Raw genomic sequence first — 288,358 nt, forward strand, 5'->3', positions numbered from 1 at the left:
TGTGAAGCCTTCTGCTGCCATCCCTTTCCCTTCCTTCATGACTTTCTCCTCTGCATGCTGTCTGAATTCTGAGTGGCAGCAGCTGCCCAGGAGGGTAAGTTCAGGTCAAGTTCCTGTGCTGCTGACCGTTGCAGTACGTGCAATCCCAGGATTCACACCACAGCTCTACCACCAGCACTGCAGTCCACTGAAGGTGAGGGAGCAGGGCAGCAAGCCAATGCAAGAATGCAGTTGACACACTCTACATTTGATCTCCCTGCTTGTATTGACTGCAGAAGCCCATCTCCGCCCATCTTCAACAGCCCCTGTTTTGACTGATGATTTTCAGGGGAGGTTCAAGTTGGATGTTAAGAAAAACTTCTTCTGAAGAGGAATGGTGATGTGGTGGCACAGCTTTGCAGGGAGGTGGTGTTGTTACCATCTCTGGAAGTGTTCAATAACCATGGAGATGTGGCATTGAGGGACGTGGGCAGTGTGCATGGTGGGATGGGTTGAGGCTGGATGTGGGGATCTTTGTGGTCTTTTCCAACCACAATGATTTGATGAAGATCAGAAGGGTTGCTTATTAGCAAGACAACAAACATGGCCTAGACCAACCAGGTGATGCAAAACTTCTCACAAATGCAATGGAGCTTTGGCCCACTTCAAATAAGGATTTCAGCGTGCACCACAAATACTGAGATAATTAGATGGCAGAATCAGCCCTTTTTACTCTAGTTTTCTATAGGTTTCCAAGGTGTGCAGCACTTGTTTCTTTTAAGCAAGAAGGTCTAATCTGTGTCCCATAATGCTCAACACTCAGCACCTAACATTCAACATGTCCTTAAAATGGGATTGTTCTGTGCTACCAGTGGAACCCTGGGGTAGAGGAACCCTGAAAATCTTTCTGAGTGCAATGGTAAGAGGACAAATTAAGACTCAGAAAGCCATTGCACTTTGGGAGAAGCTAGTAAGATGAGGATTTCTGTAGTGAAAGAGCCAACCACTCCAAGAGTACTCATAATCCCTCCTGACTTTCACACCAGATCATTTTGCAGTGAGGGCTGGACTTGCACATCATGTTACAGTGAGAAATACATAAGAAATACAGCAACAGTAGCTAGGCAAGCACTCTCCACGTATGGCAGAGGAGGAGGTATTACATTACCCTGTGCAGCCATGAGCTCATCCGGTCTGAAAGAGAACAGAAAACCTTTGGTTTCTGAGGCAAACAGCTAATAATAGCCCTCAGCTAGCAAAATTCAAGTGTAAAAGCACTACATTGCTGTGTTTTCTCCCTACACCTCTGCAATAAGACGTGGGCTGGCTTTGGCTGCTGAGGATTAACTTGGTTGATTCCAGCTGTTGCCATAGTCTTTCTGTCATCGTTCATATTTCATTTTCTCTGACAGATACCTCCCAAATCTACCCTTTCTGTAATCCACTCTTTGCTGAAACTGCCAGTTTCCTGAGCCAAAAGCATGAGCGACACAACTCACGGAACAGATCCAAAGGCCCCAGAATCACATCCACGTGGTGTGGGAATAGTAAGAGCTGATGGTTTAGAGTCTACACCACAGGCAGCAGCAAAACTGTCTACTACAGGAGCAAAGATATATTGCACACCAGGGACTGAAGGAGCAGAATGCCCCAAGATGGAGAGAGCAAAGACTGCAACCTTGACAAGGGAACAGAACGCAAGCTATGCCCTGCAAGGACACCAGGTCTGTGTGAGCAGAAAGGCAGTAGACTCCCAGTACAGTTGCTCCTCCACATAGCTGATCAAATGCCAAACCTTGACCAGGATTAAGCTCCAATGTGTTCACTGCCATAAGAAAGAAGATGAGAAAACAGATTCCCTGTCCTGATCAGCTCAGAATACAAGACAAGAACTGTAAAATTAACAGAGAACAAGCTGACTTACGAGCAAAAACCAGCAGAGTGCAGCTACAAATAAAACAGAAGACAAACCCTCGTCATCAGCCAGCTCACTAATGGTCACTCAGAATGCAGCTGATGTGCCCATGGCTATCTGGAGTCTAAGTTAAAATTTACCGGATCATGTGCAAAATATACTGACACCAGAGCAATCTCTACTGCAGCTGGAGTGAGAGATCTGCCTCCATGCTAAACTCTGAGACTAATGAGAAACGTACAATTAGAAAGGTATCAATGGATTCATGACTGGTCATTACATTTACAGAACATGGAACGAATGGTCGTCAACATGGGATTCAACAAACCAAAGGCAAGTGCAATGCCTCTGACTAAAAGTTCTTACGACACCAACAACCAAACCTCAGTGCAGCCACAGTAGAGAACTGTAACTACTACTGTTGAAATATCAACTGGTAGAGCAGTGTTGCACATTGTACAAATCACAGTTGGACATCTATGGACAGCTCATTATAAAAGTAGTCGTACAGGAAGAGCTGGATGAAACACTGTTAAAAACAAATAATCATTTTAGCTGCACGTTTGTAAGCATTTCTTTTCATCCTCCCCAAAACAGTTTCATGGCAGAATCAAGAGGACACATTCACACAGACGTTTCCACAGCCAGACTATGGAATAATCAAAGAATATCAACCAAAATGTGTTTCCTACCAGTTACATGAATCTTGAAGGTGAGTTTCTGGCCAGCAGCCTCGCAGCTGTACTCCCCTGCATCTTTCTTCTCCACCTGGCTCACCACCAGCCGACGCTGTTTGCCCTCTGACTCAGCCTTGAACTTCTTGCTCCAGGTGATCAGTTTCCCCTCCTTGTACCACTTCACCTCCGTCTTCTCCTGGGCCACCTCGCAGCTCAGCGTGGCATTTTGAGTCAGTACAGCCTTCACCTCTTTTTGTACCTTGTCCTTGTTTGTAAACACATCTTCTTTCTCTGCAGGGACATCACAACAGTCACACCATTTTGCTGTAGTCTGCTGCAGAGCTAACTCCAGTTCCCCGTTTTCACTATACTTGCCCTTCACAGAGAGCATCGTGATGCCTCATTAAGACAGGAAAATACTTTCCCCTCTATTTTGCCTTGGGAAATGATAAGCATATCATTTCATATCACATCATATCACATCATATCACAAAGCTAAACATTTCTCAGTCTGATAGCAGATTTGGACATGAGATTTAGAACACCTGCATGCACTGCTGAACCTCCTCCCTTATCTTTTTTTCTTATGATGTCTCTCTACATTTCCAGAAAATCAGAAGGGAATGGCCCTCTAGAACAGGTTGCCCAAGGAGACTGTGGATGCTCCATCCCTGCAGGCATTCAAGGCCAGGCTGGATGTGGTTCTGGGCAGCCTGGGCTGCTGCTTGGCAACCCTGCACATAGGAAGAAGGGGGTTGGAACTGGATGAGCACTGTGGGGCTTTGCAACCCAGGCCATTTATGAGTCTGATTAGTGGCATTTTCCACCTAATTGTGTCATTCAAATTTTGTAACCAGATCTCTTCAAACACCTCCCCTTTTTACACTCCTTGCATGCCTGGTGTGCTCTTGCACTGTAACCCTGCAGACACCAGCTGACTACAAGAGCTGCACAAGTTCCCCTCCTTGCCTATTGTTTGTTGCAGTAATTCATTCCTGGATGGAAAAGCATATGTAGAAAAGTGTAGCTATAACACTAGATGACAAAGAAAGTCCTATAGCCAAAATGTTTTGCACTAGAGAGGCTGTCAGTTGATCCTCCAAATGTAAGACACACAAAATGAAGCATTCCTTTATCTCTGGGATTTCAAGCATTTTCTCACCTCTGACTTTCACTTGGAATGTTGCTTCGTCATCTTTTGTTTCACAGCTGTAGCTCCCTTTATCTTTCAGGGTCACATTTTTGACCATGAGCTTGAGGTGCGTCCCCTGGGAGATGATGGTTGTCCTCTGGTCCTGCTTCACCTCTGTTTGATCTTTCTTCCATACGACAGCTCCGCTTGCAGCTGACACCTCACACACCAGCTCCAGGTCTTCAGAAGGACTGACTGATATTTCTGGAGTCGTTTTGGACTTGCTGACAAAATTAATGGCTTCATCTGAAGAAAAAAAGAGAAAGTGGTTTACATCCTGACTCAGGCTTATTCGGCACAGCATGAAGATACAGTTAGAACTGATTGTAATGTCTCTGCTCATTACATTTGGGTGATCGAGTTTCACCTCTGGAGGTACTCACATACAAACGTGTGCTTGATTTTCCTGTGTAAGGAAAGAGTAAGTTCTATGCAGACAGTTCTTATTTCTTTTAATCAGTTCTGTATTCTGCACATGTTCTTCTGAAGCTAAAATGAAGGCAGCTAAGTAACGTGTTTGCAATACATGAACAAACCTATTCAACACCTTGTCTCTAAGCTAACAAGCAGCGTTTGATGAGCACATCAGTATTTCATGCCCTTCATTCCATCCACACAGAACCTGCCTGAGGAGCAAGCTGGTGGCTGTCAGCTACAGGCAGACCTAGCTTAGTATTGCATTTCTTAGAGCAACAACTGTTGCTTTCAGTCACTGAATATAACAAGGCCAATTGCTATGCCAGGCACATTTATGGCATCAGTGAACAAATAGTTCGTTAAAAATTGTAATAGACAGGAGCCATGTATTCTTTTAAAACTAGGTGACCAAAGAAGAACAGTCCCTCTAGAGTCAAGCTGTTAAGAACTAATAGCACCAACCAATATCACATAGATAGATTACTTCCCTGCCCTAAACCATCTTGTGACCATTTGGTGCTCCTAATTAAGCCCTCTTGATGGCTTTTTTGTCTGAGCCATGTGACATTTTGTGATAGGAGTTACTGCTAGTGTTCCCTTAACCCTACACCAAAGTAGGAGGTATCCATTCTCAGGGAATCATGCAGGCTTCCTCTGTATTTGATGTTCAGAGACAGCCCCAGAACTTTTTAAATCTTAGCTTAGCTCTCATCCAATAATGTTCATCAAACAGTGCAACTTGTCCTTTGGGGATGCCTTTGTTCTGCATCAACCAGTTCCAACGGAGTCTTTTTGGCTTGTTTTAGATCAGTTTTTCGACAGATAAAGCCAGAGTCTTTGAATTACAAAGTGAAATTGCAGAATGCATGATTCTCAACCAAACAGAACAGGAGGTGGGATGCAGGGTGAATACCTGAGCCAACACCACCTGCAAGCAATCCTTCAATATCTTAGGAATCTCTAGCCATCCCAAATCCAGTGTTGTGCTTGATCTATCATCTCTGCTGAGTTTTTAGCTAGCTGATGGTGAGCATCATGGTGGTGATGGGTGAGCAGTCAGACTAGAGGGTCTTAATCAACCTTAAGGATCCTGTGATCAGAGGAACGCGAATGTGCTGTTAAAGGTCACAAACGCTGCACTGCAGCATGAGCATACACAGCGAAAGGCTTTCAGTACAGCTTCAGTTCATAAATGAGGACTGGGTTATGGAAAATAGGCTCAAGATAGAAACCAGAAAACAGATCTTAACGCCAGGTTCTGTGAATGCAGCCAGCTGAATTTCACAGATATTGAATTTCAATGACAATTTCTTGTGTTATTTTACCCTCCAGCTCCACCCTGAACAGGAACATGTCAGTGACAAGCATTACTCCTCCAGGCTTGACCTGACAGTGCTTGACTTGTACTATGAGCTAATGCCAGGAAGAGCAGGAAAAGAGTTTCATCCACATGCCTTCTCCTTCCTTAGTAAAACCAGTGTGAAACTGCAGCCACGTCAGGCTGAAGGAGATGTCTCAGATGTCCTGCCTGGATGCAGGAGGTCACGTGTCAGAGGATGTCTGGCACGTCAAGTCTCATGGCAGTGCAGTGCATGACAAACTGCAACAACACTTTCCTGTGGGCTCCTTTGGGCACGAGGCCCAGCGGGTGACACACCTCTGGCTGCAGCTCTTCAGAGCCTCCCAGCAGCCACGTGATGCCCATGGGAGAGACACAGCTGACCCGCACAGCAGATGATTTACCAGCTCGCTCTGGTTTACAGGAAGAGAAGATACAAGTGGCAATGCTGAATGGTGAAATACTGCGAGTGTGTGGCATGGGTATAAGATTGGTGAGCCTGAGGATGTTCAAAGTCAGGCTGGACAGGGCTCAGAGCACCTGATGGAGCTGCGGTGCCCCTGTTCATTGCAGGGGAGTCCAACTAGCTGACCCTTAAGGGTCTCTTCCCTATCTATGAGATACACGAAAGCTGATTCTGCAGTAACCAAGCTACCAACAGCAGTTGTTTGTCTTACAGCTTGCCAACACAGGTTTTAAAATAACAGCATTGATTACTCATTTGATAGTCACATTACAGTGCAAAGCACATGGAAATGTCCATCAGCTAATTCAATTAATTCTGGGGGCAGACCTGCCAGTATGAAATATTATGCTAACATGACTGAGAGAAGAAAAGCAAAATTAAGACTAGCTGACAAGCCTTGCCAGGAAGTTCTGCTCTCCATCAATTTAGTCCCATCAATTTATTCAATTCTGTTGGGAGCTGTCTCCATGTCTCTCTGGAGTTTGTTCTTTGAGAAGAAGCAATTAAGTAAGCTCTCCAATGCCAAAGTGCATACACTACTCTAGGGCTTTGTTGTTTCTCCATGGATCAACAAGGGTGACAAGCCAGCAGAATATGATGAAGAGCCTCATGCATACTCAGGGGGGGAAATAAAAAAGGCAGTTGTTGCTGGGAAGAAGGTTCATTTGCATTTGTGTCATCTGCAGAGGGTACTGCAGAAATGGAAAGTCTTCCACTGGAGCAAACAAAGGGCTCTCATTTATTGCAATCAAGGCCCAGCGTGTGGATCTCAGAGATCAGACCTACACCCTGCAGCAAAACAGAGACCTGTGTGGGAAAGTTCAGTTTCTCTCTACATCTGGGTAAGAAAAAGCCCACCATGGAATGACAGCTAAGTAAACATCCCTGTGACTCTTCACAGGTCTCTTCTACATTTGGGATCACTGCTACAAAAAGAGCTGTTTACATCATCTCTCGTGGCCACCCTGACAGAAGAGCAGGAAGGCTGGGATGCTCTTTTTCCTATCTTTCCCTTGATTTCCTCTATATCTTAGGGACGAATCACAGGACACAACACAGAAATCCAACAAAGCAGATTGGCCAGTTCAAGTCAAAACAGCCACTGAAAACACCCCAGATGCTGTCTGACAACAGCTGGACTGTCGGGGAGTCAGGTGAATGCAGTCTGCTGGCCCTGGGCTGGAAGAGCACAGCCCAGACTGTCACATACCTTTCACTGAAAGCTGATAGAGCATTTTATCCCCCTCACAGATGCACTGACAACTTGCAGCATCATCCATAGAGACGCTGTGAATTTTCAGGGTGTGTTTCTTCCCCACAATGTGCAGTTCCTATTTTTCACTGGCCTTGAGCTCCTTCCCATCCTTCATCCACTCCACAGTAGCACCTGTGTCTGAAAGCTCAGCCTGCAGTTTGGCTTCCTCACGCAGCCAAGCGCAGATCTTTTCTACATCTTTGCTCTTATTGGTAAATCTCACTGCAGCACCTGTCAGGAGCAAAGGCTGCGTTATTTCAATTTATATCAGGCTAACGTGGTCAATGTTTGCTGCAAGATCTCTGAAAAAGTATCACCTTCTGTTCCTGCACTCATCATTGTGTCAGTGCTGAGCAATTCAAGATATTTCATTTGGTCTTCTTGCCAGATTTACTAAGTAAAAATCAACCAAACATTTCCTTCTACTGATTAATAATGCTCTAAACATGCTTCTGCAGAGGTTTCCACCCAATGACAAAAAGCTCTTCCCATAATGAATGTTTATTTGTTCTATTTTGTCATGCAAAGCTGATTGATAGAGATATTATTGGAATGATTGCTCCCCTACTTCTAAACTATTCCAGTGCAATCAGAAAGGCTGTCTGAACCTGGAGCTGAAAGTACTGCTCTATGGTCATGCAGTGGTAAACCTGCTGACTGAATGCACTGGCCAATAGCTGTGAACTGCAGACATTCATCAGCTGGCATGAAGCAATCTGGTTCAGATACCAAGCAGCTGGGTAGATTGGCTTACCCTACACTCAGTGCTATCATGTTTAGGTCATTACCAGGACTCACGTCAGTCCATGGGATGCAAATTCAGGTATTTGGTACAGTCAGTGAATGCCTGCAGCCCCAGTTCTAATCATCAGATCACAGCAACTATGCCTTGACTGTAAGAGGAAAGGAGAAGGATCAAAGCAAATACCTCTCACTCTCATCTTGCTGCTGACATCAACATTTTTGGCAACAAATTTCACTTCTGCTCCATCATCGTTCTTGGTGACGTTCTTTATGATTAGGCTGGGAGTAGTTTGGGTTCTCTTGATGATCCAGGTCTCGCTTTCCTGTAAGACTTTACCATTGAGATACCAAGTGCCGCAACACATTGTTGTAAGGTCAATAGTAAACATGGCATCCCCTCCAGGTACAGCTTCACCAGTTGTTAGGGGGGATTTCACAGCCAGGACTGGTTCTGAGGAAGAACAACATGTATGTCTTAATGCTCTTGAGATGCAAGTCTGGTATCTCATTTAGAGATGGAAGATTAAATCATAGGGACATTTCTACTTCTCCCTCTGCATGAGTGCTGGAAGAAGCACTTCTATGCTTAAGATCTGTTACAGAAAGTTCTGCCTCTTGCACATGTGAGATATCAAAAGATAAGGATATTCATGTCTCTGTCACAGAAACAGAACTTGTATCACTTCAGTGGTAGCTGGAGGTTGATAGGAGATAGGAGAACTAGGAATAAAGGAAAGCCTTTGGTGTGTTAATGCACTACTATCCTTAAAGTCAAAGGAAACATCTTTAGGGAACTAACACAGCTGCTCATGGGGTTTTTGTGCTTACCAAGGTGCACGCTCCCTGGGAATTCCAGAGACGGGCTCTGTCCATGCGCATTGACTGCAGACACTTGGAACTGATCATCAGCCTCTGCAGACAGATTTACAGCCCCTGCACAGCTCTATATAACAGTCTTATAGAACTACCTCTAGTAGAAGCAATCTCCACACAGAGATCCTTTCCCAGCACACTCCGACACGGGAGGGGGCAAAACAGGGAGGGGGCCACATACACACACAGCGCCAGGGGGGGCCCGTAACCGACCCCCACCCATCCTTTAAAGGGGTGGGGGGTCCATTTTAATGGGGGGGGGGCGAGACCACCTTCACCCCCCCCCCATCCCTTAAAAGGGGGGTGTCCATTTTTAGTGGGGGGAGGGCAGTGACAATCCCCCCCCCACCCCATCGTTTAAAGGAGGGGGGGTCCGAGACCACCCCCCCACACCCCATCTTTTAAGGGGGGGGTCAGGGGCTCATGGGGGGCAGCACAACGTGCACAACATTGGGGGGGGGGGCTTTAAAAGGGGGGGGTTACAAAAAGCATAGCTCTCAACGATAGATGGGATTGGGGGGGGCTCAATCGATGGGGGGGCCCCTTCATGCAGGGGGGGCACAGCGTAAGGCAGCGGCTTTGAGGGGGGGGGTTGGGGCTGTTTGGCCTTTGGGGGGGTTATTGTGTGCCCCACCCCCACCACCCCCACACACAATGGGGTGTTAATGGGGGGGGGGGGGGGGGCTTAGATTAGTTGCGTTCCCTATAGCGCTGCCCCCCCCCCCGTCATTAACCCCCCCACTTTATCCTTACGGCTGAGCCCCCCCCCCGACAGCTTGATGGGGGGGGGGGGGTTGTCACACGATCCCGGCGCAGCTTACGGCAAATCGTCGACCCCACCCGCATCCCCCATAACCCCACCCGGGGGGGTAGGGGGCGATATGGTGAGTGGGGGGGGGGTTCCGGAGTTGGGGGGTGGGGGTGAGCAAAGCGCAATATAGGGGGGGGGGGGTGTCCTATAACTGGAGGGCAGCGGCTGCACAAAGAGCCCGCGGGGGTCGGAGAGCAGCACTTTTGCTGGGGGGGGGGGGTCCACGGGGTCCGGGGGTAATGCTGCCCCACCCCCTCCCCCACCCCCCACTGCCGACCCCCCCCCGCGTTGCCCCCCCGCCCCAACGTCAGCTCCTGCGGCAGCTCCTCGTCGCTCTCCTCCTCCTCTACCTCGTCTGGGGGGTCAATATGTGGGGGGGGCTCCCATCGGGCAGCGGCAGCTCCGCCGGCTCCGATTGCCTGAGCCGCAGTGCGCGGGAGCGGCTGTTGTGTGCCGGTCGGTGGAGGGGCGGCTCTTCATGGAGCTGCCCCGCAGCCAACAACAGCCTGAATGAGATCCTGGAGTCCCAGACGCTGGAGGATGAGCTGGGAAAGAGCAGAGGCTCCCCACAGAAGGGCAAATCACGTCTGATAACGTGAGTGTGGAGCACAGCCAGCCCCTTCCTCACATGTGTGGGGCTTCCATATTCCTCTGTGCCCATTGCAGTGTGCCACCCCAATCCTGCTGCCCAGCCAGGAGTGGATGGGATGAGCAGGTTGGGATGCACAGAGCAGTGCTCAGACATTGCTGGGACATTTGTGCACTGCTGTTGAGCTTCCCTTTGTGCAGCAGGGGAGAGGATGGAGGTTTACAGGTGGATGGTTGTTATTTCGATGGCATTGCACAGGTGGTAGAACCTTGTCCATTCCCAAACTTATTCCAGGGCATGCGGGAATTTGTGCAGTTGTAGTTCCTGAATTGTGTTATTTAAAACCCTCCTGTAAATGGGGATGTTTTGTAATGCCTACTGGGCTGCAGGCAGCATTGCCTTCCTCCTTAGGGGGCAGGTTTAATCACAAACCTCCCTATTTCCTATCACAAACGTCCTACAAACCATGTCTGGGCATTGCTGTCTCGGCCTGGATCTCAGCTCCTGAGACTGTCAGATGTGAAGCAGCAGCAGCTGGGACAGGGCTGGCTCTGTGTGCCCTCTGTGGGTCTGTGGGCACAGAGTGGGGCAGAGGGATGACTGTGAGAGGGAGGAATTGCCCAGCCACTAGAAAGAGGAAATCAGCTGAAAAGGGGAGATTTGAGAAGCACTGAGGCTGTGGCTGCTTTGACAGTAAGAAGAAACCAAGCTGTCACTGTGCAGATGGGAACTCCAGTAGGAGAGCTGTGGTGGCTTTACAGATGGCAGACAGCAGCTGGAGTGTAGAGCCAAGGGTAGGGGGGGGATCTTCCTCTTAGCAATGCCATGCAAAGAATGATGCAGACTCCTGCAGGGTCGGCTTTGCTGTGTGACCCTGGGTGGAAGCAGCTGGAAGGTCTCAGCCCTTCTGCGTTATCCCAGGAGCTGGGGCAGTGCTCGGTCTCATCCCACCTCTGCTAATAGCAAATGCAGAATCCCTTATCTGAGTGCCCTTTTCTCTCATGTAGAGTCACCGACCCTGGGAAGTTCACAAAAAGTTTGGGTGTTGTGTTGAGGGATGTGATTTAACTGGGAAGTATTGGTGATGGTTGGACTGGATGATCATAAGATCATCCAGATCATAAGATCTGAGATCATAAGATCATAAGATCATCCAGGTCTTTTCCAACCTTGAAAATTCTATGGAGTTGTAGCAGATTGTGGGGGTGTAGGTGTGGTATATATACGTACACAGATGGGAATAACCGTATGGAAAAGATAGATCCATGTGTGTTCTGGGCTGCACTGAAAAAGGGGTGGCCAGCAGGAGAGGGAGGTGATTGTCCCCTCCTGCTCAGCTCTTGTGAGGCCATATTTGCAGCACTGTGTCCAGGCCTGGGAAGGATGTGGAGCTGTTGGGGGGGGGTCCAGAGGAGGGCCACTGTGATGATCAGAGGGCTGGAGCAGCTCTCCTATGAGGAAAGGTGGAGGGATCTGGCCTTGTTTAGCCTGGAGAATGGAAGGCTGTGGGGAGACCTCATTGTGGCCTTTCAGTACTTGAAGGGAGCGTATAAACAGGAGGGGGAATGGCTGTTTATGAGGGTGGATAATGATAGGACAAGGGGGAATGGTTTAAAACTGAGACTGGGGAGGTATAGGTTGGATCTTAGGTAGATGTTTTTTGCTCAGAGGGTGGTGACGCACTGGAACAGGTTGCCCAAGGAGGCTGTGGATGCCCCATTCAAGGCCTGCAGGCATTCAAGGCCAGGTTGGATGGGCTCTGTCCATGAGCATTGACTGCAGACACTCGGAACTGATCATCACCCTCTGCAGACAGATTTACAGCCCCTGCACAGCTCTATATAACAGTCTTATAGAACTACCTCTAGTAGAAGCAATCTCCACACAGAGATCTTTTCCCAGCACCCCTTTGTGACGTCATAATGCCCCTTTGTGACATCATAACACCCCCTTGTGACATCATAATGCACCTTTCTGATGTCATAATGCCCCTTTCTGACGTCATAATGACCCATTGTGACGTCTTAATGCCTCTTTGTGACGTCATAATGCCCTTTGTGATGTCATAATGCCATTTGAGACGTCATAAGGCTCCTTTGTGATGTCATAATGCCTCTTTGTGACGTGATAATGCCTCTTTGTGACGTCATAATGCCCTTTGTGACATCTTAATGCCCCTTTGTGATGTCTTAATGCTCTTTTGTGATGTCACAATACCCCTTTGTGATGTTATAACACCCCTTTGTGACGTCATAATGCCCCTTTCAGACGTCATAATGACCATTTTTGACGTCATAATGACCCTTTTTGACGTCATAATTCCCCTTTGTGATGTCATAATGCTTCTTTGTGATGTCATAATGCTTCTTTGTGATGTCATAATGCTACTTTGTGACGTCATAACGTCCTTTGCGACGTCATAATGCTCTTTGAGACGTCATAATGCTCCTTTGTGATGTCATAATGCTCCTTTGTGATTCATAATGCCCTTTGTGATGTCATAATGCCCTTTCTGACGTCATAATGCCCCTTTGTGGTGTCATAATGCTTCTTTGTGAGGTATCTGTGGTGCCATTGATAATGAAGTGTGATGAACTGGAAGGCTTTCAGTAGAATTGCAGCCCTAACATAAACAATGACTTGAACCCTGGAATTCTGTGGAAGGCTGTGAGGTGCTGCTCTTGTTGACACAGGCTGTGAAAGATGACTTGAGCTCTAAGAGTAATTTCCCTTCTGCTCTTGATATGAACGTCAAATCCACAATTAGAATATTAAGAAGATAATATAAAATTTTGTGCTGCTGGACTGAGGACTTCCATTAGCTGTTAGCCATAGTTTGGAACTTGCAAAGCAATCATATTGGAGCCTTGCTGGGCAACCTGCTCCAGTGTCTCACCACACCCACAGTAAAGCATTTCTTCCTAATATCCAATCCTAATCTACCTTCTTCCCATGTAAAGCCATTTCCCCTCATTCTGTTGCTACCTGCCCTTATGAAAAGTCCCTCCCCAGCCTTCCCTGTAGGCCCTCTTCAGATACTGGAAGGCCACTCTAAGGTCTCCTTGGAGTCTTCTCCAGGCTGAAGAGCCCCATCTCTCTCAGCCTGTGCACATAGTAGAGGTGCTTTCAGCCCTCTCTGATCACCTTCATGGCCCTCCTCTGGACCTGCCTGAACATCTCCAAGTCCTTCTTGTGTTGAGGGCTCCAGAACTGCGTGCAGTGCTCCAGATGGGGTTTCAATGAGAGGAGTGTGGAGGGGCAGCACAACCTCCCTCGACCTGCTGGTCATGCTTCTGTGCTTTAAGCTTATGCTTTAAGGTCCTATATGCTTTAAGGTTTAGATAGTGCAGTCGCCTCACCTCTTCAGGTTTATCTGTGAAGGTCCCTTCCAAGTGAACCGTGCTGATCCAGACAATTCGGACTGCTCATTAAAATGTTATAGTAAGTTGGGCTGGTCCTACGAAGCAGTATGACTGCAGTAAGCAGTGTACATGGTGCGCTGTGAGTACTGCACACATTCCTCTTGGCAGCTTGTGGAACAGAAATTGTGCATTGTTTGGATTGTGTAAGTATTCCTGTTGGTCTCTTGTGATGCTTACCTTCCTAGAGCACCTTTCCTTGTTTGGCTCTACATATTTTGGTACCTTACTTGTTCTGTTTGGCTTAGCAGGGAAGGTCTTCTTCTGAAGCATCCTCAGTCTTGGTCTGGGCAGCATACTTAGAAATGACATGGACGTTACATGAGTGGGTGGTCAAAGGGGGGAAGAACTCACCTTTCTGATCTGTTTCCTTTTAGAACACAGTCCTGGAGAGGATTTGCTTTCCTTGTTTCCTGGAGACTTGGATTCTTAGATGGTTTTGACTGCAGCTATTTCTGATGTTAATTCCTTTTTCTGTACTTTAGTAGCCAAGTGCAAGTGGAGTGCTTTGGAAATTGTCTGAAGTTGCCAGGTTGCGTGTGATCACATATGTAACGTGGAGTTATGTGTGGTGCCAGTGATAATTAAGTGTGATGAACTTGAAGGCTTTCAGTACAATTTCAGCCCTAATGTAAACAGTGACTTGAACTCTGGAATTCTGTGTAAAATCATTAGCTAGCTTGTGGTCCGGGTCTTGAAACCAAAGGCTATGAGGTGCTGCTCTTGTTGACGCAGGCTGTGAAAGATGACTTGAGCTCTAAGAGTAATTTCCCTTCTGCTCTTGATAGGAACGTCATATCAACAATTAGAATATTAAGAACATAATATAAAAGTTTGTGCTGCTGGCCTGTGGACTTCCATTAGCTGTTAGCCATAGTTTGGAACTTGCAAACCAATCTTATTTAGACTTTAGTGATGAAATCTTCTGATGAAATCCTCCTTCTAATTCTGCAAAAGAATCTCGATGGAACATTTCTGTCTGAAAAGGCTCTGGCATATGAAGATGTGCCAGACTGTAGCCATGTGCCAGATGCGTTTGGATCCATGGAATTTTCTGATGTAGCTTCAGTGTTTGAAGAATCTCCACTCGATCTAAATACTCAGAAAACAAAGCAGGTGTGTGAAGATGTACAGCTAGTTTCTTACAGAAAAAATACAGCTCTTAATCTAGAAATCTGCTTCTCATTGTATCTAGTGCTTACTCCATATTTAAGTATCTAGTGGACCTTGACCAAAGGAAGATAAAGATAGAGCAAAGAAGTATGTTAAGCATAAATTTTGTTGCCTTCTACCTGTAGGCCATGGTTGGTTTGACGTGATCCCTAACTCCAGTGTTTGGTTTGCACAGAAACAGCAAGCAAGGGAACAAGTAAAGGAGTCAGTGAGGATTTTAAAACACAATGGGAAGAGATAAGGCACAGTTAATAAGATTCTGGAGTTAGGCTGGAGGTAGGCAGAGGTTGAAAGGTATCGAAAGAAATTCAATCTTACTGTGTTGGACAAAAAAATCCACTGTGATATTATTCAAATTTTTAACTAAACCAAGTGATAATTCATATTTATGTTTAGATAAGCTGGTGAGGGTTAATCCTCAATGGAGAATTGAGATGAACAAATCAAAAAATGGCGTTTGACAGTCTATAAGAAACGAACTTATTCTAGGAGAGAATCAGAGTTTTCAACTGTTTTGTTCAATAGCCAAATAATGTATGATATTTTTATAAGCATTGTGTCTGACCTTCTCAGCTGTTAGAATTTCTTTGACAGTAACTTCTCCGGCTGTGATCAGAAAACCTTTTGTTCCGTCTCTGGCACCATTCGAGGCATGATACTCAACTGGGTGATATGGAATTCACACTGTCAACTCCAGTGACAAGAAAAGTGGCATCTAAGAAGCGTGCAAACACAGAGAATGTTGATGCAGAGTCAGCGTTAAGAAATGAGCTGCCCTTTGCATTTCCTGCTCCAAAGGCCTTCTTTTCGAAGAGCCAGACAGAGAAGCAAGTAGAAGGCATATCCTTTCAGGCGCCTACTTCCAAAGGTATGTTGTATCTAACAAATGGAAACCTAGAACATGTGTAGCTTAGGAATTTTTTACTTTAAATATGAATGCAATACTTGTAGATCCTAAAATTCTGAAAGGTTTCAGTGTGGGGTTTATTTGGTCACAGCACATACAGCTGCCAGCCTGTACATCTGACAGTGCACTGCAAGCGGTTTAACCATATATCAGGGCACGGTACACGTCTGTTAATGATAGAAGTTCTCACAGTTTCACAAGGAGCATGCCTTGAGATGCATTCAGATAATGAGATAAGCGCTGTGTTCCTAAAACTAGCATGTGTCTCCACTCTCCATTGAGATCTAGTAGATAATTTCTTTAACAATTATGATGAGGGTTTTGTTTTGTTTTTATTTTTTTCTGGGCTATTATTTTGAGTGAAAGAAAAGGGTATGCTTTTATTTAAGCGAGCTTTTGATTGCATCATGCTTCTAAATTAAATGTAACCTACTGGATTCCTCATGATAGCATACGAGTACTTGCGTGTATCTGTTCTCCCTAATAGAGGGAGAAGAGACTCAGTGAACCTGGACAGTGTTACCCAGGGTTGTGAGAACAGCTGAATGATTGTTGAGAACTGGTCAACTCGTGAGCCTGAGACCTGGCATCCTCCATCCTAGGATGGAACTTTACTGGAGAACGTGGGTGCCACAGCAACAAAAGGACTGTGTACAATAGACTGAGAGTTTGCTGAGTTTCTTGGTTGACAGAAAGCACAACTAACTCAGCAGCAAGTGATGTATTTGGGATAGGAGATGACAGCTGGACTTCGAACCTTAAGGACTGCCAAGAAAGAAGCCATCTGCTCAACCCCTGAGCTGCAAACTGCCAAGGAACTGCATACGTTGCCAGGAATGACAGGAGGGTGCCGACCATGGATACACAGCTACGGACTGATGGTAAACTTGAAACAGCTTGAAGTGAGTAAGGGATATCCAGGATGCACTGGTGCTCAATATTCAAGAAGCCCATCAATCTACACTGGGCCAAAGGATACCAGTTTTAATATCTCATGCAGTGTTTACTGTATTGGAGGCAAAAGGGGGACATTGGCTTTCACCCCAAAGATTCCCGAAATACCAGGTGATCCTGGTAGAGCAGGGTGATATAGAAATAATTGTAACTACTATTGCCAACCCAGTATCTTTCCTTAGCGGAACTCCCCTGGTGGAGAACCAGGATGACATCACTGCTTTGAAACAACTGATGCTGCACATTACATCCAGTCGGTCGGAGCTGAAGGACGAACCCTTAGAAGATGCAGAAGACGCCTGGTTTGCCAGCAGCTGCAGTTTTGTGAGACAAGGAGGCTGTAAGGCAGGACATGCAGTAACTGCTACTGAGCAGGGAATGGAAGCACAACCATCAGCCGTGGGGACTACCCCTCAGAAGGCTGAAATAACTGCCTTGACGAGAGCCTTAATGATATGGACAGATGCTAACTATGTGTTTGGGGTGTCACACGCTCATAGTACCATCTGAAAAGAGCAAGGATTGCTCACACACAAGGAAAAGAGCATGATGTAAATGTACCTATGTTGTAGGGCACAGTTCTCTATCCAGGCCCAAGTCTGTGTGGGTGTCTCCTCTATCCACAAAGCTGCTCACACTGCAGGAGGCACAGGCTGAGAGGAGAGGCCAGAGCAGCTCTCCCACTGTGACACGGAGCAGCAGGATACAAGTAAAGGAAGGCCCCGCAGCGGTACTGGGAAGGTTCCACACAGTCATCAATTTTTCATCTGAAAGGTAAAGAGGAATTCCCTTTTCTGCCCCTATCATCATTGGTCGGGTGAGTAGCAATGATGCCCGGTGTGCTTCCATCAATGGAGCAGAATAGGCGGAAGGCTGGGGTGCAGGCTTTCCTCTGCTGAGGTGAGTGGGGGCTCAGGGTGTTGCTCAGTGGTAGATTTGTTCACACTGAGTTCTAACAGGAAACTTGCTCAACATCGAAGGCCTTGCAAAAGTCTGGCTGAGTGATGTCAGTTGCTTTTCCTTTCCCTACTGATGCTGTCACTCCACTGTAGAAGGCCACCAAAGCGACCAGGCTGCATGTCTCCGTTTCCGCTGTTTCTCCATTTCCTTCTTGTTGCTCCCTGTAACCAGCAGCTTCAGCCATGCTGCTTTCCTGCCTCCTCTGCTGTGTTTCGTGTGGTCGGGATGGAGCTCAGAGCTCCAGCTCTGAGAAAGGTTTTCTGAGAAAGTTACCATCTCTTTTCCATTCCTTTACCCCTAAAAACAGTTTTCCAGTGTCTCTCATGCAAGAATTCTTTGAACAGCCTGCAGCTGACTCTCCTGAAGCTCAGGGTCCTGACTTTGCTTTTTGCCAGGCACACATTCCTTGAGATGAGGAACTCTAGGAGGGCATGGTCACTACAGCCCTGACCACCTCCAGTCTTAACCCCTGCTGTTCAGCATGTCCAGTAATGCTTCCCTTCTGCTTGGTGTGCTTAATGCTTGGCCCACAAAGTTATTGTCAGTGCACTCCAGCAGGCTCTCAGACAGTTTGCAGCAACTGGGATTGGTGCTGGGTGGTTGCTGGGAGGTGTCTCAGCAGAAAAGCTGGGCTGGGGTGGGCGTGCTGTGTCAGTCCTCATCGCAACTGGCAGAGAGAGTTAGAGGAGGGTGATGGGTGCTGCCTGCTCTCAATGCTGCTGCACTGAATTTGGGGCACAGCAGCACACTGGTGAGTGAGCTGGGAGGGAGACGGACTGCTGCTGTGCATGGCTAGGCCAGAGCTGGAGGATTGTCAAACACGTGAGTCATGCTGGTGCAGCCATTGCAGCTGCAGCAGGAGTAGAAGACAAAGAGGTTTTGTAGAGGACAGAGGGTGGTGACTCATGGTTTGATGTCCAGGTGGAGGCCGATAACAAGTGGTGTCATCCAGGAGTCTGTCTTTGGACCAGTGCTTTTTTACATGGTTATCAGAGACACCAATGATGCAATGGAGTGCACCCTCTGCTGTTTGCTGAGTGGTGCGGCTGACGCAGTGGAAGGAAGGGATGCCATTCAGAGGGAGCTCAACCGAGAGGTTGGCCTAGGTGAATTTAATGAGGTTCAACACAGCAAAGTGCAAGGTGCTCTTGCAGCTCAGAGAGCAAATGGTCCCCTGGGCTCCATCAGAAGAGGGGATGGCCAGCAGGGACAGGGAGGTGATTGATCTTCATGATCCTTGAGGTCCCTTCCAACCCGGGCCATTCTATGATTCTGTGATTACACTCGCTGTCAGAAATAACGGCAGCTGTACAGATGTTGGATATATTTTGGGACAGTTCTTGTAACCAGCTGATTTTAAGACCTTGCCCGAGTCAAGAGTCTAAATTGAGTGTCAGAAGAAAGCTGGTAAAGTGGCTATTGCTCATTCTTTTTCATTTGCTGATTCTTTCATTCGGGTTCCTTTTCCAAAGGAGATTCTGGTGATGGAAGCAATTGAAGAAAGAACCAAAGCAGCTCTTGCCAAGAGTGCTTGAAGTCCCTGTGGAGAGAAGCAAAGAACTTGGGCTTCCTCTGGGATGCGCCCCACCATGTCTCAGGAAGGAGACAACTGCTGTTCCACTTTCTGCTTTGTGTGTGGAAAGGTACGTCTGGGTTTTCTTCTACTTGTTTTTCTTTCTTTTTCTGGCTTTGAAGGAGAAGGGGTGGAGCAAGGGGAGACCCACTGGTCATTTGTTAACTCAAGAGCAGGATGGATTCTGCATTGACTGTGAAAAACCTGGGCTAGTAGCATGGGCATATTTCAGGCTGGACTCTTCTTTTGCTGCTTGGTTTCCTTTTGGCTACAGGGAGACAGCTGTCTAAAGGTGTGTTTTCAAACCCACTCTCCAAAACCATGTTTCATTGTTGCAGGTGGTTCAGTGTGCTCTTGCAGGGTAGATGTGTTTGCTGTAGAATCTGAATGGTTTCTGTTCCTAGGGGAGGACTGGGAGGAGGTAGTGAGAAGAGAATTCAATGCCTGAGGTGTATCTTAGTGAGAAATGTTGGCATGAGGTGCTGAAAGTCTTGAGTTGTCAAAGGCCAGTGAGGCTCAGACTCCTTAACCTGCTGGAGCAGGGTGGAAGCAAGGAGTGGGCACTGCCGTCACACAAGCTGCACTTGGTTCTGGTCTGCCAGGTCTGTGCTGGCCTGGATTTCTTCTGAGAAGTTTGTTGGAGCTGCTTGGAGTAGTGAAGGGTGGGGAAGAAGTGCTGCTCCAGAGCTATGAGACGTGCAGCTCCTTCTGAAGTGCTCCTGTGAAGGACGGAGCGCATTTGCTGCAGCTTTCTCTGCAGATGTGCTCCTCACCTTGAAATCCTCGTGGTTTGTCCTCAGCTCCTGACCACGGCCTGTTCTCTGTTTTGCAGGCTGATAACATGCAGAAGCCGCAGCTGGTGCGTGCTATGTCATCTTTAAACGTACCAGCATTTGCGGCAGCCCATGTTATTAAGAGCCACGTCGCCCAGGGGCCAGATGAGCTCTCTCTGGAGGTAAGCAGTTCCAGGCGTTCCGTGTTGTCGTGCATAGAAGAGGGCAGTCCTTTCTGCTTTGTTTTCCTACCAGATTTGCTGAATCTGGGATTGATGTTTCAATCTCTTTCAGGTCGGAGATCTGGTGAGCATTGTTGATATGAGGACATATCAACAGGCTGAGCCCCTGGTGGAGAGGCAAGCGTGGCTTTGAGGTAGGCACACGTTTTTGACTAGAGAGCACAACTTCAGTAGAGTTGGGAATCTCAGCTTGGAGCTGCTCTGCCTGCACAGGATGGCTGCTGGATGCAAACAGTTGCCCTGTGTCACTGTCAGTGGACCTTCCCTTTGGCTCTGGGCTCGGGCTAATGCTCACCTGTCTTTTTGTTCTAATTACAGGTTGGGCTTTTCCCTGGTGAGTGCATGGAACTCATCAGCGGAAAAGTTCCCGATTCCCTCCTCAATTCATTGCCAAAGCCAGGTGCGTAATTTACATTTGACAATGCGAGTTAGTCAAATAGGGTCAGAACGTTACTTTCAGGGGGTTTGTTTATGCCCAAGTTCAGCAAGCTTAGAAAGAGAACTACAGTAATCTCCTTGGGCACCTCCAGGGATGGGGAAAATCCATTCTTGCGTGTCCTTGTTGGGAATGTTCTTCCCGTTGTTACATGCTCTGTCGAATGCATTGCGCTCAGCTTCGTCCAACCGAGCCAGGCCTGAAATGAACTGGTTTCTTTGTTTTGTTGCACAGAGCCAAAGAAATGGGGCAAGCTCATCAACGGCCTTTGTTCCCTGGTGAAGGTCAGCCCTGGGAGAGCAAAGCAGCCTGAGCCTCCGACATTCTCCGGATCCATGTCCTTGCTTGACATCGTTGAGAGGTATTTAGCCTTCAGGACTTGAGGGCTGAGCTGTAGGAATGGAAGCATCCTCTGCTGTTTGAAACAGAGGGCGTTTCTAAGCTGTGTTTCAGCAGAAAGCAGGCAGTGCCCAGAACAGGCAACTTTTGGCCAGGGCTCGGTGCAGCTCTTCCATCACCCTGCACCACGTCTGACAGCATGCTCTGTTTTCTCTGCAGAATGAGTTCTCCCAGGAAGAGGGCAGAGTCAGCAGCTGGCAGTTGGTGTTCCTGCTTCTGCCTGGGAAAACCATCCCCTGTGGCCAAACACCAACTGCAGAGCAGTGCCAGGGAGCCCTCTGAAGCAGAAGTCTTGGTCCTGGCAGGTAAGGGTGCAAGTCCAGCTTACAAAACACTGCTTGTCAGCAACACAGGTAGAATTCATGCTTTCAGTGGGCTTGTACCTCCTTCTGGCGTTCAAGCCCGTGCCTGACATCTTCAGTTGATCCCTGTCTTTCCCAAATGAGTCTCTTGTCAACACAAGAGCTGGACCTGCACGTGGATCACTTTCAAGACAGTGACACTGTTGCTAGAAGCCTATTTGCTTCTGCCCACCACCACTACATAGCCAAATGTCAAGAATCTCCATGGTTCATCTTGCGAACGTTCGACACTAACTGCTGTACATCTGCTCCTTCCTAGATGACCCGAGCCCTTGTATATCCCCAAGACGCAGGGCATGTTACGATGACGCATCTTCCATCAATGAAGAGTTGTTACTAAGCACAGAATGCTGCAGTTCAGATGAAAGCCTTCCGTATAACATCAGCTATCAAGAGAAGAAGGTCATCATCGTTGAAGCCTTCATTCATCCCATCCCTACTGAAGCTGCTGACCTGAGCCCACCAGACACCTCAGGCACCAGCCTGGACTCAATGTCTCTGCAGTGCAGCCCAGCCCAAGCACAGCCTGAGTGCCCCGACAGCAGCACCACCATGCAGGCTCAGGTCAGCATCACCGAGGAGAAGCTGAGCATCTCGCAGGGGGGCACAGAATCAGGACACGAGTCCCAGGCTCCGGGCAACAGCACGGTCTCTGAGCAGCTCTCATGATTACAAGAGAGGATGAGTCCCATCTTTCCTCCAGACCTCACACCCCCTCCTTTCTCCTATTGAATAAAGGCACGCTCGTGCTCAATCAATGCCTTGACTGAATTCCGAGTTTTCATTCGCAGAGATTGGGATGAGTGCAAGAAACTGCAAGGCAGCTCAGCTTACAACACTCTGGCTGTGGGGTTTGTGCGGCCGAGCTCTGGGTGTGTTCCCATTTTGCCTGACTTTGGGATGCCTGCAGCGAGAGCTCTGCTGCCGTTGTGTATGGCAGCAAATAGTCTCTAGCATCCTGGATGCTGCTCATGAAAACCCCAAGCTTCCTGGCTGTGGCTGTGATGCTTTTCAGGGCCTTTTTATGCTCTTTGATGCCGTGGCTGCTCCCTAACACCTCTGTCCTCCCGCCGTGTCCATTCCTGGCTCCCACCTGTGAGCTGTCCCTGCAGATCATCTCTAGCCCTGCCATCATCGCGCTGCAGCAGGAGGAGCTCGCCCTGACCAACATCAGGCAGTGCTGCCTGCCTCTCTCACTCTCTAGACCAAGTGTAACTACGCTGTCATGGAGACAAATGCTTTCTGTCACATCCTCCATCCCTGCAGACATTTACCAGTAGGTGGCTCTTGCAGAAGAAGATTCAAGCAGCAGAACCTTTTGCTCAGCTACAGCACACAAATGCTACAAAAGCAGGAATAACCCGCAAGCTCTGGGTCTGTTTGTCTTGCACAGGCATGCACTAACTGCGTTTGATGGTACCCCCCATCCTTGATTTCCTTCTCTGCTTCTTGTCTGATGACGCTGCTGAGCCAGGAACAAGCTGCCCAGTGTGGCAGAGCATGGTGCAGGGCTGTGCTGGGACCTCCTCCCCTTCATCTGCTGCAGATCAGTGCCACACACGTGCCATCGAGATGCTCTGGCACGGGATGTGCCTCCAACCCAAAGCTCCTTCCCACCTCCCAAGGAAAAGCAAAGCAACCCAAGCATCTCCAGCAAAGCTGCCCAGCAGACAGCAGGGAATGCAAACAGCTTCTGGCTGCTCCCCTGCACTCCTGTCCTAAGTAATAGACCCCATGAGGACTGGCTGGGAAATCAGTGCATGACACATGTGAGTGTGCACAGGATTGTGCAAAGCAGTGGGGTTCCATGAGTTTGTGTGTGTGTGTATCTCGGCTGTTATGAAAGCATGGGAAGACTGCCTTACTGAGTCCCAGATAATTACTTATCCTCAAATGATTTTTCCTGGCCAAATTTAAAGCCTCTTACAGGTAATCGAGACCAACAGGCTGTTGTTGCACAATCAACAGGCACAAACTAGATGAATAGCTGAGGAAAATAAAGCATCATGCCAAGGGTACTAGATAAGTGAGCAGCTTGAGATCTGCACATTTATGTAATACTCATGGTCTTAGACAATATTTGCTTAGTGAGGTCACATAGAATGAAAGTAAAATAGAAGAAGTGCAATTGGTCTCAGTTCACACAGCTGGCTGGTTTGTCTCAGGCTAATCCTGAACTGCCTCAAGCGACTGCTTTGGTGCTCTACAGAACAGCAACTTCAGAGATCTCTTTCTATTACTAAGTTTTTGAAAGAGCAATTTGCTCTGTTAATTATCCATCATTTTTGTGCAGTCTGTTTTGTCAGACTTGTCTTTAGCTTCCAAGTTGTATGTGAAGAATTGTTTCCGTTGTAATGCACAATGTACTAAAAATTGAGAGATGAAAATGTGAAGAGTTTTTCCAGCTTTGATTTCATGTCTGGAATTTTGGAACCCACTACTTGCAGTTGTTAATCTGTCCAAACTGGTCTGGTTTGGAATGCCCTCATCCTTCTTGAATCGCTGTTAAAGGCGGAGCAATTCCTACAAGTGCCATGGCCCCACTGTTGTTCTAATTCTTGTTTCTTTGTTTTCCACACGCTGCTTTTCAAGCCTCCTTTTTCTTTACAGTCAAAGTGAGAACTGCACTGTGAGGTGTCTGAACCTTGTTGTGCCTGTACATAAATAGAACAGCAGCAAAGCCAGACAGGTGACTGTGCTGACAGCTCTCGTAGCCAGTAACACGTAACTGTGCTAAATCCCTTGTGACGGCTTTGATTTCATTTTTGCCAGTGAAATCCTTGTAAAAGGAAGTGCAGCAGTGTGATGAGCTAAGGTGAAGATGCTGGTTTTAGTAGTGCTCTAAGCTGAGTGAAAGGGCAATTGAATGAGGGTTATATGCTTTCTCTGGGACGATAAGGCTCTTTTTCCTGAGGGAAAGAGCCAGCTTTTCATGGGCTATATGTGGGCTTTGGCAAGGGCAGACAATCCAGTCTGTCAGGAAGCCATTTGAGGTGCTTCAGGTTTGTAAGCTTGTCTTTTTGTTTTTCAGGCGGATATTTGGAGCATGGGTGTAGTGCTGTATGCTCTGCTGTGTGGGTTTTCCCTTTGGATGATGACAATATGATGGCACTCTACAGGAGGATACCAGTGGGTATCAGTGGTGCTAGAATACACTGAGAAGGGAAATAGCTGAGCTTGACAAGAGGCCTTGCTTTTCGGATGGCAGAACATGCTGAGCTGTGAGTAGAAAGGCCTGTCTGCTGAATATTGTCCCTGTTTTTGCTGCTTTGTCTACCAGTATTTAGTGGAATTGGTTCTACGCTTGGTTGGCCTATGTGGCACTGTAGCCTAATTCTGTACCATGATAGCATACAGAATTTAAGGAGAAGTATTTTCTTGCCAATGGTCTGGATTTTTTGTATCTGGTTCTTCAACTGGCTGCTCCCTATACTATCTGTAGTAAAAATACAGACACATCATTTGATTTCCCTGAAATGAATGTTCCTAAATGCCAGCTCTTCTCATGTCTACAAAGATCAAAGTTCTGCATTTGCTATTAGAATTTCCTCTTCCAGAATCAGGAGGTAATGTAGGACCCCACAGATTGCCTTCAGAATCCAGCAGTTAGTTCTGTTTCCTTTCGGAGTGCATAACAACCTGAGCAAATGAATTGAATGACGTGGCTTATTAGTCTGGTACAAACTCTGCTGTACACTGAAACTTGGTCCATTTGTAAGCAGGACTTTTTCCATCTCTGCAGGACAGCAGAAAACCCTTTGTGCTAATCATGATGCCAAGAAGCAGAATGCGGCAGATGATCCAACTGCTTCAGGTGTTCATTTCCTTAAAACTGAATAGTTTTGGACTGAGAGTTTGTAAGCAGAACGGAGCTCTTAAAGCTGTCAGAGACTATTTCTGCACTGTTCAATTCTATCTGCACAACATACACAGGATCTCAGAACTGCGTTGCTTGAATTGGTGGAACTTGTTGAAGTGAACTGGGATGAGCAAGTTTTAGAACTTAGTCAGAATGCAGTAAAAAATGGATAATCTCATGAGTATTAAGGTACAGGCTTGCTATTTCTGCACTGAATTTGTTTTTATTTTACATGGCTGTGATCTGAAAGTTGCTTGAAACGCAGGCACCTAGGCACTGTTGTGTAACTGAATTTCACACGATAGGTCCTGAAATATCCTGGAATCAAAAACTCTGACTTGTTTTAAGTCTGCTGCTTGAGTCTAATCAGGGTCATAGTGTCTGTGTGCAGTGTTTCTTTCCCTGTAATGCTCCACATCATTTCATTTTGGGAATATTGAAGGAAATGGACTATGTGCCATAACTGTTGTTAGAACAAAGTATGTCTGGTGTGATCTTATGCATAGGTTCTGTAACTGCTCTTCACAGCTCAGGTGTTTGACCTTCCTTTTGGTGAAGTGATGAAATACTGCTGGTTTCTATTTGTGCTTCTAGGCACCTTGAAGCTCTTAGGAATAGAACAATTGTCTCCAGTTCTTTTCAATGATATCAGTAACAGCTCGAGTGTTGCTGCCCACTAGGTAGACCCAAAGAAGCAGATTACAGTGAAACAACACACGAGCTGGACCTGAATGAGGATCACTTTCAAGACAGTGGCTATGCTGCTTCAAGCCTACTTGCTTCTTCCTGCCGCCACTCTATTACCAAGTATCAACAACCTTTCATGATTCAACTTGCAAATGTTTGAAACTAACCCTTGTGTTTCTATGCCTTCCTAGGTGATTCGAGCCCTTGTCAACCCCAAAGATCCAAACCAAGCAGTGTCTTTCCATCAATGGAGAGTTCTTATTAAGCATGAATCGCTGCAATTCGGATGACAGCCTTCCACATGGTAACAGTGATGGACACAAGGGGCTCATCCACGTTCATGCTCTCATATCTCCTGGCTCTGCTGAAGCTCCTGACCTGAGCCTGCCAGACACAGCAGTCACCTGCCTGGATTGTGACCCAGCGCCTTTGCAGTGCTGCCCATCCCAAGCACAGCCCGAGTGTCCCAGCAGCAGCACCACCATGCAGGAGCAGGGCAGCATCAGTGAGGTGAAGCTGAGCATCTTAGATGGGGACTTAGAGTCAGGCTGCCAGTCCCAGGCACCAGGCAGCAGCACCAGCTCTGAGCCACTCTCATCTTGACAAGAGGAGTCCCATCTTCACCCTTGACCTCTCAAGACCTCCTGTCTTTTATTGAATAAAGTCACTCTCATGCTCAGTCATCGCCTCGACTGCATTCTGAGTCTTCAATCACAGGGATTGGGATGAATGCAACAAACAGCAAGGCAGCTCAGCTTGCAATGCTATGGCTGTGGGGTTCGTGCAGGCAGAGCTCTGGGTTCCCATTTTGCCTGGCTTTGGGATGTCTGCAGCAAGATCTCTACCATTTTGTATGGGAGCAAATAATCTCTAGCATCCAGGTTGCTGCTCATGATATATCCCAGTCTTCCTGGCTGTCACTTTGTGATACTTTTCAAAGCCTTCTGATACTCTTTGATGCCTTGGCTGCTCCCTAACACCTCTGCCCTCCTGCCATGTTGACTCACGTCTCCCACTTTTAAGCTGGCTTTGCAGATCATCTCCAGCCCTGTCATCATCACGCTGCAGCAGGAGGTGCTCACCTGGCCCAATGTCTGGCAGTACTGCTTGTTCTGCAGATGAGCAGCTGCCTCCTCATCTCTTCAGCTACAGTAGTTTTTCTCAGGGCAGTTAGATGCAGTCATGCTCCTCTGGATTTGGTGTGTTAAATCCATGCTGCATGGCAGCAGTCAGTGCAATACAAAGGTGTTCTGTGTGCCATAGCATTTCTCCAGGGGCTGCCAAAGGTAGAAGCACAACACAGCACCATCCTTCTGACAGTAATGTCTGTGAGTGTTAGACATGTGAGCACTGCATCATCCCCAGCGTGTCAGTGCTTTTCCACACCAACCTGACTCTCACACTCTGCACTGAATGTAACTCTGCTCTTGTGGAGACAAATGCTTTCTGTCACATCCTCCATCCCTGCAACCATTTGCCGGTAGGCAGCTCTTGCAGAAGAATCAAGCAGCAGAACCTTGTGCTCACCCTACAGCATGCAAATGCTATGAAAGCAGAAATAACCTGGCGTGCTCTGGGTCTGCAAGGCTGCACAGATGGGAGAGGTAGATTGTGTTTTTGCAGTGGAAGTTTCCAGTATTTTCAGTACATAGTGTAGGCCCTAACTGAATGTATAACCCTCTTGTAAAACAGCTGTATAAGTAGTTTTTCCACCAAGAAAGTTGCTGAACAGAATTAAGTTCAGACTGGGGGCATTCTGACATGGGGAGAATTGAGACAAGCACAAGATAAATACAGGGTGGGTAGAGCCCAGCACAGGACAGAATGAATGTACTGACTTTTGGAAACATTGCCCTTCTCTGTCCGCAGAAAAGTACAAGGCAGACCTAAAAACAAGAGGTTGGTAATTGACCTTCTATGGAAATGAATCCTAGCCACAGTCTCGAGGAGTCTGTGAGCCTGAGATGCTCAACCAATGAGAGCCATGAGAGCATCACCTGCAGTGGGTTTAGGGCACAGAACAGAATTGATTTCACTGACTGGTGTGCAGTTTCTCCCTTGCCAATAGGGGATGTGCGCGCAGTATTGCAATAATGAATAAGCACTGCTGCTATCGCTGCCATCTTTGCCTAACTAGAAATCTTTGACTTTGAGAGTTTCTCACACAAGGGGAGAGGGTAAGAAAGTAAAGAGGCACAGAAAACTAAGGGAAACTGCTCTTCTTTATCTTATCTATAAAAATTGATACGATGCTGTTGTGCATTTTTTTTAATTTTATTTTTAATTTTTTGCTAATGTCAGTTAGATTGTTTTAAAATATCCACACACCAAAATCTGACTACCAAGCAAATGTAATGAAAATGAAATGAAGGTGAGTTAGTGGAAAGCACAAGGCCATATTATATTAGGCTCCAGCAAATTTACAGGCAGTCACTGCACGAAGAGGTAGATCTGAGTTGCACATTATATGATTCCCACAAAGATTAAGGAAATCTGAAGCTTTCAATATATTTTTTTAATTCTTTTTTCATTTCATTTTTAAACACCTGACCCAGACCCCAACCCTCACAGGAGCTGTAAAGATAACAGCATTAACCAGCAATGTAACTCTAATCCTAACCCTTACCCTGATTCTAAAATCGTCCCTAACTCCAAATGCAACAACAAAAATGATGCTAGAAGTTTGTAGCAAAAGGAACCTTAACCCTGATCATAATCCAAAAAAAAAATCATTATGGTAACAATAATCTTTACCTTAAGAGTAATATTAATCAGAGCCCAGATGATGCCTGCATCCAATCAGAAGCATGCTTTGCATTATTTAAGAGTTGTATTTTTTCCAATGAACTCTCTCTATTATCACGTTTATAAAGTAACAGAGTCTGTTCTTTTTCTCCTGACACTGTGCCTTACTCCTGACATCCCCTGGAAATGACCCAGATAGGGCACCATCAAAGTAATGCTAATAGTAATGTCAATCCTAAGGGTATCTCTAGCCTCAGTGTTAATGGGACGCTAACAACAATCCCAACAGCCTTAAACATTCTGGTGGTGTGAAAGAGGTGCTGCCTTGCACATGCTGGGCAGTCCCATTGCCTGTTAAATGCAGGCGGCAGCGTAGAAACATGATGCCCGTGGTCAGAATGCCCTGTGGCAGATCCTGGCACCGGAGAACTGACCGGAGAACCATGAGAGAACTGACAACAAATCACGCGACATCAGAACCGACCCAGTGGTTATTTACAAGCCTTGGGAGACCCAGACAGGATCTCAGAGTGGTGAATGTAGGTACAGAAGTTGTTACTACTCTGTTTTCTTCTAAAAGAAGTGGTTTTTTTTCATCTCAGAAGTTGGGGGGGGGGGGGGGGGGGGGCGGGAAAGGGATATCAATTTAATTACTCATTAATTTATTGACAGACATTCACGTTTGCTACGTTTGGAGAAGTTTTTATTTGTTTGCTGTGGTTAGATTTTTTTTTTTTCTTTTTTTTTTCCCCCTTCCCTCCTCTTCCATCTTTGTGTTCTTCCCCTATAATCAAAAGAACGGATCCCCAGGGTCTGTCCCGCAGACGTTCTTTCCGTGGTCTCTGCTGCCACCTGCTGGCCAATAAGCGGAACTGCCACTGTTGGGCTTTTGGTGCCGCAGGAAGCACAACGCAGATCTGAGTTCTGACCGGTCTACGCAGCAAATCCGCCAATCTTTATTGCGATAAGCCCTCAAGACAAGAGCATAAAGTCTTTGCCTGAGGGCAGGGTTAGTAGTGATGGATGTCAGTTTTGAAATTTCCAGTCCATTCACCATAGCACTTTCTGCCTCCATGTCCCATAACCAGAGCAGCTATGCTGGCATGCTCTCTTGGTTTCTGTCTAAACCACTGTACTATATCCATCAGTTCAGCTGCTGTATTATGGGCAGCAGGGTTTGGGGGGTGGACACTGGTCAGGGCACTCCCACCAGCCTATCCTGCATTTTTTTTTTTTTTTTTTTTCATTTTTGGGTTACAATCAGTCAGATCTCAAATAGATCTAGTCCAAATGGAACCTCAAAATCTGACCTTTTAGTGCCTTCATTTACAGAGTCCATTTTATACAGATTCCCTTGTACAGGGCCCCCATGGTCCTCCAGACAGTTGTTACTGATCTTCCATAGGAGAATGATTGAATTAGGTTTTTTCCCATCAAAACTGCCACCTGTCTTTCCAATTTTTCAACACTATCATTCAATAGCTGATTTGCATCAGCCTGAGCCTCTTCAGTTATGTTCAGACAGTTCAAGGCCATTAAAAGTGGCCATGCCACCATGAACACAGCTAACTGTCATTCTCAAGTTGTAAGTATGTCTTTGCTAAGACCATGGAAATACTCAGTCAGGTGGGCCAGGGACTCATGGACCCTCCCTCCGTCCCACACAGGGCCCCATTTTTCAGTGACAGAAGCAGTGCTGCATTTTGAGGATCCTAGGAATCCCAGGACATGCCCTGACAAAAGGTCATTCAAAGGGGTAGTCTTTCCCCATCCAAACAACTCCATGATATTCACAGAATCACAGAATTGTAGGGGTTGGAAGGGACCTCCAGAGACCACTGAGTCCAGTCCCCCTGCCAAAGCAGGTTCCCTACACCACAAAAGAGGTACGAAGAGGTAGATCTGAGTTGCACATTATATGATTCCCACAAAGATTAAGGAAATCTGAAGCTTTCAATATATTTTTTTAATTCTTTTTTCATTTCATTTTTTAAACACCTGACCCAGACCCCAACCCTCACAGGAGCTGTAAGGATAACAGCATTAACCTGCAATGTAACTCTAATCCTAACCCTTACCCTGATTCTACAGGGGACTGTCTGAAACGGACATCAATTCAATTACTCATTTATTTATTGACAGACATTCAAGTTTGCTACGTTTGGAGAAGTTTTTATTTGTTTGCTGTGGTTTGGTTTTTTCTTTTTTTCTTTTTTTTTCCCCCTTCCCTCCTCTTCCATCTTTGTGTTCTTCCCCTATAATCAAAAGAGAACGGATCCCCAGGGTCTGTCCCGCAGACGTTCTTTCCGTGGTCTCTGCTGCCACCTGCTGGCCAATACACGGAACTGCCACTGTTGGGCGTTTGGTGCCACAGGAAGCACAACGCAGATCTGAGTTCTGACCGGTCTACGCAGCAAATCCGCCAATCTTTATTGTGATAAGCCCTCCACATGGCATTGCGCATGCACTCGAACACGCAACAGGCATAGATTTCTCTTAACTCCTTGAGGAGCAGGCAAGCAGAACAACTGAGCGCACCACTGCTTGTGATTGGGCCACCCCCATCATAGAGATGTGTGTTAGATCTTTTACCCACCCCTGGACTGGCCTTGTTGTTTAACGATAACCTCTGAAATCTGAGCTACTGGTTCTACCACCTGTAGTGTAGAATAGGTAGCCAATAAATGCTTTTCAACTGTGATGTATCTTTATTCTGCTCCATGCCAAACCTGTGGCCAAAACCTCATAGGGGTTCACAAAGAACTCTGGCTCTGCCAGAGCCCCCATCCAGACCCTTCTTGAGTTACATTCACATCTAGTTTGGCTGAAAAGGTTGGACTATAAATACTCAGTGCTTGGGCCTGTTTAACAGATATTTTTTCCTGATTATGCTGTCCATCGATCTTTTTAAACTGAACTCCTGCTCTAATCTGGTCTTTAAACATTTGTTGTCTCAAGACCCTAATGGGTCCAGACTGGATTACCTTAGGGGCTGGACGCCTAAGTCATGGCAGCAGATGGTTCTCTGCCTTTCTCAGACCTTTCCACCACCATTCAGAGCCTGCATCTGGCCGTAGGCACTCTTGTCTCCCCATCAATTGGGCAGCCTGTTGTATTACAGCACCTGAGGGCCACTGGGGGGTTCAGTATGGATAACATAGACCCATACTGATGTAAAGGTGATGGCTGTAGGATGAGATCCCTCGTTCCTGATGAAAAATTTATTGACTGGGCTCTCAAAATCATCTTCATAGATTGCCTCTTTCATGCCTAATTCTCTAATATAATTTTGTTAGTCCTCCATAGAGGACCACAGGCTGATATTTAATGGTATGTCATTCTTATTTGGCCATGTTATATGACACACAGCCATAAATCATTCACTGCTCAAATGGCTATCCTCATTATGTTGGACAGAGCATACAGTCTTTGCCTGAGGGCAGGGTGAGTAGTAATGGATGTCAGTTTTGAAATTTCCAGTCCATTCACCACAGCGCTTTCTGCCTCCATGTCCCATAACCAGAGCAGCTATGCTGGCATGCTCTCTTGGTTTCTGTCTAAACCACTGTACTATATCCATCAGTTCAGCTGCTGTATTATGGGCAGCAGGGTTTGGGGGGTTGGATACTGGTCAGGGCACTCCCACCAGCCTATCCTGCTTTTTTTTTTATTTTTTTTTTCATTTTTGGGTTACAATCAGTCAGATCTCAAATAGATCTAGTCCAAATGGAACCTCAAAATCTGACCTTTTAGTGCCTTCATTTACAGAGTCCATTTTATACAGATTCCCTTGTACAGGGTCCCCATGGTCTTCCAGAGAGATGTTCCTGATCTTCCATAGGAGAATGATTGAATTAGGTTTTTTCCCCATCAAAACTGCCACCTGTCTTTCCGGTTTTTCAACACTATCATTCAATAGCTGATTTGCATCAGCCTGAGCCTCTTCAGTTATGTTCAGACAGTTCAAGGCCATTAAAAGTGGCCATGCCACCATGAACACAGCTAACTGTCATTCTCAAGTTGTAAGTATGCCTTTGCTAAGACCATGGAAATACTCAGTCAGGTGGGCCAGGGACTCATGGACCCTCCCTCCGTCCCACACAGGGCCCCATTTTTCAGTGACAGAAGCAGTGCTGCATTTTGAGGATCCTAGGAATCCCAGGACATGCCCTGACAAAAGGTCATTCAAAGGGGTAGTCTTTCCCCATCCAAACAACTCCATGATATTCACAGAATCACAGAATTGTAGGGGTTGGAAGGGACCTCCAGAGACCACTGAGTCCAGCCCCCTGCCAAAGCAGGTTCCCTACACCACGTTGCACAGCTCAGCATCCAGGCAGGTCTTGAATATCTCCAGAGAAGGAGATTCCACAACCACCCTAGGCAGCCTGTTCCAGTGCTCTGTCACTCTCACCGTAAAGAAGTTATTGCACACATTAGTGCAGAACTTCCTATGGTGCAGTTTCTGTATGTTTCCCCTTGTCCCGTCTCCACACACTGCTGAAAAGAGTCTGGCCTCAACACTTTGCCCCCCACACCTCAAATATTTATAGAACCTGGATCAGGTCCCCTCTCAGCCTTCTTTTCTCAAGGCTAAACAGACCCAGTTCCCTCAGTCTCTCCTCATTGGGGAGATGCTCCAGGCCCTTCACCATCTTAGTGGCCCTCTGCTGGACTCTTTCTAAGAGATCCCTGTCTTTTTTTTACTGGGGAGCCCAGAACTGGACACAATATTCCAGATGAGGCCTCACCAGGGCAGAGAAGAGGGGGAGGATCACCTCCTTCGACCTGCTGGACACGCTCTTTTTAATGCACCCCAGGATGCCATTGGCTTTTTTGGCTACAAGGGCACACTGCTGGCTCATGGTTAATCTGTCGTCCACCAGGACGCCCAGGTCCCTCTCAGCAGAGCTCCTCCCCAGCAGCTCTTCCCCCAGCCTGTACCGGTGCATGCAATTATTTCTCCCTAGGTGCAAGACTCTACACTTGCTTTTGTTAAACCTCATCCGGTTTCTTACTGCCCGGCTCTCCAGCCTGTCCAGGTCTCGCTGAATGGCAGCACAGCCTTCAGGTGTGTCAGCCAATCCTCCCAACTTCGTGTCATCAGCAAACTTGCTGAGGGTGGTCATTGATGAAGATGTTGAACAAGACCGGACTGAGCACAGACCCCTGGGGGATGCCGCTCGTTACAGGCCCTCAGCCAGACACTGCACCGCCAACGACAACACTGCACTCTGCCAGTCAGCCAATTCTCGACCCACTTCACTGTCCAATCACCTATCCCATACTTCCTCAGCTTTGTTATAAGGATGTCATGGGAGACTGTATCAGTTATAGAGGTTATAGAGTTCAATTCCTGTAGTCAATTTGGCGGCCCAGGTGGGACCAGCTCTGTTCGCTGCAGGACCAGCTGAGAGGGAGACACTTTTGGCGCACCCTGAGATTTCTCTGAAGGACTCCCTTCCTCACCTGATCACTGCAGGGACAGACAAGGACCACCCATAGGTGGACCAGGTATGTGTATGGTAAGTGGAGCCCATATGTCTTGAGGAGACATCCTACACAGTTTACAGCCATACGTGCTGCTTCCAGGGAGGTGAGCTCATGGCTTTGGTTGCCAGCTGGGGTAGGAAGACTCCTTGGGTGAGTTCCTATGAAAGGGAACTGTATGTCATATGAATGGAAACAAGAACAAGTACCCTCTCCCAGGTGGGTGACAATAGGAGGGACCTAGGTTGGTCTCTCCTACGGGTATGGGATATAGTGGATAGCCTGTCAAATGGTAGCCTGGGTTCTCCAAGTTGTAATCACGGGGGTTATAGGTTGTATGTTCAATATTATCATCTGCTTTAAGTGTTTGGTACCGTGTGTCAAGCCGACTCTGGGAAAAACATTAACGTTTGCAACTGGTCGACCAGAGTATGAGTGTTATTAAGATTCCAGCTAGAAAACGTTGTCAGCATTGTGTAGTATGAATAAACCATGGTTTTTGATCTAAATGTCAGAGTGAGTGTGGTGTGAGTGAGACACAGAACAGCTGCAGGGTGAGTGCCGAGTCCCGATCCATGTTTCCTTCCTCCTGTGAGGGAAATGGCCAGACACGGACAAAGTGAAAGACTGTGTTGTGTGTCCACTCATAAGTACTTTCTGCTTGTATGTAAGAAGACGGGAGTTTGTACTCTGTAGATTAGTAAGATTGTCCTGAGGAGAGGTGTACATTCCACCCGACCAATGAGTGTCAACCCATTTATGTAATACTATGTACTGCTTGCGAGGAAGTGTGTGAGGGAGGTGGTTCAATCAGTGCTGGTTCTGTGGCACAGTGTTTATAACTGAAGAATACAGACTGTATTAAGGGAGTTTATGTGAACTGAAGAACTGTACGTTTTGACAAACTGTTTTGATGGTATAAGAAAGTGTAATTGTTAATGATATATGAAAGTGTAGTTGAGGGAATGTGGAAGTGTATCTGAGCATAGAAATAGAGGAAGCATTTACAGAGGAAAAAGGATTAAAGTGAGTTTACCTGCATTGACATGAGAGCAACACCCTGCCAGACCGCTGCCCTGTGAGCTGAGCAGAGCAGAGCAGAGCAGAGACACAGTCCCCATGTATCAGGTAGTGTTATTCTGCTTACCAAAAGAATGAGTTCACTACAGAAGAGGCAAATCTTCCCCTCTGCTCCATCTGTGGCATACTCTGGAGTTCAAGGCATTGCAAAGCTATGGCACATCTACTTTCTTTCAATGATGAAAACTTAGTGTGCTCTGGGCTCTCATTTCAATTGCATCTAAAGAAGTCTAGGGTCATGCCAGCTGACAGGAAGCTGGCAAATGTTGTCTCATTGTAAGGAAGAGCAAGAAAGATGACATGGGCAATTATGGACCTGTCAGTCCAGAGCCTGGTAAAATTATGGAGAAAATGATGGTGGGAGTTATGGAAAAACAGCTGAAGGACAATTCTGTCATTGGTCACAGCCAACACAAGTTTGTGAGGCAAAGGTCCTGTTTAATTTAAGCTCATTTTGTGACACAGTTATCCGTTTAGTTGACCAAGGGAAGCCAGTTGATGTAATCCTTGAGGATTTCAGTGGAGATTTTGATACTGTTTCTCACAACAACCTTCTGGACAGAATGTTCTGCATATGGCTAGACAGAAACACAATGTGGTGGGTGAGCAGTTGGCCAGTAGGTCAGTCCCAAAGGATTATAGTCAGTTTTTTCCATCAGGCTGGTAGATGGTCACTGTCGGGGTCCCCAGGGTTCCATTTTGGGGCCACTTTCCTTTCATGTTTATGCAGATGACTTGAATGCAGGACTAGAAGATGTTCTGAGCAAGTTTGCTGATGAGACCAGATGAGGAGGTGCTGTTGCCTCCACTGAGGGTGGAGAGGACTTGCAGAGAGATGTGGACAAGTCAGAGAAGTGGGTACCAGTTGGTATTAAGCACCAAGTGCATAAAGTATAACAAGAACAAGTGCCTGATTGTGCACCTGGGTAGGGGCAATGCTGGACATACACACTGACTGGATATGGGACACTGGAGAGGATTCTGACTGGAAAGGGTTGGGGTGCTGGTCAGCATCACACTGAATGTGAGTCAGCAGTGTGCCAAGGCAGCCAGGAAAGACAACAGTCCCCTGGAGTGCATGAAGCAACTTATTGCCAGCTGGGTGAGGGAAAGGGTTGTCCCTCTGCTCTGCATTGCTACTGCCTCACTATGTTCTGGGCACCACAGAACATAAAGGACTTCAAACTCTGGGAGAATGTGCAAAGGAGGGCACTGAAACCGAGAGATCTGAAGTTCAGAGTTTCACAGGGATTGGCTGCTTGTTCAGACTGGGCCCTTCTCACATCCCTGCTCACATCCTGCAATGAAACATAGGTCTCATATGGGACATGAACCTCACAGCGTCCTTGCACCACATGTAGAGCCTGGGATCTTCTGTCCCCATGTCTTTCATTTAACATCATACAAAATTCCAACACATTGCCCCAGGAAATGCCCAGAGCCAACATGACATACAGGACCTCTCTACCACTGGTCTTGCAATCAGGGCTTGACCTGTCTGCTTTGTAAGGCAAAGGAGAGGTTTCTTAGCATGCCAGTGCCTTTGCCTGCCTGTAGTCATGGCTTCCAGTTATCTTCTCTAACAAGTCCCTTGGGAAGCTTACTTGGTAATGTTCCTCAGCGGGCCCATTAATACTCCAAGAAACTTCACTGTTACTTCTGACTTTGTCTTGTTGAGCACTTTGTGCAAACTTCTCTCTGCACTAGAGGCTGATGAACTCAGCATCAAATGCACCCTGGGACCATTATAACCTAAAGAATCTCCTGTGCCTTATGCCATCTTGTTATCTTCTTCAGGTTATCAGAACTTGTTCAGCAAAAAGGAGGGATATCTGGAGAGAGCTTAAAGAATCCAGTATAAATTTATTGTCTATTTATTTATAGTTGGGTTTAAAGAAGACATTAAAGCAGCACTGTGCAACTGATACCAATCCAGGATGTCCCAATGAGTTCTGTACTGTTACTGTGTTGACAAAGGTCCTTCTCAACCTCCCCACCCACTTTCTGCTCACAATGGACCTATGGGACTTGCATCACTTTTCTTCACATCACTCTTCTCCTCTGCATTCATCCGCTCAGTGTTAAAACTGCTTTGCACCAACTCCCACTGGCTTTCCTCAGAGAACCAGCTACACATGGAAAAGGAAAGATTTCTCTTTTTTATCTGGCCAGCAAATGGAAAGAAAGGTGATGCAATTGAATGAACAGTAAAACACAGTGATCAACTGCATGCCATGTTCAAGCTGCATCTATTGAAGTTTGTCTTTCATATGGAATACTTTTAAAAGAAATGATTTATTCTGAGTTAGGATAGGATAGATTGAATCACAGTGAAGTAGTTGACAACAGAGGCCATCAGACTCTGGTAGATAGAGCAAATTCCAGTAATCTCCCTGGGATAGATCAGCCAGGTAGTTGAGAGGTATCAACTTAAAATTGATCAGGACTTGTGAGTATTTCACACATTGAGACGGCTTAACACATTCTCACTGATTCTCAGACTTTGGGGAGATGGAACAAATTCCAGTAATCCCCCTGAAAGTCAGAAATCAGACTCATTGATTTATATCTTTGTCTCCAACTCTGTTTTTCACTTTTACTGACATTAATGAACATCTTTCAGACTTCGTGCCTTAATAAAAAAGAGACAGTGATTGAGAAAAAGAAAAAATATAAGAAGAAAAAGAATAGATAGGAAGGGATACATCAAATCACAGTGAAGGAGTTGACAACACATTCCATCAGACTTTGGGGAGATGGAACAAATTCCAGTAATCCCCCTGAAAGTCAGAAATCAGACAGATAATTGGGAGGTATCTGACTGAACAAAGAGCAAGGGATGGAGAAATCTGGAGGGCAGTGGGAGTAGTGTGTGCCCAAATGGCCTGCTGAAAACATGCCCTTAACCATGGCCATTTCTTTAGGAGAGCTGAAAATACTTGGAGGATGAGGCACATCAAATAGGCAGCAGGGAAGAGTAGTGCTGGGCACCAGGCTACAGTCACAGGGCATTGGCACTGGCACCGCTGTCTGTGTCTCTGAACCTGAAGGCATTTGTGTCCAGCGAACACAGTTCTGGAAAACATTGTAGTTTCAGTAAAAGAAAAAAAAAGACATCAAATCACCTCAAAGATTCATATTTACAACTTAAAATGGAACAAGACTCATGAGAATTTTTCATGTTGAGAAGGGTTAACACAATTTCAATGATTTCCATCTTTGTCTTCAATTATTTGTTTCAGTTTTATTGACATTTATGATCAACTATTAAGCTTACAGCCTCAAAATAAATAAAAAGAGATACATTTGCATCTTGCACGTGGCCTGATGCTCCTTTCACCTTCGCAGTTCCCACAAGTCCTTCCATGCCGGAGAGTATGAGATCCAGCAGAGCACCTCTCCTCTTTGGTTCCTCCACTGCTTGGTCAAGAAGCTGCCATCTGTGCTCTCCAGGGATCTGCTGGATGCCACATGCCCTGCTGTGCTGTCCCTGCTGCAGATAATGGAGTGACAAAGGCCACCAAATGGGACAAGGGACAGACAACATCAGATTCCCATCTGTCTGCAGAGGGCACCTTCCATTTACTCTCCCTGATCAGGAAGACAGGAAAAGACACTGATGGTCTCCTCTGTTTGCCATTTCCATTAGCTCTGACCTGTCTGCTCTTCCATCCCCAGGCAGAGCTCAGTGCACTCTCACAGAGGGCATTCACCCTTCTTTATCTCCTCGCCCATCCATCCTAAAGACTCGGTATCCCCCTTGTGCTACAGTGCAGTTGTGGAAGCCATTAAACTGTGTCCCCATGGTCCAAACAGGAGCTCAGGCCTGCAGCTCTATCAAGATTTCTAGCTTCTTGTGTGTTGGTGTTTGCATTAGTGCAAAACCACAGAAGTAAACATCCTAATTGGAAAGCATCACTGGACATAGCCTGACTGGATAGCTAATCTATGGTATCAGTGTGCAGAAGGTGGCACACAAACATTAGACTGATCGTGGGCCTTGGAGTTGACACAGCAACATGGTCACACCATGGGCATGGCTTTCCTGAAGGCCGTGTGCTGCTCTTGCAGCTGTGAGTGAATTCACCGGACAGCCGGTGCTATCCCCTCTCTGGCCCTCGGCTGATGCCCAGGAAGGAGCTGTCTATCTCAGGGATTTCCCACATGGTTTACAAGCACTGGCACACATCAGGAGCAGCCCAGGCACCTTGGGCATCACCCAGTGTCTGTGTGTGAGCAGCTGCCTCCCAGCTGAAGGTCCGAGGACTCAGAGCAGGAGCTCACATGCAGGCAACTCCTTGTGCTCTTCTGAACTGAACCAGAGGAATCCCAGCTCCTGTGGGTGTGTAGGGAGCTGAATCCCATTTCAGCTCCAGGATTTCTGTCAAGGGATGAGACTCCTGCACTGCCTCAGCTGGATCACTGCCCTGCACAGGGAAAGTCCAAACCTCGCCTTCCTTGTCTGGTTGCCCTTATTGTTTCATCAAACGATCTCTGGGAGCACTCCCCATATGTCTCCAATCAGTCACTGACCACTGGACATGTGGTGGTTAATTGAGCGAATTTCAAAGCACAGTCATGATGCTGTTGTCTTTCAGGAGCTGTTGGCCATGAGGACCCAGGGACATGTCAGGGGAGACAAGTCGGAAAGATAAAAATGACATAATCTGCTGCTTGCCTGTCCAGGCTCCTGGGACACAGGGAGCTCATAAAAGTGTGCAGGGCTGCAGAGAGACAACTGTGCCCAGGAGCAGCTCTTGTGCACAGCACAGCCTGCAGGTGACAGAAGGAGAGGAGAGAAACTGAAGAGAGCTTGCAGGATGTGTGTGGTGTGAGCGGGCTGTGAGCTCACTGCAGGAGCATTGCTCACAGACCATGACAGGGTAAGTCTCACTGCAGACCATGAGCTGCTTTTCATAGAGGGTCAACTTAATTTGGGACATCCCATAGGAGATCTGGATGCAGGCACTGCATGTTTCTTTACTGTGGAAAAAGCCTTCTGCTCCAGCTGAGGGCTTCCATACTGCAGTATGAAATCACAGCCCTGAGGGCTGCATGTCCCAGCACGGCTGCAGGCTGTGCAGCCGGGGCTGCAGGCGGGTGCCCAGGGCTGTCCTGCAGAGCAGGGTCCCTGCTGTGCCCCAGGGGCTGTGTGCCGGGTATGGGACTCTGCCGCCTGCCAGGCTCAGCACTCAGCCTGCCCGGGGAGCTGCCCAGGGTGCTGCAGGGAGACGGGTAGGGGGAAGGAGCCCCCCGGCAGGGCTTGCGCTGCCACAGCTGCTGCCTGGGGCAGGGGATCACAACTCCACTGCACAACGGAATGTTTCTGAGGGCACTTTGCAAGAGGAGAGCCAAGGCAGGGGGTTTCCATTTCCTGTTCTGAGGCAAAGAGGTTTGGAGTCAGAAATCTAAAAGGGGCAATAAGAGTTCTGAGAATTTTTCATCAATCAATTGCTTGTTTTGTGAACACTCACACATGATGTGCTTTCAGTCTCCCCTTTCTCGAAGGATGGAATTATCATCATTTTCTGTAGGCATGAATAATTCACTTATCCTACAAACAGGCAGCATTTTCTAACTGAAACTGAATGCCACAGAAGCTCGGGTAGGGGGCTCTAAGAGCACTTGGGGTAAAGATATGAGACATGAAACAGATGAAAATATCCAGGGAGAAGGCATAAGAAAATAAAAGGAAGGTTAGAGCTCCATATGCTGCTTCTGCTTAAGGAATGCTGAAATACATGAAATTAAATGCAAGTAATGGTGCTAAATGTACACTGTTGTAAGAGAATAAAAACATTTCATATTATAGCAGGAGGAGTGTGTCTGAGAATGGTCTGGACTTGTCATTATCTTCTGCACTCTGAGCAGGACTCCAAGCCCAACAACAGCAGATGTCCAACAGCAGCTCCATCAGCGAGTTCCTCCTGCTGCCGTTGGCAGACACGCGGCAGCTGCAGCTCCTGCACTTCTGGCTCTTCCTGGGCATCTACCTGGCTGCCCTCCTGGGCAACGGCCTCATCAGCACAGCCGTAGCCTGCGACCGCCGCCTGCACACCCCCATGTACTTCTTCCTCCTCAACCTGGCCCTCCTCGACCTGGGCTGCATCTCCACCACTCTCCCCAAAGCCATGCCCAACGCCCTCTGGGACACCAGGGCCATCTCCTACACAGGATGTGCTGCACAGCTCTTTTTCTTTTCCTTCTTCCTCTCAGCAGAGTATTTCCTTCTCACCATCATGTCCTATGACCGCTACGTTGCCATCTGCAAGCCCCTGCACTACGGGACCTTGATGGACAGCAGAGCTTGTGCCACCATGGCAGCAGCTGCCTGGGGCACTGGGGTTCTCAATTCCCTGCTGCACACTGCCAGTACGTTTTCACTGCCTCTCTGCCAAGGCAATGTTGTCAACCAGTTTTTCTGTGAAATCCCACAGATCCTCAAGCTCTCCTGCTCTGGCTCCTACCTCATGGAATTTGTATTTCTCTTTTTTGGTGTCAGTTTAGGCTTTGGTTGCTTTGTTTTCATAGTTGTGTCCTATGTGCACATCTTCATGGCTGTGCTGAGAATGCCCTCTGAGCAGGGACGGCACAAAGCCTTCTCCATGTGCCTCCCTCACCTGGCTGTGGTCTCCCTGTTTCTCAGCACTGGTGCTTTTGCCTACCTGAAGCCCCCGTCCATTTCCTCCCCACTCCTGGATCTGACAGTGGCACTTCTGTATGCAGTGGTTCCTCCAACACTAAACCCTATTATCTACAGCATGAGGAACAGGGAGATCAAGCACGCTTTCAGGAAGGTGTTGCAATAAGCACTATTCCAGCTACAATAAAATGCACAACTTCCTCAATAGGATTCCCAGTGGTGGTTCTTTATGTTTTATGCATCTTTGTCTGTTTGATTATGTGAGATATAGGAATGTGCAAAAAAAAAAATGTTATTGAACTTATAAATAAAAATGTATTTAAATTCTTTCCTACCTAATTTCCATTTTCTCACTCCAAGAACTCATGTAAACATGGAACCAGATTCCCTGAATATGTTATAAGATACCTAAAAAGCTTTCAAAATAGACTTACTTAGATTTTCTTTCTTCCTACTTTGCCTGGATTTGGGGAGGTACAGCCACAGACAGCAGCTCAACGTGCTCTTTTCATTCATGTGCTCTTACCAGTGCTGCAGTGCTCTTGAGTCCTCTCATTTGTGCAGTCCTGAAGGTCTTGTGTGTCTCACAACAGTCCTGTTGCCTCTACAGCAGCAATCCAGGGCTGCAGTCAGTAGCCGGCAATATGAACAGGTCTGTCAGAGCTGGTCTCCTTGCTGGCGCTGCCATAACAAGAGGGCCCCTTTAGAGCAGGACCAGAGAACTGGAGGGAGGCCTCTTCCAAAGCTGGTGTAAGGAATATACCTCAGGAGCTGCTCCCTGAGAAAACCTTGAGATCTTCAGGTGCTCTTCACTGTGTGACCAGATCAGATTGAATAGTCCCAAGGAGATCCGTAAGCATCTCAAGGCAGTGCTGTGGTTTAAGGTTTATGGGTTGAGACAAAGAGAAAAAGAAAAGGATAATAATTATGACAAATGTATTTATACATATATAATATATTTAGTGTATTTTCACACATATACAACATATGCAGTTGCAAACATATATGAACTAATCCCTATGCGCATCTGTCTGCAAGTCCAGGATTAGTTGCAGGGGTTTTAACAGCCACAGGGTTCACTGTAGGAGCTGAAGTGGCTGTTGGGCTGTTGCAGGAGTTGAAGTGACCTCAGAGTTCATTGCCAGAGCTGGAACCACCACAGGACCTGTGACTATGTTGGAGCAGCCACTGGGCTCATTGGAGGGGTTGGAGCCACCGCAGGGCTGTACTTCCTCCCTTGGGAGGAATTTCTACCATTTTCTTATTACCATACTTGGAACAGCTACAGGACCCGTAGCAGGAGTAACTGCAGAGCTCATTATGAGGGGTGGAGTGACAGAGGGATCTGCCCAGAGCTTGGAGCAACTGCAGGACGTGTAGCAAAACCTTGGAGCTGCTGCATGGTCTGTGCCAGGAGTGACAGAGGCTGCAGCACTGTCAGCAGATCCAGCTCTCTGGATCTGGCACACTGCAGTCATTTGTGCCTCTTGGGGGTTACCAGTGCCACAGCAGACCTGTCTCCAATATTCTACCAGTTTCTCAGGATCCTGCAGTTGCTCGGAGATGAAGTTCCAAAGCCCTGGGGGTGCCCACCACTCCAGGCAGCTGCCCAGACCGTCCCACACCCTCTGCCATGCAGAGCCTTCTCACCTTGGGGCAGATCTCTCACTGATATTCCTGAATAATTGTTTAACCTCAATCATAGATTCATAGAATCACCAAGGTTGGAAAAGGCCTAAAAGATCATCCAGTCCAACCGTTCACCTATTACCTATAGCTCCCACTAAACCATGTCCCTCAACACAATATCCAGTACACCCCCGGACTCACAGAGGCGACAATGTAAATTATGTAATTCCTAATCATATGGACAATATTACTTCCAAAACCCAAAGATGACCGCAGAGCTGAATGTGCACAAAACTTCACTTTGTCAGCTGCCAATTTTATCGTGGTACAAACTGAGGTCAAACAGCATAGCAAAATAAATACCCTAATGCAGCATCCAAGCACCAAGTAAGGAGCTGTGCAGTGAAGCTTCATGAGAAGACTCAACAAGCTCCACACATAGGGAGCACATCCACACATATCAGCACCATGGCCTGCACTTCTCCAGCTCCCACAAAGCCCTGTCCACTCTGGACAGATGTGCTGCTATCTCAACCCTTGGAGCCTCACATCAGGCACCAAAATGACAGTGGTTGTTGAACCCAACATGTGGCTCAGCAGCACACAGTGCTTTGTGCACTGCCCAATTCCCAGTGGGATGGGGATGAGAACTGGGAAAAAGAGTACAACTTCTGGGATGTAACAAAGCAGTTTACTAAGAGAGATAAAAGAAGTGGAGTAATAGTTATCACTATATATCCGTTGATATGGAATTGTATGTAACAACTGATGCACAAGCACTTGCTCAGCACCACCAGACTGATGCTCAGCTGGGCCCTGGGCAGTGAAGAGACTGAGATGAACTCCCAACACTTTCAATACAATTTCTGCTTGCTGTCAGCTGATAGAGAACGTCCCTTTGGCCACTATCAGTCAGCTGTCCTCACTCTGTTCCCTCCCAGCTCCATGTGCCCTCCACTGACCATGGCCTTGGCTCTGTACAACACTGCTTAGCAGCAGCTGTAAACATCAGAGTGTTATCAATGGTTTTCTCCTAGAACCAAAACACTGCACCACAGCAGACAGTCTGAAGAAAACAATTCCATTCCAGCTGTAACTCAGATTCCTGCCTGTCCCCTCTTCTTGTTCTTCCTGATCAGGAAGCAAGGAACAGAATCTTCCGCTCTCCTCTCTGAGCCCTTTCCATCAGTTCTCAGCTGGCTCCTCTGCCATCCCCAGGCAGAGCTCAGTGCCCTCTCATGGATGGCAGCAGCCTTTTCTCTTCTTCCTTGCCCATCCGTCATGCAGAATCTGTACCCCATTTGCTACAGTACAGAGCTGAGAATCAACCCACCGTGTCTCTGTGAACCAAACAAGACCCTAGGCCTGCAAAGGCACAGAGATTTGGAGTTCGCTGAGTGAATGTTTGTGGTCCTCTCATTAGTGTAACGACTCTTCAGAAAGGATCCCCTTCCAGAAGCATGTTTTGATTTTGCCTGGCTGGGCCTTGCATCTACACCGTGCTACTGGTGTTCAGAAGATGGCACACAGGTACGAGACCCATTGTGGGGCTCACAGTTGTCCAGTGAACATTGTCACTACCCAGGGCATGTCTTTCCTAAAGGTCCTCAGTGGCATTTGCCAGCTGGCTGGGGGTGTGCTGGAGACCCCAGGGAACTGCCATTCTGTTGTAATACAAGAATTTTACAGAGCAGCAGCCATGGATCAAGATATGCACTTTACAGAGCAGCAGCTGCAGAGCAGGATAAACAGCATGAGAACCAAGGACACCTCTAGCAAAAGAGTGAAAGGCTCGTGGCTTTGAAGCGGGGTTTTAGGGTTCTTATTGCAGAAGCTTTCTTCCAATTAGTACGTGTGATTTTTGAACACCCTTGTTTGTTTGCTATAAAAGTACGGCTCTTCAGGCAATAGATGGACACAGCTATATTTAACTATATTGGTGTGTGGTTGTTTGTCCTAGAACGCTGACTTTTGCCTTCAGGTTCGCCAACACGTGGGGGCCCGCAATGTCATGGGATTTAACTCTTGAACACCTGTGGGATCCCGAGAAACTAAGCCAGTATTTGAGTCAGGGATGGCGCAGCCTAGATAGATCTAAGGGGGTATGACTTATTTGGGGCTTGGCTTGTGCTTACCGTGCTCTATATAACACTGTTCCGAAAAGAGAGAATTTCCGAGCTGAGGTTCTAGCCAAAAAGGGAAATCCCCAAGTCAATTTTGATCAGTCACAGGAGGCACCAGTAACAATATCAGTTGCCCTTGTGGAAGGCAAGAAATGGAAATGGGTGTCCTCACATCTAGAACGGAAAAAAGAAGTGGAGGAGGAGGCAACAGAAGATCCAGGTGACAGGTCTGGATAAGTACCGAGAAAGGAAAAAGGAAAAGTGTCATGAAGAAGAGAGTGATGAGGAGGAAATCTCTGTTACTGTTTGTCGATCCCTGAAGATGACTGAAATCGAAGGCGTAAGAAAGGAGTTCACACGGCACCAGAATGAATCTCTTGTTACCTGGTTGCTTCGCTGTTGGGACAGCTGGGACGGTAGCTTGTTGTGATGTGACAGGCCCTTCCCCATATTCTGGAAGAATCTTAGTGTAATACAGTGGGTGTAGACAAAAAGGCGTAGGTTATATAAGGATGTGTCTGTTTCAATAAATCGCCATTTTGCCACTTCATCTCCTTGGTGTCACTTGGTAATTGGCCTAGCTGCTGCTTCAGTTGAAGGCGAGAGATCGTAAAGAAATTAACGACCATAAAGCCTTCATGTGTATCATTAAAATTCTCAGCTATTAGACACAAGCGCTTTCCAGATTGAGCAAGGAACAACAGTAAATTGCACTGTGTGTTTCCTTGTGGTGTTACCTACGTGACCACAGAGAAGACACGAGGAAGTGGCATGACCAGCCTACTCCTGTACTATGAGCACGGGTGAGGGAACTACAAAACAGTCCAACCACCAGTACGGCTGCTCCAGTTATCACAGGTAACCAATAGAGGGGCCCTGCCCTCATTCAAGGGAGTGGAAGGGATAATAGAGTTTATTGGACTGTGTGGATTTGATGGCCTAGCACATCAGAACCACAGAAATATAAGGCACTGGTGGATACTGGTGCACAGTGCACCCTAATGCCCTCCAGTCATGAAGGGACAGAATCAATCCATATTTCTGGATATCTCTCAAGAATTGACTGTGTTGGAGGCTGAAATAAGCCTCACTGGTAAAGACTGGAAAAAACATCCTATGTGAGTGGTCCAGGGTTTCCGTTCATACTTGGTATTGAGGATACCTCAGAAGAGGGCATTTCAAGGATACTAAGGGGTATCACTGGGCCTTTGGAATCGCTGCTGTAGATATGGACAACATTAAGCAGCTGTCTGTTTTGCCTGGCCTGTCAGAGGACCCGTCTGTTGTGAGGCTGCTACGAGTAAAAATAAAAGAGCAGCAGGTACCGATTGCTACAAAGACAGTGCACAGACGGCAGTATCGCACCAACAGGGATTCCTTGCTCCCCATTCATGATTTGATTCGCCAGTTGGAGAATCAGGGAGTGATCAGTAAAACTCACTCACCTTTTAACAGCTCCATATGGCCAGTGCGTAAAGCCAGTGGAGAATGGAGGCTGACAGTAGACTACCGTGGCCTGAATGAGGTCACACCCCCACTGAGTGCTGCTGTGCTGGAGAGCAAATAATTCAAATTCTTCTATGAGCCAGTTTTGCTATTAAGTGAAGCAAAGTAAAAGGGCCTGCCCAGGAAATTCAGTTCTTAGGTATAAAGTGGCAGGATGGATGTCATCACATCCCAACAGTGATTGACAAAATCACTGCCATGTCTCCACCAACTAGCAAGAAAGAGACACAATCTTTCCTGGGTGCAGTGGGCTTTTGGAGGATGCACATTCCAAACTACAGCCTCATTGTAAGCCCCCTTTATCAGGTGATGCAGAAGAAGAATGATTTTGCATAGGGCCCAGAGCAGCAGCAGGCTTTTGAACAGATTAAACAGGAGATAGCCTGTGCCATGGACCTGGGGCCAGTACGGACTGGACAGGATGTAAAGAACATCCTCTATACTGCTGCTGGAGAGAAAGGTCCCACTTGGAGTTTGTGGCAAAGAGCCTCAGGAGGGACCCAAGGCCGACCCCTGGGATTCTGGAGCTGAGCGTACAAGGGGTCTGAAGAGTGCTACACTCCAACTGAGAAGGAGATCTTAGCCGCGTATGAGGGGGCTCGGGCTGCTTCCGAAGTAGCTGGTACTGAAATGCAGCTCTTTCTGGCACCTCGACTGTCAATGATGAACCGGATGTTGAAAGGGGAGGTTCTCTCCACCCATCATGCTACCGATGCCACCTGGAGCAAGTGGATTGCACTGATTAGACAACAAGCGCGGATGGGGAACCTCAATCGTCCAGGAATTTTAGAAGTGATCATGAACTGGACTGAAGATAAAAAGTTTGGAACATCACCAGGTGCTAAAGCGGCCCCACCATACATCGAACTACCAGAAAATGAAAAGAAATATGCTCTTTTCACTGATGGATCATTTCATATTGTAGGGAAGCATCGGAGATGGAAAGCTGCTGTTTGGAGCCCCACATGACAGGTCGCAGAGGCCACTGAAGGTAAAGGAGAATCAAGTCAGTTTGCAGAGGTAAAAGCTGTCCAGCTGACCTTAGATGTGGCTGAACGGGAGAGGTGGCCAATGCTTTATCTTTATACTGACTCATGGATGGTGGCAAATGCCTTATGGGGGTTGTTACAGCAGTGGGAACAAAATAACTGGCAACGGAGGTGTAAACCTATTTGGGCTGCTGAACTGTAGAAAAACATAACTGCTCAAAAAAAAGATATGATTGTAAAGGTGTGTCACGTGGATGCACACTTGCCCAAGAGTCGGGCTATTGCAGAACAACAAAACAACCATCAGGTAGGTCGAGCTGCCAGAATTGAGGTGGCTCAAATAGACTTGGACTGGCAGAACAAGAGTGAATTATTTCAAGCTTGATGGTTCCATGAGACCTCAGGCCATCAAGGAATGGACATAACATATAATTGGGCTAGAGACTGAGGGGTGGACTTAACTATGGATGCTATTGCACTGGTTATTCATGACTGTGAATCATGTGCCATAATTAAACAAGCCAAGAATATGAAGCCTCTCTGGGGGGAAGGCCAAGGCAAAAGTATAAATATGGGGAGGAGTGACAGGTGAATGATGTCACCTTGCCAGGATCTCATAATGATAAGCGTTTTGTGCTTACCATGGTGGAAGCAACCACTGGGTGGCTTGAAACATACGCAGTACCCCATGCTACTGCCAGAAACACAATTTTGGGTTGTTAGAAACAAGTCCTATAGAGACATGACACCTCAGAAAGAACTGAGTCTCATAATGGGACACATTTCAAAAATTCCCTTAATAAATACTTGGGCCAAAGTTCATGGCATTGAGTGGATTTATCATATCCCCTACCATGCACCAGCTTCTGGTAAAATTAAAAGATACAATGGGGTGTTGAAAACTATGTTGAAAGCAATGGGTGGTGGAACACTGAAGCACTGGGAAAAGCATTTGCATGTGGTGCAAGGATGCTGTTAAAGTTCATATCCCACATGTGCCCTGTGTCTCATCACAGGATGTGGGGTGTGAGAAGGGCCCAGTCTGAACAAGCAGTCAATCCCAGTGAAACTCTGAACTTCAGATCTCTCAGTTCCAGTGCCCTCCTGTGCACACTCTCCCATAGTTTGATGTTCTTTATGTTCTGCATTGCCCAGAAGTGCACCCAGTGCTCCAGGTGAGGCAGTAGCAATGCAGAGCAAAGAGGGACAAACCTTTCTCCCACCCAGCTGGCAATAAATTGCTTGATGCACTTTAGGGGACTGTTGGCCTTCTTGGGTGGCTGGGCACACTGCTGACTCACTTAAAATTTTATGTTGAGCAGGACCCCCAATCCTTTTCAGTCAGACGTCTCTCATGTGTCCAATATACAGACAGTGTTTATGTCCAGGGTTGCCCATACCCAGGTGCACAATCAGGCACTTGTTCTTGTTATACTTTATGCACTTGGTGCTTAGTACCAACTGGTACCCACTTCTCTGACTTGTCCACATCTCTCTGCAAGTCCTCTCCACCCTCAGTGGAGGCAACAACACCTCCTCATCTGGTCTCATCAGCAAACTTGCTCAGAACATCTTCTAGTCCTGCATGCAAGTCATCTGCATAAACATGAAAGGAAAGTGGCCCTAAAATGGAACCCTGGGGAGCTCTGACAGTGACCATCTACCAGCCCAATGGAACCCACTGACTATAATCCTTTGGGACAGAACTACTGGCCAACTGCTCACCCACCACTGCTGGTGAACCTGAAAGGCAAAATGTCAGCGTGCTGGGTCAAACAGAGAAACACCAATATAGTTACATATAGCTGCATCAATTTATTGCCCGAAAGCCAGACTTTTATAGGAGACAGACAAGGGTGTCCAAAAATCACACACGCTAATTGGAGGAAAGCTAATGCAATAACAACCCTATAACCCCCCTTCAAAGCCACGAGCCATTCATTCTTTTCCTAGAGATGTCCTTTGTTCTCATGCTGTTTATCCTGCTCCGCAGCTGCTGCTCTGTGAACTCCTTATCTCAATCCATGGCTGCTGCTCTGTAAAATTCTTCTTGTATTACAACACACCACGTTTTGTTTCTGTCTAGCTGTATGCAGGAATTTCTGTCCAGAAGGGTGCTGGAGAAATAGTATCAAAAGCTCTACTGAAATCATCAAGGATTACATCAACTGCCTTCCCTTGTTCAGCTCAATGGATAAAGGTGTCATAAAAAGACCTGAAATTAAATAGGACCTTCCCCTCTGTATCTTGTGTTGTCTGTGACCTGTCCTTCAGTTGTTTTTCCATAACTCCCACCATCATTTTCTCCATAATTTTACCAAGCACTGTAGTGAGACTGACAGGTCCATAGTTGCCCGTGTCATCTTTCTTGCTCTTCCTTACAATGAGACAACATTTGCCAGCTTCCTGTCAACAGGTATGACCCTAGATTTATTAGATGCCATTGAAATGCGAGCCCAGAGCATGCTAAAGTGTCATCAGTGCAAGAACGTAGATGTGCCATAGCTTTGCAATGCCTTGAACTCCAGACTATGCCACAGATGGAGCAGAGAGGAAGATCTGCCTCTTCTGTTCTGAGCTCATCCTTTTGATAAGCTGAATATCACTACATACTCCATGGGGTCAGGTGCAAAAGACACAATGGGTGCCCTAAGCACGTGGCTGAGGTGGTATTTAGGATGGCCAAGAATACCTCCCTTCTGGCCCTCAGCTGATGCTCCAGAAGGAGGTGTCTATCTCATAGATTTTCCGTCACAGTTTACAAGCACTAGCACAAAACTAGGATCACCCAAGGCACCTTGGGCATCACTGAGAGACTGTGTATGAGTAGTGCAGTCCCTGTGGAATAAAAACCAAGGATTCAGATGAGGGACTCACACACAGACACCTCACTGTGCACATCTGAACTCAGCTAGGTGAACTTGTAGCTCCTGTGGTTCTTTGAAAAACTGATCCCAATTCAGCCCCAGGGTTTCCATCTGAGGATGAGATGCCTAACGCTAGAATAAGGATGGGATGGTCTGTTGATAACAGGACAAATGGAAACGGATTTAAATTAAAAAGGGGAGACATAGGTTAGATGTGAGGAACCTATATTTTTACACAGCAACACTGGAAAAAGTTGCCCTCAGAGGCTGTGCATGCCCAATGGATGGGATCCTGGGTTTACTCTGGGTTTACCCTCACGTCAGTCCATGTTTCTACTCATACTTTTGTCTAGGTGAACTCTCACTTTACTCAAGGTTTTACTCACAGTTTACCATCAGGGAGTGTGATCGGGAGATGGGCTGGTGGAGTGACTTGCTGGCATCCCCGAGGGAAGGCTGCCAGGCAGATACCCCCAGAAAAGTGGTTGACTCCCTGCCCTGTCACAGTCAGACAGACCTGACTGATGAGAAGGGTTGGAAGAGAGTCCCAACTCAACATCACAGGAGCCCCCCCATGCCTGCCTAGCCCTCGACCCCTGATCCATCTAAGCAACAGGTTTGACACTCTGAAATCTGAAGGAGATAAGAATGGGGAGGCAATGGAGGATCTGCCTAGGAGGAAACCTAATGCAAGGCAGTCACTACCAAGCCTTGTGACTTCCTCTGCCATGAAAGAAAGAAGGGTGGCCGTGGTGGGTGACTCCCTTCTCAGAGGAATAGAGGGCCCCATTTGCAGACTGGACCCCAGTTGTCAGTAAGTCTGCTGCCTTCTTGGTTTCAGGTCAGGGACATAATGAGGAAACTCCCAATGCTGGTTAGGTCCACTGATTATTTTCCACTACTCATAGTTTAGGTGGGCAGTGATGAAATTTCTTAGATAAGACTACAAACTATAAAAAGAGATTTCAGGAATTTAGGCCATTTAGTTCACAAAGTGGGAGATCAAGTGATTTTTTGTTCTATACCTTCAGTGGCAGTGAGGGACACAGAGCAGGCTTGGAAAGCAAAGCAATGAACAATTGTCTCAGAGGTTGGTACTGAGCCAGAAACTTTGAGTTCTTTGATCACAGGACAGTTTACTTGGCCCATGGTCTGTTATCCATGAATGGAACCCAACTGTCTCAAAGGGGGAAGTGAATCCTAGCATAGACGGTAGCGGGGCTTATCGAAAGAGCTTTAAACTAGCTACGATGGGGGAGTGGACAAAACAGGGCTTACCAGAGATAAGCCTAGGGAAATGCTGTTTGAGCTGGGAGAGAGGCAGATGCCTCAGCTGAAGTGCGTCTACACCAACGCACGCAGCTTGGTCAACAAGCAAGAGGAGCTGGAAGCAACTGTGCATCTGACAAACCATGACCTAGTTGCTATTACCGACCCATGGTGGGACCACTGCCATGACTGGAGTGCTGTGATGGATGGTTACAAGCTCTTCAGAAGGGATAGAGGAGGAAGGAAGGGTGGTGGTGTGGCCCTTTATATTAAAGAGAGTTTTGATGTTGAAGAGCTTGGGCTTCAGAATGAAGTGCATGTTTGTAAGGATCGGGGGAAAGGCCTGTAAGTGTGACATCTTGCTAAAGGTTTCTTATAGACCGCCTAATTGATGGGTGAGGCATTCTATGAGCAGCTTACTGAAGTCGCAAGATTGCCAGCACTCATTTTCTTGGGAGACTACAACTTCTCTGATATATGCTGGGAATATAATAAATAGCAGAGGAATCAGTCCAAGAGGTTTATAGATTGCATGCAAGACAGCTTCCTTACACAGCTGGTATGAAGTCCTACCAGGGGTGGTTCCTTGCTAGACCTGCTCTTCACTAACAGTGAAGGACTGGTAGGAGTTGAGAAGGTTGGGGACTGTCTTGGGCAGAGTGGCCATGAAATGGTAGAATTCTCTATTCTTGGAGATGTCAGAAGGGTGACTAGCAAAACTACTATCCTGAACTTCTAGAGGGCGGACTTTGACCTGTTCAGGACACTTGTAGCACAGGTCCCTTAAGAGTCGCTCCTTATGGGTAAAGGGGTCCAGGAAGCCTGGACACTCCTCAAGATGGAAATCTTAAAGGCACGAGATCAGGCTGTCCCTGAATGCCATAAGGTGAGCCATAGGGGAAGAAGACCAGTGCAGATGAACTGGGAAAAACTATTGAGACTCAGGAAGAAAAAGAGAATCTCCGTCCTCTGGAAGAAGGGGCTGGGTACTTGGGGAGATTACAAGGAAGTTGCTAAGGCATGCAGGGAGGAAGTTAGGAAGGCACATTAATTCCCTGTCCCTTAATCCATGCCCAGAGCTTCTCAGCCATGTCACTGCCAACTGTAAGCTCCATGCAGAGTTCAAGTGGGACACAGAGGGCACAGCCTTCTGCTGGGTGGATGCAAGTGTTGGTGGAACCAGATGGGACAAAGCCCTCCCACCATGCCCTCCTGGGAAAATGGCCACCCCAAGAATGGCAGTCTGCCTCCTCCATGACCCCATCTGAAATGCTCCTGCACTGATTGATTATAGGGCTTTAAACCAGGTCCAAATGGGGAAGGGTGGGGAATTGGATGTGACAGAGAAGGGCTGAGGGATATTGTTGCTGTTGGAGATTGAATGGAAAGCCTCTGAGTTGTTCTATAGGATTGTGTGAGGATTCCTCAGAGAAAGTCTTGTTGCCAATACCCCGTCCTAAATCTTACTGTGTACCCTCTGGGGGTAACCCCAACCTACTGCTGCCCTAAAGTGCCTGTAGACCAGTGCGGGTAGCATGGGAAATAAACGGGACAAATCAAGAGAAAACCACAGAGCTTTTCCTTTCATGCAGGCTGCTGATTCTGAGCAAGGCCCTGAACATCAGTACCACAGTGTAGATGCAAGACCCAGACAGGCTAAATCAAAGCATGCTTCTGGAAGGGGATGCTTTCTGAAGAATCCTTACACTAATGAGAGGACCACAAACATTCACTCAGCGAACTCCAAATCTCTGTGCCTTTGCAGGCCTAGGGTCTTGTTTGGTTCACAGAGACACGGTGGGTTGATTCTCAGCTCTGTACTGTAGCAAATGGGGTACAGATTCTGCATGACGGATGGGCAAGGAAGAAGAGAAAAGGCTGCTGCCATCCATGAGAGGGCACTGAGCTCTGCCTGGGGATGGCAGAGGAGCCAGCTGAGAACTGATGGAAAGGGCTCAGAGAGGAGAGCGGCAGATTCTGTTCCTTGCTTCCTGATCAGGAAGAACAAGAAGAGGGGACAGGCAGGAATCTGAGTTACAGCTGGGATGGAATTGTTTTCTTCAGACTGTCTGCTGTGGTGCAGTGTTTTGGTTCTAGGAGAAAACCATTGATAACACTCTGATGTTTACAGCTGCTGCTAAGCAGTGTTGTACAGAGCCAAGGCCATGGTCAGTGGAGGGCACATGGAGCTGGGAGGGAACAGAGTGAGGACAGCTGACTGATAGTGGCCAAAGGGACGTTCTCTATCAGCTGACAGCAAGCAGAAATTGTATTGAAAGGGGTGGGAGTTCATCTCAGTCTCTTCACTGCTCAGGGCCCAGCTGAGCATCAGTCTGGTGGTGCTGAGCAAGTGCTTGTGCATCAGTTGTTACATACGATTCTATATCAACGGATATATAGTGATTACTATTACTCCTCTCCTTTTATCTCTCTTAGTAAACTGCTTTGTTACAACCCAGAAGTTGTACTCTTTTTCCCAGTTCTCATCCCCATCCCACTGGGAATGGGGCAGTGCACAAAGCACTGTGAGCTGCTGAGCCACATGTTGGGTTCAACAACCACAGTCATTTTGGTGCCTGATGTGAGGCTCCAAGGGTTGTGGTAACAGCACATCTGTCCAGAGTGGACAGGGCTTTGTGGGAGTTGGAGATGTGCAGGCCATGGTGCTGATAGTTTCCCTATTTGTGAAGCTTGCTGAGTCTTCTCATGAAGCTGCATTTCACAGCTCCTTGCTTGCTGCTTGTTTTCCCTGCTGCATCATTTGTCAACTCTGGATGCTGGATTAGGGTATTTATTTTGCTATGCTGTTTGACCTTGGTTTGTACCACGATAAAATTGGCAAAGTGAAGTTTTGTGCACATTCAGCTCTTTGGACATCTTTGGGTTTTGGAAGTAATATTGTTGGTATGATTAGGAATTACACATTTTACACTGTCGTCTCTGGGAGACCAGGGGTATTCAAGGAGAGACTGGATATTGTGTTGAGGGACATGGTTAAGTGGGAGCTATTGGTAATAGGTGAACGGTTGGATTGGATGATCTTTCAGGCCTTTTCCAGCCTTGGTGATTCTATGATTCTAGGATTGAGGTTAAACAATTATTCAGGAATATCAGTGAGAGATCTGCCCCAAGGTGAGAAGGCTCTGCATGGCAGGGGGTGTGGAACAGTCTGGGCAGCTGCCTGGAGTGGTGGGCACCCCCAGGGCTTTGGAACTTCATCTCCGAGCAACTGCAGGATCCTGAGAAACTGGTAGAATATTGGAGACAGGTCTGCTGTGGCACTGGTAATCCTAAAAAGGCCCAAATGACTGCAGTGTGCCAGGGCCTGGCCCACACCTACTGAGCTGTGTTCAACACTATTCAGCATCTTCAAGGGGAAGAGAGCTGGATCTGCTGACATTGCTGCAGCCTCTGCAACTCCTGGCACAGTCCCTGCAATAGCTCCAAGTTTTTGCTACACATCCTGCAGTTGCTCCAAGCTCTGGACAGATCCCACTGTCACTCCACCCCTCATAAGGAGCTCTGCGGTCACTTATGCTACAGGTCCTGTAGCTGTTCCAAGTATTGAGATAAGAAAATTAAGCAAACCACTGAGTGCTGCTGTAGAGACGACGGGACTGCTGTGAGACACACAAGACCTTCAGGCCTGTAGAAATGAGAGGACTCGAATCCTCTGTGCACTGTATCAGTGTAAAGAGAGGAGGAATGAAAAGAACTAGTTGTGCTTCTATCTGTGGCTGTACCTTCCCCAAATCCAGACAAAGTTGGATAAGAGAAGAGCTAAGGAAAAGCGTATTTTGAATGCTATTTATTTATCTCTTAACCTATTGGGGGAATCTGGTTCCATGTTTACATGAGCTCTTGGAGTGAGAAAATGGATAGTAGGTGTGAAAGAAGTGAAACAAATTTTTATTTATAAGTTCAATAACATTTTTTTGCACGTTGCTATATCTCACATAATCAATCAATCAAAGATGCATAAAAGATGAAGAACCATCATTGGGAATCATGCGATGAAGATGTGCACTTTATTGAAGCGGGAATAGTGAGTATTGCAACACCTTCCTGAGAGCGTGCTTGATCTCCCTGTTCCTCATGCTGTAGATAATAGGGTTCAGTGTTGGAGGAACCACTGAGTACAGAAGTGCCACTGTCAGATCCAGGAGTGGGGAGGGAATGGAGGGGGGCTTCAGGTACGCAAAAGCACCAGTGCTGAGAAACAGGGAGACCACGGCCAGGTGAGGGAGGCACGTGGAGAAGGCTTTGCGCCGTCCCTGCTCAGAGGGCATCCTCAGCACAGCCACGAAGATCTGCACATAGGACACAACTATGAAAACATAGCAGCCTACGTCTAAACTGATAGTAAAAATGAGAAACACAACTTCCCTGAGATTTGATTCTGAGCAGGAGAGCTTGAGGATCTGGGGAATTTCACAGAAAAACTGGTTGACAACATTGCCTTGGCAGAGAGGCAGTGAAAACGTACTGGCAGTGTGCAGCAGGGAATTGAGAACCCCAGTGCCCCAGGCAGCTGCTGCCATGGTGGCACAAGCTCTGCTGTCCATCAAGGTCCCGTAGTGCAGGGGCTTGCAGATGGCAACATAGCGGTCATAGGACATGATGGTGAGAAGGGAATACTCTGCTGACATGAAGAAGGTAAAGAAAAAGAGCTGTGCAGCACATCCTGTGTAGGAGATGGCCCTGTTGTCCCAGAGGGCGTTGGGCATGGCTTTGGGGAGAGTGGTGGAGATGCTGCCCAGGTCGAGGAGGGCCAGGTTGAGGAGGAAGAAGTACATGGGGGTGTGCAGGCGGCGGTCGCAGGCTACGGCTGTGCTGATGAGGCCGTTGCCCAGGAGGGCAGCCAGGTAGATGCCCAGCAAGAGCCAGAAGTGCAGGAGCTGCAGCTGCCGTGTGTCTGCCAACGGCAGCAGGAGGAACTCACTGATGGAGCTGCTGTTGGGCATCTGCTGTTGTTGGGCTTGGAGTCCTGCTCAGAGTGCAGAAGATAATGACAAGTCCAGACCATTCTCAGAGGCACTACTCCTGCTATACTATGAAATGTTTTAATTCTCCTACAACAGTGTACATTTAGCACCATTACTTGCATTTAATTTCATGTAGATCAGCATTCCTTAAGCAGAAGCAGCATATGGAGCTCTAACCTTCCTCTTATTTTCTTATCCCTTCTCCCTGGATATTTTCATCTGTTTCATGTCTCATATCTTTACCCCAAGTGCTCTTCTGTGGCATTCAGTTTCAGTTAGAAAATGCTGCCTGTTTGTAGGATAAGTGAATTATTCATGCCTACAGAAAATGAAGATAATTCCATCCTTTGAGAAAGGGGAGACTGAAAGCACATCATGTGTGAGTGTTCACAAAACAAGCAATTGATTGATGAAAAATTCTCAGAACTCTTATTGCCCCTTTTAGATTTCTGACTCCAAACCTCTTTGCCTCAGAACAGGAAATGGAAACCCCCTGCCTTGGCTCTCCTCTTGCAAAGTGCCCTCAGAAACATTCAGTTGTGCAGTGGAGCTGTGATCCCCTGCCCCAGGCAGCAGCTGTGGCAGCACAAACCCTGCCGGGGGCTCCTTACCCCACACGTCTCCCCGCAGCGCCCTGGGCAGCTCCCCGGGCAGGCTGAGTGCTGAGCCTGGCAGGCGGCAGAGTCCCATACCCGGCACACAGCCCCTGGGGCACAGCAGGGACCCTGCTCTGCAGGACAGCCCTGGGCACCCGTCTCAGCTGGAGCAGAAAGCTTTTTCCACAGTAAAGAAACATGCAGTGCCTGCAGTCAGATCTCCTATGGGATGTCCCAGTTATAGTTACCCCTTAATTAAAAGCAGCTCATGGTCAGCTGTGAGACTTACCTTGTCACGGTCTGTGAGCAATGCTCCTGCAGTGAGTTCACAGCCCGCTCACACCACACACATCCTGCAAGCTCTCTCCAATTTCTCTCCTCTCCTTCTGTCACCTGCAGGCTGTGCTGTGCACGAGATCTGCTCCTGGGCACAGCTGTCTCTCTGCAGCTCTGCCCACTTTTATGAGCTCCCTGTGTCCCAGGAACCTGGACAAGCAAGCAGCAGATTATGTCATTTTTATCCTTCCCACTCATTTCCCCTGACATGTCCCTGGGTCCTCATGGCCAACAGCTCCTGAAAGACAACAGCATCATGACTGTGCTTTGAAATCCGCTCAATTAACCACCACATGTCCAGTGGTCAGTGACTGATTGGAGACATATGGGGAGTGCTCTCAGAGATCGTTTGATGAAACAATAAGGGCAACCAGACAAGGAAGGCGAGGTTTGGACTTTCCCTGTGCAGGGCAGTGATCCAGCTGAGGCAGCGCAGGAGTCTCATCCCTTGACAGAAATCCTGGAGCTGAAATGGGATTCGGCTCCCCACAGAACCACAGGAGCTGGGATTTCTCTGGTTCAGTTCAGAAGAGCACAAGGAGTTGCCTGCATGTGAGCTCCTGCTCTGAGTCCTCGGACCTTCAGCTGGGAGGCAGCTGCTCACACACAGACACTGGGTGATGCCCAAGGTGCCTGGGCTGCTCCTGATGTGTGCCAGTGCTTGTAAACCATGTGGGAAATCCCTGAGATAGACAGCTCCTTCCTGGGCATCAGCCGAGGGCCAGAGAGGGGATAGCACTGGCTGTCTGGTGAATTCACTCACAGCTGCAAGAGCAGCACAGGGCCTTCAGGAAAGCCATGCCCATGGTGTGACCATGTTGCTGTGTCAACTCCAAGGCCCACGATCAGTCTAATGTTTGTGTGCCACCTTCTGCACACTGATACCATAGATTAGCTATCCAGTCAGGCTATGTCCAGTGATGCTTTCCAATTAGGATGTTTACTTCTATGGTTTTGCACTAATGCAAACACCAACACACAAGAAGCTAGAAATCTTGATAGAGCTGCAGGCCTGAGCTCCTGTTTGGACCATGGGGACACAGTTTAATGGTTTCCACAACTGCACTGTAGCACAAGGGGGATACCGAGTCTTTAGAATGGATGGGCGAGGAGACAAAGAAGGGCGACTGCCCTCTGTGAGAGTGCACTGAGCTCTGCCTGGGGATGGAAGAGCAGACAGGTCAGAGCTAATGGAAATGGCAAACAGAGGAGACCATCAGTGTCTTTTCCTGTCTTCCTGATCAGGGAGAGTAAATGGAAGGTGCCCTCTGCAGACAGATGGGAATCTGATGTTGTCTGTCCCTTGTCCCATTTGGTGGCCTTTGTCACTCCATTATCTGTGGCAGGGACAGCACAGCAGGGCATGTGGCATCCAGCAGATCCATGGAGAGCACAGATGGCAGCTTCTTGACCAAGCAGTGGAGGAACCAAAGAGGAGAGGTGCTCTGCTGGATCTCATACTCTCCGGCATGGAAGGACTTGTGGGAACTGTGAAGGTGAAAGGGGCATCAGGCCATGTGCAAGATGCAAATGTATCTCTTTTAATTTATTTATTTATTTTGAGGCTGTAAGCTTAATAGTTGATCATAAATGTCAATAAAACTGAAACAAATAATTGAAGACAAAGATGGAAATCAATGAAAATGTGTTAACCCTTCTCAACATGAAAAATTCTCATGAGTCTTGTTCCATTTTAAGTTGTAAATATGAATCTTTGAGGTGATTTGATGTCTTTTTTTTTCTTTTACTGAAACTACAATGTTTTCCAGAACTGTGTTCGCTGGACACAAATGCCTTCAGGTTCAGAGACACAGACAGCGGTGCCAGTGCCAATGCCCTGTGACTGTAGCCTGGTGCCCAGCACTACTCTTCCCTGCTGCCTATTTGATGTGCCTCATCCTCCAAGTTTTTTCAGCTCTCCTAAAGAAATGGCCATGGTTAAGGGCATGTTTTCAGCAGGCCATTTGGGCACACACTACTCCCACTGCCCTCCAGATTTCTCCATCCCTTGCTCTTTGTTCAGTCAGATACCTCCCAATTATCTGTCTGATTTCTGACTTTCAGGGGGATTACTGGAATTTGTTCCATCTCCCCAAAGTCTGATGGAATGTGTTGTCAACTCCTTCACTGTGATTTGATGTATCCCTTCCTATCTATTCTTTTTCTTTTTCTTCTTATACTTTTTCTTTTTCTCAATCACTGTCTCTTTTTTATTAAGGCACGAAGTCTGAAAGATGTTCATTAATGTCAGTAAAAGTGAAAAACAGAGTTGGAGACAAAGATATAAATCAATGAGAATGTGTTAACCCATCTCAATGTGTGAAATACTCACAAGTCCTGATCACTTTTAAGTTGATACCTCTCAACTACCTGGCTGATCTATCCCAGGAAGATTACTGGAATTTGCTCCATCTCTCAGAGTCTGATGGCCTCTGTTGTCAACTACTTCACTGTGATTCAATCTATCCTATCCTACCTCAGAATAAATCATTTCTTTTAAAAATATTCCATATGAAAGACAAACTTCAATAGGTGCCGCTTGAACATGGCATGCAGTTGATCACTGTGTTTTACTGTTCATTCAATTGCATCACCTTTCTTTCCATTTGCTGGCCAGATAAAAAAGAGAAATCTTTCCTTTTCCATGTGTAGCTGGTTCTCTGAGGAAAGCCAGTGGGAGTTGGTGCAAAGCAGTTTTAACACTGAGCGGATGAATGCAGAGGAGAAGAGTGATGTGAAGAAAAGTGATGCAAGTCCCATAGGTCCATTGTGAGCAGAAATTGGGTGGGGAGGTTGAGAAGGACCTTTGTCAACACAGTAACAGTACAGAACTCATTGGGACATCCTGGATTGGTATCAGTTGCACAGTGCTGCTTTAATGTCTTCTTTAAACCCAACTATAAATAAATAGACAATAAATTTATACTGGATTCTTTAAGCTCTCTCCAGATATCCCTCCTTTTTGCTGAACAAGTTCTGATAACCTGAAGAAGATAACAAGATGGCATAAGGCACAGGAGATTCTTTAGGTTATAATGGGCCCCAGGGTGCATTTGATGCTGAGTTCATCAGCCTCTAGTGCAGAGAGAAGTTTGCACAAAGTGCTCAACAAGACAAAGTCGGAAGTAACAGTGAAGTTTCTTGGAGTATTAATGGGCCCACTGAGGGCCATTACCAAGTAAGCTTCCCAAGGGACTTGTTAGAGAAGATAACTGGAAGCCATGACTACAGGCAGGCAAAGGCACTGGCATGCTAAGAAACCTCTCCTTTGCCTTACGAAGCAGACAGGTCAAGCCCTGATTGCAAGACCAGTGGTAGAGAGATCCTGTCTCTCATGTTGGCTCCTGGCATTTCCTGGGGCAATGGGTTGGAGGTCCGTATGATGTTAAATGAAAGACATGGGGACAGAAGATCCCAGGCTCTACATGTGGTGCAAGGACGCTGTGAGGTTCATGTCCCATATGAGACCTATGTTTCATTGCAGGATGTGAGAAGGGATGTGAGAAGGGCCCAGTCTGAACAAGCAGTCAATCCCTGCGAAACTCTGAACTTCAGATCTCTCAGTTCCAGTGCCCTCGTTTGCACATTCTCCCAGAGTTTGAAGTCCTTTATGTTCTGCGGTGCACAATCAGGCACTTGTTCTTGTTATACGTTATGCACTTGGTGCTTAGTACCAACTGGTACCCACTTCTCTGACTTGTCCACATCTCTCTGCAAGTCCTCTCCACCCTCAGTGGAGGCAACAGCACCTCCTCATCTGGTCTCATCAGCAAACTTGCTCAGAACGTCTTCTAGTCCTGCATTCAAGTCATCTGCATAAACATGAAAGGAAAGTGGCCCCAAAATGGAACCCTGGGGACCCCGACAGTGACCATCTACCAGCCTGATGGAAAAAACTGACTATAATCCTTTGGGACTGACCTACTGGCCAACTGCTCACCCACCACATTGTGTTTCTGTCTAGCCATATGCAGAACATTCTGTCCAGAAGGTTGTTGTGAGAAACAGTATCAAAATCTCCACTGAAATCCTCAAGGATTACATCAACTGGCTTCCCTTGGTCAACTAAACGGATAACTGTGTCACAAAATGAGCTTAAATTAAACAGGACCTTTGCCTCACAAACTTGTGTTGGCTGCGACCAATGACAGAATTGTCCTTCAGCTGTTTTTCCATAACTCCCACCATCATTTTCTCCATAATTTTACCAGGCTCTGGACTGACAGGTCCATAATTGCCCATGTCATCTTTCTTGCTCTTCCTTACAATGAGACAACATTTGCCAGCTTCCTGTCAGCTGGCATGACCCTAGACTTCTTTAGATGCAATTGAAATGAGAGCCCAGAGCACACTAAGTTTTCATCATTGAAAGAAAGTAGATGTGCCATAGCTTTGCAATGCCTTGAACTCCAGAGTATGCCACAGATGGAGCAGAGGGGAAGATTTGCCTCTTCTGTAGTGAACTCATTCTTTTGGTAAGCAGAATAACACTACCTGATACATGGGGACTGTGTCTCTGCTCTGCTCTGCTCAGCTCACAGGGCAGCGGTCTGGCAGGGTGTTGCTCTCATGTCAATGCAGGTAAACTCACTTTAATCCTTTTTCCTCTGTAAATGCTCCCTCTATTTCTATGCTCAGATACACTTCCACATTCCCTCAACTACACTTTCATATATCATTAACAATTACACTTTCTTATACCATCAAAACAGTTTGTCAAAACGTACAGTTCTTCAGTTCACATAAACTCCCTTAATACAGTCTGTATTCTTCAGTTATAAACACTGTGCCACAGAACCAGCACTGATTGAACCACCTCCCTCACACACTTCCTCGCAAGCAGTACATAGTATTACATAAATGGGTTGACATTCATTGGTCGGGTGGAATGTACACCTCTCCTCAGGACAATCTTACTAATCTACAGAGTACAAACTCCTGTCTTCTTACATACAAGCAGAAAGTACTTATGAGTGGACACACAACACAGTCTTTCACTTTGTCCGTGTCTGGCCATTTCCCTCACAGGAGGAAGGAAACATGGATCGGGACTCGGCACTCACCCTGCAGCTGTTCTGTGTCTCACTCACACCACACTCACTCTGACATTTAGATCAAAAACCATGGTTTATTCATACTACACAATGCTGACAACGTTTTCTAGCTGGAATCTTAATAACACTCATACTCTGGTCGACCAGTTGCAAACGTTAATGTTTTTCCCAGAGTCGGCTTGACACACGGTACCAAACACTTAAAGCAGATGATAATATTGAACATACAACCTATAACCCCCGTGATTACAACTTGGAGAACCCAGGCTACCATTTGACAGGCTATCCACTATATCCCATACCCGTAGGAGAGACCAACCTAGGTCCCTCCTATTGTCACCCACCTGGGAGAGAGTATTTGTTCTTGTTTCCATTCATATGACATACAGTTCCCTTTCATAGGAACTCACCCAAGGAGTCTTCCTACCCCAGCTGGCAACCAAAGCCATGAGCTCACCTCCCTGGGAGCAGCACGTATGGCTGTAAACTGTGTAGGATGTCTCCTCAAGACATATGGGCTCCACTTACCATACACATACCTGGTCCACCTATGGGTGGTCCTTGTCTGTCCCTGCAGTGATCAGGTGAGGAAGGGAGTCCTTCAGAGAAATCTCAGGGTGCGCCAAAAGTGTCTCCCTCTCAGCTGGTCCTGCAGCGAACAGAGCTGGTCCCACCTGGGCCGCCAAATTGACTACAGGAATTGAACTCTATAACCTCTATAACTGATACAGTCTCCCATGACATCCTTATAACAAAGCTGAGGAAGTATGGGATAGGTGATTGGACAGTGAAGTGGGTCGAGAATTGGCTGACTGGCAGAGTGCAGTTTTGTCGTTGGCGGTGCAGTGTCTGGCTGAGGGCCTGTAACGAGCGGCATCCCCCAGGGGTCTGTGCTCAGTCCGGTCTTGTTCAACATCTTCATCAATGACCACCCTCAGCAAGTTTGCTGATGACACGAAGTTGGGAGGATTGGCTGACACACCTGAAGGCTGTGCTGCCATTCAGCGAGACCTGGACAGGCTGGAGAGCCGGGCAGTAAGAAACCGGATGAGGTTTAACAAAAGCAAGTGTAGAGTCTTGCACCTAGGGAGAAATAATTGCATGCACCGGTACAGGCTGGGGGAAGAGCTGCTGGGGAGGAGCTCTGCTGAGAGGCACCTGGGCGTCCTGGTGGACGACAGATTAACCATGAGCCAGCAGTGTGCCCTTGTAGCCAAAAAAGCCAATGGCATCCTGGGGTGCATTAAAAAGAGCGTGTCCAGCAGGTCGAAGGAGGTGATCCTCCCCCTCTACTCTGCCCTGGTGAGGCCTCATCTGGAATATTGTGTCCAGTTCTGGGCTCCCCAGTACAAAAAAGACAGGGATCTCTTAGAAAGAGTCCAGCAGAGGGCCACTAAGATGGTGAAGGGCCTGGAGCATCTCCCCAATGAGGAGAGACTGAGGGAACTGGGTCTGTTTAGCCTTGAGAAAAGAAGGCTGAGAGGGGACAGGATCCAGGTTCTATAAATATTTGAGGTGTGGGGGGCAAAGTGTTGAGGCCAGACTCTTTTCAGCAGTGTGTGGAGACGGGACAAGGGGAAACAGACAGAAACTGCACCATAGGAAGTTCTGCACTAATGTGTGCAATAACTTCTTTACGGTGAGAGTGACAGAGCACTGGAACAGGCTGCCTAGGGTGGTTGTGGAATCTCCTTCTCTGGAGATATTCAAGACCTGCCTGGATGCTGAGCTGTGCAACGTGGTGTAGGGAACCTGCTTTGGCAGGGGGCTGGACTCAGTGGTCTCTGGAGGTCCCTTCCAACCCCTACAATTCTGTGATTCTGTGAATATCATGGAGTTGTTTGGATGGGGAAAGACTACCCCTTTGAATGACCTTTTGTCAGGGCATGTCCTGGGATTCCTAGGATCCTCAAAATGCAGCACTGCTTCTGTCACTGAAAAATGGGGCCCTGTGTGGGACGGAGGGAGGGTCCATGAGTCCCTGGCCCACCTGACTGAGTATTTCCATGGTCTTAGCAAAGACATACTTACAACTTGAGAATGACAGTTAGCTGTGTTCATGGTGGCATGGCCACTTTTAATGGCCTTGAACTGTCTGAACATAACTGAAGAGGCTCAGGCTGATGCAAATCAGCTATTGAATGATAGTGTTGAAAAACTGGAAAGACAGGTGGCAGTTTTGATGGGGAAAAAACCTAATTCAATCATTCTCCTATGGAAGATCAGTAACAACTGTCTGGAGGACCATGGGGACCCTGTACAAGGGAATCTGTATAAAATGGACTCTGTAAATGAAGGCACTAAAAGGTCAGATTTTGAGGTTCCATTTGGACTAGATCTATTTGAGATCTGACTGATTGTAACCCAAAAATGAAAAAAAAAAAAAAAAAAAAATGCAGGATAGGCTGGTGGGAGTGCCCTGACCAGTATCCAACCCCCCAAACCCTGCTGCCCATAATACAGCAGCTGAACTGATGGATATAGTACAGTGGTTTAGACAGAAACCAAGAGAGCATGCCAGCATAGCTGCTCTGGTTATGGGACATGGAGGCAGAAAGCGCTGTGGTGAATGGACTGGAAATTTCAAAACTGACATCCATTACTACTCACCCTGCCCTCAGGCAAAGACTGTATGCTCTGTCCAACATAATGAGGATAGCCATTTGATCAGTGAATGATTTATGGCTGTGTGTCATATAACGTGGCCAAATAAGAATGACATACCATTAAATATCAGCCTGTGGTCCTCTATGGAGGACTAACAAAATTATATTAGAGAATTAGGCATGAAAGAGGCAATCTATGAAGATGATTTTGAGAGCCCAGTCAATAAATTTTTCATCAGGAACGAGGGATCTCATCCTACAGCCATCACCTTTACATCAGTATGGGTCTATGTTATCCATACTGAACCCCCCAGTGGCCCTCAGGTGCTGTAATACAACAGGCTGCCCAATTGATGGGGAGACAAGAGTGCCTACGGCCAGATGCAGGCTCTGAATGGTGGTGGAAAGGTCTGAGAAAGGCAGAGAACCATCTGCTGCCATGACTTAGGCATCCAGCCCCTAAGGTAATCCAGTCTGGACCCATTAGGGTCTTGAGACAACAAATGTTTAAAGACCAGATTAGAGCAGGAGTTCAGTTTAAAAAGATCGATGGACAGCATAATCAGGAAAAAATATCTGTTAAACAGGCCCAAGCACTGAGTATTTATAGTCCAACCTTTTCAGCCAAACTAGATGTGAATGTAACTCAAGAAGGGTCTGGATGGGGGCTCTGGCAGAGCCAGAGTTCTTTGTGAACCCCTATGAGGTTTTGGCCACAGGTTTGGCATGGAGCAGAATAAAGATACATCACAGTTGAAAAGCATTTATTGGCTACCTATTCTACACTACAGGTGGTAGAACCAGTAGCTCAGATTTCAGAGGTTATCGTTAAACAACAAGGCCAGTCCAGGGGTGGGTAAAAGATCTAACACACATCTCTATGATGGGGGTGGCCCAATCACAAGCAGTGGTGCGCTCAGTTGTTCTGCTTGCCTGCTCCTCAAGGAGTTAAGAGAAATCTATGCCTGTTGCGTGTTCGAGTGCATGCGCAATGCCATGTGGAGGGCTTATCACAATAAAGATTGGCGGATTTGCTGCGTAGACCGGTCAGAACTCAGATCTGCGTTGTGCTTCCTGTGGCACCAAATGCCCAACAGTGGCAGTTCCGTGTATTGGCCAGCAGGTGGCAGCAGAGACCACAGAAAGAACGTCTGCGGGACAGACCCTGGGGATCCGTTCTCTTTTGATTATAGGGGAAGAACACAAAGATGGAAGAGGAGGGAAGGGGGGAAAAAAAAAGAAAAAAAGAAAAAAACAAACCACAGCAAACAAATAAAAATTTCTCCAAACGTAGCAAACTTGAATGTCTGTCAATAAATAAATGAGTAATTGAATTGATGTCCGTTTCAGACAGTCCCCTGTAGAATCAGGGTAAGGGTTAGGATTAGAGTTACATTGCAGGTTAATGCTGTTATCTTTACAGCTCCTGTGAGGGTTGGGGTCTGGGTCAGGTGTTTAAAAAATGAAATGAAAAAAGAATTAAAAAAATATATTGAAAGCTTCAGATTTCCTTAATCTTTGTGGGAATCATATAATGTGCAACTCAGATCTACCTCTTCGTACCTCTTTTGTGGTGTAGGGAACCTGCTTTGGCAGGGGGACTGGACTCAGTGGTCTCTGGAGGTCCCTTCCAACCCCTACAATTCTGTGATTCTGTGAATATCATGGAGTTGTTTGGATGGGGAAAGACTACCCCTTTGAATGACCTTTTGTCAGGGCATGTCCTGGGATTCCTAGGATCCTCAAAATGCAGCACTGCTTCTGTCACTGAAAAATGGGGCCCTGTGTGGGACGGAGGGAGGGTCCATGAGTCCCTGGCCCACCTGACTGAGTATTTCCATGGTCTTAGCAAAGACATACTTACAACTTGAGAATGACAGTTAGCTGTGTTCATGGTGGCATGGCCACTTTTAATGGCCTTGAACTGTCTGAACATAACTGAAGAGGCTCAGGCTGATGCAAATCAGCTATTGAATGATAGTGTTGAAAAATTGGAAAGACAGGTGGCAGTTTTGATGGGAAAAAACCTAATTCAATCATTCTCCTATGGAAGATCAGTAACAACTGTCTGGAGGACCATGGGGGCCCTGTACAAGGGAATCTGTATAAAATGGACTCTGTAAATGAAGGCACTAAAAGGTCAGATTTTGAGGTTCCATTTGGACTAGATCTATTTGAGATCTGACTGATTGTAACCCAAAAATGAAAAAAAAAAAATAAAAAAAAATGCAGGATAGGCTGGTGGGAGTGCCCTGACCAGTGTCCACCCCCCAAACCCTGCTGCCCATAATACAGCAGCTGAACTGATGGATATAGTACAGTGGTTTAGACAGAAACCAAGAGAGCATGCCAGCATAGCTGCTCTGGTTATGGGACATGGAGGCAGAAAGCGCTGTGGTGAATGGACTGGAAATTTCAAAACTGACATCCATTACTACTAACCCTGCCCTCAGGCAAAGACTTTATGCTCTTGTCTGGAGGGCTTATCGCAATAAAGATTGGCGGATTTGCTGCGTAGACCGGTCAGAACTCAGATCTGCGTTGTGCTTCCTGCGGCACCAAACGCCCAACAGTGGCAGTTCCGCTTATTGGCCAGCAGGTGGCAGCAGAGACCACGGAAAGAACGTCTGCGGGACAGACCCTGGGGATCCGTTCTTTTGATTATAGGGGAAGAACACAAAGATGGAAGAGGAGGGAAGGGGGAAAAAAAAAAGAAAAAAAAAAAATCAAACCACAGCAAACAAATAAAAACTTCTCCAAACGTAGCAAACGTGAATGTCTGTCAATAAATTAATGAGTAATTAAATTGATATCCCTTTCCCGCCCCCCCCTCCCCCCCCCCCCCCCCAACTTCTGAGATGAAAAAAAAACACTTCTTTTAGAAGAAAACAGAGTAGTAACAACTTCTGTACCTACATTCACCACTCTGAGATCCTGTCTGGGTCTCCCAAGGCTTGTAAATAACCACTGGGTCGGTTCTGATGTCGCGTGATTTGTTGTCAGTTCTCTCATGGTTCTCCGGTCAGTTCTCCGGTGCCAGGATCTGCCACAGGGCATTCTGACCACGGGCATCATGTTTCTACGCTGCCGCCTGCATTTAACAGGCAATGGGATTGCCCAGCATGCGCAAGGCAGCACCTCTTTCACACCACCAGAATGTTTAAGGCTGTTGGGATTGTTGTTAGCGTCCCATTAACACTGAGGCTAGAGATACCCTTAGGATTGACATTACTATTAGCATTACTTTGATGGTGCCCTATCTGGGTCATTTCCAGGGGATGTCAGGAGTAAGGCACAGTGTCAGGAGAAAAAGAACAGACTCTGTTACTTTATAAACGTGATAATAGAGAGAGTTCATTGGAAAAAATACAACTCTTAAATAATGCAAAGCATGCTTCTGATTGGATGCAGGCATCATCTGGGCTCTGATTAATATTCCTCTTAAGGTAAAGATTATTGTTACCATAATGATTTTTTTTTTGGATTATGATCAGGGTTAAGGTTCCTTTTGCTACAAACTTCTAGCATCATTTTTGTTGTTGCATTTGGAGTTAGGGACGATTTTAGAATCAGGGTAAGGGTTAGGATTAGAGTTACATTGCTGGTTAATGCTATTATCTTTACAGCTCCTGTGAGGGTTGGGGTCTGGGTCAGGTGTTTAAAAATGAAATGAAAAAAGAATTAAAAAAATATATTGAAAGCTTCAGATTTCCTTAATCTTCGTGGGAATCATATAATGTGCAACTCAGATCTACCTCTTCGTGCAGTGACTGCCTGTAAATTTGCTGGAGCCTAATATAATATGGCCTTGTGCTTTCCACTAACTCACCTTCATTTCATTTTCATTACATTTGCTTGGTAGTCAGATTTTGGTGTGTGGATATTTTAAAACAATCTAACTGACATTAGCAAAAAATTAAAAATAAAATTTAAAAAAATGCACAACAGCATCGTATCAATTTTTATAGATAAGATAAAGAAGAGCAGTTTCCCTTAGTTTTCTGTGCCTCTTTACTTTCTTACCCTCTCCCCTTGTGTGAGAAACTCTCAAAGTCAAAGATTTCTAGTTAGGCAAAGATGGCAGCGATAGCAGCAGTGCTTATTCATTATTGCAATACTGCGCGCACATCCCCTATTGGCAAGGGAGAAACTGCACACCAGTCAGTGAAATCAATTCTGTTCTGTGCCCTAAACCCACTGCAGGTGATGCTCTCATGGCTCTCATTGGTTGAGCATCTCAGGCTCACAGACTCCTCGAGACTGTGGCTAGGATTCATTTCCATAGAAGGTCAATTACCAACCTCTTGTTTTTAGGTCTGCCTTGTACTTTTCTGCGGACAGAGAAGGGCAATGTTTCCAAAAGTCAGTACATTCATTCTGTCCTGTGCTGGGCTCTACCCACCCTGTATTTATCTTGTGCTTGTCTCAATTCTCCCCATGTCAGAATGCCCCCAGTCTGAACTTAATTCTGTTCAGCAACTTTCTTGGTGGAAAAACTACTTATACAGCTGTTTTACAAGAGGGTTATGCATTCAGTTAGGGCCTACACTATGTACTGAAAATACTGGAAACTTCCACTGCAAAAACACAATCTACCTCTCCCATCTGTGCAGCCTTGCAGACCCAGAGCACGCCAGGTTATTTCTGCTTTCATAGCATTTGCATGCTGTAGGGTGAGCACAAGGTTCTGCTGCTTGATTCTTCTGCAAGAGCTGCCTACCGGCAAATGGTTGCAGGGATGGAGGATGTGACAGAAAGCATTTGTCTCCACAAGAGCAGAGTTACATTCAGTGCAGAGTGTGAGAGTCAGGTTGGTGTGGAAAAGCACTGACACGCTGGGGATGATGCAGTGCTCACATGTCTAACACTCACAGACATTACTGTCAGAAGGATGGTGCTGTGTTGTGCTTCTACCTTTGGCAGCCCCTGGAGAAATGCTATGGCACACAGAACACCTTTGTATTGCACTGACTGCTGCCATGCAGCATGGATTTAACACACCAAATCCAGAGGAGCATGACTGCATCTAACTGCCCTGAGAAAAACTACTGTAGCTGAAGAGATGAGGAGGCAGCTGCTCATCTGCAGAACAAGCAGTACTGCCAGACATTGGGCCAGGTGAGCACCTCCTGCTGCAGCGTGATGATGACAGGGCTGGAGATGATCTGCAAAGCCAGCTTAAAAGTGGGAGACGTGAGTCAACATGGCAGGAGGGCAGAGGTGTTAGGGAGCAGCCAAGGCATCAAAGAGTATCAGAAGGCTTTGAAAAGTATCACAAAGTGACAGCCAGGAAGACTGGGATATATCATGAGCAGCAACCTGGATGCTAGAGATTATTTGCTCCCATACAAAATGGTAGAGATCTTGCTGCAGACATCCCAAAGCCAGGCAAAATGGGAACCCAGAGCTCTGCCTGCACGAACCCCACAGCCATAGCATTGCAAGCTGAGCTGCCTTGCTGTTTGTTGCATTCATCCCAATCCCTGTGATTGAAGACTCAGAATGCAGTCGAGGCGATGACTGAGCATGAGAGTGACTTTATTCAATAAAAGACAGGAGGGCTTGAGAGGTCAAGGGTGAAGATGGGACTCCTCTTGTCAAGATGAGAGTGGCTCAGAGCTGGTGCTGCTGCCTGGTGCCTGGGACTGGCAGCCTGACTCTAAGTCCCCATCTAAGATGCTCAGCTTCACCTCACTGATGCTGCCCTGCTCCTGCATGGTGGTGCTGCTGCTGGGACACTCGGGCTGTGCTTGGGATGGGCAGCACTGCAAAGGCGCTGGGTCACAATCCAGGCAGGTGACTGCTGTGTCTGGCAGGCTCAGGTCAGGAGCTTCAGCAGAGCCAGGAGATATGAGAGCATGAACGTGGATGAGCCCCTTGTGTCCATCACTGTTACCATGTGGAAGGCTGTCATCCGAATTGCAGCGATTCATGCTTAATAAGAACTCTCCATTGATGGAAAGACACTGCTTGGTTTGGATCTTTGGGGTTGACAAGGGCTCGAATCACCTAGGAAGGCATAGAAACACAAGGGTTAGTTTCAAACATTTGCAAGTTGAATCATGAAAGGTTGTTGATACTTGGTAATAGAGTGGCGGCAGGAAGAAGCAAGTAGGCTTGAAGCAGCATAGCCACTGTCTTGAAAGTGATCCTCATTCAGGTCCAGCTCGTGTGTTGTTTCACTGTAATCTGCTTCTTTGGGTCTACCTAGTGGGCAGCAACACTCGAGCTGTTACTGATATCATTGAAAAGAACTGGAGACAATTGTTCTATTCCTAAGAGCTTCAAGGTGCCTAGAAGCACAAATAGAAACCAGCAGTATTTCATCACTTCACCAAAAGGAAGGTCAAACACCTGAGCTGTGAAGAGCAGTTACAGAACCTATGCATAAGATCACACCAGACATACTTTGTTCTAACAACAGTTATGGCACATAGTCCATTTCCTTCAATATTCCCAAAATGAAATGATGTGGAGCATTACAGGGAAAGAAACACTGCACACAGACACTATGACCCTGATTAGACTCAAGCAGCAGACTTAAAACAAGTCAGAGTTTTTGATTCCAGGATATTTCAGGACCTATCGTGTGAAATTCAGTTACACAACAGTGCCTAGGTGCCTGCGTTTCAAGCAACTTTCAGATCACAGCCATGTAAAATAAAAACAAATTCAGTGCAGAAATAGCAAGCCTGTACCTTAATACTCATGAGATTATCCATTTTTTACTGCATTCTGACTAAGTTCTAAAACTTGCTCATCCCAGTTCACTTCAACAAGTTCCACCAGTTCAAGCAATGCAGTTCTGAGATCCGGTGTATGTTAGGCAGATAGAATTGAACAGTGCAGAAATAATCTCTGACAGCTTTAAGAGCTCTGTTCTGCTTACAAACTCTCAGTCCAAAACTATTCACAGTTTTAAGGAAATGAACACCTGAAGCAGTTGGATCATCTGCCATCTGCCGCATTCTGCTTCTTGGCATCATGATTAGCACAAAGGGTTTTCTGCTGTCCTGCAGAGATGGACAAAGTCCTGCTTACAAATGGACCAGGTTTCAGTGTACAGCAGAGTTTGTACCAGACTAACAAGCCACGTCATTCAATTCATGTGCTCAGGTTGTTATGCACTCCGAAAGGAAACAGAACTAACTGTTGGATTCTGAAGGCAATCTGTGGGGTCCTACATTACCTCCTGATTCTGGAAGAGGAAATTCTAATAGCAAATGCAGAACTTTGATCTTTGTAGACATGAGAAGAGCTGGCATTTAGGAACATTCATTTCAGGGAAATCAAATGATGTGTCTATATTTTTACTACAGATAGTATAGGGAGCAGCCAGTTGAAGAACCAGATACAAAAAAATCCAGCCCATTGGCAGGAAAATACTTCTCCTTAAATTCTGTATGCTATCATGGTACAGAATTAGGCTACAGTGCCACATAGGCCAACCAAGCGTAGAACCAAATCCACAAAATACTGGTAGACAAAGCAGCAAAAACAGGGACAATATTCAGCAGACTGTGCTGTGGCCTTTCTACCCACAGCTCAGCATGTTCTGCCATCCGAAAAGCAAGGCCTCTTGTCAAGCTCAGCTATTTCCCTTCTCAGTGTATTCTAGCACCACTGATACCCACTGGTATCCTCCTGTAGAGTGCCATCATATTGTCATCATCCAAAGGAAAAAGCCACACAGCAGAGCATACAGCACTACACCCATGCTCCAAATATCCGCCTGAAAAACAAAAAGACAAGCTTACAAACCTGAAGCACCTCAAATGGCTTCCTGACAGACTGGATTGTCTGCCCTTGCCAAAGCCCACATATAGCCCATGAAAAGCTGGCTCTTTCCCTCAGGAAATAAAACCTTATCGTCCCAGAGAAAGCATATAACCCTCATTCAATTGCCCTTCCACTCAGCTTAGAGCACTACTAAAACCAGCATCTTCACCTTAGCTCATCACACTGCTGCAGTTCCTTTTACAAGGATTTCACTGGCAAAAATGAAATCAAAGCCGTCACAAGGGATTTAGCACAGTTACGTGTTACTGGCTACGAGAGCTGTCAGCACAGTCACCTGTCTGGCTTTGCTGCTGTTCTATTTATGTACAGGCACAACAAGGTTCAGACACCTCACAATGCAATTCTCACTTTGACTGTAAAGAAAAAGGAGGCTTGAAAAGCAGCGTGTGGAAAACAAAGAAACAAGAATTAGAACAACAGTGGGGCCATGGCACTTGTAGGAATTGCTCCGCCTTTAACAGCGATTCAAGAAGTACGAGGGCATCCCAAACCAGACCAGTTTGGACAGATTAACAACTGCAAGTAGTGGGTTCCAAAATTCCAGACATGAAATCAAAGCTGGAAAAACTCTTCACATTTTCATCTCTCAATTTTTAGTTCATTGTGCATTACAACGGAAACAATTCTTCACATACAACTTGGAAGCTAAAGACAAGTCTGACAAAACAGACTGCACAGAAATGATGGATAATTAACAGAGCAAATTGCTCTTTCAAACACTTAGTAATAGAAAGAGATCTCTGAAGTTGCTGTTCTGTAGAGCCCCAAAGCAGTCGCTTGAGGCAGTTCAGGATTAGCCTGAGACAAACCAGCCAGCTGTGTGAACTGAGACCAATTGCACTTTTCTAGTCTGTGGCCACTGACAGCTTCTGAGAGCTACCAAGCGATGCAACCTAGCAGAATTCAGAAGGGAAACCAAGAGAGCCTACCTGAGCTCCACTGCCTTTAAATGCTCTGTGGAGAGGGAAGGGAAAGAGGGGAAAACAAACACCGCTCTACATCCCTCTGAGCCAATAGACACTTTGCCCTGGATTAGCTCTGGTGCTGCATAAGCTGGGCTTCCACAGCATGTGTTCAGGCGGTAATCAAGGCCTGCCTGGAATAACACAAAAAATAGAGAGAAACGTTTGCTTTAACAGAGTTTATGTCTTCTGGTCATAACACTTGAGAAGCCTCAGAGGCTTCTTCTCCTGTGCATATTTTCATTCATCTTAGAGTTTGCTTTCATTCAGTGTGACCTCTCTAGGCAAATATTGTCTAAGACCATGAGCATCACATAAATGTGCAGATCTCAAGCTGCTCACTTATCTAGTACCCTTCGCATGATGCTTTATTTTCCTCAGCTGATCATCTAGATTGTGTCTGTTGATTGTGCAACAACAGCCTGTTGATCTCGATTACCTGTGAGAGGCTCTAACTTTGGCCAGGAAAAATCATTTGAGGATAAGTAATTATCTGGGACTCAGTAAGTCTTCCCATGCTTTCATAACAGCAGAGATACACACACACACAAACTCGTGGAACCCCACTGCTTTGCACAATCCTGTGCACACTCACGTGTGTCATGCTGATGACATGACACTGACTGATTTCCCAGCCAGTCCTCATAGGGCCTCTTACTTAGGACGGGAGTGTAGGGGAGCAGCCAGAAGCTGTTTGCATTCCCTGCTGTCTGCTGGGCAGCTTTGCTGGAGATGCTTGGGTTGCTTTGTTTTTCCTTGGGAGGTGGGAAGGAGCTTTGGGTTGGAGGCACATCCCGTGCCAGAGCATCCCAATGGCACGTGTGTGGCACTGATCTGCAGCAGATGAAGGGGAGGAGGTCCCAGCACAGCTCTGTACCATGCTCTGCCACACTGGGCAGCTTGTTCCTGGCTCAGCAGCGTCATCAGACAAGAAGCAGGGAAGGAAATCAAGGATGGGGGGTACCATCAAACGCAGTTAGTGCATGCCTGTGCAAGACAAACAGGCCCAGAGCTTGCGGGTTATTCCTGCTTTTGTAGCATTTGTGTGCTGTAGCTGAGCAAAAGGTTCTGCTGCTTGAATCTTCTTCTGCAAGAGCCACCTATCGGTAAACGTCTGCCGGGATGTAGTCGGTGTGCACGTCTGAAGCCATTTGAGAACCTAGTCGTTCTTGCTGCAGGACCCCTGTCTTCTGTTAAAAGCTGAACGGTCCCCAGAGCACCTGTTTCCATCAGCTACCACCATCCAAAGCAGCCAGCCTTCTTACAGTCACCTGGCCCAAACATCCCTTTTGCTCTACACTTGATTCCTGCAAGAGATGGGAGCTCGGCACGCACACCATCCTTCCAACACCCCATCCCTGCAGCAAGGGATCACAGCGCTGGCACAGCTGAAACAAAAAGGGTGTGCGAGTTTCCTGTTAGCACTCAGTGTGAACCAATCTACCACTGAGCAACACCGTGAGTCCCCACTCACCTCAGCACAGGTCAACCTGTAACCCCAACCTTCCCCATCCATGTGCACACGCACACCCATTCACCACCCTGCCTGCTTTGCACACCCCCATGCACACTCTGCATCGTGTGCCCTCCTTTGCATTCACAGACGTGTGCAAACCATCCCTGGGAACACCTACATGCCTACACCTTCCACAAACACCCCTTTGTGTGCACCTGTGTGCAACCCAACTCCTCAGCACACGCACGCGTTTGTGCCACCCTGTCCATGCACTCACCACGTGCCCTCCAGCAACCAAGGATTGCAGAGATGCTCCAGACTGTGCCAGAGATGGAATCTCAGAGTGCTGGGACATTATTGATCACTAAGGAAAACACTTGGAAGCATATTCAATCTGCAGAAGCTGTAATTACTGGGCACAGTTAGCTTTCCTATGGCTCAGCTGGAGGAGGCGGGTGCTCTCATACATCTGAGACACTCGCACAATGTTGGGATCATTCTGATGGAAACTATGTCTTCAGATATCATGGTTAAAACCATCCAAGATGATCATGCAGAGCCTTAGCTCTTGAGCAGCACTTCCTCCCCACCCTTCACTACTCCAAGCAGCTCCAACAAACTTCTCAGAAGAAATCCAGGCCAGCACAGACCTGGCAGACCAGAACCAAGTGCAGCTTGTGTGACGGCAGTGCCCACTCCTTGCTTCCACCCTGCTCCAGCAGGTTAAGGAGTCTGAGCCTCACTGGCCTTTGACAACTCAAGACTTTCAGCACCTCATGCCAACATTTCTCACTAAGATACACCTAAGGCATTGAATTCTCTTCTCACTACCTCCTCCCAGTCCTCCCCTAGGAACAGAAACAATTCAGATTCTACAGCAAACTACAGCATCTGCACTGCAAGAGCACACTGAACCACCTGCAACAATGAAACATGGTTTTGGAGAGTGGGTATGAAAACACACCTTTAGACAGCTGTCTCCCTGTAGCCAAAAGGAAACCAAGAAGGAAAAGTCCAGCCTGAAACATGCCCATGCTACTAGCCCAGGTTTTTCACAGTCAATGCAGAATCCATCCTGTTCTTGAGGTAACAAACGACCAGTGAGTCTCCCGTTGCTCCACCCCTTCTCCTTCAAAGCCTGAAAAAGAAAGAATAAACAAGCAGAAGAAACCCAGACGTACCTTTCCACACACAGAGCAGAAAGTGGAACAGCAGTTGTCTCCTTCCTGAGACATGGTGGGGAGCATCCCAGAGGAAGCCCAAGTTCTTTGCTTCTCTCCACAGGGACTTCAAGCACTCTTGGCAAGAGCTGCTTTGGTTCTTTCTTCAATTGCTTCCATCACCAGAATCTCCTTTGGAAAAGGAACCCGAATGAAAGAATCAGCAAATGAAAAAGAATGAGCAATAGCCACTTTACCAGCTTTCTTCTGACACTCAATTTAGACTCTTGACTCGGGCAAGGTCTTAAAATCAGCTGGTTACAAGAACTGTCCCAAAATATATCCAACATCTGTACAGCTGCCGTTATTTCTGACAGCGAGTGTAATCACAGAATCATAGAATGGCCCGGGTTGGAAGGGACCTCAAGGATCATGAAGATCAATCACCTCCCTGTCCCTGCTGGCCATCCCCTCTTCTGATGGAGCCCAGGGGACCATTTGCTCTCTGAGCTGCAAGAGCACGCTGATGGCTCACGTTCTGTTTTTCATCCACCAGGACCCCCAGGTCCTTCTCTGCGGGGCTTCTCTTAAGGACTGCTCCTCCCAGTCTGTAGAAATGCCTGGGATTCCTCCAGCCCAAGTGCAAAACCTTGCACTTTGCTGTGTTCAACCTCATTAGATTCACGTAGGCCAACCTCTCGGTTGAGCTCCCTCTGAATGGCATCCCTTCCTTCCACTGCGTCAGCCGCACCACTCAGCAAACAGCAGAAGGTGCACTCCATTGCATCATTGGTGTCTCTGATAACCATGTAAAAAAGCACTGGTCCCAAGACAGACTCCTGGATGACACCACTTGTTATCGGCCTCCACCTGGACATAGAACCATGAATCACCACCCTCTGTCTGTGGCCTTTCAACCAATCCCTTATCCACCAGGTGGTCCACCTGTCAAATCCACATCCCTCCAGTTTAGAGATAAGGATGTGGTGGAGGGCAATGTCAAAGATCTTGCTCAAGTCCAGGTCAATGACATCTGTTACCTTCCTTTTGTCCACAAATGCCGTCACTCCATCATAGAAGGCCACCAGACTGGTTAGGCATGGCCTTCCCCTGCTAAAGCCACGCTGCCTGTCTTGGATCACATGCTCATTTCTTATGTGATCAAGCATGTCTTTGAGGCAGATCTGTTCTTCACCATCTACATCAGTTACACATTTGAATCAAATAATTGGTGTTCCTGTCACCAAGAAAACCTCTTTGTCTTCTACTCCTGCTGCACTTCTGTGCTTTCATCAGAAGCAAAGGAAGAGACCACCTCCTAGATCCAAATTTTAAGAAACCAACACCCAATAGGTGTCATCTGAAGTAAAATAGCAGAGAAATTAAGATGACTCTTCTGCATCCAGCTTGGATCACTCCCTCACTCAGGCACACCACCATCAGATCAAGGAGATGCTGCCTTCAGCTTAGAGACTGTATGGGAAATCACAGCTTGAACCTCTGATTAATCAGCTGAGGCAAGTATTGGGTCAGCTGCGGGAGCACAGGTGAGAGTAATCTAGCTGTGCTCCCAGAAGGGGTGGACCTCAACTCAACCTCCTCTGAGACCTCATTTAAAGGCTGACCACCTCTGAGACAGCATGTCTTAGAGATTGCTCCCTAGTTGAGGCTGCCTCAGCTTTCTAGTCAAGGTATCGATATTGGTGAGTTTCCCTTTGCTAATAACCTTAGGCTATTTACCACCATCTTGGTTAATATCTTTTTATTAACCACCCTTACAGAGACCATAAGGGTTTGGGCTTCCAAACTCTCAGCAAGCATTTGGATCAGCCAGCTTCCTGCCGAGGAGCCCCCTGCATCACTGGTGCCTATTCTGGTACCGGACCCGCAGATGCTTCAGAGCTCATTAGCATGGACTTCCTTCCTCCCCTCAGCAGCTGCTCCTGCACTCACCTTCATTCCTACTCAGATACCGGCCGCTTCCAGCACCAGCTGACCTGCAAGACACAGAAAGGAAAGGTGGGAGTCATGCAAACGCACAAGCCCAAGGCTGTGTCACCACCACACATGGCAGCCTCGGGAAGACAGCTGAAACTACAGCCTTTGTCAGAATGGAAACAGGCACCGTCAATTAAGTGTGACCTCTGAACTCATTGCCACCATCAGAAATAGGCACTGAAATCGCTCACTTCACTGCAGCTGGTTAACTCCAAATTCTTTTGCTTTTGGGAAAATGCGGACACGGAATTGAAGGACACCAGAAAAACGACATCTACTTCATTGTAGGTGGTTAAGCTTGGAAGCAGGACTTGAGCAAGAAATGCTTCTCAGCTCCTTGAAAGGCACTAATCCTGACCTCTGCCACAGGTGGCTGAGTGACACAAAAGTTGAGCTGCCCATTCAGAAGCACATGGAGCAGGCCATGGAGCGGTTACATACCAACACATGAACAGGCACTTTCCCATTGGAAGGGAAATCCCTTCTCCCTGCCATGCCATGCCCACACCGCTCCTCAGGGCTGCACTGACAGCACAGACAGAATTGAAACATCTTTTGTCATCATTGTGGTTTTTCACAGACCCAGACAATGAGATACTGGGTTGCTGTGTGGGTTCCCAGGCGGCACTGCCATTTCCAAGCCATTGCTTCCTAGGGGCACAGAAAGGAAAACGCCTGAACAAAATTTCACCCAGAGATTGCTATTTTACCATTCTTCCATGCAAAACAGGAGGACAGTACAGCGGATTTGTGCAGCTGCATCAACACCCTGGGTGCTAAAGGAATGCAAAGACAGAAATATCAAAACTACAAGGAGGGAAGCTATGTTTAGTAATATCTTTTCTCATTTACAACAGGCAGTTGGCACTACTAAAGGAAAATCCCAGGCCTCAGGTTCTGACAGTGCGACAATCTGGCACGGACTCAGATGTGAGTGATCCAAATGGTTTATTCCAGGTTCTAATACCACTTCTGTGAATTCACACGTTTTCTCTCTTAACTTTCCCACAGCCTTCACATGTCCACAGAACATCCCACAAACTCTCCTTTACGGCGCACGTAGGCACTCATCCCACCAGAGCCATCAGTCATTCCTAGCCATGTGCTTCTCCTCCAGTCACGGACAGTATCACACGGCCATAATGCATCTTAAATGACTTAGTTTTTCTGTTCTTTCTGGAGGTGTCCTTGGTTCCTAGCCTTACCTTCTCATGCCGTTCATCTTCCTCTGCAGCTCCTGCTCTGAAGAGTCTTCTTATGTTCCCACATGACAGGAAGAAAATGAAGACACAACCCCTGCCACCAAGGTCAGCTCTGCAGCACACGTTACCTGAGGAGCACTTGGCTACTCATGCAAACTGCACAGTGCCAGGAAGATTGTTACATGTTGCACTTCTTCTCCTGGCTCAGAAATTAAATTTTCTACCTAGAAAATGGAAAACAAACAAACAAGCAAACAAAAAACAACAACAACAAAAAACACCTCACCTGACATAAAGGAGACATGATTGTTACTATGGAACTCCGGAGGGCAAGGTATTTGCCCTCTCTATGAAGAAGCTGACTGCAAAGGACTAAGAACAGCCACGATCACGTTGAGAACTTGCGGGTAAAATTCGGGACTGAACCAATAATGGGCTTCTGGAGGTGAGGGTCTACTCCAGGCCGCCTGGTCAAGGGAGCCTGTTGATGGGCCCTGCTTACTGCAGCTACCAGAAGCACCGTGCTCACTGACTCTCAACTTGATGGGGGATTCCAGTCAGGCTGGGAAATCAGCATGGCTGGCTGCAAGCTGTCTGAGAGACTGCTGGACTGCACTGGGAATAACTTTGTGGGCCAAGCATTAAGCACACCAAGCAGAAGGGAAGCATTACTGGACATGCTGCACAGCAGGGGTTAAGACTGGAGGTGGTCAGGGCTGTAGTGACCATGCCCTCCTAGAGTTCCTCATCTCAAGGAATGCGGGCCTGGCAAAAAGCAAAGTCAGGACCCTGAGCTTCAGGAGAGTCAGCTGCAGGCTGTTCAAAGAATTCTTGGACGAGAGACACTGGAAAACTGTTCTTAGGGGCAAAGGGTTCAAACATCCCTTTGTGTGCACCTGTGTGCAGCCCAACTCCTCAGCACAGCCCTGTGCAAGCACACATTTGTGCCACCGCATCCACGCACTATCTATGTGCTCACACACACTCACACAACCACATCCCTTAGTGCAGCCCTGTGCGCGCACACACTCACACATGTGTAACCCCTTCCTTTCACTCCCAAAGTGCACGCACACACCGGTACCACAATGTCCTTGTGCAGCTCCAACACTCTGCACACCCCTGTGCACGTACATATATGTGCATGCTCGTCCTTGCACACATACCCACAGACCTACACACACCTGAGCAACACCACTGGTTTGTACACTCATGGACACAAATGTGTGTACAACACCATCCATGCACAAATACACCCACACACATGGATCCCCACTGCTTTGCACAATGCTGTGCACACTCACGTGTGTCATGCACTGATTTCCCATCCAGTCCTCGAGGGGTCACTTACTTAGGACAGGAGTGCAGGGGAGCAGCCAGAAGCTGTTTGCATTCCCTGCTGTCTGCTGGGCAGCTTTGCTGGAGATGCTTGAGTTGCTTTGCTTTTCCTTGGGAGGTGGGAAGGAGCTTTGAATTTGAGGCACATCCCGTGCCAGAGCATCCCGATGGCACAAGGGGGATCAGGGCCCCTCTATTGGTTACCTCGGTGGCTTGCAGCAACTGGAACTTTTTGCCTATTGAGAAAGCTAAAAAGTGTGAGTTCCTCCTGACCCATATCAACCAAAATCTCAACCATAAAAAAGAGACGTCTTCGTATTCAAGCAAATGACAACATTAAGACCATGCATGTTGTTTTGTTGTATTTCCTCTGTAATCATGGGGAGGATATGAAGAAGTGGTATAATTCATCCACTTCTGCACTTCAGGCACAAGTTCCTTAGAATTGGAAGAGACCCTTAAAGGCCATCTAGCCCAGCTCCCCTGCAATAAAAAGGGACATTCACAGCTAGATCAGGTTGCTCACAGCCTGGTCATTAGTCATCCCAGAGGCAAAACACACACTGAATGATCTCTCCTTCAGTCATAAATCCTTGGAGACAACAGCATTGACACTGCATGTTACTGAAGCAGTAAAAGAAATTGCTCCTGTAACTCTCCTTGTGTTAAGTAAAATGATGATAAAAAGCAATGGAATGCTTTGGCAGGACACCAAAACCATCCTCCTTCCTTGATATCTGCTGCAATGGAACCTTCCACTGGAAGAAAGCCTCTGATGACTTGTCACCCCAGAGAGGTCAGCTTTAGAAGCAGGACTGCTGCACAATAGAATGAACTGGAGCTCCTTAGCATCTCTTACATCCAGGAGGGGTGTGATCAGACCCACCTATCACCTTCAGGTGCGCTTTCTGACACCTTGTCTGACTTCACTGTCACTGTGCCAGCATCCTCAGGCTTAACCTGCTTCATTGTCAGTGTGCAGCAATTGCCAACGTTCTTGATGTCATTGTAATTGTTGGTGTAAAGGAGGTTGCCATTCAGGAACCATTCCACGTCCTCGTCATTATGGGACAGCTCACAGGAGAAGACAGCAGAGCTCTCTTCTTCAATTTCTACATCCTGCAGGTGCTTCGTTACTTCTACATTGCGGGCTGTGGGGAAACAAGGTGAACTGTTACCACTGTTACTATAAATCATACTGGGATGTGGTAGAATGGTTGGACTAGATGATCTTTGTGTAATCATCTATGTGAAGATAATACATGTATAAAGTTAGCAGGAGAGAACGGCAGAAGTCAACCTCAAGAAGAGAAATCTGAGGTGAAATAGGACATGGAAGAGGCCACCCTCCCTGCTCATACCTTCAGCTGTCAGCGTGGCCTCAGTCTCTGCAATTCCTGCCTTGCACTTGTACCCACCAGCATCATCGGGCTTCAGCTTCAGAATTCTGAGCTCTACTGAATGCTTATCCCTCTTGATCTTGTACTTCTCAGAGGGCTCGATGGGTGTGCGGCCCTTGAACCATTTCACAACCTTTGGAGAAGGCCTGAAGTCACAGGACAGGATGACAGAATGACGTTCCAAAGCTGTCTTGTCCTCCAACTTCCTGGTGATTTCTATATGGTAATCTGCAAAGCAGGGGTGGAAGAGAAGAAAGGATGAGGACAATTGGAAGAAGAGGAAAGTCTCTTGCGTGTATTCCATTCCAATTAATGTCAAGTTCACAATGGTTCTTTGAACGACTCTAAAGATAAAACAAACGATTGTCTATAGGGAATGCCATTGACTACATTTCTATGAAGTAATACTGTACAGTATCTACCAAATGCAAGGTCCAGCTCTTGTTCTGTGCTTATTAAATTGCTCCCAATTGTTGAGGCTTTTATTCAAATAAGAGTGAGTTGAAAATATAACAAGTACTTTAGGATGTGAATGGATAATCTTACGCTGGGGACAACAGCAGATAAAAAGCCTGCAAGTTTCTTTCAGATGAAATCAATGACAAACCGCACCAAATTTAGGTGCTACCAAACTTAAACTTGTCTAGTTCAGAAATACAATTAATTTCACCTGATTTGACTTCTTTGCTATAGCCAAGGACAAAACCTCAGCTCTGTAAATCTGAACAGTAAGCACATCACAGCTATTCAAACACATCTTTTACTGAGATGCAGCTGTCTCATTTAGTGTCCAACGACTTTGAACTGGAAATGGAGCAGACCAAAGCAGAATCTAAACATGGCTTCTACAAGGACTGATCAAATGCGGCCACCGTCAAATTCAAAGTATCTGATACAGAAGGATCACACTCACTGTCAGACAAAACCTCTTTGGAGAGGTGAACTGACTGCCCTGTTCACCCCCACTTTGGAAATAACTGCACTCATTTCCTACCTGCTCCCAGCAGTGTGGGATGGTGGGATAGCATCACACTTCCCACACTAAGCATCCCACCATGTCACTTGTTCCACCTAAACCTCAGTCCCAAAACAAAAGGGGAACTCGCTTCTGAACCCTCTTCACTTCATTTCAGATGTCTTATATGCTTGATCTCCAACCCACCCCCCACTCAGGAGAAAGACCCCCCGCTTACACCCTACCATCTTGTTGCATTCTGATGTTGTCATCAGCCTTCAGCTTGTTGTCCTCTTTGTACCACTGGGTCTGAACCTCATCGTGTGAAATCTCACAGACAAAAGATGCACTCCCATATTCATTCACTTCCACATCTTCCAGTGCTTTAACAATCTTGATATCTCCAGCTGTGAAACAGTAGAGATATATTTGTCAGGGTATTTCCAGAACTGAGTGCAGCATCTTTTCCTTACACATATTTGCATAGAAAATAAGTAGGATTATGTTTTATTCTAAACCATCATCCATTCCTGAGTCATTTCTCTCTTCAACACAGTCAATGCATTATTGCCCTTGAACTTAAAGACAGACCTACTAGCTACAATGGAGCTCCCTGCAAACAGTTTTCATGGAAACCAGAATCTCATTTATTCTAAAACCTTTCAAGCAAAATTAAGGGTAGAAAAACAATAGAACTGACTGAATCTTTAAGGTCATTTAGTTCCAGTCCCCCTGCTATAGGCAGGGACACCTCCCTCCACACCAACTCTTCTCCTCAGGGTCAAGGCTTCTCTCAAATCATTCTCCTCTAAGCCTGTGCCTGTGCTTGGGATTGCCCTGACCCAGGTGCAGGGCCTTGTACTTGGCCACACTCAAGTTCATGAGGCTGCCAAGGGCCCACCTCTCCAGCCTGTCCAGGTCCCTCTGAGTAGCATCCCTTCCCTCTAGCACATCAACAGCACCGCTCAGCTTGGTGTCATCTGCAAACTTGCTGAGGCTGCATTTGATTCCACTCTCCATGTTGCCTACAAAAATGTTAAATAACACTGGTCCCAACACCACCCTCCACCTGGACACTGAGCTATTGACTGCAGCTCTCTGAGTGTGACCATCCAGACAGTTCCCTATCCTGCAACTGGTCCATCCATCAAAACCATTTTTCTCCAGTTTGGTGACCAGGATGTCATGCAGGACGGGATCAAATGCTCTGCACAAGTCCAAGTAGATGATGTCAGTTGCTCTCCCATTATCCACTGATGCTGTTACTCCATCATGAAAGGCCACCAAGTTTGTCAGACATGGCTTGACCTTGATGAAGCCATATTGGTTACCACCAATTACCTCATCTTTATTTTCCAAACTATGCCAAGGAGAACTAGACAGAACTCTACAGTGTTGTGTCACTACAAACCTGTCTGAACCATTGGCTTCTCTGCATGCTCATCACTAGTCTCTCCTTAGCTTGTGTGCCTACAAACAATGAATGGGGAATGTCAGCCACAAATCTTACCTAGGGGACATCTTTGCTTCAAAATCCTTTGAACATCACACAATCCCTTTTAACTCTCCAGGTCTGCATTTAGTTATGTCAGAATCAGGCCATATTTCTGTGCTGCTATATCCCTTTCCTTCTGAAGGGCCTGGATACAACTTGGATTAACCTCAGGAGAAGAGTTCCTGCATAGAATCATAGATTTACCCAGGTTGGAAAAGACATTGAAGATCATCAAGTCCAACCGCAGCCTAACCAGTACCCTAACTCTAAAAACCCTACACTAAATCATATCCCTGAGTACCACATCCAAAAGGCTCTTAAACACAACCAGGGATGGTGATTCAACCACCTTTCTGGGGAGCCTATTCCAGTACCTAAAATCTCTAGTATCTAAATCTCTCTAAAAGAGCACAGGTATTAATCTGACCAGAAAGGTTCCTGTTTGTTCATAAAATGAGCCTTTTCCGCTCCATCTTGCATAGGCCACTGGGCACAGGGTAGCTGGGAGACCACAGAAAAAGTGGTTCTGTGAGCAATAGGGAAACTACTGCCTAATCCAACTCCTCCAATCTCTGCGCTCTGCCAGCATGTCTAAATAGGGTGGCAGATACACACAGGAGATAAATATTTCCACTTCCCTCAGCCAACACTGCTCTGAATTTCTATGGGACACACAGTTAGATGAAAAGGCATTTGACAAAGAAGGAAATGAAAGAGTTTAATCTGCTGTGTCATTCTCTCGGTAGCCAGAATAACTAACCCTCGCCAGTGTTAGTTCAAAGAATAGGCAGATTTTATCTCCTGACATGAGCAGTAATTCAAAGAAGCTGGTATATGATCCAGTATCCTGCATATTCACTGCAGGCAGGAAAAGACATTATGAGATAAGGGAGATCTACACATCACTTGTTATGAACACCTCATAAAGATAAAACCACACACAAGAGGAGAGTTTAGGAAGAGGACCACTCTTGGACTACTTTCCAAGAGGCATCAATTAGTAACTCTCTTCGCTCATTTTTCACACTACTCCACAGTGTCCTCCTGAGCCCCCTTACTCCTGTTGCCAACTGCTGATGCAGGGAATCCTGAGGAACCAAGGATTCATAGTTGTTCCATCAGTAGTCCTTGGTCAGCTCTCCCTCCCTGCCCCTTCTGTTTTGATCCCACTAACCAAATTTTAGTTAGTCTGAAAAGAGGATGGAAACCTCCGCAGCAATTAGTTTCTAAATATCTTGCAATGGGCAGCTTGTAGGAGCCCCATCTCAATGCCCACAGCACAGGAGGCAGGACTGCTTAGCCCATGCACTAGTGCATTTACCAGCACAGATGTAAGCCCAGATCTATGCACACCAAATACAGGCTCTCAGTTTGCACAAGGAGGCATCCATGGAGCTGAAGTATTAGGCAGATATTGTGGTGGGGCAGCAGTTATTGAGACGCCAGACAGAAAGGACACAGATAACGTGGCAACTCAGCTTTACCATTATGACTGATGATGGAACATCTAATTTCACTGCTCAAAAGAGAACTTCCATATAACTGGAAAGAATGAAATTCACAGGGGAAACCACACACAGACACACACAAAAGCAATACAAAGGAGATGAAGGATGGTTCACATACTAGTGATTCACTCTGAGACGCAAGCAAATGAAAGAGTATCCCCAACCATTTGCCTCCTGAAATGCTAAGTATATAAACTCATTGCTGTGATAACTCTGCCAGACGTGAGTCATACACTGTAAAACCTTATGGGGTCAATCAGTTTAACTTCATAAATTCATTACACCAACAAAAACAGACCATCGTGTCCAGGCTGGTTCATTTCAGCTCTTCAAAGCTGTTGGTAAAACTGCCTGAGAGCTGAAATGCTTACCAGCAAAAGCTAAAAACTGTAAATCAAATGTAATAGGCTGGCTTTGTCTACTGTATAGAAATGATGCCTGAAAAAAAGAAAATAAAAAAGAACGTAAACCAGAACAAATGGAATGGCTACATAAAACAGCCAGTACTGAAACAGCAACCCAACCTGGTTGCAGAATGAGAGAGAAAATGAGAGTTCACCAAAGTCATGGGACAGGACACATGTTCATGTTCATGCTAACACTGAACCCAAGTGGCCACATGAGGACAGCATCTAGTAGGAAATCAGAAAAAAGCATCCTTTCATACGTCCCTTGGGAAGGTGGCATCTACCAGGGCACAGCAGACCCGTGTGTTCAGTAACAAGTCTGATGCTTCAGAGCCCAATGATGAGCTACAAACTGGGGTTTAACCAATGCAACACATGGAGGGAAAATCTGTCTTGAGCATAAAGAAGAAAGAGAAAGGTACCCAAAAGGACTAACCAAGAAATGCCCAAACTGCCCATGAAGCATTTCTTCCCGTGGTGCAAAATACCACAAGAGGATTTATTTGCTCTTTCAGTTAAACATAAAATGAACCTTTAGGGTAGCTGATGTCTTGTCTTAGGCTGCTCAGCATGTGGATGTTCCCTGATCTTCATATTCACACTTGTGAATAATGAGACTTCTCTTATTTCCCTGGGAAGTAATGCCCACTTTTTTACTTTGACAGAGCTCCTTCCCATCCTAGAAGGGAAAATATCAAGTCAGATCTCCATTAGTCCTTCCATCTCTGCACTGAGCAAAGGGAGCCTTCAGATCTATGCTTAATTCACCCACTCCCCTAGAATTAGTGGAACTGTGCTTACTGGAACATATGCTGAAGCTTAAGCACAGTGCAGTGTTTTCAACATGAAGGAATGGCTATAGAACATGCATAAATTCTGGCTGACCTATGACAGCTTAAAGCACTGCGGAGGACTGTTAACAAGCCTGTTTGGACATCACCTTGAATAAATGACGTTATCCCCAAGTAAGGGAAGGAACAGCTGAGCACCGGGGAGGTACACAAAGTGCCAGAGCAAATTCTCACACTGTCAGGTGCAAAGAAAACTGAGATTTCACCCCAAAAACCAGTTCACAACAAGGCTACAAAATCCCGGCTGAGAATTTCTGTGTTAGACTTGAAGCTCAAGACTGTACTGTAGTTCAACCAACAATATTTTGTGCAGCATGACCTAAAAAGTTCACAATAAAACCAAAACAAACTTCAATTTCAACTTGATAAATGAACTCAGGACATAATAACAAAGAGTGCTGATCTGGGCAAATAAAAGAGCATAAAGAAAAGAGAGCAGTGAAAAAGCTATCAAGGAAAAGCTCAGACTCGCATCCCTTGGAAGTGAAATTAAAGGCTCTCATTCATTTCCAGAGAAGTCAGAAAGGAAAATACCATTACATGCCATACCTTGAACCACTTGACGTCCATGTTGGGCCTGGACAGCTCACACTCAAATGTGACCTTGTCCTTCTCAATGACGCTACTGTCTGCCAATGGTTTGCTGATTTTCACAGGCAATTCTGAGAAGGAGAAAGAAGAATGTGGATTTAGTTGGGAACTTAGTTTTGTTCATAACCAGGTCCATGGGTGCTGTTAAATGGATCCTTCCAGATGGAAAAAACATTTCAGGTGGCCTCCTAGATTTTACCCCTTTTTGTGTTGCACGCAAGACTGAAAAAAAAAATTACTTCTGCAAAGTTCTTCTTGTCATAAGGAAACAAATATTTGGGGAATGGCAGAACCAGGTAAAATTTTCCTTCACGTCAAGAAAGTATAAATTTCACTCTCATGCTCTTGGTGTGGTTTCTGCTATGATTATTTGGACTAATTAAGCTTCTCCCTGATGAAAGCCTAGAAGTATATCACAAGAAGGACCAACTTACCCGTGACCTTTTATTTGTCTTACTGAAGCATCTCCTCCTGACCAAAACTGACAATAAAAGATTCAGCCAGACTACAGGTTTGAGCAGCTGAGTTGTTTCTAGGATCTCCTGCAATCTCAAGCTTGGAACACACACTTGTCTTTTGACTAAGTGTCTCTTATAGTGCAGTAAAACAACAGGTTTTCACACGGCGATTCCTCATTTACCTTGATCTGAAATCATTCTCAAACCATGTGGGATCAGTCCAGGGAGAAGGGGAGGAGAGGGGAAGGGAAAGGGGAAGTCCACAGTCCTCTAAAATCAGGCTTCTTAGCCTAAAGCTCAACAGCAAATAGCAGTCCACTTCCCCACATTGCTAGACTCCGAGCATTTAAAGAACATCAGCTGACCTCATTATGAGCTCTAACATAGCCAAAGGAATTCATATATTCAAATATTCTCTTGAGTGATGAGAAATATGGAGCATAACTTCAGACTTCTGCTGTTAAACTCTCACTTCTATCATAAACCAGAGTAAGAGTTCAATGCTGTTTTAGATGGAGGACTCATATTTTAAATAACTCATCTCATTAAGGCTTGGATTCCCTACTACAATTAGTTAAATTCCAGTTTGGATCATGCTTCACCTTGGATCACTTAGGGCTTCAGCCACTTATTGGAACTAACTCAATTTGTCTACAGAGAAGCTGTTTTCTATAGCAACAATAAGCTGTGATTGCAACTGGATGTCGGGAGAGCACAAATCCCGCAGTTATCCTGTACCAACATCCTCTCCTTCCATCAGAACAGCAAGTTTTTAAACCAGACTCATGCAAGCTTGCATGACACACCTTGTGTAAAACTGTTGGCAGCCATCAGGACAGCCAGTTGCTTCCTGTATAGACACTGTTCCATCAGTTTTGGTTTTTTGTCTCGCTAGAACAACAGCCAGTGTCTGAAAACTCCCACAACTGAAGCAACCACGCTGATATACCGCAGTCACTGGAGGTGCTCAAGAGCCACGGGTATGTGGCACTGGGGACGTGGTTAGTAAGTCCAGTGAGGGTGGGCTGGGTTGGACTCAGCTATCTCAGTGGTCTTTTCCAGCCTTGGGTGCAACTTGTAAGAGGGAATGAAGCAGCAAACTGCCCAGCACTGAGCTGCATTCTTCTGACACATGGTATCAGTGAACTGCTGTATTTCCCTATCTTCTCTGGAGCTATTGATCTAACCTAACTGAAAAAGTAAGCCTGAACCTAGATATAAATCAGGATCATAGTCACCCATGGTTGCTTATATATTCAGAAAGACACTCCAGAGGGTAATTCAGCGCATCTAGAAATTAAAGTAGAAGTTCCTTAGTCAAAAATATTCCACAGCCAGATTTTCACCTCGCTACCACTACATTAAAAAGGAGAATCCAACTTGTGGTGTGGGTCATTGATGTTGTTCCGGGGGGAATTGTGGCTGTTCCATGCCCACAGGGTAGAAGACAGCCAGTCTTCCTCTAAGCCACATAAAAAGCTGCTTAGTGCTCCCAAAGCGAATGCTCACCAGTTGTTTCCAACTTGAAGGTCATCTTCTGGCCAGCAGCCTCGCAGATGTATTCTCCAGCATCTTTCTTCTCCAGCTGCTCCACAACCAGACGCCGTGTTTTGCCCACAGATTCCATTCTGAACTTTCTGGAGGAGGCAAGCAGTCTTCCATCCTTGTACCATTTTACTTCGGTTGGATCCTGTGCTACTTCACAGCTGAGGGAGGCACTTGCTGCCAGGGCAGCACTCACCTCTTTCTGCACCTGCTCCTGGTTTATAAACACAGGTTTTGGCTCTGAGGGAAGAAAAGAAAAAGTATTGACTGAGGGACCGAAATGAGACCAACTTGCAGGTTTGTATGTACAGGTTGGAACAGGTTTAGGTTACCACTTGTGCCCAAACTAATAGCCTTCACTAGAGAATATCAGCTCTTCTGTTGAAACAAAGTGTCAAATCTAGGCAAGAAAGAACCTAGGAACTGAAGGAACCAAGAGGGTCCTTGAACACCAGTCCCATGGTTGCAAGTCACTATGCAAACATATTGAACCCAAAAGAACATCTGTCCTGCAGGCAACCAAAACCTGAGTTCCTTTTACTTAAGACCCACTGTGAAACATCAAAACACATAAACATGTGATAGTCAAACCACTGGCTGCCTTTTCATGACCCAGAACAGTACTCCTGGCTTCCTGAACAGACTCCTCATGGCCTCTACCATTGCCACAACTGTGACTGTCAAAGGCACAAAGGAAATATGCTCACCAACGCAGTCCTTTGTTCTTTGTGTGTGATTTGCAGATATCTATCTTACTTTGAGCTCTGGCAATAGTCAGCTCTACCAGGTCTCTTACTGTGAGTAGCAGACTCACCTATCCAGATGCAGCCTCCAACATAAAGGCATAGTAAAAAGGCAGTGTACTACTAGGAGAAGTTCCTGCTTCTCCTGCCATGAAAGGCTGCACGTAGAACATGCACTCCAGCCTCACTGCACATACTTATCTTAGTCAAATGTTTAGGTGAACAAGAATTACAGTTTGGGATCTCAGGCACAGGAGAGATTTGAATAATATCTTGAATATTGCTTCCACTGTACATATATTACTAATTATTGCTCTACAGACAGACTGAAACAGGTCTTTGTGTCATACTGAAACCAAATACTTTCTACAAACCCAGGCAATCAAGTCTAGGGAAAAAACCTCAGCACAGACTACAGTGATCCAGGTGCAGTATAATAGAAACTAGATTTTACTTTACTGTTCTCTGCTGTATTTCATACAACACCTGTCTTACCTGTGACATGAATCTTGAAGGTGAGTTTCTGGCCAGCAGCCTCGCAGCTGTACTCCCCTGCATCTTTCTTCTCCACCTGGCTCACCACCAGCCGACGCTGTTTGCCCTCTGACTCTACCTTGAACTTCTTGCTCGAGGTGATCAGTTTCCCCTCCTTTTATCACTTGACCTCTGTGATAAAATGTTTGCTCATTAAGACCGGGATGTGGTAGCATTGTGGTGGAGTGCTTGTTCATTAGGACCGGGATATAATGGTGGAATATGGAGGCCACAAAGGTTGCAGAACACTCTAATTTTATGGGTAGATTGTGTACTCTGCGTAGTTACAGGCAAAGCGCGCCCCGATGGATACAAAGTTCCACGGAAGGACCAACCAAGGAACGACACACCAAGTCGCACGATCACAACCGACCAATTAAAGGACAATACGCTCGGGATGGACAATACAAAAGAAGTTGCAAGGGACGGGACGGCGCGGCAGTTGGAGGAACAATAATCCCCCTGTCGCCCAGCGCTGAATTGCCTTTTAGTTTTACCCGCTACAATTAATAAAAGTTTATAATTGGAACATTATTGGCTCATTGCTTATAAATTGATGACAACCTCCATCTTCTCCTGGGCCACCTCGCAGCTCAGCGTGGCATTTTTCTGTTGTTGCAGCCTTCACCACCTTCTGTACCTTCTCCTTGTTTGTAAATACAAATTCTGGCTCTGAAAAGAGAGAGATACATTAGTTTGGCCTCTTGAAAGAAGAGCAGGTTTTGGGGAAGGAGTCAGAAAAATGAATCAGTTCTCCCAGTCTGATGCCCCAAGAGAATGATGTGGAGAGAAGTTGTGCAATTTATGGATGCCCCATCCCTGAAAACATTCAAGTCTAGGCTGGATGGGTGTTAGAGCAACCTAGTCTCAAAGAATGTGTTCCTTTCCAGGACAGAGATTGGAACTGGATGATCCTCCAGGTCCCTTCCAACAAAAGGCATTCTGTGATGCTTCTTGTATGACTCTCATGACTCTTTCGTCCCCTAGCTGCCATTTACTTATGTCTTCAAAACATCAACTTATACAAAACATTCCTGTAGTATTCTCTCCCATGCTAAATGAGCCCTTCCAAGACAAAAACATGTTACATAGAGCACACCCCCTAGTGCTTGACACAAAGCCCCTGTTCTGAAACTTCCTGAGTCGCAGCTGCATTGCAGAGTTGTTCTAGTGGTACAGGCACGTGGGAATGGAGAAGTGCATTTTTTTGTTCATCCTTCAGTTGCTTCCACAACTGAAGGAGAACCTGATTGGGCTGCCCATCAATTTTTGAAAACTGAACGCCTGCCCGGAGCAGATCATTAAACATTTGTTTCCGGGATACCCTAACAGGTCCTGCCCGAGAAGTTCGCGGGGCCGATCTTCTGGCTCGCACTATTGGAAAAGCCTCGGCATCCTCAATCACCCTGATATTGCGCTTAGCTCATAAACGCTCAGTTTCTCTGAGGTCTGCTACCAATTGGGCGGCTTGTTGGACTACTGCCTCTGCGGATACTACTGGATTAAGTATGGAAACCAAGGTTCCATACATATGAGAGGGTGCTTACTGTAAAATTAGGTCCCTCATTCCCGCAGAAAATTTAACCATATCAGGGCTATCGAATGTGTCTTCGTAGATAGCCTCTCTCATACCTAATTCGCGTATATAATTTTGAAGGTCTTCCATAGAAGACCACATCCCTGTGTTTACTGGCATGTCAGTTTTATTTGTCCACACCATGCGGCAAGCAGCCATTATCCATTCTACAATTGAATGGTTTTCTTCAGGGAACTGAGTCCCAGCATACAGTCTCTGCCGAAGGGCAGGATGTACTGTTATTGTGGCCAACTTAGATACTTCGGGGCCACTAACCAGTACACTATCTGCCCCTGAATCCCATAACCGTAATAACCAAGCCGGAACACTTTCCCTTGGCCTTTGCCTAAATCGTTGCACTAGGTCCATGAGTTCAGTAGGCGTATATGGACGGGCTGTTACATGTAAAACAGATTCGGCAGGGGGCCATTGATCAGGAGGCACTCCTGCTGGTCGATCTTGAATTTTCTTTGTTTTTTGAGTTATTACTGGACGGACTTCTAGTGAGTCTGTCTCAGATGGTTTTTCTAGATCAGATTTAGTGATCTTATTTTGATTCATTTCTTCAGGATCTTGATCGTCATTAAATGAAATGTATCTAATTTGAGGGTTGGAGGAAGAAAATGACGGTTTTTTTCCTGTCAATAGATTGATCTCACCCTCCAATTTTTCAATACAGGCCTTTAACAATTCATTTTCATGTGCAATGTTGTTTGATTTTATCTCTGCCCGATTTAAAGCATTTAATAATGGCCAGGCTGCCATAGATGCAGCCATTCGCTTTTCTTTTGTAATTAAGATATCTTTTTGTAGTCCTAGAAAGTAATCAGTTAGACAATAGGCGTCCATGTTATTTGGTACTCTTAAAGGGCCCCATTGTTCAATAATTGTTGCTAATTGGTAATATGGGGACGCCTCAAAACCTGGAATTTGTCCAGGAAGGCATGTCCCTAAGGGGGTGGTCTTCTCCCCCTTGTACCAATTAAAGATTTTCCACACAAAGGACATTTTTTTTTTTCCTTATATTTCTAGATGCCAAGTCAGTGGCTCCTGCCTGGCTTGCCAAATGTATTGGCAATAACTATGCTGGTATTAACAAGGATAGCAATTACAAGTAAAATGGTAGAAATACAGAAGATATAAGGAAAAGGGAACTCACCAGAGCTGAGGTGATCCTCCCTGGTGAGCAATCTCCAAGAGATGCTGCCTCAGTGAGGGTCAGCCCTTAAATGAGGTCTCAGAGGAGGTGGAGTCGAACTCCACCCCTCCAGGGAGCACAGCTACATAACTTTCACCTGTGCTCCCACAGCTGACCCCACACTTGCCTCAGCTGATCAATCAGTGGTTCACATTGTGATCTCCCATACACAGACAGAACCTGCCTGAGGAGCAAGCTGATGGCTGTCAGCTACAGGCAGACCTAGCTTTGTACTGCATTTCTTAGAGCAACAACTGTTGCTTTCAGTCACTGAATATACCAAGGCCAATTACTATGCCAGGAACATTTATGGCATCAGTGAACAAAAAATGCGTTAAAAATTCTAATAGACAGGAGCCATTTATTCTTTTATAACTAGGTGACCAAAGAACAACAGTCCTTCTAGAGTCAAGCTGTTAAGAACTAATAGCATCAATCAATATCACATAGATAGATTACTTCCCTGCCCTAAGACCATCTTGCGACCATTTGGTGCTCCTAATTAAGCCCTCTTGATGGCATTTTGTCTGAGCCATGCGACATTTTGTGATAGGAGTTACTGCTAGTGTTCCCTTAACCCTACACCAAAGTAGGAGGCATCCATTCTCAGGGAATCATGCAGGCTTCCTCTGTATTTGATGCTCAGAGACAGCCCCTGAACTTTTTAAATCTTAGCTTAGCTCTCATCCAATAATGTTCATCAAACAGTGCAACTTGTCCTTTGGGGATGCCTTTGTTCTGCATCAACCAGTTCCAACGGAGTCTTCTTGGCTTGTTTTAGATCAGTTTTTCAACAGATAAAGCCAGGGTCTTTGAATTACAAAGTGAAATTGCAGAATGCATGATTCTCAACCAAACAGAACAGCAGGTGGGATGCAGGGTGAATACCTGAACCAACACCACCTGCAAGCAATCCTTCAATATCTTAGGAATCTCTAGCCACCCCAAATCCAGTGTTGTGCTTGATCTATCATCTCTGCTGAGTTTTTAGCTAAGCTGATGGTGAGCATCACGGTGGTGATGGGTGAGCAGTCGGACTAGAGGGTCTTAATCAACCGTAAGGATCCTGTGATCAGAGGAACGTGAATGTGCTGTTAAAGGTCACAAGCGCTGCACTGCAGCATGAGCATACACAGCGAAAGGCTTTCAGTAGAGCTTCAGTTCATAAATGAGGACTGGGTTATGGAAAATAGGCTCAAGATATAAAACAGAAAACAGATCTTAACGCCAGGTTCTGTGAATGCAACCAGCTGAATTTCACAGATATTGAATTTCAATGACAATTTCTTGTGTTATTTTACCCTCCAGCTCCACCCTGAACAGGAACATGTCAGTGACAAGCATTACTCCTCCAGGCTTGACCTAACAGTGCTTTACTTGCACTATGAGCTAATGGCTGTGCTTACAGCACCTCAGGGAGACACCTCAGAGATCACAATGTCCTTCGGGTACAGCAGGAGACACTCAACTCTCCAAATGTGGAGTTTAATTTGTCCAAAGAGGAGACAGGATTCCCATGCTAATAACTTAGGACCATTTCAGTCATAGGTTTAAAGATGATGTAAGTGCTGAGGCAATACATGAACTAGATGAATGAAGCCCAGATGTCAGGGCTCAAGTCGTGACTCCAGCCCCAGCTGGAGCTAAGGCTGTCTTGAATTCATCACAACACAGTTACATTATTTGCTCATACTGTGGATTTGCATAGGGACAACAGGAAGGTCAGAATTGCTTCAATAGAGCTATGCAATCTTTGTCCTAAATACTGGAAACCCACAGCGTTGGACAAATCAAATGAATTAAGTCTGAAGTGCTTTACATGGATTGTGATCCTATGTTTGCCTCACAAACTTACCTGAGACTTTCCAATCAAAAATCAGAGTGTCATCTCCAATTGTGTAGATGTATGTTCCCTCGTCTTCTTTCGTTACAGCTGAAGCCACAAGCTTATGCAGTTTCCCTTTATCTTCCATTGTGAATTTCTTACTGGTCTTGATTTCTTTGCCATTTTTGTACCACTTCACCATGACATTGGCTTCAGAGGTCTCAGAAACAAATTCAGCTTGTTTTCCAGCAACGGCCCTGATTACTCCTCCACTTGTCTCTTTGATTACGAAGTTTGCCAGTGCTGAAACAAAATATGAAGACACAAAATACATATGATGGTAAAGAACTGCAGGGACATTGGTGACCATGAGGCATTCATTTATCATAAGATCAAACGTGCACGTTTAATCCTAGTTCTAATTGCTAGATTCTAATTCAGAAGCTGGCAAATTGGCAGCTTTTATAAACCACGTACCAGATTACCTTATCTCCACAAGTTGAAGGACGTACACTGTACAGGGGACAGAGCCAAAGGAAGAAGCCCAAGGCTTCAAGAAAATGTCTAAAATAGGAAAACTGAGGAAAGAATTGGAACAAGCAAACTAGAAGGTAATCAATGGAGGGGGTATCTATTACTGCACTGTAACCCCCTGGCAAACAAATCAAGCCTAAAAGATAGAGATATCACTTAGGACTGAAAAGAAAAAAGAAAAAAAAGAATTCCTTTATGGAAATTAATTGGAGTGCAAAAGTTAGATGATAAAACTGGCCCTTATTAACACACAGTGGAATAATTGACTTCAAAGATTCAAAATCTCACCACTGTCTTAGCCAAAAGTTCAAGCCTAAGTCCACGGTCCTATTTTACTGAGGGTAATTGAGCTTGTTTTCCAACTTCTTGTTAACATATCATTTCAAAACAGCGCACACAACTGAGTTGGGTCTGTTGAGACAGCGCAGTCAGAGCTGCTAAAATCAAAGTCTGGATTATGCATGCATTTGTTCTGCAGTTCCAAGAACACGCATGTATAATACAAATTCAACAACGTTCTACAGAATGCCTGTATTTAGGAGCTCGAGAGCCAGCTGATGGACACTGGGATGACTGAGATCCTGTCAATACATTTAACTCCATCCTATCATACAGTCAAATTTCATTCATTTTTTCAGGAACTGTCTCTTATCATTGTAGTCCCGTCACCACTGCTGGATGTGAGCCCAACCACACAAAAGCAGCTGCTGGTTTTCACTGCAGATACTGCAGTAAGGAGAAACAGCCTCCAGACTGGACCAGCTGAGCGTGGCCCTACCAGGATTTGCTCCAAAGGTCTTATTACCAGTAGTGCTTCCCGATGAAATACATGGGGGTCCTCCTTTGATTCCAACCCCAACCCACCCCACCATGCCCCCTGATAACATCCATCAGGGCCACATCTCGACAGCTCCTGAACACCTCCAGGGATCCCACCACCTACCTGGGCAGCCTGTGCCAGTTAATTCTATGGGCAGACCTGCCAGTATGAAATATTATGCTAACATGACAAAGAGAGAGAAGAAAAGCAAAATTAAGACTAGCTGACAAGCCTTGGCAGGAAGTTCTGCTCTCCATCAATTTAGTCCCTGTGACTCTTCACAGGTGTTTTCTACATTTGGGATCACTGCTACAAAAAGAGATGTTGACATCATCTCTTGTGGCCACCCTGACAGAAGAGCAGGAAGGCTGGGATGCTCTTTTTCCTGTCTTTCCCTTGATTTCCTCTATATCTTAGGGACGAATCACAGGACAGAACACAGAAATCAAATGGCTCTACAAAGCAGATTGGCCAGTTCAAGTCAAAACAGCCACTGAAAACACCCCAGATGCTGTCTGACAACAGCTGGACTGTCGGGGAGTCAGGTGAATGCAGTCTGCTGGCCCTGGGCAGGAAGAGGACAGCCCAGACTGTCACATACCTTTCACTGAAAGCTGATAGAGCATTTTATCCCCCTCACAGATGCACTGATAACTTGCAGCATCATCCATTGAGTCGTTGTGAATTTTCAGGGTGTGTTTCTTCCCCACAATTTGCAGTTCATAATTTTCACTGGCCTTGAGCTCCTTCCCATCCTTCATCCACTCCACAGTAGCGCCTGTGTCTGAAAGCTCAGCCTGCAGTTTGGCTTCCTCACGCAGCCAAGCGCAGATCTTTTCTACATCTTTGCTCTTCTTGGTAAATCTCACTGCAGCACCTGTCAGGAGCAAAGGCCTCGTTATTTCAATTTATATCAGGCTAACGTGGTCAATGTTTGCTGCAACATCTCTGAAAAAGTATCACCTTCTGTTCCTGCACTCATCATTGTGTCAGTGCTGAGCAATTCACGATATTTCATTTGGTCTTCTTGCTGGATTTACTAAGTAAAAATCAACCAAACATCTCCTTCTACTGATTAATAATGCTCTAAACATGCTTCTGCAGAGGTTTCCACCCAATGACAAACAGGTCCTCCCATCATGAATGTTTATTTGTTCTACTTTGTCATGCAAAGCTGATTGATAGAGATATTATTGGAATGATTGCTCCCCTACTTCTAAACTATTCCAGTGCAATCAGAAAGGCTGTCTGAACCTGCAGCTGAAAGTACTGCTCTATGGTCATGCAGTGGTAAACCTGGTGACTGAATGCACTGGCCAATAGCTGTGAACTGCAGACATTCATCAGCTGGCATGCTTGCACGTTGTTGTAAGGTCAATAGTAAACATGGCATCCCCTCCAGGTACAGCTTCACCAGTTGTTAGGGGGGATTTCACAGCCAGGACTGGGTCTGAGGAAGAACATGTATGTCTTAATGCTCTTTAGATGCAAGTCTGGTATCTCATTTAGAGATGGAAGATTAAATCATAGGTACATTTCTACTTCTCCCTTTGCATGAGTGCTAGAAGAAGCACTTCTGTGCTTAAGATCTGTTACAGAAAGTTCTGCCTCTTGCACATGTGAGATATCAAAAGATAAGGATATTCATGTCTCTGTCACAGAAACAACTCGTATCACTTTAGTGGTAGCTGGAGGTTGATAGGAGATAGGAGAACTAGGAATAAAGGAAAGCCTTTGGTGTGTTAATGCACTGCTAACCTTAAAGTCAAAGGAAGCATCTTTAGGGAACCAACACAGCTGCTCAGCACACACTGACCCATTTCCATTGGGGTTTTTGTGCTTACCAAGGTGCACGCTCCCTGGGAATTCCAGAGACGGGCTCTGTCCATGCGCATTGACTGCAGACACTCAGAACTGATCATCAGCCTCTTCAGACAGATTGCTCACCGTGAACTCTGGGACGGGGACATGAGACTCGTGGCACCTCACCCAGGTGAAGCCAGTTAGTTTCTTGCTTTCCACAATGTAGCCATCGACTGGAATGGGGCGGTGCATCTTCGGAGGGGACCATGCCAGCGTCACTGAGGTTTCTGTTTTATTTTTCACCACGGGGTCAGTTGGGGGCTGGGTGGGAGGTTTTCTGGGAGCTGAACAGAAATAAATTTCAGAAATATTAGCAGAAGGTCATGTAGGCTGGAAAAGACCTTCAAAAGACCTTCAAAATCAGCAGACTCAACTTTCAGCATGACCTACTGAGTCCCACCATTAACTACTGTGGTACCTGAGGACATACATGACAAGCTTATTCCTGCAGGTATTTACATAGTGAATATATTCACCCTCTGGTTGCTTTGGAACATTTTAGAGGTTAAAATCCCATCAGACTTTTTCACTGTGTGCAGCCACTGATACAGGCAGGAGGCTGGGAATTACCTGATGGGCTCTAGTTACAGACTACTGACACAGTAAAGGATTGATTTCATTTAATTTTGGCCATCAGAAAGTTTGGTGTCTGGTTTCAGTCACCCATCTGGACTCCAATTATAATCATATGGAGAACAGCACATTCAGGAGAACTCATCTCAATAAACCTGAATGAAATCACAGAATCATAGGATCATGGGAGGGCTTGGGTTGGAAGAAACCTTCAAGATCATTAAGTGCTAGATGCCAAAGGTCCCACTAACACAGTATTAAGCCAAAAGCTAGATGCTGGAATCAGATCTCCTGACCTTACCATCAGAAACTGAGATGTCATATTTTGCTCAGAGGTGCCTGCTTGTAGGAGGGACAGCTTCCGAGCTTTTTCTGCTCCAGGAACCAGCTCGAGCTTCAGAATTTAAACAGCAGTCAGAAATTAAACTGAGCTTTGTCACCTCCATCAAATAGAAGGAGTGGTTGGGTGGTACAGCTTTCCAAATTGCTTAGAAACTGTCACAACAATCAGATGCCTACCTTTTCTTTTTTAACTTGTTAATACATAGAGCTTAATAGCATCAGAATGCCCCAAGCACTTCAGACAACAGGACAGCTGTAAACCCTTCTTTAAGGATTCCTTTGTTTAACCACTGAGTAACTGTAATTCAGTGGTGCTGGTAGGAGAAGGGAAGTCCTAATCTTCCCAGATGGTGAACAGAGTTGATGTTCACATGCAGACTGGTGCTGCAGCAGAGCCAGAAACCACTCATTTGGGAAACACAGCACCAAGAAAATAATGGGAATAGCTTCATAAAATCAGGAGCTTCACTCAAATTTCATGTCAGATCTATAATTCTTCCTATTTTCAGGAAGAAATGATTTCCCTTTTTCTTGTAGTTTTATTTTCTTTTCCTTTCCAGCAAGCAGCTTTGTAGCTTACAAATTGTTTTCTAATCACCTCCTGGTGTGGACAAATCACACAGGTCTGACTCCATGTTTTACATAGTTAGCATATTATATTTGTTCCACTATGGAACTGTACAGTCATAGAATGGCCTGGGTTGAAAAGGATCCCAAAAATCATCCAGTTCCAACGCCCTGCTATGTGCAGGGACGCCATCCACCAGACCAGGCTGCCCAGAGCCACATCCAGCCTGGCCTTGAATGCCTGCAGGGATGGGGCATCCACAGCCTCCTTGGGCAACCTGTTCCAGTGCGTCACCACCCTCTGAGTGAAAAACATCTTCCTAAGATCCAACCTGATCCACAACCCCTACACACCCTCAGAGCCCCCTAGAGCCCCTAGTCCTCCTATTGCCCACCACAGCCCCATATGCCCACTAGAGTCCCCCTCAACTCTCTTTACAGGCCCTGCACAGCTCTATATAACAGTCTTATAGAACTACCTCTAGTAGAAGCAATCTCCACACAGAGATCCTTTCCCAGCACACTGCGCCACGGGGGGAGCAAAACGGGGGGGGGGCACATACACACACAGCGCCGGGGGGGCCCGTAACCGACCCCCACCCATCCTTTAAAGGGGTGGGGGGTCCGTTTTAATGGGGGGGGGGGGCGAGATCACCTTCACCCCCCACCCCCCCATCCCCACCCCATCCTTTAAAAGGGGGGTGTCCATTTTGGTGTTGGGGGGCAGTGACAATCCGCCCCCCCACCCCATCGTTTAAAGGAGGGGGGGTCCAAGACCACCCCCCCCACCCCATCTTTTAAGGGGGGGGGTCAGGGGCTCATGGGGGGCAGCACATCGTGCACAACATTGTGGGGGAGGGGGGCTTTAAAAGGGGGGGGTTACAAAAAGCATAGCTCTCAACTATAGATGGGATTGGGGGGGGCTCAATCGATGGGGGGGGGCCCTTCATGCAGGGGGGGCACAGCGTAAGTCAGCGGCTTTGAGGGGGGGTGTTGGGGCTGTTTGGCCTTTGGGGGGGTTATTGTGTGCCCCACCCCCACCACCCCCACACACAATGGGGTGTTAATGTGGGGGGGGGGGGCTTAGATTAGTTGCGTTCCCTATAGCACTGCCCCCCCCCGTCATTAACCCCCCCGCTTTATCCTTACGGCTGAGCCCCCCCCCGACAGCGCCCCATTCATCTTGATGGGGGGGGGGGGGGTTTGTCACACGACCCCGGCGCGGCTTACGGCACATCGTCGACCCCACCCCACCCCCCATAACCCCACCCGGGGGGGGAGGGGGCGATGTGGTGAGTGGGGGGGGGGTTCCGGAGGTGGTGGTGAGCAAAGCGCAATATGGGGGGGGGGGTCCTATAACTGGAGGGCAGCGGCTGCACAAAGAGCCCGCGGGGGTCGGAGAGCAGCACTTTGGCTGGGGGGGGTCCACGGGGTCCGGGGGTAATGCTGCCCCACCCCCTCCCCCACCCCCCACTGCCGACCCCCCCCCCGCGTTGCCCCCCCGCCCCAACGTCAGCTCCTGCGGCAGCTCCTCGTCACTCTCCTCCTCCTCTTCCTCGTCTGGGGGGTCAATATGTGGAGGGGGGGCTCCCATCGGGCAGCGGCAGCTCCGCCGGCTCCGATTGGCTGAGCCGCAGTGCGCGGGAGCGGCTGTTGTGTGCCGGTCGGTGGAGGGGCGGCTCTTCATGGAGCTGCCCCGCAGCCAACAACAGCCTGAATGAGATCCTGGAGTCCCAGACGCTGGAGGATGAGCTGGGAAAGAGCAGAGGCTCCCCACAGAAGGGCAAATCACGTCTGATAACGTGAGTGTGGAGCACAGCCAGCCCCTTCCTCACATGTGTGGGGCTTCCATGTTCCTCTGTGCCCATTGCAATGTGCCACCCCAATCCTGCTGCCCAGCCAGGAGTGGATGGGATGAGCAGGTTGGGATGCACAGAGCAGTGCTCAGACATTGCTGGGACATTTGTGCACTGCTGTTGAGCTTCCCTTTGTGCAGCAGGGGAGAGGATGGAGATTTACAGGTGGATGGTTGTTATTTCTATGGCATTGCACAGGTGGTAGAACCATGTCCATTCCCAAACTTATTCCAGGGCATGCGGGAATTTGTGCAGTTGTAGTTCCTGAATTGTGCTATTTAAAACCCTCCTGTAAATGGGGGTGTTTTGTAATGCCTGCTGGGGCTGCAGGCAGCATTGCCTTCCTCCTTAGGGGGCAGGTTTAATCACAAGCCTCCCTATTTCCTCTCACAAACGTCCTACAAACCATGTCTGGGCATTGCTGTCTCGGCCTGGATCTCAGCTCCTGAGACTGTCAGATGTGAAGCAGCAGCAGCTGGGACAGGGCTGGCTCTGTGTGCCCTCTCTGGGTCTGTGGGCACAGAGTGGGGCAGAGGGATGACTGTGAGAGGGAGGAATTGCCCAGCCACAAGAAAGAGGAAATCAGCTGAAAAGGGGAGATTTGAGAAGCACTGAGGCTGTGGCTGCTTTGACAGTAAGAAGAAACCAAGCTGTCACTGTGCAGATGGGAACTCCAGTAGGAGAGCTGTGGTGGCTTTACAGATGGCAGACAGCAGCTGGAGTGTAGAGCCAAGGGTAGGGGGGGGATCTTCCTCTTAGCAATGCCATGCAAAGAATGATGCAGACTCCTGCAGGGTCGGCTTTGCTGTGTGACCCTGGGTGGAAGCAGCTGGAAGGTCTCAGCCCTTCTGCATTATCCCAGGAGCTGGGGCAGTGCTCGGTCTCATCCCACCTCTGCTAATAGCAAATGCAGAATCCCTTATCTGAGTGCCCTTTTCTCTCATGTAGAGTCACCAACCCTGGGAAGTTCACAAAAAGTTTGGGTGTTGTGTTGAGGGATGTGATTTAACTGGGAAGTATTGGTGATGGTTGGACTGGATGATCATAAGATCATCCAGATCATAAGATCTGAGATCATAAGATCATAAGATCATCCAGGTCTTTTCCAACCTTGAAAATTCTATGGAGTTGTAGCAGATTGTGGGGGTGTAGGTGTGGTATATATATGTACACAGATGGGAATATCCGTATGGAAAAGATAGATCCATGTGTGTTCTGGGCTGCACTGAAAAAGGGGTGGCCAGCAGGAGAGGGAGGTGATTGTCCACTCCTGCTCAGCTCTTGTGAGGCCATATTTGCAGCACTGTGTCCAGGCCTGGGAAGGATGTGGAGCTGTTGGGGGGGGTCCAGAGGAGGGCCACTGTGATGATCAGAGGGCTGGAGCAGCTCTCCTATGAGGAAAGGTGGAGGGATCTGGGCTTGTTTAGCCTGGAGAATGGAAGGCTGTGGGGAGACCTCATTGTGGCCTTTGAGTACTTGAAGGGAGCGTATAAACAGGAGGGGGAATGGCTGTTTATGAGGGTGGATAATGATAGGACAAGGGGGAATGGTTTAAAACTGAGACTGGGGAGGTATAGGTTGGATCTTAGGTAGATGTTTTTTGCTCAGAGGGTGGTGACACACTGGAACAGGTTGCCCAAGGAGGCTGTGGATGCCCCATTCAAGGCCTGCAGGCATTCAAGGCCAGGTTGGATGGGCTCTGTCCATGAGCATTGACTGCAGACACTTGGAACTGATCATCACCCTCTGCAGACAGATTTACAGCCCCTGCACAGCTCTATATAACAGTCTTATAGAACTACCTCTAGTAGAAGCAATCTCCACACAGAGATCTTTTCCCAGCGCCCCTTTGTGACATCATAATGCCCCTTTGTGACATCATAACACCCTTTGTGACATCATAATGCACCTTTCTGATGCCATAATGCCCCTTTGTGACGTCATAATGACCCATTGTGATGTCTTAATGCCCCTTTGTGACGTCATAATGCCCTTTGTGATGTCATAATGCCATTTGAGACGTCATAAGGCTCCTTTGTTTTCATAATGCCTCTTTGTGACGTGATAATGCCTCTTTGTGACGTCATAATGCCCTTTGTGACGTCTTAATTCCCCTTTGTGATGTCTTAATGCTCTTTTGTGATGTCACAATACCCCTTTGTGATGTCATAACACCCCTTTGTGACATCACAATGCCCCTTTCAGACGTCATAATGACCCTTTTTGACGTCATAATTCCCCTTTGTGATGTCATAATGCTTCTTTGTGGTGTCATAATGCTTCTTTGTGATGTCATAATGCTACTTTGTGACGTCATAACGCCCTTTGTGACGTCATAATGCCCTTTGAGACGTCATAACGCTCCTTTGTGATGTCATAATGCTCCTTTGTGATTCATAATGCCCTTTGTGATGTCATAATGCCCTTTCTGACGTCATAATGCCCCTTTGTGGTGTCATAATGCTTCTTTGTGAGGTATCTGTGGTGCCATTGATAATGAAGTGTGATGAACTGGAAGGCTTTCAGTAGAATTGCAGCCCTAACATAAACAATGACTTGAACTCTGGAATTCTGTGTAAAATCATTAGCTAGCTTGTGGTCCGGGTCTTCAAACCAAAGGCTGTGAGGTGCTGCTCTTGTTGACGCAGGCTGTGAAAGATGACTTGAGCTCTAAGAGTAATTTCCCTTCTGCTCTTTATATGAACGTCAAATCCACAATTAGAATATTAAGAAGATAATATAAAATTTTGTGCTGCTGGACTGAGGACTTCCATTAGCTGTTAGCCATAGTTTGGAACTTGCAAAGCAATCATATTGGAGCCTTGCTGGGCAACCTGCTCCAGTGTCTCACCACACCCACAGTAAAGCATTTCTTCCTAATATCCAATCCTAATCTACCTTCTTCCCATGTAAAGCCATTTCCCCTCATTCTGTTGCTACCTGCCCTTATGAAAAGTCCCTCCCCAGCCTTCCCTGTAGGCCCTCTTCAGATACTGGAAGGCCACTCTAAGGTCTCCTTGGAGTCTTCTCCAGGCTGAAGAGCCCCATCTCTCTCAGCCTGTGCACATAGTAGAGGTGCTTTCAGCCCTCTCTGATCACCTTCATGGCCCTCCTCTGGACCTGCCTGAACATCTCCAAGTCCTTCTTGTGTTGAGGGCTCCAGAACTGCGTGCAGTGCTCCAGATGGGGTTTCAATGAGAGGAGTGTGGAGGGGCAGCACCACCTCCCTCGACCTGCTGGTCATGCTTCTGTGCTTTAAGCTTATGCTTTAAGGTCCTATATGCTTTAAGGTTTAGATAGTGCAGTCGCCTCACCTCTTCAGGTTTATCTGTGAAGGTCCCTTCCAAGTGAACCGTGCTGATCCAGACAGTTCGGATTGCTCATTAAAGTGTTTTAGTAAGTTGGGCTGGTCCTACGAAGCAGTATGACTGCAGTAAGCAGTGTACATGGTGCGCTGTGAGTACTGCACACATTCCTCTTGGCAGCTTGTGGAACAGAAACTGTGCATTGTTTGGATTGTGTAAGTATTCCTGTTGGTCTCTTGTGATGCTTACCTTCTTAGAGCACCTTTCCTCGTTTGGCTCTACATATTTTGGTACCTTACTTGTTCTGTTTGGCTTAGCAGGGAAGGTCTTCTTCTGAAGCATCCTCAGTCTTGGTCTGGGCAGCATACTTAGAAATGACATGGACGTTACATGAGTGGGTGGTCAAAGGGGGGAAGAACTCACCTTTCTGATCTGTTTCCTTTTAGAACACAGTCCTGGAGAGGATTTGCTTTCCTTGTTTCCTGGAGACTTGGATTCTTAGATGGTTTTGACTGCAGCTATTTCTGATGTTAATTCCTTTTTCTGTACTTTAGTAGCCAAGTGCAAGTGGAGTGCTTTGGGAATTGTCTGAAGTTGCCAGGTTGCGTGTGATCACATATGTAACGTGGAGTTATGTGTGGTGCCAGTGATAATTAAGTGTGATGAACTTGAAGGCTTTCAGTACAATTTCAGCCCTAATGTAAACAGTGACTTGAACTCTGGAATTCTGTGTAAAATCATTAGCTAGCTTGTGGTCCAGGTCTTGAAACCAAAGGCTATGAGGTGCTGCTCTTGTTGACGCAGGCTGTGAAAGATGACTTGAGCTCTAAGAGTAATTTCCCTTCTGCTCTTTATATGAACGTCATATCAACAATTAGAATATTAAGAACATAATATAAAAGTTGTTGCTGCTGGCCTGTGGACTTCCATTAGCTGTTAGCCATAGTTTGGAACTTGCAAACCAATCTTATTTAGACTTTAGTGGTGAAATCTTCTGATGAAATCTTCCTTCTAATTCTGCAAAAGAATCTCGGTGGAACATTTCTGTCTGAAAAGGCTCTGGCATATGAAGATGTGCCAGACTGCAGCCATGTGCCAGATGCGTTTGGATCCATGGAATTTTCTGATGTAGCTTCAGTGTTTGAAGAATCTCCACTCGATCTAAATACTCAGAAAACAAAGCAGGTGTGTGAAGATGTACAGCTAGTTTCTTACAGAAAAAATACAGCTCTTAATCTAGAAATCTGCTTCTCATTGTATCTAGTGCTTACTCCATATTTAAGTATCTAGTGGACCTTGACCAAAGGAAGATAAAGATAGAGCAAAGAAGTATGTTAAGCATAAATTTTGTTGCCTTCTACCTGTAGGCCATGGTTGGTTTGACGTGATCCCTAACTCCAGTGTTTGGTTTGCACAGAAACAGCAAGCAAGGGAACAAGTAAAGGAGTCAGTGAGGATTTTAAAACACAATGGGAAGCGATAAGGCACAGTTAATAAGATTCTGGAGTTAGGCTGGAGGTAGGCAGAGGTTGAAAGGTACCGAAAGAAATTCAATCTTACTGTGTTGGACAACAAAATCCACTGTGATATTATTCAAATTTTTAACTAAACCAAGTGATAATTCATATTTATCTTTAGATAAGCTGGTGAGGGTTAATCCTCAATGGAGAATTGAGATGAACAAATAAAAAAATGGTGTTTGACAGTCTATAAGAAACGAACTTATTCTAGGAGAGAATCAGAGTTTTCAACTGTTTTGTTCAATAGCCAAATAATGTATGATATTTTTATAAGCATTGTGTCTGACCTTCTCAGCTGTTAGAATTTCTTTGACAGTAACTTCTCCGGCTGTGATCAGAAAACCTTTTGTTCCGTCTCTGGCACCATTCGAGGCATGATACTCAACTGGGTGATATGGAATTCACACTGTCAACTCCAGTGACAAGAAAAGTGGCATCTAAGAAGCGTGCAAACACAGAGAATGTTGATGCAGAGTCAGTGTTAAGAAATGAGCTGCCCTTTGCATTTCCTGCTCCAAAGGCCTTCTTTTCGAAGAGCCAGACAGAGAAGCAAGTAGAAGGCATATCTTTTTAGGCGCCTACTTCCAAAGGTATGTTGTATCTAACAAATGGAAACCTAGAACATGTGTAGCTTAGGAATTTTTTACTTTTAATATGAATGCAGTACTTGTAGGTCCTAAAATTCTGAAAGGTTTCAGTGTGGGGTTTATTTGGTCACAGCACATACAGCTGCTATCCTGTACATCTGACAGTGCACTGCAAGCGGTTTAACCATATATCAGGGCATGGTACACGTCTGTTAATGATAGAAGTTCTCACAGTTTCACAAGGAGCATGCCTTGAGATGCATTCAGATAATGAGATAAGTGCTGTGTTCCTAAAACTAGCATGTGTCTCCACTCTCCATCGAGATTTAGTAGATAATTTCTTTAACAATTATGATGAGAGTTTTGTTTTGTTTTTATTTTTTTCTGGGCTATTATTTTGAGTGAAAGAAAAGGGTATGCTTTTATTTAAGCGAGCTTTTGATTGCATCATGCTTCTAAATTAAATGTAACCTACTGAATTCCTCATGATAGCATACGAGTACTTGCGTGTATCTGTTCTCCCTAATAGAGGGAGAAGAGACTCAGTGAACATGGACAGTGTTACCCAGGGTTGTGAGAACAGCTAAATGATTGTTGAGAACTGGTCAACTCGTGAGCCTGAGACCTGGGATCCTCCATCCTAGGGTGGAACTTTACTGGAGCACGTGGGTGCCACAGCAACAAAAGGACTGTGTACAATAGACTGAGAGTTTGCTGAGTTTCTTGGTTTACAGAAAGCACAAATAACTCAGCAGAAAGTGACGTATTTGGGATAGGAGATGACAGCTGGACTTTGAACCTTAAGGACTGCCAAGAAAGAAGCCATCTGCTCAACCCCTGAGCTGCAAACTGCCAAGGAACTCCATACGTTGCCAGGAATGACAGGAGGGTGCCGACCATGGATACACAGCTACGGACTGATGGTAAACTTGAAACAGCTTGAAGTGAGTAAGGGATATCCAGGGTGCACTGGTGCTCAATATTCAAGAAGCCCATCAATCTACACTGGGCCAAAGGATACCAGTTTTAATATCTCATGCAGTGTTTACTGTACTGGAGGCAAAAGGGGGACATTGGCTTTCACCCCACAGAATCACAGAATCACAGAATTACCCGGGTTGGAAGGGACCTCAAGGATCATGTAGTTCCAACCCCCCTGCCTAGCAGGGCCACCAAACATACGCCTTTACTAGATAAGGTTGCCCAGGGCCCCATCCAACCTGGTCTTGAACACCTCCAAGGACGGGGCATCCACAACCTCACTGGGCAGCCTGTTCCAGGACCTAACCACCCTTCTAGTAAAGAACTTTCCCCTAACATCCAACCTAAATCTTCCCTCCTTCAACTTAAAACCATTTCCCCTAGTCCTGCTATTATCAGCCCTTTCAAAGAGTTTACTCCCCTCCTGGGAGTAAGTTCCCTTCAGGTACTGAAAGGCTGCAATGAGGTCACCCCGCAACCTTCTCTTCTCCAGGCTGAACAAACCCAACTCCCTCAGCCTGTCCTCATAGGGGAGGTGCTCCAGCCCCCTGATCATCTTCCTGTCCCTCCTCTGGACCCTTTCCAAAATCTCCATATCTTTTTTGTACTGAGGGCTCCGCACCTGGACACAGTACTCCAGATGGGGCCTCACAAGAGCAGAGTAGAGAGGGACGATCACCTCCCTATCCCTGCTGACCACCCCTCTCCTGATGGAGCCCAGGATCCCATTTGCTTTCCGGGCTGCCAGAGCGCACTGCTGGCTCATGTTAAGTTTCTCATCTATCAGGACCCCTAGGTCTTTTTCAGCCGAGCTGCTCTCAAGGACAACTCCTCCCAGCCTGTACAGGTGCCTGGGGTTCTTCCGGCCCAAGTGCAAAACCTTGCACTTTGCTGTGTTGAACCTCATTAGGTTCACCCGAGCCCAGCTTTCCAGCCTGTCAAGGTCCCTCTGAATGGCATCTGTTCACCCCAAAGATTCCCGAAATACCAGGCCATCCTGGTAGAGCAGGGTGATATAGAAATAATTGTAACTACTATTGCCAACCCAGTATCTTTCCTTAGCGGAACTCCCCTGGTGGAGAACCAGGATGACATCACTGCTTTGAAACAACTGATGCTGCACATTACATCCAGTCGGTCGGAGCTGAAGGACGAACCCTTAGAAGATGCAGAAGACGCCTGGTTTACCAGCAGCTGCAGTTTTGTGAGACAAGGAGGCTGTAAGGCAGGACATGCAGTAACTGCTACTGAGCAGGGAATGGAAGCACAACCATCAGCCGTGGGGACTACCCCTCAGAAGGCTGAAATAACTGCCTTGACGAGAGCCTTAATGATATGGACAGATGCTAACTATGTGTTTGGGGTGTCACACGCTCATAGTACCATCTGAAAAGAGCAAGGATTGCTCACACACAAGGAAAAGAGCATGATGTAAATGTACCTATGTTGTAGGGCACAGTTCTCTATCCAGGCCCAAGTCTGTGTGGGTGTCTCCTCTATCCACAAAGCTGCTCACACTGCAGGAGGCACAGGCTGAGAGGAGAGGCCAGAGCAGCTCTCCCACTGTGACACGGAGCAGCAGGATACAAGTAAAGGAAGGCCCCGCAGCGGTACTGGGAAGGTTCCACACAGTCATCAATTTTTCATCTGAAAGGTAAAGAGGAATTCCCTTTTCTGCCCCTATCATCATTGGTCGGGTGAGTAGCAATGATGCCCGGTGTGCTTCCATCAATGGAGCAGAATAGGCGGAAGGCTGGGGTGCAGGCTTTCCTCTGCTGAGGTGAGTGGGGGCTCAGGGTGTTGCTCAGTGGTAGATTTGTTCACACTGAGTTCTAACAGGAAACTTGCTCAACATCGAAGGCCTTGCAAAAGTCTGGCTGAGTGATGTCAGTTGCTTTTCCTTTCCCTACTGATGCTGTCACTCCACTGTAGAAGGCCACCAAAGCGACCAGGCTGCATGTCTCCGTTTCCGCTGTTTCTCCATTTCCTTCTTGTTGCTCCCTGTAACCAGCAGGTTCAGCCATGCTGCTTTCCTGCCTCCTCTGCTGTGTTTCGTGTGGTCGGGATGGAGCTCAGAGCTCCAGCTCTGAGAAAGGTTTTCTGAGAAAGTTACCATCTCTTTTCCATTCCTTTACCCCTAAAAACAGTTTTCCAGTGTCTCTCATGCAAGAATTCTTTGAACAGCCTGCAGCTGACTCTCCTGAAGCTCAGGGTCCTGACTTTGCTTTTTGCCAGGCACACATTCCTTGAGATGAGGAACTCTAGGAGGGCATGGTCACTACAGCCCTGACCACCTCCAGTCTTAACCCCTGCTGTTCAGCATGTCCAGTAATGCTTCCCTTCTGCTTGGTGTGCTTAATGCTTGGCCCACAAAGTTATTGTCAGTGCACTCCAGCAGGCTCTCAGACAGTTTGCAGCAACTGGGATTGGTGCTGGGTGGTTGCTGGGAGGTGTCTCAGCAGAAAAGCTGGGCTGGGGTGGGCGTGCTGTGTCAGTCCTCATCGCAGCTGGCAGAGAGAGTTAGAGGAGGGTGATGGGTGCTGCCTGCTCTCAATGCTGCTGCACTGAATTTGGGGCACAGCAGCACACTGGTGAGTGAGCTGGGAGGGAGACGGACTGCTGCTGTGCATGGCTAGGCCAGAGCTGGAGGATTGTCAAACACGTGAGTCATGCTGGTGCAGCCATTGCAGTTGCAGCAGGAGTAGAAGACAAAGAGGTTTTGTAGAGGACAGAGGGTGGTGATTCATGGTTTGATGTCCAGGTGGAGGCCGATAACAAGTGGTGTCATCCAGGAGTCTGTCTTGGGACCAGTGCTTTTTTACATGGTTATCAGAGACACCAATGATGCAATGGAGTGCACCCTCTGCTGTTTGCTGAGTGGTGCGGCTGACGCAGTGGAAGGAAGGGATGCCATTCAGAGGGAGCTCAACCGAGAGGTTGGCCTAGGTGAATTTAATGAGGTTCAACACAGCAAAGTGCAAGGTTTTGCACTTGGGCTGGAGGAATCCCAGGCATTTCTACAGACTGGGAGGAGCAGTCCTTAAGAGAAGCCCCGCAGAGAAGGACCTGGGGGTCCTGGTGGATGAAAAACAGAACGTGAGCCATCAGCGTGCTCTTGCAGCTCAGAGAGCAAATGGTCCCCTGGGCTCCATCAGAAGAGGGGATGGCCAGCAGGGACAGGGAGGTGATTGATCTTCGTGATCCTTGAGGTCCCTTCCAACCCGGGCCATTCTATGATTCTGTGATTACACTCGCTGTCAGAAATAACGGCAGCTGTACAGATGTTGGATATATTTTGGGACAGTTCTTGTAACCAGCTGATTTTAAGACCTTGCCCGAGTCAAGAGTCTAAATTGAGTGTCAGAAGAAAGCTGGTAAAGTGGCTATTGCTCATTCTTTTTCATTTGCTGATTCTTTCATTCGGGTTCCTTTTCCAAAGGAGATTCTGGTGATGGAAGCAATTGAAGAAAGAACCAAAGCAGCTCTTGCCAAGAGTGCTTGAAGTCCCTGTGGAGAGAAGCAAAGAACTTGGGCTTCCTCTGGGATGCGCCCCACCATGTCTCAGGAAGGAGACAACTGCTGTTCCACTTTCTGCTTTGTGTGTGGAAAGGTACGTCTGGGTTTTCTTCTACTTGTTTTTCTTTCTTTTTCTGGCTTTGAAGGAGAAGGGGTGGAGCAAGGGGAGACCCACTGGTCATTTGTTAACTCAAGAGCAGGATGGATTCTGCATTGACTGTGAAAAACCTGGGCTAGTAGCATGGGCATGTTTCAGGCTGGACTCTTCTTTTGCTGCTTGGTTTCCTTTTGGCTACAGGGAGACAGCTGTCTAAAGGTGTGTTTTCAAACCCACTCTCCAAAACCATGTTTCATTGTTGCAGGTGGTTCAGTGTGCTCTTGCAGGGTAGATGTGTTTGCTGTAGAATCTGAATGGTTTCTGTTCCTAGGGGAGGACTGGGAGGAGGTAGTGAGAAGAGAATTCAATGCCTGAGGTGTATCTTAGTGAGAAATGTTGGCATGAGGTGCTGAAAGTCTTGAGTTGTCAAAGGCCAGTGAGGCTCAGACTCCTTAACCTGCTGGAGCAGGGTGGAAGCAAGGAGTGGGCACTGCCGTCACACAAGCTGCACTTGGTTCTGGTCTGCCAGGTCTGTGCTGGCCTGGATTTCTTCTGAGAAGTTTGTTGGAGCTGCTTGGAGTAGTGAAGGGTGGGGAAGAAGTGCTGCTCCAGAGCTATGAGACGTGCAGCTCCTTCTGAAGTGCTCCTGAGAAGGACGGAGCGCATTTGCTGCAGCTTTCTCTGCAGATGTGCTCCTCACCTTGAAATCCTCGTGGTTTGTCCTCAGCTCCTGACCACGGCCTGTTCTCTGTTTTGCAGGCTGATAACATGCAGAAGCCGCAGCTGGTGCGTGCTATGTCATCTTTAAACATACCAGCATTTGCGGCAGCCCATGTTATTAAGAGCCACGTCGCCCAGGGGCCAGATGAGCTCTCTCTGGAGGTAAGCAGTTCCAGGCGTTCCGTGTTGTCGTGCATAGAAGAGGGCAGTCCTTTCTGCTTTGTTTTCCTACCAGATTTGCTGAATCTGGGATTGATGTTTCAATCTCTTTCAGGTCGGAGATCTGGTGAGCATTGTTGATATGAGGACATATCAACAGGCTGAGCCCCTGGTGGAGAGGCAAGCGTGGCTTTGAGGTAGGCACACGTTTTTGACTAGAGAGCACAACTTCAGTAGAGTTGGGAATCTCAGCTTGGAGCTGCTCTGCCTGCACAGGATGGCTGCTGGATGCAAACAGTTGCCCTGTGTCACTGTCAGTGGACCTTCCCTTTGGCTCTGGGCTCGGGCTAATGCTCACCTGTCTTTTTGTTCTAATTACAGGTTGGGCTTTTCCCTGGTGAGTGCATGGAACTCATCAGCGGAAAAGTTCCCGATTCCCTCCTCAATTCATTGCCAAAGCCAGGTGCGTAATTTACATTTGACAATGCGAGTTAGTCAAATAGGGTCAGAACGTTACTTTCAGGGGGTTTGTTTATGCCCAAGTTCAGCAAGCTTAGAAAGAGAACTACAGTAATCTCCTTGGGCACCTCCAGGGATGGGGAAAATCCATTCTTGCGTGTCCTTGTTGGGAATGTTCTTCCCGTTGTTACATGCTCTGTCGAATGCATTGCGCTCAGCTTCGTCCAACCGAGCCAGGCCTGAAATGAACTGGTTTCTTTGTTTTGTTGCGCAGAGCCAAAGAAATGGGGCAAGCTCATCAACGGCCTTTGTTCCCTGGTGAAGGTCAGCCCTGGGAGAGCAAAGCAGCCTGAGCCTCCGACATTCTCCGGATCCATGTCCTTGCTTGACATCGTTGAGAGGTATTTAGCCTTCAGGACTTGAGGGCTGAGCTGTAGGAATGGAAGCATCCTCTGCTGTTTGAAACAGAGGGCGTTTCTAAGCTGTGTTTCAGCAGAAAGCAGGCAGTGCCCAGAACAGGCAACTTTTGGCCAGGGCTCGGTGCAGCTCTTCCATTACCCTGCACCACGTCTGACAGCATGCTCTGTTTTCTCTGCAGAATGAGTTCTCCCAGGAAGAGGGCAGAGTCAGCAGCTGGCAGTTGGTGTTCCTGCTTCTGCCTGGGCAAACCATCCCCTGTGGCCAAACACCAACTGCAGAGCAGTGCCAGGGAGCCCTCTGAAGCAGAAGTCTTGGTCCTGGCAGGTAAGGGTGCAAGTCCAGCTTACAAAACACTGCTTGTCAGCAACACAGGTAGAATTCATGCTTTCAGTGGGCTTGTACCTCCTTCTGGCGTTCAAGCCCGTGCCTGACATCTTCAGTTGATCCCTGTCTTTCCCAAATGAGTCTCTTGTCAACACAAGAGCTGGACCTGCACGTGGATCACTTTCAAGACAGTGACACTGTTGCTAGAAGCCTATTTGCTTCTGCCCACCACCACTACATAGCCAAATGTCAAGAATCTCCATGGTTCATCTTGCGAACGTTCGACACTAACTGCTGTACATCTGCTCCTTCCTAGGTGACCCGAGCCCTTGTATATCCCCAAGACGCAGGGCATGTTACGATGACGCATCTTCCATCAATGAAGAGTTTTTACTAAGCACAGAATGCTGCAGTTCAGATGAAAGCCTTCCGTATAACATCAGCTATCAAGAGAAGAAGGTCATCATCGTTGAAGCCTTCATTCATCCCATCCCTACTGAAGCTGCTGACCTGAGCCCACCAGACACCTCAGGCACCAGCCTGGACTCAATGTCTCTGCAGTGCAGCCCAGCCCAAGCACAGCCTGAGTGCCCCGACAGCAGCACCACCATGCAGGCTCAGGTCAGCATCACCGAGGAGAAGCTGAGCATCTCGCAGGGGGGCACAGAATCAGGACACGAGTCCCAGGCTCCGGGCAACAGCACGGTCTCTGAGCAGCTCTCATGATTACAAGAGAGGATGAGTCCCATCTTTCCTCCAGACCTCACACCCCCTCCTTTCTCCTATTGAATAAAGGCACGCTCGTGCTCAATCAATGCCTTGACTGAATTCCGAGTTTTCATTCGCAGAGATTGGGATGAGTGCAAGAAACTGCAAGGCAGCTCAGCTTACAACACTCTGGCTGTGGGGTTTGTGCGGCCGAGCTCTGGGTGTGTTCCCATTTTGCCTGACTTTGGGATGCCTGCAGCGAGAGCTCTGCTGCCGTTGTGTATGGCAGCAAATAGTCTCTAGCATCCTGGATGCTGCTCATGAAAACCCCAAGCTTCCTGGCTGTGGCTGTGATGCTTTTCAGGGCCTTTTGATGCTCTTTGATGCCGTGGCTGCTCCCTAAAACCTCTGTCCTCCCGCCGTGTCCATTCCTGGCTCCCACCTGTGAGCTGTCCCTGCAGATCATCTCTAGCCCTGCCATCATCGCGCTGCAGCAGGAGGAGCTCGCCCTGACCAACATCAGGCAGTGCTGCCTGCCTCTCTCACTCTCTAGACCAAGTGTAACTACGCTGTCATGGAGACAAATGCTTTCTGTCACATCCTCCATCCCTGCAGACATTTACCGGTAGGTGGCTCTTGCAGAAGAAGATTCAAGCAGCAGAACCTTTTGCTCAGCTACAGCACACAAATGCTACAAAAGCAGGAATAACCCGCAAGCTCTGGGTCTGTTTGTCTTGCACAGGCATGCACTAACTGCGTTTGATGGTACCCCCCATCCTTGATTTCCTTCCCTGCTTCTTGTCTGATGACGCTGCTGAGCCAGGAACAAGCTGCCCAGTGTGGCAGAGCATGGTGCAGGGCTGTGCTGGGACCTCCTCCCCTTCATCTGCTGCAGATCAGTGCCACACACGTGCCATCGAGATGCTCTGGCACGGGATGTGCCTCCAACCCAAAGCTCCTTCCCACCTCTCAAGGAAAAGCTAAGCAACCCAAGCATCTCCAGCAAAGCTGCCCAGCAGACAGCAGGGAATGCAAACAGCTTCTGGCTGCTCCCCTGCACTCCTGTCCTAAGTAATAGACCCCATGAGGACTGGCTGGGAAATCAGTGCATGACACATGTGAGTGTGCACAGGATTGTGGAAAGCAGTGGGGTTCCATGAGTTTGTGTGTGTGTGTATCTCGGCTGTTATGAAAGCATGGGAAGACTGCCTTACTGAGTCCCAGATAATTACTTATCCTCAAATGATTTTTCCTGGCCAAATTTAAAGCCTCTTACAGGTAATCGAGACCAACAGGCTGTTGTTGCACAATCAACAGGCACAAACTAGATGAATAGCTGAGGAAAATAAAGCATCATGCCAAGGGTACTAGATAAGTGAGCAGCTTGAGATCTGCACATTTATGTGATACTCATGGTCTTAGACAATATTTGCTTAGCGAGGTCACATAGAATGAAAGTAAAATAGAAGAAGTGCAATTGGTCTCAGTTCACACAGCTGGCTGGTTTGTCTCAGGCTAATCCTGAACTGCCTCAAGCGACTGCTTTGGTGCTCTACAGAACAGCAACTTCAGAGATCTCTTTCTATTACTAAGTTTTTGAAAGAGCAATTTGCTCTGTTAATTATCCATCATTTTTGTGCAGTCTGTTTTGTCAGACTTGTCTTTAGCTTCCAAGTTGTATGTGAAGAATTGTTTCCGTTGTAATGCACAATGTACTAAAAATTGAGAGATGAAAATGTGAAGAGTTTTTCCAGCTTTGATTTCATGTCTGGAATTTTGGAACCCACTACTTGCAGTTGTTAATCTGTCCAAACTGGTCTGGTTTGGAATGCCCTCATCCTTCTTGAATCGCTGTTAAAGGCGGAGCAATTCCTACAAGTGCCATGGCCCCACTGTTGTTCTAATTCTTGTTTCTTTGTTTTCCACACGCTGCTTTTCAAGCCTCCTTTTTCTTTACAGTCAAAGTGAGAACTGCACTGTGAGGTGTCTGAACCTTGTTGTGCCTCTACATAAAGAGAACCGAACAGCAGCAAAGCCAGACAGGTGACTGTGCTGACAGCTCTCGTAGCCAGTAACACGTAACTGTGCTAAATCCCTTGTGATGGCTTTGATTTCATTTTTGCCAGTGAAATCCTTGTAAAAGGAAGTGCAGCAGTGTGATGAGCTAAGGTGAAGATGCTGGTTTTAGTAGTGCTCTAAGCTGAGTGAAAGGGCAATTGAATGAGGGTTATATGCTTTCTCTGGGACGATAAGGTTTTATTTCCTGAGGGAAAGAGCCAGCTTTTCATGGGCTATATGTGGGCTTTGGCAAGGGCAGACAATCCAGTCTGTCAGGAAGCCATTTGAGGTGCTTCAGGTTTGTAAGCTTGTCTTTTTGTTTTTCAGGCGGATATTTGGAGCATGGGTGTAGTGCTGTATGCTCTGCTGTGTGGGTTTTCCCTTTGGATGATGACAATATGATGGCACTCTACAGGAGGATACCAGTGGGTATCAGTGGTGCTAGAATACACTGAGAAGGGAAATAGCTGAGCTTGACAAGAGGCCTTGCTTTTCGGATGGCAGAACATGCTGAGCTGTGAGTAGAAAGGCCTGTCTGCTGAATATTGTCCCTGTTTTTGCTGCTTTGTCTACCAGTATTTAGTGGAATTGGTTCTACGCTTGGTTGGCCTATGTGGCACTGTAGCCTAATTCTGTACCATGATAGCATACAGAATTTAAGGAGAAGTATTTTCTTGCCAATGGTCTGGATTTTTTGTATCTGGTTCTTCAACTGGCTGCTCCCTATACTATCTGTAGTAAAAATACAGACACATCATTTGATTTCCCTGAAATGAATGTTCCTAAATGCCAGCTCTTCTCATGTCTACAAAGATCAAAGTTCTGCATTTGCTATTAGAATTTCCTCTTCCAGAATCAGGAGGTAATGTAGGACCCCACAGATTGCCTTCAGAATCCAGCAGTTAGTTCTGTTTCCTTTCGGAGTGCATAACAACCTGAGCAAATGAATTGAATGACGTGGCTTATTAGTCTGGTACAAACTCTGCTGTACACTGAAACTTGGCCCATTTGTAAGCAGGACTTTTTCCATCTCTGCAGGACAGCAGAAAACCCTTTGTGCTAATCATGATGCCAAGAAGCAGAATGCGGCAGATGATCCAACTGCTTCAGGTGTTCATTTCCTTAAAACTGAATAGTTTTGGACTGAGAGTTTGTAAGCAGAACGGAGCTCTTAAAGCTGTCAGAGACTATTTCTGCACTGTTCAATTCTATCTGCACAACATACACAGGATCTCAGAACTGCGTTGCTTGAATTGGTGGAACTTGTTGAAGTGAACTGGGATGAGCAAGTTTTAGAACTTAGTCAGAATGCAGTAAAAAATGGATAATCTCATGAGTATTAAGGTACAGGCTTGCTATTTCTGCTCTGAATTTTTTTTTTTTTTACATGGCTGTGATCTGAAAGTTGCTTGAAACGCAGGCACCTAGGCACTGTTGTGTAACTGAATTTCACACGATAGGTCCTGAAATATCCTGGAATCAAAAACTCTGACTTGTTTTAAGTCTGCTGCTTGAGTCTAATCAGGGTCATAGTGTCTGTGTGCAGTGTTTCTTTCCCTGTAATGCTCCACATCATTTCATTTTGGGAATATTGAAGGAAATGGACTATGTGCCATAACTGTTGTTAGAACAAAGTATGTCTGGTGTGATCTTATGCATAGGTTCTGTAACTGCTCTTCACAGCTCAGGTGTTTGACCTTCCTTTTGGTGAAGTGATGAAATACTGCTGGTTTCTATTTGTGCTTCTAGGCACCTTGAAGCTCTTAGGAATAGAACAATTGTCTCCAGTTCTTTTCAATGATATCAGTAACAGCTCGAGTGTTGCTGCCCACTAGGTAGACCCAAAGAAGCAGATTACAGTGAAACAACACACGAGCTGGACCTGAATGAGGATCACTTTCAAGACAGTGGCTATGCTGCTTCAAGCCTACTTGCTTCTTCCTGCCGCCACTCTATTACCAAGTATCAACAACCTTTCATGATTCAACTTGCAAATGTTTGAAACTAACCCTTGTGTTTCTATGCCTTCCTAGGTGATTCGAGCCCTTGTCAACCCCAAAGATCCAAACCAAGCAGTGTCTTTCCATCAATGGAGAGTTCTTATTAAGCATGAATCGCTGCAATTCGGATGACAGCCTTCCACATGGTAACAGTGATGGACACAAGGGGCTCATCCACGTTCATGCTCTCATATCTCCTGGCTCTGCTGAAGCTCCTGACCTGAGCCTGCCAGACACAGCAGTCACCTGCCTGGATTGTGACCCAGCGCCTTTGCAGTGCTGCCCATCCCAAGCACAGCCCGAGTGTCCCAGCAGCAGCACCACCATGCAGGAGCAGGGCAGCATCAGTGAGGTGAAGCTGAGCATCTTAGATGGGGACTTAGAGTCAGGCTGCCAGTCCCAGGCACCAGGCAGCAGCACCAGCTCTGAGCCACTCTCATCTTGACAAGAGGAGTCCCATCTTCACCCTTGACCTCTCAAGCCCTCCTGTCTTTTATTGAATAAAGTCACTCTCATGCTCAGTCATCGCCTCGACTGCATTCTGAGTCTTCAATCACAGGGATTGGGATGAATGCAACAAACAGCAAGGCAGCTCAGCTTGCAATGCTATGGCTGTGGGGTTCGTGCAGGCAGAGCTCTGGGTTCCCATTTTGCCTGGCTTTGGGATGTCTGCAGCAAGATCTCTACCATTTTGTATGGGAGCAAATAATCTCTAGCATCCAGGTTGCTGCTCATGATATATCCCAGTCTTCCTGGCGGTCACTTTGTGATACTTTTCAAAGCCTTCTGATACTCTTTGATGCCTTGGCTGCTCCCTAACACCTCTGTCCTCCTGCCATGTTGACTCACGTCTCCCACTTTTAAGCTGGCTTTGCAGATCATCTCCAGCCCTGTCATCATCACGCTGCAGCAGGAGGTGCTCACCTGGCCCAATGTCTGGCAGTACTGCTTGTTCTGCAGATGAGCAGCTGCCTCCTCATCTCTTCAGCTACAGTAGTTTTTCTCAGGGCAGTTAGATGCAGTCATGCTCCTCTGGATTTGGTGTGTTAAATCCATGCTGCATGGCAGCAGTCAGTGCAATACAAAGGTGTTCTGTGTGCCATAGCATTTCTCCAGGGGCTGCCAAAGGTAGAAGCACAACACAGCACCATCCTTCTGACAGTAATGTCTGTGAGTGTTAGACATGTGAGCACTGCATCATCCCCAGCGTGTCAGTGCTTTTCCACACCAACCTGACTCTCACACTCTGCACTGAATGTAACTCTGCTCTTGTGGAGACAAATGCTTTCTGTCACATCCTCCATCCCTGCAACCATTTGCCGGTAGGCAGCTCTTGCAGAAGAATCAAGCAGCAGAACCTTGTGCTCACCCTACAGCATGCAAATGCTATGAAAGCAGAAATAACCTGGTCTGCAAGGCTGCACAGATGGGAGAGGTAGATTGTGTTTTTGCAGTGGAAGTTTCCAGTATTTTCAGTACATAGTGTAGGCCCTAACTGAATGCATAACCCTCTTGTAAAACAGCTGTATAAGTAGTTTTTCCACCAAGAAAGTTGCTGAACAGAATTAAGTTCAGACTGGGGGCATTCTGACATGGGGAGAATTGAGACAAGCACAAGATAAATACAGGGTGGGTAGAGCCCAGCACAGGACAGAATGAATGTACTGACTTTTGGAAACATTGCCCTTCTCTGTCCGCAGAAAAGTACAAGGCAGACCTAAAAACAAGAGGTTGGTAATTGACCTTCTATGGAAATGAATCCTAGCCACAGTCTCGAGGAGTCTGTGAGCCTGAGATGCTCAACCAATGAGAGCCATGAGAGCATCACCTGCAGTGGGTTTAGGGCACAGAACAGAATTGATTTCACTGACTGGTGTGCAGTTTCTCCCTTGCCAATAGGGGATGTGCGCGCAGTATTGCAATAATGAATAAGCACTGCTGCTATCGCTGCCATCTTTGCCTAACTAGAAATCTTTGACTTTGAGAGTTTCTCACACAAGGGGAGAGGGTAAGAAAGTAAAGAGGCACAGAAAACTAAGGGAAACTGCTCTTCTTTATCTTATCTATAAAAATTGATACGATGCTGTTGTGCATTTTTTTTAATTTTATTTTTAATTTTTTGCTAATGTCAGTTAGATTGTTTTAAAATATCCACACACCAAAATCTGACTACCAAGCAAATGTAATGAAAATGAAATGAAGGTGAGTTAGTGGAAAGCACAAGGCCATATTATATTAGGCTCCAGCAAATTTACAGGCAGTCACTGCACGAAGAGGTAGATCTGAGTTGCACATTATATGATTCCCACAAAGATTAAGGAAATCTGAAGCTTTCAATATATTTTTTTAATTCTTTTTTCATTTCATTTTTAAACACCTGACCCAGACCCCAACCCTCACAGGAGCTGTAAAGATAACAGCATTAACCAGCAATGTAACTCTAATCCTAACCCTTACCCTGATTCTAAAATCGTCCCTAACTCCAAATGCAACAACAAAAATGATGCTAGAAGTTTGTAGCAAAAGGAACCTTAACCCTGATCATAATCCAAAAAAAAAATCATTATGGTAACAATAATCTTTACCTTAAGAGGAATATTAATCAGAGCCCAGATGATGCCTGCATCCAATCAGAAGCATGCTTTGCATTATTTAAGAGTTGTATTTTTTCCAATGAACTCTCTCTATTATCACGTTTATAAAGTAACAGAGTCTGTTCTTTTTCTCCTGACACTGTGCCTTACTCCTGACATCCCCTGGAAATGACCCAGATAGGGCACCATCAAAGTAATGCTAATAGTAATGTCAATCCTAAGGGTATCTCTAGCCTCAGTGTTAATGGGACGCTAACAACAATCCCAACAGCCTTAAACATTCTGGTGGTGTGAAAGAGGTGCTGCCTTGCGCATGCTGGGCAATCCCATTGCCTGTTAAATGCAGGCGGCAGCGTAGAAACATGATGCCCGTGGTCAGAATGCCCTGTGGCAGATCCTGGCACCGGAGAACTGACCGGAGAACCATGAGAGAACTGACAACAAATCACGCGACATCAGAACCGACCCAGTGGTTATTTACAAGCCTTGGGAGACCCAGACAGGATCTCAGAGTGGTGAATGTAGGTACAGAAGTTGTTACTACTCTGTTTTCTTCTAAAAGAAGTGTTTTTTTTTCATCTCAGAAGTTGGGGGGGGGGGGGGGGGGGGGTAGGAAGGGATATCAATTTAATTACTCATTAATTTATTGACAGACATTCACGTTTGCTACGTTTGGAGAAGTTTTTATTTGTTTGCTGTGGTTTGATTTTTTTTTTTCTTTTTTTTTTCCCCCTTCCCTCCTCTTCCATCTTTGTGTTCTTCCCCTATAATCAAAAGAACGGATCCCCAGGGTCTGTCCCGCAGACGTTCTTTCCGTGGTCTCTGCTGCCACCTGCTGGCCAATAAGCGGAACTGCCACTGTTGGGCGTTTGGTGCCGCAGGAAGCACAACGCAGATCTGAGTTCTGACCGGTCTACGCAGCAAATCCGCCAATCTTTATTGCGATAAGCCCTCAAGACAAGAGCATAAAGTCTTTGCCTGAGGGCAGGGTTAGTAGTGATGGATGTCAGTTTTGAAATTTCCAGTCCATTCACCATAGCACTTTCTGCCTCCATGTCCCATAACCAGAGCAGCTATGCTGGCATGCTCTCTTGGTTTCTGTCTAAACCACTGTACTATATCCATCAGTTCAGCTGCTGTATTATGGGCAGCAGGGTTTGGGGGGTGGACACTGGTCAGGGCACTCCCACCAGCCTATCCTGCATTTTTTTTTTTTTTTTTTTTCATTTTTGGGTTACAATCAGTCAGATCTCAAATAGATCTAGTCCAAATGGAACCTCAAAATCTGACCTTTTAGTGCCTTCATTTACAGAGTCCATTTTATACAGATTCCCTTGTACAGGGCCCCCATGGTCCTCCAGACAGTTGTTACTGATCTTCCATAGGAGAATGATTGAATTAGGTTTTTTCCCATCAAAACTGCCACCTGTCTTTCCAATTTTTCAACACTATCATTCAATAGCTGATTTGCATCAGCCTGAGCCTCTTCAGTTATGTTCAGACAGTTCAAGGCCATTAAAAGTGGCCATGCCACCATGAACACAGCTAACTGTCATTCTCAAGTTGTAAGTATGTCTTTGCTAAGACCATGGAAATACTCAGTCAGGTGGGCCAGGGACTCATGGACCCTCCCTCCGTCCCACACAGGGCCCCATTTTTCAGTGACAGAAGCAGTGCTGCATTTTGAGGATCCTAGGAATCCCAGGACATGCCCTGACAAAAGGTCATTCAAAGGGGTAGTCTTTCCCCATCCAAACAACTCCATGATATTCACAGAATCACAGAATTGTAGGGGTTGGAAGGGACCTCCAGAGACCACTGAGTCCAGTCCCCCTGCCAAAGCAGGTTCCCTACACCACAAAAGAGGTACGAAGAGGTAGATCTGAGTTGCACATTATATGATTCCCACAAAGATTAAGGAAATCTGAAGCTTTCAATATATTTTTTTAATTCTTTTTTCATTTCATTTTTTAAACACCTGACCCAGACCCCAACCCTCACAGGAGCTGTAAAGATAACAGCATTAACCTGCAATGTAACTCTAATCCTAACCCTTACCCTGATTCTACAGGGGACTGTCTGAAACGGACATCAATTCAATTACTCATTTATTTATTGACAGACATTCAAGTTTGCTACGTTTGGAGAAGTTTTTATTTGTTTGCTGTGGTTTGGTTTTTTCTTTTTTTCTTTTTTTTTTCCCCCTTCCCTCCTCTTCCATCTTTGTGTTCTTCCCCTATAATCAAAAGAGAACGGATCCCCAGGGTCTGTCCCGCAGACGTTCTTTCCGTGGTCTCTGCTGCCACCTGCTGGCCAATACACGGAACTGCCACTGTTGGGCATTTGGTGCCACAGGAAGCACAATGCAGATCTGAGTTCTGACCGGTCTACGCAGCAAATCCGCCAATCTTTATTGCGATAAGCCCTCCACATGGCATTGCGCATGCACTCGAACACGCAACAGGCATAGATTTCTCTTAACTCCTTGAGGAGCAGGCAAGCAGAACAACTGAGCGCACCACTGCTTGTGATTGGGCCACCCCCATCATAGAGATGTGTGTTAGATCTTTTACCCACCCCTGGACTGGCCTTGTTGTTTAACGATAACCTCTGAAATCTGAGCTACTGGTTCTACCACCTGTAGTGTAGAATAGGTAGCCAATAAATGCTTTTCAACTGTGATGTATCTTTATTCTGCTCCATGCCAAACCTGTGGCCAAAACCTCATAGGGGTTCACAAAGAACTCTGGCTCTGCCAGAGCCCCCATCCAGACCCTTCTTGAGTTACATTCACATCTAGTTTGGCTGAAAAGGTTGGACTATAAATACTCAGTGCTTGGGCCTGTTTAACAGATATTTTTTCCTGATTATGCTGTCCATCGATCTTTTTAAACTGAACTCCTGCTCTAATCTGGTCTTTAAACATTTGTTGTCTCAAGACCCTAATGGGTCCAGACTGGATTACCTTAGGGGCTGGACGCCTAAGTCATGGCAGCAGATGGTTCTCTGCCTTTCTCAGACCTTTCCACCACCATTCAGAGCCTGCATCTGGCCGTAGGCACTCTTGTCTCCCCATCAATTGGGCAGCCTGTTGTATTACAGCACCTGAGGGCCACTGGGGGGTTCAGTATGGATAACATAGACCCATACTGATGTAAAGGTGATGGCTGTAGGATGAGATCCCTCGTTCCTGATGAAAAATTTATTGACTGGGCTCTCAAAATCATCTTCATAGATTGCCTCTTTCATGCCTAATTCTCTAATATAATTTTGTTAGTCCTCCATAGAGGACCACAGGCTGATATTTAATGGTATGTCATTCTTATTTGGCCATGTTATATGACACACAGCCATAAATCATTCACTGCTCAAATGGCTATCCTCATTATGTTGGACAGAGCATACAGTCTTTGCCTGAGGGCAGGGTGAGTAGTAATGGATGTCAGTTTTGAAATTTCCAGTCCATTCACCACAGCGCTTTCTGCCTCCATGTCCCATAACCAGAGCAGCTATGCTGGCATGCTCTCTTGGTTTCTGTCTAAACCACTGTACTATATCCATCAGTTCAGCTGCTGTATTATGGGCAGCAGGGTTTGGGGGGTTGGATACTGGTCAGGGCACTCCCACCAGCCTATCCTGCATTTTTTTTTTTTTTTTTCATTTTTGGGTTACAATCAGTCAGATCTCAAATAGATCTAGTCCGAATGGAACCTCAAAATCTGACCTTTTAGTGCCTTCATTTACAGAGTCCATTTTATACAGATTCCCTTGTACAGGGTCCCCATGGTCTTCCAGAGAGATGTTCCTGATCTTCCATAGGAGAATGATTGAATTAGGTTTTTTCCCCATCAAAACTGCCACCTGTCTTTCCAGTTTTTCAACACTATCATTCAATAGCTGATTTGCATCAGCCTGAGCCTCTTCAGTTATGTTCAGACAGTTCAAGGCCATTAAAAGTGGCCATGCCACCATGAACACAGCTAACTGTCATTCTCAAGTTGTAAGTATGTCTTTGCTAAGACCATGGAAATACTCAGTCAGGTGGGCCAGGGACTCATGGACCCTCCCTCCGTCCCACACAGGGCCCCATTTTTCAGTGACAGAAGCAGTGCTGCATTTTGAGGATCCTAGGAATCCCAGGACATGCCCTGACAAAAGGTCATTCAAAGGGGTAGTCTTTCCCCATCCAAACAACTCCATGATATTCACAGAATCACAGAATTGTAGGGGTTGGAAGGGACCTCCAGAGACCACTGAGTCCAGCCCCCTGCCAAAGCAGGTTCCCTACACCACGTTGCACAGCTCAGCATCCAGGCAGGTCTTGAATATCTCCAGAGAAGGAGATTCCACAACCACCCTAGGCAGCCTGTTCCAGTGCTCTGTCACTCTCACCGTAAAGAAGTTATTGCACACATTAGTGCAGAACTTCCTATGGTGCAGTTTCTGTCTGTTTCCCCTTGTCCCGTCTCCACACACTGCTGAAAAGAGTCTGGCCTCAACACTTTGCCCCCCACACCTCAAATATTTATAGAACCTGGATCCTGTCCCCTCTCAGCCTTCTTTTCTCAAGGCTAAACAGACCCAGTTCCCTCAGTCTCTCCTCATTGGGGAGATGCTCCAGGCCCTTCACCATCTTAGTGGCCCTCTGCTGGACTCTTTCTAAGAGATCCCTGTCTTTTTTGTACTGGGGAGCCCAGAACTGGACACAATATTCCAGATGAGGCCTCACCAGGGCAGAGTAGAGGGGGAGGATCACCTCCTTCGACCTGCTGGACACGCTCTTTTTAATGCACCCCAGGATGCCATTGGCTTTTTTGGCTACAAGGGCACACTGCTGGCTCATGGTTAATCTGTCGTCCACCAGGACGCCCAGGTCCCTCTCAGCAGAGCTCCTCCCCAGCAGCTCTTCCCCCAGCCTGTACCGGTGCATGCAATTATTTCTCCCTAGGTGCAAGACTCTACACTTGCTTTTGTTAAACCTCATCCGGTTTCTTACTGCCCGGCTCTCCAGCCTGTCCAGGTCTCGCTGAATGGCAGCACAGCCTTCAGGTGTGTCAGCCAATCCTCCCAACTTCGTGTCATCAGCAAACTTGCTGAGGGTGGTCATTGATGAAGATGTTGAACAAGACCGGACTGAGCACAGACCCCTGGGGGATGCCGCTCGTTACAGGCCCTCAGCCAGACACTGCACCGCCAACGACAACACTCTGCACTCTGCCAGTCAGCCAATTCTCGACCCACTTCACTGTCCAATCACCTATCCCATACTTCCTCAGCTTTGTTATAAGGATGTCATGGGAGACTGTATCAGTTATAGAGGTTATAGAGTTCAATTCCTGTAGTCAATTTGGCGGCCCAGGTGGGACCAGCTCTGTTCGCTGCAGGACCAGCTGAGAGGGAGACACTTTTGGCGCACCCTGAGATTTCTCTGAAGGACTCCCTTCCTCACCTGATCACTGCAGGGACAGACAAGGACCACCCATAGGTGGACCAGGTATGTGTATGGTAAGTGGAGCCCATATGTCTTGAGGAGACATCCTACACAGTTTACAGCCATACGTGCTGCTCCCAGGGAGGTGAGCTCATGGCTTTGGTTGCCAGCTGGGGTAGGAAGACTCCTTGGGTGAGTTCCTATGAAAGGGAACTGTATGTCATATGAATGGAAACAAGAACAAGTACTCTCTCCCAGGTGGGTGACAATAGGAGGGACCTAGGTTGGTCTCTCCTACGGGTATGGGATATAGTGGATAGCCTGTCAAATGGTAGCCTGGGTTCTCCAAGTTGTAATCACGGGGGTTATAGGTTGTATGTTCAATATTATCATCTGCTTTAAGTGTTTGGTACCGTGTGTCAAGCCGACTCTGGGAAAAACATTAACGTTTGCAACTGGTCGACCAGAGTATGAGTGTTATTAAGATTCCAGCTAGAAAACGTTGTCAGCATTGTGTAGTATGAATAAACCATGGTTTTTGATCTAAATGTCAGAGTGAGTGTGGTGTGAGTGAGACACAGAACAGCTGCAGGGTGAGTGCCGAGTCCCGATCCATGTTTCCTTCCTCCTGTGAGGGAAATGGCCAGACACGGACAAAGTGAAAGACTGTGTTGTGTGTCCACTCATAAGTACTTTCTGCTTGTATGTAAGAAGACAGGAGTTTGTACTCTGTAGATTAGTAAGATTGTCCTGAGGAGAGGTGTACATTCCACCCGACCAATGAGTGTCAACCCATTTATGTAATACTATGTACTGCTTGCGAGGAAGTGTGTGAGGGAGGTGGTTCAATCAGTGCTGGTTCTGTGGCACAGTGTTTATAACTGAAGAATACAGACTGTATTAAGGGAGTTTATGTGAACTGAAGAACTGTACGTTTTGACAAACTGTTTTGATGGTATAAGAAAGTGTAATTGTTAATGATATATGAAAGTGTAGTTGAGGGAATGTGGAAGTGTATCTGAGCATAGAAATAGAGGGAGCATTTACAGAGGAAAAAGGATTAAAGTGAGTTTACCTGCATTGACATGAGAGCAACACCCTGCCAGACCGCTGCCCTGTGAGCTGAGCAGAGCAGAGCAGAGACACAGTCCCCATGTATCAGGTAGTGTTATTCTGCTTACCAAAAGAATGAGTTCACTACAGAAGAGGCAAATCTTCCCCTCTGCTCCATCTGTGGCATACTCTGGAGTTCAAGGCATTGCAAAGCTATGGCACATCTACTTTCTTTCAATGATGAAAACTTAGTGTGCTCTGGGCTGTCATTTCAATTGCATCTAAAGAAGTCTAGGGTCATGCCAGCTGACAGGAAGCTGGCAAATGTTGTCTCATTGTAAGGAAGAGCAAGAAAGATGACATGGGCAATTATGGACCTGTCAGTCCAGAGCCTGGTAAAATTATGGAGAAAATGATGGTGGGAGTTATGGAAAAACAGCTGAAGGACAATTCTGTCATTGGTCGCAGCCAACACAAGTTTGTGAGGCAAAGGTCCTGTTTAATTTAAGCTCATTTTGTGACACAGTTATCCGTTTAGTTGACCAAGGGAAGCCAGTTGATGTAATCCTTGAGGATTTCAGTGGAGATTTTGATACTGTTTCTCACAACAACCTTCTGGACAGAATGTTCTGCATATGGCTAGACAGAAACACAATGTGGTGGGTGAGCAGTTGGCCAGTAGGTCAGTCCCAAAGGATTATAGTCAGTTTTTTCCATCAGGCTGGTAGATGGTCACTGTCGGGGTCCCCAGGGTTCCATTTTGGGGCCACTTTCCTTTCATGTTTATGCAGATGACTTGAATGCAGGACTAGAAGACGTTCTGAGCAAGTTTGCTGATGAGACCAGATGAGGAGGTGCTGTTGCCTCCACTGAGGGTGGAGAGGACTTGCAGAGAGATGTGGACAAGTCAGAGAAGTGGGTACCAGTTGGTACTAAGCACCAAGTGCATAAAGTATAACAAGAACAAGTGCCTGATTGTGCACCTGGGTAGGGGCAATGCTGGACATACACACTGACTGGATATGGGACACTGGAGAGGATTCTGACTGGAAAGGGTTGGGGTGCTGGTCAGCATCACACTGAATGTGAGTCAGCAGTGTGCCAAGGCAGCCAGGAAAGACAACAGTCCCCTGGAGTGCATGAAGCAACTTATTGCCAGCTGGGTGAGGGAAAGGGTTGTCCCTCTGCTCTGCATTGCTACTGCCTCACTATGTTCTGGGCACCACAGAACATAAAGGACTTCAAACTCTGGGAGAATGTGCAAAGGAGGGCACTGAAACCGAGAGATCTGAAGTTCAGAGTTTCACAGGGATTGGCTGCTTGTTCAGACTGGGCCCTTCTCACATCCCTGCTCACATCCTGCAATGAAACATAGGTCTCATATGGGACATGAACCTCACAGCGTCCTTGCACCACATGTAGAGCCTGGGATCTTCTGTCCCCATGTCTTTCATTTAACATCATACAAAATTCCAACACATTGCCCCAGGAAATGCCCAGAGCCAACATGACATACAGGACCTCTCTACCACTGGTCTTGCAATCAGGGCTTGACCTGTCTGCTTTGTAAGGCAAAGGAGAGGTTTCTTAGCATGCCAGTGCCTTTGCCTGCCTGTAGTCATGGCTTCCAGTTATCTTCTCTAACAAGTCCCTTGGGAAGCTTACTTGGTAATGTTCCTCAGCGGGCCCATTAATACTCCAAGAAACTTCACTGTTACTTCTGACTTTGTCTTGTTGAGCACTTTGTGCAAACTTCTCTCTGCATTAGAGGCTGATGAACTCAGCATCAAATGCACCCTGGGGCCCATTATAACCTAAAGAATCTCCTGTGCCTTATGCCATCTTGTTATCTACTTCAGGTTATCAGAACTTGTTCAGCAAAAAGGAGGGATATCTGGAGAGAGCTTAAAGAATCCAGTATAAATTTATTGTCTATTTATTTATAGTTGGGTTTAAAGAAGACATTAAAGCAGCACTGTGCAACTGATACCAATCCAGGATGTCCCAATGAGTTCTGTACTGTTACTGTGTTGACAAAGGTCCTTCTCAACCTCCCCACCCACTTTCTGCTCACAATGGACCTATGGGACTTGCATCACTTTTCTTCACATCACTCTTCTCCTCTGCATTCATCCGCTCAGTGTTAAAACTGCTTTGCACCAACTCCCACTGGCTTTCCTCAGAGAACCAGCTACACATGGAAAAGGAAAGATTTCTCTTTTTTATCTGGCCAGCAAATGGAAAGAAAGGTGATGCAATTGAATGAACAGTAAAACACAGTGATCAACTGCATGCCATGTTCAAGCTGCATCTATTGAAGTTTGTCTTTCATATGGAATACTTTTAAAAGAAATGATTTATTCTGAGGTAGGATAGGATAGATTGAATCACAGTGAAGTAGTTGACAACAGAGGCCATCAGACTCTGGTAGATAGAGCAAATTCCAGTAATCTCCCTGGGATAGATCAGCCAGGTAGTTGAGAGGTATCAACTTAAAATTGATCAGGACTTGTGAGTATTTCACACATTGAGACGGGTTAACACATTCTCACTGATTCTCAGACTTTGGGGAGATGGAACAAATTCCAGTAATCCCCCTGAAAGTCAGAAATCAGACAGATAATTGGGAGGTATCTGACTGAACAAAGAGCAAGGGATGGAGAAATCTGGAGGGCAGTGGGAGTAGTTTGTGCCCAAATGGCCTGCTGAAAACATGCCCTTAACCATGGCCATTTCTTTAGGAGAGCTGAAAAAACTTGGAGGATGAGACACATCAAATAGGCAGCAGGGAAGAGTAGTGCTGGGCACCGGGCTGTAGTCACAGGGCATTGGCACTGGCACCACTGTCTGTGTCTCTGAATCTGAAGACATTTGTGTCCAGCGAACACAGTTCTGGAAAACATTGTAGTTTCAGTAAAAGAAAAAAAAAGACATCAAATCACCTCAAAGATTCATATTTACAACTTAAAATGGAACAAGACTCATGAGAATTTTTCATGTTGAGAAGGGTTAACACAATTTCAATGATTTCCATCTTTGTCTTCAATTATTTGTTTCAGTTTTATTGACATTTATGATCAACTATTAAGCTTACAGCCTCAAAATAAATAAAAAGAGATACATTTGCATCTTGCACGTGGCCTGATGCCCCTTTCACCTTCGCAGTTCCCACAAGTCCTTCCATGCCGGAGAGTATGAGATCCAGCAGAGCACCTCTCCTCTTTGGTTCCTCCACTGCTTGGTCAAGAAGCTGCCATCTGTGCTCTCCAGGGATCTGCTGGATGCCACATGCCCTGCTGTGCTGTCCCTGCTGCAGATAATGGAGTGACAAAGGCCACCAAATGGGACAAGGGACAGACAACATCAGATTCCCATCTGTCTGCAGAGGGCACCTTTCATTTACTCTCCCTGATCAGGAAGACAGGAAAAGACACTGATGGTCTCCTCTGTTTGCCATTTCCATTAGCTCTGACCTGTCTGCTCTTCCATCCCCAGGCAGAGCTCAGTGCACTCTCACAGAGGGCATTCACCCTTCTTTATCTCCTCGCCCATCCATCTAAAGACTCGGTATCCCCCTTGTGCTACAGTGCAGTTGTGGAAGCCATTAAACTGTGTCCCCATGGTCCAAACAGGAGCTCAGGCCTGCAGCTCTATCAAGATTTCTAGCTTCTTGTGTGTTGGTGTTTGCATTAGTGCAAAACCACAGAAGTAAACATCCTAATTGGAAAACATCACTGGACATAGCCTGACTGGATAGCTAATCTATGGTATCAGTGTGCAGAAGGTGGCACACAAACATTAGACTGATCGTGGGCCTTGGAGTTGACACAGCAACATGGTCACACCATGGGCATGGCTTTCCTGAAGGCCCTGTGCTGCTCTTGCAGCTGTGAGTGAATTCACCAGACAGCCAGTGCTATCCCCTCTCTGGCCCTCGGCTGATGCCCAGGAAGGAGCTGTCTATCTCAGGGATTTCCCACATGGTTTACAAGCACTGGCACACATCAGGAGCAGCCCAGGCACCTTGGGCATCACCCAGTGTCTGTGTGTGAGCAGCTGCCTCCCAGCTGAAGGTCCGAGGACTCAGAGCAGGAGCTCACATGCAGGCAACTCCTTGTGCTCTTCTGAACTGAACCAGAGGAATCCCAGCTCCTGTGGGTGTGTAGGGAGCTGAATCCCATTTCAGCTCCAGGATTTCTGTCAAGGGATGAGACTCCTGCACTGCCTCAGCTGGATCACTGCCCTGCACAGGGAAAGTCCAAACCTTGCCTTCCTTGTCTGGTTGCCCTTATTGTTTCATCAAACGATCTCTGGGAGCACTCCCCATATGTCTCCAATCAGTCACTGACCACTGGACATGTGGTGGTTAATTGAGCGAATTTCAAAGCACAGTCATGATGCTGTTGTCTTTCAGGAGCTGTTGGCCATGAGGACCCAGGGACATGTCAGGGGAGACATGTCGGAAAGATAAAAATGACATAATCTGCTGCTTGCCTGTCCAGGCTCCTGGGACACAGGGAGCTCATAAAAGTGTGCAGGGCTGCAGAGAGACAGCTGTGCCCAGGAGCAGCTCTTGTGCACAGCACAGCCTGCAGGTGACAGAAGGAGAGGAGAGAAACTGAAGAGAGCTTGCAGGATGTGTGTGGTGTGAGCGGGCTGTGAGCTCACTGCAGGAGCATTGCTCACAGACCATGACAGGGTAAGTCTCACTGCAGACCATGAGCTGCTTTTCATAGAGGGTCAACTTAATTTGGGACATACCATAGGAGATCTGGATGCAGGCACTGCATGTTTCTTTACTGTGGAAAAAGCCTTCTGCTCCAGCTGAGGGCTTCCATACTGCAGTATGAAATCACAGCCCTGAGGGCTGCATGTCCCAGCACGGCTGCAGGCTGTGCAGCCGGGGCTGCAGGCGGGTGCCCAGGGCTGTCCTGCAGAGCAGGGTCCCTGCTGTGCCCCAGGGGCTGTGTGCCGGGTATGGGACTCTGCCGCCTGCCAGGCTCAGCACTCAGCCTGCCCGGGGAGCTGCCCAGGGTGCTGCAGGGAGACGGGTGGGGGGAAGGAGCCCCCCGGCAGGGCTTGTGCTGCCACAGCTGCTGCCTGGGGCAGGGGATCACAACTCCACTGCACAACGGAATGTTTCTGAGGGCACTTTGCAAGAGGAGAGCCAAGGCAGGGGGTTTCCATTTCCTGTTCTGAGGCAAAGAGGTTTGGAGTCAGAAATCTAAAAGAGGCAATAAGAGTTCTGAGAATTTTTCATCAATCAATTGCTTGTTTTGTGAACACTCACACATGATGTGCTTTCAGTCTCCCCTTTCTCGAAGGATGGAATTATCATCATTTTCTGTAGGCATGAATAATTCACTTATCCTACAAACAGGCAGCATTTTCTAACTGAAACTGAATGCCACAGAAGCTCGGGTAGGGGGCTCTAAGAGCACTTGGGGTAAAGATATGAGACATGAAACAGATGAAAATATCCAGGGAGAAGGCATAAGAAAAGAAAAGGAAGGTTAGAGCTCCATATGCTGCTTCTGCTTAAGGAATGCTGAAATACATGAAATTAAATGCAAGTAATGGTGCTAAATGTACACTGTTGTAAGAGAATAAAAACATTTCATATTATAGCAGGAGGAGTGTGTCTGAGAATGGTCTGGACTTGTCATTATCTTCTGCACTCTGAGCAGGACTCCAAGCCCAACAACAGCAGATGTCCAACAGCAGCTCCATCAGCGAGTTCCTCCTGCTGCCGTTGGCAGACACGCGGCAGCTGCAGCTCCTGCACTTCTGGCTCTTCCTGGGCATCTACCTGGCTGCCCTCCTGGGCAACGGCCTCATCAGCACAGCCGTAGCCTGCGACCGCCGCCTGCACACCCCCATGTACTTCTTCCTCCTCAACCTGGCCCTCCTCGACCTGGGCTGCATCTCCACCACTCTCCCCAAAGCCATGGCCAACGCCCTCTGGGACACCAGGGCCATCTCCTACACAGGATGTGCTGCACAGCTCTTTTTCTTTTCCTTCTTCCTCTCAGCAGAGTATTCCCTTCTCACCATCATGTCCTATGACCGCTACGTTGCCATCTGCAAGCCCCTGCACTACGGGACCTTGATGGACAGCAGAGCTTGTGCCACCATGGCAGCAGCTGCCTGGGGCACTGGGGTTCTCTATTCCCTGCTGCACACTGCCAGTACGTTTTCACTGCCTCTCTGCCAAGGCAATGTTGTCAACCAGTTTTTCTGTGAAATCCCACAGATCCTCAAGCTCTCCTGCTCTGGCTCCTACCTCATGGAATTTGTATTTCTCTTTTTTGGTGTCAGTTTAGGCTTTGGTTGCTTTGTTTTCATAGTTGTGTCCTATGTGCACATCTTCATGGCTGTGCTGAGGATGCCCTCTGAGCAGGGACGGCACAAAGCCTTCTCCATGTGCCTCCCTCACCTGGCTGTGGTCTCCCTGTTTCTCAGCACTGGTGCTTTTGTCTACCTGAAACCCCCGTCCATTTCCTCCCCACTCCTGGATCTGACAGTGGCACTTCTGTATGCAGTGGTTCCTCCAACACTAAACCCTATTATCTACAGCATGAGGAACAGGGAGATCAAGCACGCTTTCAGGAAGGTGTTGCAATAAGCACTATTCCAGCTACAATAAAATGCACAACTTCCTCAATAGGATTCCCAGTGGTGGTTCTTTATGTTTTATGCATCTTTGTCTGTTTGATTATGTGAGATATAGGAATGTGCAAAAAAAAATGTTACTGAACTTATAAATAAAAATGTATTTAAATTCTTTCCTACCTAATTTCCATTTTCTCACTCCAAGAACTCATGTAAACATGGAACCAGATTCCCTGAATATGTTATAAGATACCTAAAAAGCTTTCAAAATAGACTTACTTAGATTTTCTTTCTTCCTACTTTGCCTGGATTTGGGGAGGTACAGCCACAGACAGCAGCTCAACGTGCTCTTTTCATTCATGTGCTCTTACCAGTGCTGCAGTGCTCTTGAGTCCTCTCATTTGTGCAGTCCTGAAGGTCTTGTGTGTCTCACAACAGTCCTGTTGCCTCTACAGCAGCAATCCAGGGCTGCAGTCAGTAGCCGGCAATATGAACAGGTCTGTCAGAGCTGGTCTCCTTGCTGGTGCTGCCATAACAAGAGGGCCCCTTTAGAGCAGGACCAGAGAACTGGAGGGAGGCCTCTTCCAAAGCTGGTGTAAGGAATATACCTCAGGAGCTGCTCCCTGAGAAAACCTTGAGATCTTCAGGTGCTCTTCACTGTGTGACCAGATCAGATTGAATAGTCCCAAGGAGATCCGTAAGCATCTCAAGGCAGTGCTGTGGTTTAAGGTTTATGGGTTGAGACAAAGAGAAAAAGAAAAGGATAATAATAATTATGACAAATGTATTTATACATATATAATATATTTAGTGTATTTTCACACATATACAACATATGCAGTTGCAAACATATATGAACTAATCCCTATGCGCATCTGTCTGCAAGTCCAGGATTAGTTGCAGGGGTTTTAACAGCCACAGGGTTCACTGTAGGAGCTGAAGTGGCTGTTGGGCTGTTGCAGGAGTTGAAGTGACCTCAGAGTTCATTGCCAGAGCTGGAACCACCACAGGACCTGTGACTATGTTGGAGCAGCCACTGGGCTCATTGGAGGGGTTGGAGCCACCGCAGGGCTGTACTTCCTCCCTTGGGAGGAATTTCTACCATTTTCTTATTACCATACTTGGAACAGCTACAGGACCCGTAGCAGGAGTAACTGCAGAGCTCATTATGAGGGGTGGAGTGACAGAGGGATCTGCCCAGAGCTTGGAGCAACTGCAGGACGTGTAGCAAAACCTTGGAGCTGCTGCATGGTCTGTGCCAGGAGTTGCAGAGGCTGCAGCACTGTCAGCAGATCCAGCTCTCTGGATCTGGCACACTGCAGTCATTTGTGCCTCTTGGGGGTTACCAGTGCCACAGCAGACCTGCCCCCAATATTCTACCAGTTTATCAGGATCCTGCAGTTGCTCGGAGATGAAGTTCCAAAGCCCTGGGGGTGCCCACCACTCCAGGCAGCTGCCCAGACCGTCCCACACCCTCTGCCATGCAGAGCCTTCTCACCTTGGGGCAGATCTCTCACTGATATTCCTGAATAATTGTTTAACCTCAATCATAGATTCATAGAATCACCAAGGTTGGAAAAGGCCTAAAAGATCATCCAGTCCAACCGTTCACATATTACCTATAGCTCCCACTAAACCATGTCCCTCAACACAATATCCAGTACACCCCCGGACTCACAGAGGCGACAATGTAAATTGTGTAATTCCTAATCATATGGACAATATTACTTCCAAAACCCAAAGATGACCGCAGAGCTGAATGTGCACAAAACTTCACTTTGTCAGCTGCCAATTTTATCGTGGTACAAACTGAGGTCAAACAGCATAGCAAAATAAATACCCTAATGCAGCATCCAAGCACCAAGTAAGGAGCTGTGCAGTGAAGCTTCATGAGAAGACTCAACAAGCTCCACACATAGGGAGCACATCCACACATATCAGCACCATGGCCTGCACTTCTCCAGCTCCCACAAAGCCCTGTCCGCTCTGGACAGATGTGCTGCTATCTCAACCCTTGGAGCCTCACATCAGGCACCAAAATGACAGTGGTTGTTGAACCCAACATGTGGCTCAGCAGCACACAGTGCTTTGTGCACTGCCCAATTCCCAGTGGGATGGGGATGAGAACTGGGAAAAAGAGTACAACTTCTGGGATGTAACAAAGCAGTTTACTAAGAGAGATAAAAGAAGTGGAGTAATAGTTATCACTATATATCCGTTGATATGGAATTGTATGTAACAACTGATGCACAAGCACTTGCTCAGCACCACCAGACTGATGCTCAGCTGGACCCTGGGCAGTGAAGAGACTGAGATGAACTCCCACCCCTTTCAATACAATTTCTGCTTGCTGTCAGCTGATAGAGAACGTCCCTTTGGCCACTATCAGTCAGCTGTCCTCACTCTGTTCCCTCCCAGCTCCATGTGCCCTCCACTGACCATGGCCTTGGCTCTGTACAACACTGCTTAGCAGCAGCTGTAAACATCAGAGTGTTATCAATGGTTTTCTCCTAGAACCAAAACACTGCACCACAGCAGACAGTCTGAAGAAAACAATTCCATCCCAGCTGTAACTCAGATTCCTGCCTGTCCCCTCTTCTTGTTCTTCCTGATCAGGAAGCAAGGAACAGAATCTGCCGCTCTCCTCTCTGAGCCCTTTCCATCAGTTCTCAGCTGGCTCCTCTGCCATTCCCAGGCAGAGCTCAGTGCCCTCTCATGGATGGCAGCAGCCTTTTCTCTTCTTCCTTGCCCATCCGTCATGCAGAATCTGTACCCCATTTGCTACAGTACAGAGCTGAGAATCAACCCACCATGTCTCTGTGAACCAAACAAGACCCTAGGCCTGCAAAGGCACAGAGATTTGGAGTTCGCTGAGTGAATGTTTGTGGTCCTCTCATTAGTGTAACGACTCTTCAGAAAGGATCCCCTTCCAGAAGCATGTTTTGATTTTGCCTGGCTGGGCCTTGCATCTACACCGTGCTACTGGTGTTCAGAAGATGGCACACAGGTACGAGACCCATTGTGGGGCTCACAGTTGTCCAGTGAACATTGTCACTACCCAGGGCATGTCTTTCCTAAAGGTCCTCAGTGGCATTTGCCAGCTGGCTGGGGGTGTGCTGGAGACCCATAGGGAACTGCCATTCTGTTGTAATACAAGAAGAATTTTACAGAGCAGCAGCCATGGATCAAGATAAGCACTTTACAGAGCAGCAGCTGCAGAGCAGGATAAACAGCATGAGAACCAAGGACACCTCTAGCAAAAGAGTGAAAGGCTCGTGGCTTTGAAGCGGGGTTTTAGGGTTCTTATTGCAGAAGCTTTCTTCCAATTAGTACGTGTGATTTTTGAACACCCTTGTTTGTTTGCTATAAAAGTACGGCTCTTCAGGCAATAGATGGACACAGCTATATTTAACTATATTGGTGTGTGGTTGTTTGTCCTAGAACGCTGACTTTTGCCTTCAGGTTCGCCAACACATGGGGGCCCGCAATGTCATGGGATTTAACTCTTGAACACCTGTGGGATCCCGAGAAACTAAGCCAGTATTTGAGTCAGGGATGGCGCAGCCTAGATAGATCTAAGGGGGTATGACTTATTTGGGGCTTGGCTTGTGCTTACCGTGCTCTATATAACACTGTTCCGAAAAGAGAGAATTTCCGAGCTGAGGTTCTAGCCAAAAAGGGAAATCCCCAAGTCAATTTTGATCAGTCACAGGAGGCACCAGTAACAATATCAGTTGCCCTTGTGGAAGGCAAGAAATGGAAATGGGTGTCCTCACGTCTAGAACGGAAAAAAGAAGTGGAGGAGGAGGCAACAGAAGATCCAGGTGACAGGTCTGGATAAGTACCGAGAAAGGAAAAAGGAAAAGTGTCATGAAGAAGAGAGTGATGAGGAGGAAATCTCTGTTACTGTTTGTCGATCCCTGAAGATGACTGAAATCGAAGGCGTAAGAAAGGAGTTCACACGGCACCAGAATGAATCTCTTGTTACCTGGTTGCTTCGCTGTTGGGACAGCTGGGACGGTAGCTTGTTGTGATGTGACAGGCCCTTCCCCATATTCTGGAAGAATCTTAGTGTAATACAGTGGGTGTAGACAAAAAGGCGTAGGTTATATAAGGATGTGTCTGTTTCAATAAATCGCCATTTTGCCACTTCATCTCCTTGGTGTCACTTGGTAATTGGCCTAGCTGCTGCTTCAGTTGAAGGCAAGAGATCGTAAAGAAATTAACGACCATAAAGCCTTCATGTGTATCATTAAAATTCTCAGCTATTAGACACAAGCGCTTTCCAGATTGAGCAAGGAACAACAGTAAATTGCACTGTGTGTTTCCTTGTGGTGTTACCTACGTGACCACAGAGAAGACACGAGGAAGTGGCATGACCAGCCTACTCCTGTACTATGAGCACGGGTGAGGGAACTACAAAACAGTCCAACCACCAGTACGGCTGCTCCAGTTATCACAGGTAACCAATAGAGGGGCCCTGCCCTCATTCAAGGGAGTGGAAGTGATAATAGAGTTTATTGGACTGTGTGGATTTGATGGCCTAGCACATCAGAACCACAGAAATATAAGGCACTGGTGGATACTGGTGCACAGTGCACCCTAATGCCCTCCAGTCATGAAGGGACAGAATCAATCCATATTTCTGGATATCTCTCAAGAATTGACTGTGTTGGAGGCTGAAATAAGCCTCACTGGTAAAGACTGGAAAAAACATCCTATGTGAGTGGTCCAGGGTTTCCGTTCATACTTGGTATTGAGGATACCTCAGAAGAGGGCATTTCAAGGATACTAAGGGGTATCACTGGGCCTTTGGAATCGCTGCTGTAGATATGGACAACATTAAGCAGCTGTCTGTTTTGCCTGGCCTGTCAGAGGACCCGTCTGTTGTGAGGCTGCTACGAGTAAAAATAAAAGAGCAGCAGGTACCGATTGCTACAAAGACAGTGCACAGACGGCAGTATCGCACCAACAGGGATTCCTTGCTCCCCATTCATGATTTGATTCGCCAGTTGGAGAATCAGGGAGTGATCAGTAAAACTCACTCACCTTTTAACAGCTCCATATGGCCAGTGCGTAAAGCCAGTGGAGAATGGAGGCTGACAGTAGACTACCGTGGCCTGAATGAGGTCACACCCCCACTGAGTGCTGCTGTGCTGGAGAGCAAATAATTCAAATTCTTCTATGAGCCAGTTTTTCTATTAAGTGAAGCAAAGTAAAAGGGCCTGCCCAGGAAATTCAGTTCTTAGGTATAAAGTGGCAGGATGGATGTCATCACATCCCAACAGTGATTGACAAAATCACTGCCATGTCTCCACCAACTAGCAAGAAAGAGACACAATCTTTCCTGGGTGCAGTGGGCTTTTGGAGGATGCACATTCCAAACTACAGCCTCATTGTAAGCCCCCTTTATCAGGTGATGCAGAAGAAGAATGATTTTGCATAGGGCCCAGAGCAGCAGCAGGCTTTTGAACAGATTAAACAGGAGATAGCCTGTGCCATGGACCTGGGGCCAGTACGGACTGGACAGGATGTAAAGAACATCCTCTATACTGCTGCTGGAGAGAAAGGTCCCACTTGGATTTGTGGCAAAGAGCCTCAGGAGGGACCCAAGGCCGACCCCTGGGATTCTGGAGCTGAGCGTACAAGGGGTCTGAAGAGTGCTACACTCCAACTGAGAAGGAGATCTTAGCCGCGTATGAGGGGGCTCGGGCTGCTTCCGAAGTAGCTGGTACTGAAATGCAGCTCTTTCTGGCACCTCGACTGTCAATGATGAACCGGATGTTGAAAGGGGAGGTTCTCTCCACCCATCATGCTACCGATGCCACCTGGAGCAAGTGGATTGCACTGATTAGACAACAAGCGCGGATGGGGAACCTCAATCGTCCAGGAATTTTAGAAGTGATCATGAACTGGACTGAAGATAAAAAGTTTGGAACATCACCAGGAGAAGAGGTGTCATGTGCTAAAGCGGCCCCACCATACATCGAACTACCAGAAAATGAAAAGAAATATGCTCTTTTCACTGATGGATCATTTCATATTGTAGGGAAGCATCGGAGATGGAAAGCTGCTGTTTGGAGCCCCACACGACAGGTCGCAGAGGCCACTGAAGGTAAAGGAGAATCAAGTCAGTTTGCAGAGGTAAAAGCTGTCCAGCTGACCTTAGATGTGGCTGAACGGGAGAGGTGGCCAATGCTTTATCTTTATACTGACTCATGGATGGTGGCAAATGCCTTATGGGGGTTGTTACAGCAGTGGGAACAAAATAACTGGCAACGGAGGTGTAAACCTATTTGGGCTGCTGAACTGTAGAAAAACATAACTGCTCAAAAAAAAGATATGATTGTAAAGGTGTGTCACGTGGATGCACACTTGCCCAAGAGTCGGGCTATTGCAGAACAACAAAACAACCATCAGGTAGGTCGAGCTGCCAGAATTGAGGTGGCTCAAATAGACTTGGACTGGCAGAACAAGAGTGAATTATTTCAAGCTTGATGGTTCCATGAGACCTCAGGCCATCAAGGAATGGACATAACATATAATTGGGCTAGAGACTGAGGGGTGGACTTAACTATGGATGCTATTGCACTGGTTATTCATGACTGTGAATCATGTGCCATAATTAAACAAGCCAAGAATATGAAGCCTCTCTGGGGGAAGGCCAAGGCAAAAGTATAAATATGGGGAGGAGTGACAGGTGAATGATGTCACCTTGCCAGGATCTCATAATGATAAGCGTTTTGTGCTTACCATGGTGGAAGCAACCACTGGGTGGCTTGAAACATACGCAGTACCCCATGCTACTGCCAGAAACACAATATTGGGTTGTTAGAAACAAGTCCTATAGAGACATGACACCTCAGAAAGAACTGAGTCTCATAATGGGACACATTTCAAAAATTCCCTTAATAAATACTTGGGCCAAAGTTCATGGCATTGAGTGGATTTATCATATCCCCTACCATGCACCAGCTTCTGGTAAAATTAAAAGATACAATGGGGTGTTGAAAACTATGTTGAAAGCAATGGGTGGTGGAACACTGAAGCACTGGGAAAAGCATTTGCATGTGGTGCAAGGATGCTGTTAAAGTTCATATCCCACATGTGCCCTGTGTCTCATCACAGGATGTGGGGTGTGAGAAGGGCCCAGTCTGAACAAGCAGTCAATCCCAGTGAAACTCTGAACTTCAGATCTCTCAGTTCCAGTGCCCTCCTGTGCACACTCTCCCATAGTTTGATGTTCTTTATGTTCTGCATTGCCCAGAAGTGCACCCAGTGCTCCAGGTGAGGCAGCAGCAATGCAGAGCAAAGGGGGACAAACCTTTCTCCCACCCAGCTGGCAATAAATTGCTTGATGCACTTTAGGGGACTGTTGGCCTTCTTGGCTGGCTGGGCACACTGCTGACTCACTTAAAATTTTATGTTGAGCAGGACCCCCAATCCTTTTCAGTCAGACGTCTCTCATGTGTCCAATATACAGACAGTGTTTATGTCCAGGGTTGCCCATACCCAGGTGCACAATCAGGCACTTGTTCTTGTTATACTTTATGCACTTGGTGCTTAGTACCAACTGGTACCCACTTCTCTGACTTGTCCACATCTCTCTGCAAGTCCTCTCCACCCTAAGTGGAGGCAACAACACCTCCTCATCTGGTCTCATCAGCAAACTTGCTCAGAACATCTTCTAGTCCTGCATGCAAGTCATCTGCATAAACATGAAAGGAAAGTGGCCCTAAAATGGAACCCTGGGGAGCTCTGACAGTGACCATCTACCAGCCCAATGGAACCCACTGACTATAATCCTTTGGGACAGAACTACTGGCCAACTGCTCACCCACCACTGCTGGTGAACCTGAAAGGCAAAATGTCAGCGTGCTGGGTCAAACAGAGAAACACCAATATAGTTACATATAGCTGCATCAATTTATTGCCCGAAAGCCAGACTTTTATAGGAGACAGACAAGGGTGTCCAAAAATCACACACGCTAATTGGAGGAAAGCTACTGCAATAACAACCCTATAACCCCCCTTCAAAGCCACGAGCCATTCATTCTTTTCCTAGAGATGTCCTTTGTTCTCATGCTGTTTATCCTGCTCCGCAGCTGCTGCTCTGTGAACTCCTTATCTCAATCCATGGCTGCTGCTCTGTAAAATTCTTCTTGTATTACAACACACCACGTTCTGTTTCTGTCTAGCTGTATGCAGGAATTTCTGTCCAGAAGGGTGCTGGAGAAATAGTATCAAAAGCTCTACTGAAATCCTCAAGGATTACATCAACTGCCTTCCCTTGTTCAGCTCAATGGATAAAGGTGTCATAAAAAGACCTGAAATTAAATAGGACCTTCCCCTCTGTATCTTGTGTTGTCTGTGACCTGTCCTTCAGTTGTTTTTCCATAACTCCCACCATCATTTTCTCCATAATTTTACCAAGCACTGTAGTGAGACTGACAGGTCCATAGTTGCCCGTGTCATCTTTCTTGCTCTTCCTTACAATGAGACAACATTTGCCAGCTTCCTGTCAACAGGTATGACCCTAGATTTATTAGATGCCATTGAAATGCGAGCCCAGAGCATGCTAAAGTGTCATCAGTGCAAGAACGTAGATGTGCCATAGCTTTGCAATGCCTTGAAATCCAGACTATGCCACAGATGGAGCAGAGAGGAAGATCTGCCTCTTCTGTTCTGAGCTCATCCTTTTGATAAGCTGAATATCACTACATACTCCATGGGGTCAGGTGCAAAAGACACAATGGGTGCCCTAAGCACGTGGCTGAGGTGGTATTTAGGATGGCCAAGAATACCTCCCTTCTGGCCCTCAGCTGATGCTCCAGAAGGAGGTGTCTATCTCATAGATTTTCCGTCACAGTTTACAAGCACTAGCACAAAACTAGGATCACCCAAGGCACCTTGGGCATCACTGAGAGACTGTGTATGAGTAGTGCAGTCCCTGTGGAATAAAAACCAAGGATTCAGATGAGGGACTCACACACAGACACCTCACTGTGCACATCTGAACTCAGCTAGGTGAACTTGTAGCTCCTGTGGTTCTTTGAAAAACTGATCCCAATTCAGCCCCAGGGTTTCCATCTGAGGATGAGATGCCTAACGCTAGAATAAGGATGGGATGGTCTGTTGATAACAGGACAAATGGAAACGGATTTAAATTAAAAAGGGGAGACATAGGTTAGATGTGAGGAACCTATATTTTTACACAGCAACACTGGAAAAAGTTGCCCTCAGAGGCTGTGCATGCCCAATGGATGGGATCCTGGGTTTACTCTGGGTTTACCCTCACGTCAGTCCATGTTTCTACTCATACTTTTGTCTAGGTGAACTCTCACTTTACTCAAGGTTTTACTCACAGTTTACCATCAGGGAGTGTGATCGGGAGATGGGCTGGTGGAGTGACTTGCTGGCATCCCCGAGGGAAGGCTGCCAGGCAGATACCCCCAGAAAAGTGGTTGACTCCCTGCCCTGTCACAGTCAGACAGACCTGACTGATGAGAAGGGTTGGAAGAGAGTCCCAACTCAACATCACAGGAGCCCCCCCATGCCTGCCTAGCCCTCGACCCCTGATCCATCTAAGCAACAGGTTTGACACTCTGAAATCTGAAGGAGATAAGAATGGGGAGGCAATGGAGGATCTGCCTAGGAGGAAACCTAATGCAAGGCAGTCACTACCAAGCCTTGTGACTTCCTCTGCCATGAAAGAAAGAAGGGTGGCCGTGGTGGGTGACTCCCTTCTCAGAGGAATAGAGGGCCCCATTTGCAGACTGGACCCCAGTTGTCAGTAAGTCTGCTGCCTTCTTGGTTTCAGGTCAGGGACATAATGAGGAAACTCCCAATGCTGGTTAGGTCCACTGATTATTTTCCACTACTCATAGTTTAGGTGGGCAGTGATGAAATTTCTTAGATAAGACTACAAACTATAAAAAGAGATTTCAGGAATTTAGGCCATTTAGTTCACAAAGTGGGAGATCAAGTGATTTTTTGTTCTATACCTTCAGTGGCAGTGAGGGACACAGAGCAGGCTTGGAAAGCAAAGCAATGAACAATTGTCTCAGAGGTTGGTACTGAGCCAGAAACTTTGAGTTCTTTGATCACAGGACAGTTTACTTGGCCCATGGTCTGTTATCCATGAATGGAACCCAACTGTCTCAAAGGGGGAAGTGAATCCTAGCATAGACGGTAGCGGGGCTTATCGAAAGAGCTTTAAACTAGCTACGATGGGGGAGTGGACAAAACAGGGCTTACCAGAGATAAGCCTAGGGAAATGCTGTTTGAGCTGGGAGAGAGGCAGATGCCTCAGCTGAAGTGCGTCTACACCAACGCACGCAGCTTGGTCAACAAGCAAGAGGAGCTGGAAGCAACTGTGCATCTGACAAACCATGACCTAGTTGCTATTACCGACCCATGGTGGGACCACTGCCATGACTGGAGTGCTGTGATGGATGGTTACAAGCTCTTCAGAAGGGATAGAGGAGGAAGGAAGGGTGGTGGTGTGGCCCTTTATATTAAAGAGAGTTTTGATGTTGAAGAGCTTGGGCTTCAGAATGAAGTGCATGTTTGTAAGGATCGGGGGAAAGGCCTGTAAGTGTGACATCTTGCTAAAGGTTTCTTATAGACCGCCTAATTGATGGGTGAGGCATTCTATGAGCAGCTTACTGAAGTCGCAAGATTGCCAGCACTCATTTTCTTGGGAGACTACAACTTCTCTGATATATGCTGGGAATATAATAAATAGCAGAGGAATCAGTCCAAGAGGTTTATAGATTGCATGCAAGACAGCTTCCTTACACAGCTGGTATGAAGTCCTACCAGGGGTGGTTCCTTGCTAGACCTGCTCTTCACTAACAGTGAAGGACTGGTAGGAGTTGAGAAGGTTGGGGACTGTCTTGGGCAGAGTGGCCATGAAATGGTAGAATTCTCTATTCTTGGAGATGTCAGAAGGGTGACTAGCAAAACTACTATCCTGAACTTCTAGAGGGCGGACTTTGACCTGTTCAGGACACTTGTAGCACAGGTCCCTTGGGAGTCGCTCCTTATGGGTAAAGGGGTCCAGGAAGCCTGGACACTCCTCAAGATGGAAATCTTAAAGGCACGAGATCAGGCTGTCCCTGAATGCCATAAGGTGAGCCATAGGGGAAGAAGACCAGTGCAGATGAACTGGGAAAAACTATTGAGACTCAGGAAGAAAAAGAGAATCTCCGTCCTCTGGAAGAAGGGGCTGGGTACTTGGGGAGATTACAAGGAAGTTGCTAAGGCATGCAGGGAGGAAGTTAGGAAGGCACATTAATTCCCTGTCCCTTAATCCATGCCCAGAGCTTCTCAGCCATGTCACTGCCAACTGTAAGCTCCATGCAGAGTTCAAGTGGGACACAGAGGGCACAGCCTTCTGCTGGGTGGATGCAAGTGTTGGTGGAACCAGATGGGACAAAGCCCTCCCACCATGCCCTCCTGGGAAAATGGCCACCCCAAGAATGGCAGTCTGCCTCCTCCATGACCCCATCTGAAATGCTCCTGCACTGATTGATTAGGGCTTTAAACCAGGTCCAAATGGGGAAGGGTGGGGAATTGGATGTGACAGAGAAGGGCTGAGGGATATTGTTGCTGTTGGAGATTGAATGGAAAGCCTCTGAGTTGTTCTATAGGATTGTGTGAGGATTCCTCAGAGAAAGTCTTGTTGCCAATACCCCGTCCTAAATCTTACTGTGTACCCTCTGGGGGTAACCCCAACCTACTGCTGCCCTAAAGTGCCTGTAGACCAGTGCGGGTAGCATGGGAAATAAACGGGACAAATCAAGAGAAAACCACAGAGCTTTTCCTTTCATGCAGGCTGCTGATTCTGAGCAAGGCCCTGAACATCAGTACCACAGTGTAGATGCAAGACCCAGACAGGCTAAATCAAAGCATGCTTCTGGAAGGGGATGCTTTCTGAAGAATCCTTACACTAATGAGAGGACCACAAACATTCACTCAGCGAACTCCAAATCTCTGTGCCTTTGCAGGCCTAGGGTCTTGTTTGGTTCACAGAGACACGGTGGGTTGATTCTCAGCTCTGTACTGTAGCAAATGGGGTACAGATTCTGCATGACGGATGGGCAAGGAAGAAGAGAAAAGGCTGCTGCCATCCATGAGAGGGCACTGAGCTCTGCCTGGGGATGGCAGAGGAGCCAGTTGAGAACTGATGGAAAGGGCTCAGAGAGGAGAGCAGCAGATTCTGTTCCTTGCTTCCTGATCAGGAAGAACAAGAAGAGGGGACAGGCAGGAATCTGAGTTACAGCTGGGATGGAATTGTTTTCTTCAGACTGTCTGCTGTGGTGCAGTGTTTTGGTTCTAGGAGAAAACCATTGATAACACTCTGATGTTTACAGCTGCTGCTAAGCAGTGTTGTACAGAGCCAAGGCCATGGTCAGTGGAGGGCACATGGAGCTAGGAGGGAACAGAGTGAGGACAGCTGACTGATAGTGGCCAAAGGGACGTTCTCTATCAGCTGACAGCAAGCAGAAATTGTATTGAAAGGGGTGGGAGTTCATCTCAGTCTCTTCACTGCTCAGGGCCCAGCTGAGCATCAGTCTGGTGGTGCTGAGCAAGTGCTTGTGCATCAGTTGTTACATACGATTCTATATCAACGGATATATAGTGATTACTATTACTCCTCTCCTTTTATCTCTCTTAGTAAACTGCTTTGTTACAACCCAGAAGTTGTACTCTTTTTCCCAGTTCTCATCCCCATCCCACTGGGAATGGGGCAGTGCACAAAGCACTGTGAGCTGCTGAGCCACATGTTGGGTTCAACAACCACAGTCATTTTGGTGCCTGATGTGAGGCTCCAAGGGTTGTGGTAACAGCACATCTGTCCAGAGTGGACAGGGCTTTGTGGGAGTTGGAGATGTGCAGGCCATGGTGCTGATAGTTTCCCTATTTGTGAAGCTTGCTGAGTCTTCTCATGAAGCTGCATTTCACAGCTCCTTGCTTGCTGCTTGTTTTCCCTGCTGCATCATTTGTCAACTCTGGATGCTGGATTAGGGTATTTATTTTGCTATGCTGTTTGACCTTGGTTTGTACCACGATAAAATTGGCAAAGTGAAGTTTTGTGCACATTCAGCTCTTTGGACATCTTTGGGTTTTGGAAGTAATATTGTTGGTATGATTAGGAATTACACATTTTACACTGTCGTCTCTGGGAGACCAGGGGTATTCAAGGAGAGACTGGATATTGTGTTGAGGGACATGGTTAAGTGGGAGCTATTGGTAATAGGTGAACGGTTGGATTGGATGATCTTTCAGGCCTTTTCCAGCCTTGGTGATTCTATGATTCTAGGATTGAGGTTAAACAATTATTCAGGAATATCAGTGAGAGATCTGCCCCAAGGTGAGAAGGCTCTGCATGGCAGGGGGTGTGGAACAGTCTGGGCAGCTGCCTGGAGTGGTGGGCACCCCCAGGGCTTTGGAACTTCATCTCCGAGCAACTGCAGGATCCTGAGAAACTGGTAGAATATTGGAGACAGGTCTGCTGTGGCACTGGTAATCCTAAAAAGGCCCAAATGACTGCAGTGTGCCAGGGCCTGGCCCACACCTACTGAGCTGTGTTCAACACTATTCAGCATCTTCAAGGGGAAGAGAGCTGGATCTGCTGACATTGCTGCAGCCTCTGCAACTCCTGGCACAGTCCCTGCAATAGCTCCAAGTTTTTGCTACACATCCTGCAGTTGCTCCAAGCTCTGGACAGATCCCACTGTCACTCCACCCCTCATAAGGAGCTCTGCGGTCACTTATGCTACAGGTCCTGTAGCTGTTCCAAGTATTGAGATAAGAAAATTAAGCAAACCACTGAGTGCTGCTGTAGAGACGACGGGACTGCTGTGAGACACACAAGACCTTCAGGCCTGTAGAAATGAGAGGACTCGAATCCTCTGTGCACTGTATCAGTGTAAAGAGAGGAGGAATGAAAAGAACTAGTTGTGCTTCTATCTGTGGCTGTACCTTCCCCAAATCCAGACAAAGTTGGATAAGAGAAGAGCTAAGGAAAAGCGTATTTTGAATGCTATTTATTTATCTCTTAACCTATTGGGGGAATCTGGTTCCATGTTTACATGAGCTCTTGGAGTGAGAAAATGGATAGTAGGTGTGAAAGAAGTGAAACAAATTTTTATTTATAAGTTCAATAACATTTTTTTGCACGTTGCTATATCTCACATAATCAATCAATCAAAGATGCATAAAAGATGAAGAACCATCATTGGGAATCATGCGATGAAGATGTGCACTTTATTGAAGCGGGAATAGTGAGTATTGCAACACCTTCCTGAGAGCGTGCTTGATCTCCCTGTTCCTCATGCTGTAGATAATAGGGTTCAGTGTTGGAGGAACCACTGAGTACAGAAGTGCCACTGTCAGATCCAGGAGTGGGGAGGGAATGGAGGGGGGCTTCAGGTAGGCAAAAGCACCAGTGCTGAGAAACAGGGAGACCACGGCCAGGTGAGGGAGGCACGTGGAGAAGGCTTTGCGCCGTCCCTGCTCAGAGGGCATCCTCAGCACAGCCACGAAGATCTGCACATAGGACACAACTATGAAAACATAGCAGCCTACGTCTAAACTGATAGTAAAAATGAGAAACACAACTTCCCTGAGATTTGATTCTGAGCAGGAGAGCTTGAGGATCTGGGGAATTTCACAGAAAAACTGGTTGACAACATTGCCTTGGCAGAGAGGCAGTGAAAACGTACTGGCAGTGTGCAGCAGGGAATTGAGAACCCCAGTGCCCCAGGCAGCTGCTGCCATGGTGGCACAAGCTCTGCTGTCCATCAAGGTCCCGTAGTGCAGGGGCTTGCAGATGGCAACATAGCGGTCATAGGACATGATGGTGAGAAGGGAATACTCTGCTGACATGAAGAAGGTAAAGAAAAAGAGCTGTGCAGCACATCCTGTGTAGGAGATGGCCCTGTTGTCCCAGAGGGCGTTGGGCATGGCTTTGGGGAGAGTGGTGGAGATGCTGCCCAGGTCGAGGAGGGCCAGGTTGAGGAGGAAGAAGTACATGGGGGTGTGCAGGCGGCGGTCGCAGGCTACGGCTGTGCTGATGAGGCCGTTGCCCAGGAGGGCAGCCAGGTAGATGCCCAGGAAGAGCCAGAAGTGCAGGAGCTGCAGCTGCCGTGTGTCTGCCAACGGCAGCAGGAGGAACTCACTGATGGAGCTGCTGTTGGGCATCTGCTGTTGTTGGGCTTGGAGTCCTGCTCAGAGTGCAGAAGATAATGACAAGTCCAGACCATTCTCAGAGGCACTACTCCTGCTATACTATGAAATGTTTTAATTCTCCTACAACAGTGTACATTTAGCACCATTACTTGCATTTAATTTCATGTAGATCAGCATTCCTTAAGCAGAAGCAGCATATGGAGCTCTAACCTTCCTCTTATTTTCTTATCCCTTCTCCCTGGATATTTTCATCTGTTTCATGTCTCATATCTTTACCCCAAGTGCTCTTCTGTGGCATTCAGTTTCAGTTAGAAAATGCTGCCTGTTTGTAGGATAAGTGAATTATTCATGCCTACAGAAAATGAAGATAATTCCATCCTTCGAGAAAGGGGAGACTGAAAGCACATCATGTGTGAGTGTTCACAAAACAAGCAATTGATTGATGAAAAATTCTCAGAACTCTTATTGCCCCTTTTAGATTTCTGACTCCAAACCTCTTTGCCTCAGAACAGGAAATGGAAACCCCCTGCCTTGGCTCTCCTCTTGCAAAGTGCCCTCAGAAACATTCAGTTGTGCAGTGGAGCTGTGATCCCCTGCCCCAGGCAGCAGCTGTGGCAGCACAAACCCTGCCGGGGGCTCCTTACCCCACACGTCTCCCCGCAGCGCCCTGGGCAGCTCCTTGGGCAGGCTGAGTGCTGAGCCTGGCAGGCGGCAGAGTCCCATACCCGGCACACAGCCCCTGGGGCACAGCAGGGACCCTGCTCTGCAGGACAGCCCTGGTCGTCTCAGCTGGAGCAGAAAGCTTTTTCCACAGTAAAGAAACATGCAGTGCCTGCAGTCAGATCTCCTATGGGATGTCCCAGTTATAGTTACCCCTTAATTAAAAGCAGCTCATGGTCAGCTGTGAGACTTACCTTGTCATGGTCTGTGAGCAATGCTCCTGCAGTGAGTTCACAGCCCGCTCACACCGCACACATCCTGCAAGCTCTCTCCAATTTCTCTCCTCTCCTTCTGTCACCTGCAGGCTGTGCTGTGCACGAGATCTGCTCCTGGGCACAGCTGTCTCTCTGCAGCTCTGCCCACTTTTATGAGCTCCCTGTGTCCCAGGAACCTGGACAAGCAAGCAGCAGATTATGTCATTTTTATCCTTCCCACTCATTTCCCCTGACATGTCCCTGGGTCCTCATGGCCAACAGCTCCTGAAAGACAACAGCATCATGACTGTGCTTTGAAATCCACTCAATTAACCACCACATGTCCAGTGGTCAGTGACTGATTGGAGACATATGGGGAGTGCTCTCAGAGATCGTTTGATGAAACAATAAGGGCAACCAGACAAGGAAGGCGAGGTTTGGACTTTCCCTGTGCAGGGCAGTGATCCAGCTGAGGCAGCGCAGGAGTCTCATCCCTTGACAGAAATCCTGGAGCTGAAATGGGATTCGGCTCCCCACAGAACCACAGGAGCTGGGATTTCTCTGGTTCAGTTCAGAAGTGCACAAGTAGTTGCCTGCATGTGAGCTCCTGCTCTGAGTCCTCGGACCTTCAGCTGGGAGGCAGCAGCTCACACACAGACACTGGGTGATGCCCAAGGTGCCTGGGCTGCTCCTGATGTTTGCAAGTGCTTGTAAACCGTGTGGGAAATCCCTGAGATAGACACCTCCTTCCTGGGCATCAGCTGAGGGCCAGAGAGGGGATAGCACCGGCTGTCCGGTGAATTCACTCACAGCTACAAGAGCAGCACAGGGCCTTCAGGAAAGCCATGCCCATGGTGTGTCCGTGCTGCTACGTCACCTCCAAGACCCACGATCGGTCTAATGTTTGTGTGCCACCTTCTGCACACTGATTCTATAGATGAGCTATCCAGTCAGGCAATGTCCAGTGATGCTTTTCAATTAGGATATTTACTTCTGTGGTTTTGCACTAATGCAAACACCAACACACAAGAAGCTAGAAATCTTGGTAGAGCTGCAGGCCTGAGCTCCTGTTTGGACCATGGGGACACAGTTTAATGGTTTCCACAACTGCACTGTAGCACAAGGGGGATACCGAGTCTTTAGGATGGATGGGCGAGGAGACAAAGAAGGGCGACTGCCCTCTGTGAGAGTGCACTGAGCTCTGCCTGGGGATGGAAGAGCAGACAGGTCAGAGCTAATGGAAATGGCAAACAGAGGAGACCATCAGTGTCTTTTCCTGTCTTCCTGATCAGGGAGAGTAAATGGAAGGTGCCCTCTGCAGACAGATGGGAATCTGATGTTGTCTGTCCCTTGTCCCATTTGGTGGCCTTTGTCACTCCATTATCTGTGGCAGGGACAGCACAGCAGGGCATGTGGCATCCAGCAGATCCATGGAGAGCACAGATGGCAGCTTCTTGACCAAGCAGTGGAGGAACCAAAGAGGAGAGGTGCTCTGCTGGATCTCATACTCTCCGGCATGGAAGGACTTGTGGGAACTGTGAAGGTGAAAGGGGCATCAGGCCATGTGCAAGATGCAAATGTATCTCTTTTAATTTATTTATTTATTTTGAGGCTGTAAGCTTAATAGTTGATCATAAATGTCAGTAAAACTGAAACAAATAATTGAAGACAAAGATGGAAATCAATGAAAATGTGTTAACCCTTCTCAACATGAAAAATTCTCATGAGTCTTGTTCCATTTTAAGTTGTAAATATGAATCTTTGAGGTGATTTGATGTCTTTTTTTTTCTTTTACTGAAACTACAATGTTTTCCAGAACTGTGTTCGCTGGACACAAATGCCTTCAGGTTCAGAGACACAGACAGCGGTGCCAGTGCCAATGCCCTGTGACTGTAGCCTGGTGCCCAGCACTACTCTTCCCTGCTGCCTATTTGATGTGCCTCATCCTCCAAGTTTTTTCAGCTCTCCTAAAGAAATGGCCATGGTTAAGGGCATGTTTTCAGCAGGCCATTTGGGCACACACTACTCCCACTGCCCTCCAGATTTCTCCATCCCTTGCTCTTTGTTCAGTCAGATACCTCCCAATTATCTGTCTGATTTCTGACTTTCAGGGGGATTACTGGAATTTGTTCCATCTCCCCAAAGTCTGATGGAATGTGTTGTCAACTCCTTCACTGTGATTTGATCTATCCCTTCCTATCCTTTTTCTTTTTCTTCTTATACTTTTTCTTTTTCTCAATCACTGTCTCTTTTTTATTAAGGCACGAAGTCTGAAAAATGTTCATTAATGTCAGTAAAAGTGAAAAACAGAGTTGGAGACAAAGATATAAATCAATGAGAATGTGTTAACCCATCTCAATGTGTGAAATACTCACAAGTCCTGATCAGTTTTAAGTTGATACCTCTCAACTACCTGGCTGATCTATCCCAGGAAGATTACTGGAATTTGCTCCATCTCTCAGAGTCTGATGGCCTCTGTTGTCAACTACTTCACTGTGATTCAATCTATCCTATCCTACCTCAGAATAAATCATTTCTTTTAAAAATATTCCATATGAAAGACAAACTTCAATAGGTGCCGCTTGAACATGGCATGCAGTTGATCACTGTGTTTTACTGTTCATTCAATTGCATCACCTTTCTTTCCATTTGCTGGCCAGATAAAAAAGAGAAATCTTTCCTTTTCCATGTGTAGCTGGTTCTCTGAGGAAAGCCAGTGGGAGTTGGTGCAAAGCAGTTTTAACACTGAGCGGATGAATGCAGAGGAGAAGAGTGATGTGAAGAAAAGTGATGCAAGTCCCATAGGTCCATTGTGAGCAGAAATTGGGTGGGGAGGTTGAGAAGGACCTTTGTCAACACAGTAACAGTACAGAACTCATTGGGACATCCTGGATTGGTATCAGTTGCACAGTGCTGCTTTAATGTCTTCTTTAAACCCAACTATAAATAAATAGACAATAAATTTATACTGGATTCTTTAAGCTCTCTCCAGATATCCCTCCTTTTTGCTGAACAAGTTCTGATAACCTGAAGAAGATAACAAGATGGCATAAGGCACAGGAGATTCTTTAGGTTATAATGGGCCCCAGGGTGCATTTGATGCTGAGTTCATCAGCCTCTAGTGCAGAGAGAAGTTTGCACAAAGTGCTCAACAAGACAAAGTCGGAAGTAACAGTGAAGTTTCTTGGAGTATTAATGGGCCCACTGAGGGCCATTACCAAGTAAGCTTCCCAAGGGACTTGTTAGAGAAGATAACTGGAAGCCATGACTACAGGCAGGCAAAGGCACTGGCATGCTAAGAAACCTCTCCTTTGCCTTACGAAGCAGACAGGTCAAGCCCTGATTGCAAGACCAGTGGTAGAGAGATCCTGTCTCTCATGTTGGCTCCTGGCATTTCCTGGGGCAATGGGTTGGAGGTCCGTATGATGTTAAATGAAAGACATGGGGACAGAAGATCCCAGGCTCTACATGTGGTGCAAGGACGCTGTGAGGTTCATGTCCCATATGAGACCTATGTTTCATTGCAGGATGTGAGAAGGGATGTGAGAAGGGCCCAGTCTGAACAAGCAGTCAATCCCTGCGAAACTCTGAACTTCAGATCTCTCAGTTCCAGTGCCCTCGTTTGCACATTCTCCCAGAGTTTGAAGTCCTTTATGTTCTGCGGTGCACAATCAGGCACTTGTTCTTGTTATACGTTATGCACTTGGTGCTTAGTACCAACTGGTACCCACTTCTCTGACTTGTCCACATCTCTCTGCAAGTCCTCTCCACCCTCAGTGGAGGCAACAGCACCTCCTCATCTGGTCTCATCAGCAAACTTGCTCAGAACGTCTTCTAGTCCTGCATTCAAGTCATCTGCATAAACATGAAAGGAAAGTGGCCCCAAAATGGAACCCTGGGGACCCCGACAGTGACCATCTACCAGCCTGATGGAAAAAACTGACTATAATCCTTTGGGACTGACCTACTGGCCAACTGCTCACCCACCACATTGTGTTTCTGTCTAGCCATATGCAGAACATTCTGTCCAGAAGGTTGTTGTGAGAAACAGTATCAAAATCTCCACTGAAATCCTCAAGGATTACATCAACTGGCTTCCCTTGGTCAACTAAACGGATAACTGTGTCACAAAATGAGCTTAAATTAAACAGGACCTTTGCCTCACAAACTTGTGTTGGCTGCGACCAATGACAGAATTGTCCTTCAGCTGTTTTTCCATAACTCCCACCATCATTTTCTCCATAATTTTACCAGGCTCTGGACTGACAGGTCCATAATTGCCCATGTCATCTTTCTTGCTCTTCCTTACAATGAGACAACATTTGCCAGCTTCCTGTCAGCTGGCATGACCCTAGACTTCTTTAGATGCAATTGAAATGAGAGCCCAGAGCACACTAAGTTTTCATCATTGAAAGAAAGTAGATGTGCCATAGCTTTGCAATGCCTTGAACTCCAGAGTATGCCACAGATGGAGCAGAGGGGAAGATTTGCCTCTTCTGTAGTGAACTCATTCTTTTGGTAAGCAGAATAACACTACCTGATACATGGGGACTGTGTCTCTGCTCTGCTCTGCTCAGCTCACAGGGCAGCGGTCTGGCAGGGTGTTGCTCTCATGTCAATGCAGGTAAACTCACTTTAATCCTTTTTCCTCTGTAAATGCTCCCTCTATTTCTATGCTCAGATACACTTCCACATTCCCTCAACTACACTTTCATATATCATTAACAATTACACTTTCTTATACCATCAAAACAGTTTGTCAAAACGTACAGTTCTTCAGTTCACATAAACTCCCTTAATACAGTCTGTATTCTTCAGTTATAAACACTGTGCCACAGAACCAGCACTGATTGAACCACCTCCCTCACACACTTCCTCGCAAGCAGTACATAGTATTACATAAATGGGTTGACATTCATTGGTCGGGTGGAATGTACACCTCTCCTCAGGACAATCTTACTAATCTACAGAGTACAAACTCCTGTCTTCTTACATACAAGCAGAAAGTACTTATGAGTGGACACACAACACAGTCTTTCACTTTGTCCGTGTCTGGCCATTTCCCTCACAGGAGGAAGGAAACATGGATCGGGACTCGGCACTCACCCTGCAGCTGTTCTGTGTCTCACTCACACCACACTCACTCTGACATTTAGATCAAAAACCATGGTTTATTCATACTACACAATGCTGACAACGTTTTCTAGCTGGAATCTTAATAACACTCATACTCTGGTCGACCAGTTGCAAACGTTAATGTTTTTCCCAGAGTCGGCTTGACACACGGTACCAAACACTTAAAGCAGATGATAATATTGAACATACAACCTATAACCCCCGTGATTACAACTTGGAGAACCCAGGCTACCATTTGACAGGCTATCCACTATATCCCATACCCGTAGGAGAGACCAACCTAGGTCCCTCCTATTGTCACCCACCTGGGAGAGAGTATTTGTTCTTGTTTCCATTCATATGACATACAGTTCCCTTTCATAGGAACTCACCCAAGGAGTCTTCCTACCCCAGCTGGCGACCAAAGCCATGAGCTCACCTCCCTGGGAGCAGCACGTATGGCTGTAAACTGTGTAGGATGTCTCCTCAAGACATATGGGCTCCACTTACCATACACATACCTGGTCCACCTATGGGTGGTCCTTGTCTGTCCCTGCAGTGATCAGGTGAGGAAGGGAGTCCTTCAGAGAAATCTCAGGGTGCGCCAAAAGTGTCTCCCTCTCAGCTGGTCCTGCAGCGAACAGAGCTGGTCCCACCTGGGCCGCCAAATTGACTACAGGAATTGAACTCTATAACCTCTATAACTGATACAGTCTCCCATGACATCCTTATAACAAAGCTGAGGAAGTATGGGATAGGTGATTGGACAGTGAAGTGGGTCGAGAATTGGCTGACTGGCAGAGTGCAGTTTTGTCGTTGGCGGTGCAGTGTCTGGCTGAGGGCCTGTAACGAGCGGCATCCCCCAGGGGTCTGTGCTCAGTCCGGTCTTGTTCAACATCTTCATCAATGACCACCCTCAGCAAGTTTGCTGATGACACGAAGTTGGGAGGATTGGCTGACACACCTGAAGGCTGTGCTGCCATTCAGCGAGACCTGGACAGGCTGGAGAGCCGGGCAGTAAGAAACCGGATGAGGTTTAACAAAAGCAAGTGTAGAGTCTTGCACCTAGGGAGAAATAATTGCATGCACCGGTACAGGCTGGGGGAAGAGCTGCTGGGGAGGAGCTCTGCTGAGAGGCACCTGGGCGTCCTGGTGGACGACAGATTAACCATGAGCCAGCAGTGTGCCCTTGTAGCCAAAAAAGCCAATGGCATCCTGGGGTGCATTAAAAAGAGCGTGTCCAGCAGGTCGAAGGAGGTGATCCTCCCCCTCTACTCTGCCCTGGTGAGGCCTCATCTGGAATATTGTGTCCAGTTCTGGGCTCCCCAGTACAAAAAAGACAGGGATCTCTTAGAAAGAGTCCAGCAGAGGGCCACTAAGATGGTGAAGGGCCTGGAGCATCTCCCCAATGAGGAGAGACTGAGGGAACTGGGTCTGTTTAGCCTTGAGAAAAGAAGGCTGAGAGGGGACAGGATCCAGGTTCTATAAATATTTGAGGTGTGGGGGGCAAAGTGTTGAGGCCAGACTCTTTTCAGCAGTGTGTGGAGACGGGACAAGGGGAAACAGACAGAAACTGCACCATAGGAAGTTCTGCACTAATGTGTGCAATAACTTCTTTACGGTGAGAGTGACAGAGCACTGGAACAGGCTGCCTAGGGTGGTTGTGGAATCTCCTTCTCTGGAGATATTCAAGACCTGCCTGGATGCTGAGCTGTGCAACGTGGTGTAGGGAACCTGCTTTGGCAGGGGGCTGGACTCAGTGGTCTCTGGAGGTCCCTTCCAACCCCTACAATTCTGTGATTCTGTGAATATCATGGAGTTGTTTGGATGGGGAAAGACTACCCCTTTGAATGACCTTTTGTCAGGGCATGTCCTGGGATTCCTAGGATCCTCAAAATGCAGCACTGCTTCTGTCACTGAAAAATGGGGCCCTGTGTGGGACGGAGGGAGGGTCCATGAGTCCCTGGCCCACCTGACTGAGTATTTCCATGGTCTTAGCAAAGACATACTTACAACTTGAGAATGACAGTTAGCTGTGTTCATGGTGGCATGGCCACTTTTAATGGCCTTGAACTGTCTGAACATAACTGAAGAGGCTCAGGCTGATGCAAATCAGCTATTGAATGATAGTGTTGAAAAATTGGAAAGACAGGTGGCAGTTTTGATGGGAAAAAACCTAATTCAATCATTCTCCTATGGAAGATCAGTAACAACTGTCTGGAGGACCATGGGGACCCTGTACAAGGGAATCTGTATAAAATGGACTCTGTAAATGAAGGCACTAAAAGGTCAGATTTTGAGGTTCCATTTGGACTAGATCTATTTGAGATCTGACTGATTGTAACCCAAAAATGAAAAAAAAAAAAAAAAAAATGCAGGATAGGCTGGTGGGAGTGCCCTGACCAGTATCCAACCCCCCAAACCCTGCTGCCCATAATACAGCAGCTGAACTGATGGATATAGTACAGTGGTTTAGACAGAAACCAAGAGAGCATGCCAGCATAGCTGCTCTGGTTATGGGACATGGAGGCAGAAAGCGCTGTGGTGAATGGACTGGAAATTTCAAAACTGACATCCATTACTACTCACCCTGCCCTCAGGCAAAGACTGTATGCTCTGTCCAACATAATGAGGATAGCCATTTGATCAGTGAATGATTTATGGCTGTGTGTCATATAACGTGGCCAAATAAGAATGACATACCATTAAATATCAGCCTGTGGTCCTCTATGGAGGACTAACAAAATTATATTAGAGAATTAGGCATGAAAGAGGCAATCTATGAAGATGATTTTGAGAGCCCAGTCAATAAATTTTTCATCAGGAACGAGGGATCTCATCCTACAGCCATCACCTTTACATCAGTATGGGTCTATGTTATCCATACTGAACCCCCCAGTGGCCCTCAGGTGCTGTAATACAACAGGCTGCCCAATTGATGGGGAGACAAGAGTGCCTACGGCCAGATGCAGGCTCTGAATGGTGGTGGAAAGGTCTGAGAAAGGCAGAGAACCATCTGCTGCCATGACTTAGGCATCCAGCCCCTAAGGTAATCCAGTCTGGACCCATTAGGGTCTTGAGACAACAAATGTTTAAAGACCAGATTAGAGCAGGAGTTCAGTTTAAAAAGATCGATGGACAGCATAATCAGGAAAAAATATCTGTTAAACAGGCCCAAGCACTGAGTATTTATAGTCCAACCTTTTCAGCCAAACTAGATGTGAATGTAACTCAAGAAGGGTCTGGATGGGGGCTCTGGCAGAGCCAGAGTTCTTTGTGAACCCCTATGAGGTTTTGGCCACAGGTTTGGCATGGAGCAGAATAAAGATACATCACAGTTGAAAAGCATTTATTGGCTACCTATTCTACACTACAGGTGGTAGAACCAGTAGCTCAGATTTCAGAGGTTATCGTTAAACAACAAGGCCAGTCCAGGGGTGGGTAAAAGATCTAACACACATCTCTATGATGGGGGTGGCCCAATCACAAGCAGTGGTGCGCTCAGTTGTTCTGCTTGCCTGCTCCTCAAGGAGTTAAGAGAAATCTATGCCTGTTGCGTGTTCGAGTGCATGCGCAATGCCATGTGGAGGGCTTATCACAATAAAGATTGGCGGATTTGCTGCGTAGACCGGTCAGAACTCAGATCTGCGTTGTGCTTCCTGTGGCACCAAATGCCCAACAGTGGCAGTTCCGTGTATTGGCCAGCAGGTGGCAGCAGAGACCACAGAAAGAACGTCTGCGGGACAGACCCTGGGGATCCGTTCTCTTTTGATTATAGGGGAAGAACACAAAGATGGAAGAGGAGGGAAGGGGGGAAAAAAAAAGAAAAAAAGAAAAAACCAAACCACAGCAAACAAATAAAAATTTCTCCAAACGTAGCAAACTTGAATGTCTGTCAATAAATAAATGAGTAATTGAATTGATGTCCGTTTCAGACAGTCCCCTGTAGAATCAGGGTAAGGGTTAGGATTAGAGTTACATTGCAGGTTAATGCTGTTATCTTTACAGCTCCTGTGAGGGTTGGGGTCTGGGTCAGGTGTTTAAAAAATGAAATGAAAAAAGAATTAAAAAAATATATTGAAAGCTTCAGATTTCCTTAATCTTTGTGGGAATCATATAATGTGCAACTCAGATCTACCTCTTCGTACCTCTTTTGTGGTGTAGGGAACCTGCTTTGGCAGGGGGACTGGACTCAGTGGTCTCTGGAGGTCCCTTCCAACCCCTACAATTCTGTGATTCTGTGAATATCATGGAGTTGTTTGGATGGGGAAAGACTACCCCTTTGAATGACCTTTTGTCAGGGCATGTCCTGGGATTCCTAGGATCCTCAAAATGCAGCACTGCTTCTGTCACTGAAAAATGGGGCCCTGTGTGGGACGGAGGGAGGGTCCATGAGTCCCTGGCCCACCTGACTGAGTATTTCCATGGTCTTAGCAAAGACATACTTACAACTTGAGAATGACAGTTAGCTGTGTTCATGGTGGCATGGCCACTTTTAATGGCCTTGAACTGTCTGAACATAACTGAAGAGGCTCAGGCTGATGCAAATCAGCTATTGAATGATAGTGTTGAAAAATTGGAAAGACAGGTGGCAGTTTTGATGGGAAAAAACCTAATTCAATCATTCTCCTATGGAAGATCAGTAACAACTGTCTGGAGGACCATGGGGGCCCTGTACAAGGGAATCTGTATAAAATGGACTCTGTAAATGAAGGCACTAAAAGGTCAGATTTTGAGGTTCCATTTGGACTAGATCTATTTGAGATCTGACTGATTGTAACCCAAAAATGAAAAAAAAAAAAAAAAAAAAATGCAGGATAGGCTGGTGGGAGTGCCCTGACCAGTGTCCACCCCCCAAACCCTGCTGCCCATAATACAGCAGCTGAACTGATGGATATAGTACAGTGGTTTAGACAGAAACCAAGAGAGCATGCCAGCATATCTGCTCTGGTTATGGGACATGGAGGCAGAAAGTGCTATGGTGAATGGACTGGAAATTTCAAAACTGACATCCATCACTACTAACCCTGCCCTCAGGCAAAGACTTTATGCTCTTGTCTGGAGGGCTTATCGCAATAAAGATTGGCGGATTTGCTGCGTAGACCGGTCAGAACTCAGATCTGCGTTGTGCTTCCTGTGGCACCAAACGCCCAACAGTGGCAGTTCCGTGTATTGGCCAGCAGGTGGCAGCAGAGACCACGGAAAGAACGTCTGCGGGACAGACCCTGGGGATCCGTTCTCTTTTGATTATAGGGGAAGAACACAAAGATGGAAGAGGAGGGAAGGGGGAAAAAAAAAAGAAAAAAAGAAAAAACCAAACCACAGCAAACAAATAAAAACTTCTCCAAACGTAGCAAACTTGAATGTCTGTCAATAAATAAATGAGTAATGGAATTGATGTCCGTTTCAGACAGTCCCCTGTAGAATCAGGGTAAGGGTTAGGATTAGAGTTACATTGCAGGTTAATGCTGTTATCTTTACAGCTCCTGTGAGGGTTGGGGTCTGGGTCAGGTGTTTAAAAAATGAAATGAAAAAAGAATTAAAAAAATATATTGAAAGCTTCAGATTTCCTTAATCTTTGTGGGAATCATATAATGTGCAACTCAGATCTACCTCTTCGTACCTCTTTTGTGGTGTAGGGAACCTGCTTTGGCAGGGGGACTGGACTCAGTGGTCTCTGGAGGTCCCTTCCAACCCCTACAATTCTGTGATTCTGTGAATATCATGGAGTTGTTTGGATGGGGAAAGACTACCCCTTTGAATGACCTTTTGTCAGGGCATGTCCTGGGATTCCTAGGATCCTCAAAATGCAGCACTGCTTCTGTCACTGAAAAATGGGGCCCTGTGTGGGACGGAGGGAGGGTCCATGAGTCCCTGGCCCACCTGACTGAGTATTTCCATGGTCTTAGCAAAGACATACTTACAACTTGAGAATGACAGTTAGCTGTGTTCATGGTGGCATGGCCACTTTTAATGGCCTTGAACTGTCTGAACATAACTGAAGAGGCTCAGGCTGATGCAAATCAGCTATTGAATGATAGTGTTGAAAAATTGGAAAGACAGGTGGCAGTTTTGATGGGAAAAAACCTAATTCAATCATTCTCCTATGGAAGATCAGTAACAACTGTCTGGAGGACCATGGGGGCCCTGTACAAGGGAATCTGTATAAAATGGACTCTGTAAATGAAGGCACTAAAAGGTCAGATTTTGAGGTTCCATTTGGACTAGATCTATTTGAGATCTGACTGATTGTAACCCAAAAATGAAAAAAAAAAAAAAAAAAAAAATGCAGGATAGGCTGGTGGGAGTGCCCTGACCAGTGTCCACCCCCCAAACCCTGCTGCCCATAATACAGCAGCTGAACTGATGGATATAGTACAGTGGTTTAGACAGAAACCAAGAGAGCATGCCAGCATAGCTGCTCTGGTTATGGGACATGGAGGCAGAAAGCGCTGTGGTGAATGGACTGGAAATTTCAAAACTGACATCCATTACTACTAACCCTGCCCTCAGGCAAAGACTTTATGCTCTTGTCTGGAGGGCTTATCGCAATAAAGATTGGCGGATTTGCTGCGTAGACCGGTCAGAACTCAGATCTGCGTTGTGCTTCCTGCGGCACCAAACGCCCAACAGTGGCAGTTCCGCTTATTGGCCAGCAGGTGGCAGCAGAGACCACGGAAAGAACGTCTGCGGGACAGACCCTGGGGATCCGTTCTTTTGATTATAGGGGAAGAACACAAAGATGGAAGAGGAGGGAAGGGGGAAAAAAAAAAGAAAAAAAAAAAATCAAACCACAGCAAACAAATAAAAACTTCTCCAAACGTAGCAAACGTGAATGTCTGTCAATAAATTAATGAGTAATTAAATTGATATCCCTTTCCCGCCCCCCCCCCCCCCCCCCCCCCCCCAACTTCTGAGATGAAAAAAAAACACTTCTTTTAGAAGAAAACAGAGTAGTAACAACTTCTGTACCTACATTCACCACTCTGAGATCCTGTCTGGGTCTCCCAAGGCTTGTAAATAACCACTGGGTCGGTTCTGATGTCGCGTGATTTGTTGTCAGTTCTCTCATGGTTCTCCGGTCAGTTCTCCGGTGCCAGGATCTGCCACAGGGCATTCTGACCACGGGCATCATGTTTCTACGCTGCCGCCTGCATTTAACAGGCAATGGGACTGCCCAGCATGTGCAAGGCAGCACCTCTTTCACACCACCAGAATGTTTAAGGCTGTTGGGATTGTTGTTAGCGTCCCATTAACACTGAGGCTAGAGATACCCTTAGGATTGACATTACTATTAGCATTACTTTGATGGTGCCCTATCTGGGTCATTTCCAGGGGATGTCAGGAGTAAGGCACAGTGTCAGGAGAAAAAGAACAGACTCTGTTACTTTATAAACGTGATAATAGAGAGAGTTCATTGGAAAAAATACAACTCTTAAATAATGCAAAGCATGCTTCTGATTGGATGCAGGCATCATCTGGGCTCTGATTAATATTACTCTTAAGGTAAAGATTATTGTTACCATAATGATTTTTTTTTTGGATTATGATCAGGGTTAAGGTTCCTTTTGCTACAAACTTCTAGCATCATTTTTGTTGTTGCATTTGGAGTTAGGGACGATTTTAGAATCAGGGTAAGGGTTAGGATTAGAGTTACATTGCTGGTTAATGCTGTTATCTTTACAGCTCCTGTGAGGGTTGGGGTCTGGGTCAGGTGTTTAAAAATGAAATGAAAAAAGAATTAAAAAAATATATTGAAAGCTTCAGATTTCCTTAATCTTCGTGGGAATCATATAATGTGCAACTCAGATCTACCTCTTCGTGCAGTGACTGCCTGTAAATTTGCTGGAGCCTAATATAATATGGCCTTGTGCTTTCCACTAACTCACCTTCATTTCATTTTCATTACATTTGCTTGGTAGTCAGATTTTGGTGTGTGGATATTTTAAAACAATCTAACTGACATTAGCAAAAAATTAAAAATAAAATTTAAAAAAATGCACAACAGCATCGTATCAATTTTTATAGATAAGATAAAGAAGAGCAGTTTCCCTTAGTTTTCTGTGCCTCTTTACTTTCTTACCCTCTCCCCTTGTGTGAGAAACTCTCAAAGTCAAAGATTTCTAGTTAGGCAAAGATGGCAGCGATAGCAGCAGTGCTTATTCATTATTGCAATACTGCGCGCACATCCCCTATTGGCAAGGGAGAAACTGCACACCAGTCAGTGAAATCAATTCTGTTCTGTGCCCTAAACCCACTGCAGGTGATGCTCTCATGGCTCTCATTGGTTGAGCATCTCAGGCTCACAGACTCCTCGAGACTGTGGCTAGGATTCATTTCCATAGAAGGTCAATTACCAACCTCTTGTTTTTAGGTCTGCCTTGTACTTTTCTGCGGACAGAGAAGGGCAATGTTTCCAAAAGTCAGTACATTCATTCTGTCCTGTGCTGGGCTCTACCCACCCTGTATTTATCTTGTGCTTGTCTCAATTCTCCCCATGTCAGAATGCCCCCAGTCTGAACTTAATTCTGTTCAGCAACTTTCTTGGTGGAAAAACTACTTATACAGCTGTTTTACAAGAGGGTTATACATTCAGTTAGGGCCTACACTATGTACTGAATATACTGGAAACTTCCACTGCAAAAACACAATCTACCTCTCCCATCTGTGCAGCCTTGCAGACCCAGAGCATGCCAGGTTATTTCTGCTTTCATAGCATTTGCATGCTGTAGGGTGAGCACAAGGTTCTGCTGCTTGATTCTTCTGCAAGAGCTGCCTACCGGCAAATGGTTGCAGGGATGGAGGATGTGACAGAAAGCATTTGTCTCCACAAGAGCAGAGTTACATTCAGTGCAGAGTGTGAGAGTCAGGTTGGTGTGGAAAAGCACTGACACGCTGGGGATGATGCAGTGCTCACATGTCTAACACTCACAGACATTACTGTCAGAAGGATGGTGCTGTGTTGTGCTTCTACCTTTGGCAGCCCCTGGAGAAATGCTATGGCACACAGAACACCTTTGTATTGCACTGAGTGCTGCCATGCAGCATGGATTTAACACACCAAATCCAGAGGAGCATGACTGCATCTAACTGCCCTGAGAAAAACTACTGTAGCTGAAGAGATGAGGAGGCAGCTGCTCATCTGCAGAACAAGCAGTACTGCCAGACATTGGGCCAGGTGAGCACCTCCTGCTGCAGCGTGATGATGACAGGGCTGGAGATGATCTGCAAAGCCAGCTTAAAAGTGGGAGACGTGAGTCAACATGGCAGGAGGACAGAGGTGTTAGGGAGCAGCCAAGGCATCAAAGAGTATCAAAAGGCTTTGAAAAGTATCACAAAGTGACAGCCAGGAAGACTGGGATATATCATGAGCAGCAACCTGGATGCTAGAGATTATTTGCTCCCATACAAAATGGTAGAGATCTTGCTGCAGACATCCCAAAGCCAGGCAAAATGGGAACCCAGAGCTCTGCCTGCACGAACCCCACAGCCATAGCATTGCAAGCTGAGCTGCCTTGCTGTTTGTTGCATTCATCCCCATCCCTGTGATTGAAGACTCAGAATGCAGTCGAGGCGATGACTGAGCATGAGAGTGACTTTATTCAATAAAAGACAGGAGGGCTTGAGAGGTCAAGGGTGAAGATGGGACTCCTCTTGTCAAGATGAGAGTGGCTCAGAGCTGGTGCTGCTGCCTGGTGCCTGGGACTGGCAGCCTGACTCTAAGTCCCCATCTAAGATGCTCAGCTTCACCTCACTGATGCTGCCCTGCTCCTGCATGGTGGTGCTGCTGCTGGGACACTCGGGCTGTGCTTGGGATGGGCAGCACTGCAAAGGCGCTGGGTCACAATCCAGGCAGGTGACTGCTGTGTCTGGCAGGCTCAGGTCAGGAGCTTCAGCAGAGCCAGGAGATATGAGAGCATGAACGTGGATGAGCCCCTTGTGTCCATCACTGTTACCATGTGGAAGGCTGTCATCCGAATTGCAGCGATTCATGCTTAATAAGAACTCTCCATTGATGGAAAGACACTGCTTGGTTTGGATCTTTGGGGTTGACAAGGGCTCGAATCACCTAGGAAGGCATAGAAACACAAGGGTTAGTTTCAAACATTTGCAAGTTGAATCATGAAAGGTTGTTGATACTTGGTAATAGAGTGGCGGCAGGAAGAAGCAAGTAGGCTTGAAGCAGCATAGCCACTGTCTTGAAAGTGATCCTCATTCAGGTCCAGCTCGTGTGTTGTTTCACTGTAATCTGCTTCTTTGGGTCTACCTAGTGGGCAGCAACACTCGAGCTGTTACTGATATCATTGAAAAGAACTGGAGACAATTGTTCTATTCCTAAGAGCTTCAAGGTGCCTAGAAGCACAAATAGAAACCAGCAGTATTTCATCACTTCACCAAAAGGAAGGTCAAACACCTGAGCTGTGAAGAGCAGTTACAGAACCTATGCATAAGATCACACCAGACATACTTTGTTCTAACAACAGTTATGGCACATAGTCCATTTCCTTCAATATTCCCAAAATGAAATGATGTGGAGCATTACAGGGAAAGAAACACTGCACACAGACACTATGACCCTGATTAGACTCAAGCAGCAGACTTAAAACAAGTCAGAGTTTTTGATTCCAGGATATTTCAGGACCTATCGTGTGAAATTCAGTTACACAACAGTGCCTAGGTGCCTGCGTTTCAAGCAACTTTCAGATCACAGCCATGTAAAATAAAAACAAATTCAGTGCAGAAATAGCAAGCCTGTACCTTAATACTCATGAGATTATCCATTTTTTACTGCATTCTGACTAAGTTCTAAAACTTGCTCATCCCAGTTCACTTCAACAAGTTCCACCAGTTCAAGCAATGCAGTTCTGAGATCCGGTGTATGTTAGGCAGATAGAATTGAACAGTGCAGAAATAGTCTCTGACAGCTTTAAGAGCTCCGTTCTGCTTACAAACTCTCAGTCCAAAACTATTCAGTTTTAAGGAAATGAACACCTGAAGCAGTTGGATCATCTGCCGCATTCTGCTTCTTGGCATCATGATTAGCACAAAGGGTTTTCTGCTGTCCTGCAGAGATGGAAAAAGTCCTGCTTACAAATGGGCCAAGTTTCAGTGTACAGCAGAGTTTGTACCAGACTAATAAGCCACGTCATTCAATTCATTTGCTCAGGTTGTTATGCACTCCGAAAGGAAACAGAACTAACTGCTGGATTCTGAAGGCAATCTGTGGGGTCCTACATTACCTCCTGATTCTGGAAGAGGAAATTCTAATAGCAAATGCAGAACTTTGATCTTTGTAGACATGAGAAGAGCTGGCATTTAGGAACATTCATTTCAGGGAAATCAAATGATGTGTCTGTATTTTTACTACAGATAGTATAGGGAGCAGCCAGTTGAAGAACCAGATACAAAAAATCCAGACCATTGGCAAGAAAATACTTCTCCTTAAATTCTGTATGCTATCATGGTACAGAATTAGGCTACAGTGCCACATAGGCCAACCAAGCGTAGAACCAATTCCACTAAATACTGGTAGACAAAGCAGCAAAAACAGGGACAATATTCAGCAGACAGGCCTTTCTACTCACAGCTCAGCATGTTCTGCCATCCGAAAAGCAAGGCCTCTTGTCAAGCTCAGCTATTTCCCTTCTCAGTGTATTCTAGCACCACTGATACCCACTGGTATCATCCTATAGAGTGCCATCATATTGTCATCATCCAAAGGGAAAACCCACACAGCAGAGCATACAGCACTACACCCATGCTCCAAATATCCGCCTGAAAAACAAAAAGACAAGCTTACAAACCTGAAGCACCTCAAATGGCTTCCTGACAGACTGGATTGTCTGCCCTTGCCAAAGCCCACATATAGCCCATGAAAAGCTGGCTCTTTCCCTCAGGAAAAAGAGCCTTATCGTCCCAGAGAAAGCATATAACCCTCATTCAATTGCCCTTTCACTCAGCTTAGAGCACTACTAAAACCAGCATCTTCACCTTAGCTCATCACACTGCTGCACTTCCTTTTACAAGGATTTCACTGGCAAAAATGAAATCAAAGCCATCACAAGGGATTTAGCACAGTTACGTGTTACTGGCTACGAGAGCTGTCAGCACAGTCACCTGTCTGGCTTTGCTGCTGTTCGGTTCTCTTTATGTAGAGGCACAACAAGGTTCAGACACCTCACAGTGCAGTTCTCACTTTGACTGTAAAGAAAAAGGAGGCTTGAAAAGCAGCGTGTGGAAAACAAAGAAACAAGAATTAGAACAACAGTGGGGCCATGGCACTTGTAGGAATTGCTCCGCCTTTAACAGCGATTCAAGAAGGATGAGGGCATTCCAAACCAGACCAGTTTGGACAGATTAACAACTGCAAGTAGTGGGTTCCAAAATTCCAGACATGAAATCAAAGCTGGAAAAACTCTTCACATTTTCATCTCTCAATTTTTAGTACATTGTGCATTACAACGGAAACAATTCTTCACATACAACTTGGAAGCTAAAGACAAGTCTGACAAAACAGACTGCACAAAAATGATGGATAATTAACAGAGCAAATTGCTCTTTCAAAAACTTAGTAATAGAAAGAGATCTCTGAAGTTGCTGTTCTGTAGAGCACCAAAGCAGTCGCTTGAGGCAGTTCAGGATTAGCCAGAGACAAACCAGCCAGCTGTGTGAACTGAGACCAATTGCACTTCTTCTATTTTACTTTCATTCTATGTGACCTCGCTAAGCAAATATTGTCTAAGACCATGAGTATCACATAAATGTGCAGATCTCAAGCTGCTCACTTATCTAGTACCCTTGGCATGATGCTTTATTTTCCTCAGCTATTCATCTAGTTTGTGCCTGTTGATTGTGCAACAACAGCCTGTTGGTCTCGATTACCTGTAAGAGGCTTTAAATTTGGCCAGGAAAAATCATTTGAGGATAAGTAATTATCTGGGACTCAGTAAGGCAGTCTTCCCATGCTTTCATAACAGCCGAGATACACACACACACAAACTCATGGAACCCCACTGCTTTGCACAATCCTGTGCACACTCACATGTGTCATGCACTGATTTCCCAGCCAGTCCTCATGGGGTCTATTACTTAGGACAGGAGTGTAGGGGAGCAGCCAGAAGCTGTTTGCATTCCCTGCTGTCTGCTGGGCAGCTTTGCTGGAGATGCTTGGGTTGCTTTGCTTTTCCTTGGGAGGTGGGAAGGAGCTTTGGGTTGGAGGCACATCCCGTGCCAGAGCATCTCGATGGCACGTGTGTGGCACTGATCTGCAGCAGATGAAGGGGAGGAGGTCCCAGCACAGCCCTGCACCATGCTCTGCCACACTGGGCAGCTTGTTCCTGGCTCAGCAGCGTCATCAGACAAGAAGCAGGGAAGGAAATCAAGGATGGGGGGTACCATCAAACGCAGTTAGTGCATGCCTGTGCAAGACAAACAGACCCAGAGCTTGCGGGTTATTCCTGCTTTTGTAGCATTTGTGTGCTGTAGCTGAGCAAAAGGTTCTGCTGCTTGAATCTTCTTCTGCAAGAGCCACCTACCGGTAAATGTCTGCAGGGATGGAGGATGTGACAGAAAGCATTTGTCTCCATGACAGCGTAGTTACACTTGGTCTAGAGAGTGAGAGAGGCAGGCAGCACTGCCTGATGTTGGTCAGGGCGAGCTCCTCCTGCTGCAGCGCGATGATGGCAGGGCTGGAGATGATCTGCAGGGACAGCTCACAGGTGGGAGCTAGGAATGGACACGGCGGGAGGACAGAGGTGTTAGGGAGCAGCCACGGCATCAAAGAGCATCAAAAGGCCCTGAAAAGCATCACAGCCACAGCCAGGAAGCTTGGGGTTTTCATGAGCAGCATCCAGGATGCTAGAGACTATTTGCTGCCATACACAACGGCAGCAGAGCTCTCGCTGCAGGCATCCCAAAGTCAGGCAAAATGGGAACACACCCAGAGCTCGGCCGCACAAACCCCACAGCCAGAGTGTTGTAAGCTGAGCTGCCTTGCAGTTTCTTGCACTCATCCCAATCTCTGCGAATGAAAACTCGGAATTCAGTCAAGGCATTGATTGAGCACGAGCGTGCCTTTATTCAATAGGAGAAAGGAGGGGGTGTGAGGTCTGGAGGAAAGATGGGACTCATCCTCTCTTGTAATCATGAGAGCTGCTCAGAGACCGTGCTGTTGCCCGGAGCCTGGGACTCGTGTCCTGATTCTGTGCCCCCCTGCGAGATGCTCAGCTTCTCCTCGGTGATGCTGACCTGAGCCTGCATGGTGGTGCTGCTGTCGGGGCACTCAGGCTGTGCTTGGGCTGGGCTGCACTGCAGAGACATTGAGTCCAGGCTGGTGCCTGAGGTGTCTGGTGGGCTCAGGTCAGCAGCTTCAGTAGGGATGGGATGAATGAAGGCTTCAACGATGATGACCTTCTTCTCTTGATAGCTGATGTTATACGGAAGGCTTTCATCTGAACTGCAGCATTCTGTGCTTAGTAACAACTCTTCATTGATGGAAGATGCGTCATCGTAACATGCCCTGCGTCTTGGGGATATACAAGGGCTCGGGTCACCTAGGAAGGAGCAGATGTACAGCAGTTAGTGTCGAACGTTCGCAAGATGAACCATGGAGATTCTTGACATTTGGCTATGTAGTGGTGGTGGGCAGAAGCAAATAGGCTTCTAGCAACAGTGTCACTGTCTTGAAAGTGATCCACGTGCAGGTCCAGCTCTTGTGTTGACAAGAGACTCATTTGGGAAAGACAGGGATCAACTGAAGATGTCAGGCACGGGCTTGAACGCCAGAAGGAGGTACAAGCCCACTGAAAGCATGAATTCTACCTGTGTTGCTGACAAGCAGTGTTTTGTAAGCTGGACTTGCACCCTTACCTGCCAGGACCAAGACTTCTGCTTCAGAGGGCTCCCTGGCACTGCTCTGCAGTTGGTGTTTGGCCACAGGGGATGGTTTGCCCAGGCAGAAGCAGGAACACCAACTGCCAGCTGCTGACTCTGCCCTCTTCCTGGGAGAACTCATTCTGCAGAGAAAACAGAGCATGCTGTCAGACGTGGTGCAGGGTAATGGAAGAGCTGCACCGAGCCCTGGCCAAAAGTTGCCTGTTCTGGGCACTGCCTGCTTTCTGCTGAAACACAGCTTAGAAACGCCCTCTGTTTCAAACAGCAGAGGATGCTTCCATTCCTACAGCTCAGCCCTCAAGTCCTGAAGGCTAAATACCTCTCAACGATGTCAAGCAAGGACATGGATCCGGAGAATGTCGGAGGCTCAGGCTGCTTTGCTCTCCCAGGGCTGACCTTCACCAGGGAACAAAGGCCGTTGATGAGCTTGCCCCATTTCTTTGGCTCTGCGCAACAAAACAAAGAAACCAGTTCATTTCAGGCCTGGCTCGGTTGGACGAAGCTGAGCGCAATGCATTCGACAGAGCATGTAACAACGGGAAGAACATTCCCAACAAGGACACGCAAGAATGGATTTTCCCCATCCCTGGAGGTGCCCAAGGAGATTACTGTAGTTCTCTTTCTAAGCTTGCTGAACTTGGGCATAAACAAACCCCCTGAAAGTAACGTTCTGACCCTATTTGACTAACTCGCATTGTCAAATGTAAATTACGCACCTGGCTTTGGCAATGAATTGAGGAGGGAATCGGGAACTTTTCCGCTGATGAGTTCCATGCACTCACCAGGGAAAAGCCCAACCTGTAATTAGAACAAAAAGACAGGTGAGCATTAGCCCGAGCCCAGAGCCAAAGGGAAGGTCCACTGACAGTGACACAGGGCAACTGTTTGCATCCAGCAGCCATCCTGTGCAGGCAGAGCAGCTCCAAGCTGAGATTCCCAACTCTACTGAAGTTGTGCTCTCTAGTCAAAAACGTGTGCCTACCTCAAAGCCACGCTTGCCTCTCCACCAGGGGCTCAGCCTGTTGATATGTCCTCATATCAACAATGCTCACCAGATCTCCGACCTGAAAGAGATTGAAACATCAATCCCAGATTCAGCAAATCTGGTAGGAAAACAAAGCAGAAAGGACTGCCCTCTTCTATGCACGACAACACGGAACGCCTGGAACTGCTTACCTCCAGAGAGAGCTCATCTGGCCCCTGGGCGACATGGCTCTTAATAACATGGGCTGCCGCAAATGCTGGTACGTTTAAAGATGACATAGCACGCACCAGCTGCGGCTTCTGCATGTTATCAGCCTGCAAAACAGAGAACAGGCCGTGGTCAGGAGCTGAGGACAAACCACGAGGATTTCAAGGTGAGGAGCACATCTGCAGAGAAAGCTGCAGCAAATGCGCTCCGTCCTTCTCAGGAGCACTTCAGAAGGAGCTGCACGTCTCATAGCTCTGGAGCAGCACTTCTTCCCCACCCTTCACTACTCCAAGCAGCTCCAACAAACTTCTCAGAAGAAATCCAGGCCAGCACAGACCTGGCAGACCAGAACCAAGTGCAGCTTGTGTGACGGCAGTGCCCACTCCTTGCTTCCACCCTGCTCCAGCAGGTTAAGGAGTCTGAGCCTCACTGGCCTTTGACAACTCAAGACTTTCAGCACCTCATGCCAACATTTCTCACTAAGATACACCTCAGGCATTGAATTCTCTTCTCACTACCTCCTCCCAGTCCTCCCCTAGGAACAGAAACCATTCAGATTCTACAGCAAACACATCTACCCTGCAAGAGCACACTGAACCACCTGCAACAATGAAACATGGTTTTGGAGAGTGGGTTTGAAAACACACCTTTAGACAGCTGTCTCCCTGTAGCCAAAAGGAAACCAAGCAGCAAAAGAAGAGTCCAGCCTGAAACATGCCCATGCTACTAGCCCAGGTTTTTCACAGTCAATGCAGAATCCATCCTGCTCTTGAGTTAACAAATGACCAGTGGGTCTCCCCTTGCTCCACCCCTTCTCCTTCAAAGCCAGAAAAAGAAAGAAAAACAAGTAGAAGAAAACCCAGACGTACCTTTCCACACACAAAGCAGAAAGTGGAACAGCAGTTGTCTCCTTCCTGAGACATGGTGGGGCGCATCCCAGAGGAAGCCCAAGTTCTTTGCTTCTCTCCACAGGGACTTCAAGCACTCTTGGCAAGAGCTGCTTTGGTTCTTTCTTCAATTGCTTCCATCACCAGAATCTCCTTTGGAAAAGGAACCCGAATGAAAGAATCAGCAAATGAAAAAGAATGAGCAATAGCCACTTTACCAGCTTTCTTCTGACACTCAATTTAGACTCTTGACTCGGGCAGGGTCTTAAAATCAGCTGGTTACAAGAACTGTCCCAAAATATATCCAACATCTGTACAGCTGCCGTTATTTCTGACAGCGAGTGTAATCACAGAATCATAGAATGGCCCGGGTTGGAAGGGACCTCAAGGATCATGAAGATCAATCACCTCCCTGTCCCTGCTGGCCATCCCCTCTTCTGATGGAGCCCAGGGGACCATTTGCTCTCTGAGCTGCAAGAGCACGCTGATGGCTCACGTTCTGTTTTTCATCCACCAGGACCCCCAGGTCCTTCTCTGCGGGGCTTCTCTTAAGGACTGCTCCTCCCAGTCTGTAGAAATGCCTGGGATTCCTCCAGCCCAAGTGCAAAACCTTGCACTTTGCTGTGTTGAACCTCATTAAATTCACCTAGGCCAACCTCTTGGTTGAGCTCCCTCTGAATGGCATCCCTTCCTTCCACTGCGTCAGCCGCACAACTCAGCAAACAGCAGAGGGTGCACTCCATTGCATCATTGGTGTCTCTGATAACCATGTAAAAAAGCACTGGTCCCAAGACAGACTCCTGGATGACACCACTTGTTATCGGCCTCCACCTGGACATCAAACCATGAGTCACCACCCTCTGTCCTCTACAAAACCTCTTTGTCTTCTACTCCTGCTGCAGCTGCAATGGCTGCACCAGCATGACTCACGTGTTTGACAATCCTCCAGCTCTGGCCTAGCCATGCACAGCAGCAGTCCGTCTCCCTCCCAGCTCACTCACCAGTGTGCTGCTGTGCCCCAAATTCAGTGCAGCAGCATTGAGAGCAGGCAGCACCCATCACCCTCCTCTAACTCTCTCTGCCAGCTGCGATGAGGACTGACACAGCACGCCCACCCCAGCCCAGCTTTTCTGCTGAGACACCTCCCAGCAACCACCCAGCACCAATCCCAGTTGCTGCAAACTGTCTGAGAGCCTGCTGGAGTGCACTGACAATAACTTTGTGGGCCAAGCATTAAGCACACCAAGCAGAAGGGAAGCATTACTGGACATGGTGCACAGCAGGGGTTAAGACTGGAGGTGGTCAGGGCTGTAGTGACCATGCCCTCCTAGAGTTCCTCATCTCAAGGAATGTGTGCCTGGCAAAAAGCAAAGTCAGGACCCTGAGCTTCAGGAGAGTCAGCTGCAGGCTGTTCAAAGAATTCTTGCATGAGAGACACTGGAAAACTGTTTTTAGGGGTAAAGGAATGGAAAAGAGATGGTAACTTTCTCAGAAAACCTTTCTCAGAGCTGGAGCTCTGAGCTCCATCCCGACCACACGAAACACAGCAGAGGAGGCAGGAAAGCAGCATGGCTGAACCTGCTGGTTACAGGGAGCAACAAGAAGGAAATGGAGAAACAGCGGAAACGGAGACATGCAGCCTGGTCGCTTTGGTGGCCTTCTACAGTGGAGTGACAGCATCAGTAGGGAAAGGAAAAGCAACTGACATCACTCAGCCAGACTTTTGCAAGGCCTTCGATGTTGAGCAAGTTTCCTGTTAGAACTCAGTGTGAACAAATCTACCACTGAGCAACACCCTGAGCCCCCACTCACCTCAGCAGAGGAAAGCCTGCACCCCAGCCTTCCGCCTATTCTGCTCCATTGATGGAAGCACACCGGGCATCATTGCTACTCACCCGACCAATGATGATAGGGGCAGAAAAGGGAATTCCTCTTTACCTTTCAGATGAAAAATTGATGACTGTGTGGAACCTTCCCAGTACCGCTGCGGGGCCTTCCTTTACTTGTATCCTGCTGCTCCGTGTCACAGTGGGAGAGCTGCTCTGGCCTCTCCTCTCAGCCTGTGCCTCCTGCAGTGTGAGCAGCTTTGTGGATAGAGGAGACACCCACACAGACTTGGGCCTGGATAGAGAACTGTGCCCTACAACATAGGTACATTTACATCATGCTCTTTTCCTTGTGTGTGAGCAATCCTTGCTCTTTTCAGATGGTACTATGAGCGTGTGACACCCCAAACACATAGTTAGCATCTGTCCATATCATTAAGGCTCTCGTCAAGGCAGTTATTTCAGCCTTCTGAGGGGTAGTCCCCACGGCTGATGGTTGTGCTTCCATTCCCTGCTCAGTAGCAGTTACTGCATGTCCTGCCTTACAGCCTCCTTGTCTCACAAAACTGCAGCTGCTGGTAAACCAGGCGTCTTCTGCATCTTCTAAGGGTTCGTCCTTCAGCTCCGACCGACTGGATGTAATGTGCAGCATCAGTTGTTTCAAAGCAGTGATGTCATCCTGGTTCTCCACCAGGGGAGTTCCGCTAAGGAAAGATACTGGGTTGGCAATAGTAGTTACAATTATTTCTATATCACCCTGCTCTACCAGGATGGCCTGGTATTTCGGGAATCTTTGGGGTGAACAGATGCCATTCAGAGGGACCTTGACAGGCTGGAAAGCTGGGCTTGGGTGAACCTAATGAGGTTCAACACAGCAAAGTGCAAGGTTTTGCACTTGGGCCGGAAGAACCCCAGGCACCTGTACAGGCTGGGAGGAGTTGTCCTTGAGAGCAGCTCGGCTGAAAAAGACCTAGGGGTCCTGATAGATGAGAAACTTAACATGAGCCAGCAGTGCGCTCTGGCAGCCCGGAAAGCAAATGGGATCCTGGGCTCCATCAGGAGAGGGGTGGTCAGCAGGGATAGGGAGGTGATCGTCCCTCTCTACTCTGCTCTTGTGAGGCCCCATCTGGAGTACTGTGTCCAGGTGCGGAGCCCTCAGTACAAAAAAGATATGGAGATTTTGGAAAGGGTCCAGAGGAGGGACAGGAAGATGATCAGGGGGCTGGAGCACCTCCCCTATGAGGACAGGCTGAGGGAGTTGGGTTTGTTCAGCCTGGAGAAGAGAAGGTTGCGGGGTGACCTCATTGCAGCCTTTCAGTACCTGAAGGGAACTTACTCCCAGGAGGGGAGTAAACTCTTTGAAAGGGCTGATAATAGCAGGACTAGGGGAAATGGTTTTAAGTTGAAGGAGGGAAGATTTAGGTTGGATGTTAGGGGAAAGTTCTTTACTAGAAGGGTGGTTAGGTCCTGGAACAGGCTGCCCAGTGAGGTTGTGGATGCCCCGTCCTTGGAGGTGTTCAAGACCAGGTTGGACGGGGCCCTGGGCAACCTGATCTAGTAAAGGCGTATGTTTGGTGGCCCTGCTAGGCAGGGGGGTTGGAACTACATGATCCTTGAGGTCCCTTCCAACCCGGGTAATTCTGTGATTCTGTGATTCTGTGGGGTGAAAGCCAATGTCCCCCTTTTGCCTCCAGTACAGTAAACACTGCATGAGATATTAAAACTGGTATCCTTTGGCCCAGTGTAGATTGATGGGCTTCTTGAATATTGAGCACCAGTGCACCCTGGATATCCCTTACTCACTTCAAGCTGTTTCAAGTTTACCATCAGTCCGTAGCTGTGTATCCATGGTCGGCACCCTCCTGTCATTCCTGGCAACGTATGGAGTTCCTTGGCAGTTTGCAGCTCAGGGGTTGAGCAGATGGCTTCTTTCTTGGCAGTCCTTAAGGTTCAAAGTCCAGCTGTCATCTCCTATCCCAAATACGTCACTTGCTGCTGAGTTAGTTGTGCTTTCTGTAAACCAAGAAACTCAGCAAACTCTCAGTCTATTGTACACAGTCCTTTTGTTGCTGTGGCACCCACGTGCTCCAGTAAAGTTCCACCCTAGGATGGAGGATCCCAGGTCTCAGGCTCACGAGTTGACCAGTTCTCAACAATCATTTAGCTGTTCTCACAACCCTGGGTAACACTGTCCAGGTTCACTGAGTCTCTTCTCCCTCTATTAGGGAGAACAGATACACGCAAGTACTCGTATGCTATCATGAGGAATTCAGTAGGTTACATTTAATTTAGAAGCATGATGCAATCAAAAGCTCGCTTAAATAAAAGCATACCCTTTTCTTTCACTCAAAATAATAGCCCAGAAAAAAATAAAAACAAAACAAAACTCTCATCATAATTGTTAAAGAAATTATCTACTAAATCTCGATGGAGAGTGGAGACACATGCTAGTTTTAGGAACACAGCACTTATCTCATTATCTGAATGCATCTCAAGGCATGCTCCTTGTGAAACTGTGAGAACTTCTATCATTAACAGACGTGTACCATGCCCTGATATATGGTTAAACCGCTTGCAGTGCACTGTCAGATGTACAGGATGGCAGCTGTATGTGCTGTGACCAAATAAACCCCACACTGAAACCTTTCAGAATTTTAGGACCTACAAGTACTGCATTCATATTAAAAGTAAAAAATTCCTAAGCTACACATGTTCTAGGTTTCCATTTGTTAGATACAACATACCTTTGGAAGTAGGCGCCTAAAAAGATATGCCTTCTACTTGCTTCTCTGTCTGGCTCTTCGAAAAGAAGGCCTTTGGAGCAGGAAATGCAAAGGGCAGCTCATTTCTTAACACTGACTCTGCATCAACATTCTCTGTGTTTGCACGCTTCTTAGATGCCACTTTTCTTGTCACTGGAGTTGACAGTGTGAATTCCATATCACCCAGTTGAGTATCATGCCTCGAATGGTGCCAGAGACGGAACAAAAGGTTTTCTGATCACAGCCGGAGAAGTTACTGTCAAAGAAATTCTAACAGCTGAGAAGGTCAGACACAATGCTTATAAAAATATCATACATTATTTGGCTATTGAACAAAACAGTTGAAAACTCTGATTCTCTCCTAGAATAAGTTCGTTTCTTATAGACTGTCAAACACCATTTTTTTATTTGTTCATCTCAATTCTCCATTGAGGATTAACCTTCACCAGCTTATCTAAACATAAATATGAATTATCACTTGGTTTAGTTAAAAATTTGAATAATATCACAGTGGATTTTGTTGTCCAACACAGTAAGATTGAATTTCTTTCGGTACCTTTCAACCTCTGCCTACCTCCAGCCTAACTCCAGAATCTTATTAACTGTGCCTTATCGCTTCCCATTGTGTTTTAAAATCCTCACTGACTCCTTTACTTGTTCCCTTGCTTGCTGTTTCTGTGCAAACCAAACACTGGAGTTAGGGATCACGTCAAACCAACCATGGCCTACAGGTAGAAGGCAACAAAATTTATGCTTAACATACTTCTTTGCTCTATCTTTATCTTCCTTTGGTCAAGGTCCACTAGATACTTAAATATGGAGTAAGCACTAGATACAATGAGAAGCAGATTTCTAGATTAAGAGCTGTATTTTTTCTGTAAGAAACTAGCTGTACATCTTCACACACCTGCTTTGTTTTCTGAGTATTTAGATCGAGTGGAGATTCTTCAAACACTGAAGCTACATCAGAAAATTCCATGGATCCAAACGCATCTGGCACATGGCTGCAGTCTGGCACATCTTCATATGCCAGAGCCTTTTCAGACAGAAATGTTCCACCGAGATTCTTTTGCAGAATTAGAAGGAAGATTTCATCAGAAGATTTCACCACTAAAGTCTAAATAAGATTGGTTTGCAAGTTCCAAACTATGGCTAACAGCTAATGGAAGTCCACAGGCCAGCAGCAACAACTTTTATATTATGTTCTTAATATTCTAATTGTTGATATGACGTTCATATAAAGAGCAGAAGGGAAATTACTCTTAGAGCTCAAGTCATCTTTCACAGCCTGCGTCAACAAGAGCAGCACCTCATAGCCTTTGGTTTCAAGACCTGGACCACAAGCTAGCTAATGATTTTACACAGAATTCCAGAGTTCAAGTCACTGTTTACATTAGGGCTGAAATTGTACTGAAAGCCTTCAAGTTCATCACACTTAATTATCACTGGCACCACACATAACTCCACGTTACATATGTGATCACACGCAACCTGGCAACTTCAGACAATTCCCAAAGCACTCCACTTGCACTTGGCTACTAAAGTACAGAAAAAGGAATTAACATCAGAAATAGCTGCAGTCAAAACCATCTAAGAATCCAAGTCTCCAGGAAACAAGGAAAGCAAATCCTCTCCAGGACTGTGTTCTAAAAGGAAACAGATCAGAAAGGTGAGTTCTTCCCCCCTTTGACCACCCACTCATGTAACGTCCATGTCATTTCTAAGTATGCTGCCCAGACCAAGACTGAGGATTCTTCAGAAGAAGACCTTCCCTGCTAAGCCAAACAGAACAAGTAAGGTACCAAAATATGTAGAGCCAAACGAGGAAAGGTGCTCTAAGAAGGTAAGCATCACAAGAGACCAACAGGAATACTTACACAATCCAAACAATGCACAGTTTCTGTTCCACAAGCTGCCAAGAGGAATGTGTGCAGTACTCACAGCGCACCATGTACACTGCTTACTGCAGTCATACTGCTTCGTAGGACCAGCCCAACTTACTAAAACACTTTAATGAGCAATCCGAACTGTCTGGATCAGCACGGTTCACTTGGAAGGGACCTTCACAGATAAACCTGAAGAGGTGAGGCGACTGCACTATCTAAACCTTAAAGCATATAGGACCTTAAAGCATAAGCTTAAAGCACAGAAGCATGACCAGCAGGTCGAGGGAGGTGGTGCTGCCCCTCCACACTCCTCTCATTGAAACCCCATCTGGAGCACTGCACGCAGTTCTGGAGCCCTCAACACAAGAAGGACTTGGAGATGTTCAGGCAGGTCCAGAGGAGGGCCATGAAGGTGATCAGAGAGGGCTGAAAGCACCTCTACTATGTGCACAGGCTGAGAGAGATGGGGCTCTTCAGCCTGGAGAAGACTCCAAGGAGACCTTAGAGTGGCCTTCCAGTATCTGAAGAGGGCCTACAGGGAAGGCTGGGGAGGGACTTTTCATAAGGGCAGGTAGCAACAGAATGAGGGGAAATGGCTTTACATGGGAAGAAGGTAGATTAGGATTGGATATTAGGAAGAAATGCTTTACTGTGGGTGTGGTGAGACACTGGAGCAGGTTGCCCAGCAAGGCTCCAATATGATTGCTTTGCAAGTTCCAAACTATGGCTAACAGCTAATGGAAGTCCTCAGTCCAGCAGCACAAAATTTTATATTATCTTCTTAATATTCTAATTGTGGATTTGACGTTCATATAAAGAGCAGAAGGGAAATTACTCTTAGAGCTCAAGTCATCTTTCACAGCCTGCGTCAACAAGAGCAGCACCTCACAGCCTTTGGTTTGAAGACCCGGACCACAAGCTAGCTAATGATTTTACACAGAATTCCAGAGTTCAAGTCATTGTTTATGTTAGGGCTGCAATTCTACTGAAAGCCTTCCAGTTCATCACACTTCATTATCAATGGCACCACAGATACCTCACAAAGAAACATTATGACACCACAAAGGGGCATTATGACGTCAGAAAGGGCATTATGACATCACAAAGGGCATTATGAATCACAAAGGAGCATTATGACATCACAAAGGAGCGTTATGACGTCTCAAAGGGCATTATGACGTCACAAAGGGCGTTATGACGTCACAAAGTAGCATTATGACATCACAAAGAAGCATTATGACACCACAAAGAAGCATTATGACATCACAAAGGGGAATTATGACGTCAAAAAGGGTCATTATGACGTCTGAAAGGGGCATTGTGATGTCACAAAGGGGTGTTATGACATCACAAAGGGGTATTGTGACATCACAAAAGAGCATTAAGACATCACAAAGGGGAATTAAGACGTCACAAAGGGCATTATGACGTCACAAAGAGGCATTATCACGTCACAAAGAGGCATTATGAAAACAAAGGAGCCTTATGACGTCTCAAATGGCATTATGACATCACAAAGGGCATTATGACGTCACAAAGGGGCATTAAGACATCACAATGGGTCATTATGACGTCACAAAGGGGCATTATGGCATCAGAAAGGTGCATTATGATGTCACAAAGGGTGTTATGATGTCACAAAGGGGCATTATGATGTCACAAAGGGGCGCTGGGAAAAGATCTCTGTGTGGAGATTGCTTCTACTAGAGGTAGTTCTATAAGACTGTTATATAGAGCTGTGCAGGGGCTGTAAATCTGTCTGCAGAGGGTGATGATCAGTTCCAAGTGTCTGCAGTCAATGCTCATGGACAGAGCCCATCCAACCTGGCCTTGAATGCCTGCAGGCCTTGAATGGGGCATCCACAGCCTCCTTGGGCAACCTGTTCCAGTGTGTCACCACCCTCTGAGCAAAAAACATCTACCTAAGATCCAACCTATACCTCCCCAGTCTCAGTTTTAAACCATTCCCCCTTGTCCTATCATTATCCACCCTCATAAACAGCCATTCCCCCTCCTGTTTATACGCTCCCTTCAAGTACTCAAAGGCCACAATGAGGTCTCCCCACAGCCTTCCATTCTCCAGGCTAAACAAGCCCAGATCCCTCCACCTTTCCTCATAGGAGAGCTGCTCCAGCCCTCTGATCATCACAGTGGCCCTCCTCTGGACCCCCCCCAACAGCTCCACATCCTTCCCAGGCCTGGACACAGTGCTGCAAATATGGCCTCACAAGAGCTGAGCAGGAGTGGACAATCACCTCCCTCTCCTGCTGGCCACCCCTTTTTCAGTGCAGCCCAGAACACACATGGATCTATCTTTTCCATACGGATATTCCCATCTGTGTACATATATATACCACACCTACACCCCCACAATCTGCTACAACTCCATAGAATTTTCAAGGTTGGAAAAGACCTGGATGATCTTATGATCTTATGATCTCAGATCTTATGATCTGGATGATCTTATGATCATCCAGTCCAACCATCACCAATACTTCCCAGTTAAATCACATCCCTCAACACAACACCCAAACTTTTTGTGAACTTCCCAGGGTTGGTGACTCTACATGAGAGAAAAGGGCACTCAGATAAGGGATTCTGCATTTGCTATTAGCAGAGGTGGGATGAGACCGAGCACTGCCCCAGCTCCTGGGATAATGCAGAAGGGCTGAGACCTTCCAGCTGCTTCCACCCAGGGTCACACAGCAAAGCCGACCCTGCAGGAGTCTGCATCATTCTTTGCATGGCATTGCTAAGAGGAAGATCCCCCCCCTACCCTTGGCTCTACACTCCAGTTGCTGTCTGCCATCTGTAAAGCCACCACAGCTCTCCTACTGGAGTTCCCATCTGCACAGTGACAGCTTGGTTTCTTCTTACTGTCAAAGCAGCCACAGCCTCAGTGCTTCTCAAATCTCCCCTTTTCAGCTGATTTCCTCTTTCTTGTGGCTGGGCAATTCCTCCCTCTCACAGTCATCCCTCTGCCCCACTCTGTGCCCACAGACCCAGAGAGGGCACACAGAGCCAGCCCTGTCCCAGCTGCTGCTGCTTCACATCTGACAGTCTCAGGAGCTGAGATCCAGGCCGAGACAGCAATGCCCAGACATGGTTTGTAGGACGTTTGTGAGAGGAAATAGGGAGGCTTGTGATTAAACCTGCCCCCTAAGGAGGAAGGCAATGCTGCCTGCAGCCCCAGCAGGCATTACAAAACATCCCCATTTACAGGAGGGTTTTAAATAGCACAATTCAGGAACTACAACTGCACAAAATCCCGCATGCCCTGGAATAAGTTTGGGAATGGACATGGTTCTACCACCTGTGCAATGCCATAGAAATAACAACCATCCACCTGTAAACCTCCATCCTCTCCCCTGCTGCACAAAGGGAAGCTCAACAGCAGTGCACAAATGTCCCAGCAATGTCTGAGCACTGCTCTGTGCATCCCAACCTGCTCATCCCATCCACTCCTGGCTGGGCAGCAGGATTGGGGTGGCACATTGCAATGGGCACAGAGGAACATGGAAGCCCCACACATGTGAGGAAGGGGCTGGCTGTGCTCCACACTCACGTTATCAGACGTGATTTGCCCTTCTGTGGGGAGCCTCTGCTCTTTCCCAGCTCATCCTCCAGCGTCTGGGACTCCAGGATCTCATTCAGGCTGTTGTTGGCTGCGGGGCAGCTCCATGAAGAGCCGCCCCTCCACCGACCGGCACACAACAGCCGCTCCCGCGCACTGCGGCTCAGCCAATCGGAGCCGGCGGAGCTGCCGCTGCCCGATGGGAGCCCCCCCTCCACATATTGACCCCCCAGACGAGGAAGAGGAGGAGGAGAGTGACGAGGAGCTGCCGCAGGAGCTGACGTTGGGGCGGGGGGGCAACGCGGGGGGGGGGTCGGCAGTGGGGGGTGGGGGAGGGGGTGGGGCAGCATTACCCCCGGACCCCGTGGACCCCCCCCAGCCAAAGTGCTGCTCTCCGACCCCCGCGGGCTCTTTGTGCAGCCGCTGCCCTCCAGTTATAGGACCCCCCCCCCCATATTGCGCTTTGCTCACCACCACCTCCGGAACCCCCCCCCCACTCACCACATCGCCCCCTCCCCCCCCAGGTGGGGTTATGGGGGGTGGGGTGGGGTCGACGATGTGCCGTAAGCCGCGCCGGGGTCGTGTGACAAACCCCTCCCCCCATCAAGATGAATGGGGCGCTGTCGGGGGGGGGCTCAGCCGTAAGGATAAAGCGGGGGGGTTAATGACGGGGGGGGGCAGTGCTATAGGGAACGCAACTAATCTAAGCCCCCCCCCCCCACATTAACACCCCATTGTGTGTGGGGGTGGTGGGGGTGGGGCACACAATAACCCCCCCAAAGGTCAAACAGCCCCAACACCCCCCCTCAAAGCCGCTGACTTACGCTGTGCCCCCCCTGCATGAAGGGCCCCCCCCCATCGATTGAGCCCCCCCCAATCCCATCTATAGTTGAGAGCTATGCTTTTTGTAACCCCCCCCTTTTAAAGCCCCCCCCCCCCCACAATGTTGTGCACGATGTGCTGCCCCCCATGAGCCCCTGACCCCCCCCCTTAAAAGATGGGGTGGGGGGGGTGGTCTTGGACCCCCCCTCCTTTAAACGATGGGGTGGGGGGGCGGATTGTCACTGCCCCCCAACACCAAAATGGACACCCCCCTTTTAAAGGATGGGGTGGGGATGGGGGGGTGGGGGGTGAAGGTGATCTCGCCCCCCCCCCCCATTAAAACGGACCCCCCACCCCTTTAAAGGATGGGTGGGGGTCGGTTACGGGCCCCCCCGGCGCTGTGTGTGTATGTGCCCCCCCCCCGTTTTGCTCCCCCCGTGGCGCAGTGTGCTGGGAAAGGATCTCTGTGTGGAGATTGCTTCTACTAGAGGTAGTTCTATAAGACTGTTATATAGAGCTGTGCAGGGCCTGTAAAGAGAGTTGAGGGGGACTCTAGTGGGCATATGGGGCTGTGGTGGGCAATAGGAGGACTAGGGGCTCTAGGGGGCTCTGAGGGTGTGTAGGGGTTGTGGATCAGGTTGGATCTTAGGAAGATGTTTTTCACTCAGAGGGTGGTGACGCACTGGAACAGGTTGCCCAAGGAGGCTGTGGATGCCCCATCCCTGCAGGCATTCAAGGCCAGGCTGGATGTGGCTCTGGGCAGCCTGGTCTGGTGGATGGCGTCCCTGCACATAGCAGGGCGTTGGAACTGGATGATTTTTGGGATCCTTTTCAACCCAGGCCATTCTATGACTGTACAGTTCCATAGTGGAACAAATATAATATGCTAACTATGTAAAACATGGAGTCAGACCTGTGTGATTTGTCCACACCAGGAGGTGATTAGAAAACAATTTGTAAGCTACAAAGCTGCTTGCTGGAAAGGAAAAGAAAATAAAACTACAAGAAAAAGGGAAATCATTTCTTCCTGAAAATAGGAAGAATTATAGATCTGACATGAAATTTGAGTGAAGCTCCTGATTTTATGAAGCTATTCCCATTATTTTCTTGGTGCTGTGTTTCCCAAATGAGTGGTTTCTGGCTCTGCTGCAGCACCAGTCTGCATGTGAACATCAACTCTGTTCACCATCTGGGAAGATTAGGACTTCCCTTCTCCTACCAGCACCACTGAATTACAGTTACTCAGTGGTTAAACAAAGGAATCCTTAAAGAAGGGTTTACAGCTGTCCTGTTGTCTGAAGTGCTTGGGGCATTCTGATGCTATTAAGCTCTATGTATTAACAAGTTAAAAAAGAAAAGGTAGGCATCTGATTGTTGTGACAGTTTCTAAGCAATTTGGAAAGCTGTACCACCCAACCACTCCTTCTATTTGATGGAGGTGACAAAGCTCAGTTTAATTTCTGACTGCTGTTTAAATTCTGAAGCTCGAGCTGGTTCCTGGAGCAGAAAAAGCTCGGAAGCTGTCCCTCCTACAAGCAGGCACCTCTGAGCAAAATATGACATCTCAGTTTCTGATGGTAAGGTCAGGAGATCTGATTCCAGCATCTAGCTTTTGGCTTAATACTGTGTTAGTGGGACCTTTGGCATCTAGCACTTAATGATCTTGAAGGTTTCTTCCAACCCAAGCCCTCCCATGATCCTATGATTCTGTGATTTCATTCAGGTTTATTGAGATGAGTTCTCCTGAATGTGCTGTTCTCCATATGATTATAATTGGAGTCCAGATGGGTGACTGAAACCAGACACCAAACTTTCTGATGGCCAAAATTAAATGAAATCAATCCTTTACTGTGTCAGTAGTCTGTAACTAGAGCCCATCAGGTAATTCCCAGCCTCCTGCCTGTATCAGTGGCTGCACACAGTGAAAAAGTCTGATGGGATTTTAACCTCTAAAATGTTCCAAAGCAACCAGAGGGTGAATATATTCACTATGTAAATACCTGCAGGAATAAGCTTGTCATGTATGTCCTTAGGTACCACAGTAGTTAATGGTGGGACTCAGTAGGTCATGCTGAAAGTTGAGTCTGCTGATTTTGAAGGTCTTTTGAAGGTCTTTTCCAGCCTACATGACCTTATGCTAATATTTCTGAAATTTATTTCTGTTCAGCTCCCAGAAAACCTCCCACCCAGCCCCCAACTGACCCCGTGGTGAAAAATAAAACAGAAACCTCAGTGACGCTGGCATGGTCCCCTCCGAAGATGCACCGCCCCATTCCAGTCGATGGCTACATTGTGGAATGCAAGAAACTAACTGGCTTCACCTGGGTGAGGTGCCACGAGTCTCATGTCCCCGTCCCAGAGTTCACGGTGAGCAATCTGTCTGAAGAGGCTGATGATCAGTTCCGAGTGTCTGCAGTCAATGCGCATGGACAGAGCCCGTCTCTGGAATTCCCAGGGAGCGTGCACCTTGGTAAGCACAAAAACCCCAATGGAAATGGGTCAGTGTGTGCTGAGCAGCTGTGTTGGTTCCCTAAAGATGCTTCCTTTGACTTTAAGGTTAGCAGTGCATTAACACACCAAAGGCTTTCCTTTATTCCTAGTTCTCCTATCTCCTATCAACCTCCAGCTACCACTAAAGTGATACGAGTTGTTTCTGTGACAGAGACATGAATATCCTTATCTTTTGATATCTCACATGTGCAAGAGGCAGAACTTTCTGTAACAGATCTTAAGCACAGAAGTGCTTCTTCTAGCACTCATGCAAAGGGAGAAGTAGAAATGTACCTATGATTTAATCTTCCATCTCTAAATGAGATACCAGACTTGCATCTAAAGAGCATTAAGACATACATGTTCTTCCTCAGACCCAGTCCTGGCTGTGAAATCCCCCCTAACAACTGGTGAAGCTGTACCTGGAGGGGATGCCATGTTTACTATTGACCTTACAACAACGTGCAAGCATGCCAGCTGATGAATGTCTGCAGTTCACAGCTATTGGCCAGTGCATTCAGTCACCAGGTTTACCACTGCATGACCATAGAGCAGTACTTTCAGCTGCAGGTTCAGACAGCCTTTCTGATTGCACTGGAATAGTTTAGAAGTAGGGGAGCAATCATTCCAATAATATCTCTATCAATCAGCTTTGCATGACAAAGTAGAACAAATAAACATTCATGATGGGAGGACCTGTTTGTCATTGGGTGGAAACCTCTGCAGAAGCATGTTTAGAGCATTATTAATCAGTAGAAGGAGATGTTTGGTTGATTTTTACTTAGTAAATCCAGCAAGAAGACCAAATGAAATATCGTGAATTGCTCAGCACTGACACAATGATGAGTGCAGGAACAGAAGGTGATACTTTTTCAGAGATGTTGCAGCAAACATTGACCACGTTAGCCTGATATAAATTGAAATAACGAGGCCTTTGCTCCTGACAGGTGCTGCAGTGAGATTTACCAAGAAGAGCAAAGATGTAGAAAAGATCTGCGCTTGGCTGCGTGAGGAAGCCAAACTGCAGGCTGAGCTTTCAGACACAGGCGCTACTGTGGAGTGGATGAAGGATGGGAAGGAGCTCAAGGCCAGTGAAAATTATGAACTGCAAATTGTGGGGAAGAAACACACCCTGAAAATTCACAACGACTCAATGGATGATGCTGCAAGTTATCAGTGCATCTGTGAGGGGGATAAAATGCTCTATCAGCTTTCAGTGAAAGGTATGTGACAGTCTGGGCTGTCCTCTTCCTGCCCAGGGCCAGCAGACTGCATTCACCTGACTCCCCGACAGTCCAGCTGTTGTCAGACAGCATCTGGGGTGTTTTCAGTGGCTGTTTTGACTTGAACTGGCCAATCTGCTTTGTAGAGCCATTTGATTTCTGTGTTCTGTCCTGTGATTCGTCCCTAAGATATAGAGGAAATCAAGGGAAAGACAGGAAAAAGAGCATCCCAGCCTTCCTGCTCTTCTGTCAGGGTGGCCACAAGAGATGATGTCAACATCTCTTTTTGTAGCAGTGATCCCAAATGTAGAAAACACCTGTGAAGAGTCACAGGGACTAAATTGATGGAGAGCAGAACTTCCTGCCAAGGCTTGTCAGCTAGTCTTAATTTTGCTTTTCTTCTCTCTCTTTGTCATGTTAGCATAATATTTCATACTGGCAGGTCTGCCCATAGAATTAACTGGCACAGGCTGCCCAGGTAGGTGGTGGGATCCCTGGAGGTGTTCAGGAGCTGTCGAGATGTGGCCCTGATGGATGTTATCAGGGGGCATGGTGGGGTGGGTTGGGGTTGGAATCAAAGGAGGACCCCCATGTATTTCATCGGGAAGCACTACTGGTAATAAGACCTTTGGAGCAAATCCTGGTAGGGCCACGCTCAGCTGGTCCAGTCTGGAGGCTGTTTCTCCTTACTGCAGTATCTGCAGTGAAAACCAGCAGCTGCTTTTGTGTGGTTGGGCTCACATCCAGCAGTGGTGACGGGACTACAATGATAAGAGACAGTTCCTGAAAAAATGAATGAAATTTGACTGTATGATAGGATGGAGTTAAATGTATTGACAGGATCTCAGTCATCCCAGTGTCCATCAGCTGGCTCTCGAGCTCCTAAATACAGGCATTCTGTAGAACGTTGTTGAATTTGTATTATACATGCGTGTTCTTGGAACTGCAGAACAAATGCATGCATAATCCAGACTTTGATTTTAGCAGCTCTGACTGCGCTGTCTCAACAGACCCAACTCAGTTGTGTGCGCTGTTTTGAAATGATATGTTAACAAGAAGTTGGAAAACAAGCTCAATTACCCTCAGTAAAATAGGACCGTGGACTTAGGCTTGAACTTTTGGCTAAGACAGTGGTGAGATTTTGAATCTTTGAAGTCAATTATTCCACTGTGTGTTAATAAGGGCCAGTTTTATCATCTAACTTTTGCACTCCAATTAATTTCCATAAAGGAATTCTTTTTTTTCTTTTTTCTTTTCAGTCCTAAGCGATATCTCTATCTTTTAGGCTTGATTTGTTTGCCAGGGGGTTACAGTGCAGTAATAGATACCCCCTCCATTGATTTCCTTCTAGTTTGCTTGTTCCAATTCTTTCCTCAGTTTTCCTATTTTAGACATTTTCTTGAAGCCTTGGGCTTCTTCCTTTGGCTCTGTCCCCTGTACAGTGTACGTCCTTCAACTTGTGGAGATAAGGTAATCTGGTACGTGGTTTATAAAAGCTGCCAATTTGCCAGCTTCTGAATTAGAATCTAGCAATTAGAACTAGGATTAAACGTGCACGTTTGATCTTATGATAAATGAATGCCTCATGGTCACCAATGTCCCTGCAGTTCTTTACCATCATATGTATTTTGTGTCTTCATATTTTGTTTCAGCACTGGCAAACTTTGTAATCAAAGAGACAAGTGGAGGAGTAATCAGGGCCGTTGCTGGAAAACAAGCTGAATTTGTTTCTGAGACCTCTGAAGCCAATGTCATGGTGAAGTGGTACAAAAATGGCAAAGAAATCAAGACCAGTAAGAAATTCACAATGGAAGATAAAGGGAAACTGCATAAGCTTGTGGCTTCAGCTGTAACGAAAGAAGACGAGGGAACATACATCTACACAATTGGAGATGACACTCTGATTTTTGATTGGAAAGTCTCAGGTAAGTTTGTGAGGCAAACATAGGATCACAATCCATGTAAAGCACTTCAGACTTAATTCATTTTATTTGTCCAACGCTGTGGGTTTCCAGTATTTAGGACAAAGATTGCATAGCTCTATTGAAGCAATTCTGACCTTCCTGTTGTCCCTATGCAAATCCACAGTATGAGCAAATAATGTAACTGTGTTGTGATGAATTCAAGACAGCCTTAGCTCCAGCTGGGGCTGGAGTCACGACTTGAGCCCTGACATCTGGGCTTCATTCATCTAGTTCATGTATTGCCTCAGCACTTACATCATCTTTAAACCTATGACTGAAATGGTCCTAAGTTATTAGCATGGGAATCCTGTCTCCTCTTTGGACAAATTAAACTCCACATTTGGAGAGTTGAGTGTCTCCTGCTGTACCCGAAGGACATTGTGATCTCTGAGGTGTCTCCCTGAGGTGCTGTAAGCACAGCCATTAGCTCATAGTGCAAGTAAAGCACTGTTAGGTCAAGCCTGGAGGAGTAATGCTTGTCACTGACATGTTCCTGTTCAGGGTGGAGCTGGAGGGTAAAATAACACAAGAAATTGTCATTGAAATTCAATATCTGTGAAATTCAGCTGGTTGCATTCACAGAACCTGGCGTTAAGATCTGTTTTCTGTTTTATATCTTGAGCCTATTTTCCATAACCCAGTCCTCATTTATGAACTGAAGCTCTACTGAAAGCCTTTCGCTGTGTATGCTCATGCTGCAGTGCAGCGCTTGTGACCTTTAACAGCACATTCACGTTCCTCTGATCACAGGATCCTTACGGTTGATTAAGACCCTCTAGTCTGACTGCTCACCCATCACCACCGTGATGCTCACCATCAGCTTAGCTAAAAACTCAGCAGAGATGATAGATCAAGCACAACACTGGATTTGGGGTGGCTAGAGATTCCTAAGATATTGAAGGATTGCTTGCAGGTGGTGTTGGTTCAGGTATTCACCCTGCATCCCACCTGCTGTTCTGTTTGGTTGAGAATCATGCATTCTGCAATTTCACTTTGTAATTCAAAGACCCTGGCTTTATCTGTTGAAAAACTGATCTAAAACAAGCCAAGAAGACTCCGTTGGAACTGGTTGATGCAGAACAAAGGCATCCCCAAAGGACAAGTTGCACTGTTTGATGAACATTATTGGATGAGAGCTAAGCTAAGATTTAAAAAGTTCAGGGGCTGTCTCTGAGCATCAAATACAGAGGAAGCCTGCATGATTCCCTGAGAATGGATACCTCCTACTTTGGTGTAGGGTTAAGGGAACACTAGCAGTAACTCCTATCACAAAATGTCGCATGGCTCAGACAAAATGCCATCAAGAGGGCTTAATTAGGAGCACCAAATGGTCGCAAGATGGTCTTAGGGCAGGGAAGTAATCTATCTATGTGATATTGATTGATGCTATTAGTTCTTAACAGCTTGACTCTAGAAGGAATGTTGTTCTTTGGTCACCTAGTTATAAAAGAATAAATGGCTCCTGTCTATTACAATTTTTAACGCATTTTTTGTTCACTGATGCCATAAATGTTCCTGGCATAGTAATTGGCCTTGGTATATTCAGTGACTGAAAGCAACAGTTGTTGCTCTAAGAAATGCAGTACAAAGCTAGGTCTGCCTGTAGCTGACAGCCATCAGCTTGCTCCTCAGGCAGGTTCTGTCTGTGTATGGGAGATCACAATGTGAACCACTGATTGATCAGCTGAGGCAAGTGTGGGGTCAGCTGTGGGAGCACAGGTGAAAGTTATGTAGCTGTGCTCCCTGGAGGGGTGGAGTTCGACTCCACCTCCTCTGAGACCTCATTTAAGGGCTGACCCTCACTGAGGCAGCATCTCTTGGAGATTGCTCACCAGGGAGGATCACCTCAGCTCTGGTGAGTTCCCTTTTCCTTATATCTTCTGTATTTCTACCATTTTACTTGTAATTGCTATCCTTGTTAATACCAGCATAGTTATTGCCAATACATTTGGCAAGCCAGGCAGGAGCCACTGTCTTGGCATCTAGAAATATAAGGAAAAAAAAAAAAATGTCCTTTGTGTGGAAAATCTTTAATTGGTACAAGGGGGAGAAGACCACCCCCTTAGGGACATGCCTTCCTGGACAAATTCCAGGTTTTGAGGCGTCCCCATATTACCAATTAGCAACAATTATTGAACAATGGGGCCCTTTAAGAGTACCAAATAACATGGACGCCTATTGTCTAACTGATTACTTTCTAGGACTACAAAAAGATATCTTAATTACAAAAGAAAAGCGAATGGCTGCATCTATGGCAGCCTGGCCATTATTAAATGCTTTAAATCGGGCAGAGATAAAATCAAACAACATTGCACATGAAAATGAATTGTTAAAGGCCCGTATTGAAAAATTGGAGGGTGAGATCAATCTATTGACAGGAAAAAAACCGTCATTTTCTTCCTCCAACCCTCAAATTAGATATATTTCATTTAATGACGATCAAGATCCTGAAGAAATGAATCAAAATAAGATCACTAAATCTGATCTAGAAAAACCATCTGAGATGGACTCACTAGAAGTCCGTCCAGTAATAACTCAAAAAACAAAGAAAATTCAAGATCGACCAGCAGGAGTGCCTCCTGATCAATGGCCCCCTGCCGAATCTGTTTTACATGTAACAGCCCGTCCATATACGCCTACTGAACTCATGGACCTAGTGCAACGATTTAGGCAAAGGCCAAGGGAAAGTGTTCCGGCTTGGTTATTACGGTTATGGGATTCAGGGGCAGATAGTGTACTGGTTAGTGGCCCCGAAGTATCTAAGTTGGCCACAATAACAGTACATCCTGCCCTTCGGCAGAGACTGTATGCTGGGACTCAGTTCCCTGAAGAAAACCATTCAATTGTAGAATGGATAATGGCTGCTTGCCGCATGGTGTGGACAAATAAAACTGACATGCCAGTAAACACAGGGATGTGGTCTTCTATGGAAGACCTTCAAAATTATATACGCGAATTAGGTATGAGAGAGGCTATCTACGAAGACACATTCGATAGCCCTGATATGGTTAAATTTTCTGCGGGAATGAGGGACCTAATTTTACAGTAAGCACCCTCTCATATGTATGGAACCTTGGTTTCCATACTTAATCCAGTAGTATCCGCAGAGGCAGTAGTCCAACAAGCCGCCCAATTGGTAGCAGACCTCGGAGAAACTGAGCGTTTACGAGCTAAGCGCAATATCAGGGTGATTGAGGATGCTGAGGCTTTTCCAATAGTGCGAGCCAGAAGATCGGCCCCGCGAACTTCTCGGGCAGGACCTGTTAGGGTATCCCGGAAACAAATGTTTAATGATCTGCTCCGGGCAGGCGTTCAGTTTTCAAAAATTGATGGGCAGCCCAATCAGGTTCTCCTTCAGTTGTGGAAGCAACTGAAGGATGAACAAAAATTTCAGAATAAACCCAAAAGGCCAGGGATAAGATTTATAGAGCGGCGACCAACAACAACATGGAATTTAGAAGATTTTATAGTTCCAAATAGGAAAAAGAAGCCACCTCAGGTGCCTCGGGTTATGACACCGGAGGTATCGGAGGTAAAAGACTTGAATCTGGCTCAGTTCATGGCTTGACGAGGGATGTCAGTCCTCCTAGGGCCTCTAGACGGGACCGGAGGCCCTATGTGGAACTGACGATATACTGGTCCCGAAAGAATATACAGAAGGTTATGGCCCTAGTTGATACCGGGGCAGAGACATCTATAATATATGGAGACCCAACTAAATTTAAAGGTAATAGAGTGATGATTGGAGGTTTTGGGGGACAAACCATTCCGGTCACCCAAACCTGGGTAAAACTGGGGGTCGGGCGTCTTCCACCACGGGAGTACAAGGTATCCATTGCCCCAATTCCAGAGTATATATTAGGAATTGATATCCTGTGGGGTCTGGCTCTCCATACAACAGTGGGAGAGTTCCGATTGCGGCAGAGATGCATTAGTATCCGGGCAATCCAGACAATATTGAGAGGCCATGCAAAACATGAGCCTATTTGTTTGCCGAAGCCACGCCGGATTACTAATGTGAAACAGTACAGACTCCCGGGTGGGCAGGATGAAATAACAAAGACGGTGCAGGAATTAGAAAGAGTGGGTATTATAAGGCCTGCACATAGCCCATATAACTCCCCAATATGGCCAGTGCGAAAACCGGATGGAACATGGAGGATGACAGTAGACTATAGGGAATTAAATAAGGTCACGCCACCTGTTCATGCGGCTGTACCCAATATTGCCTCCCTAATGGACACACTAAGCAGGGAAATCAAAACATATCACTGTGTCTTGGATTTGGCGAATGCATTCTTCAGTATTCCAATCAGTGAAGAATCGCAAGATCAGTTTGCATTTACATGGGAAGGGAGGCAATGGACTTTCCAGGTCCTACCCCAAGGGTACGTACATTCGCCCACTTTTTGTCAAAATTTAGTGGCACGTGATCTGGCTAAGTGGGAAAAGCCAAATAATGTCAATTTATATCATTATATTGATGACCTCCTGTTAACATCCGATTCGTTAGAGGCGGTGAGACAAGCAGCAGATTTGTTGATACCTTACCTGCAGAAAAGAGGGTGGGCTATAAACCCACAGAAGGTGCAAGGTCCGGGGCTATCTGTAAAATTCCTGGGAGTAATTTGGTCCGGGAAAACCAAAGTACTACCCAGTGCGGTAGTAGATAAAGTCCAAGCGTTTCCAGTCCCTACAACATCAAAACAATTGCAAGAATGTTTGGGTATATTGGGGTATTGGCGCTCCTTTATACCTCATTTAGCTCAGCTATTAAGGCCATTATACAAGCTTACAAAGAAGGGTCAATCATGGAATTGGGGAAAGATAGAACAGGATGCTTTCCAACAGGCAAAACTGGCAGTTAAACAAGCTCAGGCGTTGGGTATATTTGATCCGACCCTCCCAGCTGAACTAGATGTTCATGTTACTCAAGATGGTTTTGGCTGGGGCCTGTGGCAACGCCAGAGTTCTGTTCAAACCCCCATTGGATTCTGGTCTCAGGTTTGGCACGGAGCAGAAGAACGATATAGCATGATTGAGAAACAGTTATTGGCTGCCTATTCGGCATTACAAGCAGTAGAGCCGATAACGCAAACAGCAGAGGTCATAGTTAAGACTTCATTACCAATCCAGGGGTGGGTGAGAGATTTGACTCACCTTCCTAAGACGGGGGTGGCCCAAGCACAAACGGTGGCACGATGGGTCGCCTATCTAAGCCAGAGAAGCAGTCTGTCTTCATCTCCACTTAAAGAAGAACTACAGAAGATCCTAGGCCCAGTGACGTATCACAGTGATACATCAAAAGAACCGATGGTTGCTCCACCAGAGAAGAGTCCCGTTCAGGAAGGAAGATATCCTATTCCTGAAGATGCCTGGTATACGGATGGGTCCAGCAGAGGCAACCCGAGCAAGTGGCGAGCAATAGCATACCATCCCTCTACTGAGACCATCTGGTTTGATGAGGGGGATGGTCAAAGCAGCCAATGGGCAGAATTGCGAGCCGTGTGGATGGTTATAACTAAAGAACCTGGTGACGGCGTCCTGAACATCTGTACAGATAGTTGGGCTGTGTACCGGGGGCTCACTCTGTGGATTACGCAATGGGCTACCCAGGAATGGACTATCCACGCCCGACCGATTTGGGGTAAAGACATGTGGGTAGACATTTGGAATACGGTCAAACACAGGACAGTATGTGTCTACCATGTCTCTGGTCATCAACCCTTGCAGTCACCAGGAAATGATGAAGCTGACACACTGGCCCGAATCCGATGGATTGAGAATTCACAATCTGAAAATATTGCCCGTTGGTTACATCAGAAGCTACGGCATGCTGGACAGAAGATAATGTGGGCAGCTGCTAAAGCATGGGGGCTGCCTGTACAACTATCTGATATCGTTCAAGCATGTCAGGATTGCGATGCTTGCTCAAAGATGAGACCGAGACCGTTGCCTGAAACAACATCCCACATTGCTAGAGGATATAGTCCTCTTCAGAGATGGCAGGTCGACTACATTGGGCCTCTCCCTCGGTCTGAGGGGGCGAGATATGCCCTGACCTGCGTTGACACTGTAAGTGGACTTCTGCAAGCCTATCCTGTACCAAAGGCAAATCAAGCATACACAATTAAGGCACTTACTAAACTGATGTCTGCATACGGGACACCTCAAGTTATCGAGAGTGACCAAGGGACTCACTTCACTGGAGCGATGATACAGCGCTGGGCAGAAGAAAGCAACATTGAATGGTGATTCCACCTGCCATATAACCCAACAGGGGCAGGCCTTATTGAACGTTATAATGGTATCCTTAAGGCTGCCCTGAAAACAGACTCTCAGTCCCTGCAGGGGTGGACAAAAAGATTATATGAAACCGTGCGGGACCTGAATGAAAGACCTCGGGATGGCAGACCCAGTGCCCTGAAAATGTTACAAACTATATGGGCCTCCCCTCTTAGGATCCAAATTACAGGCACCGATAATAAGGTAAAACCGCAGGTTGGTACTGAAAATAATCTTCTGCTCCCTGCCCCTGAGAATTTAGAACCGGGAATCCATAAGATAAATTGGCCTTGGAAGGTGCAGGTAGGACCCAAATGGTGTGGCCTACTTGCACCTTGGGGGAGATTATTGGAGGTGGGAGGTTCAGTCACCCCCTCGGTGATAGGTACATGGCCTACTGACATCGTGGTCAATACTCCGGCCTTTATTGCTAAAGGAACACCTATTATGTCCCTATGGCAGATCAAGACTCCTCCTCTGGTGCCAGATATAGTTATACAGCCACAGATATCTGGCCAGAGGGTATGGTATCGGAGGCCGGGACATAATCCAGTACAAGCAGAAGTATTGACCCAAGATAAGAATACGGCCTGTATCTTGCCCTGGAGGGCGGATCTTCCCCTCCTAGTACCCTTGAAACATCTATATTACTCCCCTTAAGATTGATTCTAAGCCTCTAGGACCATTACTCTGGACTGATGAAACGCAGACGGACCTGCACTTCAAGATGATTTGTCTCCGGTAACATCTATCAAGCACTGGCCCATGGAAGATCATAAACACCCATCCAATCATCATCATTTGAATAATATCAACATCTAATGCGACGGGACATTGTATCAGCGTCGTGATTGGGTCTCTGTAATAAGGGGAACTCACCTAATCATTGGTTCACGTTGTGAAGGGGTGGAGTGTATGGGAGATCACAATGTGAACCACTGATTGATCAGCTGAGGCAAGTGTGGGGTCAGCTGTGGGAGCACAGGTGAAAGTTATGTAGCTGTGCTCCCTGGAGGGGTGGAGTTCGACTCCACCTCCTCTGAGACCTCATTTAAGGGCTGACCCTCACTGAGGCAGCATCTCTTGGAGATCGCTCACCAGGGAGGATCGCCTCAGCTCTGGTGAGTTCCCTTTTCCTTATATCTTCTGTATTTCTACCATTTTGCTTGTAATTGCTATCCTTGTTAATACCAGCATAGTTATTGCCTATACAGTCTGGATGGAATGAAGGGCATGAAATACTGATGTGCTCATCAAACGCTGCTTGTTAGCTTAGAGACAAGGTGTTGAATTGGTTTGTTCATGTATTGCAAACAGGTTACTTAGCTGCCTTCATTTTAGCTTCAGAAGAACATGTGCAGAATACAGAATTGATTAGAAGAAATAAGAACTGTCTGCATAGAACTTACTCTTTCCTTACACAAGAGAATCAAGCACACGTTTGTATGTGAGTACCTCCAGAGGTGAAACTTGATCCCCCAGATGTAATGAGCAGAGACATTACAATCAGTTCTAACTGTATCTTAATGCTGTGCTGAATAAGCCTGAGTCAGGATGTAAACCACTTTCTCTTTTTTTCTTCAGATGAAGCCATTAATTTTGTCAGCAAGTCCAAAACGACTCCAGAAATATCAGTCAGTCCTTCTGAAGACCTGGAGCTGGTGTGTGAGGTGTCAGCTGCAAGCGGAGCTGTCGTATAGAAGAAAGATCAAATAGAGGTGAAGCAGGACCAGAGGACAACCATCATCTCCCAGGGGACGCACCGCAAGCTCATGGTCAAAAATGTGACCCTGAAAGATAAAGGGAGCTACAGCTGTGAAACAAAAGATGACGAAGCAACATTCCAAGTGAAAGTCAGAGGTGAGAAAATGCTTGGAATCCCAGAGATAAAGGAACACTTCATTTTGTGTGTCTTGCATTTGGAGGATCAACTTACAGCCTCTCTGGTGCAAAACATTTTGGCTATAGGACTTTCTTTGTCATCTAGTGTCATAGCAACACTTTTCTACATGTGCTTTTCCATCCAGGAATGAATTACTGCAACAAACAATAGGCAAGGAGGGTAACTTGTGCAGCTCTTGTAGTCAGCTGGTGTCTGCAGGGTTACAGTGCAAGAGCACACCAGGCATGCAAGGAGTGAGAAAAGGGGAGGTGTTTGAGATCTGGTTACAAAATTTGAATGACACAATGAGGTGGAAAATGCCACTAATCAGACTAATAAATGGCCTGGGTTGCAAAGGCCCACAGTGCTCATCCAGTTCCAACCCCCTTCTTCCTATGTGCAGGGTTGCCAACCAGCAGCCCAGGCTGCCCAGAACCACATCCAGCCTGGCCTTGAATGCCTGCAGGGATGGAGCATCCACAGTCTCCTTGGGCAACCTGTTCTAGAGGGCCATTCCCTTCTGATTTACTGGAAATGTAGAGAGACATCAGAAGAAACAAAGAGAAGGGAGGAGGTTCAGCAGTGCATGCAGGTGTTCTAAATCTCATGTCCAAATCTGCTATCAGACTGCGAAATGTTTAGATTTATGATATGATATGAAATGATATGCCTATTCATTTCCCAAGGCAAAATAGAGGGGAAAGTATTTTCCTGTCTTAATGAGGCATCATGATGGTCCCTGTGAAGGGCAAGTATAATGAAAATGGGGAACTGGAGTAAGCTCTGCAGCAGACTACAGCAAAATGGTGTGACTGTTGTGATGTCCCTGCAGAGAAAGAAGACGTGTTTACAAACAAGGACAAGGTACAAAAGGAGGTGAAGGCTGCACTGACTCAAAATGCCACGCTGAGCTGCGAGGTGGCCCAGGAGAAGATGGAGGTGAAGTGGTACAAGGAGGGGAAACTGATCACCTCGAGCAAGAAGTTCAAGGTGGAGTCAGAGGGCAAACAGTGTCGGCTGGTGGTGATCCAGGTAGAGAAGAAAGATGCAGGGGAGTACAGCTGCGAGGCTGCTGGCCAGAAACTCACCTTCAAGATTAATGTCACAGGTGAGAGAGAACGCATTTTGGCCTTTCATTCTAGAATGTTTTAGAAAACGGTCATTAGTTTGTAAGTTTTCCCTGCTATGCTTAAAATTTTTGGAGCTGAACTTTGGGGTGGTTAATTTCTGATGAGGAAATTGAACAAATTATTCTAAATACAGTTGTGAGGCAGCTCCATCTTTTAAAATCTTCAGGAATTTCCTTTTGCTGTGGGAATGAGGCCATAGACAAGAAAGTTCTGATTGCACTTCTCCATTCCCACGTGCCTGTACCACTAGAACAACTCTGCAATGCAGCTGCGTCTCAGGAAGTTTCAGAACAGGGGCTTTGTGTCAAGCACTAGGGGGTGTGCTCTATGTAACATGTTTTTGTCTTGGAAGGGCTCATTTAGCATGGGAGAGAATACTACAGGAATGTTTTGTATAAGTTGATGTTTTGAAGACATAAGTAAATGGCAGCTAGGGGACGAAAGAGTCATGAGAGTCATACAAGAAGCATCACAGAATGCCTTTTGTTGGAAGGGACCTGGAGGATCATCCAGTTCCAATCTGTCCTGGAAAGGAACACATTCTTTGAGACTAGGTTGCTCTAACACCCATCCAGCCTAGACTTGAATGTTTTCAGGGATGGGGCATCCATAAATTGCACAACTTCTCTCCACATCATTCTCTTGGGGCATCAGACTGGGAGAACTGATTCATTTTTCTGACTCCTTCCCCAAAACCTGCTCTTCTTTCAAGAGGCCAAACTAATGTATCTCTCTCTTTTCAGAGCCAGAATTTGTATTTACAAACAAGGAGAAGGTACAGAAGGTGGTGAAGGCTGCAACAACAGAAAATGCCACGCTGAGCTGCGAGGTGGCCCAGGAGAAGATGGAGGTTGTCATCAATTTATAAGCAATGAGCCAATAATGTTCCAATTATAAACTTTTATTAATTGTAGCGGGTAAAACTAAAAGGCAATTCAGTGCTGGGCGACAGGGGGATTATTGTTCCTCCAACTGCCGCGCCGTCCCGTCCCTTGCAACTTCTTTTGTATTGTCCATCCCGAGCGTATTGTCCTTTAATTGGTCGGTTGTGATCGTGCGACTTGGTGTGTCGTTCCTTGGTTGGTCCTTCCGTGGAACTTTGTATCCATCGGGGCGCGCTTTGCCTGTAACTACGCAGAGTACACAATCTACCCATAAAATTAGAGTGTTCTGCAACCTTTGTGGCCTCCATATTCCACCATTATATCCCGGTCCTAATGAACAAGCACTCCACCACAATGCTACCACATCCCGGTCTTAATGAGCAAACATTTTATCACAGAGGTCAAGTGATAAAAGGAGGGGAAACTGATCACCTCGAGCAAGAAGTTCAAGGTAGAGTCAGAGGGCAAACAGCGTCGGCTGGTGGTGAGCCAGGTGGAGAAGAAAGATGCAGGGGAGTACAGCTGCGAGGCTGCTGGCCAGAAACTCACCTTCAAGATTCATGTCACAGGTAAGACAGGTGTTGTATGAAATACAGCAGGGAACAGTAAAGTAAAATCTAGTTTCTATTATACTGCACCTGGATCACTGTAGTCTGTGCTGAGGTTTTTTCCCTAGACTTGATTGCCTGGGTTTGTAGAAAGTATTTGGTTTCAGTATGACACAAAGACCTGTTTCAGTCTGTCTGTAGAGCAATAATTAGTAATATATGTACAGTGGAAGCAATATTCAAGATATTATTCAAATCTCTCCTGTGCCTGAGATCCCAAACTGTAATTCTTGTTCACCTAAACATTTGACTAAGATAAGTATGTGCAGTGAGGCTGGAGTGCATGTTCTACGTGCAGCCTTTCATGGCAGGAGAAGCAGGAACTTCTCCTAGTAGTACACTGCCTTTTTACTATGCCTTTATGTTGGAGGCTGCATCTGGATAGGTGAGTCTGCTACTCACAGTAAGAGACCTGGTAGAGCTGACTATTGCCAGAGCTCAAAGTAAGATAGATATCTGCAAATCACACACAAAGAACAAAGGACTGCGTTGGTGAGCATATTTCCTTTGTGCCTTTGACAGTCACAGTTGTGGCAATGGTAGAGGCCATGAGGAGTCTGTTCAGGAAGCCAGGAGTACTGTTCTGGGTCATGAAAAGGCAGCCAGTGGTTTGACTATCACATGTTTATGTGTTTTGATGTTTCACAGTGGGTCTTAAGTAAAAGGAACTCAGGTTTTGGTTGCCTGCAGGACAGATGTTCTTTTGGGTTCAATATGTTTGCATAGTGACTTGCAACCATGGGACTGGTGTTCAAGGACCCTCTTGGTTCCTTCAGTTCCTAGGTTCTTTCTTGCCTAGATTTGACACTTTGTTTCAACAGAAGAGCTGATATTCTCTAGTGAAGGCTATTAGTTTGGGCACAAGTGGTAACCTAAACCTGTTCCAACCTGTACATACAAACCTGCAAGTTGGTCTCATTTCGGTCCCTCAGTCAATACTTTTTCTTTTCTTCCCTCAGAGCCAAAACCTGTGTTTATAAACCAGGAGCAGGTGCAGAAAGAGGTGAGTGCTGCCCTGGCAGCAAGTGCCTCCCTCAGCTGTGAAGTAGCACAGGATCCAACCGAAGTAAAATGGTACAAGGATGGAAGACTGCTTGCCTCCTCCAGAAAGTTCAGAATGGAATCTGTGGGCAAAACACGGCGTCTGGTTGTGGAGCAGCTGGAGAAGAAAGATGCTGGAGAATACATCTGCGAGGCTGCTGGCCAGAAGATGACCTTCAAGTTGGAAACAACTGGTGAGCATTCGCTTTGGGAGCACTAAGCAGCTTTTTATGTGGCTTAGAGGAAGACTGGCTGTCTTCTACCCTGTGGGCATGGAACAGCCACAATTCCCCCCGGAACAACATCAATGACCCACACCACAAGTTGGATTCTCCTTTTTAATGTAGTGGTAGCGAGGTGAAAATCTGGCTGTGGAATATTTTTGACTAAGGAACTTCTACTTTAATTTCTAGATGCGCTGAATTACCCTCTGGAGTGTCTTTCTGAATATATAAGCAACCATGGGTGACTATGATCCTGATTTATATCTAGGTTCAGGCTTACTTTTTCAGTTAGGTTAGATCAATAGCTCCAGAGAAGATAGGGAAATACAGCAGTTCACTGATACCATGTGTCAGAAGAATGCAGCTCAGTGCTGGGCAGTTTGCTGCTTCATTCCCTCTTACAAGTTGCACCCAAGGCTGGAAAAGACCACTGAGATAGCTGAGTCCAACCCAGCCCACCCTCACTGGACTTACTAACCACGTCCCCAGTGCCACATACCCGTGGCTCTTGAGCACCTCCAGTGACTGCGGTATATCAGCGTGGTTGCTTCAGTTGTGGGAGTTTTCAGACACTGGCTGTTGTTCTAGCGAGACAAAAAACCAAAACTGATGGAACAGTGTCTATACAGGAAGCAACTGGCTGTCCTGATGGCTGCCAACAGTTTTACACAAGGTGTGTCATGCAAGCTTGCATGAGTCTGGTTTAAAAACTTGCTGTTCTGATGGAAGGAGAGGATGTTGGTACAGGATAACTGCGGGATTTGTGCTCTCCCGACATCCAGTTGCAATCACAGCTTATTGTTGCTATAGAAAACAGCTTCTCTGTAGACAAATTGAGTTAGTTCCAATAAGTGGCTGAAGCCCTAAGTGATCCAAGGTGAAGCATGATCCAAACTGGAATTTAACTAATTGTAGTAGGGAATCCAAGCCTTAATGAGATGAGTTATTTAAAATATGAGTCCTCCATCTAAAACAGCATTGAACTCTTACTCTGGTTTATGATAGAAGTGAGAGTTTAACAGCAGAAGTCTGAAGTTATGCTCCATATTTCTCATCACTCAAGAGAATATTTGAATATATGAATTCCTTTGGCTATGTTAGAGCTCATAATGAGGTCAGCTGATGTTCTTTAAATGCTCGGAGTCTAGCAATGTGGGGAAGTGGACTGCTATTTGCTGTTGAGCTTTAGGCTAAGAAGCCTGATTTTAGAGGACTGTGGACTTCCCCTTTCCCTTCCCCTCTCCTCCCCTTCTCCCTGGACTGATCCCACATGGTTTGAGAATGATTTCAGATCAAGGTAAATGAGGAATCGCCGTGTGAAAACCTGTTGTTTTACTGCACTATAAGAGACACTTAGTCAAAAGACAAGTGTGTGTTCCAAGCTTGAGATTGCAGGAGATCCTAGAAACAACTCAGCTGCTCAAACCTGTAGTCTGGCTGAATCTTTTATTGTCAGTTTTGGTCAGGAGGAGATGCTTCAGTAAGACAAATAAAAGGTCACGGGTAAGTTGGTCCTTCTTGTGATATACTTCTAGGCTTTCATCAGGGAGAAGCTTAATTAGTCCAAATAATCATAGCAGAAACCACACCAAGAGCATGAGAGTGAAATTTATACTTTCTTGACGTGAAGGAAAATTTTACCTGGTTCTGCCATTCCCCAAATATTTGTTTCCTTATGACAAGAAGAACTTTGCAGAAGTAATTTTTTTTTTCAGTCTTGCGTGCAACACAAAAAGGGGTAAAATCTAGGAGGCCACCTGAAATGTTTTTTCCATCTGGAAGGATCCATTTAACAGCACCCATGGACCTGGTTATGAACAAAACTAAGTTCCCAACTAAATCCACATTCTTCTTTCTCCTTCTCAGAATTGCCTGTGAAAATCAGCAAACCATTGGCAGACAGTAGCGTCATTGAGAAGGACAAGGTCACATTTGAGTGTGAGCTGTCCAGGCCCAACATGGACGTCAAGTGGTTCAAGGTATGGCATGTAATGGTATTTTCCTTTCTGACTTCTCTGGAAATGAATGAGAGCCTTTAATTTCACTTCCAAGGGATGCGAGTCTGAGCTTTTCCTTGATAGCTTTTTCACTGCTCTCTTTTCTTTATGCTCTTTTATTTGCCCAGATCAGCACTCTTTGTTATTATGTCCTGAGTTCATTTATCAAGTTGAAATTGAAGTTTGTTTTGGTTTTATTGTGAACTTTTTAGGTCATGCTGCACAAAATATTGTTGGTTGAACTACAGTACAGTCTTGAGCTTCAAGTCTAACACAGAAATTCTCAGCTGGGATTTTGTAGCCTTGTTGTGAACTGGGTTTTTGGGGTGAAATCTCAGTTTTCTTTGCACCTGACAGTGTGAGAATTTGCTCTGGCACTTTGTGTACCTCCCCGGTGCTCAGCTGTTCCTTCCCTTACTTGGGGATAACGTCATTTATTCAAGGTGATGTCCAAACAGGCTTGTTAACAGTCCTCCGCAGTGCTTTAAGCTGTCATAGGTCAGCCAGAATTTATGCATGTTCTATAGCCATTCCTTCATGTTGAAAACACTGCACTGTGCTTAAGCTTCAGCATATGTTCCAGTAAGCACAGTTCCATTAATTCTAGGGGAGTGGGTGAATTAAGCATAGATCTGAAGGCTCCCTTTGCTGAGTGCAGAGATGGAAGGACTAATGGAGATCTGACTTGATATTTTCCCTTCTAGGATGGGAAGGAGCTCTGTCAAAGTAAAAAAGTGGGCATTACTTCCCAGGGAAATAAGAGAAGTCTCATTATTCACAAGTGTGAATATGAAGATCAGGGAACATCCACATGCTGAGCAGCCTAAGACAAGACATCAGCTACCCTAAAGGTTCATTTTATGTTTAACTGAAAGAGCAAATAAATCCTCTTGTGGTATTTTGCACCACGGGAAGAAATGCTTCATGGGCAGTTTGGGCATTTCTTGGTTAGTCCTTTTGGGTACCTTTCTCTTTCTTCTTTATGCTCAAGACAGATTTTCCCTCCATGTGTTGCATTGGTTAAACCCCAGTTTGTAGCTCATCATTGGGCTCTGAAGCATCAGACTTGTTACTGAACACATGGGTCTGCTGTGCCCTGGTAGATGCCACCTTCCCAAGGGACGTATGAAAGGATGCTTTTTTCTGATTTCCTACTAGATGCTGTCCTCATGTGGCCACTTGGGTTCAGTGTTAGCATGAACATGTGTCCTGTCCCATGACTTTGGTGAACTCTCATTTTCTCTCTCATTCTGCAACCAGGTTGGGTTGCTGTTTCAGTACTGGCTGTTTTATGTAGCCATTCCATTTGTTCTGGTTTACGTTCTTTTTTATTTTCTTTTTTTCAGGCATCATTTCTATACAGTAGACAAAGCCAGCCTATTACATTTGATTTACAGTTTTTAGCTTTTGCTGGTAAGCATTTCAGCTCTCAGGCAGTTTTACCAACAGCTTTGAAGAGCTGAAATGAACCAGCCTGGACACGATGGTCTGTTTTTGTTGGTGTAATGAATTTATGAAGTTAAACTGATTGACCCCATAAGGTTTTACAGTGTATGACTCACGTCTGGCAGAGTTATCACAGCAATGAGTTTATATATTTAGCATTTCAGGAGGCAAATGGTTGGGGATACTCTTTCATTTGCTTGCGTCTCAGAGTGAATCACTAGTATGTGAACCATCCTTCATCTCCTTTGTATTGCTTTTGTGTGTGTCTGTGTGTGGTTTCCCCTGTGAATTTCATTCTTTCCAGTTATATGGAAGTTCTCTTTTGAGCAGTGAAATTAGATGTTCCATCATCAGTCATAATGGTAAAGCTGAGTTGCCACGTTATCTGTGTCCTTTCTGTCTGGCGTCTCAATAACTGCTGCCCCACCACAATATCTGCCTAATACTTCAGCTCCATGGATGCCTCCTTGTGCAAACTGAGAGCCTGGATTTGGTGTGCATAGATCTGGGCTTACATCTGTGCTGGTAAATGCACTAGTGCATGGGCTAAGCAGTCCTGCCTCCTGTGCTGTGGGCATTGAGATGGGGCTCCTACAAGCTGCCCATTGCAAGATATTTAGAAACTAATTGCTGCGGAGGTTTCCATCCTCTTTTCAGACTAACTAAAATTTGGTTAGTGGGATCAAAACAGAAGGGGCAGGGAGGGAGAGCTGACCAAGGACTACTGATGGAACAACTATGAATCCTTGGTTCCTCAGGATTCCCTGCATCAGCAGTTGGCAACAGGAGTAAGGGGGCTCAGGAGGACACTGTGGAGTAGTGTGAAAAATGAGCGAAGAGAGTTACTAATTGATGCCTCTTGGAAAGTAGTCCAAGAGTGGTCCTCTTCCTAAACTCTCCTCTTGTGTGTGGTTTTATCTTTATGAGGTGTTCATAACAAGTGATGTGTAGATCTCCCTTATCTCATAATGTCTTTGCCTGCCTGCAGTGAATATGCAGGATACTGGATCATATACCAGCTTCTTTGAATTACTGCTCATGTCAGGAGATAAAATCTGCCTATTCTTTGAACTAACACTGGCGAGGGTTAGTTATTCTGGCTACCGAGAGAATGACACAGCAGATTAAACTCTTTCATTTCCTTCTTTGTCAAATGCCTTTTCATCTAACTGTGTGTCCCATAGAAATTCAGAGCAGTGTTGGCTGAGGGAAGTGGAAATATTTATCTCCTGTGTGTATCTGCCACCCTATTTAGACATGCTGGCAGAGCGCAGAGATTGGAGGAGTTGGATTAGGCAGTAGTTTCCATATTGCTCACAGAACCACTTTTTCTGTGGTCTCCCAGCTACCCTGTGCCCAGTGGCCTATGCAAGATGGAGCGGAAAAGGCTCATTTTATGAACAAACAGGAACCTTTCTGGTCAGATTAATACCTGTGCTCTTTTAGAGAGATTTAGATACTAGAGATTTTAGGTACTGGAATAGGCTCCCCAGAAAGGTGGTTGAATCACCATCCCTGGTTGTGTTTAAGAGCCTTTTGGATGTGGTACTCAGGGATATGATTTAGTGTAGGGTTTTTAGAGTTAGGGTACTGGTTAGGCTGCGGTTGGACTTGATGATCTTCAATGTCTTTTCCAACCTGGGTAAATCTATGATTCTATGCAGGAACTCTTCTCCTGAGGTTAATCCAAGTTGTATCCAGGCCCTTCAGAAGGAAAGGGATATAGCAGCACAGAAATATGGCCTGATTCTGACATAACTAAATGCAGACCTGGAGAGTTAAAAGGGATTGTGTGATGTTCAAAGGATTTTGAAGCAAAGATGTCCCCTAGGTAAGATTTGTGGCTGACATTCCCCATACATTGTTTGTAGGCACACAAGCTAAGGAGAGACTAGTGATGAGCATGCAGAGAAGCCAATGGTTCAGACAGGTTTGTAGTGACACAACACTGTAGAGTTCTGTCTAGTTCTCCTTGGCATAGTTTGGAAAATAAAGATGAGGTAATTGGTGGTAACCAATATGGCTTCATCAAGGTCAAGCCATGTCTGACAAACTTGGTGGCCTTTCATGATGGAGTAACAGCATCAGTGGATAATGGGAGAGCAACTGACATCATCTACTTGGACTTGTGCAGAGCATTTGATCCCGTCCTGCATGACATCCTGGTCACCAAACTGGAGAAAAATGATTTTGATGGATGGACCAGTTGCAGGATAGGGAACTGTCTGGATGGTCACACTCAGAGAGCTGCAGTCAATAGCTCAGTGTCCAGGTGGAGGGTGGTGTTGGGACCAGTGTTATTTAACATTTTTGTAGGCAACATGGAGAGTGGAATCAAATGCAGCCTCAGCAAGTTTGCAGATGACACCAAGCTGAGCGGTGCTGTTGATGTGCTAGAGGGAAGGGATGCTACTCAGAGGGACCTGGACAGGCTGGAGAGGTGGGCCCTTGGCAGCCTCATGAACTTGAGTGTGGCCAAGTACAAGGCCCTGCACCTGGGTCAGGGCAATCCCAAGCACAGGCACAGGCTTAGAGGAGAATGATTTGAGAGAAGCCTTGACCCTGAGGAGAAGAGTTGGTGTGGAGGGAGGTGTCCCTGCCTATAGCGGGGGGACTGGAACTAAATGACCTTAAAGATTCAGTCAGTTCTATTGTTTTTCTACCCTTAATTTTGCTTGAAAGGTTTTAGAATAAATGAGATTCTGGTTTCCATGAAAACTGTTTGCAGGGAGCTCCATTGTAGCTAGTAAGTCTATCTTTAAGTTCAAGGGCAATAATGCATTGACTGTGTTGAAAAGGGAAATGACTCAGGAATGGATGATGGTTTAGAATAAAACATAATCCTACTTATTTTCTATGCAAATATGTGTAAGGAAAAGATGCTGCACTCAGTTCTGGAAATACCCTGACAAATATATCTCTACTGTTTCACAGCTGGAGATATCAAGATTGTTAAAGCACTGGAAGATGTGGAAGTGAATGAATATGGGAGTGCATCTTTTGTCTGTGAGATTTCACACGATGAGGTTCAGACCCAGTGGTACAAAGAGGACAACAAGCTGAAGGCTGATGACAACATCAGAATGCAACAAGATGGTAGGGTGTAAGCGGGGGGTCTTTCTCCTGAGTGGGGGGTGGGTTGGAGATCAAGCATATAAGACATCTGAAATGAAGTGAAGAGGGTTCAGAAGCGAGTTCCCCTTTTGTTTTGGGACTGAGGTTTAGGTGGAACAAGTGACATGGTGGGATGCTTAGTGTGGGAAGTGTGATGCTATCCCACCATCCCACACTGCTGGGAGCAGGTAGGAAATGAGTGCAGTTATTTCCAAAGTGGGGGTGAACAGGGCAGTCAGTTCACCTCTCCAAAGAGGTTTTGTCTGACAGTGAGTGTGATCCTTCTGTATCAGATACTTTGAATTTGACGGTGGCCGCATTTGATCAGTCCTTGTAGAAGCCATGTTTAGATTCTGCTTTGGTCTGCTCCATTTCCAGTTCAAAGTCGTTGGACACTAAATGAGACAGCTGCATCTCAGTAAAAGATGTGTTTGAATAGCTGTGATGTGCTTACTATTCAGATTTACAGAGCTGAGGTTTTGTCCTTGGCTATAGCAAAGAAGTCAAATCAGGTGAAATTAATTGTATTTCTGAACTAGACAAGTTTAAGTTTGGTAGCACCTAAATTTGGTGTGGTTTGTCATTGATTTCATCTGAAAGAAACTTGCAGGCTTTTTATCTGCTGTTGTCCCCAGCGTAAGATTATCCATTCACATCCTAAAGTACTTGTTATATTTTCAACTCACTCTTATTTGAATAAAAGCCTCAACAATTGGGAGCAATTTAATAAGCACAGAACAAGAGCTGGACCTTGCATTTGGTAGATACTGTACAGTATTACTTCATAGAAATGTAGTCAATGGCATTCCCTATAGACAATCGTTTGTTTTATCTTTAGAGTCGTTCAAAGAACCATTGTGAACTTGACATTAATTGGAATGGAATACACGCAAGAGACTTTCCTCTTCTTCCAATTGTCCTCATCCTTTCTTCTCTTCCACCCCTGCTTTGCAGATTACCATATAGAAATCACCAGGAAGTTGGAGGACAAGACAGCTTTGGAACGTCATTCTGTCATCCTGTCCTGTGACTTCAGGCCTTCTCCAAAGGTTGTGAAATGGTTCAAGGGCCGCACACCCATCGAGCCCTCTGAGAAGTACAAGATCAAGAGGGATAAGCATTCAGTAGAGCTCAGAATTCTGAAGCTGAAGCCCGATGATGCTGGTGGGTACAAGTGCAAGGCAGGAATTGCAGAGACTGAGGCCACGCTGACAGCTGAAGGTATGAGCAGGGAGGGTGGCCTCTTCCATGTCCTATTTCACCTCAGATTTCTCTTCTTGAGGTTGACTTCTGCCGTTCTCTCCTGCTAACTTTATACATGTATTATCTTCACATAGATGATTACACAAAGATCATCTAGTCCAACCATTCTACCACATCCCAGTATGATTTATAGTAACAGTGGTAACAGTTCACCTTGTTTCCCCACAGCCCGCAATGTAGAAGTAACGAAGCACCTGCAGGATGTAGAAATTGAAGAAGAGAGCTCTGCTGTCTTCTCCTGCGAGCTGTCCCATAATGACGAGGACGTGGAATGGTTCCTGAATGGCAACCTCCTTTACACCAACAATTACAATGACATCAAGAACGTTGGCAATTGCTGCACACTGGATGTGTGAAGCAGGTTAAGCCTGAGGATGCTGGCACAGTGACAGTGAAGTCAGACAAGGTGTCAGAAAGCGCACCTGAAGGTGATAGGTGGGTCTGATCACACCCCTCCTGGATGTAAGAGATGCTAAGGAGCTCCAGTTCATTCTATTGTGCAGCAGTCCTGCTTCTAAAGCTGACCTCTCTGGGGTGACAAGTCATCAGAGGCTTTCTTCCAGTGGAAGGTTCCATTGCAGCAGATATCAAGGAAGGAGGATGGTTTTGGTGTCCTGCCAAAGCATTCCATTGCTTTTTATCATCATTTTACTTAACACAAGGAGAGTTACAGGAGCAATTTCTTTTACTGCTTCAGTAACATGCAGTGTCAATGCTGTTGTCTCCAAGGATTTATGACTGAAGGAGAGATCATTCAGTGTGTGTTTTGCCTCTGGGATGACTAATGACCAGGCTGTGAGCAACCTGATCTAGCTGTGAATGTCCCTTTTTATTGCAGGGGAGCTGGGCTAGATGGCCTTTAAGGGTCTCTTCCAATTCTAAGGAACTTGTGCCTGAAGTGCAGAAGTGGATGAATTATACCACTTCTTCATATCCTCCCCATGATTACAGAGGAAATACAACAAAACAACATGCATGGTCTTACTGTTGTCATTTGCTTGAATACGAAGACGTCTCTTTTTTATGGTTGAGATTTTTGTTGATATGGGTCAGGAGGAACTCACACTTTTTAGCTTTCTCAATAGGCAAAAAGTTCCAGTTGCTGCAAGCCACCGAGGTAGCCAATAGAGGGGCCCTGATCCCCCTTGTGCCATCGGGATGCTCTGGCACGGGATGTGCCTCAAATTCAAAGCTCCTTCCCACCTCCCAAGGAAAAGCAAAGCAACTCAAGCATCTCCAGCAAAGCTGCCCAGCAGACAGCAGGGAATGCAAACAGCTTCTGGCTGCTCCCCTGCACTCCTGTCCTAAGTAAGTGACCCCTCGAGGACTGGATGGGAAATCAGTGCATGACACACGTGAGTGTGCACAGCATTGTGCAAAGCAGTGGGGATCCGTGTGTGTGTATTTGTGCATGGATGGTGTTGTACACACATTTGTGTCCATGAGTGTACAAACCAGTGGTGTTGCTCAGGTGTGTGTAGGTCTGTGGGTATGTGTGCAAGGACGAGCATGCACATATATGTACGTGCACAGGGGTGTGCAGAGTGTTGGAGCTGCACAAGGACATTGTGGTACCAGTGTGTGCGTGCACTTTGGGAGTGAAAGGAAGGGGTTACACATGTGTGAGTGTGTGTGCGCACAGGGCTGCACTAAGGGATGTGGTTGTGTGAGTGTGTGTGAGCACATAGATAGTGCGTGGATGCGGTGGCACAAATGTGTGCTTGCACAGGGCTGTGCTGAGGAGTTGGGCTGCACACAGGTGCACACAAAGGGATGTTTGAACCCTTTGCCCCTAAGAACAGTTTTCCAGTGTCTCTCGTCCAAGAATTCTTTGAACAGCCTGCAGCTGACTCTCCTGAAGCTCAGGGTCCTGACTTTGCTTTTTGCCAGGCCCGCATTCCTTGAGATGAGGAACTCTAGGAGGGCATGGTCACTACAGCCCTGACCACCTCCAGTCTTAACCCCTGCTGTGCAGCATGTCCAGTAATGCTTCCCTTCACAGAATCACAGAATCACAGAATTACCCGGGTTGGAAGGGACCTCAAGGATCATGTAGTTCCAACCCCCCTGCCTAGCAGGGCCACCAAACATACACATTTACTAGATCAGGTTGCCCAGGGCCCTGTCCAACCTGGTCTTGAACACCTCCAAGGACGGGGCATCCACAACCTCACTGGGCAGCCTGTTCCAGGACCTAACCACCCTTCTAGTAAAGAACTTTCCCCTAACATCCAACCTAAATCTTCCCTCCTTCAACTTAAAACCATTTCCCCTAGTCCTGCTATTATCAGCCCTTTCGAAGAGTTTACTCCCCTCCTGGGAGTAAGTTCCCTTCAGGTATTGAAAGGCTGCAATGAGGTCACCTCGCAACCTTCTCTTCTCCAGGCTGAACAAACCCAACTCCCTCAGCCTGTCCTCATAGGGGAGGTGCTCCAGCCCCCTGATCATCTTTGTGGCCCTCCTCTGGACCCTTTCCAAAATTTCCATATCTTTTTTGTACTGAGGGCTCCACACCTGGACACAGTACTCCAGATGGGGCCTCACAAGAGCAGAGTAGAGAGGGACGATCACCTCCCTATCCCTGCTGACCACCCCTCTCCTGATGGAGCCCAGGATCCCATTTGCTTTCCGGGCTGCCAGAGCGCACTGCTGGCTCATGTTAAGTTTCTCATCTATCAGGACCCCTAGGTCTTTTTCAGCCGAGCTGCTCTCAAGGACAACTCCTCCCAGCCTGTACAGGTGCCTGGGGTTCTTCCGGCCCAAGTGCAAAACCTTGCACTTTGCCGTGTTGAACCTCATTAGGTTCACCCGAGCCCAGCTTTCCAGCCTGTCAAGGTCCCTCTGAATGGCATCTGTTCCCTCCACCGTATCGACTGCACCACTCAGCTTGGTGTCATCAGCAAACTTGCTGAGGGTGCACTCCATTCCCTCATCGATGTCATTAATAAAGATGTTAAAGAGCACCGGTCCCAAGACAGACCCTTGAGGGACGCCGCTCGTTACCGGCCTCCACCTGGACATAGAGCCATTGATCACCACCCTCTGTCTGCGGCCTTTCAACCAATTGCTTATCCATCTAGTTGTCCACCCATCAAATCCACCTCCCTCCAATTTGGAGATGAGGATGTGATGGGGGACCATGTCAAAGGCCTTGCTCAGGTCCAGGTAAATGACATCGGTCGCCTTCCCTTCATCCACCAACGCCGTCACTCCATCATAGAAGGCCACAAGATTAGTTAAGCATGACCTTCCCCTGGTGAAGCCATGCTGGCTGTCTCGGATCACATGCTTGTTCTTTATGCGATCAAGCATGTTGTCCAGGAGGATCTGTTCCATAATCTTCCCAGGCACAGAGGTGAGACTCACCGGCCTGTAGTTACCCGGGTCGTCCCTGCTCCCCTTCTTGTAAATGGGAGTGACGTGACCCTTCCTCCAATCATCCGGGACCTCACCTGACAGCCACGACTTCTCAAATATGATGGAGAGCGGCTCAGCAACCACCTCAGCCAGCTCCTTCAGGACCCTGGGATGCACGCCATCTGGCCCCATAGACTTATACTCATTCAGTCTAAGGAGGCACTCTCGGACTTGCTCTACCCTTACAGTGGGGAGGGATTTACCTCCTTGGTCCCCACATGGAGGTATGGGGGTGCAAGACTTAGGGACGTGAAAAAGACTAGAATCCTGGCCACCAGTGAAGACCGAGGTGAAGAACTCATTCAGCACCTCAGCTTTCTCTTCATCTGTTGAAGCCATTTCTCCTTTTAAATTTACCAGAGTAGGCACGCCCATTTTGGCCTGTCTCTTCTGGCCAATGTACCTGTAGAAGGTTTTCTTGTTGTTTTTCACATCCCTCGCCAAGTTCAGTTCTGCCTGAGCCTTGGCTTTCCTGATCCCACATCTGCAAGTTCGGACGGCATCCCTGTATTCTTCCCGGGTGACACAGCCTTGTTTCCAGAGCTTGTACACCCCTTTCTTCACCCTCAGTTCTCTCAGCAGGTCCTTGCTGAGCCATGCCGGTTTTCTACCTCTCCTGCCCACTTTCTTAATCAGGGGAATGGAGACCTCTTGTGCTGCCAGGAGGGCATCCTTGAACAGTAGCCAGCTCTCCTCAACGTCCTTATCTTTGAGGGCAGCGCGCCAGGGGATCTTGGCCAGCATTCCATTGAGTAGCTTGAAGTCTGCTCTTCTAAAGTTGAGCATCCTGGTCCTGCTCTTTGCCAGGCCCACATCGCTTGAGATCACAAACTCAACCAGGGCATGATCGCTGGAGCCCAGGCAGCCTCCAACCTTGACGCCTTTGATGATCTCCTCAGCGTTGGTGAGCAGCAGGTCCAGCAACGCTTGACCTCTGGTCGGTCTGTCCAATACCTTCCCTTCTGCTTGGTGTGCTTAATGCTTGGCCCACAAAGTTATTCCCAGTGCAGTCCAGCAGTCTCTCAGACAGCTTGCAGCCAGCCATGCTGATTTCCCAGCCTGACTGGAATCCCCCATCAAGTTGAGAGTCAGTGAGCGCGGTGCTTCTGGTAGCTGCAGTAAGCAGGGCCCATCAACAGGCTCCCTTGACCAGGCGGCCTGGAGCAGACCCTCACCTCCAGAAGCCCATTATTGGTTCAGTCCCGAATTTTACCCGCAAGTTCTCAACGTGATCGTGGCTGTTCTTAGTCCTTTGCAGTCAGCTTCTTCATAGAGAGGGCAAATACCTTGCCCTCCGGAATTCCATAGTAACAATCATGTCTCCTTTATGTCAGGTGAGGTGTTTTTTGTTGTTGTTGTTTTTTGTTTGCTTGTTTGTTTGTTTTCCATTTTCTAGGTAGAAAATTTAATTTCTGAGCCAGGAGAAGAAGAAGTGCAACATGTAACAATCTTCCTGGCACTGTGCAGTTTGCATGAGTAGCCAAGTGCTCCTCAGGTAACGTGTGCTGCAGAGCTGACCTTGGTGGCAGGGGTTGTGTCTTCATTTTCTTCCTGTCATGTGGGAACATAAGAAGACTCTTCAGAGCAGGAGCTGCAGAGGAAGATGAACGGCATGAGAAGGTAAGGCTAGGAACCAAGGACACCTCCAGAAAGAACAGAAAAACTAAGTCATTTAAGATGCATGATGGCCGTGTGATACTGTCCGTGACTGGAGGAGAAGCACATGGCTAGGAATGACTGATGGCTCTGGTGGGATGAGTGCCTACGTGCGCCGTAAAGGAGAGTTTGTGGGATGTTCTGTGGACATGTGAAGGCTGTGGGAAAGTTAAGAGAGAAAACGTGTGAATTCACAGAAGTGGTATTAGAACCTGGAATAAACCATTTGGATCACTCACATCTGAGTCCGTGCCAGATTGTCGCACTGTCAGAACCTGAGGCCTGGGATTTTCCTTTAGTAGTGCCAACTGCCTGTTGTAAATGAGAAAAGATATTACTAAACATAGCTTCCCTCCTTGTAGTTTTGATATTTCTGTCTTTGCATTCCTTTAGCACCCAGGGTGTTGATGCAGCTGCACAAATCCGCTGTACTGTCCTCCTGTTTTGCATGGAAGAATGGTAAAATAGCAATCTCTGGGTGAAATTTTGTTCAGGCGTTTTCCTTTCTGTGCCCCTAGGAAGCAATGGCTTGGAAATGGCAGTGCCGCCTGGGAACCCACACAGCAGCCCAGTATCTCATTGTCTGGGTCTGTGAAAAACCACAATGATGACAAAAGATGTTTCAATTCTGTCTGTGCTGTCAGTGCAGCCCTGAGGAGCGGTGTGGGCATGGCATGGCAGGGAGAAGGGATTTCCCTTCCAATGGGAAAGTGCCTGTTCATGTGTTGGTATGTAACCGCTCCATGGCCTGCTCCATGTGCTTCTGAATGGGCAGCTCAACTTTTGTGTCACTCAGCCACCTGTGGCAGAGGTCAGGATTAGTGCCTTTCAAGGAGCTGAGAAGCATTTCTTGCTCAAGTCCTGCTTCCAAGCTTAACCACCTACAATGAAGTAGATGTCGTTTTTCTGGTGTCCTTCAATTCCGTGTCCGCATTTTCCCAAAAGCAAAAGAATTTGGAGTTAACCAGCTGCAGTGAAGTGAGCGATTTCAGTGCCTATTTCTGATGGTGGCAATGAGTTCAGAGGTCACACTTAATTGACGGTGCCTGTTTCCATTCTGACAAAGGCTGTAGTTTCAGCTGACTTCCCGAGGCTGCCATGTGTGGTGGTGACACAGCCTTGGGCTTGTGCGTTTGCATGACTCCCACCTTTCCTTTCTGTGTCTTGCAGGTCAGCTGGTGCTGGAAGCGGCCGGTATCTGAGTAGGAATGAAGGTGAGTGCAGGAGCAGCTGCTGAGGGGAGGAAGGAAGTCCATGCTAATGAGCTCTGAAGCATCTGCGGGTCCGGTACCAGAATAGGCAGCAGTGATGCAGGGGGCTCCTCGGCAGGAAGCTGGCTGATCCAAATGCTTGCTGAGAGTTTGGAAGCCCAAACCCTTATGGTCTCTGTAAGGGTGGTTAATAAAAAGATATTAACCAAGATGGTGGTAAATAGCCTAAGGTTATTAGCAAAGGGAAACTCACCAATATCGATACCTTGACTAGAAAGCTGAGGCAGCCTCAACTAGGGAGCAATCTCTAAGACATGCTGTCTCAGAGGTGGTCAGCCTTTAAATGAGGTCTCAGAGGAGGTTGAGTCGAGGTCCACCCCTTCTGGGAGCACAGCTAGATTACTCTCACCTGTGCTCCCGCAGCTGACCCAATACTTGCCTCAGCTGATTAATCAGAGGTTCAAGCTGTGATTTCCCATACAGTCTCTAAGCTGAAGGCAGCATCTCCTTGATCTGATGGTGGTGTGCCTGAGTGAGGGAGTGATCCAAGCTGGATGCAGAAGAGTCATCTTAATTTCTCTGCTATTTTACTTCAGATGACACCTATTGGGTGTTGGTTTCTTAAAATTTGGATCTAGGAGGTGGTCTCTTCCTTTGCTTCTGATGAAAGCACAGAAGTGCAGCAGGAGTAGAAGACAAAGAGGTTTTCTTGATGACAGGAACACCAATTATTTGATTCAAATGTGTAACTGATGTAGATGGTGAAGAACAGATCTGCCTCAAAGACATGCTTGATCACATAAGAAATGAGCATGTGATCCAAGACAGGCAGCGTGGCTTTAGCAGGGGAAGGCCATGCCTAACCAGTCTGGTGGCCTTCTATGATGGAGTGACGGCATTTGTGGACAAAAGGAAGGTAACAGATGTCATTGACCTGGACTTGAGCAAGATCTTTGACATTGCCCTCCACCACATCCTTATCTCTAAACTGGAGGGATGTGGATTTGACAGGTGGACCACCTGGTGGATAAGGGATTGGTTGAAAGGCCACAGACAGAGGGTGGTGATTCATGGTTCTATGTCCAGGTGGAGGCCGATAACAAGTGGTGTCATCCAGGAGTCTGTCTTGGGACCAGTGCTTTTTTACATGGTTATCAGAGACACCAATGATGCAATGGAGTGCACCCTCTGCTGTTTGCTGAGTGGTGCGGCTGACGCAGTGGAAGGAAGGGATGCCATTCAGAGGGAGCTCAACCGAGAGGTTGGCCTAGGTGAATTTAATGAGGTTCAACACAGCAAAGTGCAAGGTTTTGCACTTGGGCTGGAGGAATCCCAGGCATTTCTACAGACTGGGAGGAGCAGTCCTTAAGAGAAGCCCCGCAGAGAAGGACCTGGGGGTCCTGGTGGATGAAAAACAGAACGTGAGCCATCAGCGTGCTCTTGCAGCTCAGAGAGCAAATGGTCCCCTGGGCTCCATCAGAAGAGGGGATGGCCAGCAGGGACAGGGAGGTGATTGATCTTCATGATCCTTGAGGTCCCTTCCAACCCGGGCCATTCTATGATTCTGTGATTACACTCGCTGTCAGAAAGAATGGCAGCTGTACAGAAGCTGGATATATTTTGGGACAGTTCTTGTAACCAGTTGATTTTATGACCTTGCCCGAGTCAAGAGTCTAAATTGAGTGTCAGAAGAAAGCTGGTAAAGTGGCTATTGCTCATTCTTTTTCATTTGCTGATTCTTTCATTCGGGTTCCTTTTCCAAAGGAGATTCTGGTGATGGAAGCAATTGAAGAAAGAACCAAAGCAGCTCTTGCCAAGAGTGCTTGAAGTCCCTGTGGAGAGAAGCAAAGAACTTGGGCTTCCTCTGGGATGCGCCCCACCATGTCTCAGGAAGGAGACAACTGCTGTTCCACTTTCTGCTTTGTGTGTGGAAAGGTACGTCTGGGTTTTCTTCTACTTGTTTTTCTTTCTTTTTCTGGCTTTGAAGGAGAAGGGGTGGAGCAACGGGAGACTCACTGGTCGTTTGTTACCTCAAGAACAGGATGGATTCTGCATTGACTGTGAAAAACCTGGGCTAGTAGCATGGGCATGTTTCAGGCTGGACTTTTCCTTCTTGGTTTCCTTTTGGCTACAGGGAGACAGCTGTCTAAAGGTGTGTTTTCATACCCACTCTCCAAAACCATGTTTCATTGTTGCAGGTGGTTCAGTGTGCTCTTGCAGTGCAGATGCTGTAGTTTGCTGTAGAATCTGAATTGTTTCTGTTCCTAGGGGAGGACTGGGAGGAGGTAGTGAGAAGAGAATTCAATGCCTTAGGTGTATCTTAGTGAGAAATGTTGGCATGAGGTGCTGAAAGTCTTGAGTTGTCAAAGGCCAGTGAGGCTCAGACTCCTTAACCTGCTGGAGCAGGGTGGAAGCAAGGAGTGGGCACTGCCGTCCCACAAGCTGCACTTGGTTCTGGTCTGCCAGGTCTGTGCTGGCCTGGATTTCTTCTGAGAAGTTTGTTGGAGCTGCTCGGAGTAGTGAAGGGTGGGGAGGAAGTGCTGCTCAAGAGCTAAGGCTCTGCATGATCATCTTGGATGGTTTTAACCATGATATCTGAAGACATAGTTTCCATCAGAATGATCCCAACATTGTGCGAGTGTCTCAGATGTATGAGAGCACCCGCCTCCTCCAGCTGAGCCATAGGAAAGCTAACTGTGCCCAGTAATTACAGCTTCTGCAGATTGAATATGCTTCCAAGTGTTTTCCTTAGTGATCAATAATGTCCCAGCACTCTGAGATTCCATCTCTGGCACAGTCTGGAGCATCTCTGCAATCCTTGGTTGCTGGAGGGCACGTGGTGAGTGCATGGACAGGGTGGCACAAACGCGTGCGTGTGCTGAGGAGTTGGGTTGCACACAGGTGCACACAAAGGGGTGTTTGTGGAAGGTGTAGGCACGTAGGTGTTCCCAGGGATGGTTTGCACACGTCTGTGAATGCAAAGGAGGGCACACGATGCAGAGTGTGCATGGGGGTGTGCAAAGCAGGCAGGGTGGTGAATGGGTGTGCGTGTGCACATGGATAGGGGAAGGTTGGGGTTACAGGTTGACCTGTGCTGAGGTGAGTGGGGACTCACGGTGTTGCTCAGTGGTAGATTGGTTCACACTGAGTGCTAACAGGAAACTCGCACACCCTTTTTGTTTCAGCTGTGCCAGCGCTGTGATCCCTTGCTGCAGGGATGGGGTGTTGGAAGGATGGTGTGCGTGCCGAGCTCCCATCTCTTGCAGGAATCAAGTGTAGAGCAAAAGGGATGTTTGGGCCAGGTGACTGTAAGAAGGCTGGCTGCTTTGGATGGTGGTAGCTGATGGAAACAGGTGCTCTGGGGACCGTTCAGCTTTTAACAGAAGACAGGGGTCCTGCAGCAAGAACGACTAGGTTCTCAAATGGCTTCAGACGTGCACACCGACTACATCCCCGCAGACATTTACCGGTAGGTGGCTCTTGCAGAAGAAGATTCAAGCAGCAGAACCTTTTGCTCAGCTACAGCACACAAATGCTACAAAAGCAGGAACAACCTGCAAGCTCTGGGTCTGTTTGTCTTGCACAGGCATGCACTAACTGCGTTTGATGGTACCCCCCATCCTTGATTTCCTTCCCTGCTTCTTGTCTGATGACGCTGCTGAGCCAGGAACAAGCTGCCCAGTGTGGCAGAGCATGGTGCAGAGCTGTGCTGGGACCTCCTCCCCTTCATCTGCTGCAGATCAGTGCCCCACACGTGCCATCGAGATGATCTGGCACGGGATGTGCCTCCAACCCAAAGCTCCTTCCCACCTCCCAAGGAAAAGCAAAGCAACCCAAGCATCTCCAGCAAAGCTGCCCAGCAGACAGCAGGGAATGCAAACAGCTTCTGGCTGCTCCCCTGCACTCCCGTCCTAAGTAAGAGACCCTATGAGGACTGGATGGGAAATCAGTGCATGACACACGTGAGTGTGCACAGGATTGTGCAAAGCAGTGGGGTTCCACGAGTTTGTGTGTGTGTGTATCTCTGCTGTTATGAAAGCATGGGAAGACTTACTGAGTCCCAGATAATTACTTATCCTCAAATGATTTTTCCTGGCCAAAGTTAGAGCCTCTCACAGGTAATCGAGATCAACAGGCTGTTGTTGCACAATCAACAGACACAATCTAGATGATCAGCTGAGGAAAATAAAGCATCATGCGAAGGGTACTAGATAAGTGAGCAGCTTGAGATCTGCACATTTATGTGATGCTCATGGTCTTAGACAATATTTGCCTAGAGAGGTCACATTGAATGAAAGCAAACTCTAAGATGAATGAAAATATGCACAGGAGAAGAAGCCTCTGAGGCTTCTCAAGTGTTATGACCAGAAGACATAAACTCTGTTAAAGCAAACGTTTCTCTCTATTTTTTGTGTTATTCCAGGCAGGCCTTGATTACCGCCTGAACACATGCTGTGGAAGCCCAGCTTATGCAGCACCAGAGCTAATCCAGGGCAAAGTGTCTATTGGCTCAGAGGGATGTAGAGCGGTGTTTGTTTTCCCCTCTTTCCCTTCCCTCTCCACAGAGCATTTAAAGGCAGTGGAGCTCAGGTAGGCTCTCTTGGTTTCCCTTCTGAATTCTGCTAGGTTGCATCGCTTGGTAGCTCTCAGAAGCTGTCAGTGGCCACAGACTAGAAAAGTGCAATTGGTCTCAGTTCACACAGCTGGCTGGTTTGTCTCAGGCTAATCCTGAACTGCCTCAAGCGACTGCTTTGGGGCTCTACAGAACAGCAACTTCAGAGATCTCTTTCTATTACTAAGTGTTTGAAAGAGCAATTTGCTCTGTTAATTATCCATCATTTCTGTGCAGTCTGTTTTGTCAGACTTGTCTTTAGCTTCCAAGTTGTATGTGAAGAATTGTTTCCGTTGTAATGCACAATGAACTAAAAATTGAGAGATGAAAATGTGAAGAGTTTTTCCAGCTTTGATTTCATGTCTGGAATTTTGGAACCCACTACTTGCAGTTGTTAATCTGTCCAAACTGGTCTGGTTTGGGATGCCCTCGTACTTCTTGAATCGCTGTTAAAGGCGGAGCAATTCCTACAAGTGCCATGGCCCCACTGTTGTTCTAATTCTTGTTTCTTTGTTTTCCACACGTTGCTTTTCAAGCCTCCTTTTTCTTTACAGTCAAAGTGAGAACTGCACTGTGTCTGAACCTTGTTGTGCCTCTACATAAAGAGAACCGAACAGCAGCAAAGCCAGACAGGTGACTGTGCTGACAGCTCTCGTAGCCAGTAACACGTAACTGTGCTAAATCCCTTGTGACGGCTTTGATTTCATTTTTGCCAGTGAAATCCTTGTAAAAGGAAGTGCAGCAGTGTGATGAGCTAAGGTGAAGATGCTGGTTTTAGTAGTGCTCTAAGCTGAGTGGAAGGGCAATTGAATGAGGGTTATATGCTTTCTCTGGGACGATAAGGTTTTATTTCCTGAGGGAAAGAGCCAGCTTTTCATGGGCTATATGTGGGCTTTGGCAAGGGCAGACAATCCAGTCTGTCAGGAAGCCATTTGAGGTGCTTCAGGTTTGTAAGCTTGTCTTTTTGTTTTTCAGGCGGATATTTGGAGCATGGGTGTACTGCTGTATGCTCTGCTGTGTGGGTTTTTCCTTTGGATGATGACAATATGATGGCACTCTACAGGAGGATACCAGTGGGTATCAGTGGTGCTAGAATACACTGAGAAGGGAAATAGCTGAGCTTGACAAGAGGCCTTGCTTTTCGGATGGCAGAACATGCTGAGCTGTGGGTAGAAAGGCACAGTCTGCTGAATATTGTCCCTGTTTTTGCTGCTTTGTCTACCAGTATTTTGTGGATTTGGTTCTACGCTTGGTTGGCCTATGTGGCACTGTAGCCTAATTCTGTACCATGATAGCATACAGAATTTAAGGAGAAGTATTTTCCTGCCAATGGGCTGGATTTTTTTGTATCTGGTTCTTCAACTGGCTGCTCCCTATACTATCTGTAGTAAAAATATAGACACATCATTTGATTTCCCTGAAATGAATGTTCCTAAATGCCAGCTCTTCTCATGTCTACAAAGATCAAAGTTCTGCATTTGCTATTAGAATTTCCTCTTCCAGAATCAGGAGGTAATGTAGGACCCCACAGATTGCCTTCAGAATCCAACAGTTAGTTCTGTTTCCTTTCGGAGTGCATAACAACCTGAGCACATGAATTGAATGACGTGGCTTGTTAGTCTGGTACAAACTCTGCTGTACACTGAAACCTGGTCCATTTGTAAGCAGGACTTTGTCCATCTCTGCAGGACAGCAGAAAACCCTTTGTGCTAATCATGATGCCAAGAAGCAGAATGCGGCAAATGGCAGATGATCCAACTGCTTCAGGTGTTCATTTCCTTAAAACTGTGAATAGTTTTGGACTGAGAGTTTGTAAGCAGAACAGAGCTCTTAAAGCTGTCAGAGATTATTTCTGCACTGTTCAATTCTATCTGCCTAACATACACCGGATCTCAGAACTGCATTGCTTGAACTGGTGGAACTTGTTGAAGTGAACTGGGATGAGCAAGTTTTAGAACTTAGTCAGAATGCAGTAAAAAATGGATAATCTCATGAGTATTAAGGTACAGGCTTGCTATTTCTGCACTGAATTTGTTTTTATTTTACATGGCTGTGATCTGAAAGTTGCTTGAAACGCAGGCACCTAGGCACTGTTGTGTAACTGAATTTCACACGATAGGTCCTGAAATATCCTGGAATCAAAAACTCTGACTTGTTTTAAGTCTGCTGCTTGAGTCTAATCAGGGTCATAGTGTCTGTGTGCAGTGTTTCTTTCCCTGTAATGCTCCACATCATTTCATTTTGGGAATATTGAAGGAAATGGACTATGTGCCATAACTGTTGTTAGAACAAAGTATGTCTGGTGTGATCTTATGCATAGGTTCTGTAACTGCTCTTCACAGCTCAGGTGTTTGACCTTCCTTTTGGTGAAGTGATGAAATACTGCTGGTTTCTATTTGTGCTTCTAGGCACCTTGAAGCTCTTAGGAATAGAACAATTGTCTCCAGTTCTTTTCAATGATATCAGTAACAGCTCGAGTGTTGCTGCCTACTAGGTAGACCCAAAGAAGCAGATTACAGTGAAACAACACACGAGCTGGACCTGAATGAGGATCACTTTCAAGACAGTGGCTATGCTGCTTCAAGCCTACTTGCTTCTTCCTGCCGCCACTCTATTACCAAGTATCAACAACCTTTCATGATTCAACTTGCAAATGTTTGAAACTAACCCTTGTGTTTCTATGCCTTCCTAGGTGATTCGAGCCCTTGTCAACCCCAAAGATCCAAACCAAGCAGTGTCTTTCCATCAATGGAGAGTTCTTATTAAGCATGAATCGCTGCAATTCGGATGACAGCCTTCCACATGGTAACAGTGATGGACACAAGGGGCTCATCCACGTTCATGCTCTCATATCTCCTGGCTCTGCTGAAGCTCCTGACCTGAGCCTGCCAGACACAGCAGTCACCTGCCTGGATTGTGACCCAGCGCCTTTGCAGTGCTGCCCATCCCAAGCACAGCCCGAGTGTCCCAGCAGCAGCACCACCATGCAGGAGCAGGGCAGCATCAGTGAGGTGAAGCTGAGCATCTTAGATGGGGACTTAGAGTCAGGCTGCCAGTCCCAGGCACCAGGCAGCAGCACCAGCTCTGAGCCACTCTCATCTTGACAAGAGGAGTCCCATCTTCACCCTTGACCTCTCAAGCCCTCCTGTCTTTTATTGAATAAAGTCACTCTCATGCTCAGTCATCGCCTCGACTGCATTCTGAGTCTTCAATCACAGGGATTGGGATGAATGCAACAAACAGCAAGGCAGCTCAGCTTGCAATGCTATGGCTGTGGGGTTCGTGCAGGCAGAGCTCTGGGTTCCCATTTTGCCTGGCTTTGGGATGTCTGCAGCAAGATCTCTACCATTTTGTATGGGAGCAAATAATCTCTAGCATCCAGGTTGCTGCTCATGATATATCCCAGTCTTCCTGGCTGTCACTTTGTGATACTTTTCAAAGCCTTTTGATACTCTTTGATGCCTTGGCTGCTCCCTAACACCTCTGTCCTCCTGCCATGTTGACTCACGTCTCCCACTTTTAAGCTGGCTTTGCAGATCATCTCCAGCCCTGTCATCATCACGCTGCAGCAGGAGGTGCTCACCTGGCCCAATGTCTGGCAGTACTGCTTGTTCTGCAGATGAGCAGCTGCCTCCTCATCTCTTCAGCTACAGTAGTTTTTCTCAGGGCAGTTAGATGCAGTCATGCTCCTCTGGATTTGGTGTGTTAAATCCATGCTGCATGGCAGCAGTCAGTGCAATACAAAGGTGTTCTGTGTGCCATAGCATTTCTCCAGGGGCTGCCAAAGGTAGAAGCACAACACAGCACCATCCTTCTGACAGTAATGTCTGTGAGTGTTAGACATGTGAGCACTGCATCATCCCCAGCGTGTCAGTGCTTTTCCACACCAACCTGACTCTCACACTCTGCACTGAATGTAACTCTGCTCTTGTGGAGACAAATGCTTTCTGTCACATCCTCCATCCCTGCAACCATTTGCCGGTAGGCAGCTCTTGCAGAAGAATCAAGCAGCAGAACCTTGTGCTCACCCTACAGCATGCAAATGCTATGAAAGCAGAAATAACCTGGCATGCTCTGGGTCTGCAAGGCTGCACAGATGGGAGAGGTAGATTGTGTTTTTGCAGTGGAAGTTTCCAGTATTTTCAGTACATAGTGTAGGCCCTAACTGAATGTATAACCCTCTTGTAAAACAGCTGTATAAGTAGTTTTTCCACCAAGAAAGTTGCTGAACAGAATTAAGTTCAGACTGGGGGCATTCTGACATGGGGAGAATTGAGACAAGCACAAGATAAATACAGGGTGGGTAGAGCCCAGCACAGGACAGAATGAATGTACTGACTTTTGGAAACATTGCCCTTCTCTGTCCGCAGAAAAGTACAAGGCAGACCTAAAAACAAGAGGTTGGTAATTGACCTTCTATGGAAATGAATCCTAGCCACAGTCTCGAGGAGTCTGTGAGCCTGAGATGCTCAACCAATGAGAGCCATGAGAGCATCACCTGCAGTGGGTTTAGGGCACAGAACAGAATTGATTTCACTGACTGGTGTGCAGTTTCTCCCTTGCCAATAGGGGATGTGCGCGCAGTATTGCAATAATGAATAAGCACTGCTGCTATCGCTGCCATCTTTGCCTAACTAGAAATCTTTGACTTTGAGAGTTTCTCACACAAGGGGAGAGGGTAAGAAAGTAAAGAGGCACAGAAAACTAAGGGAAACTGCTCTTCTTTATCTTATCTATAAAAATTGATACGATGCTGTTGTGCATTTTTTTTAATTTTATTTTTAATTTTTTGCTAATGTCAGTTAGATTGTTTTAAAATATCCACACACCAAAATCTGACTACCAAGCAAATGTAATGAAAATGAAATGAAGGTGAGTTAGTGGAAAGCACAAGGCCATATTATATTAGGCTCCAGCAAATTTACAGGCAGTCACTGCACGAAGAGGTAGATCTGAGTTGCACATTATATGATTCCCACGAAGATTAAGGAAATCTGAAGCTTTCAATATATTTTTTTAATTCTTTTTTCATTTCATTTTTAAACACCTGACCCAGACCCCAACCCTCACAGGAGCTGTAAAGATAACAGCATTAACCAGCAATGTAACTCTAATCCTAACCCTTACCCTGATTCTAAAATCGTCCCTAACTCCAAATGCAACAACAAAAATGATGCTAGAAGTTTGTAGCAAAAGGAACCTTAACCCTGATCATAATCCAAAAAAAAAATCATTATGGTAACAATAATCTTTACCTTAAGAGTAATATTAATCAGAGCCCAGATGATGCCTGCATCCAATCAGAAGCATGCTTTGCATTATTTAAGAGTTGTATTTTTTCCAATGAACTCTCTCTATTATCACGTTTATAAAGTAACAGAGTCTGTTCTTTTTCTCCTGACACTGTGCCTTACTCCTGACATCCCCTGGAAATGACCCAGATAGGGCACCATCAAAGTAATGCTAATAGTAATGTCAATCCTAAGGGTATCTCTAGCCTCAGTGTTAATGGGACGCTAACAACAATCCCAACAGCCTTAAACATTCTGGTGGTGTGAAAGAGGTGCTGCCTTGCGCATGCTGGGCAGTCCCATTGCCTGTTAAATGCAGGCAGCAGCATAGAAACATGATGCCCGTGGTCAGAATGCCCTGTGGCAGATCCTGGCACCGGAGAACTGACCGGAGAACCATGAGAGAACTGACAACAAATCACGCGACATCAGAACCGACCCAGTGGTTATTTACAAGCCTTGGGAGACCCAGACAGGATCTCAGAGTGGTGAATGTAGGTACAGAAGTTGTTACTACTCTGTTTTCTTCTAAAAGAAGTGTTTTTTTTTCATCTCAGAAGTTGGGGGGGGGGGGGGGGGGGGGGGGGGCGGGAAAGGGATATCAATTTAATTACTCATTAATTTATTGACAGACATTCACGTTTGCTACGTTTGGAGAAGTTTTTATTTGTTTGCTGTGGTTTGATTTTTTTTTTTCTTTTTTTTTTCCCCCTTCCCTCCTCTTCCATCTTTGTGTTCTTCCCCTATAATCAAAAGAGAACGGATCCCCAGGGTCTGTCCCGCAGACGTTCTTTCCGTGGTCTCTGCTGCCACCTGCTGGCCAATAAGCGGAACTGCCACTGTTGGGCGTTTGGTGCCGCAGGAAGCACAACGCAGATCTGAGTTCTGACCGGTCTACGCAGCAAATCCGCCAATCTTTATTGCGATAAGCCCTCCAGACAAGAGCATAAAGTCTTTGCCTGAGGGCAGGGTTAGTAGTAATGGATGTCAGTTTTGAAATTTCCAGTCCATTCACCACAGCGCTTTCTGCCTCCATGTCCCATAACCAGAGCAGCTATGCTGGCATGCTCTCTTGGTTTCTGTCTAAACCACTGTACTATATCCATCAGTTCAGCTGCTGTATTATGGGCAGCAGGGTTTGGGGGGTGGACACTGGTCAGGGCACTCCCACCAGCCTATCCTGCATTTTTTTTTTTTTTTTTTTTTTCATTTTTGGGTTACAATCAGTCAGATCTCAAATAGATCTAGTCCAAATGGAACCTCAAAATCTGACCTTTTAGTGCCTTCATTTACAGAGTCCATTTTATACAGATTCCCTTGTACAGGGCCCCCATGGTCCTCCAGACAGTTGTTACTGATCTTCCATAGGAGAATGATTGAATTAGGTTTTTTCCCATCAAAACTGCCACCTGTCTTTCCAATTTTTCAACACTATCATTCAATAGCTGATTTGCATCAGCCTGAGCCTCTTCAGTTATGTTCAGACAGTTCAAGGCCATTAAAAGTGGCCATGCCACCATGAACACAGCTAACTGTCATTCTCAAGTTGTAAGTATGTCTTTGCTAAGACCATGGAAATACTCAGTCAGGTGGGCCAGGGACTCATGGACCCTCCCTCCGTCCCACACAGGGCCCCATTTTTCAGTGACAGAAGCAGTGCTGCATTTTGAGGATCCTAGGAATCCCAGGACATGCCCTGACAAAAGGTCATTCAAAGGGGTAGTCTTTCCCCATCCAAACAACTCCATGATATTCACAGAATCACAGAATTGTAGGGGTTGGAAGGGACCTCCAGAGACCACTGAGTCCAGTCCCCCTGCCAAAGCAGGTTCCCTACACCACGTTGCACAGCTCAGCATCCAGGCAGGTCTTGAATATCTCCAGAGAAGGAGATTCCACAACCACCCTAGGCAGCCTGTTCCAGTGCTCTGTCACTCTCACCATAAAGAAGTTATTGCACACATTAGTGCAGAACTTCCTATGGTGCAGTTTCTGTCTGTTTCCCCTTGTCCCGTCTCCACACACTGCTGAAAAGAGTCTGGCCTCACCTCTTTGCCCCCCACACCTCAAATATTTATAGACCTGGATCAGGTCCCCTCTCAGCCTTCTTTTCTCAAGGCTAAACAGACCCAGTTCCCTAAGTCTCTCCTCATAGGGGAGATGCTCCAGGCCCTTCACCATCTTTGTGGTCCTCCACTGGACTCTTTCCAAGAGATCCCTGTCTTTTTTGTACTGGGGAGCCCAGAACTGGACACAATATTCCAGATGAGGCCTCACCAGGGCAGAGTAGAGGGGGAGGATCACCTCCTTCGACCTGCTGGACACGCTCTTTTTAATGCACCCCAGGATGCCACTGGCTTTTTTGGCTACAAGGGCACACTGCTGGCTCATGGTCAATCTGTCGTCCACCAGGACGCCCAGATCCCTCTCAGCAGAGCTCCTCTCCAGCAGCTCTTCCCCCAGCCTGTACCGGTGCATGCAATTATTTCTCCCTAGGTGCAAGACTCTACACTTGCTTTTGTTAAACCTCATCCGGTTTCTTACTGCCCGGCTCTCCAGCCTGTCCAGGTCTCGCTGAATGGCAGCACAGCCTTCAGGTGTGTCAGCCAATCCTCCCAACTTCATGTCATCAGCAAACTTGCTGAGGGTGGTCATTGATGAAGATGTTGAACAAGACCGGACTGAGCACAGACCCCTGGGGGATGCCGCTCGTTACAGGCCCTCAGCCAGACACTGCACCGCCAACGACAAAACTGCACTCTGCCAGTCAGCCAATTCTCGACCCACTTCACTGTCCAATCACCTATCCCATACTTCCTCAGCTTTGTTATAAGGATGTCATGGGAGACTGTATCAGTTATAGAGGTTATAGAGTTCAATTCCTGTAGTCAATTTGGCGGCCCAGGTGGGACCAGCTCTGTTCGCTGCAGGACCAGCTGAGAGGGAGACACTTTTGGCACACCCTGAGATTTCTCTGAAGGACTCCCTTCCTCACCTGATCACTGCAGGGACAGACAAGGACCACCCATAGGTGGACCAGGTATGTGTATGGTAAGTGGAGCCCATATGTCTTGAGGAGACATCCTACACAGTTTACAGCCATACGTGCTGCTCCCAGGGAGGTGAGCTCATGGCTTTGGTTGCCAGCTGGGTAGGAAGACTCCTTGGGTGAGTTCCTATGAAAGGGAACTGTATGTCATATGAATGGAAACAAGAACAAATACTCTCTCCCAGGTAGTTGACAATAGGAGGGACCTAGGTTGGTCTCTCCTACGGGTATGGGATATAGTGGATAGCCTGTCAAATGGTAGCCTGGGTTCTCCAAGTTGTAATCACGGGGGTTATAGGTTGTATGTTCAATATTATCATCTGCTTTAAGTGTTTGGTACCGTGTGTCAAGCCGACTCTGGGAAAAACATTAACGTTTGCAACTGGTCGACCAGAGTATGAGTGTTATTAAGATTCCAGCTAGAAAACGTTGTCAGCATTGTGTAGTATGAATAAACCATGGTTTTTGATCTAAATGTCAGAGTGAGTGTGGTGTGAGTGAGACACAGAACAGCTGCAGGGTGAGTGCCGAGTCCCGATCCATGTTTCCTTCCTCCTGTGAGGGAAATGGCCAGACACGGACAAAGTGAAAGACTGTGTTGTCTGTCCACTCATATGTACTTTCTGCTTGTATGTAAGAAGACGGGAGTTTGTACTCTGTAGATTAGTAAGATTGTCCTGAGGAGAGGTGTACATTCCACCCGACCAATGAATGTCAACCCATTTATGTAATACTATGTACTGCTTGCGAGGAAGTGTGTGAGGGAGGTGGTTCAATCAGTGCTGGTTCTGTGGCACAGTGTTTATAACTGAAGAATACAGACTGTATTAAGGGAGTTTATGTGAACTGAAGAACTGTACTGTTTGACAAACAGTTTTGATGGTATAAGAAAGTGTAATTGTTAATGATATATGGAAGTGTACTTGAGGGAATGTGGAAGTGTATCTGAGCATACAAACAGAGGAAGCATTTACAGAAGAAAAAAGGTTAAAGTGAGTTTACCTGCACTGACATGAGAGCAACACCCTGAACCTCTGCCCTGTGAGCTGAGCAGAGCAGAGCAGAGACACAGTCCTCATGTATCAGGTAGTGTTATTCTGCTTACCAAATGAATGAGTTCACTACAGAAGAGGCAAATCTTCCCCTCTGATCCATTTGTGGCATACTCTGGAGTTCAAGACATTGCAAAGCTATGGCACATCTACTTTCTTTCAATGATGACGCCTTAGTATGCTCTGGGCTGTCATTTCAATTGCATCTAAAGAAGTCTAGGGTCATGCCAGCTGACAGGAAGCTGGCAAATGTTGTCTCATTGTAAGGAAGAGCAAGAAAGATGACATGGGCAATTATGGACCTGTCAGTCCAGAGCCTGGTAAAATTATGGAGAAAATGATGGTGGGAGTTATGGAAAAACAGCTGAAGGACAATTCTGTCATTGGTCGCAGCCAACACAAGTTTGTGAGGCGAAGGTCCTGTTTAATTTAAGCTCATTCTGTGACACAGTTATCCGTTTAGTTGACCAAGGGAAGCCAGTTGATGTAATCCTTGAGGATTTCAGTGGAGATTTTGATACTGTTTCTCACAACAACCTTCTGGACAGAATGTTCTGCATATGGCTAGACAGAAACACAATGTGGTGGGTGAGCAGTTGGCCAGTAGGTCAGTCCCAAAGGATTATAGTCAGTTTTTTCCATCAGGCTGGTAGATGGTCACTGTCGGGGTCCCCAGGGTTCCATTTTGGGGCCACTTTCCTTTCATGTTTATGCAGATGACTTGAATGCAGGACTAGAAGACGTTCTGAGCAAGTTTGCTGATGAGACCAGATGAGGAGGTGCTGTTGCCTCCACTGAGGGTGGAGAGGACTTGCAGAGAGATGTGGACAAGTCAGAGAAGTGGGTACCAGTTGGTACTAAGCACCAAGTGCATAACGTATAACAAGAACAAGTGCCTGATTGTGCACCGCAGAACATAAAGGACTTCAAACTCTGGGAGAATGTGCAAACGAGGGCACTGGAACTGAGAGATCTGAAGTTCAGAGTTTCACAGGGATTGACTGCTTGTTCAGACTGGGCCCTTCTCACATCCCTGCTCACATCCTGCAATGAAACATAGGTCTCATATGGGACATGAACCTCACAGCGTCCTTGCACCACATGTAGAGCCTGGGATCTTCTGTCCCCATGTCTTTCATTTAACATCATACGGACCTCCAACCCATTGCCCCAGGAAATGCCAGGAGCCAACATGAGAGACAGGATCTCTCTACCACTGGTCTTGCAATCAGGGCTTGACCTGTCTGCTTCGTAAGGCAAAGGAGAGGTTTCTTAGCATGCCAGTGCCTTTGCCTGCCTGTAGTCATGGCTTCCAGTTATCTTCTCTAACAAGTCCCTTGGGAAGCTTACTTGGTAATGTTCCTCAGCGGGCCCATTAATACTCCAAGAAACTTCACTGTTACTTCCGACTTTGTCTTGTTGAGCACTTTGTGCAAACTTCTCTCTGCACTAGAGGCTGATGAACTCAGCATCAAATGCACCCTGGGGCCCATTATAACCTAAAGAATCTCCTGTGCCTTATGCCATCTTGTTATCTTCTTCAGGTTATCAGAACTTGTTCAGCAAAAAGGAGGGATATCTGGAGAGAGCTTAAAGAATCCAGTATAAATTTATTGTCTATTTATTTATAGTTGGGTTTAAAGAAGACATTAAAGCAGCACTGTGCAACTGATACCAATCCAGGATGTCCCAATGAGTTCTGTACTGTTACTGTGTTGACAAAGGTCCTTCTCAACCTCCCCACCCAATTTCTGCTCACAATGGACCTATGGGACTTGCATCACTTTTCTTCACATCACTCTTCTCCTCTGCATTCATCCGCTCAGTGTTAAAACTGCTTTGCACCAACTCCCACCGGCTTTCCTCAGAGAACCAGCTACACATGGAAAAGGAAAGATTTCTCTTTTTTATCTGGCCAGCAAATGGAAAGAAAGGTGATGCAATTGAATGAACAGTAAAACACAGTGATCAACTGCATGCCATGTTCAAGCGGCATCTATTGAAGTTTGTCTTTCATATGGAATATTTTTAAAAGAAATGATTTATTCTGAGGTAGGATAGGATAGATTGAATCACAGTGAAGTAGTTGACAACAAAGGCCATCAGACTCTGAAAGATGGAGCAAATTCCAGTAATCTTCCTGGGATAGATCAGCCAGGTAGTTGAGAGGTATCAACTTAAAAGTGATCAGGACTTGTGAGTATTTCACACATTGAGATGGGTTAACACATTCTCATTGATTTATATCTTTGTCTCCAACTCTGTTTTTCACTTTTACTGACATTAATGAACATCTTTCAGACTTCGTGCTTTAATAAAAAAGAGACAGTGATTGAGAAAAAGAAAAAGTATAAGAAGAAAAAGAAAAAGAATAGATAGGAAGGGATAGATCAAATCACAGTGAAGGAGTTGACAACACATTCCATCAGACTTTGGGGAGATGGAACAAATTCCAGTAATCCCCCTGAAAGTCAGAAATCAGACAGATAATTGGGAGGTATCTGACTGAACAAAGAGCAAGGGATGGAGAAATCTGGAGGGCAGTGGGAGTAGTGTGTGCCCAAATGGCCTGCTGAAAACATGCCCTTAACCATGGCCATTTCTTTAGGAGAGCTGAAAAAACTTGGAGGATGAGGCACATCAAATAGGCAGCAGGGAAGAGTAGTGCTGGGCACCAGGCTACAGTCACAGGGCATTGGCACTGGCACCGCTGTCTGTGTCTCTGAACCTGAAGGCATTTGTGTCCAGCGAACACAGTTCTGGAAAACATTGTAGTTTCAGTAAAAGAAAAAAAAAGACATCAAATCACCTCAAAGATTCATATTTACAACTTAAAATGGAACAAGACTCATGAGAATTTTTCATGTTGAGAAGGGTTAACACATTTTCATTGATTTCCATCTTTGTCTTCAATTATTTGTTTCAGTTTTATTGACATTTATGATCAACTATTAAGCTTACAGCCTCAAAATAAATAAATAAATTAAAAGAGATACATTTGCATCTTGCACATGGCCTGATGCCCCTTTCACCTTCACAGTTCCCACAAGTCCTTCCATGCCGGAGAGTATGAGATCCAGCAGAGCACCTCTCCTCTTTGGTTCCTCCACTGCTTGGTCAAGAAGCTGCCATCTGTGCTCTCCATGGATCTGCTGGATGCCACATGCCCTGCTGTGCTGTCCCTGCCACAGATAATGGAGTGACAAAGGCCACCAAATGGGACAAGGGACAGACAACATCAGATTCCCATCTGTCTGCAGAGGGCACCTTCCATTTACTCTCCCTGATCAGGAAGACAGGAAAAGACACTGATGGTCTCCTCTGTTTGCCATTTCCATTAGCTCTGACCTGTCTGCTCTTCCATCCCCAGGCAGAGCTCAGTGCACTCTCACAGAGGGCAGTCGCCCTTCTTTGTCTCCTCGCCCATCCATTCTAAAGACTCGGTATCCCCCTTGTGCTACAGTGCAGTTGTGGAAACCATTAAACTGTGTCCCCATGGTCCAAACAGGAGCTCAGGCCTGCAGCTCTACCAAGATTTCTAGCTTCTTGTGTGTTGGTGTTTGCATTAGTGCAAAACCACAGAAGTAAATATCCTAATTGAAAAGCATCACTGGACATTGCCTGACTGGATAACTCATCTATAGAATCAGTGTGCAGAAGGTGGCACACAAACATTAGACCGATCGTGGGTCTTGGAGGTGACGTAGCAGCACGGACACACCATGGGCATGGCTTTCCTGAAGGCCCTGTGCTGCTCTTGTAGCTGTGAGTGAATTCACCGGACAGCCGGTGCTATCCCCTCTCTGGCCCTCAGCTGATGCCCAGGAAGGAGGTGTCTATCTCAGGGATTTCCCACACGGTTTACAAGCACTTGCAAACATCAGGAGCAGCCCAGGCACCTTGGGCATCACCCAGTGTCTGTGTGTGAGCTGCTGCCTCCCAGCTGAAGGTCCGAGGACTCAGAGCAGGAGCTCACATGCAGGCAACTCCTTGTGCACTTCTGAACTGAACCAGAGAAATCCCAGCTCCTGTGGTTCTGTGGGGAGCCGAATCCCATTTCAGCTCCAGGATTTCTGTCAAGGGATGAGACTCCTGCGCTGCCTCAGCTGGATCACTGCCCTGCACAGGGAAAGTCCAAACCTCGCCTTCCTTGTCTGGTTGCCCTTATTGTTTCATCAAACGATCTCTGAGAGCACTCCCCATATGTCTCCAATCAGTCACTGACCACTGGACATGTGGTGGTTAATTGAGTGGATTTCAAAGCACAGTCATGATGCTGTTGTCTTTCAGGAGCTGTTGGCCATGAGGACCCAGGGACATGTCAGGGGAAATGAGTGGGAAGGATAAAAATGACATAATCTGCTGCTTGCTTGTCCAGGTTCCTGGGACACAGGGAGCTCATAAAAGTGGGCAGAGCTGCAGAGAGACAGCTGTGCCCAGGAGCAGATCTCGTGCACAGCACAGCCTGCAGGTGACAGAAGGAGAGGAGAGAAATTGGAGAGAGCTTGCAGGATGTGTGTGGTGTGAGCGGGCTGTGAACTCACTGCAGGAGCATTGCTCACAGACCATGACAAGGTAAGTCTCACAGCTGACCATGAGCTGCTTTTAATTAAGGGGTAACTATAACTGGGACATCCCATAGGAGATCTGACTGCAGGCACTGCATGTTTCTTTACTGTGGAAAAAGCTTTCTGCTCCAGCTGAGACGGGTGCCCAGGGCTGTCCTGCAGAGCAGGGTCCCTGCTGTGCCCCAGGGGCTGTGTGCCGGGTATGGGACTCTGCCGCCTGCCAGGCTCAGCACTCAGCCTGCCCGGGGAGCTGCCCAGGGCGCTGCGGGGAGACGTGTGGGGTAAGGAGCCCCCGGCAGGGTTTGTGCTGCCACAGCTGCTGCCTGGGGCAGGGGATCACAGCTCCACTGCACAACTGAATGTTTCTGAGGGCACTTTGCAAGAGGAGAGCCAAGGCAGGGGGTTTCCATTTCCTGTTCTGAGGCAAAGAGGTTTGGAGTCAGAAATCTAAAAGGGGCAATAAGAGTTCTGAGAATTTTTCATCAATCAATTGCTTGTTTTGTGAACACTCACACATGATGTGCTTTCAGTCTCCCCTTTCTCGAAGGATGGAATTATCTTCATTTTCTGTAGGCATGAATAATTCACTTATCCTACAAACAGGCAGCATTTTCTAACTGAAACTGAATGCCACAGAAGAGCACTTGGGGTAAAGATATGAGACATGAAACAGATGAAAATATCCAGGGAGAAGGGATAAGAAAATAAGAGGAAGGTTAGAGCTCCATATGCTGCTTCTGCTTAAGGAATGCTGATCTACATGAAATTAAATGCAAGTAATGGTGCTAAATGTACACTGTTGTAGGAGAATTAAAACATTTCATAGTATAGCAGGAGTAGTGCCTCTGAGAATGGTCTGGACTTGTCATTATCTTCTGCACTCTGAGCAGGACTCCAAGCCCAACAACAGCAGATGCCCAACAGCAGCTCCATCAGTGAGTTCCTCCTGCTGCCGTTGGCAGACACGCGGCAGCTGCAGCTCCTGCACTTCTGGCTCTTCCTGGGCATCTACCTGGCTGCCCTCCTGGGCAACGGCCTCATCAGCACAGCCGTAGCCTGCGACCGCCGCCTGCACACCCCCATGTACTTCTTCCTCCTCAACCTGGCCCTCCTCGACCTGGGCAGCATCTCCACCACTCTCCCCAAAGCCATGGCCAACGCCCTCTGGGACACCAGGGCCATCTCCTACACAGGATGTGCTGCACAGCTCTTTTTCTTTACCTTCTTCATGTCAGCAGAGTATTCCCTTCTCACCATCATGTCCTATGACCGCTATGTTGCCATCTGCAAGCCCCTGCACTACGGGACCTTGATGGACAGCAGAGCTTGTGCCACCATGGCAGCAGCTGCCTGGGGCACTGGGGTTCTCAATTCCCTGCTGCACACTGCCAGTACGTTTTCACTGCCTCTCTGCCAAGGCAATGTTGTCAACCAGTTTTTCTGTGAAATTCCCCAGATCCTCAAGCTCTCCTGCTCAGAATCAAATCTCAGGGAAGTTGTGTTTCTCATTTTTACTATCAGTTTAGACGTAGGCTGCTATGTTTTCATAGTTGTGTCCTATGTGCAGATCTTCGTGGCTGTGCTGAGGATGCCCTCTGAGCAGGGACGGCGCAAAGCCTTCTCCACGTGCCTCCCTCACCTGGCCGTGGTCTCCCTGTTTCTCAGCACTGGTGCTTTTGCCTACCTGAAGCCCCCCTCCATTCCCTCCCCACTCCTGGATCTGACAGTGGCACTTCTGTACTCAGTGGTTCCTCCAACACTGAACCCTATTATCTACAGCATGAGGAACAGGGAGATCAAGCACGCTCTCAGGAAGGTGTTGCAATACTCACTATTCCAGCTACAATAAAATGCACATCTTCATCGCATGATTCCCAATGATGGTTCTTCATCTTTTATGCATCTTTGATTGATTGATTATGTGAGATATAGCAACGTGCAAAAAAATGTTATTGAACTTATAAATAAAAATTTGTTTCACTTCTTTCACACCTACTATCCATTTTCTCACTCCAAGAGCTCATGTAAACATGGAACCAGATTCCCCGAATAGGTTAAGAGATAAATAAATAGCATTCAAAATACGCTTTTCCTTAGCTCTTCTCTTATCCAACTTTGTCTGGATTTGGGGAAGGTACAGCCACAGATAGAAGCACAACTAGTTCTTTTCATTCCTCCTCTCTTTACACTGATACAGTGCACAGAGGATTCGAGTCCTCTCATTTCTACAGGCCTGAAGGTCTTGTGTGTCTCACAGCAGTCCCGTCGTCTCTACAGCAGCACTCAGTGGTTTGCTTAATTTTCTTATCTCAATACTTGGAACAGCTACAGGACCTGTAGCATAAGTGACCGCAGAGCTCCTTATGAGGGGTGGAGTGACAGTGGGATCTGTCCAGAGCTTGGAGCAACTGCAGGATGTGTAGCAAAAACTTGGAGCTATTGCAGGGACTGTGCCAGGAGTTGCAGAGGCTGCAGCAATGTCAGCAGATCCAGCTCTCTTCCCCTTGAAGATGCTGAATAGTGTTGAACACAGCTCAGTAGGTGTGGGCCAGGCCCTGGCACACTGCAGTCATTTGGGCCTTTTTAGGATTACCAGTGCCACAGCAGACCTGTCTCCAATATTCTACCAGTTTCTCAGGATCCTGCAGTTGCTCGGAGATGAAGTTCCAAAGCCCTGGGGGTGCCCACCACTCCAGGCAGCTGCCCAGACTGTTCCACACCCCCTGCCATGCAGAGCCTTCTCACCTTGGGGCAGATCTCTCACTGATATTCCTGAATAATTGTTTAACCTCAATCCTAGAATCATAGAATCACCAAGGCTGGAAAAGGCCTGAAAGATCATCCAATCCAACCGTTCACCTATTACCAATAGCTCCCACTTAACCATGTCCCTCAACACAATATCCAGTCTCTCCTTGAATACCCCTGGTCTCCCAGAGACGACAGTGTAAAATGTGTAATTCCTAATCATACCAACAATATTACTTCCAAAACCCAAAGATGTCCAAAGAGCTGAATGTGCACAAAACTTCACTTTGCCAATTTTATCGTGGTACAAACCAAGGTCAAACAGCATAGCAAAATAAATACCCTAATCCAGCATCCAGAGTTGACAAATGATGCAGCAGGGAAAACAAGCAGCAAGCAAGGAGCTGTGAAATGCAGCTTCATGAGAAGACTCAGCAAGCTTCACAAATAGGGAAACTATCAGCACCATGGCCTGCACATCTCCAACTCCCACAAAGCCCTGTCCACTCTGGACAGATGTGCTGTTACCACAACCCTTGGAGCCTCACATCAGGCACCAAAATGACTGTGGTTGTTGAACCCAACATGTGGCTCAGCAGCTCACAGTGCTTTGTGCACTGCCCCATTCCCAGTGGGATGGGGATGAGAACTGGGAAAAAGAGTACAACTTCTGGGTTGTAACAAAGCAGTTTACTAAGAGAGATAAAAGGAGAGGAGTAATAGTAATCACTATATATCCGTTGATATAGAATCGTATGTAACAACTGATGCACAAGCACTTGCTCAGCACCACCAGACTGATGCTCAGCTGGGCCCTGAGCAGTGAAGAGACTGAGATGAACTCCCACCCCTTTCAATACAATTTCTGCTTGCTGTCAGCTGATAGAGAACGTCCCTTTGGCCACTATCAGTCAGCTGTCCTCACTCTGTTCCCTCCTAGCTCCATGTGCCCTCCACTGACCATGGCCTTGGCTCTGTACAACACTGCTTAGCAGCAGCTGTAAACATCAGAGTGTTATCAATGGTTTTCTCCTAGAACCAAAACACTGCACCACAGCAGACAGTCTGAAGAAAACAATTCCATCCCAGCTGTAACTCAGATTCCTGCCTGTCCCCTCTTCTTGTTCTTCCTGATCAGGAAGCAAGGAACAGAATCTGCTGCTCTCCTCTCTGAGCCCTTTCCATCAGTTCTCAGCTGGCTCCTCTGCCATCCCCAGGCAGAGCTCAGTGCCCTCTCATGGATGGCAGCAGCCTTTTCTCTTCTTCCTTGCCCATCCGTCATGCAGAATCTGTACCCCATTTGCTACAGTACAGAGCTGAGAATCAACCCACCGTGTCTCTGTGAACCAAACAAGACCCTAGGCCTGCAAAGGCACAGAGATTTGGAGTTCGCTGAGTGAATGTTTGTGGTCCTCTCATTAGTGTAAGGATTCTTCAGAAAGCATCCCCTTCCAGAAGCATGCTTTGATTTAGCCTGTCTGGGTCTTGCATCTACACTGTGGTACTGATGTTCAGGGCCTTGCTCAGAATCAGCAGCCTGCATGAAAGGAAAAGCTCTGTGGTTTTCTCTTGATTTGTCCCGTTTATTTCCCATGCTACCCGCACTGGTCTACAGGCACTTTAGGGCAGCAGTAGGTTGGGGTTACCCCCAGAGGGTACACAGTAAGATTTAGGACGGGGTATTGGCAACAAGACTTTCTCTGAGGAATCCTCACACAATCCTATAGAACAACTCAGAGGCTTTCCATTCAATCTCCAACAGCAACAATATCCCTCAGCCCTTCTCTGTCACATCCAATTCCCCACCCTTCCCCATTTGGACCTGGTTTAAAGCCCTATAATCAATCAGTGCAGGAGCATTTCAGATGGGGTCATGGAGGAGGCAGACTGCCATTCTTGGGGTGGCCATTTTCCCAGGAGGGCATGGTGGGAGGGCTTTGTCCCATCTGGTTCCACCAACACTTGCATCCACCCAGCAGAAGGCTGTGCCCTCTGTGTCCCACTTGAACTCTGCATGGAGCTTACAGTTGGCAGTGACATGGCTGAGAAGCTCTGGGCATGGATTAAGGGACAGGGAATTAATGTGCCTTCCTAACTTCCTCCCTGCATGCCTTAGCAACTTCCTTGTAATCTCCCCAAGTACCCAGCCCCTTCTTCCAGAGGACGGAGATTCTCTTTTTCTTCCTGAGTCTCAATAGTTTTTCCCAGTTCATCTGCACTGGTCTTCTTCCCCTATGGCTCACCTTATGGCATTCAGGGACAGCCTGATCTCGTGCCTTTAAGATTTCCATCTTGAGGAGTGTCCAGGCTTCCTGGACCCCTTTACCCATAAGGAGCGACTCCCAAGGGACCTGTGCTACAAGTGTCCTGAACAGGTCAAAGTCCGCCCTCTAGAAGTTCAGGATAGTAGTTTTGCTAGTCACCCTTCTGACATCTCCAAGAATAGAGAATTCTACCATTTCATGGCCACTCTGCCCAAGACAGTCCCCAACCTTCTCAACTCCTACCAGTCCTTCACTGTTAGTGAAGAGCAGGTCTAGCAAGGAACCACCCCTGGTAGGACTTCATACCAGCTGTGTAAGGAAGCTGTCTTGCATGCAATCTATAAACCTCTTGGACTGATTCCTCTGCTATTTATTATATTCCCAGCATATATCAGAGAAGTTGTAGTCTCCCAAGAAAATGAGTGCTGGCAATCTTGCGACTTCAGTAAGCTGCTCATAGAATGCCTCACCCATCAATTAGGCGGTCTATAAGAAACCTTTAGCAAGATGTCACACTTACAGGCCTTTCCCCCGATCCTTACAAACATGCACTTCATTCTGAAGCCCAAGCTCTTCAACATCAAAACTCTCTTTAATATAAAGGGCCACACCACCACCCTTCCTTCCTCCTCTATCCCTTCTGAAGAGCTTGTAACCATCCATCACAGCACTCCAGTCATGGCAGTGGTCCCACCATGGGTCGGTAATAGCAACTAGGTCATGGTTTGTCAGATGCACAGTTGCTTCCAGCTCCTCTTGCTTGTTGACCAAGCTGCGTGTGTTGGTGTAGACGCACTTCAGCTGAGGCATCTGCCTCTCTCCCAGCTCAAACAGCATTTCCCTAGGCTTATCTCTGGTAAGCCCTGTTTTGTCCACTCCCCCATCGTAGCTAGTTTAAAGCTCTTTCGATAAGCCCCGCTACCGTCTATGCTAGGATTCACTTCCCCCTTTGAGACAGTTGGGTTCCATTCATGGATAACAGACCATGGGCCAAGTAAACTGTCCTGTGATCAAAGAACTCAAAGTTTCTGGCTCAGTACCAACCTCTGAGACAATTGTTCATTGCTTTGCTTTCCAAGCCTGCTCTGTGTCCCTCACTGCCACTGAAGGTATAGAACAAAAAATCACTTGATCTCCCACTTTGTGAACTAAATGGCCTAAATTCCTGAAATCTCTTTTTATAGTTTGTAGTCTTATCTAAGAAATTTCATCACTGCCCACCTAAACTATGAGTAGTGGAAAATAATCAGTGGACCTAATCAGCATTGGGAGTTTCCTTATTATGTCCCTGACCTGAAACCAAGAAGGCAGCAGACTTACTGACAACTGGGGTCCAGTCTGCAAATGGGGCCCTCTATTCCTCTGAGAAGGGAGTCACCCACCACGGCCACCCTTCTTTCTTTCATGGCAGAGGAAGTCACAAGGCTTGGTAGTGACTGCCTTGCATTAGGTTTCCTCCTAGGCAGATCCTCCATTGCCTCCCCATTCTTATCTCCTTCAGATTTCAGAGTGTCAAACCTGTTGCTTAGATGGATCAGGGGTCGAGGGCTAGGCAGGCATGGGGGGGCTCCTGTGATGTTGAGTTGGGACTCTCTTCCAACCCTTCTCATCAGTCAGGTCTGTCTGACTGTGACAGGGCAGGGAGTCAACCACTTTTCTGGGGGTATCTGCCTGGCAGCCTTCCCTCGGGGATGCCAGCAAGTCACTCCACCAGCCCATCTCCCGATCACACTCCCTGATGGTAAACTGTGAGTAAAACCTTGAGTAAAGTGAGAGTTCACCTAGACAAAAGTATGAGTAGAAACATGGACTGACGTGAGGGTAAACCCAGAGTAAACCCAGGATCCCATCCATTGGGCATGCACAGCCTCTGAGGGCAACTTTTTCCAGTGTTGCTGTGTAAAAATATAGGTTCCTCACATCTAACCTATGTCTCCCCTTTTTAATTTAAATCCGTTTCCATTTGTCCTGTTATCAACAGACCATCCCATCCTTATTCTAGCGTTAGGCATCTCATCCTCAGATGGAAACCCTGGGGCTGAATTGGGATCAGTTTTTCAAAGAACCACAGGAGCTACAAGTTCACCTAGCTGAGTTCAGATGTGCACAGTGAGGTGTCTGTGTGTGAGTCCCTCATCTGAATCCTTGGTTTTTATTCCACAGGGACTGCACTACTCATACACAGTCTCTCAGTGATGCCCAAGGTGCCTTGGGTGATCCTAGTTTTGTGCTAGTGCTTGTAAACTGTGACGGAAAATCTATGAGATAGACACCTCCTTCTGGAGCATCAGCTGAGGGCCAGAAGGGAGGTATTCTTGGCCATCCTAAATACCACCTCAGCCACGTGCTTAGGGCACCCATTGTGTCTCTTGCACCTGACCCCATGGAGTATGTAGTGATATTCAGCTTATCAAAAGGATGAGCTCAGAACAGAAGAGGCAGATCTTCCTCTCTGCTCCATCTGTGGCATAGTCTGGATTTCAAGGCATTGCAAAGCTATGGCACATCTACGTTCTTGCACTGATGACACTTTAGCATGCTCTGGGCTCGCATTTCAATGGCATCTAATAAATCTAGGGTCATACCTGTTGACAGGAAGCTGGCAAATGTTGTCTCATTGTAAGGAAGAGCAAGAAAGATGACACGGGCAACTATGGACCTGTCAGTCTCACTACAGTGCTTGGTAAAATTATGGAGAAAATGATGGTGGGAGTTATGGAAAAACAACTGAAGGACAGGTCACAGACAACACAAGATACAGAGGGGAAGGTCCTATTTAATTTCAGGTCTTTTTATGACACCTTTATCCACTGAGCTGAACAAGGGAAGGCAGTTGATGTAATCCTTGAGGATTTCAGTAGAGCTTTTGATACTATTTCTCCAGCACCCTTCTGGACAGAAATTCCTGCATACAGCTAGACAGAAACAGAACGTGGTGTGTTGTAATACAAGAAGAATTTTACAGAGCAGCAGCCATGGATTGAGATAAGGAGTTCACAGAGCAGCAGCTGCGGAGCAGGATAAACAGCATGAGAACAAAGGACATCTCTAGGAAAAGAATGAATGGCTCGTGGCTTTGAAGGGGGGTTATAGGGTTGTTATTGCAGTAGCTTTCCTCCAATTAGCGTGTGTGATTTTTGGACACCCTTGTCTGTCTCCTATAAAAGTCTGGCTTTCGGGCAATAAATTGATGCAGCTATATGTAACTATATTGGTGTTTCTCTGTTTGACCCAGCACGCTGACATTTTGCCTTTCAGGTTCACCAGCAGTGGTGGGTGAGCAGTTGGCCAGTAGTTCTGTCCCAAAGGATTATAGTCAGTGGGTTCCATTGGGCTGGTAGATGGTCACTGTCAGAGCTCCCCAGGGTTCCATTTTAGGGCCACTTTCCTTTCATGTTTATGCAGATGACTTGCATGCAGGACTAGAAGATGTTCTGAGCAAGTTTGCTGATGAGACCAGATGAGGAGGTGTTGTTGCCTCCACTTAGGGTGGAGAGGACTTGCAGAGAGATGTGGACAAGTCAGAGAAGTGGGTACCAGTTGGTACTAAGCACCAAGTGCATAAAGTATAACAAGAACAAGTGCCTGATTGTGCACCTGAATATGGGCAACCCTGGACATAAACACTGTCTGTATATTGGACACATGAGAGACGTCTGACTGAAAAGGATTGGGGGTCCTGCTCAACATAAAATTTTAAGTGAGTCAGCAGTGTGCCCAGCCAGCCAAGAAGGCCAACAGTCCCCTAAAGTGCATCAAGCAATTTATTGCCAGCTGGGTGGGAGAAAGGTTTGTCCCCCTTTGCTCTGCATTGCTACTGCCTCACCTGGAGCACTGGGTGCACTTCTGGGCAATGCAGAACATAAAGAACATCAAACTATGGGAGAGTGTGCACAGGAGGGCACTGGAACTGAGAGATCTGAAGTTCAGAGTTTCACTGGGATTGACTGCTTGTTCAGACTGGGCCCTTCTCACACCCCACATCCTGTGATGAGACACAGGGCACATGTGGGATATGAACTTTAACAGCATCCTTGCACCACATGCAAATGCTTTTCCCAGTGCTTCAGTGTTCCACCACCCATTGCTTTCAACATAGTTTTCAACACCCCATTGTATCTTTTAATTTTACCAGAAGCTGGTGCATGGTAGGGGATATGATAAATCCACTCAATGCCATGAACTTTGGCCCAAGTATTTATTAAGGGAATTTTTGAAATGTGTCCCATTATGAGACTCAGTTCTTTCTGAGGTGTCATGTCTCTATAGGACTTGTTTCTAACAACCCAATATTGTGTTTCTGGCAGTAGCATGGGGTACTGCGTATGTTTCAAGCCACCCAGTGGTTGCTTCCACCATGGTAAGCACAAAACGCTTATCATTATGAGATCCTGGCAAGGTGACATCATTCACCTGTCACTCCTCCCCATATTTATACTTTTGCCTTGGCCTTCCCCCAGAGAGGCTTCATATTCTTGGCTTGTTTAATTATGGCACATGATTCACAGTCATGAATAACCAGTGCAATAGCATCCATAGTTAAGTCCACCCCTCAGTCTCTAGCCCAATTATATGTTATGTCCATTCCTTGATGGCCTGAGGTCTCATGGAACCATCAAGCTTGAAATAATTCACTCTTGTTCTGCCAGTCCAAGTCTATTTGAGCCACCTCAATTCTGGCAGCTCGACCTACCTGATGGTTGTTTTGTTGTTCTGCAATAGCCCGACTCTTGGGCAAGTGTGCATCCACGTGACACACCTTTACAATCATATCTTTTTTTTGAGCAGTTATGTTTTTCTACAGTTCAGCAGCCCAAATAGGTTTACACCTCCGTTGCCAGTTATTTTGTTCCCACTGCTGTAACAACCCCCATAAGGCATTTGCCACCATCCATGAGTCAGTATAAAGATAAAGCATTGGCCACCTCTCCCGTTCAGCCACATCTAAGGTCAGCTGGACAGCTTTTACCTCTGCAAACTGACTTGATTCTCCTTTACCTTCAGTGGCCTCTGCGACCTGTCGTGTGGGGCTCCAAACAGCAGCTTTCCATCTCCGATGCTTCCCTACAATATGAAATGATCCATCAGTGAAAAGAGCATATTTCTTTTCATTTTCTGGTAGTTCGATGTATGGTGGGGCCGCTTTAGCACATGACACCTCTTCTCCTGGTGATGTTCCAAACTTTTTATCTTCAGTCCAGTTCATGATCACTTCTAAAATTCCTGGACGATTGAGGTTCCCCATCCGCGCTTGTTGTCTAATCAGTGCAATCCACTTGCTCCAGGTGGCATCGGTAGCATGATGGGTGGAGAGAACCTCCCCTTTCAACATCCGGTTCATCATTGACAGTCGAGGTGCCAGAAAGAGCTGCATTTCAGTACCAGCTACTTCGGAAGCAGCCCGAGCCCCCTCATACGCGGCTAAGATCTCCTTCTCAGTTGGAGTGTAGCACTCTTCAGACCCCTTGTACGCTCAGCTCCAGAATCCCAGGGGTCGGCCTTGGGTCCCTCCTGAGGCTCTTTGCCACAAACTCCAAGTGGGACCTTTCTCTCCAGCAGCAGTATAGAGGATGTTCTTTACATCCTGTCCAGTCCGTACTGGCCCCAGGTCCATGGCACAGGCTATCTCCTGTTTAATCTGTTCAAAAGCCTGCTGCTGCTCTGGGCCCTATGCAAAATCATTCTTCTTCTGCATCACCTGATAAAGGGGGCTTACAATGAGGCTGTAGTTTGGAATGTGCATCCTCCAAAAGCCCACTGCACCCAGGAAAGATTGTGTCTCTTTCTTGCTAGTTGGTGGAGACATGGCAGTGATTTTGTCAATCACTGTTGGGATGTGATGACATCCATCCTGCCACTTTATACCTAAGAACTGAATTTCCTGGGCAGGCCCTTTTACTTTGCTTCACTTAATAGCAAAACTGGCTCATAGAAGAATTTGAATTATTTGCTCTCCAGCACAGCAGCACTCAGTGGGGGTGTGACCTCATTCAGGCCACGGTAGTCTACTGTCAGCCTCCATTCTCCACTGGCTTTACGCACTGGCCATATGGAGCTGTTAAAAGGTGAGTGAGTTTTACTGATCACTCCCTGATTCTCCAACTGGCGAATCAAATCATGAATGGGGAGCAAGGAATCCCTGTTGGTGCGATACTGCCGTCTGTGCACTGTCTTTGTAGCAATCGGTACCTGCTGCTCTTTTATTTTTACTCGTAGCAGCCTCACAACAGACGGGTCCTCTGACAGGCCAGGCAAAACAGACAGCTGCTTAATGTTGTCCATATCTACAGCAGCGATTCCAAAGGCCCAGTGATACCCCTTAGTATCCTTGAAATGCCCTCTTCTGAGGTATCCTCAATACCAAGTATGAACGGAAACCCTGGACCACTCACATAGGATGTTTTTTCCAGTCTTTACCAGTGAGGCTTATTTCAGCCTCCAACACAGTCAATTCTTGAGAGATGTCCAGAAATATGGATTGATTCTGTCCCTTCATGACTGGAGGGCATTAGGGTGCACTGTGCACCAGTATCCACCAGTGCCTTATATTTCTGTGGTTCTGATGTGCTAGGCCATCAAATCCACACAGTCCAATAAACTCTATTATCCCTTCCACTCCCTTGAATGAGGGCAGGGCCCCTCTATTGGTTACCTGTGATAACTGGAGCAGCCGTACTGGTGGTTGGACTGTTTTGTAGTTCCCTCACCCGTGCTCATAGTACAGGAGTAGGCTGGTCATGCCACTTCCTCGTGTCTTCTCTGTGGTCACGTAGGTAACACCACAAGGAAACACACAGTGCAATTTACTGTTGTTCCTTGCTCAATCTGGAAAGCGCTTGTGTCTAATAGCTGAGAATTTTAATGATACACATGAAGGCTTTATGGTCGTTAATTTCTTTACGATCTCTCGCCTTCAACTGAAGCAGCAGCTAGGCCAATTACCAAGTGACACCAAGGAGATGAAGTGGCAAAATGGCGATTTATTGAAACAGACACATCCTTATATAACCTACGCCTTTTTGTCTACACCCACTGTATTACACTAAGATTCTTCCAGAATATGGGGAAGGGCCTGTCACATCACAACAAGCTACCGTCCCAGCTGTCCCAACAGCGAAGCAACCAGGTAACAAGAGATTCATTCTGGTGCCGTGTGAACTCCTTTCTTACGCCTTCGATTTCAGTCATCTTCAGGGATCGACAAACAGTAACAGAGATTTCCTCCTCATCACTCTCTTCTTCATGACACTTTTCCTTTTTCCTTTCTCGGTACTTATCCAGACCTGTCACCTGGATCTTCTGTTGCCTCCTCCTCCACTTCTTTTTTCCGTTCTAGACGTGAGGACACCCATTTCCATTTCTTGCCTTCCACAAGGGCAACTGATATTGTTACTGGTGCCTCCTGTGACTGATCAAAATTGACTTGGGGATTTCCCTTTTTGGCTAGAACCTCAGCTCGGAAATTCTCTCTTTTCGGAACAGTGTTATATAGAGCACGGTAAGCACAAGCCAAGCCCCAAATAAGTCATACCCCCTTAGATCTATCTAGGCTGCGCCATCCCTGACTCAAATACTGGCTTAGTTTCTCGGGATCCCACAGGTGTTCAAGAGTTAAATCCCATGACATTGCGGGCCCCCATGTGTTGGCGAACCTGAAGGCAAAAGTCAGCGTTCTAGGACAAACAACCACACACCAATATAGTTAAATATAGCTGTGTCCATCTATTGCCTGAAGAGCCGTACTTTTATAGCAAACAAACAAGGGTGTTCAAAAATCACACGTACTAATTGGAAGAAAGCTTCTGCAATAAGAACCCTAAAACCCCGCTTCAAAGCCACGAGCCTTTCACTCTTTTGCTAGAGGTGTCCTTGGTTCTCATGCTGTTTATCCTGCTCTGCAGCTGCTGCTCTGTAAAGTGCTTATCTTGATCCACGGCTGCTGCTCTGTAAAATTCTTCTTGTATTACAACAGAATGGCAGTTCCCTGGGGTCTCCAGCACACCCCCAGCCAGCTGGCAAATGCCACTGAGGACCTTTAGGAAAGACATGCCCTGGGTAGTGACAATGTTCACTGGACAACTGTGAGCCCCACAATGGGTCTCGTACCTGTGTGCCATCTTCTGAACACCAGTAGCACGGTGTAGATGCAAGGCCCAGCCAGGCAAAATCAAAACATGCTTCTGGAAGGGGATCCTTTCTGAAGAGTCGTTACACTAATGAGAGGACCACAAACATTCACTCAGCGAACTCCAAATCTCTGTGCCTTTGCAGGCCTAGGGTCTTGTTTGGTTCACAGAGACATGGTGGGTTGATTCTCAGCTCTGTACTGTAGCAAATGGGGTACAGATTCTGCATGACGGATGGGCAAGGAAGAAGAGAAAAGGCTGCTGCCATCCATGAGAGGGCACTGAGCTCTGCCTGGGGATGGCAGAGGAGCCAGCTGAGAACTGATGGAAAGGGCTCAGAGAGGAGAGCGGCAGATTCTGTTCCTTGCTTCCTGATCAGGAAGAACAAGAAGAGGGGACAGGCAGGAATCTGAGTTACAGCTGGAATGGAATTGTTTTCTTCAGACTGTCTGCTGTGGTGCAGTGTTTTGGTTCTAGGAGAAAACCATTGATAACACTCTGATGTTTACAGCTGCTGCTAAGCAGTGTTGTACAGAGCCAAGGCCATGGTCAGTGGAGGGCACATGGAGCTGGGAGGGAACAGAGTGAGGACAGCTGACTGATAGTGGCCAAAGGGACGTTCTCTATCAGCTGACAGCAAGCAGAAATTGTATTGAAAGGGGTGGGAGTTCATCTCAGTCTCTTCACTGCCCAGGGTCCAGCTGAGCATCAGTCTGGTGGTGCTGAGCAAGTGCTTGTGCATCAGTTATTACATACAATTCCATATCAACGGATATATAGTGATAACTATTACTCCACTTCTTTTATCTCTCTTAGTAAACTGCTTTGTTACATCCCAGAAGTTGTACTCTTTTTCCCAGTTCTCATCCCCATCCCACTGGGAATTGGGCAGTGCACAAAGCACTGTGTGCTGCTGAGCCACATGTTGGGTTCAACAACCACTGTCATTTTGGTGCCTGATGTGAGGCTCCAAGGGTTGAGATAGCAGCACATCTGTCCAGAGCGGACAGGGCTTTGTGGGAGCTGGAGAAGTGCAGGCCATGGTGCTGATATGTGTGGATGTGCTCCCTATGTGTGGAGCTTGTTGAGTCTTCTCATGAAGCTTCACTGCACAGCTCCTTACTTGGTGCTTGGATGCTGCATTAGGGTATTTATTTTGCTATGCTGTTTGACCTCAGTTTGTACCACGATAAAATTGGCAGCTGACAAAGTGAAGTTTTGTGCACATTCAGCTCTGCGGTCATCTTTGGGTTTTGGAAGTAATATTGTCCATATGATTAGGAATTACACAATTTACATTGTCGCCTCTGTGAGTCCGGGGGTGTACTGGATATTGTGTTGAGGGACATGGTTTAGTGGGAGCTATAGGTAATATATGAACGGTTGGACTGGATGATCTTTTAGGCCTTTTCCAACCTTGGTGATTCTATGAATCTATGATTGAGGTTAAACAATTATTCAGGATTATCAGTGAGAGATCTGCCCCAAGGTGAGAAGGCTCTGCATGGCAGAGGGTGTGGGACGGTCTGGGCAGCTGCCTGGAGTGGTGGGCACCCCCAGGGCTTTGGAACTTCATCTCCGAGCAACTGCAGGATCCTGATAAACTGGTAGAATATTGGGGGCAGGTCTGCTGTGGCACTGGTAACCCCCAAGAGGCACAAATGACTGCAGTGTGCCAGATCCAGAGAGCTGGATCTGCTGACAGTGCTGCAGCCTCTGCAACTCCTGGCACAGACCATGCAGCAGCTCCAAGGTTTTGCTACACGTCCTGCAGTTGCTCCAAGCTCTGGGCAGATCCCTCTGTCACTCCACCCCTCATAATGAGCTCTGCAGTTACTCCTGCTACGGGTCCTGTAGCTGTTCCAAGTATGGTAATAAGAAAATGGTAGAAATTCCTCCCAAGGGAGGAAGTACAGCCCTGCGGTGGCTCCAACCCCTCCAATGAGCCCAGTGGCTGCTCCAACATAGTCACAGGTCCTGTGGTGGTTCCAGCTCTGGCAATGAACTCTGAGGTCACTTCAACTCCTGCAACAGCCCAACAGCCACTTCAGCTCCTACAGTGAACCCTGTGGCTGTTAAAACCCCTGCAACTAATCCTGGACTTGCAGACAGATGCGCATAGGGATTAGTTCATATATGTTTGCAACTGCATATGTTGTATATGTGTGAAAATACACTAAATATATTATATATGTATAAATACATTTGTCATAATTATTATCCTTTTCTTTTTCTCTTTGTCTCAACCCATAAACCTTAAACCACAGCACTGCCTTGAGATGCTTACGGATCTCCTTGGGACTATTCAATCTGATCTGGTCACACAGTGAAGAGCACCTGAAGATCTCAAGGTTTTCTCAGGGAGCAGCTCCTGAGGTATATTCCTTACACCAGCTTTGGAAGAGGCCTCCCTCCAGTTCTCTGGTCCTGCTCTAAAGGGGCCCTCTTGTTATGGCAGCGCCAGCAAGGAGACCAGCTCTGACAGACCTGTTCATATTGCCGGCTACTGACTGCAGCCCTGGATTGCTGCTGTAGAGGCAACAGGACTGTTGTGAGACACACAAGACCTTCAGGACTGCACAAATGAGAGGACTCAAGAGCACTGCAGCACTGGTAAGAGCACATGAATGAAAAGAGCACGTTGAGCTGCTGTCTGTGGCTGTACCTCCCCAAATCCAGGCAAAGTAGGAAGAAAGAAAATCTAAGTAAGTCTATTTTGAAAGCTTTTTAGGTATCTTATAACATATTCAGGGAATCTGGTTCCATGTTTACATGAGTTCTTGGAGTGAGAAAATGGAAATTAGGTAGGAAAGAATTTAAATACATTTTTATTTATAAGTTCAATAACAATTTTTTTTTGCACATTCCTATATCTCACATAATCAAACAGACAAAGATGCATAAAACATAAAGAACCACCACTGGGAATCCTATTGAGGAAGTTGTGCATTTTATTGTAGCTGGAATAGTGCTTATTGCAACACCTTCCTGAAAGCGTGCTTGATCTCCCTGTTCCTCATGCTGTAGATAATAGGGTTTAGTGTTGGAGGAACCACTGCATACAGAAGTGCCACTGTCAGATCCAGGAGTGGGGAGGAAATGGACGGGGGCTTCAGGTAGGCAAAAGCACCAGTGCTGAGAAACAGGGAGACCACAGCCAGGTGAGGGAGGCACATGGAGAAGGCTTTGTGCCGTCCCTGCTCAGAGGGCATCCTCAGCACAGCCATGAAGATGTGCACATAGGACACAACTATGAAAACAAAGCAACCAAAGCCTAAACTGACACCAAAAAAGAGAAATACAAATTCCATGAGGTAGGAGCCAGAGCAGGAGAGCTTGAGGATCTGTGGGATTTCACAGAAAAACTGGTTGACAACATTGCCTTGGCAGAGAGGCAGTGAAAACGTACTGGCAGTGTGCAGCAGGGAATAGAGAACCCCAGTGCCCCAGGCAGCTGCTGCCATGGTGGCACAAGCTCTGCTGTCCATCAAGGTCCCGTAGTGCAGGGGCTTGCAGATGGCAACGTAGCGGTCATAGGACATGATGGTGAGAAGGGAATACTCTGCTGAGAGGAAGAAGGAAAAGAAAAAGAGCTGTGCAGCACATCCTGTGTAGGAGATGGCCCTGGTGTCCCAGAGGGCGTTGGCCATGGCTTTGGGGAGAGTGGTGGAGATGCAGCCCAGGTCGAGGAGGGCCAGGTTGAGGAGGAAGAAGTACATGGGGGTGTGCAGGCGGCGGTCGCAGGCTACGGCTGTGCTGATGAGGCCGTTGCCCAGGAGGGCAGCCAGGTAGATGCCCAGGAAGAGCCAGAAGTGCAGGAGCTGCAGCTGCCGCGTGTCTGCCAACGGCAGCAGGAGGAACTCGCTGATGGAGCTGCTGTTGGACATCTGCTGTTGTTGGGCTTGGAGTCCTGCTCAGAGTGCAGAAGATAATGACAAGTCCAGACCATTCTCAGACACACTCCTCCTGCTATAATATGAAATGTTTTTATTCTCTTACAACAGTGTACATTTAGCACCATTACTTGCATTTAATTTCATGTATTTCAGCATTCCTTAAGCAGAAGCAGCATATGGAGCTCTAACCTTCCTTTTCTTTTCTTATGCCTTCTCCCTGGATATTTTCATCTGTTTCATGTCTCATATCTTTACCCCAAGTGCTCTTAGAGCCCCCTACCCGAGCTTCTGTGGCATTCAGTTTCAGTTAGAAAATGCTGCCTGTTTGTAGGATAAGTGAATTATTCATGCCTACAGAAAATGAAGATAATTCCATCCTTCGAGAAAGGGGAGACTGAAAGCACATCATGTGTGAGTGTTCACAAAACAAGCAATTGATTGATGAAAAATTCTCAGAACTCTTATTGCCTCTTTTAGATTTCTGACTCCAAACCTCTTTGCCTCAGAACAGGAAATGGAAACCCCCTGCCTTGGCTCTCCTCTTGCAAAGTGCCCTCAGAAACATTCCGTTGTGCAGTGGAGTTGTGATCCCCTGCCCCAGGCAGCAGCTGTGGCAGCACAAGCCCTGCCGGGGGGCTCCTTCCCCCCACCCGTCTCCCTGCAGCACCCTGGGCAGCTCCCCGGGCAGGCTGAGTGCTGAGCCTGGCAGGCGGCAGAGTCCCATACCCGGCACACAGCCCCTGGGGCACAGCAGGGACCCTGCTCTGCAGGACAGCCCTGGGCACCCGCCTGCAGCCCCGGCTGCACAGCCTGCAGCCGTGCTGAGACATGCAGCCCTCAGGGCTGTGATTTCATACTGCAGTATGGAAGCCCTCAGCTGGAGCAGAAGGCTTTTTCCACAGTAAAGAAACATGCAGTGCCTGCATCCAGATCTCCTATGGGATGTCCCAAATTAAGTTGACCCTCTATGAAAAGCAGCTCATGGTCTGCAGTGAGACTTACCCTGTCATGGTCTGTGAGCAATGCTCCTGCAGTGAGCTCACAGCCCGCTCACACCACACACATCCTGCAAGCTCTCTTCAGTTTCTCTCCTCTCCTTCTGTCACCTGCAGGCTGTGCTGTGCACAAGAGCTGCTCCTGGGCACAGCTGTCTCTCTGCAGCCCTGCACACTTTTATGAGCTCCCTGTGTCCCAGGAGCCTGGACAGGCAAGCAGCAGATTATGTCATTTTTATCTTTCCGACTTGTCTCCCCTGACATGTCCCTGGGTCCTCATGGCCAACAGCTCCTGAAAGACAACAGCATCATGACTGTGCTTTGAAATTCGCTCAATTAACCACCACATGTCCAGTGGTCAGTGACTGATTGGAGACATATGGGGAGTGCTCCCAGAGATCGTTTGATGAAACAATAAGGGCAACCAGACAAGGAAGGCAAGGCTTGGACTTTCCCTGTGCAGGGCAGTGATCCAGCTGAGGCAGTGCAGGAGTCTCATCCCTTGACAGAAATCCTGGAGCTGAAATGGGATTCAGCTCCCTACACACCCACAGGAGCTGGGATTCCTCTGGTTCAGTTCAGAAGAGCACAAGGAGTTGCCTGCATGTGAGCTCCTGCTCTGAGTCCTCGGACCTTCAGCTGGGAGGCAGCTGCTCACACACAGACACTGGGTGATGCCCAAGGTGCCTGGGCTGCTCCTGATGTGTGCCAGTGCTTGTAAACCATGTGGGAAATCCCTGAGATAGACAGCTCCTTCCTGGGCATCAGCCGAGGGCCAGAGAGGGGATAGCACTGGCTGTCTGGTGAATTCACTCACAGCTGCAAGAGCAGCACAGGGCCTTCAGGAAAGCCATGCCCATGGTGTGACCATGTTGCTGTGTCAACTCCAAGGCCCACGATCAGTCTAATGTTTGTGTGCCACCTTCTGCACACTGATACCATAGATTAGCTATCCAGTCAGGCTATGTCCAGTGATGCTTTCCAATTAGGATGTTTACTTCTGTGGTTTTGCACTAATGCAAACACCAACACACAAGAAGCTAGAAATCTTGATAGAGCTGCAGGCCTGAGCTCCTGTTTGGACCATGGGGACACAGTTTAATGGCTTCCACAACTGCACTGTAGCACAAGGGGGATACCGAGTCTTTAGATGGATGGGCGAGGAGATAAAGAAGGGTGAATGCCCTCTGTGAGAGTGCACTGAGCTCTGCCTGGGGATGGAAGAGCAGACAGGTCAGAGCTAATGGAAATGGCAAACAGAGGAGACCATCAGTGTCTTTTCCTGTCTTCCTGATCAGGGAGAGTAAATGAAAGGTGCCCTCTGCAGACAGATGGGAATCTGATGTTGTCTGTCCCTTGTCCCATTTGGTGGCCTTTGTCACTCCATTATCTGCAGCAGGGACAGCACAGCAGGGCATGTGGCATCCAGCAGATCCCTGGAGAGCACAGATGGCAGCTTCTTGACCAAGCAGTGGAGGAACCAAAGAGGAGAGGTGCTCTGCTGGATCTCATACTCTCCGGCATGGAAGGACTTGTGGGAACTGCGAAGGTGAAAGGGGCATCAGGCCACGTGCAAGATGCAAATGTATCTCTTTTTATTTATTTTGAGGCTGTAAGCTTAATAGTTGATCATAAATGTCAATAAAACTGAAACAAATAATTGAAGACAAAGATGGAAATCATTGAAATTGTGTTAACCCTTCTCAACATGAAAAATTCTCATGAGTCTTGTTCCATTTTAAGTTGTAAATATGAATCTTTGAGGTGATTTGATGTCTTTTTTTTTCTTTTACTGAAACTACAATGTTTTCCAGAACTGTGTTCGCTGGACACAAATGTCTTCAGATTCAGAGACACAGACAGTGGTGCCAGTGCCAATGCCCTGTGACTATAGCCCGGTGCCCAGCACTACTCTTCCCTGCTGCCTATTTGATGTGTCTCATCCTCCAAGTTTTTTCAGCTCTCCTAAATAAATGGCCATGGTTAAGGGCATGTTTTCAGCAGGCCATTTGGGCACAAACTACTCCCACTGCCCTCCAGATTTCTCCATCCCTTGCTCTTTGTTCAGTCAGATACCTCCCAATTATCTGTCTGATTTCTGACTTTCAGGGGGATTACTGGAATTTGTTCCATCTCCCCAAAGTCTGAGAATCAGTGAGAATGTGTTAACCCGTCTCAATGTGTGAAATACTCACAAGTCCTGATCAATTTTAAGTTGATACCTCTCAACTACCTGGCTGATCTATCCCAGGGAGATTACTGGAATTTGCTCTATCTACCAGAGTCTGATGGCCTCTGTTGTCAACTACTTCACTGTGATTCAATCTATCCTATCCTACCTCAGAATAAATCATTTCTTTTAAAAGTATTCCATATGAGAGACAAACTTCAATAGATGCAGCTTGAACATGGCATGCAGTTGATCACTGTGTTTTACTGTTCATTCAATTGCATCACCTTTCTTTCCATTTGCTGGCCAGATAAAAAAGAGAAATCTTTCCTTTTCCATGTGTAGCTGGTTCTCTGAGGAAAGCCAGTGGGAGTTGGTGCAAAGCAGTTTTAACACTGAGCGGATGAATGCAGAGGAGAAGAGTGATGTGAAGAAAAGTGATGCAAGTCCCATAGGTCCATTGTGAGCAGAAATTGGGTGGGGAGGTTGAGAAGGACCTTTGTCAACACAGTAACAGTACAGAACTCATTGGGACATCCTGGATTGGTATCAGTTGCACAGTGCTGCTTTAATGTCTTCTTTAAACCCAACTATAAATAAATAGACAATAAATTTATACTGGATTCTTTAAGCTCTCTCCAGATATCCCTCCTTTTTGCTGAACAAGTTCTGATAACCTGAAGAAGATAACAAGATGGCATAAGGCACAGGAGATTCTTTAGGTTATAATGGGCCCCAGGGTGCATTTGATGCTGAGTTCATCAGCCTCTAGTGCAGAGAGAAGTTTGCACAAAGTGCTCAACAAGACAAAGTCAGAAGTAACAGTGAAGTTTCTTGGAGTATTAATGGGCCCGCTGAGGAACATTACCAAGTAAGCTTCCCAAGGGACTTGTTAGAGAAGATAACTGGAAGCCATGACTACAGGCAGGCAAAGGCACTGGCATGCTAAGAAACCTCTCCTTTGCCTTACAAAGCAGACAGGTCAAGCCCTGATTGCAAGACCAGTGGTAGAGAGGTCCTGTATGTCATGTTGGCTCTGGGCATTTCCTGGGGCAATGTGTTGGAATTTTGTATGATGTTAAATGAAAGACATGGGGACAGAAGATCCCAGGCTCTACATGTGGTGCAAGGACGCTGTGAGGTTCATGTCCCATATGAGACCTATGTTTCATTGCAGGATGTGAGCAGGGATGTGAGAAGGGCCCAGTCTGAACAAGCAGCCAATCCCTGTGAAACTCTGAACTTCAGATCTCTCGGTTTCAGTGCCCTCCTTTGCACATTCTCCCAGAGTTTGAAGTCCTTTATGTTCTGTGGTGCCCAGAACATAGTGAGGCAGTAGCAATGCAGAGCAGAGGGACAACCCTTTCCCTCACCCAGCTGGCAATAAGTTGCTTCATGCACTCCAGGGGACTGTTGTCTTTCCTGGCTGCCTTGGCACACTGCTGACTCACATTCAGTGTGATGCTGACCAGCACCCCAACCCTTTCCAGTCAGAATCCTCTCCAGTGTCCCATATCCAGTCAGTGTGTATGTCCAGCATTGCCCCTACCCAGGTGCACAATCAGGCACTTGTTCTTGTTATACTTTATGCACTTGGTGCTTAGTACCAACTGGTACCCACTTCTCTGACTTGTCCACATCTCTCTGCAAGTCCTCTCCACCCTCAGTGGAGGCAACAGCACCTCCTCATCTGGTCTCATCAGCAAACTTGCTCAGAACGTCTTCTAGTCCTGCATTCAAGTCATCTGCATAAACATGAAAGGAAAGTGGCCCCAAAATGGAACCCTGGGGACCCCGACAGTGACCATCTACCAGCCTGATGGAAAAAACTGACTATAATCCTTTGGGACTGACCTACTGGCCAACTGCTCACCCACCACATTGTGTTTCTGTCTAGCCATATGCAGAACATTCTGTCCAGAAGGTTGTTGTGAGAAACAGTATCAAAATCTCCACTGAAATCCTCAAGGATTACATCAACTGGCTTCCCTTGGTCAACTAAACGGATAACTGTGTCACAAAATGAGCTTAAATTAAGCAGGACCTTTGCCTCACAAACTTGTGTTGGCTGCGACCAATGACAGAATTGTCCTTCAGCTGTTTTTCCATAACTCCCACCATCATTTTCTCCATAATTTTACCAGGCTCTGGACTGACAGGTCCATAATTGCCCATGTCATCTTTCTTGCTCTTCCTTACAATGAGACAACATTTGCCAGCTTCCTGTCAGCTGGCATGACCCTAGACTTCTTTAGATGCAATTGAAATGAGAGCCCAGAGCACACTAAGTTTTCATCATTGAAAGAAAGTAGATGTGCCATAGCTTTGCAATGCCTTGAACTCCAGAGTATGCCACAGATGGAGCAGAGGGGAAGATTTGCCTCTTCTGTAGTGAACTCATTCTTTTGGTAAGCAGAATAACACTACCTGATACATGGGGACTGTGTCTCTGCTCTGCTCTGCTCAGCTCACAGGGCAGCGGTCTGGCAGGGTGTTGCTCTCATGTCAATGCAGGTAAACTCACTTTAATCCTTTTTCCTCTGTAAATGCTCCCTCTATTTCTATGCTCAGATACACTTCCACATTCCCTCAACTACACTTTCATATATCATTAACAATTACACTTTCTTATACCATCAAAACAGTTTGTCAAAACGTACAGTTCTTCAGTTCACATAAACTCCCTTAATACAGTCTGTATTCTTCAGTTATAAACACTGTGCCACAGAACCAGCACTGATTGAACCACCTCCCTCACACACTTCCTCGCAAGCAGTACATAGTATTACATAAATGGGTTGACATTCATTGGTCGGGTGGAATGTACACCTCTCCTCAGGACAATCTTACTAATCTACAGAGTACAAACTCCTGTCTTCTTACATACAAGCAGAAAGTACTTATGAGTGGACACACAACACAGTCTTTCACTTTGTCCGTGTCTGGCCATTTCCCTCACAGGAGGAAGGAAACATGGATCGGGACTCGGCACTCACCCTGCAGCTGTTCTGTGTCTCACTCACACCACACTCACTCTGACATTTAGATCAAAAACCATGGTTTATTCATACTACACAATGCTGACAACGTTTTCTAGCTGGAATCTTAATAACACTCATACTCTGGTCGACCAGTTGCAAACGTTAATGTTTTTCCCAGAGTCGGCTTGACACACGGTACCAAACACTTAAAGCAGATGATAATATTGAACATACAACCTATAACCCCCGTGATTACAACTTGGAGAACCCAGGCTACCATTTGACAGGCTATCCACTATATCCCATACCCGTAGGAGAGACCAACCTAGGTCCCTCCTATTGTCACCCACCTGGGAGAGAGTATTTGTTCTTGTTTCCATTCATATGACATACAGTTCCCTTTCATAGGAACTCACCCAAGGAGTCTTCCTACCCCAGCTGGCAACCAAAGCCATGAGCTCACCTCCCTGGGAGCAGCACGTATGGCTGTAAACTGTGTAGGATGTCTCCTCAAGACATATGGGCTCCACTTACCATACACATACCTGGTCCACCTATGGGTGGTCCTTGTCTGTCCCTGCAGTGATCAGGTGAGGAAGGGAGTCCTTCAGAGAAATCTCAGGGTGCGCCAAAAGTGTCTCCCTCTCAGCTGGTCCTGCAGCGAACAGAGCTGGTCCCACCTGGGCCGCCAAATTGACTACAGGAATTGAACTCTATAACCTCTATAACTGATACAGTCTCCCATGACATCCTTATAACAAAGCTGAGGAAGTATGGGATAGGTGATTGGACAGTGAAGTGGGTCGAGAATTGGCTGACTGGCAGAGTGCAGAGTGTTGTCGTTGGCGGTGCAGTGTCTGGCTGAGGGCCTGTAACGAGCGGCATCCCCCAGGGGTCTGTGCTCAGTCCGGTCTTGTTCAACATCTTCATCAATGACCACCCTCAGCAAGTTTGCTGATGACACGAAGTTGGGAGGATTGGCTGACACACCTGAAGGCTGTGCTGCCATTCAGCGAGACCTGGACAGGCTGGAGAGCCGGGCAGTAAGAAACCGGATGAGGTTTAACAAAAGCAAGTGTAGAGTCTTGCACCTAGGGAGAAATAATTGCATGCACCGGTACAGGCTGGGGGAAGAGCTGCTGGGGAGGAGCTCTGCTGAGAGGCACCTGGGCGTCCTGGTGGACGACAGATTAACCATGAGCCAGCAGTGTGCCCTTGTAGCCAAAAAAGCCAATGGCATCCTGGGGTGCATTAAAAAGAGCGTGTCCAGCAGGTCGAAGGAGGTGATCCTCCCCCTCTACTCTGCCCTGGTGAGGCCTCATCTGGAATATTGTGTCCAGTTCTGGGCTCCCCAGTACAAAAAAGACAGGGATCTCTTAGAAAGAGTCCAGCAGAGGGCCACTAAGATGGTGAAGGGCCTGGAGCATCTCCCCAATGAGGAGAGACTGAGGGAACTGGGTCTGTTTAGCCTTGAGAAAAGAAGGCTGAGAGGGGACAGGATCCAGGTTCTATAAATATTTGAGGTGTGGGGGGCAAAGTGTTGAGGCCAGACTCTTTTCAGCAGTGTGTGGAGACGGGACAAGGGGAAACAGACAGAAACTGCACCATAGGAAGTTCTGCACTAATGTGTGCAATAACTTCTTTACGGTGAGAGTGACAGAGCACTGGAACAGGCTGCCTAGGGTGGTTGTGGAATCTCCTTCTCTGGAGATATTCAAGACCTGCCTGGATGCTGAGCTGTGCAACGTGGTGTAGGGAACCTGCTTTGGCAGGGGGCTGGACTCAGTGGTCTCTGGAGGTCCCTTCCAACCCCTACAATTCTGTGATTCTGTGAATATCATGGAGTTGTTTGGATGGGGAAAGACTACCCCTTTGAATGACCTTTTGTCAGGGCATGTCCTGGGATTCCTAGGATCCTCAAAATGCAGCACTGCTTCTGTCACTGAAAAATGGGGCCCTGTGTGGGACGGAGGGAGGGTCCATGAGTCCCTGGCCCACCTGACTGAGTATTTCCATGGTCTTAGCAAAGACATACTTACAACTTGAGAATGACAGTTAGCTGTGTTCATGGTGGCATGGCCACTTTTAATGGCCTTGAACTGTCTGAACATAACTGAAGAGGCTCAGGCTGATGCAAATCAGCTATTGAATGATAGTGTTGAAAAACTGGAAAGACAGGTGGCAGTTTTGATGGGGAAAAAACCTAATTCAATCATTCTCCTATGGAAGATCAGTAACAACTGTCTGGAGGACCATGGGGACCCTGTACAAGGGAATCTGTATAAAATGGACTCTGTAAATGAAGGCACTAAAAGGACAGATTTTGAGGTTCCATTTGGACTAGATCTATTTGAGATCTGACTGATTGTAACCCAAAAATGAAAAAAAAAAAAAAAAAAAAATGCAGGATAGGCTGGTGGGAGTGCCCTGACCAGTATCCAACCCCCCAAACCCTGCTGCCCATAATACAGCAGCTGAACTGATGGATATAGTACAGTGGTTTAGACAGAAACCAAGAGAGCATGCCAGCATAGCTGCTCTGGTTATGGGACATGGAGGCAGAAAGCGCTGTGGTGAATGGACTGGAAATTTCAAAACTGACATCCATTACTACTCACCCTGCCCTCAGGCAAAGACTGTATGCTCTGTCCAACATAATGAGGATAGCCATTTGATCAGTGAATGATTTATGGCTGTGTGTCATATAACGTGGCCAAATAAGAATGACATACCATTAAATATCAGCCTGTGGTCCTCTATGGAGGACTAACAAAATTATATTAGAGAATTAGGCATGAAAGAGGCAATCTATGAAGATGATTTTGAGAGCCCAGTCAATAAATTTTTCATCAGGAACGAGGGATCTCATCCTACAGCCATCACCTTTACATCAGTATGGGTCTATGTTATCCATACTGAACCCCCCAGTGGCCCTCAGGTGCTGTAATACAACAGGCTGCCCAATTGATGGGGAGACAAGAGTGCCTACGGCCAGATGCAGGCTCTGAATGGTGGTGGAAAGGTCTGAGAAAGGCAGAGAACCATCTGCTGCCATGACTTAGGCATCCAGCCCCTAAGGTAATCCAGTCTGGACCCATTAGGGTCTTGAGACAACAAATGTTTAAAGACCAGATTAGAGCAGGAGTTCAGTTTAAAAAGATCGATGGACAGCATAATCAGGAAAAAATATCTGTTAAACAGGCCCAAGCACTGAGTATTTATAGTCCAACCTTTTCAGCCAAACTAGATGTGAATGTAACTCAAGAAGGGTCTGGATGGGGGCTCTGGCAGAGCCAGAGTTCTTTGTGAACCCCTATGAGGTTTTGGCCACAGGTTTGGCATGGAGCAGAATAAAGATACATCACAGTTGAAAAGCATTTATTGGCTACCTATTCTACACTACAGGTGGTAGAACCAGTAGCTCAGATTTCAGAGGTTATCGTTAAACAACAAGGCCAGTCCAGGGGTGGGTAAAAGATCTAACACACATCTCTATGATGGGGGTGGCCCAATCACAAGCAGTGGTGCGCTCAGTTGTTCTGCTTGCCTGCTCCTCAAGGAGTTAAGAGAAATCTATGCCTGTTGCGTGTTCGAGTGCATGCGCAATGCCATGTGGAGGGCTTATCACAATAAAGATTGGCGGATTTGCTGCGTAGACCGGTCAGAACTCAGATCTGCGTTGTGCTTCCTGTGGCACCAAACGCCCAACAGTGGCAGTTCCGTGTATTGGCCAGCAGGTGGCAGCAGAGACCACGGAAAGAACGTCTGCGGGACAGACCCTGGGGATCCGTTCTCTTTTGATTATAGGGGAAGAACACAAAGATGGAAGAGGAGGGAAGGGGGGAAAAAAAAAGAAAAAAAGAAAAAACCAAACCACAGCAAACAAATAAAAATTTCTCCAAACGTAGCAAACTTGAATGTCTGTCAATAAATAAATGAGTAATTGAATTGATGTCCGTTTCAGACAGTCCCCTGTAGAACCAGGGTAAGGGTTAGGATTAGAGTTACATTGCAGGTTAATGCTGTTATCTTTACAGCTCCTGTGAGGGTTGGGGTCTGGGTCAGGTGTTTAAAAAATGAAATGAAAAAAGAATTAAAAAAATATATTGAAAGCTTCAGATTTCCTTAATCTTTGTGGGAATCATATAATGTGCAACTCAGATCTACCTCTTCGTACCTCTTTTGTGGTGTAGGGAACCTGCTTTGGCAGGGGGACTGGACTCAGTGGTCTCTGGAGGTCCCTTCCAACCCCTACAATTCTGTGATTCTGTGAATATCATGGAGTTGTTTGGATGGGGAAAGACTACCCCTTTGAATGACCTTTTGTCAGGGCATGTCCTGGGATTCCTAGGATCCTCAAAATGCAGCACTGCTTCTGTCACTGAAAAATGGGGCCCTGTGTGGGACGGAGGGAGGGTCCATGAGTCCCTGGCCCACCTGACTGAGTATTTCCATGGTCTTAGCAAAGACATACTTACAACTTGAGAATGACAGTTAGCTGTGTTCATGGTGGCATGGCCACTTTTAATGGCCTTGAACTGTCTGAACATAACTGAAGAGGCTCAGGCTGATGCAAATCAGCTATTGAATGATAGTGTTGAAAAATTGGAAAGACAGGTGGCAGTTTTGATGGGAAAAAACCTAATTCAATCATTCTCCTATGGAAGATCAGTAACAACTGTCTGGAGGACCATGGGGGCCCTGTACAAGGGAATCTGTATAAAATGGACTCTGTAAATGAAGGCACTAAAAGGTCAGATTTTGAGGTTCCATTTGGACTAGATCTATTTGAGATCTGACTGATTGTAACCCAAAAATGAAAAAAAAAAAATAAAAAAAAATGCAGGATAGGCTGGTGGGAGTGCCCTGACCAGTGTCCACCCCCCAAACCCTGCTGCCCATAATACAGCAGCTGAACTGATGGATATAGTACAGTGGTTTAGACAGAAACCAAGAGAGCATGCCAGCATATCTGCTCTGGTTATGGGACATGGAGGCAGAAAGTGCTATGGTGAATGGACTGGAAATTTCAAAACTGACATCCATCACTACTAACCCTGCCCTCAGGCAAAGACTTTATGCTCTTGTCTGGAGGGCTTATCGCAATAAAGATTGGCGGATTTGCTGCGTAGACCGGTCAGAACTCAGATCTGCGTTGTGCTTCCTGTGGCACCAAATGCCCAACAGTGGCAGTTCCGTGTATTGGCCAGCAGGTGGCAGCAGAGACCACGGAAAGAACGTCTGCGGGACAGACCCTGGGGATCCGTTCTCTTTTGATTATAGGGGAAGAACACAAAGATGGAAGAGGAGGGAAGGGGGAAAAAAAAAAGAAAAAAAGAAAAAACCAAACCACAGCAAACAAATAAAAACTTCTCCAAACGTAGCAAACTTGAATGTCTGTCAATAAATAAATGAGTAATTGAATTGATGTCCGTTTCAGACAGTCCCCTGTAGAATCAGGGTAAGGGTTAGGATTAGAGTTACATTGCAGGTTAATGCTGTTATCTTTACAGCTCCTGTGAGGGTTGGGGTCTGGGTCAGGTGTTTAAAAAATGAAATGAAAAAAGAATTAAAAAAATATATTGAAAGCTTCAGATTTCCTTAATCTTTGTGGGAATCATATAATGTGCAACTCAGATCTACCTCTTCGTACCTCTTTTGTGCTGTAGGGAACCTGCTTTGGCAGGGGGACTGGACTCAGTGGTCTCTGGAGGTCCCTTCCAACCCCTACAATTCTGTGATTCTGTGAATATCATGGAGTTGTTTGGATGGGGAAAGACTACCCCTTTGAATGACCTTTTGTCAGGGCATGTCCTGGGATTCCTAGGATCCTCAAAATGCAGCACTGCTTCTTTCACTGAAAAATGGGGCCCTGTGTGGGACGGAGGGAGGGTCCATGAGTCCCTGGCCCACCTGACTGAGTATTTCCATGGTCTTAGCAAAGACATACTTACAACTTGAGAATGACAGTTAGCTGTGTTCATGGTGGCATGGCCACTTTTAATGGCCTTGAACTGTCTGAACATAACTGAAGAGGCTCAGGCTGATGCAAATCAGCTATTGAATGATAGTGTTGAAAAATTGGAAAGACAGGTGGCAGTTTTGATGGGAAAAAACCTAATTCAATCATTCTCCTATGGAAGATCAGTAACAACTGTCTGGAGGACCATGGGGGCCCTGTACAAGGGAATCTGTATAAAATGGACTCTGTAAATGAAGGCACTAAAAGGTCAGATTTTGAGGTTCCATTTGGACTAGATCTATTTGAGATCTGACTGATTGTAACCCAAAAATGAAAAAAAAAAAATAAAAAAAAATGCAGGATAGGCTGGTGGGAGTGCCCTGACCAGTGTCCACCCCCCAAACCCTGCTGCCCATAATACAGCAGCTGAACTGATGGATATAGTACAGTGGTTTAGACAGAAACCAAGAGAGCATGCCAGCATAGCTGCTCTGGTTATGGGACATGGAGGCAGAAAGCGCTGTGGTGAATGGACTGGAAATTTCAAAACTGACATCCATTACTACTAACCCTGCCCTCAGGCAAACACTTTATGCTCTTGTCTTGAGGGCTTATCGCAATAAAGATTGGCGGATTTGCTGCGTAGACCGGTCAGAACTCAGATCTGCGTTGTGCTTCCTGCGGCACCAAACGCCCAACAGTGGCAGTTCCGCTTATTGGCCAGCAGGTGGCAGCAGAGACCACGGAAAGAACGTCTGCGGGACAGACCCTGGGGATCCGTTCTTTTGATTATAGGGGAAGAACACAAAGATGGAAGAGGAGGGAAGGGGGAAAAAAAAAATAAAAAAAAAAAATCAAACCACAGCAAACAAATAAAAACTTCTCCAAACGTAGCAAACGTGAATGTCTGTCAATAAATTAATGAGTAATTAAATTGATATCCCTTTCCCGCCCCCCCCCCCCCCCCCCCCCCCCCCCCCCAACTTCTGAGATGAAAATAAACCACTTCTTTTAGAAGAAAACAGAGTAGTAACAACTTCTGTACCTACATTCACCACTCTGAGATCCTGTCTGGGTCTCCCAAGGCTTGTAAATAACCACTGGGTCGGTTCTGATGTCGCGTGATTTGTTGTCAGTTCTCTCATGGTTCTCCGGTCAGTTCTCCGGTGCCAGGATCTGCCACAGGGCATTCTGACCACGGGCATCATGTTTCTACGCTGCCGCCTGCATTTAACAGGCAATGGGATTGCCCAGCATGCGCAAGGCAGCACCTCTTTCACACCACCAGAATGTTTAAGGCTGTTGGGATTGTTGTTAGCGTCCCATTAACACTGAGGCTAGAGATACCCTTAGGATTGACATTACTATTAGCATTACTTTGATGGTGCCCTATCTGGGTCATTTCCAGGGGATGTCAGGAGTAAGGCACAGTGTCAGGAGAAAAAGAACAGACTCTGTTACTTTATAAACGTGATAATAGAGAGAGTTCATTGGAAAAAATACAACTCTTAAATAATGCAAAGCATGCTTCTGATTGGATGCAGGCATCATCTGGGCTCTGATTAATATTACTCTTAAGGTAAAGATTATTGTTACCATAATGATTTTTTTTTTGGATTATGATCAGGGTTAAGGTTCCTTTTGCTACAAACTTCTAGCATCATTTTTGTTGTTGCATTTGGAGTTAGGGACGATTTTAGAATCAGGGTAAGGGTTAGGATTAGAGTTACATTGCTGGTTAATGCTGTTATCTTTACAGCTCCTGTGAGGGTTGGGGTCTGGGTCAGGTGTTTAAAAATGAAATGAAAAAAGAATTAAAAAAATATATTGAAAGCTTCAGATTTCCTTAATCTTTGTGGGAATCATATAATGTGCAACTCAGATCTACCTCTTCGTGCAGTGACTGCCTGTAAATTTGCTGGAGCCTAATATAATATGGCCTTGTGCTTTCCACTAACTCACCTTCATTTCATTTTCATTACATTTGCTTGGTAGTCAGATTTTGGTGTGTGGATATTTTAAAACAATCTAACTGACATTAGCAAAAAATTAAAAATAAAATTAAAAAAAATGCACAACAGCATCGTATCAATTTTTATAGATAAGATAAAGAAGAGCAGTTTCCCTTAGTTTTCTGTGCCTCTTTACTTTCTTACCCTCTCCCCTTGTGTGAGAAACTCTCAAAGTCAAAGATTTCTAGTTAGGCAAAGATGGCAGCGATAGCAGCAGTGCTTATTCATTATTGCAATACTGCGCGCACATCCCCTATTGGCAAGGGAGAAACTGCACACCAGTCAGTGAAATCAATTCTGTTCTGTGCCCTAAACCCACTGCAGGTGATGCTCTCATGGCTCTCATTGGTTGAGCATCTCAGGCTCACAGACTCCTCGAGACTGTGGCTAGGATTCATTTCCATAGAAGGTCAATTACCAACCTCTTGTTTTTAGGTCTGCCTTGTACTTTTCTGCGGACAGAGAAGGGCAATGTTTCCAAAAGTCAGTACATTCATTCTGTCCTGTGCTGGGCTCTACCCACCCTGTATTTATCTTGTGCTTGTCTCAATTCTCCCCATGTCAGAATGCCCCCAGTCTGAACTTAATTCTGTTCAGCAACTTTCTTGGTGGAAAAACTACTTATACGGCTGTTTTACAAGAGGGTTATACATTCAGTTAGGGCCTACACTATGTACTGAAAATACTGGAAACTTCCACTGCAAAAACACAATCTACCTCTCCCATCTGTGCAGCCTTGCAGACCCAGAGCATGCCAGGTTATTTCTGCTTTCATAGCATTTGCATGCTGTAGGGTGAGCACAAGGTTCTGCTGCTTGATTCTTCTGCAAGAGCTGCCTACCGGCAAATGGTTGCAGGGATGGAGGATGTGACAGAAAGCATTTGTCTCCACAAGAGCAGAGTTACATTCAGTGCAGAGTGTGAGAGTCAGGTTGGTGTGGAAAAGCACTGACACGCTGGGGATGATGCAGTGCTCACATGTCTAACACTCACAGACATTACTGTCAGAAGGATGGTGCTGTGTTGTGCTTCTACCTTTGGCAGCCCCTGGAGAAATGCTATGGCACACAGAACACCTTTGTATTGCACTGACTGCTGCCATGCAGCATGGATTTAACACACCAAATCCAGAGGAGCATGACTGCATCTAACTGCCCTGAGAAAAACTACTGTAGCTGAAGAGATGAGGAGGCAGCTGCTCATCTGCAGAACAAGCAGTACTGCCAGACATTGGGCCAGGTGAGCACCTCCTGCTGCAGCGTGATGATGACAGGGCTGGAGATGATCTGCAAAGCCAGCTTAAAAGTGGGAGACGTGAGTCAACATGGCAGGAGGACAGAGGTGTTAGGGAGCAGCCAAGGCATCAAAGAGTATCAAAAGGCTTTGAAAAGTATCACAAAGTGACAGACAGGAAGACTGGGATATATCATGAGCAGCAACCTGGATGCTAGAGATTATTTGCTCCCATACAAAATGGTAGAGATCTTGCTGCAGACATCCCAAAGCCAGGCAAAATGGGAACCCAGAGCTCTGCCTGCACGAACCCCACAGCCATAGCATTGCAAGCTGAGCTGCCTTGCTGTTTGTTGCATTCATCCCCATCCCTGTGATTGAAGACTCAGAATGCAGTCGAGGCGATGACTGAGCATGAGAGTGACTTTATTCAATAAAAGACAGGAGGGCTTGAGAGGTCAAGGGTGAAGATGGGACTCCTCTTGTCAAGATGAGAGTGGCTCAGAGCTGGTGCTGCTGCCTGGTGCCTGGGACTGGCAGCCTGACTCTAAGTCCCCATCTAAGATGCTCAGCTTCACCTCACTGATGCTGCCCTGCTCCTGCATGGTGGTGCTGCTGCTGGGACACTCGGGCTGTGCTTGGGATGGGCAGCACTGCAAAGGCGCTGGGTCACAATCCAGGCAGGTGACTGCTGTGTCTGGCAGGCTCAGGTCAGGAGCTTCAGCAGAGCCAGGAGATATGAGAGCATGAACGTGGATGAGCCCCTTGTGTCCATCACTGTTACCATGTGGAAGGCTGTCATCCGAATTGCAGCGATTCATGCTTAATAAGAACTCTCCATTGATGGAAAGACACTGCTTGGTTTGGATCTTTGGGGTTGACAAGGGCTCGAATCACCTAGGAAGGCATAGAAACACAAGGGTTAGTTTCAAACATTTGCAAGTTGAATCATGAAAGGTTGTTGATACTTGGTAATAGAGTGGCGGCAGGAAGAAGCAAGTAGGCTTGAAGCAGCATAGCCACTGTCTTGAAAGTGATCCTCATTCAGGTCCAGCTCGTGTGTTGTTTCACTGTAATCTGCTTCTTTGGGTCTACCTAGTGGGCAGCAACACTCGAGCTGTTACTGATATCATTGAAAAGAACTGGAGACAATTGTTCTATTCCTAAGAGCTTCAAGGTGCCTAGAAGCACAAATAGAAACCAGCAGTATTTCATCACTTCACCAAAAGGAAGGTCAAACACCTGAGCTGTGAAGAGCAGTTACAGAACCTATGCATAAGATCACACCAGACATACTTTGTTCTAACAACAGTTATGGCACATAGTCCATTTCCTTCAATATTCCCAAAATGAAATGATGTGGAGCATTACAGGGAAAGAAACACTGCACACAGACACTATGACCCTGATTAGACTCAAGCAGCAGACTTAAAACAAGTCAGAGTTTTTGATTCCAGGATATTTCAGGACCTATCGTGTGAAATTCAGTTACACAACAGTGCCTAGGTGCCTGCGTTTCAAGCAACTTTCAGATCACAGCCATGTAAAATAAAAACAAATTCAGTGCAGAAATAGCAAGCCTGTACCTTAATACTCATGAGATTATCCATTTTTTACTGCATTCTGACTAAGTTCTAAAACTTGCTCATCCCAGTTCACTTCAACAAGTTCCACCAGTTCAAGCAATGCAGTTCTGAGATCCGGTGTATGTTAGGCAGATAGAATTGAACAGTGCAGAAATAATCTCTGACAGCTTTAAGAGCTCTGTTCTGCTTACAAACTCTCAGTCCAAAACTATTCACAGTTTTAAGGAAATGAACACCTGAAGCAGTTGGATCATCTGCCATTTGCCGCATTCTGCTTCTTGGCATCATGATTAGCACAAAGGGTTTTCTGCTGTCCTGCAGAGATGGACAAAGTCCTGCTTACAAATGGACCAGGTTTCAGTGTACAGCAGAGTTTGTACCAGACTAACAAGCCACGTCATTCAATTCATGTGCTCAGGTTGTTATGCACTCCGAAAGGAAACAGAACTAACTGTTGGATTCTGAAGGCAATCTGTGGGGTCCTACATTACCTCCTGATTCTGGAAGAGGAAATTCTAATAGCAAATGCAGAACTTTGATCTTTGTAGACATGAGAAGAGCTGGCATTTAGGAACATTCATTTCAGGGAAATCAAATGATGTGTCTATATTTTTACTACAGATAGTATAGGGAGCAGCCAGTTGAAGAACCAGATACAAAAAAATCCAGCCCATTGGCAGGAAAATACTTCTCCTTAAATTCTGTATGCTATCATGGTACAGAATTAGGCTACAGTGCCACATAGGCCAACCAAGCGTAGAACCAAATCCACAAAATACTGGTAGACAAAGCAGCAAAAACAGGGACAATATTCAGCAGACTGTGCTGTGGCCTTTCTACCCACAGCTCAGCATGTTCTGCCATCCGAAAAGCAAGGCCTCTTGTCAAGCTCAGCTATTTCCCTTCTCAGTGTATTCTAGCACCACTGATACCCACTGGTATCCTCCTGTAGAGTGCCATCATATTGTCATCATCCAAAGGAAAAACCCACACAGCAGAGCATACAGCACTACACCCATGCTCCAAATATCCGCCTGAAAAACAAAAAGACAAGCTTACAAACCTGAAGCACCTCAAATGGCTTCCTGACAGACTGGATTGTCTGCCCTTGCCAAAGCCCACATATAGCCCATGAAAAGCTGGCTCTTTCCCTCAGGAAATAAAACCTTATCGTCCCAGAGAAAGCATATAACCCTCATTCAATTGCCCTTCCACTCAGCTTAGAGCACTACTAAAACCAGCATCTTCACCTTAGCTCATCACACTGCTGCACTTCCTTTTACAAGGATTTCACTGGCAAAAATGAAATCAAAGCCGTCGCAAGGGATTTAGCACAGTTACGTGTTACTGGCTACGAGAGCTGTCAGCACAGTCACCTGTCTGGCTTTGCTGCTGTTCGGTTCTCTTTATGTAGAGGCACAACAAGGTTCAGACACCTCACAGTGCAGTTCTCACTTTGACTGTAAAGAAAAAGGAGGCTTGAAAAGCAGCGTGTGGAAAACAAAGAAACAAGAATTAGAACAACAGTGGGGCCATGGCACTTGTAGGAATTGCTCCGCCTTTAACAGCGATTCAAGAAGTACGAGGGCATCCCAAACCAGACCAGTTTGGACAGATTAACAACTGCAAGTAGTGGGTTCCAAAATTCCAGACATGAAATCAAAGCTGGAAAAACTCTTCACATTTTCATCTCTCAATTTTTAGTTCATTGTGCATTACAACGGAAACAATTCTTCACATACAACTTGGAAGCTAAAGACAAGTCTGACAAAACAGACTGCACAGAAATGATGGATAATTAACAGAGCAAATTGCTCTTTCAAACACTTAGTAATAGAAAGAGATCTCTGAAGTTGCTGTTCTGTAGAGCCCCAAAGCAGTCGCTTGAGGCAGTTCAGGATTAGCCTGAGACAAACCAGCCAGCTGTGTGAACTGAGACCAATTGCACTTTTCTAGTCTGTGGCCACTGACAGCTTCTGAGAGCTACCAAGCGATGCAACCTAGCAGAATTCAGAAGGGAAACCAAGAGAGCCTACCTGAGCTCCACTGCCTTTAAATGCTCTGTGGAGAGGGAAGGGAAAGAGGGGAAAACAAACACCGCTCTACATCCCTCTGAGCCAATAGACACTTTGCCCTGGATTAGCTCTGGTGCTGCATAAGCTGGGCTTCCACAGCATGTGTTCAGGCGGTAATCAAGGCCTGCCTGGAATAACACAAAAAATAGAGAGAAACGTTTGCTTTAACAGAGTTTATGTCTTCTGGTCATAACACTTGAGAAGCCTCAGAGGCTTCTTCTCCTGTGCATATTTTCATTCATCTTAGAGTTTGCTTTCATTCAATGTGACCTCTCTAGGCAAATATTGTCTAAGACCATGAGCATCACATAAATGTGCAGATCTCAAGCTGCTCACTTATCTAGTACCCTTCGCATGATGCTTTATTTTCCTCAGCTGATGTCATGGTTTTGTAATTTTGTAATTTTGCTATCAGTATTCCACATCATAACATCATGTCAAGTATGGATACTTCTGTTGAATGTGCAGTCCACAGAAGAAGACTACATATCCCAGAGAACAACAGGAGTAACAATAAGTCACGGGACCAGGACTCTATATAATCTCGTTCCCAGGCTGGAGTGCTCTCCTTCTTCTCTCGAACTTCTCGGAGAGTGGGAAGCGTTCCAGCCGTGTCGCCTAGAGTTCACAGTAGGCCTCTCGGTTTTCGGAGACTCTCTCTCTCTCTGTTTCGTTCGATTTGTTAGCCTTAATTATATTATATTGTGTTATCTTGTATTTCGATATCATATTTAGTAAAATAAGTTTTTCCTCCTTAGATTGTCGCTGTTTTATCCCACTCCCCTTTTCCCCCTCCTTTCCAGGCCCCGGGGGGGGGGGCGTGGGGTGGCTTCCCCTGTCACGGGCATAGGTAAATCTAAGTAACCCGTGACAGATTTTTTGGTGGAGAATGCGGGCATAGAGCTTTTTAGCTTTTAGAACAACTCTCTCTTTGCTCTTAAAGAGCTTCGTTACGGGAGTGTTGGGAGTGTTATCTTTCCGTAGCTGCTCACAGAGAACGTGACCTTGAAATACCAGACAAATTGTCAACATTAAGGGCTGCTGCACATTCTCAGCATTGCTATCTAACTTTTGTGTAGAAAACAAAGGGATTTCTTTCTCCCTTAGAGCAAAGCTAGCTAGCTCTGACTTTTACAGAGCCTGCCAGCTATGAATCCACTCTTCATCCCAGTTGCTCTGTTTAAGGGATTGAAAGCAATTATGATCTTCTTAAAGTATTGGTCAACTATTAACACCATAATTTGGTGTTGTGGAATTGTGCAGATATATAGCCTAATAAGGTGGATACTGATGGAGACACCTGCCTGGTACTTTTACGAGATGTGGTATGGTCAGAATTTTGGCATCTACACCTCAGATGGAATTGTGAATCTTACAAACACTTGCATCCCAGATGGAACAGGCAATTTTACAAATACTTGCATCCCAGATGGAACAGGCAATTTTACAAAAACCACCATGTTTAATTCATTGTACAGGCTAAAAAAACCCTTTTTATTTGGGTTGTACTCTCAGATTTCCACACGCTTTTCAATAACTGAGATAGGGTTCATACTTGCACTCATGTTATCACTATCAATGCATGCATATATGTTCCTATGCATTCGTTCTATGCGGAAGTCCCCTCCAGAACCAGAGAATGATGACTGGCAGGGAATATGGAAAGGTTTAGGAAAAGTCTTAGAAGCATGGGGACCCGCAGTGTCATGGGATTTCACTCTTGAACACCTAAGGGACCCTAAGAAATTAAGTGAGTATTTGGGTCAGAGATCTAAGGAGGTAAACCTTATGTGGGGTTTGGCTTATGCATACCGTGCTTTGTATCATACTATTCTGGAGAGAGAGAGTTTCCGATCTGAGATTCAAGCCCAAGTTAATTCTGATCAGTCACAGGAGGCATCAGTAGCAATATCAGTTGCCCCTGTGGAAGGCAAGAAATGGAAACGGGTGTCCACGCGTCTAGAACGAAAAGAAGGAGAAGCACAGGGGGGGGCTGCAGAAGACCCAGGTGCCGGGCATGGAGCAGTACCGAAAAAAGCAAAGGCAAAAACCAAGAGGCATGAAGAAGAGACTGATGATGAGGAGGAAATCACCTATTGTCGACCTCTGAAGCTGACTGAAATCCAAGGCTCAAGAAAGGAGTTCACACGGCGTCAAGATGAAGGTATCCTTGCTTGGTTGCTTCGCTGCTGGGACAACGGGGCCAACAGCTTGTCTCTAGATGGTAATGAAGCTCGCCAACTAGGAAGCATTGCCCAAGATGCAGGTATCGACAGAGGGATTAGCAGATGTTCGGATGGAGCTGCCACTCTCTGGTTGCGGCTGTTAGAAGCCGTGAGAGAAAGGTACCCCTATAAGGATGCTTTGAAGCCTAAATTTGATAGTTGGAATACCGTCCAAAAAGGTATTCAGCGCCTGAGGGAATTGGCCATGGCGAAAATGTTGTACAGCCCTGATCCAAGCGAACTTGACCCTGAGAGAGTGAGGGCCGATCCTGACATGTGGCAGAAAATCACAAGTACAGCACCAGAGAGAATTGCACAGTCATTGGTATCAGGATCTAAAGGATTCGTGGACAGATGGCCCCGAGTTGTTGAGCTGATTATAATGCTTCAAACCATCGATCAGCAGCTCCCCCAACTGCATGCCGCAGTTTCTGCCATCTCACGGCTAGAAAACCGAGTAGATGAAATGTGCAAGAAATTGTTTCCATCAACTAATTGTAATGATCCTGTAATAGTATCAGAAACAACTGATGAAGGTCAATCCTCGTACGGGCCACCAGGTCTAATGAAGGATCTGATCAAACTAGTCCAGTCCTACTCCCCACCTGCATCATCAAAAGTCTCAGCTGTTAAACGCACACGCTTCCCAGCTCGAGCAAAGAACAACAGTACGATTGCACCGCGTGTTTCCATGTGGCGCTACCTACGTGACCGTGGAGAAGACATGAGGAAGTGGCATGATCAGCCTACTTCTGCACTACGAGCACGGGTGAAAGAACTGCTAGACATACCAACCACCAGTGGAGTTGCTCCAGTCATCACAGGTAACCAATAGAGGGGCCCTGCCCTCAGTCAGGGGAGGGAAAGGGATAATAGAGTTTATTGGACTGTGTGGATTCGATGGCCTGGCACATCAGAACCACAGGAATATAAGGCGCTGGTGGATACCGGTGCACAGTGCACCCTAATGCCCTCCAGTCATGAAGGGACAGAATCAATCCATATTTCTGGAGTGACTGGGGGCTCTCAAGAATTGACTGTGCTGGAGGCTGAAATAAGCCTCACTGGCAAAGACTGGCAAAAACATCCTATTGTGACTGGCCCAGGGGCTCCATGTATACTGGGTATTGATTACCTCAGAAGGGGGCATTTCAAGGATCCTAAGGGGTATCGATGGGCCTTTGGGATAGCTGCTGTAGACATGGACAACATTAAGCAGCTGTCTGTTTTGCCTGGCCTGTCAGAGGACCCGTCTGTTGTGGGGCTGTTACGAGTAAAAGAGCAGCAGGTACCGGTTGCTACAAAGACAGTGCACAGACGGCAGTATCGCACCAACAGGGATTCCTTGCTCCCCATTCATGATTTGATTCGCCAGTTGGAGAATCAGGGAGTGATCAGTAAAACTCACTCACCTTTTAACAGTCCCATATGGCCAGTGCGTAAAGCCAGTGGAGAATGGAGGCTGACAGTAGACTACCGTGGCCTGAATGAGGTCACACCCCCATTGAGCGCTGCTGTGCCGGACATGTTGGAACTCCAGTACGAGCTGGAGTCAAAAGCAGCCAAATGGTATGCCACCATTGACATTGCCAATGCCTTCTTTTCTATTCCTTTGGCCGCAGAATGCAAGCCACAGTTTGCCTTCACCTGGAGGGGCATTCAGTATACTTGGAACCGTTTGCCCCAGGGGTGGAAACACAGCCCAACCATTTGCCATGGGTTGGTCCAAACTGTACTGGAACAGGGTGGTGCTCCTGAACACCTGCAGTACATTGATGACATTGTTGTGTGGGGCGATACAGCAGAAGAAGTTTTCACAAAAGGAGAGCAGATAATCCGGATTCTTCTACAAGCTGGCTTTGCTATTAAGCGAAGCAAAGTAAAAGGACCTGCCCAGGAAATTCAGTTCTTAGGTATAAAGTGGCAGGATGGACGTCGTCACATCCCAGCAGATGTGATCGACAAAATCACTGCCATGTCTCCACCAACTAGCAAGAAAGAGACACAATCTTTCCTGGGTGCAGTAGGCTTTTGGAGGATGCACATTCCAAACTACAGCCTCATTGTAAGCCCCCTTTATCAGGTAACGCGGAAGAAGAATGATTTTGCATGGGGCCCTGAGCAGCAGCAGGCTTTTGAACAGATTAAACAAGAGATAGCCCGTGCTGTAGCCCTGGGGCCAGTACGGACTGGACAGGATGTAAAGAACATCCTCTACACTGCTGCTGGAGAGAAAGGCCCCACTTGGAGTTTGTGGCAAAGAGCCTCAGGAGAGACCCGAGGCCGACCCCTGGGATTCTGGAGTCGATCATATAAGGGGTCTGAAGAGTGCTACACTCCAACTGAGAAGGAGATCTTAGCTGCGTATGAGGGGGTTCGGGCTGCTTCCGAAGTAGTCGGGACTGAAACACAGCTCCTTTTGGCACCTCGACTGCCAGTGCTGAACTGGATGTTCAAAGGACAGGTTCCCTCCACCCATCATGCTACTGATGTCACCTGGAGCAAGTGGATTACGCTGATTACACAGCGAGCGCGAATGGGAAACCTCAATCGTCCAGGAATCCTAGAGGTAATCATGGACTGGCCTGAAGATAAAAAGTTTGGAACATCACCAGCAGAAGAAGTATCACGTGCTAAAGAGGCCCCACCATACAACGAATTACCAGAAAATGAAAAGAAATATGCCCTATTCACAGACGGATCATGTCGCATTGTAGGGAAGCATCGCAAATGGAAAGCTGCTGTGTGGAGCCCCACACGACAGGTTGCAGAGGCCACTGAAGGTAAGGGAGAATCAAGTCAGTTTGCAGAGGTAAAAGCTGTCCAGCTGGCCTTAGATGTTGCTGAACGGGAGAGGTGGCCAATGCTGTATCTTTATACTGACTCATGGATGGTGGCAAATGCCTTATGGGGGTGGTTACAGCGGTGGGAACAAAATAACTGGCAACGGAGGGGAAAATCTGTTTGGGCCGCTGAACTATGGAAGGACATTGCTTCCCGAACAAAGAATATGGTTGTAAAGGTGCGTCATGTGGATGCACATGTGCCCAAAAGTCGGGCTACTGAAGAACAACAAAACAACCATCAGGTAGATAAAGCTGCTAGAATTGAGGTGGCTCAAATCGACTTGGATTGGCAGAATAAGGGCGAATTATTTCTAGCTCGATGGGCTCATGAGACCTCAGGCCATCAAGGAAGAGACGCAACATATAAGTGGGCCAGAGACCGAGGGGTGGACTTAACCATGGACGCTATTGCGCAGGTTATTCATGATTGTGAAACATGTGCCATAATTAAACAAGCCAGAAGGATGAAACCTCTCTGGGAGGAAGGGCGATGGCAAAAGTATAAATATGGGGAGGCGTGGCAGGTTGATTATATCACCTTGCCACGATCTCGCAGTGGTAAGTGTTATGTACTCACTATGGTAGAGGCAACCACTGGGTGGCTTGAAACATACGCAGTACCCCATGCAACTGCTCGAAACACCATATTAGGTCTTGAGAAACAAGTCCTGTGGCGACATGGCACCCCAGAAAGAATTGAATCTGATAATGGGACACATTTCAAAAATTCTCTTGTAAATACTTGGGCCAAAGATCATGGCATTGAGTGGATTTATCATATTCCCTACCATGCACCAGCTTCTGGTAAAATTGAACGATATAATGGGTTGTTGAAAACTATGTTGAAAGCAATGGGTGGTGGAACATTTAAGCACTGGGAGAAGAATCTGGCAGAAGCCACTTGGCTGGTCAATACTAGAGGATCTGTCAATCGTGATGGTCCTAGTCAATCTAGCCCCCTACACACTGTAGAAGGAGATAAGGTCCCTGTTATACATGTAAAGAACATGTTGGGAAAAGCTGTTTGGGTCCTTCCAGCTTCTGGAAAGGGCAAACCTATCCGTGGAACTGTCTTTGCCCAGGGACCTGGGTGCACTTGGTGGGTAATGCAGAAGGATGGGGATGTTCAATGTGTGCCACAAGGGAATTTGATGCTGGGGGAGTGCAGTCAATAATTTTATGTATCTATATATATATATATATGTTTGCATGTGTAGTGTATTTTAGTTATTATAGTTGTACATTTAGTTATGTTACATGCAATTCTACTATTTAGCTATCACAATTTTACATACGTGTATATATATGTATATATATGTATATATTAACCATGATGTAATAATGTAGAATAAGGGGTGGAATGTCATGGTTTTGTAATTTTGTAATTTTGCTATCAGTATTCCACATCATAACATCATGTCAAGTATGGATACTTCTGTTGAATGTGCAGTCCACAGAAGAAGACTACATATCCCAGAGAACAACAGGAGTAACAATAAGTCACGGGACCAGGACTCTATATAATCTCGTTCCCAGGCTGGAGTGCTCTCCTTCTTCTCTCGAACTTCTCGGAGAGTGGGAAGCGTTCCAGCCGTGTCGCCTAGAGTTCACAGTAGGCCTCTCGGTTTTCGGAGACTCTCTCTCTCTCTGTTTCGTTCGATTTGTTAGCCTTAATTATATTATATTGTGTTATCTTGTATTTCGATATCATATTTAGTAAAATAAGTTTTTCCTCCTTAGATTGTCGCTGTTTTATCCCACTCCCCTTTTCCCCCTCCTTTCCAGGCCCCGGGGGGGGGGGCGTGGGGTGGCTTCCCCTGTCACGGGCATAGGTAAATCTAAGTAACCCGTGACAGCTGATCATCTAGATTGTGTCTGTTGATTGAGCAACAACAGCCTGTTGATCTCGATTACCTGTGAGAGGCTCTAACTTTGGCCAGGAAAAATCATTTGAGGATAAGTAATTATCTGGGACTCAGTAAGTCTTCCCATGCTTTCATAACAGCAGAGATACACACACACACAAACTCGTGGAACCCCACTGCTTTGCACAATCCTGTGCACACTCACGTGTGTCATGCACTGATTTCCCATCCAGTCCTCATAGGGTCTCTTACTTAGGACGGGAGTGCAGGGGAGCAGCCAGAAGCTGTTTGCATTCCCTGCTGTCTGCTGGGCAGCTTTGCTGGAGATGCTTGGGTTGCTTTGCTTTTCCTTGGGAGGTGGGAAGGAGCTTTGGGTTGGAGGCACATCCCGTGCCAGAGCATCCCAATGGCACGTGTGGGGCACTGATCTGCAGCAGATGAAGGGGAGGAGGTCCCAGCACAGCTCTGCACCATGCTCTGCCACACTGGGCAGCTTGTTCCTGGCTCAGCAGCGTCATCAGACAAGAAGCAGGGAAGGAAATCAAGGATGGGGGGTACCATCAAACGCAGTTAGTGCATGCCTGTGCAAGACAAACAGACCCAGAGCTTGCAGGTTGTTCCTGCTTTTGTAGCATTTGTGTGCTGTAGCTGAGCAAAAGGTTCTGCTGCTTGAATCTTCTTCTGCAAGAGCCACCTACCGGTAAATGTCTGCGGGGATGTAGTCGGTGTGCACGTCTGAAGCCATTTGAGAACCTAGTCGTTCTTGCTGCAGGACCCCTGTCTTCTGTTAAAAGCTGAACGGTCCCCAGAGCACCTGTTTCCATCAGCTACCACCATCCAAAGCAGCCAGCCTTCTTACAGTCACCTGGCCCAAACATCCCTTTTGCTCTACACTTGATTCCTGCAAGAGATGGGAGCTCGGCACGCACACCATCCTTCCAACACCCCATCCCTGCAGCAAGGGATCACAGCGCTGGCACAGCTGAAACAAAAAGGGTGTGCGAGTTTCCTGTTAGCACTCAGTGTGAACCAATCTACCACTGAGCAACACCGTGAGTCCCCACGCACCTCAGCACAGGTCAACCTGTAACCCCAACCTTCCCCTATCCATGTGCACACGCACACCCATTCACCACCCTGCCTGCTTTGCACACCCCCATGCACACTCTGCATCGTGTGCCCTCCTTTGCATTCACAGACGTGTGCAAACCATCCCTGGGAACACCTACGTGCCTACACCTTCCACAAACACCCCTTTGTGTGCACCTGTGTGCAACCCAACTCCTCAGCACACGCACGCGTTTGTGCCACCCTGTCCATGCACTCACCACGTGCCGTCCAGCAACCAAGGATTGCAGAGATGCTCCAGACTGTGCCAGAGATGGAATCTCAGAGTGCTGGGACATTATTGATCACTAAGGAAAACACTTGGAAGCATATTCAATCTGCAGAAGCTGTAATTACTGGGCACAGTTAGCTTTCCTATGGCTCAGCTGGAGGAGGCGGGTGCTCTCATACATCTGAGACACTCGCACAATGTTGGGATCATTCTGATGGAAACTATGTCTTCAGATATCATGGTTAAAACCATCCAAGATGATCATGCAGAGCCTTAGCTCTTGAGCAGCACTTCCTCCCCACCCTTCACTACTCCGAGCAGCTCCAACAAACTTCTCAGAAGAAATCCAGGCCAGCACAGACCTGGCAGACCAGAACCAAGTGCAGCTTGAGGGACGGCAGTGCCCACTCCTTGCTTCCACCCTGCTCCAGCAGGTTAAGGAGTCTGAGCCTCACTGGCCTTTGACAACTCAAGACTTTCAGCACCTCATGCCAACATTTCTCACTAAGATACACCTAAGGCATTGAATTCTCTTCTCACTACCTCCTCCCAGTCCTCCCCTAGGAACAGAAACAATTCAGATTCTACAGCAAACTACAGCATCTGCACTGCAAGAGCACACTGAACCACCTGCAACAATGAAACATGGTTTTGGAGAGTGGGTATGAAAACACACCTTTAGACAGCTGTCTCCCTGTAGCCAAAAGGAAACCAAGAAGGAAAAGTCCAGCCTGAAACATGCCCATGCTACTAGCCCAGGTTTTTCACAGTCAATGCAGAATCCATCCTGTTCTTGAGGTAACAAACGACCAGTGAGTCTCCCGTTGCTCCACCCCTTCTCCTTCAAAGCCAGAAAAAGAAAGAATAAACAAGCAGAAGAAACCCAGACGTACCTTTCCACACACAGAGCAGAAAGTGGAACAGCAGTTGTCTCCTTCCTGAGACATGGTGGGGAGCATCCCAGAGGAAGCCCAAGTTCTTTGCTTCTCTCCACAGGGACTTCAAGCACTCTTGGCAAGAGCTGCTTTGGTTCTTTCTTCAATTGCTTCCATCACCAGAATCTCCTTTGGAAAAGGAACCCGAATGAAAGAATCAGCAAATGAAAAAGAATGAGCAATAGCCACTTTACCAGCTTTCTTCTGACACTCAATTTAGACTCTTGACTCGGGCAAGGTCTTAAAATCAGCTGGTTACAAGAACTGTCCCAAAATATATCCAGCTTCTGTACAGCTGCCGTTATTTCTGACAGCGAGTGTAATCACAGAATCATAGAATGGCCCGGGTTGGAAGGGACCTCAAGGATCATGAAGATCAATCACCTCCCTGTCCCTGCTGGCCATCCCCTCTTCTGATGGAGCCCAGGGGACCATTTGCTCTCTGAGCTGCAAGAGCACGCTGATGGCTCACGTTCTGTTTTTCATCCACCAGGACCCCCAGGTCCTTCTCTGCGGGGCTTCTCTTAAGGACTGCTCCTCCCAGTCTGTAGAAATGCCTGGGATTCCTCCAGCCCAAGTGCAAAACCTTGCACTTTGCTGTGTTCAACCTCATTAAATTCACCTAGGCCAACCTCTCGGTTGAGCTCCCTCTGAATGGCATCCCTTCCTTCCACTGCGTCAGCCGCACCACTCAGCAAACAGCAGAAGGTGCACTCCATTGCATCATTGGTGTCTCTGATAACCATGTAAAAAAGCACTGGTCCCAAGACAGACTCCTGGATGACACCACTTGTTATCGGCCTCCACCTGGACATAGAACCATGAATCACCACCCTCTGTCTGTGGCCTTTCAACCAATCCCTTATCCACCAGGTGGTCCACCTGTCAAATCCACATCCCTCCAGTTTAGAGATAAGGATGTGGTGGAGGGCAATGTCAAAGATCTTGCTCAAGTCCAGGTCAATGACATCTGTTACCTTCCTTTTGTCCACAAATGCCGTCACTCCATCATAGAAGGCCACCAGACTGGTTAGGCATGGCCTTCCCCTGCTAAAGCCACGCTGCCTGTCTTGGATCACATGCTCATTTCTTATGTGATCAAGCATGTCTTTGAGGCAGATCTGTTCTTCACCATCTACATCAGTTACACATTTGAATCAAATAATTGGTGTTCCTGTCACCAAGAAAACCTCTTTGTCTTCTACTCCTGCTGCACTTCTGTGCTTTCATCAGAAGCAAAGGAAGAGACCACCTCCTAGATCCAAATTTTAAGAAACCAACACCCAATAGGTGTCATCTGAAGTAAAATAGCAGAGAAATTAAGATGACTCTTCTGCATCCAGCTTGGATCACTCCCTCACTCAGGCACACCACCATCAGATCAAGGAGATGCTGCCTTCAGCTTAGAGACTGTATGGGAAATCACAGCTTGAACCTCTGATTAATCAGCTGAGGCAAGTATTGGGTCAGCTGCGGGAGCACAGGTGAGAGTAATCTAGCTGTGCTCCCAGAAGGGGTGGACCTCGACTCAACCTCCTCTGAGACCTCATTTAAAGGCTGACCACCTCTGAGACAGCATGTCTTAGAGATTGCTCCCTAGTTGAGGCTGCCTCAGCTTTCTAGTCAAGGTATCGATATTGGTGAGTTTCCCTTTGCTAATAACCTTAGGCTATTTACCACCATCTTGGTTAATATCTTTTTATTAACCACCCTTACAGAGACCATAAGGGTTTGGGCTTCCAAACTCTCAGCAAGCATTTGGATCAGCCAGCTTCCTGCCAAGGAGCCCCCTGCATCACTGCTGCCTATTCTGGTACCGGACCCGCAGATGCTTCAGAGCTCATTAGCATGGACTTCCTTCCTCCCCTCAGCAGCTGCTCCTGCACTCACCTTCATTCCTACTCAGATACCGGCCGCTTCCAGCACCAGCTGACCTGCAAGACACAGAAAGGAAAGGTGGGAGTCATGCAAACGCACAAGCCCAAGGCTGTGTCACCACCACACATGGCAGCCTCGGGAAGTCAGCTGAAACTACAGCCTTTGTCAGAATGGAAACAGGCACCGTCAATTAAGTGTGACCTCTGAACTCATTGCCACCATCAGAAATAGGCACTGAAATCGCTCACTTCACTGCAGCTGGTTAACTCCAAATTCTTTTGCTTTTGGGAAAATGCGGACACGGAATTGAAGGACACCAGAAAAACGACATCTACTTCATTGTAGGTGGTTAAGCTTGGAAGCAGGACTTGAGCAAGAAATGCTTCTCAGCTCCTTGAAAGGCACTAATCCTGACCTCTGCCACAGGTGGCTGAGTGACACAAAAGTTGAGCTGCCCATTCAGAAGCACATGGAGCAGGCCATGGAGCGGTTACATACCAACACATGAACAGGCACTTTCCCATTGGAAGGGAAATCCCTTCTCCCTGCCATGCCATGCCCACACCGCTCCTCAGGGCTGCACTGACAGCACAGACAGAATTGAAACATCTTTTGTCATCATTGTGGTTTTTCACAGACCCAGACAATGAGATACTGGGTTGCTGTGTGGGTTCCCAGGCGGCACTGCCATTTCCAAGCCATTGCTTCCTAGGGGCACAGAAAGGAAAACGCCTGAACAAAATTTCACCCAGAGATTGCTATTTTACCATTCTTCCATGCAAAACAGGAGGACAGTACAGCGGATTTGTGCAGCTGCATCAACACCCTGGGTGCTAAAGGAATGCAAAGACAGAAATATCAAAACTACAAGGAGGGAAGCTATGTTTAGTAATATCTTTTCTCATTTACAACAGGCAGTTGGCACTACTAAAGGAAAATCCCAGGCCTCAGGTTCTGACAGTGCGACAATCTGGCACGGACTCAGATGTGAGTGATCCAAATGGTTTATTCCAGGTTCTAATACCACTTCTGTGAATTCACACGTTTTCTCTCTTAACTTTCCCACAGCCTTCACATGTCCACAGAACATCCCACAAACTCTCCTTTACGGCGCACGTAGGCACTCATCCCACCAGAGCCATCAGTCATTCCTAGCCATGTGCTTCTCCTCCAGTCACGGACAGTATCACACGGCCATCATGCATCTTAAATGACTTAGTTTTTCTGTTCTTTCTGGAGGTGTCCTTGGTTCCTAGCCTTACCTTCTCATGCCGTTCATCTTCCTCTGCAGCTCCTGCTCTGAAGAGTCTTCTTATGTTCCCACATGACAGGAAGAAAATGAAGACACAACCCCTGCCACCAAGGTCAGCTCTGCAGCACACGTTACCTGAGGAGCACTTGGCTACTCATGCAAACTGCACAGTGCCAGGAAGATTGTTACATGTTGCACTTCTTCTTCTCCTGGCTCAGAAATTAAATTTTCTACCTAGAAAATGGAAAACAAACAAACAAGCAAACAAAAAACAACAACAACAAAAAACACCTCACCTGACATAAAGGAGACATGATTGTTACTATGGAATTCCGGAGGGCAAGGTATTTGCCCTCTCTATGAAGAAGCTGACTGCAAAGGACTAAGAACAGCCACGATCACGTTGAGAACTTGCGGGTAAAATTCGGGACTGAACCAATAATGGGCTTCTGGAGGTGAGGGTCTGCTCCAGGCCGCCTGGTCAAGGGAGCCTGTTGATGGGCCCTGCTTACTGCAGCTACCAGAAGCACCGCGCTCACTGACTCTCAACTTGATGGGGGATTCCAGTCAGGCTGGGAAATCAGCATGGCTGGCTGCAAGCTGTCTGAGAGACTGCTGGACTGCACTGGGAATAACTTTGTGGGCCAAGCATTAAGCACACCAAGCAGAAGGGAAGGTATTGGACAGACCGACCAGAGGTCAAGCGTTGCTGGACCTGCTGCTCACCAACGCTGAGGAGATCATCAAAGGCGTCAAGGTTGGAGGCTGCCTGGGCTCCAGCGATCATGCCCTGGTTGAGTTTGTGATCTCAAGCGATGTGGGCCTGGCAAAGAGCAGGACCAGGATGCTCAACTTTAGAAGAGCAGACTTCAAGCTACTCAATGGAATGCTGGCCAAGATCCCCTGGCGCGCTGCCCTCAAAGATAAGGACGTTGAGGAGAGCTGGCTACTGTTCAAGGATGCCCTCCTGGCAGCACAAGAGGTCTCCATTCCCCTGATTAAGAAAGTGGGCAGGAGAGGTAGAAAACCGGCATGGCTCAGCAAGGACCTGCTGAGAGAACTGAGGGTGAAGAAAGGGGTGTACAAGCTCTGGAAACAAGGCTGTGTCACCCGGGAAGAATACAGGGATGCCGTCCGAACTTGCAGATGTGGGATCAGGAAAGCCAAGGCTCAGGCAGAACTGAACTTGGCGAGGGATGTGAAAAACAACAAGAAAACCTTCTACAGGTACATTGGCCAGAAGAGACAGGCCAAAATGGGCGTGCCTACTCTGGTAAATTTAAAAGGAGAAATGGCTTCAACAGATGAAGAGAAAGCTGAGGTGCTGAATGAGTTCTTCACCTCGGTCTTCACTGGTGGCCAGGATTCTAGTCTTTTTCACGTCCCTAAGTCTTGCACCCCCATACCTCCATGTGGGGACCAAGGAGGTAAATCCCTCCCCACTGTAAGGGTAGAGCAAGTCCGAGAGTGCCTCCTTAGACTGAATGAGTATAAGTCTATGGGGCCAGATGGCGTGCATCCCAGGGTCCTGAAGGAGCTGGCTGAGGTGGTTGCTGAGCCGCTCTCCATCATATTTGAGAAGTCGTGGCTGTCAGGTGAGGTCCCGGATGATTGGAGGAAGGGTCACGTCACTCCCATTTACAAGAAGGGGAGCAGGGACGACCCGGGTAACTACAGGCCGGTGAGTCTCACCTCTGTGCCTGGGAAGATTATGGAACAGATCCTCCTGGACAACATGCTTGATCGCATAAAGAACAAGCATGTGATCCGAGACAGCCAGCATGGCTTCACCAGGGGAAGGTCATGCTTAACTAATCTTGTGGCCTTCTATGATGGAGTGACGGCGTTGGTGGATGAAGGGAAGGCGACCGATGTCATTTACCTGGACCTGAGCAAGGCCTTTGACATGGTCCCCCATCACATCCTCATCTCCAAATTGGAGGGAGGTGGATTTGATGGGTGGACAACTAGATGGATAAGCAATTGGTTGAAAGGCCGCAGACAGAGGGTGGTGGTCAATGGCTCTATGTCCAGGTGGAGGCCGGTAACGAGCGGCGTCCCTCAAGGGTCTGTCTTGGGACCGGTGCTCTTTAACATCTTTATTAATGACATCGATGAGGGAATGGAGTGCACCCTCAGCAAGTTTGCTGATGACACCAAGCTGAGTGGTGCAGTCGATACGGTGGAGGGAACAGATGCCATTCAGAGGGACCTTGACAGGCTGGAAAGCTGGGCTCGGGTGAACCTAATGAGGTTCAACACGGCAAAGTGCAAGGTTTTGCACTTGGGCCGGAAGAACCCCAGGCACCTGTACAGGCTGGGAGGAGTTGTCCTTGAGAGCAGCTCGGCTGAAAAAGACCTAGGGGTCCTGATAGATGAGAAACTTAACATGAGCCAGCAGTGCGCTCTGGCAGCCCGGAAAGCAAATGGGATCCTGGGCTCCATCAGGAGAGGGGTGGTCAGCAGGGATAGGGAGGTGATCGTCCCTCTCTACTCTGCTCTTGTGAGGCCCCATCTGGAGTACTGTGCCCAGGTGTGGAGCCCTCAGTACAAAAAAGACATGGAGATTTTGGAAAGGGTCCAGAGGAGGGCCACAAAGATGATCAGGGGGCTGGAGCACCTCCCCTATGAGGACAGGCTGAGGGAGTTGGGTTTGTTCAGCCTGGAGAAGAGAAGGTTGCGAGGTGACCTCATTGCAGCCTTTCAATACCTGAAGGGAACTTACTCCCAGGAGGGGAGTAAACTCTTCGAAAGGGCTGATAATAGCAGGACTAGGGGAAATGGTTTTAAGTTGAAGGAGGGAAGATTTAGGTTGGATGTTAGGGGAAAGTTCTTTACTAGAAGGGTGGTTAGGTCCTGGAACAGGCTGCCCAGTGAGGTTGTGGATGCCCCGTCCTTGGAGGTGTTCAAGACCAGGTTGGACAGGGCCCTGGGCAACCTGATCTAGTAAATGTGTATGTTTGGTGGCCCTGCTAGGCAGGGGGGTTGGAACTACATGATCCTTGAGGTCCCTTCCAACCCGGGTAATTCTGTGATTCTGTGATGGGAAGCATTACTGGACATGCTGCACAGCAGGGGTTAAGACTGGAGGTGGTCAGGGCTGTAGTGACCATGCCCTCCTAGAGTTCCTCATCTCAAGGAATGCGGGCCTGGCAAAAAGCAAAGTCAGGACCCTGAGCTTCAGGAGAGTCAGCTGCAGGCTGTTCAAAGAATTCTTGGACGAGAGACACTGGAAAACTGTTCTTAGGGGCAAAGGGTTCAAACATCCCTTTGTGTGCACCTGTGTGCAGCCCAACTCCTCAGCACAGCCCTGTGCAAGCACACATTTGTGCCACCGCATCCACACACTATCTATGTGCTCACACACACTCACACAACCACATCCCTTAGTGCAGCCCTGTGCACACACACACTCACACATGTGTAACCCCTTCCTTTCACTCCCAAAGTGCACGCACACACCGGTACCACAATGTCCTTGTGCAGCTCCAACACTCTGCACACCCCTGTGCACGTACATATATGTGCATGCTCGTCCTTGCACACATACCCACAGACCTACACACACCTGAGCAACACCACTGGTTTGTACACTCATGGACACAAATGTGTGTACAACACCATCCATGCACAAATACACACACACACACACACATGGATCCCCACTGCTTTGCACAATGCTGTGCACACTCACGTGTGTCATGCACTGATTTCCCATCCAGTCCTCGAGGGGTCACTTACTTAGGACAGGAGTGCAGGGGAGCAGCCAGAAGCTGTTTGCATTCCCTGCTGTCTGCTGGGCAGCTTTGCTGGAGATGCTTGAGTTGCTTTGCTTTTCCTTGGGAGGTGGGAAGGAGCTTTCAATTTGAGGCACATCCCGTGCCAGAGCATCCCGATGGCACAAGGGGGATCAGGGCCCCTCTACTGGTTACCTCGGTGGCTTGCAGCAACTGGAACTTTTTGCCTATTGAGAAAGCTAAAAAGTGTGTGTTCCTCCTGACCCATATCAACCAAAATCTCAACCATAAAAAAGAGACGTCTTCGTATTCAAGCAAGTGACAACAGTAAGACCATGCATGTTGTTTTGTTGTATTTCCTCTGTAATCATGGGGAGGATATGAAGAAGTGGTATAATTCATCCACTTCTGCACTTCAGGCACAAGTTCCTTAGAATTGGAAGAGACCCTTAAAGGCCATCTAGCCCAGCTCCCCTGCACTAAAAAGGGACATTCACAGCTAGATCAGGTTGCTCACAGCCTGGTCATTAGTCATCCCAGAGGCAAAACACACACTGAATGATCTCTCCTTCAGTCATAAATCCTTGGAGACAACAGCATTGACACTGCATGTTACTGAAGCAGTAAAAGAAATTGCTCCTGTAACTCTCCTTGTGTTAAGTAAAATGATGATAAAAAGCAATGGAATGCTTTGGCAGGACACCAAAACCATCCTCCTTCCTTGATATCTGCTGCAAT

Source organism: Coturnix japonica, chromosome 17 (genome assembly GCF_054131305.1).
Source record: "Coturnix japonica strain WE chromosome 17, WE-NBRP24, whole genome shotgun sequence".
Taxonomy (NCBI): Eukaryota; Metazoa; Chordata; class Aves; order Galliformes; family Phasianidae; genus Coturnix; species Coturnix japonica.